Source organism: Lethenteron reissneri, chromosome 38, assembly GCF_015708825.2.
Source record: "Lethenteron reissneri isolate LAM-NWPU_2019-01 chromosome 38, ASM1570882v1, whole genome shotgun sequence".
NCBI lineage: Eukaryota > Metazoa > Chordata > Hyperoartia > Petromyzontiformes > Petromyzontidae > Lethenteron > Lethenteron reissneri.
Genome location: NC_083816.1, coordinates 11,305,432 through 11,588,504, shown reverse-complemented (window position 1 = coordinate 11,588,504; position 283,073 = coordinate 11,305,432). Strand labels below are relative to the sequence as shown.

The window sequence follows — 283,073 nt, the reverse complement described above, 5'->3', positions numbered from 1 at the left end:
GACCGACAGCATCATTTTAGAATGTTGCCCTCTCACTGCTCATAAACTCCGATCGATCTCCAGACTTTCCTTGTATCCCTACGTCCATTCTGCAGATCGTCCCGCGATGAGCGCGTCTGGCTACGTGCGATGCCAAAGACGTTCGACTCGAATTGATCTGGAAACGGCCTCCCGGATTTACGCCATTCGCCCTTTTATCCGTCGTCAAGAATTCACGTGCAGATAAGAGGAACAGCTCGGAAGTGGCAGAACATTGAGACGATTGTCCGTGTTTTTCCACGATTCTTCCTATGGATGAGAATAAATGTTCTGCCATGGCAACCCTCCTAATCAGCAGGGATAGTCAAAGTGATACAATTTGGATGCAGATGGCATCTAAATGATGAGAGGACATCTCAATATGCGATACATACACAGCGGGAATATACTGGTAGGAACCTCCTGGTTTCACCAGCCCATAGGGGATTATTGTGTCCGTCCGTCCGTCGTGAATCCAAAAATGGAAGAGGTGGGGCTGGGTGGAGAGGGGAGGGTGGGGAGGAGCTGGGTGAGGAAGGTGGGGAGGGGCTGGGTGGGGGGTGGGAGGGGTGGGGCTGGGTGGTGAGGGGCTGGTCACCTCGTGGTGCCCTTATAAAACTCAACGTTTAACCTACTCACACCGGCTTGTGCCCACCCTCACAGTCGGGCATATTTGCGTAATACACCACGCCGCCGTTGACCCTGGCCATTGACCGAGCAACCCAACGTTCCTACCAGCTCCCTCCGCAGGAATGTGTTTTATTTCGGAGAGAGAGAGGCAGTCGGTCAAAAGGAGATGATAGGGAAGGTCTTGAGCGTGGACTTGAACAGGGACAGGAGAAGTTAACAGCATGGGCGGCTGGGGGACAGCCAGTAGCTCCAGACCACGTGGTCGGCAGAGGAAATGAGTATCGCTGTATTTCATAAGCGTGGCTCACGATTATGTCAACGTTAAATGTAAGGCGTTACAAACCAGGCTGCTGCTGCTCTTGAAGAGTTTGCTGCTGGTGTTGTACATTTTGCTGTTGCTGGTGTTGCGTGCTGCGGTAGTGTGGTCAGTGCGCTGGGCCTCCCCTATGTCAACTCAGCCTCAAATGAGTGCGGTATGTAAACATCGACACGAGGGAGACAAAGGCGACCGGGCGTGGTGTTGCCCCCCCCCCCCTCGTGTGCCGTGCCGGCCTTCACAAGTGCTCATAAACAGCACGTGCCCCATCAGTCAGTTAAGGCTATACGGTGGATCTTTGTCTTTGCTATTGCCACATGCTTAGTCGACTCGACATTGAGCAGGTTGGCACAGAGTTGCAATCAGCGCCGCGAGCGTCACGGCTCCACCCACTGGTGACGTCTGCCATCATTGTTGGTACGTTCCCACTCCTGATTCGCTGTTGGCCATCTATCGGCAGACCGGGCGATGGAGGGCGACCGCGTGCGCGACGCCGCATGACGAAGCCACGTGGTGCAAATAAAGTTCGAACGTGAATTGTAATTCAAGGCCATACGGACACTTCAAATCTCAGAGGCACGCGTATTTTTAGTTAACTCTCGGATCACAGCGAGTTCGTGCGGCGCACCGCCCAAATGTGTTAATTGCGGCGCTGCGCAGCTTTGGGATGTACGTTTTAAGCGAAACATAGTCATTGCAAATAAATATGAAATGAGCAAAAGCTGCGAACGTCGCAATGATGGAAGAGAGATTCAGTTCGAACACTGAGCATCGCGTTCTGCGTGCGTGTGTTTGAGATGACACATTCAGTCGACCTAGGTAGGGGTGGCTCAGGACCGGTTCAGATAATCATCAGGGGTGTTGGTGACCCTGAGCGGGAATTGAACTCGGGTCGCCAGGTTCGTAGCGCGGTACCCTAATCGTTCTCCACACGCGCCCACCAAACACTCGAGGAACACACTCAGGGCATACGGAACGTAACCACTTGTAGCAAAGCACCCTCGATTACACGCTAAGCATTGCCTTGTTTACAACAAACACAATCTATAACAACAAGAACCCAATTATTGAACCCAACTTACACCCTTAGTAATCATGGTTTCAGATGTAAAGTTTCCTCTGGATGTTTCTCTCTTTCCGGAAACAAGGAGACACGTTTCACGTTTTGCCTTTTGACTCTGTAACTTTCTGACCCCGTCCCCGACTGGACATCAGTGAAAAAAAGCTTCAGAGCTCATCGGATTTCTCCAGAATAACTAACCATTCTTATTATGAATTGCGACCTTTTTTTAACCAATCAAAGAAAGGCAGAGGAAGACGGCGCGGGGTGGAACGTGCTCGCAGCATGGAGGAGGGCCACCTGCCGACACCGACCATTGGAGTGACCTCGACGAGTCCGGCAACTGAAGGGGAAGAGAAGACCTAAAGGCCACGTGGTGGGAGACTGTGTGGACAGCTCTTGAAGGTCGCGTCTGTGCTGCGGCTGCTGCTGCTGCGGGATTTGGCGGAGGGTAGGAAGCGTTTGAAATGCGGTGGTGGTGGCGGCATCAGGGGCTTCTCTGGCCATGATGACATCTTGACCTCTCGCTATTGTGTTGTAGCCCCGCGTCGCGGACCGCCACATGGCGCTCCGGGTTTCGCCCCGAGCGGTTTGGCTCAGGGATGCAGCGCCGTGGCAGCAGGGGTCACCAGGGGTCAGCCTCCGCGAGTGTCACGTGACGTGCTCCCTCAGCACGCGCGCGGCAGCGGTGGCCAAATTTGGAAACTAATTAAAAGAATGGCGCACGATGAACATTACACTAATTATTATTACCGCGAGGGTAAAAAAAAAACCGGTGGACATCTTTTTGTCACTGCGATGTTAACTCTTGGATGGCCTAATTAAGTCGACCTTTTACCAGCAACATTAATTATAAATAACTTCTAATCATTGTCATTTGGATGGATAATTAACTTTATTGGACCAGGGGAAAGCCCACAGTCGTTCAAGAGCCAAGTCTCTAAGAAAGATCTGGTAAAAAGTGTAGATTCAGAGAATCGTCGTGCGTGTTCCATACAGCCACACACAAGCCATATCACTTTCGGGATATGATACCAAACCACACGGATGCAGTTACGCCACGAGCAGAAAATCCATTGATACCATGAAGTGAACCGATAAGCCTGGATCGCCACGATCGGGTCTGCAATGACTTCCCCCCCCCCCATTGCAGTTCTACGAGATGTAACGGGAGGTGTTCGTGGGCGCAGCGACGGTTAACGCGCCGTGTGCACGCGGCTCTCTGCATGGCTGCGAGCTTCGCTTTTAATTAGTCGTGGAGATGAAACACCTTCAAAGGCAGCCACACGTAGAGAGACCAGACGCAACAAAGTACGAGCATTGCAGTTAGCGCTTATTTTTTTCGAGGTCATGTCTTGCTAACTAGATCACACTTAACCAGATAAAACGTCGCAACACAGAGTACGAGAAAACGATGTTTTCATTCCACCCGTTCGTACTTTGGCGATTCGTTCCATTGTTATCCACTCGGTCGCCGCTGAGCGTGCGAGAAATGGCTCCAACAAGCCGGTGACACCGGTCCAATAACGGAACCCGCTGGTTGCCGTGCGATCAACGCAGTTGTCCCCCAGCCACCAAAAGCATTCAACTCGGACCCACACACGGAAGGGGGGGGGGAGATCACTTGTGCGACCCAATAAATAACCAGTTGGAATCTTCGTGGAGAATGTAAGACTCAAGAACAGATGAGCAGACGATGTATCATCTCCCTTATTTGTTGGTCTCTCCAAATAAAGCTCATTAACCATGTCCCATTCCGATGACGTACGTTGCACGCACGTCATCGGTTTTTTTCTGCATGTACCTCATCGTCGTCGGAACGGCATCGGAAGTAAAAAACAAGGCCGTACGGGAGGGTGTGTGGCACAGTTTGGCGCCGGCTATCGTAGAGTGCGGTCGTGTCGCTACGGTTCAATGCGGTGAGTATAATGCCTTTTAAAAAAACAGCGGCGCTACGCCTCTCTAAATAAAATTAACGCTGAGACGCTGGCGCTTTCCACTCGTTATTTGAACCACGATCACCTTACGTACAATTAAATAATTGTTGCATAGCGCGCTGGAACAAGACGCTATATAAATCTATATAAGATAAGAATCAGCGATAATTTGTGTAAGCGATTCGGTTGCACGCAACCAAGGTGCATCCCACCAAGTTGCACGCGACGGATCGCTCGGGTGTGGTTGCACCTTCCTCCTGTTGTATAATAACGCCACCGAGCCGTGTTGTAGAATTCCGTACCGAGACATATTCCCAGTCAGGGCACGTATACACAAACATCAGAACTAATGTGCGTGTTACCAAATCTAATAAGCCCTAAAATGGATTGATCCCGTTATTAAATGCTAATGAGGTCGTGCGTATCTCAATCCTCAATCTAATTGACGCGCAAAGTTTTTTTTGCCATTATTTTCACACTTACGGAGGAGCGAATGAACTCAGGATATAAGTTGCAACGTGGTACGAAACGCACTACGAGCCGCCGCCGCCTCGGCGGGTTGTAGATCATACAATGAGAAAATAAACAACCTGACAAAGGTCTCTGGTTCACCTTGCAAAAATAAAATTGCAATTCGGTCTATTAGGTTGTGGGTCTTATAGGCCAATGTTTTCGAGCACCGTTTAGTTTCGGCCTGCAAAAATTGTACAGGTTTGACTCTGCGGCATCACGAGCAGAGTTGTAACATCCACGCCGGACGCACGACAACAGATGCCCTTTGCAGAACGGTCAGACTGTTGGGTAACAGCAGCGCAGTTCGCGAGCACTCGTTAACTGAAGGGTTTGTTGAAGCGAGCACCACGCCCCCGGCTCTCTTTGTGTCCGCAGTGTTGGTGCTGATACATCGCAAAAGTCCTCGTTATAGGCTGAGTGAACTTAGGGGAGGCCCTGCCTGATCAAGTCAAATACCAATTGCCACGCGCGTGTGACCATTATTACTCCAATGCGCCAACCCTTACTTAATATATCTATCCCTTCGGTTACGGGCTGTCCGTAAGCTCGAACTACACCACACGACCTTGCCGTGCACCTTGCAAGCCCTGGGACAGACTGTGTAGTAACGTCACTGCCGCCGAGTGATGAATCGCGTTGATTAGGACTGCGGCTGCGAATCAATTGACGTGGTGGCATAGGTGGTAAGCGCGCTGCGCTCCGAACCTGGTCACCTGGGTTCGAATCCCAGCCACGGCTAACATCGGCATCGAGTGATATCTGGACAAGTCCTGGGCCTTTGCTAGGTTAAAGCAGCCTTAGATGAGTACCTGGTGCTGTGTGTAAACATCAGCACGGGGGAGTCAAAGGGGGCTGGGCTTGGTGCTGACCACACCGCCCTCTCGTGCAGCCACACTGCACTTCATAGGTTCTTGCAAAGAACAATTGTCCCCACAGACAGCTTAGCCTGTATTGGGGTGGCGGGGGTCTTTGTCTTGGTCACGATATGACAACTGGTGCTGTGCTGGTTCGCGTACTGCGCTATGAACCTGGTCGCCTGGGCTCGATTCTTAGTCATTGACAAAAGCTGTCCAGAGATGCAATTCCAAAGCTTTGTCAACAATTAGCACGGTTGGCCACGTACGGTGCGAAATAATTTCAACATACATACATCCTGACACCACAGGCAGTAAGTCCATTCGACTTCAGGTCCCACTGCATCACGACCGGCCAGCTCTTCTATAGGTCATGCCGTGACCTTTTAGCGTGGTGTGGACAAACAAGGGGTGGCTGTGTGTGAGGGTTACCAGGCCGAGGCAGGCTCGTCTACCAGACGAGCCCACCGACGAGAATTTGTTCGGATAGCTGGAGCATCAGTGAGGTCATCGCACCATCCAATCTGGATAAACCCAGGGTGGATCATGCGAAAATCAAATCACGGACGCACGGGCGCGCACACGCCTAAGTGTTTCCGTAATAGCAGCCGACTATAAAATCAAGCCACGAAGGTCGGGTGCAGATTTTTCCGCGTGTAACATCCGATTTATGAAGGCGTTGAAAGTGCGGCTACACAGAGAGCAGCGATTAGAGGTAAACGCCACGGATACGCGGCCAATTCAGCACTTAATTGTTACAGTCATATATAGTACTTATATATATAGTACTTAATGGGCGACCACGCATCATTTGCGTCACAGCACAAAAGAAAGTGTACATTGTTAGCTTTGGGAGATTCTTGTGCTAAATTCCCTTAAAAGGCCGGGCGATTGCAAAGCGAGCTATTAAATAAGCAACATTTACACAACGAGTGTTCAAATAGGAGCGCCCTCCTGGCAGCTTGTGATAAAAAAAAGTTATTTCTGCTTTTTTAACCGCTGTACACAGGTGAAATCAACGTGATGAATCCATCTTTATCCTTCATATTTTTAACAGCGGAATTTTTTATTTTGCACGCGTATGTAAGAAAATGTTAATTTTAAAACAAATCAAGAGTATTTAAGACTTGACGAGGTATGGCAAGTCCTCGCTGAACGCGTGTTCACACTACAACGCGTTTGCGCTATAACGCGGTTCTTCCGTGAGTGAAGACTTTCGCACAACGCGGAAGGTTACAACGCAGGTTTCTGAGCGGTCATCGACGAACTACTTTGTTGAGCTATATCAGCTATATAAACACTTGTCAAAGCCATCTCTTCGGCATACCTCAGCAACTGTTTTCGCTGTGGTGGTCCCCACCTGATGAAGGACGCTTGTGTTGCGCCCGAAACGTCGTGATTTAATTTAGCTGTTTTCACTTTATTTCATTTTATTATTTATTATTATTATTATTTTCACCTACGTGACTTTACCGAAAGAACCAAAGAGTATACTTTGTTGAGCTACGCGGCTGAGCGGTACGAGGATTCTGGGTAAAGGCCAGGAGTGATGCGTCACGTGGAAGTGGCGTACCGTCAACTCAGTTTTTTGTCCCACCACGGAATGGCTGCTGGTTGCACTTTTCAGGAATGCATCTTCCGTGCGTTCAACAAGGAATTACCGTGTTGCCTTATGGAAAGCGTACAAGTGAGCGTAGCATTAATCTGAAATCGAATTCATATTCATTGTTAAGTGCGATTCTGCTCATTATACTATAATCTGACATTTTAAAAACCCCACATGGTTGAATATGGAGCATTAAAGCTGCCAGCTATACGGCGGGGATCATAACTTTTCTCTGTTTAACATGCACACAATATCCCCAGGGGATATTTCTCATGGCTAATGAAGCCACGTGGCTTTACTTAATTCATCTCAACTTCAAAGGGGCAGTCCATAGATGACGTCACGCACCTGGGGGGGGGGGTCAGACATTTGTGACGATGTGTGACGACGACGGGGGGGGGGGTGGTTTGAGAAATGTGACGTCACATCAAAATGCGCAACTTTAAATAAATATAGACAACACGTTCTACTTAATTAAATAGACTTTGTAATAAATGTTTTCGCCTACAACATCAGAGTGCAGCGGCACATTAAATACGCACTACGATGACCATAGTTTTGAAGCATGTTTGATTTTTTTTGGGGGGGGGGGGCAGAGCTTTCTGACGTCATATTTGAGGGGGGGTCTGACTTTTTGTGACGCCGTGTGACGAACTGGGGGGGGGGGGGGGGGTAAAAAAATCGTCCAAAATCGCGTGACGTCATTTATGGACGGCCCCAAAGCAACAACGTGGTAGCTGCTTCAGCCCACAATTGGTGATAACAGTAATAACAGTAAATGGCAGTAAATGGAAAGTAAGCTCGGCTCAAGTTTCAGTTTAACCGCCGTATTTTACAAGGAGGTCACGGCCAGAAATATGTTCTTGAGACATAACATGGAAGAGAGAGCGAAATGGAACAACAAGATCGTCAATGTATTTGAGAAAGAACATTGCGAAGAGTTTTAAAAATAACACTGACCCAGGCTATTCCAACTCAGCTCATGAACTTATGATGATGATGATGATTATCCGAGCGGTACCAAACAGCCAGATCTGCTGTAAGAGCCCCAACTTACAGAGTTCACCACGGCAGTGGTCGCATTGCCCTCTGGACCTTGGCTTGACGGCGGAAGATTCGACAAGACAAAGGTAAAGGCTTCACGATAGCCATTCGTTTTGAAGCCACGTCTTCAAGTAGAGTACTGTACTAATTACGCACCACACCGCGTGGATGGCATTACCGCTTACTGAAGAATCTGTACGTAAATTAATATAAGTCTTAAAACGTTTTTAGACCACCTAATTTACATATTCAGATTCCAAAGAACACAGGATCAGATGTTACTATCCTTTGTGCAAGCACTTCCAAGAGTTCATGAAGAGTGAGCCTGGTGAAATTTGGGGAGCGCATCGTCAGTAGTGAACCTTTGGATCCTAGGGTGTTTCGGCTTTTCATACTATACACCCTCATTCATGAATCTGATCCTCACTCCAACTTTGTCAAATATTCCAGCTAACTAAAGCCATTCATGTTTTTTTAAACACTTGCTAATTGTTGTCTTAAATGTTTTCTTTATATCTTACGCCAACTGACAGTGTAAGATGATATTTTTCCACGTAACTTTGTTCAGGCTTGAGAGATCAACTTACATTAAAGAGTGTTTGAACTCTGCGCTGAACTCGCATGAGGGATTACCCAGGATGATTCTTATGAAACCCTAATGAGTTCATTTTTAGCCTTTTAATCCAGGATCAGTTGGGGGAAAAAAACTGTTGAGAGTGTGTGAAAGATTTAAATTTGGTTGGCTAATTAATCAAAAGTAAGTGCGTTATTGGGTCACAATTTGGTCACAGAGGCTAGATCTGTGTCATTGAGCTCAAATCGCGATCACTAATGATCAACTCGGCCCATCATCCCTGTTCAGGTAATCAAATTGGGAACACTTTGTCAAAAGTCAACGGTGATTCGTAATCGGGTTTTTTGGGTTCAATCGCATAAACGTAAATGCGTCTTAAACCTGCCTCCACCCGACACAGCCAATCAGTAAAGGTTTGTCACGTGGTGAACAAAATGTCCCAATTAGTTACCACTTCAGCACACCGGCTGTGTGTTGGGAGAGCAAACGCACAACATTTCTATTTTGAGTTAACGACGTTTCCCTGGCGTTTACAACAACCAGCATCATCAGGTGATTAACATTTACGTTCATATAATCCAAAATAACTTCATTATGAGTGATGTTGGTCGCCAAAGCCTACGTGTTAAAACCACAGCGTGTTGTCAATATTTTCCATTAGAGGTTTTTGTGTTATATCGCGTGAATATGAAAGTGTCGTTAAATCCACCGCACACCCGGTGTGCTGTACTAGTAATGGGTGTGCCGAACTAGTCATAAATTGGCACGTTCTGTTTACGTGACAAACCTTACTAATTGGCTGTGTCGGGTGGTGGCGGGTTTAACGACACATTTATATTTACTCGATCTAACCCAAAAACCTCTCTTATGGATTGTGGTATCACTCTTCGCGATGTGGATTTTTCACAACTTGCTTACGAGGTGCCAACTCTCCCTGCATCAACGTGGGGGCACTTTGCATTGGCCGAGTGGAATCGCGATCGCCGCCCGTTGAACAAATTTCACGGTTCGAGTCCATCGGCCGCCCTGGTTAATACCGCGGAAGCAATTCACCAAAAATACACCCCCCCCCCCATCCGCTTCACAGGTAACGGTTTAGATCCCGTGACGTCATTTTAAAGCGAGTGAAGCCACGCGTGCCGGTGTCATGGTCAACGTTTTTTGTTGTCCATTTTGGAAAAATAAAACTTCTCGCAAATTTTATTGCATTGGGTAAAACCCCGTACGAACATCGCCTCCTATTGCCAGAATCACCTGTGTAACATGCTCACCTGTGTAACACGGAGCACCTTTGCGACAGCCTCGCACTATAAAAATGGTGTGAGTGCTAAACGTACCAATTGATTGATACATTTTTGTCCAGGTTTAGATTGTATTTATTTTAGCAGGAAGGGCCCAATGCGCTGTCAGGGTCTATTTTATAGGCGACCTGCGATGATACAGATGTTAATACAGTACAGACCTGAGTTACAATCACCGTTACATAGATCGCGGTGCAAGTGCTTTCAGGTCTTGTGTGAATTGTGCTTAAGAAAATTGAGTTCATCATTATTATTTTGACCATAAACAATGAGTATAGGTACGTGCTGTACACGTTAAATAGGGAACCGGCCAAAAACGTAAAAGCATAAAAAGCAACACGACTGAACTCTTTTACGAACTAAAATAAAGGGAAAAAAAAAGATTTAACAAGGGAAAAAGACATCAGTTTTCATAATGTTGTGAACTAAGTAAGGGTGGTGGTGGTGAATGCGATACACACGGACAGGAAGGTGACGTGACACACGCGCGAGAAGGCTCACGGGGCGAGCGCCCGTCCACAGAGCGTCGTGCCACACCGCGCATTGCCACGCCGCTCTTCACGGGGTGGAAGATCGCAGCGAGCCGGCCCTCTGGGTGGGTGACCCCGAGGGCCATTAGCCACACGGCCCGTACGCTCGCTAACGGCTTTTCATTAAAGTCGGCGTCCCGCAGGCTACGTCCTCCTTAAAGTAACGCCGTCAACCGCTAAACCGCACATTTTATGGCAGGATGTACGTGCCTGTCTAAATGCACACGGGTAAGCATAAATGTTTTAACGATTCGCAAACTGAATTTCAAAGGGGCTGCCACACTGCCTTATTGGATGCTTAAATAATACATATTTATAGCGGAAAAAATATCACGAAAAGTACAGGAGGTTGGGGGTGTCCTGGTACTATGGGGCACGCATCCCATTCAGGGCTCTAAATGTTCAATAAAACACTGTGTGACAATTCAGTTTACTTCACTATTGATTTTATAAATAATTCACAACTCCACCGTGGGCAACCGGGAGGGACATTACCGATGGGAGATTTGCAGACTCGACAAGGTAAATGGGCACGTGGCAGCGAGTTCGTTACAGAGGAATTGATTGTGTCTTTGTGGGGTGAGAGAGAGAACAGGTCATCGCCGTGGGCCAAAGTCAAAGAGTAGGGTGACGTCTATTGGGGAAAAAGTAGGGACCTCTGTCTGAAGTTGTACGAGCTTCGTGCGAAGCGCTGACCTTCACGTGGTGTTTCGGCCATTTGATTGCAAGCGCGGTGAATGTTGTTCAGGCCCTTGAATGCTGCAACACTGCCATGTCATCGCGCCGACTGATTGGAGGTTGAAGCGACGACGCAGGAGACAACTGAAAGTGACCACGGCCGTTACTCCCGGTGTAGAAATAGTTCCTGTTGTTTTTTATTGTTTCAGGGCAGGCGGTCGTTAATCGTAACAATTGACTGATTACCAATCTATTATATAATTACTATACCCCCCCTCCGCCTCAAATCATTGCACCTGATGAGTTCAATGATGACGTCACCCTGCTGCTGCTCTATTTAGACCGGGAGCTAGAGGGGAGCCTCACCATTCTGGCGAATTGCCCGATGATGCTGGATGTAATTACCAGCGAAACGTCGTACTAAAAAAAATTGTAAATGTTGTGGATTCACTCTTCAACACACCGGTGGGCTAAAGTAGTGAACTATTTGTCTTTTGTCAACGTGACACTTTTTTGCTGATTGGCCGTGTCGGGTAGTGGAGGGTCGTTATTCCGTAAAAATAATAAAACTGTCGATCGTAGATTTGGACTTTCGCGAGTTCCACTCATAAGTGCACTGAGAATGGCTCGATGATGACTTCGGGCTGCCACTGTTAGAAATCCAGGTTAAAAACGCACACCATGTATGTGTGCGTTGAACTTCTTTCACACCGTACGTAGCCAACCATGCTAATGGTAGGTGCATTGTAAGGCGGTTGTGCAGACACATTAGCAACCTTTCCCCCGCCACTCTTACAAAGCTCATACCTTGCCCTAGATTGGCTAAGTGATTACACTGAATCTTAATTAAGAAGTCATGAAGGCGTCGAAATTAGATGACACGGGTCTGCTCCGTCACGAAAAATGAAGTAAAACGAAATTATCTTGCATCCGTTAAAAGGCCATCAGGGAGGACGCAAACCCCCCTGCCCGTTTTCACTTTCAGAGTCTCATCGGCAAGGGCACGCTCCATTAAACAAATGCTGCTGGGCTACCTGGCATTAAAGGAAAAAGCTCTCGAATAAACATCGTGAGGTCCATTGGTGGATAATTATGGGTCATAAATTACAAATAAACAGACAAGGGCTTTGTTGCACGAGCAAAAATGACGTAAGATTTATATTTAGATCCATCTAAATATTTTCCAGCAGCATTTATTTAGACCAGGGGTCAGCAGCCGTGACTCTAAAGGGGTCAGCAAGCCGAGACTCCGGAGCCGCGTGCGGCTCTTTAAGGACCGCTTTGTGACGTTGTTTATGAAGGACCGCCGTCTCGTATTCGCGGCCACGGTGCGTTGCGGCTCTTGATAAATTGAGTTGTTTAACCGAATTTGTAAAGAATGGCTCTTCTTGTGATTTCGTTTGTCGACCCCTGCTTTTGACACTAGACTGGGTCCAACTCAGGATTGGTTTGTCAACACACTGCAAACGAGACTCAAGGTCAAAACCAGTCCAGGGTTTGCCTGCAAAGTAAACTGTAATTATATTCTGACTGTGAGTAAAAGTGAGCTTGCGTGGCAAGCATCACTAGAAGGGATGTTGGCTGGTGGTCGAGACCAACAATGGATTGGCTATTAAAAGCCGAGAGGATGTCCACAGAAGGGACGGGGTGATGAGATCAGCTTGTGTGCAGGACCTACGGAGCGTCGTTGTATCGTGTGACAGTGGCATCTTAGCGTCGTGTTCATCCTCGGGTAGACCAATTATAATGAAAGTGTGCAAACGGCAGCTTTAACTCTGACAATGTTCGTACATTTGCAAGGCCATCCTTGTTCTTGTGAAACCTGGCTGTGCCCATCATACTAATTGGTATCAATTCATGTCACACAGCACCGGCAGAAAGAAAAAAAACAAGCCACAGGTGTGAAGGCAAACAAGTGCACACTGGCGTCGTGTGAATGTCGGGATAAATGGAACACTGTGTGCTCGGTAGCGTCCCACGGGTATCCAGACACAAGAGAGAGTATAAATAAAGCGTCCGGATATACCTGGGAGGATCGACCGGGACACGTGGTGAGGTGGCAACCCCTCCCTCCACAAGCCCAGCCCACTCTCACAGAGCCACGCCCACTCGGTCACTAGCCCCGCGTACACAGAGAGTGGATTCGTGCCTCCTGACCCTTGCCCCACCTACTGCTCGTGTGCCCCACTCCCCTATCAGCCCCGTCCACTGCTCGGGGAGCCCCATTCTCTCTGCCAGTGACATGAGTTGAGCCTGACAGATTTCAAGTGGTGGGGGACACCAGGGCAGCCTTTACGTTGGGTAGCTGTGAGTGAGCACCTACCAAGGCCGACACGGCGCACGGGAGTGTGGGTGACCAGCACCACGCCTGGCTGCCTCGCACCAGGTACTCATTTGAGGCCGAGTCGACCTAGGGGAGGCACTGGTGTTAGTGGCCGTGAGCAGGAATTGAACTGGGGTGAACTGGCTCATAGCACGGCGTGCTAACCTATACACTACCTCTCCCCACACAACGTCCGCCGCACACACGAACACACGCACGCACGTTATGACTGCATAGGCAGTGAATACGACAGCGTGACTTTCAGCCTGCGCAACGTGGACTTCACCACCACGACGCGCCGCTCAATACATCCGCCACCCTTTTTTAAACTGCACGCACTTTACAGCGTTGCAGATGAAGTGTCTACACCTCAAGAAGGGGATCATTGATTACCCTTCACACCACTCTTCCGCTGACATAACCAGAGGGAGACTTGCGGAAATGAGCATCCCAGAGCCCCCCGTCCATAGCTCTCCCCGGCACCCTGCGTTCATTCGCGCGCACGGTCTCACAACAAACACCACCACGAAGCAATCGGGATGTATACAGCGTGTAAACGCGGCCGCGCGTTCAACCGCGGATGTGTCTATTTCACAGAGAGAGGCGGAGGAGAAAAGGGACGGTCTTGAGCACGGAATTCAACGGTGGTCGGGGGGAGCCGACAGCACGGACGGCTGGGAGAGAGGGCGGTGGCGAGATGTTAACTCCCTCGCCTCGTATGCTGGAGGGCGTGGGTTCGATTCTGACCCTGACGCATGCTGTATCGTTGGAATCTGCGTGTCTCTCTCTCCCCGTGGTTGCGTCCTCCGGGTTTCCCCCCCCACATTTAGAATGAACATCACGCGTTTAGAGTATTTGGCTGCGCTACATTTCCACGTGATGAGCCACTTCGTTATCATTTGTGGCCAGGTGGCTTCTGAAAAAAGAGCTGTGTAGCTCAGTGGGCCTGACCTGGTAAAATAAAGATAGTTTAGATAGTTGAGTTTAGAGTTCCACGCGAAGGGGGCAGCAAAGAGCGGCATCTTTGTGTCGAGTTTGTGGGCTACGTACGGTGCGAACGGAGTGCGGCATCAATACATTCACACTGCCAATCGTATGCAGGCGTTGATGATGGATTACAATGCTTACCGCTTGCAAACGAGCAACACGGTCAACGCCTATCTCTGCGCAAGTCGCCAATGGGTGGTGCTCATCTCTGTTGGTGGCCGAGAGCCAAAGGCAGAGCAATTCCGCAGTCTGACGGCAAGGGTCACAGTCTTTCCTCTTCAGGAAGAAAATCTACAACTCACCTCTTGTATACTCCCGTTATTGTAGTGGCCACAATTCTTCTTTGTGCTATTCTTCATTGCGCTGTTGGTGCTGGGAACCTCAAAGTCAATCGACGTGGATGTTTTACAAAGGAGAACATTCGGTAAGGGAGATCACGTGTTCCTGTAGCTGTGCTACATTTATTCAAATTGAAAAACCCCATTAGCGCCGTGCCCAATGTAAATGTTATGAACACCGGCGAAATTGCAATTGACGTTAAACGCTGCTCTGCATTGATTGTTTAACGCTGCTGTTTGTCACTAAAGTCTATCCACAAACCATCAAAAAGATGACATTAGGTGGAACTCTCACATTCCTACGGTGGAAGCCAGCTTCTCTATCGGACACTCGCGGTTACTTTCTACACAGTGGAACTGACTTTAACAGCCCCCTGGGGATGATGATGATCCTTGCCCTGGATTTTGACTCACGGCCTTTTCATTACGAGACAAGCCCTGCAAGCAACATCACCTAGCTAGACTTTTTGTAAGTAGGAAGTAAAAAAACTGAAGAAAAGAAGACAAATGTCAAAACCCCCCGTAGAGTTGTGACATTGCCGTTCACACCGACACACGTGGGCACCGCTAAACAGCCAAAACAAACACACACGTGGCAGCCCTCTGGATGCGAGTCAGTGCGTGCGCGCGTGTGCGCTATTCACTCGAGACAAAGAGCAGTCGCGTAGCGGTCAGCCCGCTGCGTTACGGGCTGCGCGATCCGAGTTCGCTTCCCGCTCGCGGCCAACACCATACCAGTGACGATTGTCTGAACCAGTCCTGAGGCCTCACATAGGTCAACTCGGTATCTGGTGCAGTGTGTAAACATCAGCACTGGGGAGACAAAGGCGGCCAGGTGTGATATTGGCTACCGCCACCTTGTGCGCCGTGCAGCTTTCTCAGGATCTAGAAGGGGCTTCTTTGTCTCGCTGGATGCGCTATTCACTGAAGTCAACCGCTCATCGGGAACGGTCGGAGGCAGCCGGGAGACATCCGTCCACCGTTGCGCAAATCCACGGCGGGTTCCTGTCGCGGTCCCTCGCGATGGAGGCCTCAACCACAGCGTGGGGGTTCCGCCACCGCCGCAGCCGTCGTGCGGATGATTTACGCCGCGTGGATTGAAGGCGGTCGGGCGGCAGTAAACGTCGGGCTGCTGCTGGCTCTTGATTGATGCGAGGCCCGGGGCAGAAATGTGTCACTCCATTCCCCTCCTGATAATTATTCCCTCTCAAATGTGTCGCCTGCTCCACGCCCATTCGGCCAAGGTTCTCTCTCTCTCTCTCTCGACTGGTTTCTACAACAAAAAGCATATCGGCGGGCTTTGTTGTCCAGGTGCGACGACGAATCGATGTAGCGCGATACATAAATTGCGGGGATTGTTACCGGAAGGTGAAGAATGGTCATCTCAAATGACGGCCTCTCAAGGCGTATTGATTGACTCAAAGAGAAACAGTGCTCGTGAGTTTTTCTGCAGTGCTCCGAATGAAATTTACTCTTCACACTTTCGAACGATAATTCCCCGTCAGTTTGTTCGGTTACTGAAGAAGCTCCCAGCTCGTAGGACATCGTGCCCAACGACAACACAGCGGAGCGCTATGCGGCGCTCATGCGAAAGACTACGCACGAGCACTAACATTAATCTCGATTCTACAACATACAATTTTGTAGTTTAATGTTATAGAACCAAGATGGATTGAGAAATGTGTGCGTGCCAGCAATTGTTGGGCAATGAGTTTCAGCATGTTTTGCTGTTTGTTGTGGATGATTATAATCACCGTGTTGGCCCATGGTCATATGAGCTTCTCAATGTGGGCTCAGGGCTGCTTAATGGAAATCAGTGCCACCCCCTTGCTCGTTTGAGCGTCATATCGCATCGACTTTGACGTGTGACACACATATTCTTGGTCCTTTCGGTAAAGTCACGTAGAAGGGAAATAATAAAATAATATAAATATAAAACTATAAAAATTCTCACGACGTTTCGACTGCTGTGGACTTCACACCTGATGACGATCGCTTGTGTTGCAGTCGAAACGTCGTGAGAAATTGTATTGTTTTATATTTATATTATTTATATTATTTTATTATTTCCCTTCTACGTGACTTTACCGAAAGAACCAAGAATATGAATCCCTGCAGTCACGAAAGCTTTAAATCAAAGTGTGACACACACTTCGTGAACGACGACGCAACCATTCGAGTTGGCTAGTTTGTTCACGTGAGGGCACTTAGCCCGCACTGCTGAAACCCTGGGCTCGAGTCCAGATTACAGCCACCCGTGGATTAACCCAGATTCTCCAGTGTAGTGAGCTGACGGTCTTAGTTTAGTTACCAATAAATGTGAAAAAAGTCGTCACATTCAATTGGATTTAACCACGTAGAGCTTGCGCGACCAATATTATTCATGACAACGTTTTTTTGGGTTAGATCGCGTAGATGTCAATGTTTCGTAAACCCACCCACACCCGAACACAGCCAGTTGGTGAGGTGAGTAATGTGAACAAAACGTGGCATGTGTGGTATGTGGCATGTGCGGTGTGGTGGCATGTGCGGTGTGGTGTCATGTGTGGTGTGAAGTGTGGTGGCACGTGTGGTGTGGTGTGCAGTGGAAACTGCAATTTGTGCGGCAAAGAGGACACTTTTGCACCACACATAAAATAGACTCTTGTAGTGGACATAACAATAAATTCCAGGCCATCAATTTTAACAAGCACATCGTAAGTGAACAATGCTTTCAATGTAAAACCTTAAAAGCATATTGACAGTGGCTTAACATTTACAATGTTGTTATTTCAATGATGATCAAATGAAACTAGGCTTTCATCTGCTTTAAATAATCATTTGATGATTTTGATAATGATGATAATGAAGTTTGATTAATGATTGATAAACACCAATGCTGTTGCCCAGAAACCCTGCGAGGGAATGTGTGCACAATTTGTGTGATCATCAAAAGTTCCCTGCAAACAAAAATCCATTTACTCTGAAGCCTTCTTCACAGACAAAAACAAAGAGTGGCATCTCGGCTACAGACGAGAGACACTCGATGCATATCGGCCAGGCGCTGACGGAATAAATGCGCTAATAAATCAACTTTGCTGACAAGCATGTGCAGCTCTGATAACGCGCCCAGGGGCACTACCAATGCGGAGATGGAGCAGTGGGATCAGCTCGTGCGCCAGGGGCCAATTGGAGTGCAAACATCGCAGAAACGTGACAGACGGCGACGTCTTAGGGAGGCACTTCATCCAGCAGCGGATTGCTCGTGGCTGATAATGATAAGACTGATTAAATGCAATGGAAAGTAATGAACTGAGTTGTGTTGTAACTGGAAAAGGATATTCACCTTTTCATCCATAAAAAAACACAGCAGGAGCAATTGTTTTACCCCAAGAATTGTCCAACATTTCCGTCCATCCGTGCGATCTTTACCATCGCTCTCGTCTCCTTGATTTGGCACCGAGAAGAACGTTGCACGAGTTGTACGTTTACAAAGTCTCCGTGAACACTGCTGTCTCTATTAACCCTTTCCCATTCCGATGACGTACAGGTACGTCATCATTCCGATGACGTACAGGTACGTCATCAGTTTTTCTAGATTAAAATAACTTTATCGGTATGTCTTCAAGTCGGAAGATGTACCCGAGGCTCCCACAAGGTATTGCAGGAGGGTATGTAGCACAGTTTGGCACAAGCTATCAGAGTGAGGTCGTGTCGCAAGGGCTTCTTTGCAGCGAGTATAACGTCCTTAAAAACAACGGCGCCACGCCTCTCTGAATAAAACGAACGCCGAACCGCTTGCGCGTTCCGAGATTCAGCGGCGAACGAGACACCCACCCTGCCTCCCGCAGACGTCTCAGAGCGGGAAAGGGTCAATACGGCGATTCAGTCGACGGGCGAGACCGGAGAGCTGGTGGCCAATCCACGTCGCCTCTCCACACCGGGACTCGTGGGCACGCACCGCGGGTGTCACCGTGGTGCGTCAACGCGCAGCTCTTGCGCCGGACGGGCCGCCGAGCGTCATTTTCCCACGGCTCAAAAAAACGAAACGTGACGCCGCGTCACGGGCAGGGTGCACGGCCGCACGGAACAAAAACGACGCCGACGTCGCCGCCCCGAAGAGGACGGCACGCGCAGTGCGTCACGCAGACAGGTGGAAAGGCCGCAGAGTCTGAGTGAATACTCGTTTAAAAATTTGCACGGTACTATGCACCACGGGACCCTGATAATATTACAATTTGAAGAATATTTCTCGATGAACATGAGTAGATATTTAGTCACAGACAAACCCTTCCATGCATGCATCATCATCAGCCATGGTCATGGTCATGGCCTCCAGCCAAGCCTCCCCAGCCACCTCTTGCGATCCTGCGATGTCACGCCCCAGCCAGCGCCTGCACACGAAACGATTTCACGGCTCCATCTCTCCTCTAGGCGGCCGTCCTCCCTGGACGCCGTCCATTTCTTGCCGTACGAGCAAAAAGTAGGAAAAGAAGCCAAAACGCCGATCTGTTCTGTAGACAAATGTGTCGACGTCTTTTCTGTTACTGGCGTTAAAGCTGCGCGTGGGGCTCGGTCCCCCGGGCCTCGTCGCTCCCGGCGCGGTTCGGGGCGCGGGACGCGACGCGGAGGAGTACGAGGGGGCTGAGCAATATGACAAGGTCGGGTGTGCTTGCTCGATACGTCCCGGGGAGGGGAGACCCTTTACTTAAAGTGGAAACCCTTTGGGAAATAGCCCGTAATGTGCTTCCCCCCCACCCCCCCTTTCCTCGTGTTGATTTGCGAGCGCCATTCGCCCCCCCCCGCCCATCGTAACGAAGCGAAAACGTCCGCGGCGAGGGGCCTTCTCGCGGGCGGGCGGGCAGATTGATGGAGGGCACGGTGCGTTCTTCAACGTCGCTAATCCGTAGGTAGATATCGCGCGGATCGGGATTACGCAACGCCGGCGGCTCTTGTGTCACAGCTTCAAGGCACCAATTGGTGCAGGTTTTACGCATGTGCGATTGACACTGTCCACAGCGACACTTGATCATATTGTGTGTCGGATTATATGATTTGCGTCGAATTAGGGCCTTACAGGCAAGTGTCCTTGCTTATGAACAGCATGCCGTTCACCAGCATTGGTTTAAGCAAGCCTGACTCTGCTGATGAGACACTAAATGTCAAAACCGGTGCAAGGTTTTGCTTGCATTGAGCAATGATGCTGGTCAGATGCACTCCAAGAAGGCCGTGTGGGTGATGGGTTGTAGAGAACACTTATATTTTTCATATAAAGAGACGAATATGGGAAGAAATCATTAATTATAGTCACGAGTAGTTGCTTAATACTTTTTATTATAAATATTATATTTCAAATACAATTAATGCCTAATAGCTCAACGTATCTGCATGTAGCTTTACATGCCTGCCTGTATTTGCATTGTCTGACTGACTGAATGATTGTTCGAATTGCCAACTTAAATTTTTTCCTATCACAACTTGATAAACCTGCCTACCGGACTTGTTTTGTCCATATTCTACCTCTGTCTACCTGTCCGTCGATGTGCGTGGCTGCGAGCGATGCTCGTTCGAGCGTAGCCCTGCAACAGGTGACCTCTCTCAAGGAAGGAAGGAAGGCAGATCGAAAGACGTAAAAGACAAAAAAAATTATTATGGACCCCCTGGGACTGACAAAAGACTTTTAAATAAAAGTATCAGGGACTCGCAGGGAATCCCTCGAAGAGACCACCGGTGCAGACGGACAATGGGATGGGTCAGGATTCAGGCAGGTATGCAGACAACAGGACGGACAGACAGACGGTCCTTCATTTTAAACCCTATCAAATTTCACGGGGATGAAGACCTCCCTACTTTTGAAGGGAGACCTATAAATAAAACAAAGCAGTTTTAGAAACATGTCGGACACGGTTTGGAGAGCATCGGCATTTCACAACGAGTGGGAGGTGAAAAACACACCTTTGCCGTCACGAGGAAATAAAAATGAAACTGCCGTTTTTAGTTACGACTCGCAGGATTTGCAGAACTTCGATCTATTCACTGGGTCATTGACCACATGCACTTAGTGCCACGTGTTCACCCATTTTATCTCTCACCTCTGGGCTAAGCTGATGTTTTGTGGGGGAAAAAAACGAAGTGTGTATGGATGTTTTATTTTTATTTTTTGAGCATCCCGCGGTGACCGGGCTGACACCATCAACTCTCTGCAAGCGAGAACCAAGTTTAACGTTGGTCGTACGCTGAGGTTCAAACCCAGGATCTCATCGATCAGAGATCCGTGCTTAGGGCTGAAGGGCTAAATTGTCACAATTCAGGGTTGCCACGTGATTCAAGAATTAAATTCCTTTTTCTTACATCGTGGTGGATACATGAACCCACTTCAATAAACCTACTGTACACGAATCGAAAAACGTACGATTCTTACACATGCGATTCGATGCTTTGTATCGTGAGTTGAATAATCAGAATGAATCGAGTATTCCATCCATCCATCCACCCCTGATGCTTAGACATGAACAACTGTGAGCTGTGAGCCAACTCAGTAACCTCATCAACGACCGCCTTTGACAAGAGCTCAGACTCTGCGTTGGCTTTTGCCTCTGACCAAATCAACCACAATGCACCCAGTGTCGTCAAATCTCGGGGGGTTTAACACGCAGCAGGCTTTCGCGACCAATATTCATAATAAACGTTTTTGGGTTAGATCGCGTTATTTATGTGTCGTAACCCTCCACCACCCGACACGGCCAATCAGTAAAAAAAAAGGGTCACGTTGACAAAAGACAAATAGTTCACTACTTTAGCCCACCGGTGTGTTGAAAAGTGACGCGACCGCTGCACACAGAACGGGCATCGTGGGCTGCTGGGCGGCTACGTTGGGAGCGCCAAAGAGCAGTGCAGCGCAATCCATTGTTGTATCGTACTATGCTCCCAGTCTTCAACAAACCCGCACTGATCAGCGCGTTGTCATATCAAAGTAACCCCCGCGACCTGCACGTCATTGGGAATGGCCCTCAACCTGACAGCCGGTTGATAAAAAGGGCTGCAACTTCCATCCTTCACTGGCTCGCAAACGAAAGACTGCACAACGCGTAATAACAGACCGGCAATGATAATCATCATTCACGCGCAATCGCGTGCCAGTTGCACCCAAGTGGGCAAAAGCTGCGGCAATAATGTCGGCAGTTACGGCACCCAAACCGCCGCCCCACGGTGATATAAGACACAGAGGGTGGGCGAGGTGAGAGCCTCGCATAATCTGCCCGGGCGCAGGCTGGCCTTGCTGGACTAAGTACCCAGAGCTCTTGCACTTGCATCGCTCAGTGTCAGGTGCTAAGCCCCGTACTAAATATTCCAAACTCGGGAGTGGTCATCGCAGATCTCGAGCTGGGACAGTTGGGGTGAACGAGGCATCACGTGGGGACACGGCGGGTCCATCTGTGATGACGGCTTTGAACAATCCACACGCCAGGCCTTCGCCAAAGAGATCACGTTGAGCTGAGCCTGAGCACCAATGTCCTCAGTTCTCAGGGGTATATTTAAAGGGTTCTGGTGCCATAGATTATCAAAATGGACAAATCGCAAAGAATGTGCCCCTATTGGCCACAGGGTACCAGGTAGTCATTTTAGGCTGAGTTAACCTAGGGGAGGTCCAGACCAGGTGCACATTAAATTGTCACTGTTGGTGTGCGTGGTCCTGCATCACACACACACACACACCACCAACAACAATGATCAAACAAAGGCAACTGAGATTGCAGGTATATGCACGCCACCTCAATACAAATGATTTGGGGTCCTTATGTTAAGAGAGGCAAGACCAAAAACATCCCACCCATAAGACACTAATATAAAATAGCACACTGTAATAACGATAACGTTAAACATTTTCGACGAAAAAATTACGTAACATGTCCCAGATCTCATCAGATCTAAGAAGCTAAGCTGGATTAAGCCTGGATAGCGCTGGGATGGGTCACCGCCACGCAAAACAGTAGGTTGGCAGGATGGGTCATGACACTTCTTGCTCCAGCGTGCAACATTGCCATGGCACAGGCATCAGGCCTCTATAGCATGACCAACGCTGACTTTTCACAAAGTGGGCCTTAATTTTACCCACCACGTAGGAATGACGGGCTGAATCATCTCTCACAGTCGTCAGGATTCGAATGTGCCACCTGATAGGATTATGGGTGAAGCGCTCCATCCGCGGGGTTGCCTGGCTGCATGTACAAACGTTGTCAACCTACTGCTGGATGAGGGCCTCCCCACACCATGCGGGCCGTTTATTACCCTTACTTCGCCACTCAAGGTCCTTTCGGTTTCGTGAAGGCAGATAGCATAGAAGTACAGTACAATCGTGCAATTTGCTGTACCGCAAATTTGCTGCAACTGCCCTACGCTGCCCGTAAGTTCGCAGCTATTATTGTGATTACAAAAAGGGGAATTAACGACGACCTGAAGCAGGTGGTGCGATGATTTGCATACATAATTGTTTAATGTTACCCTACATGCTAATTACGGGGAATTACATCCATTTGGCCGTGGGCCCTTTGGGGATGAGGCTGGATATTTTTGTTGTTGTTGTTGTTGCTGTTTTTATGTCCAGACGCGCGCGGCGCGCCTCTGAAGGACATCACCAATGGGGCCAGCGCTCAACTTCCGTCACAAACGGATCGAGAAGGTTAAAGTGGCGCTTCGTGCTGCACGCCGCGAGAGAACAATGACATGCATATGTACTTAATAAAGTATGAAGATACTAATGGAGGATGCAGACAAAGGGGGAAGTCGGGCACCGTTGGGGAAGGAAGTACGGATCCGGTTTGGCATGAGCGAGGAAGAGAAAGTGATATTTTAATGCCATTGTCCACTGAGAACTTCACAAAAAAACACATTTTTATTTTACCAGGTTAAGGCCCCACTGAGCTGTGTAGTTCTTTTTCAGAAGCGACCTGGGTTATCACGAATGATAACTGGACAAAGTGGCTTATCATGTGGAAATTTATAGCAGCCAAATACAGTACTCGAAACGCACGTTTATTCCAAATGGACACCCAATACTGGGGTCACCAACTTTATTACATTATCCGGCCCGGCAGTTGGAACAACGCTGCAAGTTTCTTAACTTGGAGTGGGGGTGGAGGGGGCAAAATCGAAGGACCTGGAGACAAATCCACACGACCACGGGGAGAGAGACACGCAAACTCCAAATATACAGCAGCAGGCGTCAAGGTCGGGATAGAACCCACCAGGCGAAATAGTTAAAATCTCCTAGCCACCCTGGCGCCCACAACACTGACTTTTTAAAGCTTGGCCTAGGGATGTAAACAGCCAGAGGAGGAAACTCACACGAGGGGCACGCTCACCCCGGGGAGGCGGTGATCAGATCGGCCCACGTACGGGAGCCAGACGGACTGTTACATCACAAGGCCGCGAGGGATGGATGATGAGGGCCGAGACGAAGCCGCCCTGTGTGTGACAGCATTCACGATTTGGAGCGGAGTAAAATAATGGTCTTTGATGCGAGGCTGATGTAGGGACACTGCGAGCAAAGCCGTGAGAAAAGTTTGCAAAAGAGACTCTCAATTGTGCGTGTCGGTGCAGCGATGAATTTGCTTTATAGATGAAATGCATTGTTCTGCTGACGACAGACGCGTGGAATCGTGCGTGCAAGAATCACTTCCTGTGTTTTTATTTGTATATCTTGCGTGCTTGGAATTACAGAGGCAGGAGGTGGGACACGTGAATGAGAGAACACACCACAGTCATATGCATCACGTATGTATATATGTTGAACTTCTTTCACACCGTACGTAGCCAACCGTGATAATCGGGAGGTGCGGGGGAAGGGCAGCTTTAAATAGTAAAGGGACTTGGCTGAGGTGTGTTGCTAGAACACCGGGATAGCAGCCAAAGGAGGAAACACGCACGGGAGGGACGATCCCTGCGGAGAGATGGAATGATGAAATCAGCTGGTGGTCAATCGTGGTGCTGAAGCTGAATTCGGCTGTGGCATTGCGCGACCGTGAGAGACGGCGACGGCTCGGGGAGGACTTCATCCTCCTCGAGGTTCCGTCACCAGCATGGTGAAATATGGTCAAACAACCCACCACGACCAACTCGGGGTGGGAAGGCCTTCACCCACCGGCGGATGAACGGAGGCCCGAAAATGTACTTATTATTCATTATTTACTGCGAATATTAGCACTGAGTTCCACAATGCAGCGCTTTAACAAACGTACAATTGAAAAAGGACATGAACGTTTCAATATGGGCGGAGGTACCCCCAAGGTGCAGCAGCATTAACAAGTGATTTGCCTTCAAAGTCACCGGCCCTGATTGCTTATTCCAAGGTGGCCCGAAGGGAATGTCTGGCTTGCTAAGGTACGACCAAAGCAGTAACTCTGTGAATGTAAAACACTCCTCTTTTTTTTAAACAAGCAACACCACTGCACTTAAACGCGCGGGACAGAAAGAGTCTGCGTGCATACAAGCCAGTGTGCGTGTGTGTGCGAATCACTTATCTTAGTATTTGTTATTTATGGGGAGCGGTAGTGTTAGCGGTTAGCAAGTTGACCTTCGAACCCAGGGACACGAGTTCGATTCCCAACTCACGGCCAACACCGGTGACGATTATCTGAACCGGTCCTGCCCCCCCTAGGTCGACTCAGCCTCAAATGAGTACCTGGTGCAGTGTGTCAACATCGCCACTGTGCCGTGCCGACCATCGTAGGTGCTCGCTAACAACACTTGCCCCAACAGTCTGTTAAGGCTATACGGGGGATCTTTGTCTGCACGAGTTATTACCGCACGAGTTTATGGCCGTGGCACAGTGGTTCGGGCACAGTGGTTCGGGCACTGCGCTACGAACCCGGTGGCCCGCGTTCGATTCCAGCTCTTCACGACCAATAACAGCAGCGAATATTTGAACCGGTCCAGAATCTCCGCGAGGTCGACTGAACCTTGAAAACCTGGTGCCCGATGCGGTGTGTAAACATGAGCACTGGGGAGACAAAGGCAGGCGGGTATTGTGTTGGAAAACACACCACGCAGTGTGCCGTGCCACCCTTCATAGGCACTGTATTCACTAACAGCACTTGTCCCAGCAGTCTATTAAAGGCTGGACGGGGGTTCTTTGTCTTTGCTTGCTTTAGGCGTGTGTGTGTGTGGCGCAGGGGTCCATGCACTGCATTAACGAACCGGGCGACCTGCACGAGGCTGCGATTAGCATCAGCGGAGAGTTACATCTGAACCTGTCCCGAGCCTCCTCCACATCACCTCGACCTTAAACGTCTACAAACCTCGAGGGTACTTTCCGACAAGGTAGAAAGCTGACATTTGGTACATATGTAGCTTTAAAATACAAACAAGAGGAACATCTGATAATTCGAGATTTTTTATTTTAAGACCCCCAAATCTCGATTTTAAGTGCCCCATGAACATGTCTGTGCGCGTCATTCAGAAACCGTAAACAATATGAGATTGCGTCTCTTTTCGTCTGATAGAGCAAATACAATGAAAGCAAGAACCATGGTTCTATCTTTTTTTGTTTTTTGAGATATTTAAGATTCAAGTGGGTTTGACCAAAAAAAAAATCGCATTTTATGTTCAAATCTGAATGAATAAAGAGTCTTAAGTTCATAATCTTTTGTTATTTCTAAGAAAAAAAGGAATCTTCAAATTGAGCGGTTTCCGATGGGTATGTATTTATAAGTCAACAATTTTTATGGTTTTTTTGCGGAAAAATTGAGTAGTTGTTCGTGTCTGATTGTGGATAAAAATTGTAAAAATCATATCAGGTTAATTATTCTATTTATTGAAAATATTTGCCTGGTAAAAATTGCCTTTAGGGACTCGTTAATTCCAACAGTCATGTATTTCAGTTTAAACTGCACAAGCTCACAACGAAATGAATTTGTTGTCAATTTATTTCATTATTTATTGACATTGAGGCGGCTCACCCGACCCCCACCCCCCAGACATTCACTCCACCTGCTGAGCTCCAAGATGGGCCAAGGTTCTGGAGAGAGGGCAGGAAGAGCACAACGCACAGCCACCCCAGGAGGTGACCTCTGGCTCAGCATCATCACACGGAAGAGTGGCTGAAGGTCGTGGGCCTGTAGGGCACGCCGCTGCGTGGCCTGGAAAGACCCCTACAAAGACAAAGATCCCCCGTATATACTGAACAAACTGTTGGGGCAAGTGCTGTTAGCGAGTACCTATGAAGGCCGGCATGACCCACGAGGGGGTGGCCGGCCAACACCAGGCCCGGCCGCCTTTGTCTCCCCAGTGGTGATGTTTACACACCGTACCAGGTACTCATTTGAGGCTGCTGCTGCAGTGCTACTGCTGCAGTGCTACTGGTGCTGCTGTGCTACTGCTGCAGTGCTACTGCTGCTGTGCTACTGCTGCAGTGCTACTGGTGCTGCTGTGCTACTGCTGCAGTGCTACTGCTGCTGTGCTACTACTGCTGCTGTGCTACTGCTGCAGTGCTACTGCTGCTGTGCTACTGCTGCTGTGTTACTGCTGCTGTGCTACTGCTGCTGCAGTGCTACTGCTGCAGTGCTACTGCTGCAGTGCTACTGGTGCTGCTGTGCTACTGCTGCAGTGCTACTGCTGCAGTGCTACTGCTGCAGTGCTACTGCTGCAGTGCTACTGCTGCTGCTGTGCTACTGCTGCAGTGCTACTGCTGCAGTGCTACTGCTGCTGTGCTACTGCTGCAGTGCTACTGGTGCTGCTGTGCTACTGCTGCTGTGTTACTGCTGCTGTGCTACTGCTGCTGTGCTACTGCTGCAGTGCTACTGCTGCTGTGCTACTGCTGCAGTGCTACTGCTGCAGTGCTACTGGTGCTGCTGTGCTACTGCTGCTGTGCTACTGCTGCTGTGCTACTGCTGCTGTGCTGCTGCTGCAGTGCTACTGCTGCAGTGCTACTGCTGCAGTGCTACTGCTGCAGTGCTACTGGTGCTGCTGTGCTACTGCTGCTGTGCTGCTGCTGCAGTGCTACTGCTGCAGTGCTACTGGTGCTGTGCTACTACTGCTGCAGTGCTACTGCTGCTGCAGTGCTACTGCTGCAGTGCTACTGGTGCTGTGCTACTACTGCTGCTGTGCTACTGCTGCTGTGCTGCTGCTGCAGTGCTACTGCTGCAGTGCTACTGGTGCTGTGCTACTACTGCTGCAGTGCTACTGCTGCTGCAGTGCTACTGCTGCTGTGCTACTGCTGCTGTGCTACTGCTGCTGCAGTGCTACTGGTGCTGCTGTGCTGCTGCTGCTGCTGCGCCGACCTCTGGGGCTCACGCGACCGCTGCGCATCCATCAAGCAAAGCCAAGCACCGAGGCTGCATTGATGGAATGGGGGCATGCAAATGTACACGTCGTAGGAGAAGCTTGATTTGGAGAACAAATTGTGTGTCAGCACACTCTGTTACGTATAAGCAACACACCCTCACGGTACGCCGGTGCGGGCGGAAAGCAAAGGGCAAAGTCTGATACAAGCACACTGCAGATATAAGCACAGGTGGCCTTACTCCCAACGGACATGCTCACATATGGCTTCCACTGCATGCTAAAGTCACCACAGGTGTTATAGGGCCCACATTTGTGTGATCTAACCCCAAAGAAAAGTAAAAATTGCAGCAGGTTTGCGAGTAGAAATTAAAAGGCAGGCTTTTATTGCTTATAAATACAACTCAGTGCTTCAGCCAAGGATTAAGGAGACCTTCATCCAACAGTGAATAGATCATTGATGGACATGGGTCTCTGTGGAGCCCACGCGAGAGTGAAAAACGTCCGTGTCTCCGAAGCTGAAGACGACTGCCTCAATGCGTCTATCTCTGAGACGCCTGTCAGCTGAAGGGTATGAGCTGCAAGTTGGCAGGTAAAATGTCCTTTTTTTTAACTGCAGTTCGTCAATTAGGAGTCAACATCCAGGCACTCGTCAACAGCTTCCAACCAAATCACCACTTGTTAGATACAGGGATTTGTTATTTAATAAGCGGCGTCAGGACAAAATGTTTTCGCCACGCAGACGGCGGCGCAGCACTAGCCTCTGTGTCCAACCTCGAGCCAGGAGCGGAAATTCCACATTCCTTTAGCGGGGACCAGTCCCTGGAAAGGACAACCACACTCGACTTCCCAAGCAGCAGTTCTGATTTGATCAACCCCAGATGATACGCGATCGTGGAGCAACAATCGTGGTCTTAACTCGCACTCTAACGATTCCGATTTGAGCGCTCCCATCGCGACACCACCCACCAGAAGAGTCACTCACAGGGAGCCGTGTGCCTTGCGGGTACCACACCGGTTTATCACGCTGATGTCACCGTGTGCTATCTTACCCATCGCACACCGGACAGCGCGTGCGCCCCTGTGGGAGAAATGCGCAAAGCTGTGTGGGCCAGTGCCATGGGCAATGTGCGTATGCGCATGTGTACGCTGACCTTCTTTCGCGCCGTACATAGCCAACCGCGCTAATCGGAGGGTACGGTGAAAAGACTAGAAACTAAACACAGCAAAAAAAGGGCAATGTAAACATCACAACAGGAATTACACTTCCCATGACAGTGAGAATTAAAGAAGATGCTGCATTGAGAGTAATGTTCCTTCTAATATATATAATGGCCAACACGACCAGCAGTTGAATAATTGATGCAGGTATTCATATTCAATGTAAACAGAAAATTCTACCCATTTATCATCTGATTGAAAGAAAAAACCCATCGGCGTGTATCGTTCACATCTGCCGTGATCTATCCACTGCTCCGCGAAGGCCTCCCCACTTCGTCGGCACCACCCCTCGCGATGCAACAATCGAATCTTGCACCGACGCGGGAGCCGACTTCATCGCTCCAACTCCGCAGTGCCCCTCCTCTTCCGTAAGCTGCCATTCCACAACCTGAGTCGCCTATCAACGATCGTCGCTTCTCGCGATGTGTCCCCTGCCCCATGCTCACTGGCGTTACTTAAGAGTCAGTTGTGACGTCTTTAAGTCAAGATTTGACGTCTTTAAACTTCGCTTGTTCTCCGCTCCACGTGTTCCGCTTACTGACTGCCAGTATAATTCCCGGCTGGCACGTCTACACGCTTGTTTTGGCACTTTACAGGCTTTGTTCTGTGTTCTCTGTCAGAGTCCACGTTTCCGATCCATGGGTAACAGCAGCTAATGTGTGTATAGCTTCATATAGTGTCTTTTTACGCGATTCCAGCACGCGTACGCGACTGAACACCGGTCAATGTGGGCCACCATTGGAGTCATATAATGAGCACGGCAATGTTGCAGTAACGATGACATCGTCGGCTGGTTGACCTCGGGCCACCAAGAGGTACAAACGTTTGTATGAGAACACATCAAAGTTAACAAACTTAACCTCCTCCTACGACTACAAAAAAACACAATGGCAGCCTACAACGTGGGAATTTATTCGTGCAGTAGAACCCCTCTTAACGATGGTCATTGGTTCCATGAAACCAGTCGTTAAGTGATTTGGTCGTTAAGCGAGTATAGGAAATACATGTTATCGGCTTAATTCGTTCCGATAGCATCGAAAATTACCCTTTTTCACGTAAAAAAAAACACATAATATTAAAAGCATAATTAATCAATGCATTAATATATATTTACTGTACCTACGACAGCCCGTCGTTAACAGGGAAACGGTTGGAAAGCGAACACATTGGGCTGTACGGAGGTCCGTCGTAAAGCGATTAGTCGTTAATAGGGGTGGTCATCAAGAGAAGCTCTACTCTACACTACTATACACTACACTACGATACATTACACTATATAATACACCACACTATACACTACACTACTATACACTACACTACGATACACTACACTACGATATACTACACTACTATACACTACACTATACACTACACTATACGATACACTACACTACTATACACTACACCATACACTACACATTGGGCTCTACGGATGCGTGTCGTAAAGTGATTGATCGTTAACAGGGGTGGTCGTCAAGAGCGGTTCTACTTTAATGTCTTCATGCGCACCGACTTGGGGCATGACGACTACAGACGATGCTCAGCGCGCGGCGGATAAAAAGCCTGCAACGATCAAAACTGTCACGGCCGCGCCGGTGTCATTCCCACCGCGGAAGAAACGACACGGGGGGGGAGGGGGGGGTACACCTGGCACCGGCGGTAATGGGTGAGCTCATTAAGGGGAGCAAAAATCTTTGGTTAAATCAGCGAAGGGAGGTTTCAGGAGGCAAGCCGGGCAACTGGGGCAACAGCAGGGCAGGGGGTGGGGGAAGCGGAGAAGGAGCCGGCATTTGGCAAGGCAAGTCCCCCGTGCCTCAATCAACCCGGGCCTGAGATCCACGGCCGCGACGGAGGACTTGCCAACGCACGGCCCCGGCACGCCGTGCGCAACTCAGGGCCGCTGCTTGTTTTGCCTTCGGGCTGCTGCGTTGGGCAGAATAAAACGACGACGATGTACGCTTCGCATCGTGAAGGCATCACAGCCATTGCAATGGGAGGGGAAACAGCGTCTCTGATGCAGTGATATGGAATGGCACGCACCGGCAGTATTGTCACGCCGACACTGTCGCCGTTGGACAGACGCGCGCACGCGCACCACATTTTAAAAGCACATCTAATATACCGCGTGCGTGCATTGTACAGCCCTTTGTCAATCCATCATGTCTGGAAACATGTTAGCGAGCACCTATTAAGGTGGGCTGAGAATGCTGGAGGGTAGTTTTGGTAAGCGCGTCCTCTGCAAGTGCTTCTTCTTGCCCAACAGTGTGCCAGAGAGTCGCTTTAGGCCGGGTTGACCTAGAGGAGGTCCAGGCTAGGTTCCGATATCAATTGTTTACTGTTGGCGTACAGGATCCAGCATCACGCAGAGCAAAGGTAATGCTCAAACCCTAGTTACCGAGGTCGTAGTTGTACACTCACCACCTCAATGTGAGCGAGATGGGGTCAAGAGGTTATGAGAAGCAAAACCAAAAACGCCACACGCTTTGGACACAAATATAAAACTCTGCGAATCGCAATTCTGTAATTCATCGGTCTCCGACAAAATGACCCACAATGTGCCAGATCGCATCGGATCTCATCAGACCTCGGAAGCTAAGCAGGTATGAACCTGGCGAGTGCTTGGATGGGTGACCCCGGTGCATTACACAGGTTGTTAGAGGCTTCTGTGGGGCTACATTGTGGTCAACAGAGGGCAGTGTTGCAAAATCCATTGTCGAACGGTACTACGATCCCTGATCCACGTTCCTAACAAATGACCAACCCGCATTGACTAGGATGGTGAAGTATGGTCAAAGAACCCCTACAATTGACACGGTGTCGGGAGGCCTTCACCCAACAGTGGCTTGACAGAGTAGCTGCACTAAGTGACGCACGAAATTAACGAGTGGTGAACATCAGCACTACAAATATATGAAGGCAAGCTGTTTTACACAGGGTCAAGAGAGTTCAAGACGGACTTTATATGCATTACAAAGCACAAGTCCCAGGCAAACGAATGACTGTGTCTTATACACTGAAAACAGGGCAGAACTTGCAATTAATTATTGAGCAAACCTGGCGTGCATTGCAAATGAAAAAGCCGGGGTGAACGACTTTAACCCACATTGAACAGACTCCCGATAAATCGTAAATGTATAATGCATGAGCCCTCTGCCACACTCGCTAAGCACACAAGCGCACGTACATTGTACGGTGTCTATATATAGACGACACAGCGACTGCTCAGAAACGTCGGATTGGGTAGGATTGGGAAGGACATGGCGTGAGAAGAGATGTGTGCAACTCTCCAGGGGGTGACAGCGGGTAGCGCTACGCTGCGCTACGAACCATGCGACCCCGAGTTCGGTTCCCGCTCACGAACAACACCGGTGACGATGACCTGAACTCGTCCTGGGCCTCCCCGAGGTCGACTCAGCCTCAAATGAGTACCTGGTGCGGTGTTTAAACATAACCACGAGGGAGACAAAGGCGGCCGGGGCGTGGTGCTGGCAACCCACCCCCTCGTGTGCAGTGCCGGCCTTCATCGGTGCTAACAGCGCTTGGCCCGACAGTCTGTTCAGGCTATGGGGGGGGGGGGGATCTCTGTCCTTGGTGACAGCCAAAGGAGAAAACGCACCCAAGAGAACGTCTACCACGGAGATGGAGCTATGAAATCAGCTCCTGTGCAAGGGCTAGAGAGACTGTGGTATCGCAACACCGTGAGGGATGGCGGCGGATTGGGGGAGGCCGCCTTCATGCAGCAGTGGAGAGATCATGGCCGGATGTGGTTGATGATGACGACGACGGTAAAAGTTTACAAATTGGGGCAGGAAAAATGGGAAAATATGCATGGTATATGGGCGATTACAGAATAACTTATCCTTCATAAATATTAAAATCGGAACAAATGTGGCCTCATAGCATGAGAAACCGCATTAGAGGCTGCTACACTTCAACACCGTGAATCATTTCATTAAAACAAAATGTGAAATATGACTTGGCCGGATGTGGTGGCACAAGGCTGTAACTCAGCACTGTGGAAGAAGTCCGCTTGTTGGAGAACGCGGAGATCATCGCACGCGTGAGGCAACCCACGGTCACGCTAGCATGAGGAGCCTGTGGGTTGCTGCCCCGTGTGTGTGCGGAGTGTGAGCATACGCGTACCTCGTATGCATGCGTGAGATTTCCCCCGGGCATGCTAATGTCAGCCCACATGCAAAAAGTTCTCTAAACTGAAACTATCTTTTTTATTTTTAGCAGGTAAGGCCCACTGAGCTGTGTAGCCCTTTTCAATACTCTAAACCAGCGGTCGGGAACCTATGGCTCGCGAGCCATATATGGCTCTTCCGGTGACGGCATATGGCTCCCAGACAATTTTGAGTTGAAAATAAAAATAAAAAATAAAAAAATAAAATCAGTTTGGAACTGATTTTATAAAAACTTGTAATATTGCTTAATAATACTGTGTCATTTGAAAGTAAACAGAAATTAGTTTTGAAGATAAATTTCACGGGTCACGGGTTCCGTGACCAGAAGTCGCATTAAAAGTAAGACATATTTAATTTATTATACGTTAAAAATACTATATGGCTCTCAATGAAATATATTTATAAATATTTGGCTTTTATGGCTCTCCCAGTAAAAAAGGTTCCCGACCCCTGCTCTAAACGCATGATGCTGATTGTAAATTTGGAGGGGAAAACCGGAGTGCCCGGAGAAAAATCCACACGACCACGGGGAGAGAGACACCGCAAACTCCAAATACACAGCAGCAGGCATCGGGGCTGGGATCGAACCCACGACCTCCTGTATACCAGGCGAGGTAGCTAACATCTCACCACCGTGGCGCCCGTTCAGGTAATGGCCAAACAACAACAGGACCTCGAGGCTCAGTGAAGTCTTTCCCGGCTAAATGAAGAGCTATTAATAGGAACGGCCCCATGAGGCAAAAGGGGCGGCGCTGCGGCTGGAGGAGAGGACTCCGTGACGGCCACCCCAACAGAGTCCTTTTGGAGTATTTGGCCTACTCTTCCGTGCTCGCCAGACATCTTTGAAAAGGTGAGAGTACCCACATTTTACCCCACCTCGCGTGATCTGCCGACACACTCACAGGTGCACCTATGTGTGTATATATAGTGCTGAAAGAAACGTGCACCATTGTTTCAAGTGCCGCGTCGGGAGGTAGGACCGCCGACCCCTGGACCACAAATCGAGCGTGCAACACCATGACACCACGACAGCACGCCACGGTATGCGGCTGCTGCCACGTAAGAGCGCGAGGCTTTGTTAGAAACAAAAACAAATTGGGGGCCCTGCAATGATTCGTGTTTTTTCTGCATGACGATGTCATTCGGATTTTTCTGTATCTGGGGCTCTCTCAACAAGCAATCGCAAGAGGAAATTCAGTAGCAATTAATCCCAAGTTGAACACTCGTGGATAAACCCCACCGTGATGGAACGTCCAACATTCTTCACGATAATCCTAGCCACGGGGGAGGGGTCACACTCAATCCCAAGAGAAACGACTCCGCACAGATTGAAGCTTAGCCGCAAGCTGCTGGCTGTCAAATTTAGAATTTTTACAACGAGAAAGTTATTTTTTAATGTAATCAAACGCTCTCGTGCAAAGTACTCTCTGTACAGGCTCCTGAGAGCTGAGCTCGAATCAAAGCGCGAGAATGAGCCGACGAGAGCGACGCGCCGGCTTGCCCGCGCGTAATCGCCGCAAGTCGACTCGTCGGCCGGCGAGATGAGAGAGAGATCTGGGGAGTCGCCTAGGAGACGGTGAGCATGCCAGATGGGCGGTCACGCGGCTATATTCAGCTCCCTGCCCTTTGGAAGAGGCCCCCCCACCAACACAACACGTCCACCAAGCATCTCCGCCCCTATCGATCGCAGCAACGGCGGCCCACGTCGCTCCTGCCGCCAGCCAGCCAGCCAGCGTGTGTGCGCTCGAAACAACGCGGAGATCTCCTCTCCCTCCCCCCCCCCCACTGCTCTGACGGTGTTCAGTAAGAGCCACGTGGCGGTGGATCAGCAGTCCTCGGGAAGGGTGCCGCACGCTCCGGCTCACAACGGTGTGAGGTTGCGAGTTCACGTCCCACCCAGTCGGGAGCGTTCACTCAGCCCGTGGTGTTTGGGGTGTTAACTCAGCCCGTGGTGTTCGGTGGGGAGATATCAGCGGTCATAACGTGGGAAATGCTGAACCCCGTGGTGATGTGGAATTTCCACCGCCATTTACGAAGATTGAGTACTGCCCCCCCCACCCCCGCCAATGTTTTGCATGAGCACAGGCACACACCGACTCGACTTTTTATTTGATGTGATCAATTGAATGTTTGTTTTTTATTGTTACTGAAAATTCAAACAGCCGACCAAAGCGCCCCCACATTTTCAAGCAAATGGTTAAAAAAAAAAATGCCCGCTCATGAAACCATCACAAAAGCTAATGATGTTTGGGGTCTCGGTAAAGTAAAACACAGGAAAGGCGCTGCTGTTTTACCACAGCCTGCAGCAACGAGATAACTCTGTTTTCACAGAGACGAAGGCGAATAAAGTAGCGACGCAAATGAAACCCCACACTCGCACAGGGGGCAGCCCCAACGAATCGTGAGCGGCACACAAAGAGCAGCACAAGGGATCCCACTGATTATTAATCATCGTCATGAGAAGAAACGCAAACGTGTTCCGACCGTTCACCATCGGCGCCACGGCACTTGCTTTGATTCGCAACTGCACGCAAAAGCGCCTTTAAAGCGTGCCTCACGTGAAGCCAGCAAGGTCAGTGCAACTAATGTTCAAAACTCTTTTGATTTGCCCTGAGCTGACAGTATAGTAACGTGAAAAAAACACATAAAACAACGAAATACTCTTTGGTTCTTTCTGTAAAGAGTATGGATTCCTGCAGTCACGAAAGCTTAAAATCAAGATTGAACAACGAAATAGCATGGTGGCCCAAATGGCCTTATAAGCCCTACGCTCTCATCATCATCACCACGACCATCAGCCATGGTCAATCCACTGCTGGATGAAGGCTTCCCGAAATCCGCCTCACCTGTGCACTCGAGCTGGTTCATCTTCTTAAGCGTGCGTACGATTAAAGAGAAATGCCGAATATTTGTTTTTATTAAAATTTTCATCAAAGAAACCGTGCTCTCGAAACAAAAACCACGAACGCAGAGATATATACGTAGAACACAGCAGACGCAACCAAACTTATTTTATACATGTATAAATCACCGAATACAATAACACGCTACATTACGAGGCTGTGTATATTTCATACGCCGACTAGAACAGTTCTTATTGTTCAACTCAACCAAGTGGAAAATGACCGACAACTCTTGTGCTGCGTCAAGAGTGCCCCCGATCTTGTGACATCTCGAAAGCTCAGCCGGCTTTGAGCCTGGATAGGTACTTAGATTGGCGAGCACGCCACGTGCAAACAGGAGCTGCAGGCTGCACGACTACCTAGTGGACAGCAGAGAGCAATTGAAAAACATATTGTCGGTTGTACTCTACTTCTGTGCTCCCTGACTTTACCTTCGAGCGTTAACCGCCAGGGTGAAGTGCGGTGAATTAACTCCCCTCGCAAAAACCCGCACGGCATGGGTAGATTCTTATCCAGCAGTGGATTTACAAAGGGGCTGTACGTGTACACGCAATGCCGCTTGGGGCCTCTCCATACATTGGCTGGGTGGTGAAGGGGGCTCGATGGGGGGGGGGGCTCTGTACCCCATTGATCCGAATAGAGGGCAGCGGGTCACCTGTGTGTTTGCTGAAGCTTGTCTTTGCTCTATACAGTTGGCTATTTAACCGTTTGATTTTGTGTAGAACAGCACAACAGCAAACGATTACACCTGCGGCCACAGGTAAACCATTCATGGGGAGGTAGGCAGACAGGGCACGCACGTAGTTAGACGGAGAGGCAGGAGTTCAGGCAATTAGGTAGGTCGGTGGGCAGATAGGAAGGTGAGCATGTGGGTAGATAGGTAGATAAACAGGTAGGTAGGAAGGTAAGTAGGTACATGGGAAAGTAGGTAATCAGGAAGAGAAGTAGGTAGGCAGGTATACAGGCCTATAGGTACATAGTCAGGTGGGCAGGTCTGTAAGCACTGGTACGTAGGTATAAGTAGGTAGGTAAGTAACCATAGGGTAGGTCGGTTTTCATTGGGAACAAAGTGAAAGCCACTGAGCCACATTACGTAAATGCTCTAAAACATATACTTAAAACAATTTACGCAATGGGCTTCATTGGGGTGGGAATGCACAGATTATGCAAATATAATGTAACTAAAGTTTGTAAACCACAACGATTTAGTTTTGGTATTTACTTGGTGTAACCGCTGTAGTTGCATCCCTTCATGGCTTTTTGGAAAAACGAAAGATGCAATCTGTGAAATGAAATGTAATGGGAGGCAGGGTAAAGCGGGAACATTTTTGGCAAATGTCAAATCCATTTAGAAGCGCTAATGTGGTCTAGAGTTTCACATCAACACTCGTAAGTGAACATACTTTAGCTTTTTCAATGCATTACATGCCGTCCATGCGTTTGCTGCTGCGGGATGCAATGGTTGTAACACTGGGCTTGCAATCGAGAGATGGTCGGTTAGAATCAGCAGAAACAATAATGGAAGGGACTTGAAATCCCTCTGACCATCCAGCAGTACGAATGGCCACACCGCAATCAGTCGATCGGTGGGTCAAGTGCGCTGGGACAGAGTGTGGATACTGCCTCCGCTTCCACGAGGTGCGGCCAGTGAGGAAGAGTAGGCAGAAGTGCAATCGAGAGAGGAACTCTCTACCCTGACCAGCGAGGACGTCCAAGTCAAAGTCGTTGAGCTTTCATTGAGGCCAGGTCCCCTTCTGTGAAATAAGCTCATGGCTCAATGGACTTTGCCTGGCAAGATAAAAATAAATAGTTTAGTTGTATATATTTTTTAGTGATTTGTTTACGTTTCCTCTCCTGTCGTGTTTTTGTACTGTTTGTTGTTGTACCGTTATGACCTGCCCCTACTGAACATCTAGTGAAAAAGAGCTTTATAGCTCATCGGATTCCTCCAGTATAAATACATATTCTGATTTCCTGTTCAAGTGAGCAGTGAGGCAGGTGCTCAACTTCTGTTTACAGCCCTCAGCCGGTAGTGATCATTCCACATTCCTATGGCGAGGATGAGTCTATCAACAGGACAACCGCTGTTGGCTTCCCCACCCCAGAAAGTGATATTTCATTTTCTACGACCCTGGATAGATGTTTGTATGTACAGTATGTTGAACTCCTTTCGCACCGTACGTAGCCAACCGAGCTGCTAATCGGAGGTGGGCTGAGTCAACCCCTCTGCCAACTCGAAACCTTGCCAACTGCGACCCACCGGACCCATGTGGCATGGAAGCGGAGTTTCGAGTACCTTCTGGAGGGGGGCATTCTTCGTGAACTGTGAATGTGAGAGGCTCGGGTTGACGCGGGTAGTGGAGGCTGGTGCTTTGAGAGGTTGCGGACGGCACAACAGACTGCACGGTGCGCCTGGCCAGGCACGCCGCCCTGAAATCTCGCTAAGCCGCGACGAATCGGCAAAGCGTGCAAAATAATTGGAATTAATCCTTTTAGTGGTGACGCATTAAATTCATTGCTACAAATGTAATTTTTTTTAAAGCTTCGGACCGAGGGACAGCCGCTTTGGAATCGAGGACACATTATGCACCCAAAGCACTCGCCGGGGACGTGAGCCCCACTCGCGCGCACGCGTTGAACGGAGATCCCGCAACCCCAACGCCGCCGCTCTGCGAGCGTAAGCTATTGTTGCTCGGTGCCGTGACAAAACTGAAGTACGCAAAAAAAATGCACAGATCTTTCTCCCCGATGATGCCACACAGTGCGCGCCTGCCAATCTCGCACAGCTTCGAGAAAAACCCGAGGCAGGGCTTCAAGAGTGAACAAAGCGTGCCAGTCAGCTGGCCAGCACACGTTTGAGCTGTTATTTAGATTGGCGTATAATTTCGAGCGATGTTCTATCAGCAAAGAAGCTCGCCACACGTTCGTCAATAATATTGTGGCATTCAAAAATAAAAACACATAGGTGGCATTATGGGCAATGGCCCTTCTGCGCAGCGCATTAAATATGTTATATTACATCAATCGAATATTATCAATATTTAAAAAGTTTATTTATATCTATTTTTTATAATTATTTTACAAAAAATGGGGGAGGTGAGGGTAACAGCGCTGCACTATGAACAAATGTAATCCCCGGCCACGGCTAACATCAGTCATGAGTGATATCTAAACCAGTCACCCCCCGCCTCCCACCTCACCAACCCGCACAGATCACGGCAGACGCGGATATTTGATGCACGGCTGGATGATTAAGAACTCCCCGGCAGTGTGCGGCGACTGTGGTCACCAATCCGGAACAGAGCCACGGAACGTCGAACGACTCGATGCCCGATTCACCAACGAGGAGAAGGTATCGTCAGTCGGGCTCAACGACCGCCTCAATGTTGACATTTTAGCTGTCCGCCACATCAAGATCATCCATTAGAAGAAGAGAACCAAACCTGCAGTGCCCTGCGTGGAGAAGTACAGCCAAACAAACCCTCACGACCAGCGTGGGGGGTGGGGGGAGGCCTTCATCCCATCAGTGAACTGACGAAGGGCTGTAAATACAGGAAGTTTTGGGGACAATAGACATTATTTATTTCCCTTGATAACAAAGTGTGAGACTGGAAAGTACACGCTCTGTGCCCATAAACATGCCATTAATTACAGTTGATTAAAGTATGTCTTCGACATGAATCACACACAAAGAGACGTAACAGCCATTGGCAAGTCTCTCTGAGGTCTTGTGAATAATTATGAGTGAAACGGCCAAACCCTTTAATTTTCCATTGATATTGAAATGACTTGTGATGTTCACGTCAAAAGCATTTTAAGTGATTTTTGTTTCTTCATACATATTCAAGCCCTCAGCGCGTGGAACTATACGCCGCCGAGATGCAATGATCGGCACAACAAACTTGCCGCATCGATCTCCCAGCGCGACAGCTGCACGGCAGTTAGTCGATGGGCAAGGTGCGAGTGGTGGGACAGAATGTGGCTACTGCCTCCCCTTCCAAAGAGTCTGGCCAGGATGGGAGGGTAGCTAGGAGTACCCTCGGGAGAGGAGCTTTCGACAGGGTGGACCAGATGTCTTGGTGACTCCCAAATAATTGAACCGCTAAAAATGTGTTTCCTTTGCTTATTCATTTCTGTTTCTAAATAAACCTTTTTTTTACTTATGCAGACGGCTGATACGAGTCCATGCACTGCTGAAGAACGGCTTGCAGTGACCATATGGGGGCTCGTGAAAGATCACAAACCAGAAAAAACTACGAAAGATGTTCGAAAGGATTGGTGTGAAAGATTTAACAATAACCATGACATTTTATGAAGTTATATTGCTTACATTACATGGCACACCCATCGCCATGCAACAATATTAAGCTATAGAGAATTAAATGGAGGTCGCGAGACATCTGGATCACCCTGTAGAATCTCCTTTGGTGGAGGCCACCCACTGGCAGTGTCGTGAGCGGAGCAATTGCTTCATTCGTGACTATATTGCCCTGGAATTCAGATGATATTTCGATGGCTCCCTCTCCACACGACACAAAACTATTTTAGAAACGCCACGATAGGGTCCACCCCGACCAGCAGCTCCCATTGTACAAACGGAGAGAGCTGCTTGATGCAACCGAGCACAGACCTCCAAGTCTGCCTTTGCAATATCCCAACCGCCGGGGCTTCAGGCCTTGCCCTGCCAATCCATCGGCTGTTTATTCTTTAAGACTGACTTCTTCTACCCTGCCTGCACACGTGTCCCATCGCAACCTCCTCTTCCCAGTGACGTCTCCATCCTCACCTGCTACATTCACGTTCCGAGCTTCAAAATTCCTGTGACATTCGCCATCGGGATCTCCTAGGCCAGGAGTCGCGGCTCCGGAGCGGCTCTTGAAACATTGAGTTTTGTCGACCAAATTGGAATAAAAATTGTCTCTTCTTGTTGTTTTGGTTGCCGACCCCTGAACTGGATGATGAGAGTAGCGCTTTTATAAATCTACTTAAACACATTCCTAACATCCTTTGCATGCAACTGTGTTCAAAAGCCAAACTCTTTTTTCCTAGTTCCTCTGTTAAGTCCGGTTATAGTGACACAGACAATACTATTTCCCATACCATAAATATTAATATTGCAGAGCTGTGTTAAAGATGACAGCAGTGAAGTGATTTCAGTTTGCATTTGCCCATTCTGCCTAATCATTCTTCTTTAATTTTGAAAGTATCTGCTGACTCCAGTTGGGATAGCTGGAAATTATGTATTGTACAACGTAAGATATTACATCTGTCAGTGCTCCATTAGCATCATCACTCAAGCCAAGTGCTGTATTGTCTCGTTGCAGTTTTGACCAAAGGGCATCTACCCCAACCTCGGCCAACGATCACACAGCCCTGACAACGGCACACTAATTACCGCATCACTACATACAGCTTGTCTCATTCTAACCAAAGTAATAACCTACTGCCATTTGTCAATCCACTGCTGGATGAAGGCGTTCCCATGCCGCGTTGGTCACGGGGGGGATGGTTTGACTGCGCGTGCTTCACCACGCTGTGTCAGCGCGTGTTGGTGAAGGAGGCGGCACAGAACCAGTTCAGATATCACTCAGCATTGATGGTAGGGGAGGCGAGAAATACAATTCAGACCGCGAGGTTAATAGCCCAGCACGACGGCCACTGCACCACCACTGCTAAAAACCATTCTGTGAAGCGTGACGGAAACGAGAGAGAGAAGGAGTGAGAGAAAAGCGAGAGAAAAGCGAGAGAGAGATTAGTCAAAAGTGTCATAGAGAGCACACAACCCCCGGAGCTAGTTGTGCCTTAAGCGGCAGGCCTTGATCCTTTCACACGTCCGCCGTGGTTCATGCAGGCAGACCGTGGCGCTCCGCTTCGATCAACATCATCGGGCCGCCCCCTGGAGTGCCTGTTTACTGGGCCTTACGCTCATCCAAGCAAGCACCGCTCTCCATTCATTCTCGCCAATTATATCTCCGACTGCACTATCAGCAGCTTTTAAAAATAAGGACAAATGTCGCACGTACATTTTTTGGGGCCCTCCCTCTGTAGACAGCAGAGGCGTGCGGCTTTAACCACGGATCAACCCAAAATAAACTTTCCAGGTTTTCTCGTGACTGAAGGTCATGCTTATACACTCAAGTGTCAGCTGTGTATACAAATTCGTGGTTTGATCCCTTAAAACATTGGAATATACTCAATAGAGGTAGCACGTACAGCCAGGCTTTAGGCCCAAATAAATAGAAAACGAATTTCGTGCGTACACTTTCTTCTTTGTGAACTCGCTGTTCCCTGGAATTAAGACCAAACAATTCACATTTTAACCTCCCACTGAGTGTGTAAAGGCTATTCAGTACAGTATCAGAGGTGGTACTGGCTGGCTCGGTATTCCGATAAGAGCAATTAGCCTCACGGAGTTACCGGGCCATCTCACGAGGCTCAAAAGTCAAAGCCCAACGTCAAGATGTCTCCCTTTGCTGGAACGATCACTAAGAGGCGTTGATCTCTGTCAGCAACCCAACGCAAGTCTTGGCAATGTCACATTGCTCTGGCTGGGTGCTCGCTCCTTCCCGCGGACATCCACAGTCCCACTTTCCGTACGGGCCACTTCATCATAAAGCGGCGTCAACAGTGGAGCGCCGCTCCCTCTCCTGCGTGGGCGACAAAAAATGACTGTATTCTTTGGTTCTTTCGGATTATTTAATTTATTATTTTTTCTTTATACGTGACTTTACCGAAAGAACCAAAGAATAATTCCTGCAGTCACGAAAGCTCCAAAGTTAAGAAAAATTGACTGCCCTGTTGAGAGCAACGCGCCGAGTGTTTTTGTTTTGTTTGGCTTTTAAAGTCCAGAGCCGAGCACCTGCAGGATGCTGAACTCGCCCGGTTTCTCTTGGGCTGCTTCCCTGCGTTGTCAAGGAGTGGTAACGGATAGCACCCGATATTTGTTATCCAATTGGTGATGCCAAGTGGTCACTTCTTAATGTTCTTGTTTGGCCTCTTAGGGAGTGCTTAGCCAGGTTTTGCAAATTTGTTTTGCTCGTTGGTTTCGCTTCAACATTAATATTAGCACTTTTTTTCTTCTTGGTTCTTTCGGTAAAGTCACGTAGAAGGGAAGTAATAAAATAATAAAAATAAAACATAATAAAACAATTCTCACGACGTTTCGGCCACAACGCAAGCAGCCGTCCTCAGGTGAAAACCAGGTCCGTCGAGGCGACAGAGTCTGAATGAAACAGCACACGAGCTTGGAGCATATATATAAGCTGGGCGCATTGACAAAGGAATTTGCATATCAAAAGGAATTTAGCATATTTATGGGAAATGCAGGAATGTGATTAGTACTGCATATGCATGTGCATTATGCAGGATTAACAGCATCAAAGGAAGCTGCAGTTACTGCAGTAACTGCAGGAAGCTGCAGTTACTGCAGCTCCCTTTGATGCTGTTAATCCTGCATAATGCACATGCATATGCAGTACTAATCACATTCCTGCATTTCCCATAAATATGCTAAATTCCTTTTGATATGCAAATTCCTTTGTCAATGCGCCCAGCTTATATATATGCTCCAAGCTCGTGTGCTGTTTCATTCAGACTCTGTCGCCTCGACGGACCTGGTTTTCACCTGAGGACGGCTGCTTGCGTTGTGGCCGAAACGTCGTGAGAATTGTTTTATTATGTTTTATTTTTATTATTTTATTACTTCCCTTCTACGTGACTTTACCGAAAGAACCAAGAAAATGAATCCCTGCAGTCACGAAAGCTTTAAATCGAAAATTAGCACTTTTATTTAACGGAGCACATTAAAGGGCATGTTAAAAGCCGTGGATTATATAGTAGCTTGTGTATAGTTCAAATAATGTCGAGTCAATTATCTCCCCGTTCAAATGAGCAATGGGCTAGCATTAATATTCACATACATACATGGCTCTGAGCCAACGGTAGAAATAGTTTGCCTGGACCCTTCAGCTGCTTTTGACACATCAGACCATTTCATCATCATTGAGGATCTCTCAGACCATGTAGGTATCCCAAGCACTCTTATCTCCTGGTTAAGACCATATGACCCCAAAACTCTGGATCAATAATAAGATTGCACTTAGTTTTCAAGATTCATCATAGTCTTACCCTCTACTCCCATCCACGCACTCTCCTGCCTCTCCCCTCTCATCTCGCTCTACTCCCCTCCACGCACTCTCCTGCCTCTCCCCTCTCATCTCGCTCTACTCCCATCCACGCACTCTCCTGCCTCTCCCCTCTCAACTCACTCTACTCCCATCCACGTACTCTCTTGCCTCTCCCCTCTCATCTCGCTCTACTACCCTCCACGCACTCTCCTACCTCTCCCCTCTCATCTCACTCTACTCCCATCCACGTACTCTCTTGCCTCTCCCCTCTCATCTCGCTCTACTACCCTCCACGCACTCTCCTACCTCTCCCCTCTCATCTCGCTCTACTCCCCTCCACGCACTCTCCTGCCTCTCCCCTCTCATCTCACTCTACTCCCCTCCACGCACTCTCCTGCCTCTCCCCTCTCATCTCGCTCTACTACCCTCCACGCACTCTCCTACCTCTCCCCTCTCATCTCGCTCTACTCCCCTCCACGCACTCTCCTACCTCGCTCTACTACCCTCCACGCACTCTCCTACCTCTCCCCTCTCATCTCGCTCTACTCCCCTCCACGCACTCTCCTACCTCTCCCCTCTCATCTCACTCTACTCCCATCCACGCACTCTCTTGCCTCTCCCCTCTCATCTCACTCTACTACCGTCCACGCACTCTCTTGCCTCTCCCCTCTCATCTCGCTCTACTCCCCTCCACGCACTCTCCTGCCTCTCCCCTCTCATCTCACTCTACTCCCATCCATGCACTCTCCTGCCTCCCCCTCTCATCTCACTCTACTCCCCTCCACGTACTCTCTTGCCTCTCCCCTCTCATCTCGCTCTACTACCCTCCACGCACTCTCCTACCTCTCCCCTCTCATCTCGCTCTACTCCCCTCCACGCACTCTCCTGCCTCTCCCCTCTCATCTCACTCTACTCCCATCCATGCACTCTCCTGCCTCTCCCCTCTCATCTCACTCTACTCCCCTCCACGCACTCTCCTGCCTCTCCCCTCTCATCTCGCTCTACTACCCTCCACGCACTCTCCTACCTCTCCCCTCTCATCTCGCTCTACTCCCCTCCACGCACTCTCCTACCTCGCTCTACTACCCTCCACGCACTCTCCTACCTCTCCCCTCTCATCTCGCTCTACTCCCCTCCATGCACTCTCCTACCTCTCCCCTCTCATCTCACTCTACTCCCATCCACGCACTCTCTTGCCTCTCCCCTCTCATCTCACTCTACTACCGTCCACGCACTCTCCTGCCTCTCCCCTCTCATCTCGCTCTACTCCCCTCCACGCACTCTCCTGCCTCTCCCCTCTCATCTCACTCTACTCCCATCCATGCACTCTCCTGCCTCCCCCTCTCATCTCACTCTACTCCCCTCCACGTACTCTCTTGCCTCTCCCCTCTCATCTCGCTCTACTACCCTCCACGCACTCTCCTACCTCTCCCCTCTCATCTCGCTCTACTCCCCTCCACGCACTCTCCTGCCTCTCCCCTCTCATCTCACTCTACTCCCATCCATGCACTCTCCTGCCTCCCCCCTCTCATCTCACTCTACTCCCCTCCACGCACTCTCCTGCCTCTCCCCTCTCATCTCACTCAATTCCCATCCGCACACTCTCTGCTCCAGCAACCAAGGCGTTCTGTCGAAGCCCCATTAATATTGTGCTGATTCGGTAACTCCTACTCCTCTGCTGCCCCAAAAGACTGGAATTCCCTACCACCCAGCCATCCATGCTGCCAAGTCTCTTTCTCTGTTCAAGTCAATGTCCCTCGGCCTCTATAAAATAAACATGCCCTTTGATTCTGTACAACATCTTGGGATGTAGTTATATTTAGACACAACATAAAGCCATATTGTATTTGATTGTACATTCGTTTGGCAAAAGTAGGCCTCTCCACAGGCAACTACTGTTGACGTTACACTAAATTATTTTACCAGGTAAGGCCCACTGAGCTATATGGCTCTTTTTCAGAAGCGACCATTATAATCAATCCCAGTGAAGAAAGACCGATTTTAACTCGAGACTGGGATTTGAACTCACAAACTTTCTAACTTCCAGCCAGATTTCTTTGGCTCCCAGTGTTTCACCGTAATGAATTTGGCTCACTCACAAGATATCGCTCCAGGGAAACATGCACACATACTCATTAAGGAATTGGCCATAAAAATGTGACAGTCTTAAGACTCAGTGAGGCAATCCGCAGTATATAAACTATGACTACAAGACTAGTATTAAATTTCGATTTAAAGCTTTCGTGACTGCAGGGATTCATCTTCTTGGTTCTTTCGGTAAAGTCACGTAAAAGGAAGTAATAAAATAATAAAAATAAAACATAATAAAACAATTCTCACGACGTTTCGGCCACAACGCAAGCAGCCGTCCTCAGGTGAAAACCAAGTCCGTCGAGGCGACAGAGTCTGTCGCCTCGTGACTTTACCGAAAGAACCAAGAAGAAGACTAGTATTCATGGCCTTTGATTAATTTAATCCCCCTTTCATAAGCCGATTCCGAATAAAAGTAAACTGGGCTTTTCAAATTTTGTGCAAAAGCCATGAAATGGTCTGCTGCTAAGTGCAAAGGCGCAGCTCTGTAATTTCTGTGCTCACAGCCACTGCTGGTGGAAGGGCGCCTACTCGAGGGAGCGCCAAGAGGGCGTCCCCCAGAGGGGCTGTCCTGGAGGTGCCTCTTACACGCTGGCCAGACGAGTCGGAGGAATAAATAAGACGTCCCCCACTCTTTACCCAACCAAGTGGGGGCCTGCCGAGCAACGTGCCCCGTCACCTCCACCGCTGCGCACGGTCGATTGAAGCGGCGGCCTCAACACCGCATCGCCGCTTTCAGATGCCCTTCTGCGGCCGCCTGGAACGCTCTTCCTTTCGATGTTAGGAAGCCACTGGAGCTATGGACTAGAACTGCTTTTTGTATTTAGTTTGTTGTCCTTCCCCAGCAAGTCTTATTCACATGGTTGGCTATGTACGGTGCGAAAGAAGTTCAACATACATACATACGCAACTCCCAGAAGGCAGTGCGGCTGATGGGTTCTGTAAGAACTACTTGGATTTGTTACGTGAGTGGACGGACGTGTGCAGGAGATGCAAGTCTGCTTGTTTATTTTGGATAGGCAAGTCCAGTGTGCTCACAAACACTACACCAGCAGCAGCAGCAGCAGGAACATCCCCACACGTTTGTGTGGCCAACCGCGGTACGACAATGGCCATTTGTTTTGTTTGTAAGCTTCTTGCCAGGTATGGCCAGGGTGACTTACATCTCCCACATGGAGCACGTGACCAAGGGTCATGTCAACATCAGTTCCTTTTGGTGAAAAGAGCAATTAGAAAAGACAAAACGCGGGGACACGGGGAGGACGCGTCGGCCGGCAGGAGTGAGCCCCTGAAGTTGATTGGTCCACACCCGAGACAGCTTTCCTTCGAGCCTAGTCTCATATGGGTTATGTCTTTTGTTTGTATTTATGACTGCAGGTATTGCGGTCTATGCAAACATGACTCCTTGCAAAAAGGTGTCAGTTTTGTTGCCAGATAGAAGGGTAAAGAACCAATTATCATATTTTTACTGGCAAATGAGGTCCCCATAGTGTAGATGCTTGCCCCGAGCTCTCATACTCTGATGGTGCATTGTCCTTGAGTTGTGCGCCTTTTGGCGTCATCTGGTCCAACCCATGTGAGACTAGGCTCGAAGGAAAGCTGTCTCGGGTGTGGACCAATCAACTTCAAGGACAGTGCACATTATCAGAGTTATGTCTTTTGTTTGTATTTATGATTGCAGGTATTGTGGTCTATGCAGACATGACTCCTTGTAAAAAGGTGTCAGTTTTGTTGCCAGATAGAAGGGTAAAGAACCAATTATCATGTTTTTACTGGCAAATGAGGTCCCCATAGTTAACGATAGATTGTTTGAACATTGCGGTGAACGGAATCATCTCGTGTCTGCAGAGGTGGGATCGTGAACCCATTACATACAACATTTACAAACTGAAAAAACATGGAATCCACAAGCACACAATCCGACATGCATAGTGAGCTTAATAATCGATATTAATCGATGCACTGTTCCACCACTGCTTATTTTAAGTTGTATTATCGAGACTGGTCCCCTCCATAGAAATGTGGAATTTCCACTGTCTACAGGGACACCAGCTGAGATCAGTACTCACCATTGCTCGTTGAGCATGGAGACCCCTTAGCTTATTTGACAATGCTTATGCTACTTACATGCAGTCTCTCAAATGTGTCTACGGTACATTATTTACACCCTTATTAGAGAAGCTATGATTCATCCCGTCAAAGTGAATCAATGAATTGGCCAGACAGATTGAGTGGCTCCGGGTCGTAAAGGCAGTGGGCTCCGCCCCAGGTTTCCCATCCATCCAAAAAAATCCATCAATATTTCAAGGAGACCAGGGTCCAGTATTGCCTTCTACACTTTTATGTTGTACTTTATTATAGAGTGGCTCCAGGTCAGGCAGGCGGTGGGCTCCGTCGCAGGTTTTCCAGCCATGTAATCCATGCAGCCTCGCAGGAGGAATCCGTTCTAACGAATACCCAGAAGCACCCACGGGCATATTTAGCATTGCCTCCACTTCCCCGTGTTGTACACCAATTGATTTATCGCCTGCTCATGTGACATGCGATTAGAAAACCCAAGGTGCAGCTCATTGCCTGCCGTGGCACATCGCTGAAATAGTCACAATTCGGGGGGGTCACTGTTCCGTAAAATAATAGATTATTTTCAGTCTTATTTTCGCCCTCTCGTTTGTATTATTTGTGGGTTTTTTTGTCTAATCAGTTTCTTTTTGTTCCATCAACCGAAATGTAACATATGCTCATGCCAATCGATTTTAATCGGTGCATTAATATTGCTTAACGCTTATCGTCTGCACATTCTGTGTGACACGTGCTTTTGTATTCGTTCAGTAGCACGTGTCTTCGTAAATCAAATTTCTCTGATATAGTTAATCCCATATTTGGACAACAGATCACATCCCAAAGCCTCATATTGACATTTAAAATTATTTAGCTTTTACCTTGTTATTGATCCATTTAGCCATTAGCATCAGTATGCATGTGGATAGACAAATATTCTAGATTGAACACTCATTTCCTTAAAACTGCTTTTTGTGTTTAGTTTGTTGTCCTTCCCCTGCACCTCCGATGCCAAAGAAGTTCAACATACATACGTACAAATGTACATATGGGAAGGAGGCACATTTTTTAAAACTTTTTTATTCCATCATTTATATTTTCAACAACGGTGATAATCGTTATTTCGTGTTGCGTATTTACATAGTATTGCGTCGAACTCGGACCCATATCTAACAAAGAGAGGGGTCCTTGTCTCCAAACATCTAGCAATTAACCAACATTGGTTGTAAGCCAGCTTGCCGATGAGACATTGAATGTCAAAGCCGGTCCAGAGTTTGCTTGTATTCAACCGATGCTGCCAAATAAATGCATTTCCGAAAACGCCAAACGGCCGATGGAATTGTACGAAAAAAAACGAAAGGATTATCTTACACGTCGAGAGATACATATGGCAGGGAGGTTTATTTATCGTTTGCGTAATTTAGTTTCCAGAAAGCATGGCCCACTGCATCAGGCACAGACACGCATTAGAGCAGTAGGTTTGCACTTAGTTCCAAGTGCATTGTATACGTGACACAAGGACAGCGCTGTGTACTCTGACATGTTGAAATGTGTGTTGGATTCAGTGAACAACCAAGAAGCGAATGCCACGGCATTGTCCGCTGTCGTTTTAAAAAAATTCCAACTCAATATTATTTGACAACGGCATGGCAACATTACATACAAATTCCACGCTTTCTACACGCTCAATAGAGTACAGTACTTAGTTAGGTTCAGTCTACCACAGTATAAACTCATATCACAAGTACCCTTGTTATTTAGCATCAACAACATCCGCACTTTCTCCGCATGAAGTGCATTTGGCGGCACCGTGACAGTTCCAGTGAAGCGTCAAGGCTGGCCTACGTTTTCGCGATGCGCCGTTATCTAGGAATGTGACCGGCTCGCCCGATCCCTCTCCTCCCGTGATCGTAACGAGGGGACAGACCGGTAAATAAAGATAACAATGATAGAATAGTTCGGAGGTGATGGTGCACTCTAGACTCAACACTGCCCATAGACTCCTCAACACTGCACCGTAGACTCAGCGATGCACCATCGACTCAACGCTGCACCGGTGAATACTCTGCGTCGTGTTCCGCCCTCCTCTTGAGGATTGAGTGACTCCACCACCGAAGAACACCAGAGGGTTGTGGACCGGCGACTCTTTACCTCAAAGTGTTCTTCCGAGGAGCATTCGTGCATCTGTCATTATCACCGGATGCACACCAATCGACCCCACGTGACACAGCACCTCACCATTCGAAGCTTGCCGAACGCGTTCGTGCTTCCGAAGCCAAAAGCGACGCGTGCCCGGTTGCGCTCCCCCCCCAGGCACGTTGATAAAGATTCCCCTCAGAGCCGGAAAGACCACGGTGGAAACCTATAATAGCTGGCAAGGCATGCGAGGGACATTGGGTGTAGGCAGCACCGCACTCAGCTGCCTTTGTGTGTCCCCAACGCTGATGACAGAGTATGGCCTTCCACGCTGTTTGGGCAAGTACTGTTAGCGAGCACCTATTAAGTTGCCCGGGGAACACGTTGTGGGCTCACCACACCGTCTTTGTTTTCCCGCAGAGCAAATGTTGACACGCCACACCAGGTACTTACCGAAGGCTTAGGGGAGGGAGTCTTTAATGGGTTTTCCAGGTCCGGTTCTCAAATCACTCGCCACTGAGATTAGCCATGACCAGGAATGGAACCCAGGCCACTGGGTTTGTAGCAGTGTGCTCACCTACTCTGCAAAACAAACACAATGAAGATCCCCCGAAGAGCCTGAACAGACTGTTTGGGCCAGTGCTCACTAACAGCACTTGTGAAGGCCGGCACTGCACACAACGGGGTGTGTGGCCAGCATCACGCCCGGCCGCCTTTGTCTCCCCGAGTGTTACTGTTTACATATTGCACCAGGTACTCATTTGAGGCCGAGTCGACCTAGGGGAGGCACCCTATTTTGCACACACAGATATGCACACATGCATACGCTCACAAATATACACAGACTCCGTGGCTACGCATGCATCGCACACATCCAGTCGACAGGTTTGTAGCGCTTGCAACGCACCCAGGGACAAGAGAACGAATCGTCGTTCCGCTAGTGTTCCACGAATGCCACCACGTGTACTCATTGGAGCAGTTACGACTGGAACAATCTCATTCATTACACTCAAGCCGCATCAGGGGGCACAGCGAGGCGTCTAGGACCGAGCAGCCGGCACAGGAGCTGAACGGCGAGCGCAGAATCTGAGAGCAACAGAGCAACCCCCCCCCCACCCACCCGCCCGTTTAAGACTCACCCCCAGCATGGCAGATTGATCGAGCAGCTTGGCAATAACGCCGATCGATTGCTTTGTGCTCATGAAAAAGGCTCCCCTCGGCGAGGCGCACACGGTGTGAGAGTGGCCCTGGGGACCCGCCTCCCACCCCGTTTGACAGTCACGGACGGGGTCCCGTAAGAACCGCACACGGCAACGACGACTCTCTCACGGTGCCGCAACAAAACCGTGCCGTCACCTCCCAGGACTTTTTCAAGATCACAGTCACCATCTTGAAGATCCCCCCCCCCCATGGATTTGGCCCTGTCTACCTCTGGCCTCTCATCTCACTCTACTCCCCTCCACGCACTCTCCTGCCTCTCCCCTCTCATCTCACTCTACTCTCCTCCACGCATTATCCTGCCTCTCCCCTGTCATCTCACTCTACTCCCCTCCACGCATTCTCCTGCCTCTCCCCTCTCATCTCACTCTACTCCCCTCCACGCGCTCTCCTGCCTCTCCCCTTTCATCTCACTCGACTCCCCTCCACGCACTCTCCTACCTCTCCCCTCTCATCTCACTCTACTCCCCTCCACGCATTCTTCTGCCCCTCTCATCTCACTCTACTCCCCTCCATGCACTCTCCCGTATCTGTCGAAGCCCCCGGTCAACCTTTGCTGCCTATGACTTATTGCCTCGAGCTACAAATTGTGCCGACCATTACTGCAGCGTCTTCAGAAGCTACGTGAATCCTCATCTACAAATTGGGGCAACTTCTCGCCTGCTTGCGAACTCAGTCGGACAGCGAGTATCCTACAGCTCCCTTCCCAACGCTCGCCGCTTTTTTATCGAGCCCGTGCCAAACGTACGCATGTATGATGGACTTCTTTCGCACCGTACATTGCCAACCGTGATAATCGATTGGCGAAGTCTGTGATCCAAGGTTGGGTTGGTAGAAATCACGCAGAGATCAGCGTGCGAGTCTTCTTCTTTCGTACGGTTGATGTAGATGGCGAGCATCAACTAAAATTTCACATTGAGGTGGTCAAGCCAGATAACCACAGCGTCAGGAGCAGCAGCGTAGCGTATCGCTGCAATGCCTCCGTATTTGTGGATTAGCCATTGTTGTACGGTCTGTTCTGGATGACCAAAGTCGCACACTGCAAAGTTGAACATTTTCCATTTGTGCATCACAAGTGAGTCAGACCTCCCCCAACACCTACAGGGGCATCGTGGAGTTGGCACCAGGCAGTACAGAAAGTAAGTGAACGACACATCTGCACAAATGTTTGAGCGCTAGCCTCTCGTGAGCTTGTGTGTGCTGTCTCCAGGTACCCTGGTCTCCTGCCACGTGCAAAAAATACTGAGTGAATCACTGTATTGGCCAAACTGCCAAACCGGGAACCTACCTGTAAAAGGAGGCTTGAGACTCAATGAGACATTCCAGGGTAGATACAAATTCTTATTCTGTTATTAATTATTCAGAACTAGCCTTCACGAAAATGAATAACGTAAAAAAAAATTGATTTGATTTTCTGGAGCAAAGTAAACCCATAGACTACATTTCAAACGGGAACGTGCTCATTAATGTACTCGATCCCTATGGAAACGGTGTCTTGTTTTTAAGTATGCGCTGTTGTAATTGGCATAGGCAATTTCCGACCGCCAGATAAAAGTGGCCTCATTTTAGAAAATATCAGTTTCCATGACATCACGGTTAAAATAGGGCCTGAACTATTTGTCAGTATTGTTTAAAAATATATATTTTGTTATTCACCTCTTTTAAACATTAAAGCACTGAAATAATTTAAATACCTGGAGATTTTACATTCAAATTCGAGTTCCTATCGCCCGCTACGGTTCACATTCAGAAGAGAGCGCAACCGCCTTCAAACCCGGCGTGGCGCTTTCCACGGTGAACAGATGCAATCCATTACGAAAAACGTCACATTCCAAGGACCAGGAGTGGACATGGCCACGGACGTTTCCCCGGTGTCAAGGTCGGCTCACTGGACATGCAATACCGAGGTCACCAACATTATTACATTATCCGGCCCGGCAGTTGGAACAACGGTGCAAGTTTCTTAACTTGAAGTGGGGGAGGGGGGCGAGGGGGGGGGGCAAAGCCGGAGGACCCGGAGAAAAATCCACACGACTACAGGGAGAGAGACACACAAATATACAAAGTATCGTCAGGGTAGAGATCGAACCCACGACCTCTTGTGTACCAGGCGAGGGAGATAACATTTCGCAACCACGGCGCGATGTCATTTGTAAGAAGGCCTATTGGAGTGGGCCCAGAAACACAGCAGTTAACGTGGTGCCGCGTTCCGTGGCCGTTCTGTGGCATTGCGCGAGCCTCTGCGGAACGGGAGAGATTTCTAGAAGGATGCATTATTCATACTCTTAGTCAAACTAGCATTATTCACCTAACGGCAACACCTCAGTCGTATCGTAATTGAGAACACGATCCAAACAAATACTTAATAACATACATTCCAAGTTTTTAAGAGATAGAATTAGCGCTTAACAAATTATGCAAAATATCGAAAATATTTAAATATACTAATCAATCTTTCCACAATGCAGTGTGACATTTCTTTCCTTTATGGTCTAAATACAGTTTTTAATTGATACAATTATGTCACAAGGGGTGTAATTACGTGTCACAAAAAGGAAATAGCTTTTCTTCCTTCAACTATTAATCTTCAACAATCTAAATTAAACCTCGGACAATGCAATCCTAGTGTATAAGAGGCAACGAAATGACCGCTCTGCCTGAAAACTCTGAGTTCTGTTGTCATCAGGGAGCAGATACATCTTGGCTCAACTCTAAACAAGTCATGAACAAAAGTGGCACAATATTTGTCTTCGTGATGCTAACAGCTTATCTCTCAACAACAATGAGAACTTTGTATTCGCAGAGTTATCTTACGCGTGAAAAGTTTACGGCCGTAAAATATATCCCTTGATGAGAAGAGAAGCAAGCGCTGGACCACATTGCCTGCACATCTGTTTTGTTATTCCCACAACGACGATGCCGATTGTTGTTTTGAGTGAAGTGTCGTATATAATGTCGCGTCAAACTAGGACCCTCGCATCACAAGGGCAGAGGGCCCTTGCCTGTAAGAGCGGCAGTTCATCAGCATTGATTCAAGCGTGGCTGACTGCTGATGAGACACTGCATGCCGAGACCGATCCAAAGTTTGCTTGTCTTGAAACAATCCCGTTGGCAATGCTTCGCTCTGACCAGGATTTTAACCGGCAACCTTTCGAGTCGGGTGCTCATACCTCGGTGACATCAAATAAAGTTCGACTACAAATAACATTGTGACCACATCACCCAGAATGCATCTCAGGATTTAAGGCCGGATGGTGCTTGGATGGGCAACTGTTATGCATTAAACAGGCGTTACAGGCTGCTGTATGTATATATGTTCAACTTATTTCGCACCGTATGTAGCCAACCGTGCTAATCGGAGTTGTGGTGGAAGGACAACAACACTAAACACAAAAAACGGTTTAAAAAGAAAATGAGTTTTAAATCTAGATTTAAAAGTGCATAGCTTCAGCAGCTTCCTAATATTGAAAGGAAGAGCGTTCCAGACGGCCGCGAAAGCACATCCGAAAGCATGCCATGCGGTGACTATTTTTGTTCGATGTTAAGCCAAAAGCCGCTACGAGGATGACCGGCGTTTGCTTGACCAGATCAGCAACGTATTGTGGTTTATTGTGGCACAAGCACTTTGAGTGTAATGAGGGCAACCTAATAAGGAATTCGTTCGGCAACCTGAAGCCAATGCAGCTCGGCAAGCAGCGGATGGACACGGTCGGTTGTGGGGACAATGTTGTGGGTAGCAGAGGGTAATGCGGCATAATCCATTGTTGTACTGTAGTATGTTCCAACGTCTATGCTCACCCGCATTGATCAACTCCTCTAAAGTCCCGCACGGCGCGAGGAGGCCCTCAATCCACTTAGTGTGTTTAGTGTTGTTGTCCTTCCCCTGCACCTCGGATTGGCATGGTTGGCTACGTACGATGCGAAAGAAGTTCAACATACGTACGTTCGCAAGTCACAATCCAGCAGTGGACTGGCAGGCAGAGAGAGAGAGCTGGGCTCCAGGCATGCGCTGCCGTGGAACACCTCGCGAACCAGCGCCCCTCCTCCGCGCGCCGGATGTGCCCTGAATCACGCGACATCATCACGGACCGTACATCATCCGCCACGGGAAACCTTGTGCTGTAATGTCCCCATCGCCTGCCGGCGCATCAACCGAACGCTTTCCAATATGCCGAGACGCTGCGCTTTTGTTGGGCGAGGCGACGCGCGTCCACACGAAACGCGCACCGCACCTCCCCGACTTGCGGGTGTGAGAAATGCGTGGCGACAATTTCGGCACATCGATGCCACTTGTCGTACACGTCCACAACAAAGACGCACGCAGATATCTCCCCCGCCTCCAAAGCCAAAGATCCTCCGTCTAGGCTTAACAGACTGTTGGGGCAAGTGCTGTTAGCGAGCACCTATGAAGGCTGGAATGGCGCACGAGGGGGTGGGTGGTCAGCACCACGGCCGGCCGCATTTGTCTCCCTAGTGGCGACGTTTTTACACACCGCACCAGGTACTCATTTGAGGTTGAGTCGACCTAGGGAAGACCCAGGACCGGTTCAAATAATCGTCACTGGTGTTAGCCGTGAGCGGGAATCGTACTCGGGTCGCCGGGTTCGTAGCGCACCGCGCTGACCGCTACACCACCGCTCCCCCAGCCTCCATCACCACCACCACATATATTCTTTGGCAGACCGTTGTGGCAAGTGCTGTTAGCGAGCACCTATTGGTGAGGCTGGCACGGCGAACGCACAGGGTCGCTGTGTCGAGCTGCACACTGGGCCACCTTTCCCCCCCCCCCCCACCAATGTAAATATTTACACACCACATCAAGTCGTCATTTAAGGCCAAGTCGACCTAGCTGAGTAGCAGCACGAAACACAATGTGAGTCTGTGTCTAATTCACACGAAACTATCAACATCTCGTTCTCAACATGCTCCATAGGCGTTAGCATACAGCGTTAGAGCCACATCACTGAAAACAATTAATCACCCATATAAGCGGTTTTTACTTTCATAATTTAGTTTTAGAAATGCTATCATTTTTGCCGCACCACATTGGATTCTATCCATTTTAGAAAGTTATAACTTCAGCTTAAAAAAAATAAACCTATGCTGTCATTCTTCTTCTTACGTATGTAAATATGTTCATGAGCGAGACTTCAATGTGGAGATCTGCCCGCCACGAGAGGGCTGCAAGTGAGAGAGTCAACTCTAGAATTGAAGCTTTCGTGACTGCAAGGATTCATACTCTTTGGTTTTTTCGGTAAAGTCACTTAGGTAAAAATAATAATGAAATAAATGGAAACTACATTAAATCACAACGTTTCGGAGGCAACACAAGCTTCCGTCTGCAGGCGGCACCGTTACAGCCAAAGTCGCTGTAGTAAGTGAAGAGTCGGTGCCGTTTTGAATTTCCACCTCTGGTGAATCCGAGCAGTCTGCAGTTGTTTACTACACGGTCCATTGCTGCACTAACGCGGCTTGTCTTTAATTGTTGTCATTAATTATAGGCGATTAATATGTTTCCTTCAATATAAACGATGTATCATTATTTAGATGATAAATAATGACCCAAACGAATTCCTGATATGCTTAATTGCTTAACAATTTTGTTAATTCCCAAACAACTATTTAGCATCTGCAAGAAGTTACAATTTCCAAATGATTATAAACGATTGAACATTATTGCTGTAGTAGTATTAAATTACTGCTGCCAGTTTCAAAGGATGGTGAAATATATCGCAGGTGATTATTTCTTTCAGAAATCCACATTGTGCTGAATCATCCTATGGTCGTGATTAAATAACAGCAAAAACACACCCAAAGGTGCAATATTAATATAATGCAGAACCGTGACTCATATTGTCAAGGCACGCTTATATTTTTAAATGCATCAAATAAAAAGTTTGCTGATTGGAATGCAAGGCTTCGAGATTTATGTTGATTGTTCCATAGCGTTTGTGTAGAGTGGGCATGAATAACAATTTGCTAAGCCATGAAAGTGAGACAGAGTACAATACCCTCGGGATGTTTGGCCAGTTATGTAAGCGTGGTATTGCTGCATGTGAAGAGGTAAACAGAATGCCCAGTTAAAACCCACACAAAGTGAATGGATAACACTTAAAAACGCCACACAGATACAGGACTTCACAAACCTCCTTGCTCTATTACCTCTTGCAGCCACTGTGGGTTCTGCGTCTCTAGATGGACCACCAATGTCACCTACAAATTGCTAGATTGCAGGCATGCACGACTGCACCAGGCAGAGCATGTGTGTGAAGCTAGGATGAACAAATGGATAGCAAACCACAACACACAGGCACCAATAAAATTATTCGGTGATGCTGCTGCATTGGAATCGGTGCACAAAACAACCATCAATAAAAACCAACCACGCGAACTAAAATAAAGAAAAAGTATTTCATATTCACTCTGTCTGGCCTCTCTATGCGCTGGCTTGAAAGGGCACCTCCTGTGATACTTTTCTCTTTCTAAGGCCACAGTGTTATTGACGAATGTGTTCGAATCTTGTTGATATTTGTACGGATGCTAACAGTCACGGTGCAGGAATATGCATTGAATTGAAGATAAAGTACGCGTTGTTTTACTTGCATAGTAAAGTAATTGTATTTTTTCATTTTCTATACAGCCAGATAATACGACAAATTGCTAACCTTAAACACCCAGTAGTCCACAAAAGTTGAAGGCAGTATAGTACTATAGTAATAGAGCAAGTGCAGAGTCCCTGAACCGGAATTGATAGCTTGAAATAATTTAGCGCGGGGCCCTTGAAAGTGCGGGGCCCGTAGCATATGTAGCTACTTTTGCTACTAGGATAATCTGGCACTGGTTGTTTCTGCTCAAATGTGCAATGGGGTAGCACCCATCTCTGCCAGTGGGTTTGAGGCAATGGTGGAAATTCCTCTTTCCCATGGTAGGCGCCAGTCTGAACATATGATGACTGCTGACGGTTTCCCAGAAAGTGCTAGTCGATTTATCGACCTCAGACAGATGACAGTCTGAGATCATTCCTGACTTGGATAAGAAGTAAATGACCTTGCGACCTTTGGCTTTCGAGCTGTATGTCCAAACCAGAGTGCCACTTTGGCAATAATTTGCATTCAACTCTATTTTAAGGCCATATTGCCTGGCGTGACAAACAATGTTTTCAAACTAACATGAGAGAGGAGAGATACGTGCTTGGAATTACATTTAGAGACGTGAAGAGGAGCACGCAGATCAGGGAACATGCACACGTGAAAGGCACGCGACGCAATCCACTCACAAGAGACGATGGCCGTGGGTTTAAGACGAATGGCCGAGCGGCAGCCAAAGGGCGGCGCACGTCTGGCAGGATGGCGGCCAGCGTGGCGAGGGCGCAATGGAATCGCCTCCTGTGCAGAGGATAAGATTGTTACACCGCGGGAGTGATGGCAAGTGGCTGGGAGAGACCTTCATCAAGCAGTGGAAAGAACATGGCTGTCAATAATCATGAAACACCTCTTGAGTTGACCGAATATTTGATTATTTTTTTTAGCTAGAGAAATAACTGCAACCATTAGGATGAATAATGAAAAGTGTCGTGCTATGCGATGTTCTCAAACATGTGAGTGCACTAAAAGTGTCACGCGTGTTTTACAAATGTGGTATCTAAAAGGCAAAAGTGTTGGCACGCATCAAGATGCGGTCTCATAGTGTTACACTCGGCGCAAATGCACTTTCATACTTCGACCCCGCACCGAGTCTCGGCATGGCTGACCCTCAGACATCCTTTGGGTGGCTCTCCAGAGACGCATCGACAAGAGAAACTTTCCTTTTATTGAGAAGGAAGGCCAAAAAAAAACCCCTTCTCATCATCAATACCAATCCATACAACACCACAAGTCACTTCCACACATTGATTATGGTCCAGCCGCACGCGGTGACCGACGAAGCGTGGAGAGGTGCTTGCGTGGAATTAGGCTGAGAGGCAGGCGAAGGATCGCATGGATTAGAGAACGCACGCAAGTTAGAGGCATGGAGGAAAGTCAGCTGGCTTGGGCAGGACGCGTGGCAGCCACAGGAGTGAAGCACGCCTGAGAGGACGTCCACCGTGAACGCGGAGCAATGAGATCAGCTGGTATGCAGGAGCTCGATGGATTGTTGCACCGCGAGCCCACGGAGAGATGCTGATGGCTTGGGAATATTTTCATCCAACAGTAGATAGATCATGGCTATGGATGATACATTAGAATGTCCACAGAAACCCGACTGTTTCCTCTCTCATGATTTCAATAAAGTGTTCAAGTTGATATATTCCAGCATAAAATCTCAATCCTTACCATATGAACATCTAAACTGTATCATACGGTATTGAATTAATTATATTATGACTACTGTTGCTTTCACATTGACAGCCCTTTGACAATCCAATTGTGGATGATAGCTTTGAACAGTGTCAGTTGTTTGACCATACTGCACCGCATTGGTCAGTGTGGTGCTCTTGTTGACGGAAGTGGAAGAATCAGCCCAGTATCGGTTCAAGTATCACTTTGCCACCGATGCGAGCTGTGGCCAGGAATCAAACGAGGGATAGCAAAGACTCGCAACACGGTGAGTGTGCTGATACCACGACACCATCTCTCCCCCCCGTATCTATATATAGTACCATATGTAGGTCAATGAATGTGGAACATTAAAATAAACGCTTCTTTAGGTCAATGCCATTTCTGTGAGTGTCTCATTATATATATAAAAAAACACATTTTCGTCATCTGTCATAACCAACCCATGCCAACAACAAAGTTAGATATTCATATATTAACCGACCGCTGAGTTACAATTATTTTTTCTGTGCTAAATTGTGCAATAATTTACGAATGGACTAATCATTAACATCTGATTATATTATGACTGCTAAAGTAACAAATGCATTACAAGTGTTAAATTGCTGTAGCACTACACACCGGACACACAATAACTGTTTGCCATGGGCCAATTTTACACTTTAAAGATTGAAATTGTGGCCCATTTATGCAGCACGGGGAGGGAAACAATTTATATTCAGAGAAATTCACAAACATCACTCTTGGCAGGTGTGGCCAGCCCAGTCCACCCGCAGTTTCATCTCGAAAGGAGATTTGTGCCGCAGAAATGTGAAAACAGCAAGCTTCCCCTGAATATTTTATAACTCCCCGGGTCACCGCTGGGTAAAGAGCACTCGTTTTATTAACACAACGCCACACGAGCGTTCGTTTAATGCAATTATTGCGCAAAAACGCAGAGAGACGACAATTTCCTGCCTCGGCGTTAACGCTGCAGAGAAGAAGATGTTGCACGGGTGGGGGACATTTGCAACGCGTGCCCAGACTTGGGATTTTTGCAAATGCACACGTCACGACATCTTTGCGGCCTGCACGAATCCCGTTCGCCGTATTATCACGTTATCGCTCTGCACGATGCACGTGGCGGTGTAGGGAGCAAACCCGTCGTGGCAAACCGGCTATTTGCGAGGTCGTGATAGCGACGACTCCTTTGGCAGAGACCGTACACCCAGACCTCATTTCCTAGCGATGGCAGTGTGCGCTTTTATTATTTCCACAGGCAAGAAAACGATTTGGCCACTGCACACTCCACTGTTGCACTCTTGGCATATTTAGTGTACAACACGTTTGGAATCGACAGGAATAAAGTTGGACTTACGAATAAATCGATTTACGAACAGACCTCTGGAACCTAACTCGTTCGTAAGCAGAGGAGTCCCTTGGACATAACACTGAGAAGTCCGTGCAAATGTCAGCAACCCATCCGGTGGGCTGCCACCTCCTGGCCACCTCGGGTTTTACAGCTGCACGGCGCACGCACTCCACCACGACCAGGGATGGTCCAGATGTCTTGTGACCGCCAATTAATCGACGCCCTAACAAGTACCAGGGATGGACCAGATGTCTTGGGACCCCCAAATTAATCGGCCCCTAACATTTTTTTCCTTTGCTTACTGCATTACAAGACGCTTTGGAAACCTAAAGACGCACCCATCCCCCAAAACCTTGCGTTGATAACGTTTTTTTAGTAATCTGGTCTTTCTCTGTGACACACACAAATACATAGCTACCGAATTACAGTATAGACACTTCCAACTATCACGTTAAAATACGAGGAGGGTGGGGACAGGGCCGTCCATGGGGGGCCCGGGGCCCGGGGCAACTCACCACACCTTGTGGACCCCCCTTCAAACTTAAACCAGGAAGTGTTACATCTGACACCGTTGCGTAGAACCACGCAAACATTGATCAAGACGTGGCCGAGCACAGCTGATTGAAGCCAACCTCCTCCTATGAATTAATCACGCGCACTCGAGTCCGCTCAACGCAGCAGCAGCAACAACAGCAAACCGAGCGTCCCATTGGGAACTGCCCATTGATTGTAGTGCTGTCCTCCTCATCACAACGCGGGAACTCGTGCGCCCTCCGTAAAGTTTGCGCCGTCTCGCTAATGACTCCCCGCGCTCATCACCTGCAGCAGGCGTCAACGCAGAAGCATCACGGGCGCAAGTGCCCCGTGAAGAGGCACGTCCACGGGCACTCATGCAACGTACCCGACGAGAGATTGTGACGTGTTGCCATCTGCAAGCATACGTAGGGGGTATGAAATCAAAGCAACGCCAAGTTAACGAAAGGCATAGTAATTGACCAAAACTCATTTCTTGAGAACTGCATTTTGTGTTTGGTTTGTAGTCCTTCCCCCACGCCTCCGATTAGCGATGTTGGCTACGTAGGGTGGTGCGAAGGAAGTTCAACATACGCACGATTCAGATGCAAAGTGACAACTCACGCTTCGTTAAATAATTCCTCCTTGTGATGCCACTTGAGAAAGTTTATTGTTAAGTGGCCGGGTGGCTCACGAGGGGGGGGGGGGGGAAGCTGAAGCTCACGTCAAGAGGAAATAAGTGAGCACTGCCAAGAGGCAGCTTCTCAAAAACGACGACCTGAATTTTTTTTTTCGATTTAAAGCTTTCGTGACTGCAGGGATTCATCTTCTTGGTTCTTTCGGTAAAGTCACGTAGAAGGGAAATAACAAAATAATAAAAATAAAATTCAACATACTTTTTATTTTATTATTTCCCTTCTACGTGACTTTACCGAAAGAACCAAGAAAACGACGACCTGATGACGAGCTCAGCGAGCCCTGATCTCCAATAACTGCATAGAACATAAATATTAATTTGAACCCATGTTTTCCCCCACCCAATTCAGCACAACACAGCAGCGCGGAGACGAGACGACGAGTTTGCACGACCACTCGAGCACCGCGCTGCCACGCCGTCTTTGTATCGCTTCTTCACCAGCAGCTCAACGTCAACCACCGATTGCCTACAAGCGCACGGAATGCACAGGACCCGAGGTGCGACGTGGATGCCGTAATGAGCCTCGCGCTTTGCTAATTCTGTCCCACTTCCACGCGTTAAAAAATGCTGGCATTTACAAATATAGCCGGACACCAACCTTTTTGTACGAATTCCCGTGTTAACGGGAAGCCGCTCGACAGCAAACCTTAATAACTGCCGCCAAATATCGCGGCACAAAGCCCCATCTAATGATTCTAATTGTTGCCAAGGCACGATTTCACGTTCCGTTAAAGAGTCTGGGCACAGGCGAAGGTGTATTTAAAATGTAGTAAAACACTGTGGATAATGCAAAGGTTGGAATGCAAATTCTGTTTTTTTTTCAGTAAGTATTTAAATTTTCCTACTAAGCGGTCAGAGAGAAGAGCGATCGTGCCACAGATGATCCGAACGCATACCATTGTTCTCTTATTGGATAATTGAGCCCGGGTAAGTTCTCGGTGATCAAAAGGTCACGCGAGTCTGATGTTAAGGTCTAACACATGCACTCGCTCATCAATTAACACACCTGACCATTCAATAAGGTGGCAAGAAGGCGAAGCACGTGTCCTGAAATATATTCCTTTCACCCTGAGCGCAGCTACACAAGTGAGAATACGCTCCTGAACATTCCAGCGGGCGAGCTCAGATTACTTCGGAGCGCACAATCATTCAGCAATGCCAACTCATGCCCCCGTGGATTCCTAAACACCACAGCCAAACCAGGCAAAGCATTCAACAAACCTTTGCAACTTAATGAAAATGTGCAAGTGTGTTTAAAAAAAAATATGTCTTCAATACTCAAGCAAACATTAGCTTGTACTGTATGCATATACAACTTCATAAACATGAATTGCTCTACTGTAGCATGCTCCAATGTCTATGTTGCCCATCTTCACCAACCCTCACTGACCAGCATCGCGAAGTATGGTCAAAACATCCTCGCATCCAACACGTGGCGTGGGCAGGCCCCCATCCAGCAGGGGATTGACATGTACACATCCACTGGCAGCCCTGAGCCACAGAGAAAATTCCACATCCCTATGGCAAGGATGAGTATCTCCATAGAACAAACACCGTTCACTCCCCCAGTCCTGGAACTGAAGTGGTGACTCCTCCATGCCAAGTCAAGTAATCTATCACAGCACCATCAAGCTAAATACACAACCCGTGCCAACAGTAAATCATAAATATTGCGTAAGCTCAGTAACAATTCCCACTCAATGGGGGCCTGTGATCTCCAGCCGATACAATATTTTCTGCTGCATGATGGTCGTACATCAACACAAGGCGGGGAACGATGCGTTTAATTAGCTACGGTTCGAATCGGTTCCGTGGAACAAGAGAGGACAATGTATCAGGTCACGTCGGATAGCGTGTATATGCGGCCACCAACACAATGTGATGCAACGTGCCCTGGAGGCGGCTTGTAGCTTGTTAGGCGCACGCACGCACGAGCAAGCTGCCTGCCTGCCACAGCCAGCGGACGGCGTGAATCCTCACGGACATTCTTCTCTGCGGAGAGCAGCACGCACTCTCTTGCGCATTTTGCACTGGCGCTTTCGTCAATGTCACGCCACCTGTTCCCTTGGACATGGACAATTCCGAGAAATGTATTTGAATTCCAACGTGCGAGAGTCGGCCGTGGTTTACGGAGTGTGCGCATCGCGAGCACGGCTCATAAGATTTAACGCGAGCGTCGCGCGGAATTATCAATCATTCAATTAACTGTACACAGGACCCGTCGTCATTGTGTACGTCCGTGCTGCATATGCAGGGGCGATGCATTATTGTGCCATAGCGTGAAGTGTAAATTGAACCCTGGTGGGGTGGCTGTTGGGCTCATGACTTTCACGTCAAAACACACGGAGCCAGCATCCACCAAAACCTCAGGCCAGAATTTGGGCGTCCGCCCTCGTGATTAAACGAGGCAGCGAGAAAGCGAGCGGCAATGTCTGGCCGTGTTGTACGTATGTGCGTTGAACTTCTTTCGCACCGTACGTAACCAACCGTGCTAATCGGAGGTGCGGGGAGGAGGACAACAAACGAATCACAAAAAGCAGTTCTAAAGAAATGAGTTTTCAATCTGGAGTTAAAAGTGCGTAGCTCAAGCGGCTTCATAATATCGGAAGGAAGAGCGTTCCAGACGGTCGCAGCAGCGCATCCGAAAGCGCGCGATGCGGTGACCGCCTTTGTTCGATGGAGAGTCAAAAGCCGCCACTGCTGCTGCGAGGATGACCGGAGGTTGTGAGGCAATGGTCTATGCTCCTCGCTGACGAGAACATCCCTTCTGTGCCCTCCTGCACCTCTCAATCGCCACACCGCTGACGTGCTCCACCGCTCCCCGCACGCCCAACCTGGGGATGGTGATGCCACCAGTTGGAGGGCAGCTAGTTGAGAAGTAAAGTATGTAGGCAAAAGCAATACTTTAAGAAGCTTAAAAAGTGCAACGTTAAAAACAAGCTAGATTTGCATTATATAGACTTACAACATAAAAAAACTATCTTAAAAAGGTTGTTTCCAAATGCTTTAGTTGTTGAGCAGTTTAGAGATCGAGTTATGTCGCACGCATTACTCTCCTCATTACAACACAATGTGGATGTATATAACAACATCGAGGTAAACCACAGGGGACCGGAGCGATTAAAAATCACCCCCTGTGCAGGTGCTTGATGGGTCGCTGCATTGCTGGGCCGTGGCAGACGGGGACAGCGGTTTGTGGGGGCTTCATCTAGCAGCGGACAGAATGCGGCTGCTGATGATGCCAATGGCGTGAGTGTAACTGCAGTTCTAGAACGCGACTCCACAAACGTTTCCAGGGCCAAACGTGGCAACTTGCACCACACGCTCGCTGGCGTCCACGCTGGATCTGGTCACGGGATGCTTAAAGTCAAACGGGGTCCATCTATAATGCCGTGGAAACACCCAGAGCCCGAATACGGCACCGGCAAAGAGACACACGCCGTTCTCTAAGGCATTAAATGCGTGAGTGCATTAGGTAGCTCTTGTATCCCACGTATCAATTGCTTTCGAACGCGGAGAGCTTTAATGCCCTGTTTCCACAACCGTTGGGAAGCGGAACCAACGCTGTGCCGTGCTGTTCTCAAGGATGTCCCGGCACAGTTTATTTATAATCCCAAACCTTCAAGAGCTGCGCAGGCCTGAGCTCAATCCCCTTCCCGCTGTCACACCCCCACCCCCCTTCCGCTCCCTTCCTCCCGCTGATAAGGGGCAAGTGACCGTAATGTGTTTAAACAAGGGGTTTTTACATGTGCTTGGCTTACATTGCCCAATGCCAAACTAAAATATGACAATTTTTACAATATCCACCCTGGGTTTTTTTTTGACACTTAACAAAAAACCGCAGCCCTTCAAGTAGACGTCAAGTATGAGATGCCATTCAGCCCCCCCCCCCCCCCGTACGCCTTTTCCACAAGGACCCTATGACATCACGGCCGGGTTGAAAGGCTCCCGGAGGAGGAGAGGCATTCACAAGGCCCAACACGACGGAGCCATGGTGCTCCACGACTGCTGGCTTTGTTCGGCAAGGCTGCCTGCCATAGGAATACAGGCCGAGGCCACTTTGTCTGGTTCGTGAAATTCATTTTTAGGCCAGTCTCAGGACAAAATGATTTAGTTTTTTACTCTGCTTTGTGTTTTTTTTGTTCCGCTGCTTAAATCGACCTTGGCTATACCTTCTGTGCAAATGGCACACCAATAAACACAACAAAGTCACTCTTGAATACAGCTGTACGTGACTTCTTTCTGGAATGGGCAATGTAGCTTTTCTGTTTGATACATAACCCTGGCATTTTATTGTAAGAATTGTATGCATCAAAATTCCATTGACAAAGCATCCAATTTGTATTCTCTCTCCTTGCCAAAACCATTCACAATCTCATTTTTAATTCCGTTGCACGTTTCATATTTCCACCTTTTTAATAGCAAACGGCAATTTTCTTCCTCGCCCACATCTTTGACCCACAGGGTCAAAGTTTACACTCACAACATCAGTGTCAAATTAGACGATGATTACAGAATATAAGTGGCCAGATGCGAGTGTTTGCCGACGGACTCCTATTTTTATGATTTGTGGCTCCGAGAGTTACACAGCTTGCCCTTCACACTGCCGGGGCGTGGACGGGTAATTATGCTGGATTTACTGCCCTAAGCGCATGATCCTGGTAAGATGCAGATTATAAACAAGGCGCTGCACCACCCTCGCATGTCCCTGTCAAAACTGGCAATGTTACTCATCGTCCATCTGGGGGGGGGGTATACCACTTGATGCACACGCTCAGCCGCTTTGTCAGTCCACCGCTGGATCATGCCCCCCCCCCCCCTGGCGTGCGAATCGTGGGGAGATCAAAATTCGCTCGCCAGTGCGGCACGGTGAAGGAGGGTAGCGCAGATGTGGGAGCATGGAAGTATGGTAAGAGTACAACGGGGGATTTTGCTTAACTGCCCTCTTCTGCCCTCCACATTGCCCCACAGCTCCTACAGCAACCCGATTGTCCTTGGTGATCACCCATTCGAGTACTATGCACACTAAAGCCTGCTTAACTCGTGAGGTCACAAGAGTTTGGGTGCATTCTGGGTGATTTGGTCCAAGAACCCATTCCGTACAGGTAGGTAGAATATTTCAAGCTGATGCAATTAATGAAAAACATACCACTGAAACAAACCAATAACCACATGGCAATGAAATATTTTAAGAAGCTTAATTACATACATTTGTATTACCTTCCCCTTCGTTTAACTTACTGGGTTCACCCTGGTAGATGTAATAAGCTGTTAATGATAATCGTCCAATGCAGCAGTTGTTTATGCTTTCTCAACATGAATCAGTTAACACACTTATTGCAACTGTAAGTGGGGGGGGGGGGGGAGAAATAATTAAACAAAACTGACGGTAATTGCGTGCATATTTAACCGAGCCCAGAGAGCAACAGTACTCATTAAATTTGGTCGAAATTAATTGCACAATGCCATTTAGAGGGGTCAAATAAACACCAAAATATAACACAAACACAAGCAATTACGCCGACATACACTATACACGTCTGGGGGAGTGGCGGTGTCGTGGTTAGCCCACTGCTCTACGAACATTAGCCGGCGCTAACATCCATGCCGAGTGAAATCTGGCCCCGGGGCCTTCCCCTTCATCAAACCGCAACGACCAGTCCTGGCGAGGGCTGGGAACGCAATTCTATGACCGACGTGGTGTGGGGGAGGCCTTCATCCAGCAGTGGATCGACAAATGGACACAGTATGCGTACGATGACTGTGGTTTATTTATTTATTAGTATCGAGGCTACCTTCTGACGTAGTATTTTGGCATTCGCTATTTTGCTTTTAACTGCAATTACCATTGCACTATCTTTTATCAATGCTTAATCAGAACATGCATTGGACCATCCTGCATTGAATTTGTTGGGGACTGGGATATCTCTGCAATGTGGTGGGGGGGGGGGGTATAAAGACGTCAATCTCGTTTCTATTCTGGTTCATCCATGTCAATTTCCTAGATTCCATTTTGATTGAAAAAAGGGTGTTCATTATATTGATGTGTCCTTGCTGGCCGAAAACCCGAATGGACAGTTGCATGGAAAGTCAGGGGGAGGATAAATTAACGGCGCTAACGAGAAAGAAACGTGTCAAACCACGAAAGACACGTCCCGGAGATGCAAAGCAAAAGATTGAATGTCCAGAACTCCGTAAAACGATTCGGAAAATACATCAGAGAATACAATACACAAGTGATGGAATATGTTATCGAGTAAGCAATGGGGGGGGGGGGGGGGGGACACACAACATGAGAGCAGCAACAATGAGGTTAATAATTGGCAATTCACTGTGAATAAAGGTGGAACCATAACACGTGACAGAGGAGAAAGAACCTTGAAATTACTGCAGTGGAGGAATTTATGGAGAACTGCAAGGCATTACGTATGTCATATGTGCCAGGAATCAGACGTTTGTCAAAGGAAGACAATTAAAGTTGCAGACATCACACTTCAAAAACGCACTGCTCTTCGCATTCATGGAAACAAGCATGACAACTCTTGGACCAGGTAGCACCATTGTGGATATCGTCAAATCTAGATTGGGGGACCAGTTTATGGAACAGAAATGTGTAGACGTATTTAACTTCACGCTGACAGGAAAACAATGTCGCACCTCAATTGTGGACAGATTATGGCTGATGATAATGTATTTTTGATTATTAATAGAGCTAACTTTCATGAAACACTGCATGGAATTTACAACTATCGTAAATAAGCACAGCAGCGAGCTTGTGTGTAATTACACAATCGAATCCGTTGAAATGAGCGGCAATAAATCGTCTAAAGTGTCCACTTGCACGGTGTGTTTGGCGTCTGTGTGAAACAACAGGTTTCATCGACCCCTGTACAGTTTGAGTACAAGTGAACATCTACAGCCCCTCGATTGTGTTCAGTGTTCAACCACCTTCCTCAGACACCCCCCCCCCCCCCAGTGGAAATTGCAATCTTCAAATGTAGCATCAACACATCTGTGCTTTTTGTTCAGAAAAAGGGCGATTTCCTGAAAAACATCGGCCTCCTATTTATTGTTGTTAATACTATTTTGTATTTTATCAGGTTAGGCCCAAAGATCTATATCACTCTTTTTCAGAAGCGAGCTGGCTATCACAAATGATAGTTGAATGAAGTGGATTATCACGTGGAAATGTATAGCAGCCAAATGCTCTAAACGCATGTTCCTAAATGTGGAGGGAAAAAACGCAAGACCCAGAGAATAATCCACGCGACCGCAGGGAGAACATGCAGACTCCAATTATACAGATGTCAGGGTCGCGATCGAACCCACGACCTCCCGTATACCAGGCAAGGTATTTAACATCTCGCCACCGTGGCAAAGTGACGCGAATGAAGAGGTGAGTTTTTCGTTATTGGCAGAGCCTGTGCCGTCCTGCCAACGCAGTATCCAAATTCTGTTGTTACATTTCCAACAATAAATTGGCTAACTCACAAATGCGTTAATTTTCTTGAGTTTACACGGTGCGTGCTAAATATACACGCGTCGTTTGCTTCGTACGCAGGAAGACAAGTGCTCCGTAGAGTCGCTTGGCAATATGTGGGGATAAAGAGCAGACACAGACATAGCATGTGCATCTCAGAACGGTCCCTAAACTGCAAGGAAATTCACTCTAACCGTGGCACCAAACAAAAGCTAATACCGTTACGTATTTTCAGCAACTCCTTCACGTAAATAGATTTATGAGCAAGAGTAGTTAAATGGGAAATAGCATTTAAACTTGTCCGTGTGAAGTGCTTTCGTTAAAAAAAAGAACACCCGCTGGCATTCTGGAGACACAACATTTAAGGGATGCCAAGCCGTGTATGGCACACAGCCTGCTGCTGTCAAGCTGTGTAAGCCCAACGAAGGGATTATATTTGATCAACATCCCGCTTGAGGGAGATAGTTGGGGCACCTAAATCCATTGGTAAAAACCCACGGTATCAGTCGTGCCGTTTTGTGTCACCGACGCAACCATTATGAACCTGCTGAGTCTCCTCCAGTCTATATATGTACATTTCTAATTTGTTGTTGAGAAATATAAATTTCACGTTCAGCATTTTGCTAATGTGTGCGGCTTTTTTTGTTAACACACAGCGAGGAGGCTGAACCAAGCAAGTGATGTCACAACGCACGCTTCTCATTTGCGTATTAACCCCATGACATCACAACTGGTTTCAGGTTCAGCCCAGCTACACGGGGGCCACATAGCTTGATACATCTGTATTTTCCCACGAGCCACAGAACTCGCGTATGCACTGGAGGTGCCTCCGTCCCGTCACCGTGTCTCCGTGTTTTGTTCAGTACGAGCGGCTGTCGTCTCGGGCGTGAGCCTGAAATCTCCATGCCAATTTCGCTTCATGGGCCGCCTTCAGTGCCCTGAAGTAAAAAAAAAATTTGGGCCGAGCAGAAATACACCACCAAACGTGTCAATTAAACATTTATTTATAGATGACAGGAAGATTACATTTTACATTAAATTCAACAATAAACATTTAATTTAGTTGGCGCACTGGTCCTGGTCTTTCATTCGGAAGTATTTTTTGCGAAAGTTCTTCTAAGATGATATTCTCCGATAGACCTGCTCAACTAAAAAAAAAAAATTACATTTATTTTATTAAAATATTTAACCTGGCCAAATCCCTTAAGATGGAACATTTTGTTTACAAGTGAGTCGGGGGTGTGAACCGTCACGTGATATAGCGCGAGTACTCAGTAAAACGTGGAGACACCACTTTTATAGCCAACGCTGAGTTCGCTTCGACTGGACCGCATTGCCACGGCAACACAGGTCGCTCGCTTCCCACTTACAGCACCAGAGTAACGTGACTGCACCAACCGCCTTTGTCTTTTTGTTTGTAGAATAACATCGTGACAACTGTTCAATTTTGTAGACAATCCCAAGTTTTACTCCGCTTTTGTTTTTCCCAGCACCAAACATCGGCCGTTTTGAGCAAAGTGGTCGTGATGCTCACAGAAGCAACATTCTCCCTGATCCCGGCTTCAATCTCCAGCGCGACAAGGCCAGGGATGAACAGCTTTCGCTGACGGAAGGGCCGATAGTTTTGCAGCAACGGCAAGAAACGCGTTTCTGCAAAATCACTTGTTTCGCTCTGGATTTAGCAGAACTGGTAATACAGAGGCGGTGGCTTTCAAGTTCTTTCTACACTTGAGACAGCCCGAGCTTCAAAAAATAACAACGTCTGCCAGGACCGGGGAAAATGTCATGCCACAGAGTTCATGGAAGCAACTTTAGCCATTCGTTAAAATAATACTTTTTGAGCTTGTTCTGTGAGGACTCTGGTTATTAACGTCCATGTTTGGGAGGAAGGGGGCACCCAGCAGGGCTTGAATCCTGGCAACTAACATATGATTAAAACAAGTTCCTGAATGTAAATGCATTCTATGATCTCAGCTTGATCACCAACGAGTGTACAAAAGATAATTTGAGCAATTGACATTAAACTTACTTAACAGTGCGTGACTGTGAGCCACCGAGAGTGTTGGCTATAGCAGGGTCCTGTTGCAGTAACTCCAGGAACAGTCCTGAACAGTAACTGCTTGTTTATTTACAGCAGTGAGTTTTACTTCAGCTAAAAACAATTACACTGAACAATTGCTTTATAAGACTTCTGATAAATCGTGGCTTAAGGCCAAGCCCTTTACGCTTCACTTAGCTTAATTACACTAAGGGCAGCAGGCACGTTCTTCAGAGTAAAATGTGGCCCTGACATCAGCTTGGGATGGCCTACTCTGCAAGGCACCTACATTTCAACGCCCTTTCTGCGGAAGGCGCAATTACTGACGAAGGCTCTCGCTAATTTGTATGAGGCGAGCTGAATGGCTGGGTTTATCAAGAGTTGTAACATCTAAAAATAGAATTCTCAGTCAGTTGAGCACCACACACACACTGATTTAGGCTGTCATGGCTGTTTGGTGAAATGGTGGCACAAGGATAAGCTCCTTATCCTTTACTATGGTTTAAAGGACTGACAAATGCACCGCAGTAAAAGTCATCATCAAAGGATGTTGCCATGCTATTCAACAGAAAATGATACATGCTACACACTGCCAAACTATTATATTGTGAGACAACAGTGAAAAATTGCTGCACTCTAATGAAAATTACAAGTCAGACACTTCAAATAAAATATAAATACATTTTCACATGGGAGAACTCAAGAGGGAGCTGTTCATGATAGCAACACACAGACGAATACACCGATGGAGGGCCACGCCATAAATCCTCCATCACTCTCACTTTACCGCAATTTAAAACGTGCATACCGTAGTTTTGTCGAACACCAAAAGTCTGCAATGTAAAAAAGAAATCATGCTAAGAGCGAATTCACGTTAATATCACCAATCCACAACACAGTTGTCAAAAGTTGACTCAAAATATTGGAGTGGAATGTCAAATCAAACAAAATAGTCAGCCTTTTGTATGAGGGCTTCCTCCCCTCCCCCCACCATGCTGTGTAAGCCACAGTGGCTGCTTGATCGTATTCCACCATACTATCCACTTGTGGGGGTTTCTCAAGGGTGGGGGGGGGGTGCCCAGGACAGGTTTAGATATCATTCGCTAACCACGGCTGGGAATAGAACTCAGGTGGCCAGGTTCACAGTGCAGTCCACTAAAACCACTGCGCCACCGCTTAACCCGTTAAACTCCGTGAATTAAAATCACATGGTCCCAAAAATTACATTGAATGTCATACGGTAATAATTATGTAAAATTAAGTCATACAGGACTATGATTTTATACAGTTGAGGTCACATCGACAAATCACTTTTTTACAACAAAACGATTATTATAAGGCTCTTATCAAACAATTGCCAGATTCGGTCATTAACGAGTAATGAATATGTCTTACACGTGCCTGTTCACCATTATAGTCATTTAATGTTGTCTTGTAGAAGGCCCTCCTTGCATTTGCTTTGATATGACAGCCAGGACACGATACAGACTGCAGCACAGTGTATACTGCCAGGTAAATACTGCATTTGTGGACAGTCACTATATGTCACAAGACGGCAATATATCGACTGAATTATGGCACCGTTTCCAGAAGAAATACCTACGAATCCCTTTAGTGTCAAAAGAGTGGCACTGGGAAAACCTATGTGCGTGATGGCGTGCCAAAACCGATATTCTTGAAGGCCTCTCTCTGACACGTGCACTAAACACATACTCAAATACATATATCATCCCAGTTCATCATCAAAACACCATGTCTCGTCTTGCCATAGTACAATTTGATTGAGCTGTCAATAACAGGAAAGATCCTCACACCCAACTTTGTGTTTCTTTAACCTGGCAACCACTGACTGGTTGATTGTCACAGCCAGAGAGGAAACAGTACATCTTGATGTCATAATTCTTCATCGTGTCCAGCAATACACTGTAAGCAGTCTGGTGCAGTATACACTCAGTAGGCAAGGTATAATGCAAAAAAAAGGGTGCATTGCATTGTCACAATTATGTATGTCACGCAGGGCACTTAACTAGCAGTGCCAAGGTACATTATGAATACAATGAAGCATGATTAAATGTAACGTGTAAATGGCAGGGAAATTATGCATTTAATTCACGACTGTAATTTCAATATACTGTACATATATACTGTGGACAGCATGTAAACTAATACTGTGTATACAAAAACATATATAAACTTAATGCAGAATACCGTATATGAAGATATGTTCACGATCTAAAGACAAATTATATTGTGCTTACAAGATCACTAATTGCACATATCAGTATTAGGTGTAAAACATAGGCGTTTCATACATATCTTACATTGTAATCGTATGGTAAATTGTCTTCATTCATTCAAAACCATCTTCAGCACTGGCGGATTCTACTTGGCTACATTGTATGTCTACATGCAATACTTCTAGATTTGAAGCTTTCGTGACTGCAAGGATTCATACTCTTAGATTTTTTTCGAAAAAACCTAAGAGTATACATGCAATACTCTCCATATGCCATAAGTACAATAATCTGGTTTAAAAAAACAACTCTCCAGTATGTGCTTACGTCGTGGCAAAGAAACTTATTTTAAAACGCGGGAGGAAAGTAAACAGGTCTTTACACACTTTGCACCTGAAAGAAGTTTGCAAAAGCAAATACAAAACTGAAAAGTACCCCCATGTGAGCCCAATGTTCTCTCCAGAGTGGCACTGCAAGCCGTCAATTTGAGAGCAAGAAGAAAAAATGAAATAACTTCAACTGATGGAACCTTTACGACACTGCTGCCGAATCGACCACAACAAAACTGACAGTTCAAAGAACATTAAATTGTACACATTAGATGCGTTGCGGTAATGTGTCATATTATTAAACACGTGTCACTTACTAAACTCTGCCACTGTTTAAACTGCACTGCCTTCCCCGTAAGTATATGAAAACGTTTGTTGCCCTACTCTATTACGTGTGCAATGTTTCGCACAATTATAGTATAAACTCGTGGGTATATCGACCACTAACGTAGTGACTGCACACACATGTAAATAGTGCATAATAAAAAGACTCAACACATGGGGTGAATAAATATGTTAAAATTCTGGCAAAGGGATCCAAGTCAATGGATGTGGCAATCTGGCGAAAATATCGACTCTTTGGTTTTGACTCAGCAAAAAATACACTCTTTGCTCCATCACATAAAAGACGTAAGCAATGAGAATTAGTGAATTCGTTGGGCAAACTGCATGCATATTGACAAGACAGGTCCCTTAGCTGCACATCATCTCGGTGCATGCGTGCGTGTAGCCCAATTAAGAGCGATGCATATTTTATGACTTTACATAATTTGAGGAAGAGCAGTGACAAAATCATTTCAGATCATGCGCTCTCCCCAATTACGACAATCTCAATAGCAGCAGCCGTTCAACCCACCACTACCACCACCACCACCAAACAGACCCAAAAATAAACCCAATTGTTCTGATCATGTTAATCAGGATAACTGATGGTGCAGTACAGAAGCTGTAATGACTTTTGTGCATTGATCGGTGTTCCTAAAGCAGCAGGGAAAAGCAAAAGACCTCTTGAGAAGGGAAAAAAAATCAGTCACCTTATTAAGGCAGTGAGACCAATGCAAGCTGCATGGCACTATTGCGATGTGACGTGTGCGTGTGTTGCATGTGTATGTGACAGCACATTGGGGCAGCACAGGAAGAGGGCATCTGCCAGGCACCTCGGTCAGTGGACCGGCAAAGGCTTCTTCCACACTTCACTTGGCCTCAAAGTGCACCTCGCCTGACGCAGGTGCTCTGGCGATGTCGACCGTCAACAATTAGTGGCGAATGGAGGCTGCTGTTAATGCATTGCCCGTGATGCATTGAAGACAGCCGTCAGGGATGAGTGTATTTAAATGTGGGGATACGTACCCTACTCAACAGCTCCTGTCGTTGTTGTTGTTGCTAGTGGTGGTGGTGTGTGTAAGTGTAAATACAGCTATTCTTGAGTATATTAATTTCCCAAAGGCAACACTGTACGTTTATAAGCACGTGGGTTTATGCGTGCACTCGAGTGCTCTAAACAAGAGCATGATGATGATGACACACTGGGAATTGCACACGCAGACTGTGCGCACACTGCACACAATTGTTACGCAAATACAACACACAAGTACACTACACACACACTCATGTTCTACACGTGATTTACACTGCATTTTGAAAAATCATGTATACACGGTGAATTTACAATACACATTACACCTCAAATGCAGTACACATAGGAAGTGCTCCTTTACACACTCAGCACACAGCACACACAGCACACCACACACACAGCACACACAGTACACACCACACACAGCACACCTCACACACACAGCACACCACACACAGCACACCACACACAGCACATACAGTACACACAGCACACCACCCACACAGCACACCTCACACACACCACACACAGCACACACAGTACACACAGCACACCACCCACACAGCACACCTCACACACACCACACACACAGCACACACACACAGCACACACACACCACACAGCACACACACACACCACACACACAGCACACACACAGTACACCAAACACACAGTACACACCTCACACACAGCACACCACACACACAGCACATACAGCACACCACACACACAGCACACCACAGACACAGTACACACCACACACACCTCACACACAGTACGGCTCACACACAGTACACCACACACAGTACACCACACACACACCACACACAGTACACCACACACACAGTAAACACCTCATACACAGCACACACAGTACGGCTCACACACAGTACACCTCACACATTACACACACAGCACACCACACACACAGTACACACCTCACACACAGCACACCACACACACAGTACACACCACACACACCTCACACACAGTACGGCTCACACACAGTACACCACACACAGTACACCACACACACACCACACACAGTACACCACACACACAGTAGACACCTCATACACAGCACACACAGTACGGCTCACACACAGTACACCTCACACATTACACACACAGCACACCACACACACAGTACACACCTCACACACAGCACACCACACACACAGCACACCACACACACAGTACACACCACACACACAGTACACACCTCACACACAGCACACCACACACACAGCACACCACACACACAGTACACACCACACACACCTCACACACAGCACACCACACACACAGTACACACCTCACACACAGCACACCACACACACAGCACACCACACACACAGTACACACCACACACACCACACACACACAGTACACACCTCACACACAGCACACCACACACACAGCACACCACACACACAGTACACACCACACACACCTCACACACAGCACACCACACACACAGTACACACCTCACACACAGCACACCACACACACAGCACACCACACACACAGTACACACTACACACACCTCACACACAGTACGGCTCACACACAGTACACACACACACCTCACACACAGTACGGCCCACACACAGTACACCACACACACAGTAAACACCTCATACACAGCACACACAGTACGGCTCACACACAGTACACCTCACACATTACACACACAGCACACACCACACACACAGCACACACACCCCGCACACGCCCCGCGCACCTTCTGCTGCCGCCGCGCCATGTCGGTGGGCTGCTTGGCGTTGAAGGGGTGCGCGATGCACCGCAGCACGAACACGTAGAGCTGCAGCCGCCGCCTCTTCTCCTCGTCCTCCCTCTGCAGCCGCTCCAGCTCCTCCTTCTCGCGGTCTCCCCCCGACGCCTGCGACGAGGGCGGCGGGCTCGGGCTGCCCGCCGCGACCCCGGGACCCGCCGCGACCGCCGCGGCACTGGAGGCGGCGACCCCGGGAGCTGACCCCGTGACCTGCCCGGAGGTCAAACTCACGGCCACGTGGCCCGCGGCGCCTGCCACCGTCGTCGCCGCCGCCTTCCCGGATGACTCCGACAGCGGCGGCGGTGGCGGCAGAAGACGCCGCCGATGATGACGAGGAGGAGGAGGAGGCTGAAGCCGATGGACCCCCGGCCCCCGAGGCGGAGGAGACGACGGCGGAGGCGGCGGCGGCGGCATCGCTGGCACGGGACGAGGCGGCTCGGCCGGCCGAGGGGACCCGGGCAGAGGAGGTCGCCGCGTCCCCCCCCCGGGGTCGGTCGTGCACGTCCTCGGACTCCTCCTCGCTGGACGAGGGGTCCAGCATGGTGGGCTGTGGTCTCGGTGTGTCTCCTACACCCTAGCTGCTCACCCTGTACACGTGTGTGTCTGTGTCACTGCTCGTCGTCTTCCCCCGGGTCTCCTACCCCTCCTCCTCCGTGCGTGTCTCGGTCACTCACTGGGTTGGCTTCTTGTGCTGCTGCTGCTCCCTATGTAGCCGTGTCACTCATTGATCCACTCACACTCTCTCTGTCGCTGCTTGTTGCAGGCTGTGTGTCACTTTGCCGAGTGTGCGCCTCCTGTTCCCTTCACTGTTAAGACGTCGCCTTGCACGTGGTGCTGATACTCGTGTGCTGGCAATGTGCTGCTGCTGCTGCTGTGTTGTTTGTGGATGTTCTTCTAAGTGCAACACTTACATGTGTCTACGTGGCTTAGCACTGTGTGTGTCTCGCCAGCATGTGTAATGTTTATCTTGCCCGTTAAATGTGAATGTATGTGGCCTGCGTGTGTCTTGTCTGTGTATTATATGACTTGTCATGCACATGTATGTACATGCCATGTGCTGTTACGTGTACGCACGTGTACGCAGTGTAATGTAAACGTGCAATGTCTATGTAATGTATGTCTTTGCGATGTGTGTGTGCACAGTTATGAATCAATAGTGCTCATAGCATGCCTGTGTGTGTGTCAGTGTAACACTGAGTCTGCTGTAGCTGTGAGCGGTCGCCCTTGCCGCTGTTGCGCCCTGCGGAAAGGTCAACAAAAGTGCCGTGCTCAGTCCACTTTGGTACTTTATCAGCAGATGCTGATTAACAACAACAACAACACATTGTAATCGTTCAACAGCTTCACCGTGATCAGCAGCACAAGCACCGCTTAGCAGCGGAGTGAGAATGTCCAACAGCAGCAGTGGAAATGATGGAACAAGCAGGGAGACTACGAACAGCAGACACAGAAAGGCATCGTGAGGGCTCAGATAGCGACGCATGGAATTGAAACACTCCGACAACTACAGCAACAACAACAACTACAGCAGCAGCAACTACAACAACTACAGCAGCAGCAACTACAACAACTACAGCAGCAGCAGCTACAACACCAGCAGCAGCAACTACAGCAGCTACAGCAGCAACTACAGCAGCAGCAACAACAGAAGCAACTACAACAACTACATCAGCACAGCAGCAACAACAGAAGCAACTGCAGCAGCAGCAACAACAGAAGCAACTACAACAACTACATCAGCAACAACAGAAGCAACAACAGAAGCAACTGCAGCAGCAGCAACAACAGAAGCAACTACAACAACAGCAGCAACTGCAGCAGCAACTACAGCAGCAGCAACTACAACAGCAGCAACTACAGCAGCAGCTACATCAGCAACAGCAGCAGCAACAACAACAGCAGCAACAACAACAGCAGCAACAACTACAACAGCAGCGAGTCGACACAGACGAGAGAGGACAGCGCAAACCATCAACAGCAGCTGGATGAGAAGACCCCAACAACAGCTGATTGGGCGGATTAATACAACAGCAGGGCACCGTCTGCACGGACACGGACAGCATCCGAGGTTGTCAAGCACACGCCGACGGCCGATGAACACAACAACAACAGCAGCAGCAGCAGGCAGTAGAGACAGCTCCAACAACAACAACTACAGCAGCAGCACATGGGCACAGCAGAGCGACAGCCACCGCGCCAACAGCGACACGTGCAAGCAGCGGGTACTAACTACAGCACAATGCTGACAGGCATCGTGAGAGATGCACACACTCACACACACTCACACACACCCCGGCAACAGGATGAGAAGAGACGAGCAGCAGCAGCAGCCAGTGGAGACAGCTCCAACAACAGCAGCAGCAACAACAGCAGCCAGGCAACGAAGACAGCTCCAACAACAGCGGCAGCAGCAGCAGGCAGTGGAGACAGCTCCAACAACAACAGCAGCAACAGCAGCAGCCAGGCAATGGAGACAGCTCCAACAACAGCAGCAGCAACAACAGCAGCCAGGCAATGAAGACAGCTCTAACAACAACAGCAGCAACAACAGCAGCAACAACAGCAGCCAGGCAGTGGAGACAGCTCCAACAACAGCAGCAGCAACAACAGCAGCCAGGCAACGAAGACAGCTCCAACAACAGCGGCAGCAGCAGCAGGCAGTGGAGACAGCTCCAACAACAACAGCAGCAACAGCAGCAGCCAGGCAATGGAGACAGCTCCAACAACAGCAGCAGCAACAACAGCAGCCAGGCAATGAAGACAGCTCTAACAACAACAGCAGCAACAACAGCAGCAACAACAGCAGCCAGGCAGTGGAGACAGCTCCAACAACAGCAGCAGCAACAACAGCAGCCAGGCAACGAAGACAGCTCCAACAACAGCGGCAGCAGCAGCAGGCAGTGGAGACAGCTCCAACAACAACAGCAGCAACAGCAGCAGCCAGGCAATGGAGACAGCTCCAACAACAGCAGCAGCAACAACAGCAGCCAGGCAATGAAGACAGCTCTAACAACAACAGCAGCAACAACAGCAGCAACAACAGCAGCCAGGCAGTGGAGACAGCTCCAACAACAGCAGCAGCAACAACAGCAGCCAGGCAACGAAGACAGCTCCAACAACAGCAGCAGCAACAACAGCAGCCAGGCAACGAAGACAGCTCCAACAACAGCAGCAGCAACAACAGCAGCCAGGCAACGAAGACAGCTCCAACAACAGCAGCAGCAACAACAGCAGCCAGGCAATGGAGACAGCTCCAACAACAACAGCAGCAACAACAGCAGCCAGGCAATGGAGACAGCTCCAACAACAACAGCAGCAACAACAGCAGCCAGGCAGTGGAGACAGCTCCAACAACAACAGCAGCAACAACAGCAGCCAGGCAATGGAGACAGCTCCAACAACAACAGCAGCAACAACAGCAGCAACAACAGCAGCCAGGCAGTGGAGACAGCTCCAACAACAGCAGCAGCAACAACAGCAGCAGGCAGTGGAGACAGCTCCAACAACAACAGCGACACGTGCAAGCAGGGGGTACTAACTACAACACACGGACAATGCTGACAGGCATCGGGAGAGATGCACCCTCACACACCCCGGCAGCAGGATGAGAAGAGACGAGCAGCAGCAGCAGCAGGCAGTGGAGACAGCTCAACCAACAGCAGCAATCACCAATCAGCAGCTCCAGCAGCTCCAGCAGCAGCAGCAGGTGTCGTCTGTCGTGGCGAGTGTGCAGCATCAGCATCAGCAGCATCAGCATCAGCAGCATCAGCAGCAGCGAGTGCGCTCCCGTTATATCATCTCACTCCGAGCTGCTGTTGCTGCTGCTGCTGCCTCCTCTCTCTCCACCCCTAAGACCCTCCTCCCACAGCCCTCTCTCTCTCTCTCCCCAACCTCTCCCCCACCCTATCTCTCTCTCCCACTGTGTGTGTGGTGTGGTGGTGGTGGGGGGGGAGATTTATTTTATTTATTTCCTTTTTTTGATATTTCAATGCCCTCGAATTTGCCACCCCGAGGAAGACCGCAAACGGGTCGCCGCTGACCGCACGAACGCGCTCACTGCGGTCGGTCAGAGTCGTTGGCTGCGTGGTGTGCGGTGGGTACACGTGTGTTGTACATGTACTGTGTGTACTACACTGTGTGTACATGCACTGTGTATGGGATGTGTGTGCAGTGTGTACACGTGTGTGTACATGTACTGTGTGTACTGCACTGTGTGTACACGTGTGTGTACTGCACTGTGTACATGCACTGTGTGTACTGCACTGTATGTACACGTGTGTGTACATGTACTGTGGGTACACGTGTGTTGTACATGCACTGTATGTACACGTGTGTTGTACCTGCACTGTGTAGACTGCACTGTGTGTACATGCACTGTGCGTACTGCGTGATGTATAGTGCGTGGTGTATGGGCTGTGTGCGCAGTGTGTACATGCACTGTGTGTACATGCACGGTGTGTACATGTGTGTGTACATGTACGGTGTGTACTGCACTGTGTGTACTGCGTGGTGTATAGTGCATGGTGTATAGTGCGTGGTGTATGGGCTGTGTGTGCAGTGTGTACACGTGTTGTGTACTGCACTGTGTGTACTGCGTGGTGTATGGTGTATGGGCTGTGTGTGCAGTGTGTACACGTGTTGTGTACTGCACTGTGTGTACTGCGTGGTATATGTGCTGTGTACTGCACTGTGTGTGTACTGCGTGGTGTATGTGCTGTGAGTGTGGTACATTGTGGCGTGTGTATTGCACAAAGTCACCTACCATATGTACTACTGCAAAGTGGGAGTGCGGTCCATTGTGTTTTGGTATTGAATGTTAGCCTTGTGTCTTTTGTGTGTGTGCTGAATGGGGGTGTGGAGTGCACATGTACACGTATTGTGCCTTCACGTTGTCAGCAAGATATACTGCACGATGCATATGGACTGTGCGAGTGCTGTGTGGAGTATTGTGTTTTTGGATCGCGTGTTATCCATATGTAGGGTTTATATCTATTGTGGTGCATGGGGGGGGGGGGTTCTTGTATTGTACCTGCATGACATTAACTAAATACAGCGTGGTGTATAGACTGTTTATAGGGGGTATGCAGTGTGCATTTGGGAATTGTATACGTTTATCCATATGTAGAGTGTATGTTGTGTGTGGGGCATGGGGTAATGTTGAATATTATCTTGGTATGTTATGTTATCAGTACGTATCTAATGTGTGTGTTGTGGTATTGGGGAGTGTATTTTAATATACAATGTGTGCATGGGGGTCGTGTGTGTTTGTGTATTGTGCTGTATATGTTAACGAGAGTATTGTGTGTGTGGTGCACCGTTCATTGTGTATGTTGCCTGTCGTGTGCTGTGTGTATACAACACGTGTGTGTAGGCTGTGGCGAGACGACATGGGTGACGAGTGTGAGGCATGGGGTAGTGTCATGTATGTTGCATGCGTGTTGTATGTATGTTGCATGTGTGTTGCATGTTTGTTACATATGTGTTGTATGTATGTTACATGTATGTTGTGTGTATGTTGCATGTGTGTTGTGTGTTTGTTACATGTGTGTTGTATGTATGTTGCATGTGTGTTGTATGTTCAGTACAACGTGTTGCATATACTGCATGGGGTGGTGGTGTGTATTGCGTGTTTACAATAAGTACAGTATGGTATCTCGTGTTATATTGTGTATACAACATACGGTGCGTATATTATAGTGTGTGCATCATACGTGTTATGTGCTATCCCTAAAGTAGTTTATCATGTAACTTACAGTGTATATATGTAATTGGTATAGCAGCGCAGTGTACATTCATGTCCTGTAATGTTATCTACTCTACATTATGCTATATATAGAGATTATACATCGTATGTGTGCCCATGGTACACTATGTATAGAGATTATACATCGTATGTGTGCCCATGGTATTTCATCTGTAATGTACATGTGGGTACTGTACAGTGTGTATATTACTCTCCAGGATGGTCAACGTGTCTTGTTACCCCCCCCCACCCAATTAAAAAAATAACAAATTAATATGCAAATGAAGTAACTGTTGAGGGGTCAATGAATTTGGGGGGGGGGGGTCACAGAACATCTGGACCACCCTGTTACTATACTACATCTCGCCCTCGTGGCCCCCCTGAGCCTCGGGCGACACGTCCCGCGGGCTGCCTGTCCATGGATCCTGAGCAGATGAAGATGATGGTGATGATGATGGTGTTGATGATGGTGGTGATGATGATGGTGGTGATGATGATGGTGGTGATGATGATGGTGAAGATGATGATGGTGGTGATGGTGATGATGATGGTGAAGATGATGGTGAAGATGATGATGGTGAAGATGATGATGGTGAAGATGATGATGGTGAAGATGATGATGGTGAAGATGATGATGAAGAAGATGATGGTGGTGGTGATGATGATTATTATGAAAGTCGGCGTAGTCGCCGCACTGTGTGGTGGTGGCAGCTTCAGCGCAGCCCGCGATGTCACCACGGCGCGCCCTGTCACACTCAGCCCGTCACCCACAGCACGCGCGGCGGGGGGGGCTGGTGGGGGGGGGCGAGTGTGGGGGGGGCGAGTGTGGGGGGTGGGGGGCGAGTGTGGGGGGTGGGGGGCGAGTGTGGGGGGTGGGGGGCGAGTGTGGGGGGTGGGGGGCGAGTGTGGGGGGTGGGGGGCGAGTGTGGGGGGTGGGGGGCGAGTGTGGGGGGTGGGGGGCGAGTGTGGGGGGTGGGGGGCGAGTGTGGGGGCGAGTGTGGGGTGGGGCGAGTGTGGGGGGTGGGGGCGAGTGTGGGAGGTGGGGGCGAGTGTGGGGGGTGGGGGGCGAGTGTGGGGGGTGGGGGGCGAGTGTGGGGGGTGGGGGGCGAGTGTGGGGGGTGGGGGCGAGTGTGGGGGGCGAGTGTGGGGGGTGGGGGGCGAGTGTGGGGGGTGGGGGCGAGTGTGGGGGGTGGGGGGCGAGTGTGGGGGGTGGGGCGAGTGTGGGGGGTGGGGGGCGAGTGTGGGGGGGGCGAGTGTGGGGGGGGCGAGTTTGGGGGGGGGCGAGTTTGGGGGGGGGCGAGTGTGGGGGGGGGGCGAGTGTGGGGGTGGGGGCGAGTGTGGGGGTGGGGGCGAGTGTGGGGGGGGCGAGTGTGGGGGGGGCGAGTGTGGAGGGGGGCGAGTGTGGGGGGGGAGTGTGGGGGGGGTGGCGGGGGAGTGTGGGGGGGGGCGAAGCGCTATGGCCACCCAGCGACGATTCTCTGAACCGGTCCTGGGCCTCCCCCCCTAGGTCGACTCGGCCTCAAAACGAGTACCCGGTGCGCGCTGCGTAATAACGTCGCCACTGGGGAGACAAAGGCGGCCGGGCGTGGTGCTGACCACCCAGCCCCCTCGTGTGCGCCGTGCCGGCCTTCATAGCTGCTGCTCGCCAACAGCACTTGCCCCAACAGTCCGTCACAGGCTACACGGGGGGCCTTTGTCTTGTTGTTGGTTGTTGTTGTTGAACGACGCAGGCAGCCCGTTGTTTATTCCCGCATCGAACCGTGACAACCCCGAGTCACGGACTCTGCTCGAAAATAAAAACAAAATTTGTATTCCAATTAAAAATGTCGACTCGTGGTTTTCTGTGTGCAGTATGAAGCACTGCGTTGTTATAACAATTAAACCCGCAGATCGTGTGTGTGCAGTGTGAATTACTGTGTTATAACAATTAAACCCGCAGATTGTGTGTGTGCAGTGTGAATTACTGCGTTGTTCTAACAATTAAACCCGCAGATGTGTGTGTGCAGTGTGAATCACTGTGTTATAACAATTAAACCCGCAGATTGTGTGTGTGCAGTGTGAATTACTGTGTTGTTCTAACAATTAAACCCGCAGATGTGTGCGTGCAGTGTGAATCACTGTGTTATAACAATTAAACCCGCAGATGTGTGTGTGCAGTGTGAATCACTGTGTTATAACAATTAAACCCGCAGATTGTGTGTGTGCAGTATGAATCACTGTGTTATAACAATTAAACCCGCAGATTGTGTGTGTGCAGTGTGAATTACTGCGTTATAACAATTAAACCCGCAGATGTGTGTGTGTGCAGTGTGAATCACTGTTGTTCTAACAATTAAACCCGCAGATTGTGTGTGTGCAGTGTGAATTACTGCGTTATAACAATTAAACCCGCAGATTTGTGTGTGTGTGCAGTATGAATCACTGTGTTCTAACAATTAAACCCGCAGATTGTGTGTGTGCAGTGTGAATTACTGCGTTATAACAATTAAACCCGCAGATGTGTGTGTGCAGTGTGAATTACTGTGTTGTTCTAACAATTAAACCCCACAGATGTGTGTGTATGTTGCACTGCAGACATGACAACGGTCCATCCTGGCTGTGTCAACTTCGACTTGCACATCCAGTGCATTCTGTGTGACCCGCTGCACAGCCTGCGTGTCCTGCCGTGTTGGAGAGAAACACGACATTCAGTAAAAGGAGACAATTATCTGTACGAAATAAGCACACAATCAAGTCTGCCTGGGGCCACTACTGTCACCCCAACACCACGTTGCCCACGCTCTTCTCAGTTGTTCTGCGTGACTATCAACGTTACGTTGATCGCGCAATGCCCTTCGTGCAGCGTTGTATTATCATTGTGGCTGCCCTCCGTGTGATGATTGTGCGACTGTTTGCGGAGGAGTTGTTAACCGGGGACAGTGCATGGCGAGGGAAGAGAGAGAGAGAATGTTGTCCAGGTAACAACATTGAGCCCCGGGTCTCCACTGCCAAATGCCTCCGTCACGGTCCATCATTATCAGCGTTGGCGCAATGCATCCGCTCCAGTCAAGCGATTTAGCAAAACATTGATGATAATGGGGGGTCCTGTTAGGGTTGTTGTGCTCTTGGGAGCTGGGGTTGCTGGATCACGTAACGATGGAGGCTTGAGACACGTGTAACTACACTCGCAGGAATCAGTGCAGAAAGTCAGGTGTGTGAGCGTCCAGGCTTGTGTGCGGTAAGACTGGTATCCTCTCACACACCCGTGACTTTTAGTAGACACTGCGAATATTCACAGCCTACTTATTCACAAGTGCATCATAGAACGTCCATACCACCACGCTGCACAAGCCCTAACCGCTGCTGTTGTGGACACATTTGTGCAACTACCCAAATTAGGGGCGTGGCAGATTGTACCTCTGCTAATGGGGGTTCTGCCTCTCCATGCTCCTGTGCTTAAATGACACGCATTGATCTGAGCACTTGGTAATACAGCCATGTGTATATCTTTGGTCTGCAGTATTACGGCTTAATTGAATCTGTTTGGGGCTGAGCTCTAGAAAATAAAATAACCTCCCAGCAGCCCCCAAACCCCCCCCAGCCCCCACCAACGCTCAGGGAGGGTGGGGTTAGGTGTTGGGAGCTTGGAACATATTCCATGAGAAATTAAGCCCTGGCTAGTATTAATAGTTATTGCTATATTATTCATATTCAAGTATTCTGGTTGATGTGTAAAAAACAAGTTGAGTTATATATTCCAGCATTACCATATATGATATTTCTTAAGGACAAATTTAACAGTGAACCATGCCAAAGAGAGAGAACAAACTAAAATGTCAATGCTGTAACCAGATTACATCTAAAAATGGCTTTGGCTGTGCCCATGAACCAGCTTTCATAGTTTTTCCAAACATTTCACAGACCATTAAATAGCGAAAATGCTTTCGCTCTGTATAGATTTATCTCATGCTGGTATATCCCACTGGTTTAATGTATGAATTTGTCAACATCCAATTCCTTGGTATTGCAGTGCGTCTGACCATACGTTTCCTGCCCGAATTTCATCGCCATAGGTTTACAGTTTATAATGATGTGTAGGAGCCCATAAATATAACAGCAATGCGGATATACTTTGCACTTTTATTCCCATTCAAAGGAGACTAAGAGTAAATTACCGAGGGCAGTGTTAACATTTTGATAACGAGACACCACAAATGGCATCGTAGTCTCGCATCTGTCGAACAAAAATATTATATTGTCTTCCAACAAAACCTCAATCGGTCTTTAGAATTTTGTTTTAGAATTGCCTTGCTTTGGGATGTCTGGTCAGTTATTTTCTAATAAGTCTTTCCATGCGATAATGTAATCTTAATCGGTCAATCGTTTTTATTTTAAATTTAACAACTGAGATCACTGCAGTGAACTCAAATAACTCAAAACAGCAGGCGAAACCCCATTGAAGTCCCACATTGAAGAACTAATCCTGGAATTCCACTGTGGTCACACCGGGACTCTGCTATGGCAGATTGGGGTTGCATATCTATCCCCTTTGTGCACTGGGATTTTTTGTGTCGGACTCCCGTGGTGATTTTGGACTCCGATGGCTTTTAGCGCTCCTAGTGGTTGTTCAGGGCGGCTGCAATTTGTCCGTTCTAAATTTCCCCCCACCTCTTTTGTCATGCATCTGTCCTTCCTCCCCCCACCAACCCCCTAACCAAACTGATATTGTAATTATTCCTGTGAGTCGTGTAAAGCGTGTTGAGATGCAGCTGCTTTTAAGTGCAAAATTAATGCATTTTACAACTCGTCCTGGATTCCCTTTGTGTCCCACCGGATCTGTGCTAGCCCGAACAAAGTGCAAGCCCTTTAGCGTCGACAACGGTCACAAAAGAGGATACAGCCATACGTTTGGAGCACTGGATGCGTTTCAGAATCAGAATCAATATTTATACTGGAGGAATCCGATGAGCAAAAAAGCAATTTTTCACAGATTCCAGTAGGGGCGGGTAAGAACGTTACAATAACAAAACACGAAACGTCGTGCAAAGTACATTAAAGGTAAACAAATCACCCAACACACACAAATAAAACTAAACCATCCCCATCCTACCAGTCAAAGCCCACTGAGGTGTAGAACGTATTTTTCAGAAGCGACCTGGCCACAAATGATAGTTCAATAAAGTAGTCCATCATTTGGACATTTATCAAACCAAAATAATCTAAATTATCTCAATGCATGTTTTTTATATCGCACCTGAAATATTGAGAAATGATTAACTCCTTTTCCAATGCAGGAGAAAGTGAAACATGCTGAGTGGGTAACATTGTCCGTGATTTAGTTCATATCCTTTTCAATATATAAAGGTGATTTAAAAAAACACAATTCTTATGGTGTCAGAATACTGATGAAGCTTCAAAGTTCAAAATGTTTAGCAAGTTCTCTCATTGATTATTGCATTCGTTTGAGTGTTGAAGTACAGTATATACTTCGCAATATCGAACATGTCTCGTTGAAATCTCCAGTTTTGTACGGAAATGTATCTTCAAGTGTTATCACACCTTTTGTCCATGACTCATTGTAATTTCTAAATGTATTTTACATTCAAATGGGTAAAGTATTAGCAATCTCAGATTTGCTGATGATGCAGTCATAATAAGATGCATTGTAAATACTTTACAGGCCTCTGCCATAAATCAGTGCAGCCCCGCTTATGCCACTGCTGGCAGAAGGGCCTTTCGCGAGAGCCAATTAAAGAGGTGATTTGGTCTACTCTTCCACGTTGACCAGATGTGTTGGAAGAGGTGGGCGGAACCCACACTTGATCCCAGGGCACGCGGTGGGGGGGGAATTTGAGAAACTTCCCCCATTGTTTCAACTTTCGTGCCAGAAAACGGAAATGAACCGGCGACCTCTGGATTTGCAGTTCCAGTGTGCTAACCATGACATAATGGCAGGCCACTGCGTTACCAATTTAAAATCCGCATAACGAGCTCAGAGCTCGCGATAGAGACGTCTGCCCCCTTGCACTGATTGATGAGGGGAGACAATTTGAATTTTTGACTCTTTATTGTTCTTTTCACAAACGTAGCCTTGCGCCACAACCAATGAAGTGTGCCGATCTTCAAAGAAGGCCACGTCTCGGTGCTATTTGCAAATGACATTGCAGTGTGAACTGCGAAAATGAGTGGATTGGCAGACAGAGAAGTGGACCGAGCGTTTGACTGTTCAATCCGCCTGGTATTATACATTATATAACAGAATTACGGTTAGCGCAGGATTGCGATTACAACCATAGCCATGGATGTTTGATCAAACTTAAGGTTACCAAAGTTTGCGTAATGTTTATCTTGTTCGAAAACTTAAGTGTGAGTCAGATGCCATTTGTTTAGTGCTGTTATCCCCTATCTCACCACGTGTCCATGTATCCTTTTGCAAAATGTGAGTGAAGTATTCTTACGATCTAAGTGCAGCTTGCAAGGATGCAGAATCATTCGTCATTTATGTAAGTTGAATTAATTTGACGTGGTAAAGCTGGTGCTGAAATACAGAGTAAACAATTCAGCAAGCCTAAGCCAAGTAAAACGAATTGTAATTATCGAGGGTAAATGTTCTGCATGGGTTGCTCTAGCGAAAAATTACGCTTTTTTAAAATTGCCTTTATTTAGAAAATGATTCTAAATTTTGATCAGATAATGAGAGTGGGAGCACTTAGAGAGATTCAAATCAAGACAGTTAAAGTGGTCACGTGAGCTTGTGAAACCAGAATGGGTCGAGTTTCCAAATTCAGTGAAAAAATATCAATACATTGAAATATGATGGCAAACTCTTTCCCATTTAACATTGTTGCTATTTCCAAACAAATGTTCTCCCAATTGCGCTAGTAAAAAATAACATCATATGTGGAACACTATTGCAAACCTATTCATGGCCCAGTCAGGGAACTACGGAACAGAATTGGCATGAAATGAATCAATGAGTATAGTCAATTCTTCTGCTCACAATACACAATCAAATTGTGGATGTAAATCGATTATTTACCATATATAATAGTCGATTCACCTGCCAGAGATTTGATTAATTGTCACAATTCAGGGTTGGGATTCGATTTATCAGAATGTGGAGAATATAGTGGCCACTCGTGGTTGTATGGGTCTTAATACTCCCTTTAACATTCGACAAATACAATAATAAAAACATACATTGATTACACAGTTCGATGCATGTATGTGAGCCTAAAAAGAGACGTTAATATTTGACTCTATGCATCGTGATACCTCTTTACATGCACTTTATATAAATATATATTTCAAACGTAATCAGCCACAAACACGAGAGAGGGATTAATATTACTTTATAACAAAGACAAAGGCATTCAAATCATCAGTTATAGAGCACGGAATAAAGAAACATACTTTGGGTGGATAGAAAAAAAAAATCAAATTTTTTACTTCGTTGCTTTTCCTCATTTCACTTGCTCATTGTGCTCAGTTACTCCATTATAAATCTTTATTTAAAACTTTCGTGATTGCAGGGATTCATATTCTTGGTTCTTTCGGTAAAGTCACGTAGAAGGGATATAATAAAATAATATAAATATAAAACAAGAACAAGTCTCCCGACGTTTCGACTGCCAACACAAGCAATCATCATCCATTATACTTGACTACTATCACGCGTATTCCTCGCCCTTCCCTCCTCTCCTTGTGCACAATCCACCGCTCCCGCTCCTTTTCCCCACGTGCCCCCTTGCACCGTAACAAGCTCCCACCTCGACATGAAGCAGCGAGAAGCAGCATCGGCACCCTCCTCCTCCCTGTCCACTTTCCGCTCCTCCCTCAAGACCCTCGCCTCCCTGGACCAACACCTTCCCTCCATGCCGAGGTTCACACCGAACTTCTCGTGCCCACTCACCTCCCTCCCCATACCCCCCATCCCGATTCGCCGCATCACTCTGAGCTCACCTCATTCTACCACTCATAACCCTCGCAAAGCGCCTTGGATAAAAGCGCTATATATAAATATAAGACACTATTATCGGTGTTTACTATTCCACTTGTTTACTCTTCCGTTTGTTTACTCAGGAAAGTCTCGAGACTTGTTCAGAAGACTCCTGTCAGGAGCCTGCAGCTGGGGACAATGTTTCATGTGTAATTACATTTGAGTTACATTTCGGCATTGCTAAAATTTGGCCAACAAGAACGACGTGATGCAGTATAACATCATTTGTCCTTTTAGCTGTGGAAGGAAACCAGAGGACGCTGTAGGACAAGCCATGCGTAAAAGGAGGAGATGATAGAATAACAGCACCCCGGGCGGGAATCAAACCCACACGCATGCCGTGACGTGCAAGCGTCAGCACCCACCGCGCCAGCCCGCATTTGAGAGAGAGCTACTGTTAAAAGTCATCACGAAGCAGGCATCCGAGCAAAGCATTCGATGAGAGGGTATCACACCACAGTCCATGGACAATGAACGCCAACTTCAAGTGACAATGCGCATCGTACAGCATCTCTCCATACAACATCTCTCCGCACAACATCTCTCCACACAACATCTCTCCACACAACATCTCTCCATACAACATCTCTCCACAAAACATCTCTCCATACAACATCTCTCCGCACGCTATCGCAAAGGGAACTCCACCGCCATTCCCTCCTTAAACACAGATGCTTAAGTCAATTGCTTACTGGTGACCGCAACATTGCATCTTTTTATTTTATTTTAAACCTCTTTACGTATTTAGCGAGACTCAAGAATCGTATGCAAGGGGACTGCTGGCGTCATAACGTTTGGCCAATTTTTTAAGTTTTGTGTTTTTTTACGGTGGGGCGGCGTGGGAGGTCATCGCAGTGCCTGGAGGAAAACCGACGTGGACTATTTAGACGACGCTCAACACTTCCCGCAGAGAGGCTACCGCGGGACCCGCTCTTGCTGCGCTACTCATCGTAGCAGGCGCGTCTCTGCCCTGCAGGATGGACGTGTGCCTTGCGCGAAGACGGAATCTCGGTGCGACCCAAGTCGCCGAGGCACAGATGCGCACCGCCACGTCTGCTTAATTAGCTGCTGACAGGTACAGCGGAGACTTGTCAACATCGATGAACATTTTGTGACACGTTGGCGCCTCATTGCTCGAGAATGGCTCCTGCTCATCACAACACGTCACCCGGTTGGCACGTATCGATGCGATGATTAATCCATTAAAATCCATGATCAAGGTCACAAAGGACATGCTGAATCATGCACTGTGAAATGATTGATTCAGGAAAATTGTATGCGAATGTTTGCATATCGGCGAACATTGAGCGAACACAAAAACTGCAATCGTCGCGCGAAACACATTTTAGAAACAACACAAACGAGACGGTAGACATGGGACAAAACACATCAACTGTTGGATCGAATCTTGGGCCTCCTGATTCGTGAAAATTAATCAAAAGTTCTTTCCTCGAAGCAAGCGGCATCGTTCTTCAGAGACGAAACCTTCTCAAATCCGGCTCACAAGTCGCCCCGTTTAAACAAAACCATTCCGGGAAATATTTCTAATCTGCAAGGCCAATATGCCGACGGATTAAGTGTTATTTTCACTCGCCAACTCAACAAACCAAGCTCCTTATTAGCTACTTTTTACTGTCTGGCTGTCTGGCTGTAAATACCAAATAGGGTAAGGGCTGTCCCTCTATTGAACACTTTCCTTCTATAAGGAGGCACTCTATAACAGAAATAGGTGCTCTTTTAATGACATACGGCATCGTAAAGGGGGCCATTAATGACAGCTCAGATATACACACGCGTTCCGTAGTGCTTTCATGGCTACCGGAGCCCGTGAGCGGGTGAGCGCCTGCCCTTACCGGGGCCCTCTCTCACTGGAAGGGTTGGCTTAGTTGATCTGACACTTTGCCAGACACACCTGCATAGTAATGGCCAGAGTGTGCATGACCAGCACGTAAACGAGAGAGTGAGTCCGGCTAAGAGATGTCGGAGGAGGGGGTCTAGCCGCGTGCCACTGTCACGCGACACGTTTCATTTTGTTCGCATCAGAATAAATTATCAGATTTGTTTTTGTTGGCACTGCGTCGAGTTTTTTTTGTGTTTTTTTGTTTTGCGGTGACGGTGGTGATGGTGGTGGTGGTACCGCGTGGGGTCATCCGATGTTGTTTTCGCACCATGCAGCCTCGCCGTTTGGCCAAACGACGTCTAAGTGGAACGTCGGACATCGATTCCCGAAGGGCAACGTGAAAAAACACGCACACGATCGCGGGAGAGGCTTTCGATGCCGTGCCCGTAATTGTACGCCGCTTGTGTGAAACATAGCAAGCGGTTGTTATGGCCAGGCTTGTTTTTCTAACAGGGTTCCCGAGGCAGATTAGTTATTACGATCACAATTTTGGGCTTTACAGTTCACGACGAATATTTTTTTTTATTTTAGTTCCCCCATGGAAGCTTGAATAGCCATGGCGTAGCGTGGTTGTCATATTCTGCAGTGCGAGGAATCAGGGATGAAATGTCTCCTCCTGTCCAATGTTTCCACCCCCACCCACCACTCCACCCTATTCGTGGCGCGGCACCTGGGCCCCGGTGCGGTTGCACCGCCTGTGCACTCCGTAGCTACGCCACTGTTGAGCGAGCCTCGTAGACATTTTAATGAGGGTTCTGTTTTAGGCTGTTTTCATTGATTTATGGAGTTTTTTTCATTTGGTATTTGAAACCAACTTTAATGTTTTGACAATTTTAATATGACAATTGTGGACATCTTACACGGATAAGACAATGTTGGTGACTGTTTGCTCATGGGTTTCAAATTCTCCCAAGACATAGGTGAAAAAGGGCTTCGTAGGTCAGCGAATTCCTCTGGCATGAATAAATATTCCGATTCTGCATTTGGCCGACTGTTGCACGATGGCCAGATGTCTCGGCATAGGTGTGAGGACCACCAATTTACCGCACCGCACGCACTCGCCTTGCCGATCGACTCACTGTGGTGAACCCGTTTATGCCGCTGGGTGCACGGAGGCGAGGTGATTTAAGAAACGTACCCCAATGTTTACAGCTGCCACGCCGGGAGATTTCATCTCAACAGCAACCTCCGAGTTCTAACCATCTCACTGTGGCAGCGTCCCACATTTTTTTGGGAATGTATATAATGCTTTACAAAAACGTGTAGCCGATAATGAAATAAATATATTTAGCAGAAAGAGTAATAACAGGTTCAATGCTAAATCTGTCTCAGCGAATCGATTAGAGGCAATAATTCACTCGGCTTAGATATTAGCAGTGCAATAAGAGCTGGCCTGCATTACGTTTGGAAGTTGTTCGTATATATTTTTTGACAGAAGCAATCTCCCCGGGGTATGAACAGAAAGTGGTTTGGTTTAACACTTAGATGCCACCTGCGATGCAGCGCTCCCATCACATTGCTCCTTAAATAAAACTGCGGAAAATAAAGTTTGGAACCACTCAACATTGAACGGAGAGAGCAACTGAGTTGTAGCAGTGGGAGATAAGGGAAAAAATAATTACTGCATGTTGTTGTTGCAATGCGCAGTACGATAAAGATGTACTCCTCATCATCATCAATTTTACAGAATGTTTCTGGGGTGCTCTGGGTTTGGGGAGCTGCCATGGCGTAATGATAATCACAGTGGACTTGCAATCCCGAGTTCGGGAGCATTTCTTAAATCCCCCCCCCCCGCCGCTTCTGTCCGCCCAGCAGTATAAATTAGTTCATAAAAGTGAGTCGCGCGTGGTGGAGTGGTGGAGTAAAGTGTGGGTACTCACCGCTATTTCCAAGACTATCTGACGAACGTGGAAGACTAGGCCGCAGTACCTCCCAAAGGGGCTTGCAGGGCAGGCCCTGCCTCCAGCAGTGGAGAGAGAGACATTGCTGGGAGGGTTGCCCTTTGACCCTTTCCACTCTGATTTCCTTCCACTCACAAATACATCGCAGAAAAAATATTTAAAATATCGTAAGCATGGCTCTCTTGCACAGTCTTGAGAGCGAGGCCTTCCTGAGTTAACAAGTATAAAAAAAAAATAACAACATATAATACGGCGCTGGTAATATTTAAATTTGGCCCCACGTTATAAAAAAATAACGATAAAAATATGTAGACGTGATCTTTCTTCGAGGCGGGTCTCACTTTCGTTGGCGACCTTTTGGGCCAACGGTCGAAATTCCACATTCCTCGGCCGAGGGCAAGGCCATCCGAAGGAAGCGCTCGTTGGACCTCACAAGCAATCGTGAAACTCGTGCACTGAGCGCTGATGTACGGTGGGTCGTTACAGATGAACGCCGCAGCTTGCTGAGTCGGATACCATCAGTCACAGCGTCAACGCGTGATCCCTGCGTTAACGGGCGGGCCCATTGGATGATGCAGGGCTTCACGCCGTGGCGTCCGCTACCCGGGTGTCCTTGCCTGTGCCACACCGCTTCCCTCTGTAATCACCTCCCATTTCTTTCACAGATATCTATATACCACGTACAGAAACGCTCCCACGGCAATGCAATGCAACGCACACGGCTAAGTGTGTTCTCCGGCATACAACTCGAATGTGCACTCGCTCACAGTTGGACACGGGACGATTAGTCGATCAGGGAATCATTATTAATTACGATTGCGCTTGATTGCCCAGGAAGGTAAAATGCTCCAAATGCACGTTGATTCTAAATGTGGAGGGAAAAGCCGGAGGACCCGGAGAAAAATCCATGTGACCACGGGGGGAGAGACACGCAAACTCCAAATTTACAGCAGGGTCGAGGTTGAACCGACGACCTCCTGTATACCAGGCGCGGTAGTTAACATCTCGCCACCGCGATTACCATTGCAGCACGATCCCCCGGTGTACTTTGTGCACCGTTAACGATGGCAAATTAACGAGGTGCATTCAGCGGTCAAATTTATCTTCCTCGTTCTCATTAAATAATTCAGAAAATGCCTTTTTCAGAACTAACGTTGCCCATCTTTCATCTCCCGGTTAAATATAGATTACTGATACCAGCGAGGAAAGCTTCCCCGGGTTTCGAGATTATTTCGGGAACATACTCTTTGGTTCTTTCGGTAAAGTCACGTAGGTGAAAAAAAGATTGAAATAACTCAATTAAATCACGACGTTTCGGAAGCAACACAAGCTTCCGTCATCAGGTAGGGCAACCACAGCAAGAAACACAATTACTTGCTGTGGTTGTCCCACCTGATGTGTTGCTTCCGAAACGTCGTGATTTAATTTAGCTATTTCTATTTTTTTTAATTCTTATTTTTTTTCACCTACGTGACTTTACCGAAAGATCCAACGAGTATGGATCCTTGCAGTCACGAAAGTTTCAAATCTAGAATATTTCGAGAGCCTTGTGTTTTGTAATATTCGACCGAATCCCTTCGGAGTATTTTTCCGTGGGGACCTAATCTGGAGGGCCTCAATGGGGGAGAAACAAACTTGACAATGCGAGAGGAAGCCAATCGGCCTCTGCACACTTGGAGACCCACTTGCTGTACTCCCTCCTACGGGAACTGTCATTGCCCTGCAGGCAGATGTCACATCAAAGGACTCCATCGCCGAACAATTCACCAACCCCACCTCCTCTGGCCAGTGCATCACAACAGCGTTTTTTTGCAAATCGCTTTCCGGCGTGTGTACGGTTCGTAGTACCGCGGTGCTGGTTGGCACGCCGTCCGACGTTTCGCTCCACGTGTCTGGGAGCTGCCAAACAGCACGCGGTGCTACAACCACAGCGGACAGCTGCACCGCACAATCACGAAGCACTCCGCAGGCTTGCAGTGTCAAAAAAACACACAGCCACCCACCACACCCTAGACACTGCGAGGCCTTTCCACGCTGAGGGCTCGGCTGCCTATTAAATATTCCACACCTGTCCCGCGTGAGCACAGGTGTTGCCGGTGAACAATAACATCCCCCCCGCCCCCGCCCCCCGCGTACAGCCATCTGCCCTGCTTGTCACTCCGTTCACGCTGCTGTGCATCATCCCCCTTTGACGGGCGAGGTTTCTCCTCTTCCGCGCAGTCCGCGCAGCTCACAGCTCTCGCTTGGGCGCCCGTCTTACAAACCGGGGCGACTGACTCCATCTAGAATCCAGATTTCTCGTCTGCTGCCCAGCCAGGCCGTGGCGCGAGAGCCCCTGCTGCGTTCTTTGTCGCCGCGTAGCGCGATCCGTACGGTCGCGCGGCCCTGCGGCGGAAGGTTCGCGGCTCGAATCTAGCAGGTCGACCTGGTTAATACTGCGGTGTGTCAGCTCTACGCCGGGGGATCGTGCTGTGGGGTAGTCGTCAGCACAACTGGGCTTGAAACGCGCGGCTCGCTTTGGTCGCGACCACGGCAGGAACATTTACTGTGTCCGGTGCGTACGTATGTACGGTGAACTTCAGTCGCACCGTACGTAGGCAACCGTGCTTATCGGAGGTGCGGGTGCATAGAAGACACCAGTTTGGAACTTGACGCGGCCCACACGGCGACCGTCTGGTTGGACGCCACGGGTCCTGTCGACTTCACGATTCTGATGATGATGATGACGATGGTGTCCTGTGTACTTTATAAAAGATGTGGTTTTTCAAAAAAATGAAATGCAGGAATACAGCCATGAATGTAAATGGACAACATTTTAACCATTACAGATTTGCTGACGATGAAGCCATTGCAACAACCGATGGAAAGTACAGAACATTATTGGCGAATGTAATAATGAAGGGTTACAAATGTGGGGCTGAATATAGTTAGTGATCACAACAAAGGTCAGGCGCTGCGCATTCGCGAAACAAAGTATGAAGATATTTGTTGGAGGAACACAACTGGTAATCTCACGAGGAAGTGGCCCAAAGAGAACCTCGACTGAAACAGTGACATAGAGGTGAGGGAGAGAGCGGGTTGGGGTGCTTTAAAACCTACCTTCATCACGAAAACAATTCCACTTGAACTGCATTTACAGTGGCGCCTTATCGTGATACCACCGCACAGCGATGTAGCGATGTACAACGTTACACCGATCCGAGAGTGAGGCGTAACAATTAGTAAGGTTACACCTCCGATAAGCACGGTTGGCTACATACGGTGCGAAAGAAATTCAACATACGTACAGTAAAATATATATATAAACAGTGGCCTACAAAATATCTACAGACTAGTGAAATTCATGCAATATAAAAAATAAGCGACTAAGCAATACAGGATTCCACAAAAATGTAATCATAACAAAAAGAGGATTCTACTCGGAAGCCAGAAACAAATTAACAAAACAACATATCCAAAGAAGAATGCTATTAATCAGCGTACGGTATTTTACCAGCTATGGACACAGTGGATTGGAGACACGGACGCTAGATGTAGAGATTGTGACATAACGCAAACGTGTGCAGAGAAGCGTGGAGAGGTGCACGTTCGACGTGACCCTGAGAGGCGGAGAGACCAAGTGCACGGGTGAGAAAACAAAACACAGCCGCCAGAGACGTGCATGTCACTGTTGAGTGGGAAGAGATCGTGGCCCATGGCGGTGGAGAGTGACGACGGAGTGAAAGCCAAAGGAGGGAGCGTGCCCAAGGGGCGACCACGTCGGAGAGACGGAGCGATGCGATCGCCTCGTGCGCGCCGCAGACGCACGGATCGTTGCATCACGGGACGGCGTGGGATGGCGACGACTCGGGGAGGCCTTCATCCAGCAGCGGATAGATTAAAGTTGATAACGTGTTGGGGTGAGTTTCAGTGAGGGACATTTCATGCATTGTACATCGGTTTTTTAAATGGCTGTTTGGTAAGATTTACAACTATCCTCCGAACTGGGCTGAGCAGTTAGTTTACAATGGAATCTTAAATTAAAATCCATTTTCAGCACTGCCAATGTAAGTGTATGTCTGTGAGACTGTAATGGCCTGTCACGTTAGAATACAATTACACAATGTTCTACGCTATGGCAGCTGAAATGAAATTGAAAATATTAATATTTTGCAAGCAGCAATCAAGATATTATGGGGAACAGAAACTGAGACTTTTTCAATTTACGCAAGTTAATTGCTAAAACACTTGGGAAAGTTTTACTAATTTATATGCTTGAATGTTTCAAAATTTTGAAATGTACATTTAAGAACGTAACATTGGAAGATTAAAAATATTTAATCTCGAAATGTAGAGGAGTACAGTGTTGAGCCGTGAAACGGCATATGAACGATTCAAATTGTCGCGTTAACTATTCATTTCAGTTTTGCTTTAGCCAGGCACGTGCTCATCGAAAGGCAATATCTTATTTTCTAAGAACATCTTTTGTTTTTCATTATTATTGTATTTCAGGAAATGCTCCAAATTAGAAAATGTCAGTCCCACTTAATAGCTCTTGTGCATTATGAGATCGGGTCTGTAACATCCACTTTGCTACAAAGTGGAGCGAAGTAGTCATTCCGTGTACTGTGCACATGTCCCCCCCAATGGGATGATGTCTCGTAGGAATCGTGGAATTGCCACAATTGGCTCAGGACTGACTGAGCATTGGACAGGAGATGAAGATGAGCTGAATGGATGGATGGAGACAAATATGATCCACATTCATCCCAACGGTATGTAAAGTGTTTGGCGAGGAAGGTTTTGACATTGAATCATTCGGTCTATTGAGACGTAACGATCTTTTTTTTTTTAAAAAAAACACACACACAACTTATGATAAATTAAACTCACTTCTTATTGTCGGGGTTGTCTGTCATCATTGACATCTGGGTTGACCGCCATCAATTTGTTACCGCTCGTGCATAGCCACCGAGCATTTGGCGCAGCGCTGGCCTCAGGCCGACCTCTCTTGGAATGATGGAAGGGGCCGCTGTGAGCAGCGTGCGCTGGGACGAACTGGACCCGGTACGGATCGCCGGGTTTGTTTCACGGGCCGTGCCGCGTGTCGGCCGGCATTGTGTCCGACGTTTCGCTGCAGGTCCTGCACGCTCGACACCGTGAAGAAGCTCCCGGCGCGTCGAGCAAGACGTTGGGACGTCGGGAGAGCCGCGTGGCACAACCGCGAAACCCTGCGCGCAAAGACGCCCATGGTGTTATCGAGTGATGTCTGTCCGCGGTGCTTTAACAACAACAAAAACCCACAGGCAATCAAGGACCGAGATAACGAGTAATTTTTTTTATTACAAAGAGTCAAAGTTTTTCTCCCGCTCAATCGAATGAGAGGCTGCGTTCATGTCGCGTTGGTGGAAATTCCACGTTCCTATGGTGGTGAGTAATTCCATCGAGCACCCACTGTTGTTTGCTTCTCTACAAAGTGGAAGATAATGTATCGAGTGCCGTGAGGACGAGGCGCTGAGTCAACTCCCAACGAGGATTGGAAACCCGCAAGCAGCTGACGATCGCTGCGCCAACCCATCCGTGTGTGTGTGTACACTGTCTATAAAATGAATTTATAATTAAGGAATAAAATGCAAAACTTTAAATTTCCCCGTGTAAGATAAAACACCCACATTACGTGGGGGAAATGTAATTATCGGCTTAGAGCGGCATCCGTTTCAGCGGAGATTGCAGTTTGTACGAGTGCGCTGTGCTTACTTCGTCGCTAACATCCTTCAATCGCGACTCTTCTCAAGTTGCGCTCTGGCGCGAGTCGAGACCGGGATGGATCAGGTGGCATTAGATACCAATTAAAAGTGCCCGCGTGTATTTCCCTTCAAGAACATTGTGTTTTTAGTGCGATCATAATTGATACGTTTTACACGGCCAAAACTTACACATTTTCCAAATACACACTTCCCTTAATTGCATGCCACATGCTTGAATAAGCCGCTCGAATGCAGAGCGTTTGGTGAGTCTCGACACGGTGAGTACTTCACTGCAGGCCTCGATACGTCATGTCTGTGTCAGCTGTTGGAATAGCCAGCAAGCGTGATACAATGTTCAATTTCACACTTAATGTGTCTAGTTTCTTGTCCTTCCCCCGCACCTCCGATGAGCACGGTTGGCTACGTACAGCGCGAAAGAAGTTCAATGTACATGCGTGCACCATTAGAATGACTATGGGTACATGCATGGCTTTTTGGTCACGAAACAAACGTTATGCACATTCACACATTTACAACTAATACAAAAAAAATCCACAGCCATTCGTCAATTCGCTGCTGGTCTAAGGCCTCCCAATGTCAAAGGCCTCCTGTGTCAATTGTGGGGGGATTTGGCCATGCTTCACTACACTGTGCAGCTTTGTGAAGGAGTGGAGGGGGCGGTTCAGATATCACTTGCCACTGACGTTTACCGTGGCCGGGAATCGAACTCAAATCGCCGGGTTCATAGCTCGAACTCCTGTCCTCGCGACTCTGAAAGTCGCCGCTTTCCCTCATTAGCGATCATTTCCATTCGTTTGCGATTGAGACGTCGCTACGCGCCGCACGCACCTGATAGTTGGTCAAACAGATGTGTTATCATCTGGGCATCAGTGAAGAAAAGCTTCGTAAAATTTAGATTTAAAGCTTTCGTGACTGCAGGGATTCATAGTCTTGGTTCTTTCGGTAAAGTCACGTCAAGCAATCATCACCTGATGATGATTGCTTGTGTTGCAGTCGAAACGTCGTGAGGATTTTTATTGTTTAATATTTATATTATTTTATTATTTCCCTTCTACGTGACTTTACCGAAAGAACCAAGAATATAAAAAGCTTCGTAGCTCGTCGGATTTCTCCAGTCCAAAATAAAGATTCCAATTCAGTTGCAGTTCAATCGGAACAAAATAAATGCATTCCGGTGCAGGAATCATAATAAAGCACACGTGACTGTAGAAGGGTTTCTTGAAGTTAGACAATGTCTGGCTTTATCAAAGTAAAAATGTCCCTTTGTCAATCCACTGACGCACGTGCCTCCAGGCCGCGTTGGTCAAGTCGGTTGTTTGGCCGTACACCGGCTGCTGGCGCTGGGCAGTGTGGACTGGTAGACTTGGGCTTGGCGATGGGGGCCCGCGCACTCACGGCTGATGAAACCGAGGTTTCTGCGTGGTGCAACGTGCTAACTGCGGCGCCACCGCTCCACCCGTCGTCGTCGCAGCAGGGTGGCTGTACAGAGGAATATCTAATCAACACCAGGGGATCGTTTAATTTTCAGTTTTCGGTCACTATTTTATCCCACTGATTTTATTCTTTATTTGTTGAGCAACCTTGACATTTTCATAAAGCAACATTTAATGAAGCAATCTATTTCAACATGATGCTTCATGTGTCAGAGTCTGTAGGTAACCATCTGTTTGCCTTTTGTTTGCCACTGACAACGAGGCCTCATTTATAGCACGAGAAAATAACTACATTAATTGCATCCCGTGTCAGGATATGAAGTCTTGGGCAAACACTGTTGAGCTAAACCGCGTTGCTTTTATGTGATTATTGTAATTATGGTAGCACCCTAATTAGGACTCATTATTGTTTCCAGTTTTAGGTGGTTTATTTTGTCACAGAGGTAAGGAGTGTGGTGGTGGTGGTGGAGTTAAGTTTGCTCATGGGTGAAATCAAAGTTCAGCTGCATAAAATAACTCTTGCTCTTTGGTATGAGCCACAGCGAGCAAAGTTTCAGTAACGTATGCTACGCAACATAGTGCACGAGATGCTGACCTTTATTTAACCAGGTGCCAGTCTATGTGAATTAATCATCACGTTTGCAAGGGAGACGCGTGCAGTTTCACACTATATATGTGTTATATTATGGCTAGCGTAATGCATTGCTGAATCGAATGATCGCAGGAACTTTATAATGACACTTACAACAAAAAATATAGACTGCAGAGTCATGGGTAGTTTTCAAATGGTTCAGGAGCGGTGGCGCAACGGGTAGTGCAACTCTCTATGACTGGCACAGTGTTGGAAGGGCCTCATCCGGCAGTTGGGTTTGGCGTACGGTCTGCACGTTTTTTTTTCCCCGTAAGTTTTCAAATGTAGAATTGTGGGTGATGATACTATCCCACATTGAGCCGTGTCGGCGATTGATAGCATGATTGTCAATACGGTGCACGGTGAGAACACAGTTGGCTACGATTAGCACGGTTGGTGACGTACGGTGGGAAAGAAACTCAACATACAGTACGTACAGAAGTGCTAAGGCGTTGGCAACAACAACAACTTCAAAGCACTGACAACAGTGTGGCCGGTGTAGCAAAGACAAAACACTTGGCATACATTTCACATACAAATCATGAGAGTAAATGTCTCCTTGTAGCTGGCAGAGGGCGCGGTGAGTGAGCTTGTGGGATTAGGCTCATGCATTGATTTGTAGAAGAAGAAGCAAAAGAATCAGCAGCAGCCATGGTCAATCCACTGCTGGATTATGGCCTCCACCGCCTCTCACGGCCCTGTGATGGTTACACGGATATTTCCCCCCCCCCTTACGTAATGCGGTATGTTGAGAGATAGATGCCTGTTTTCCCTGCAGTCACGAGTGGCCGCTACATTAATCACAATAATTAAATTTATGAATCTTGAGTTGAATCGTAATCCTGAATTGTTGGGTCAGGGGGTGGATGGGGGTCGTTGGGGTCAATCCTTCCACCCTTAATGTACTGCCCATTCTCAGTCTACCGCTGGATGAAGACTTCTCCGGGACATGTCAGTAATGCGGGCTGTTTGACCATACTTCACCACGCCGGGAGTCGAACTCGGGTCGCTGGGTTTGTAGATTAGTGCGGCAACTGATGTGCCACAGCTCCACTCCGCAGCATTTGAAGTAAAGTGTTTATAAAAATAAACTTTCTACTCCTAAGCCACTACTTAGATTGATTTAAAAGCAAGAAATCAAAGAATATGTTTGTTTGGCTGCAATGGATGATTTAACATTCAGATCATCCCTTTCATCCTGTTTTGCCAATCGGAGTGGGTTGTTTATTAGGCTGCATGTAAGTCGTGCTCGACGGTTGGCATATATGTATGTAAAACTGTCAGCCATGTGAAGATTCATTGGAAGACATTTAATGACATAATTATACCGTATAAAAAAATGCCAGAATATTCAGCTTCCGGAGTATTCTGCGATATTCCAGCTCAACCTTATTTTTTGTTTTATTCAAACAGCTCGGTATAAATCAATCTGTATCAATGAAAAATAATTTCATGTTTATTGATTGTAAATACATAAGCAAGTCTACAATAACAATACGATACAATTTGTGGATTAATATTGCACTTAAAACCAAGTGCAGGAGCTTGCAGGAGTGCACCATTGATATCCTTTGCTTCAAAGCGAAACGTGAAATATAGTGATTGCTTAAAACGTACGCTATTAAAGCCCCCACGGTTAACGATGATGATAACACATGGCAATAACATGAACCTCGGAGACGATTACAAATTCAAGTCAAGCTGATCTCTTGGTCATGAGCAGCCAGTACAATGTCAACGTTGGGCAAATTTTCGTTTCTGGTTTGAACCGCTGGGCCAACGAATTTTTTTTGGCGCTCATCTCCCGTTTACTGCCCCGTGCCAGTTGGGTGTAAATTCCACGTTTCTATTGCCGGGGTGAGTACGTCCATAAGACGACCACTGTTGACGTCACCCCAAAAAAGTGGTACCTATTTTATGCATCTCCGCGGGGTGATGATGGGCCGAGTCAAGCCCTCCCCAGGCAGGATGTGAACTCGTGACTTTCCGCTTGGGAGCCGCTCGCTCACTGCCCACCAAGCCGGACGAGACGTCACTTGCAGATGTCTATTAATGTTTAAAATTACATTGTGGCAAGAACATTATTAACCACGAAGCTGTCAACCACAGTAAAAGAATGCTAATTGTGATGACAATACCGCGTGTGTACATTCGTAGTGATCATGGTTATTAATGTGGATATGGCTGCCGATCTATTGTTACTGTGATCACGGTCATATCAATTGGAATGCCCATTGTTGTCTCTGAACAATCTGGAATCCTGGACATCGTTCCAAACGAGAGGTCCCATCTTCCAACAGATGTTGAGATGTGGAATGTTGCCTCTGGTATGTTGTCAGTCATGCCCTCCCTTCTCTACGCTTGTGAAACGTGGACCCCTCTAATGGAACATCTGCGCCGGTTAGAAACATTCAGGCTGGCATGCCTACAATCCATCCCGGTTTTAACCTGCAGGCTGGATTGTGTGAGGAGCTCACAAATCCTTGAAAGATCTGGACACAGTCCCATCAGTGAGCTCCTCCGGCAGGCAAGGCTGCGTTGGCTGGGTCACCTAGCCGCATGCCAGTCACCGCATGCCCAAGCAGCTTCTGTTTGGCCGCATAGAGGGAGCTAAACGGGCACCACATGGGCTGAAGAAGAGATGGAGCTAATGAGGTACGGGAGGATGTGGAGCTGAGTAGACTTGCCGATGACTGGTACCAGCGGTGTCAAGATCGGCCTCTGTGGAGGAGGTTCGTGAAGGACGCTGCTACTGGGCAATTGGAGGCAGTCGCCCTCCAGCAACAACGGAGAGCAGAGGAGCGACGCTCACAACAACGAGCGGAGGGCCGCCGGGCATTTAAAATGAAGCAAGTTTGTACATTAGAGGGTAAAGCTGGGCGCATCTACCGGTCATCTCAGTCAGCCAACCCATGGCACCTGCTTGGTCTGTCCCGAGACCTCCTCCTGTCAGCAGCGAGACTTGGACAACTTCTCGTGATAGCCTCAAAGTGCACCTGGCCTGGCACAGGCGCCGTGGTGACGTCGCCATCACTTCGTGGCGGTGTTGGTGTTGGCGGTGTTGGTGTTTTGCGGTGTTGGCGGTGTTGGTGTTGGCGGTGTTGTTGGTGTTGGCGATGTTGGTGTTTTGCGGTGTTGGCGCTGTTGGTGTTTGGCGCTGTTGTTGGTGTTGGCGGTGTTGGTGTTGACGCTGTTGGTGTTGACGGTGTTGACTGTGTTGGCGGTGTTGGTGTTGGCGGTGTTTGGTGTTTGGCGCTGTTGGTGTTTGGCGGTGTTGGTGTTGACGGTGTTGGTGTTGTTGGTGTTGACGGTGTTGGCGCTGTTGCTGTTGTCGGACTTCCTAACGCTGGGCGCCATCTCGTGGAAATATCGCGGCATTCACCCGAAAGCAATCGCAGTCCCAGCGCTGTGCTCAGTTCGCTGTGCAGGCTCAATCCACTGCTGGATGAAGGCCGATCTACTCATGGCAGCGTCGGTCGTGGTTGGGTGGGTGGTGGGGTCTGTGTTTGGCCATACTTCACCACTCTTGGCAGTGCGTGCTTGGTGAAAGCCCAGCAACCAACGGGTGCTGATACCACTCTGCACTGGACGTGAACGCCGTGACCGGGAGTCGAACTGCGGTCGTGGAGTTTGTGACGCGGCACCGTCGCTCCGCTTCCCATGGTCTTCCCTAACTTGTATTAAGTGGGCTTTAGGAGATGATACAACGCAATAGAAGAGGGTTGCTTAATATTAATGCCGCTATGAACATCATCATCTGAACTAGTTTTTTATTTGACCAGGCGAGGCCCACTGAGCAGTGTAGCTCTTCATTCAGAAGCGACCTGGCCACCACAAATGATGGCTCAACGAAGTGGCTCATCATCGTCACGTGGAAATGTAGAGCAGCCAGACACTCTGAACGCGTGACGTCGATTCTGAATGTGGAGGGGCAACGGAGAAAAATCCACGCCGCCACGGAGAGAGAGAGACACGCAAACTCCAAATAGACAGCAGCAGCAGGCGTCGGGGGTCGAGATCAAACCCACGACCTCCTGCAAACCAGGCAAGGAAGTCAACATCTCCTAACCACCGTGATGATGATGAGAGACACGCAAACTCCAAATACACAGCAGCAGGCGTCAGGGGTCGGGATTGAACCCACGGCCTCCTGTAGACCAGGCGAGGAAGTTAACATCTCCTAGCCACCGTGATGATGATGAGAGAGGAGTTGAACCCAGGATTTTAGCGGAGCCAGCTTAGTGCTTTGACCTCTGAACCACCCGGCCAACCCACAACCACCGTTCATTCGACACGTCTCGAGTGCTTACGATGGGATGTTATTCTCTCTCCTGCGGAGCAGCCGCTCTACTTGAGCACAAATTTAAATTATCCGGCCTTTCCACCGACTTGAGGCGCGTGTTGATTTTTTTGTTCTAAAAGAGACTCAAGGTTGTTTACTCAACGCATCCGTGGCTCCTAACGCGCGCGTTTCCCGGGAGCAGAAGTCACAGCGTGCTGCGTTTCGCGGTGCGAACATCAATCAGTCTCCCTTCTCACTCCAAAGGGCTTCCTGAGGAATGACCGTTCGGCTGTGTTATTGCCACGGCAGTGACTGCAAACCATCCATCCAAGCTTGCGAAAAGCCACTGCGTCCTCGTGAGATGCGCCGTGAAATTCTCGGCTCAACCGCGGCACTAAATTCAGCCTCGTTGTGGTGGCTTGCAGCGCCGCGCAACGATCACTCGTCGGTTAAACGCCGAGCGAAACCACGAGCAGCAGCAATCCGCCTCCGCCTTCCTCTCCACAAACACAGCGATGGTCGATTGTTAGAGGCCGGCTTGGGATAGGCGAGTTTTATGGGTCATCAACCAAAGATATGATCATCGATGCTCTGCTCCCATCTCATCGGTCATCAGTGATTGCGCACGCAGACCCGACTGGCGGGCCCACATTCTCGAGTTAATCTCCCCGTGCAGCTCTTCAGCATTTCCAGTCATTTGGATAATGGGCAAAAGTGTGTGCGAGGGAGGGAGAGCAAATATCTACATTTCACGAGGCCGTATGGAAGGGACTTGTTGAATCAGCACCGTCTAATATTTTATTCCCTGTCAGATGAAGGAGGATTTATAGCCGATGATGGGAGGTCTTTTGAGCAAAGGAAAGCCATTACTCCATATAGCGGTCAATTGTAAAGCTCTCCGTGGATAAATAAAACTCAATGAGGAACTTAAAAAAAGCCAGAATAAATCTTCAAGAGCATTCAGCTTGGTGGTGTTGCGCTGTGACGACCCCACCGTTTCTCGAATAACAACTCAACACCACGCAGTGGTCGCATCGTACTCTTGTGACCACATTAAACACGCACGCGAGCTTCCACTGATGAGGAGCAATGATTCGGTGGCGTTAATACCGTCACGGCCAAACGAGCCGAGGGCATTGTCTGCCTCGTGGCTTGATACGGGCGTGAGCCATCCGCTCGCTCGCTCGCTCCGACCTTGCCCCGACCTTGCGTGGCAGAGAAGCTCCATCAGTAGGCGCGCATCACAGACTTGGGGATCGACATCGGCAGCGAGCTGGGTCAGTGGTGCGCCAGAAAAAAAAACTTGGCCTCGTCCCGCATTAACATCTCCCAATGATGGGAGAATATTCCCGCAGTTAATCTCTCTGCCCTTACTGTTAACCTTCTACGTAACCGTTTGCCGAGAGCCCCGTCTTGAAGACGTAGTGCTCCTGCTAATAACATCCGACAAGCCCGCCGTAGTTTATGTTTTGTATTTAACAAGCCTGGCTGCTGACGAGACGCTAAAAGGTTTAAATCAGTCCAGAGTTTGCTTTGTTTTAGCAAACACTGCGAGTTGATGCGTCTGGAAAGCCCCCAGGCTGATGTACTCTCGTCTATGTGGTGAGATGAACATAGTGTTTCGTTGTTATTGAATTTATCATTACGCTCATCAACACATAGAGAGTTTGTAAACACGAACAGGACGAATGCACCATTGGAACCTCCTTTGCCAGTAGCAAAATATAATTGTTTTTTTACCCTTTTATCTGGCAACAAAACTGACACCTTTTTTTACAAGGAGTCATGTTTGCATTGACCACAATACCTGCGGTCGGAATGCAAACAAAAAACACAACTCTCATAATGTATGCAAGGACAGTGCATACATTAGCAGAGTTGTGTGTTTTGTTTGCATTCCGACCGCAGGTATTGTGATCAATGCAAACATGACTCCTTGTTAAAAAAAGGTGTCAGTTTTTTTGCAGATAAAAGGGTAAAAAACAATGATCAGGACGATTTACTGTATAGTTCTTTGTCAAACTAGCGGTGGATGCCCCCCCCCCATGCCGTCATGGCAGTTGTTTAGCCATACTTCACCACGCCCGTTCAGATATCACTCGTCACTGATGGTAGCCAAGAAACACACTCTGATCACCAGGTTCACTGTGCAGTGTGCTAACCGCTGCACCACCACTCCACCCCTTCGATACGTGATTACATAATCACCTCCTACGGCGGTAAGTGCAATGACTGGGTGGGTAGTGACGCGAGCACGCTCGTCAGAGGTGGCTGCAGGGGGGGGGGGAGGCCTTCATCCACCAGAGGATTGATTGTGGCCGATGATAATGATGATTCAGTTTAACACTTAGTAGGCTTTCGCGACCAATATCATCCATACGAGGTTTTTTGGGCTAGGTCGCGTAAATATATAAATATGTCGTTAAACCCGCCACCACCCGACACAGCCAACTAGTAATGGTTGTCACGTAAACAGAACGTGCTAATTCGTCACTAGTACAGTACTCATATTGTAAATGTTTGTGGCTTGGCTCTCCAACACACCGGTTAGTGCTGTACTAGTGACGAATTGGCCACGTTCTGTTTACGTGACAACCCTTTCTAGTTGGCTGTGGCGGGTTTAACGACACATTTATATATTTACGCGATCTAACCCCAAAAAACCCTCTATTATGGATGATGATTCAGATGTCATGTATACAGAGTAACAGTAATGATCGACAACAAGCGTCTATGCTTCACTACGACTGGCTGGGTGGACTGGCTCGGCCATAATAGGACAATGTTCTTCCTCGATCTGTCTCCCAGTGATGGGTAGCGTGGATTTGTCTCGGGGTTCTTTCTCCCGTTCTGCCCCCTCCACATTTAGAAAGATGTGTTTAGATGATTCGGACACGACTATAAATTTCCACACGTGACGATATAAGCCACTTTGTGGGGGCCGTTGGCCCCCGGGGTCCCTCCCGCCTTCATCCCCTATTCTGTTTACGTTACCCCACCTCCCTATTACCCGCTACGGTTTCGCCGGCATTCGAACGCGACGCCCCTACTGTTACAGCCTCGCGCCGCGCTCCCACGCTGCGAGCATACGTGCGCACAGCATCATCAATCAAACGCCATACTCCCCCTCTTTGCACCGCGACGTACAGCTCTCGCACGCTGCGAGCGTGTGCCCGTCTATAGCCCTGTGCGGCACTCGCCCCCACGTCGAATAACCACGTTACCAATGCGCATCCGTATCCGACACGTAACGAACATATGCGCACTCACGCACACAGCTCCCCGCGGCACTCACTCACCACTGAATACTCGCGTTATGATCGCGCACCTGTATCACACACGGGGTGAACACACGCGACACCCACTCTCGCACCGCTCTGCGCAGCGCTCCCCCGAGGCGAGCCGCAGCACTACAGAACCACGGTGTACACACGCTCACCCGCGCGCTCAGCTCCGCGCAGCGCTCACTCACGTGGCGAACCACTGTGCACACAGCGCACCCACACGATCACACTGCTCGACAAGATCACGCGAGACCACGCTTCGCTATTGATGATTTATTATATGCTACCTGCGAATTGATGTTGAATCAGTGAGTCGACGAGGCTGGCCTATTCCACCCAAACCTGTACCTATTCCCTATTTATCGGCTATTATCCTACTTCACCTCCCCACTCACTGTTTGGTGCCCGCGGAGGTTCGCTGCTCTATGCGCTAACAGCGTACCTTGATGCGTCCCACGGACGTTCGGGTCGCTGGCTGGAGCTGCTGCTGGTCCGCTGGCCTGGAGAGAAGAGCCCTATTTCCCCTCTGCGCCCCTCTATTTATCCTCCCTACCTCAAAGGGGATGCTGCGCTAAACAATGGGCTCGCGATCCTCTGGCACGCGCTAGGCGGTTCCGGGCGCTGTTGATATGCTAATCAGTGTGCTGCGTGCAAGGCGTAAATCCTAATTAATCCCTTACCCTCCCTAACAATGGGGCCTGCGCGCTCAAGCGCAATTATCCCAAGCCTCCATGACTATGCGCAACAGCCCCTGTGGTCCCGCTATTCATGCTGTCCCGTGCCTCCCCTGCTTGCCCCGTCGACTCGTGGGGGTGTGTGTGGGGGGAAATGCGCCTCAACCGCGGTGGCCGAATGCCCCACGCCGCGACCACACCATATTAAGGCCGGCCGCAGCGCCGCGGTGCCACGTAGCACGGGGGAGGTCATCCAATTCCCTGATCGCCGGAAACCGTGAGAATTAATCCCGATAAGGGTCTCTCGGATAAAAACCGGTCGGCCAGGCGACCTCCCCTCGGAGCTCTATGGGTGGGGGGGGGAAATGAGTGCGGGTTTGTTCATGTGAGGTGAGGGGGACGCGGGGTCGGCTCCGTTGCTTGGTGGTGGCGAGGTCGGGGATTTGGTGCCTGCCGAACGGCTTCGCGGCGGCGGCATCACAACTTCGATGAGCTCCCATGTGTGGCCAAGTGAACTGGCAAAACACATTCCTGCGGAGGGAGCTGGTAGGAACGTTGGGTTGCTCGGTCAATGGCCAGGGTCAACGGCGGCGTGGTGTATTCCGCAAATATGCCCGACTGTGAGGGCGGGCACAAGCCGGCGTGAGTAGGTTAAACGTTGAGTTTTATAAGGGCACCACGGGGTGACCAGCCGCTCCCCACCCAGCCCCACCCCTCCCACCCCCACCCAGCCCCTCCCAGACCCACCCCACCCAGCCCCACCCTCCCCACCCAGCCCTTCCCCACCCAGCCCCTCCCCACCCCACCCAGCCCCTCCCTCCCCACCCAGCCCCTCCCTGCACGACGGACGGACACAATAATCCCCTGTGGGCTGGTGTAACCAGGAGGTTCCTACCAGTATAAAAGAGTTCAGTGTTTTTATTTTAGATTGCCTCTCAGGGCAGTTACTGTTGGTACCATGAGGAGCTCTGATGGTTGCAATTCAGAACATCGTTCGCCGTGCCTCTTAGGAGGCACAAGTGGGACCCGGTGACGATGAACAAAGAAGCATGAGTAGACCCAAAGAAATGTTGTTATTTTCATTTTATTGTGTTTATTTTTGAGCTTGTACTACACGGATAATGATGTATCCAGAATGTAATCCCAGTGGGAAATACTTTACTTCAAGACAAACACAGCCAAGTAGGGTTTTTTTTTTCTTTCCGAAAACATCACTGTAGTCTAATAAATATAGTAGTAAAAATGGCATTTCAAACGGGTTAAAAACAGTTAGGCATGTGTGCAGTCAAGTAATTGTAAAAATGTGGTAAACAATCGCATCACCGTACAGACGCCACCGGCTTAATAAGTCGCAAATGTTAACTTCACGAATAGAAAAACGCAACGTATAAATGTGTTGTTTAATCATCACAAAACATTTTTTTTCTCCTTTTTAAATAGCAAAATACGATATTCTATGACTATAAATACAAAATGTCTATTTTTATCGACTGTCTACCCATGGTACATATTTACAGCTTGCCAGTGACAAAATGCTAGTCTGTTAAACATACTTAAAGCAATCATCTCATATAGACTCTTGTTTTTTTGTTATATAAAATACTGAAATTAAAATGACAGTTTTGGAACACGTTGCTATTTTCGTATTTTAAAATATTTAATTCCGCGAATGCAGTTTCCAATGCCTGTCACCCACGACCACGTGACTCTTCCGTTTGGGGGAGTATTTCTAGGGGGGCATTTTAGAATCGACGTAGAAAAAGCGCCTTTGACCTTTCGCATCAAATCCACCTTCAACGCTCTCAAAATACTGGGCTCGGTTCGCATTCACGACTCGACATTCTGTCGAGCCCACAACTTCTCCGCTCCCACAGTCGTGTTTCGCGAGTCGGATACTCGGCAGAAGACGGCGGCATCGACGTCCACAGGCGCAGCAGAAAAAGCGACACTTTGCCTCGGCCCATTGACCTGCCCGCGTCTCTCCTGTTAACCCGCGGCCGACTAAAAGCTTTGCTTCAGCTCAATCTATTCCGTCGCAGTGGACTCGTCACGGAGCGCAGGGTACGGCCCTCCCCGATGGCTTTCGGGGGTTGTATGGATGTTGAACTTTTTTCACACCGTACGTAGCCGACCGTGCCAATCGGAGTTGCATCTCTTTAGGTCCGCGACACGCGACATAACTCGAAGACACGGCAGACCGGTGTGCGGACAATTGTTTAGCTTTTACACTTTTAATTAAGATCAACTCGTTCACGGCCACTTATTTATTTGCCTACGTAACATTGGCACTCTCGAGGTGCAGTGCCTCGGCCCTGCCAAGCGGCGGCGGATGTTTTGGGTGCGAATTTTCACAATTGGCTTTCTATTTAACAAAACAAATGAACGTAAGGTACATGCGCTCTCATGAATTTCCTTCGAGTCCCCAGCGGATGGCGTCAATTCGGCGGGACTGCTAAAGTCGTTTTTGTGTTTTTTTCGGGCACGAAATGCAACTGAACTCCCTTCACGCCGCCTCATCGGGGACAATCCGTGCGGGTTGCCGTGCGCCGTTTTTGGAATGGAGCCGGGGAGATGGAAAATAAAAGCCACGAGGCTCAGGAGGAGAAATGCGGCGGGGTTCATTTTCCGATGAGGACATTCGTGGCGCGCGCGTGCAGCTCGATTGCTCAAGCTGCAAATTCTAATCGGATTAAATTGTGCACTTAAATGGGGAAAAATTAATTCAACAGAGCCGTCGCATTATCACGTGTGTGTATATATGCACACAGTGGCTAGCGATGTGACTTTTCCCCGTGGCGCTCCAAGTTTTTAATGTCATCGCATTGCAGTTCTGCGAAAGCTGTGAAAGAGCTCTGAGCTGTCCACAGCAACGCTGCCGTCCAACAAAGCTGACCGGTGCCCCGAGGCAAACGGACCCGTGCCAAATAATTCCCGACGTTTGCGAACACGCGAATTGTTTCCAATCCAACGGAGAAGGCCCTGCCGCAATTCAGGGAACGACTTCTCTCTCTTGCCGCGCGCGTTCACCCGTTGACCACCGGTTCGATTGCAAATTTGCGATGCCGATGGCTTCAATTCACACCCCTTAGCCAACAGACCCGATGGGGAGCGCCGGTTGTGCAAGCCGGTGGAATGCCCCCGTCGTGGAGACGAATGACAACGCACGCACCCACTCACTCACTGACACACTCGCTCACTCGCTGACGCACCCACTCACTTACTGACACACACACTCACTCACTGACGCACTCACTCACTCATGCACTCACTCACTGACGCACTCAATCACGCACTCACTTACTCAGGCACTCACTCACTGACGCACTCACTCACTCAGGCACTCACTCACTGACGCACTCACCCACTCACACACTCACTCACTGACGCACTCAATCACGCACTCACTCACTGACGCACTCACTTACTCAGGCACTCGCTCACCCACTTACTCAGGCACTCACTCACTGACTCGCTCACTCAGGCACGGCTGTTTGTCGTAGCTCCATAACGCCGCCGCTGTCTGCTGGCCGAGCTGCCCTCAAAAGAAGAGCTCATGGCTCAACGGCTCTGTCTCTCTCTCCGTGTCTCTCCGTTCTCTCTCTGTCTCTCTGTGAGCCACGCGCTTTCTCAAAGACGTGGGCGATCATGGCCTTCCCGTTGCCTCTGTCCGTGATGTTACTCGAGAATCTCTTTGGGTTCGATACTACTCCCAGTTGCTTCCACGCTTGCTCCAGTTTGCTCGCGTTACTCAGTTCGCCGTCTTCAACGGGCCTGAGCGGGAAATAAACTCGCGATTCTCATTCTTCTGATTCTGAATAAAGCGACTTGCACACAACCGTGTCGAGAGTTGCGAGTAAATAAGTGACGTTGAACTGAAGCAAAGCTGTACCTCTCCCACTTGTCTGTGAATGTGGAATCATTGTCCCCCAAGGTTGTACTGTAGCCCTAACGTATAAGTTCCATACAACGCATACCCTATCTGAAGGGATATCGTTGCACGGACGTTATAACGTTTCGGCATTCTGTTCATTCCAACCATTTCCATTAGGAGGTTCCAAAACGTGTTCTTTCCTCCATTCCAAGCCAGTATACTATATAAAATATTTAGCTTTTTCACATTCAAACGGCATGCATTGGTTACTTTACCGTGAGATTCACTTACCATCGTTAATCTTTAGTAGAACACTGCAGCAAGCAAAGGTTTACTCACAATATAAAAGGTGGCTGACTACGAGAGAATTTATATCGTTAGTAAAAACAAAAGCGTTAAAAGTTCACATTAAGGATGACTCGAACGATTGAACAAATATCTTGCGGTGTGCGTGTTGTCCACCATACCTCAACTTTACCGATGTTGGACTTTTAATGGGTGCACTGGCCTTTGCTCCCACCACCTCGATATGCAAACTTGTACGCAGCAGCAGCATCATCATCATCATCACTCCGCTCCGTATGGCAGATTGAAAACTAATTCCACCCGAACTGTTTTTTTGTGTCCAGTTTCTCGTCCTTCTCCCGCACCTCCGATCAGCAGGGTCGGCTACGTACGGTGCGAAAGAAGTTCAAGGTACGTACATGGCTTGAAAACGACCGACCTGTGCGCGTGTTTTGGCAAAGCTCGTGAAAGTGGGCCCTCAAGACGCTCGCCGGTGTCCACGTTTCATGTTATGACCGGTGGCGGGGGGGGGGGTTGCTACTCGACCACGTGCAGTCTTGACGTGCCGCGATTACCCCCCCACAAGAGACGGCTCAGCAATACGAAGGTGCAGCGGACACAGCGAAGACGCCGCATCGTGCCCTGCAGTCTGGGCTGTGACCGCAGTCGAACCGCCTTTATGTCCACTTTTGTTAACTTTGCAAATTATAATTGCGTTTGTTTTTTTCACACGGGGGCTTTCATCCATACAATAGGTTTTTTGGGGGGGTTAGATCGCGTGAATATAAATGTGTCGTTAAACCCGCCCCCACCAATTAGTAAGATTTGTCACGTAAACAGAACATGCCAATTCGTTACGAGTACAGCAAACCTTTATATTTACGCGATCTAACCCCAAAAAAAACCTATATTATGGATATATTTTTTTCGTTTGTATCTGGGCGCATCGGTTGATGTTTAATGAATCTCAAAAAAACAAAGAGACGACCGGCTCCTGGATGTCGGCCAATCCCATTTCGGCTTTTTTCGCAAAAGGCTGCCAAATGTGTCGTTAAGGAAGCGACGAGAGAAGCGTAGAGTAAACCTTCGTCGGGGCACGATTCTTTGCGGGTGCCTTCTCGCGCCAATTAAAACGACGCTCCATTGGAAAAAAAGAAAAAACGCCCCAGAAAATGGTGACCTCGTTAGGAGGCTCGGCACAAACGAGCAGGCCGCGGCGCTGTGACTCAACGAATCTTCTCACCAGGAAACCCCTCGGCCATGACCAATTATTTATCAAGCACAGTACCGGCCGTCGGCAAATTAAGCCAGAATCGGACCGTCGCTTCATTCCGCTGATCGTAATCCAGAGTTGGGCGGGGGGGGGGGCACTGTTATAGCTGACAAAGCCCTTGCTGGAATTTGTGTAAAGCAAAATGTAATCACGGCCAAATTAAAGTGCGACGGACAATCGCTAAAATAATTTGCGTCATTTGCAGCAGGAATCGATTGAAGCGATCTACTCTGTAACAACGTTCTCCTGCGTATGCTCCACGCGCTGTGAATAACCGACGCCTCTGGGTTTAACGTTAAAACCGACAACAGGGAGTAATCCTCTGGCTTGATATAAACAAAATGCCGATTACATTATATCAAGGAATACATCGTTAAATGTCTGTTAACATTTACTGGCTGAAGCCAACCTTTTAACAGGTGTTTGTCTCTGTTGTCCTCAGTCTGGAGCTTCCTTACCCAGCCGTCAGTGCTGTGGGCTCCCTGCCCTTGGTGACATCCAGGCTCAAAGACCTTTTCTATGTCTTCCTCCGAGTTAATCTCTTTCAATAAAAACATGAACAAAATTAGCCCTCTGTTTCCCAGGATGCCCACATCCCACTCCTCTCTGTGAAATTTTCCGAAAAGCGTTCTGCTTCAAGATGCGATCGGAACCCAAATGGTATGTGCACGATGGCATCACACAGTGGCCACCAGGGATGGCAGTGCGATGGACCGCATCGATGCCACGCCGGCGAGTTCCAAGGGCAACGAGGGCTCGTACCGCGCGAGACATTTTAAAAGAATGTCGATAGCATCTCGTTAAGAACTCTGCGGGTCGTTAGTCGAGCCATCGCAAGCACCGTACGTAATTGTTACTTGTTATTTGTGTCGCTCGTTACGATCGCTTGGCTGCAATGATCTAATCAGCGTGGAGAATGAGAACGCGGTGTCCTGCGGATGTCTCTCTCTCGCTCTCTCATCGCTGACCTGAATTACGGAACGGCCGCAAGATAATACGACAGATGCCACTCGGCGCGTGTGGCAGACAGGGAGTTGAAATGGTGCAACGGTGAGGCGTGTCAGGATGATGGCACGTGGGAGAGCACGGAGGGGAGAGCACGACGAACGAGGTGCTGCGAACATTCTGTTCAACATTCTGTTGGCAGCACAGCGCTGTCTACTGCTGGGCGAGAAGCCGACTGATGTGACCCCAGAAGGAGTTTGCTGATTTCATATGGACTCCAGTTTACAAGGCCTTAAGACAAAGTCAACCCGGCCAAAAATGTATATATATTTTTTAAACGTAAAATATTGCCGTAATAATATCGTTTAATATTAAAGACTGTCGAGTAAACGTGACGCTGCTGCGCTTGAAAATGAAAGGACCAAAGCGGAGTGCGCCTGGTCGAACGAGCCTCGGGGCCATCCTTCTCTGTTGGCATCTCTCTGCGGGGGGGCAACCGTTTTGACGTTTCACCACCCTGGTGCCCATCTCATCCCTGCAGAGCACCGACGACGATGACGACGATGATGACGATGACGACGACGATGACGACTATGACAACAATGACGACGACGATGATGACGACGATGACGACGATGACAACAATGACGATGACAACGCGCTGTATATCGGCTGGCGTGCAGGTGGCGGGCGGACGGTTGCAATCTCCGCGACCATGAAGGATGGCCGTGGATTTGGGGGAGGCCTTCATCCAGCAGTGGATAAATCACGGCCGATGATTGAGATGGCCATGATGAGCTCCCGCTCGCTCCGTGTGATTGGGGCGCGCGGTCATGGTCGAGGGGTTTACCGCGGCCAACTCTGCCGACACGACCGCGCCGCCCATCGCTTCTTCTCTTCTGCCAGACCACGCAACTGTTGCGGTCGACACCCAGCTACGCGAACGTGTCAACCTCGGCAGCCTGCCCACCTCCACGCTGCGCAAGTGCCACACCCAATGCATCCAACTACCCTCACCGGGTCACGTCTGTACCCGGCACACCGCATCTAGTATACTCTCGCTACGGCCGCGACGACTGCTCACGTGCTTATCCTAGTCTTCCGGCTACTTCAAACGTAGAGAGAGATTAACGAGTCGCGGCCGCATCCACGCACCGGAGTGGTGCGGGCGCGCCGTGCTCCAAACCGTCACGGCTGAGCGCACGCGCGCCGGTGCGGAAGGATACGGGGGGGGTTGGGGGGGGGGTTGGGGGGGGTTGGGGGGGTGGCGCCCGCGGGGGGCGTCGTCGTCACACGAGCGACTCGAGGCTCTCCTCCGGCGTGACGTCCTCCAGCAGGGCCGACGCGCCGTTGCGGCCCTCCGGCTTCACGCCGTTGCCGCTGTTCTCGCGAGCGCTCACCAGGCTCAGCAGCGCCTTGTACAGGTACTGGTACTGCTCCTGCGGGGGCAAGACGCAAGCGCAGTCAGTGTATGTAGTACAAACGATACACAGCTACGTGGGTGTATTTTGTTGAAGCAGCTGAGACCTCGAGAGAGGAGAGGAGTGCAAGCTCACGGTGAAGTTTCCCCCCCCCCCCCACCAATTTATTCAAAGTCGGGATGCCGCCGCGGTTATAGCGCTTGGCCCGCCGGGCCGAGCGATCGCACGTCTCTCCCCGCGACGTCTGACGTCGTTTCAAACGAATTGTCGCCGACGTGACGGCACAAAACGAGATCCGCGACCGCGCTGGGAGCCACCAGAGGTGGTCGAGCAGCGGGGCGGTGCGGCCACGTTGGCAGGCGTGGGCGAGAGGTCTGGCAGCTGCGATTTGGATCACACGTGTCCCGTGTGCCGTGTCCCGTGTGCCGTGTCCCGTGTTCCGTTTGCCGCCACTGGCGTGCACGTACGACATCGGAGAAGACGCCGGGCCGCATGAGGTTGATCATGCGCGCCGCTTGGAACACGTCCACGGAGTTCTCCTCCTCCAGCTGCCGCGAGAGCGTGGCGAGGGCGCAGAACGTGCCGGCCACTGAGCTGCCCAACCTGCGGGGCGCACGCACACACAGGAGCACGCACGGGAGCACACACGGGAGCACACACGGGCAGATAGGGGCACACACGGGCACACATGGGCACACATGGGTAGACACAGACAAATCCGCATATAGCCTTGAACAAAATATGTGGCCAGTGCTCTACACACACACACATAAGTACAAATACAGTTACATACATACTCATTGAACACTGTGTAAGCTTTAGTGACCAATATTTAGGTTAATTGTTGGGTCAGGTCACGCAGATAAGATGCTTAGTCGTACACCTCTCTCCACCCGACACGGCCAATGAATAAAGTTTTGCCGCTAACAAACGCCACCAATTTATTTCCGCTTGAGCAGCGCTGGGGAGCGACCCGCGACGTTCAACAACTTGGTTGCGACGTTGCTCTTGTAGTCACAACCAGCATCATGAGGTGGTTGCCGGAACACGCTCGCGCAGATATATCCGCACGCACGCTCAGAGGACAGCCCTCGCCTCGTGTGCAGGAGCTGGATGGATCCTCGCACTGCGAGACCACGAGAAATGGCGACTGCTTGAAGGGGGCCTTCATCCGGCAGTGGATAGATCGTGCCTCCTCATGATGAATACATGTCAGTGTTTGTGTTTGTGTGTGCGCACATATGTACAGCTCTGTCCCTTACTGTTAAATGGGAGGCTTGCAAATCCCTTTAAATAAATGATCAAACATGAATACACAGAAGGCTGAACTTAACATGTAGAGACTTTGGCACACTGAAGAATGTTGGATGCTGCTAAAGACATTTCGCATGACATTGCAATTGGCTGGGTCCGCATTGTCTGCCTTGAGGTGACTTCCAGATATTGAGCCACTCGCCCTACCCAGCGACTAGGCCGACCAATTCCTGGCGCTCGCCGCAGTACATTATTGATCGGAACGACGCCGTGCCAGTGTGCACCACGGCCAGATGGCGGAACCCATCACGCCGTCAACTCGCGTGCGTGCGTGGTGTGCATGCGTGGTGTGCGTGGCGTGCGTGCGTGTGTGGTGTGCGTGGCGTGCGTGGCGCGTCGTTCCGCTCTCTCCACTCACAGGTCGTGCACGACGGTGGGGCCGTCGCGCGTCAGCGCCTCCTTCGCCACGATGTTGACGAGCTCGAAGACGCTGCTGATGGGGCCGTCCGGGTTGGGCCACCGCGGGCACTGGAAGTGCTTCACCTCGAGCACGTAGTCGTCCTGGCGACACACGGCGAGAGGGGGGGCGGAGTGGCGGGGGGGGCGTCACGCGGGTCAGCGACGTCACGCTCGTCGTCGCGCTGCGGCCGCTGGCGTGGGTCCACCGTTCCCGTGAACATCGCTCGTCCAACCCTCCACCTGCCTGGTGGTGGACTCGAGCTCACAGGCGAAACTTCGATCGACTTCTAGTGTTTGGTGTTTGTGGTCTCTACCCCCCGCACCGCCGATTTGCGCAGTTGGTTACGTACGGTGCAAAATAAGTTCAGCATACGTACGTACATACAAACTAAATGAACTATTTTTAATTTTACCAGGGAAGGCCCACTGAGCTATTCAGACGCGACGTGGCTATCGCGAATGATAGCTCATCGAAGCGGCTTATCATCGATTGTAAATGTATAGGAGCCATTTACTGCAAACGTGCGATGTGGATTCTAAATGTGGAGGGAAAAACCGGAAGACCCAGAGAAAAATCCAGAGAAAGAGAGACACTCAAACTCGAATATACAGCAGCAGGCGTCAAGGTCGGGATCAAACCCCACGACCTCTTGTATACCAGGCGAGGTAGTCAACATCTCCTAGCCAGCGCGGCTCCCCTCGCCTCGTGTGCAGGAGCTAGACGGATCGTCGCATTGCGAGACCACGGGAATGGTGACTGCATGGGGAGGCTTTCATCCAGCAGTGGATAGATGATGGCTCCTGATGATGAATACATGCAAGTGTGTGTGCACATATGTACTGCCCTGTCCCATATTGTTGAACGAGAGGCCTGCCAAGCCCTTTAAATAAATAATCAAACACGAACACACGGAAGGCTGAACACAACCTGTACAGACCGAGTTTGGCACACTGCATGCATGACTTTTCAATAGGTCACTTAGCAATTGTCCGCAATTTCACTTACGGAATCACTTTGGCCGGGTCCGCAGTGTCCGTCCTGAGGTGACGTCAGATTTTTAGCCACTCACCCCACCACCCAGCGACTCGGCCAACAATTCGTGGCGCTCACCGCGGAACAATGCCGAGCGCTGAACCAGCACGCAGCTGCGCCGGAGAATCTCCGACGGAAACAAACAAGCGTCTCTCTCCCCCACGCTCCCGAACTCTCCCCCGCAGCCCGTTGCCTCTCTCAGACCCGGAGTGATTCATTTGCTCTGGGATATCTTTCCTGGGAGACGTTAATCACATTCAATTAGTACGAAAATATCCTCCCCCACCGCTTGTAACATTTACATGCCGGCCCTGCTCTCGGATGGGTGATTAGGGGTCGTTACGGCCTCCCTTTACGCCGTGGTTCCCTGCCAATTTAAGCGCGCTCTCCCTGGCCCCAGCGAGCAGCAGCAGCCTGAATCCGCTTCATCTCACCACTGCGATTACTGCCAGGGGCAAGTGGAACGAGCATTACCACCTGAGCCTCCGCAAGCGGATGCGTTGCGCTACAAAAGGACACGCTCGCCGCGTCGTGGTGACGCGCGTTCACCGCGGCACGAAACCTGCCGTGAGCCACGCAAATTGCCGAGGATTTCAACGCTGCAAGGGTAAGTTGGGTGTTGTTTGTTGACCTTTTCAGATCGCGTTGAAACAAAAATCAAACTTCGTTGTTGGTTAATCCCGCTAGATGAAGAGCACACACGCACAAAGACAAATATCCCCCGTATAGCCTTAACAGACTGTAGGGGCAAGTGTTGTTAGCGAGCACCTACAAAGGCCGGCACGGCACACGAGGGGGTGGGTGGCCAACACTACGCCTGGCCACCTTTGTCTCCCCAGTGGCGATATTTACACACCGCACCAGGTGCTCATTTGACGCTGAGTCGACCTAGAGGAGGCCCAGGGCCGGTTCAAATAATCGCCACTGGTGTTGGCCGTGAACGGGAATCGAACTCGTGTCGCCGGGTTCGTAGTGCAGCGTAGCGCTAACCCCACTACACCACCGCTCCCCATTACACACACACACACACGAGCAGCGCACGCAGGGAATGGTGGAGAATTGCGGAGGGGATTGCTTCAGCGTTGAAACACCGAGACACCTCATTTGCATTGCCATATCTCCACCGTCGCAGCCACAGGAAGCTCTGCCCCGTGACGTCGCCTCGTTGTATATTTTGACCTTACACAGGGCCACGGCGCCGCTGACGAACGCGTCGAGTTTCCGCGCCGGTTGCCGCGCCCTTCGCTGCCATCAACCAAACAATGATTTGTGTTCGTGCTGTCGCATTGCTTTGCCGGGGAGAGGCGTGCATTCGCAGGATGGGATCCCTCTCTCTTGGCCAAAATCTCCGACGGGCAGCTTTACGGCCTTCAAGGTGAACGAGCGAGCGAAGCACGGAACGTGCGGGAGCACCTGCGTTGCCTCGAGGATGAGTTCCCGGATAACCACTTGCTCCTCGCTGGAGAGACACAGCCGGTCCTCGCTGATGAGCGACACGCCGAAGCCTTCGCAGTGCATCGCTTGGTCGCGCCGGGGCCAGTAGGCAAACTCCTCCCCGTCCTGCGCGCGGTGGAAACGCACGCACACACAAAGACAAAGGTCCCCCGTGTAGCCTTTAACAGACTGTTGGGGCAAGTGCTGTTCGCGAGTAGCACCGGCGAAGGCCGGCACGGCTCACGAGGGGGGTGCGTGGCCAGCACCACGCCCGGCCGCCTTTGTCTCCCCAGCGGCGATGTTTACACGTGGCACCGGGTACTCATTTGAGTCAAATAATCGTCACCGGGTGTTGGCCGCGAGCGGGAATCGAACCCGGGTCGCCGGGTTCGTAGCGCAGCGCCCACCCGGCTACCCTCCAGGTCACGTGTTCGTCAGTGTCACCTTGTCCTGGTGAGGTCCCGGGAGCATGATGATGAGCTGTACGTTGTAGTCCCAGATCATTCTCCAGAAGTCCTTGGTGGTGTTTGGCAGCGGATGCTGAGTCATGATGTACTCCGTGCTGCTGCTATAGCCCTGCAAACCGGAACGTGGCAGCGCAGACGCAGAATCTTTATTTGCCGCCGCGCTGACGGATACGACGTGACAATAAAATATCCACGATCATCGCGCCGTCCCGTTTTGACGAGCGTCCTTACATCGCGATTGTCGTTTTGCTCGTTTTTTGATTTGCATTAAATGTTCTATTTCTTGAACAAGCTATTATGAAATAACTCGATCCTTAAAGTTGTAAAAAAAAATCTGTTATCCATCAGTGCTTTGCTAAATCTATATGTGATTGAGTGATTTAGGGCATGGCAATTATATGACGTCTTAATTTCCATAGTACGTTAAATTAATTGTTTATGGTGTTACTGAGAACACTGAGCATTGTAAATTGTTAAGTTGCAATAAATATAATAGTCATGGCAGGAATATGTTTATCACAACTGCATTTGGATAACCTTTTGTAAAGCGATATTCAATTGTACCGGGAAGTAGAGCAAAGCACACAGTACCAATGTGGAATGCAATTGTGAAGTTACGAAAAACGGATATCACGATAATTGCGAAATTTGATATTGTATCATAAAAATGCTGGCAACCCGAATAAATAAACACAGCCAGAAGGAATGATGACATCGCTTGTGGATTCTTCTCATTCCCTTTCTGCTTTCACCACCGCCATGCCACGCCTCCAGTGTCTCCGCGTTTCTCTTGCTGGGATGTCATTGCCAGTGGCAGCGCTCCCTTCATCGCTGGCTTCCCAAGTGCAAGAGCGGCCAATGGGCCATAAGGCGGATGCATTAACAGGTTTAACCACCGGAAGCATTGAAACATTGTACTATTGGATGCATTAAACCCACTGAGAGCGTTAGCACGTCAACCCACCGGGGGGTATTCACGCGTTAACCCACTGGATGCGTTAACGCGTTAACCCACCGGGGGGCGCAGTGTGCACGCGCCACGTGACCCACGCGGGGCTCCACCGCTTTGATGATGAGAGGTTGGCGACTTATCGATGCCTTCATCCAGCCGTGGACTGAACCTGGCTGACGATGACGTATAATTATAATGGCGATTATTGTGGGTCGGAGAACGGGGGACTGAGCCCGAGTGCAGCCCCAGCTGCCCGCCCGCCCGGTCGCCCGCCCACGGGCAGCGACGCATCGTAGTGTGGCTTCAACGCTCAGCCGGCTGCCCACTTAACAGGACGTCACGCGTTACGTTCGCTCGGCCGCTCGGCTCCGCTCCGAGAAACTCTCGAGAGCGCGAGAGGACGCGCAGCTGTGCGGGGCGGGTGGCCGGGGTGGCGGGACAGGCGCTGACCCACCATGACGTAGGAGGCGTTGATGTAGTCCGAGCCCTCGACGTCCCCCAGGGAGGCGAGCTCCACTCGCGACGACTCCACTGCGGGTAGCGCCGCTCGGTTAGTCACAGAGACAGAGCACAACGACACACACAGTCTACTAACGCCGTGGGGAACACCGCTCAGTTAGACACAGAGACAGCACAACGACACACAGTCTCCCAGTGGGGCGGCAGGCTCGTGGCACGGTAGCTCATGGCGACACAAAGCCTTGGGTTGCCCCTCTGCGTGGAGTTTGTACGTTCTCTCTCTCTCTCTATCTCCCTCGTTCTAGGGGGAATTCCTCTGGCTTCTTCGATTTCCTCCCGAAGCTGAAGGAGCACCGCCATGAAACTGGCCAAAAAACATCCCAATGGTGAATTATTACCTGCAAACAACTCAATTCGGGATGACAGTACACGTAGCGGCGACGTCACCCTACACCCCCCCCCCCACCCCGATGAACACTCGGCAGGACTCTCCCCAGAGCAGTCCTGAGACTCAGCGAGGCTTTCTGGGTAAACAGGCGCAGCAATAATGACAGTATCCAGTGATCTACACGGCACACGGTGTGCGCACACACGTGGTGTTGTGACTGTGCCACCTGTGAGGTGCATGACGAGTCACGGGAAGTAGAATATCTCACAATGTCGGCAGAGGAAAGGACCACAGACAGAATGCGTCGCCTCGAGTGGTGTGAATAATCACTAAGCTGGCACAAACCCGGACTAATTTACCATCCCAGATTTCTGAGGACAGCCGCGACCTCAAAAAAAGGACAATCACTATGAGACCTCCTTTACCAGTGGCAAAATATAGTAATAGATTTTTACCCTTTCAACTGGTACAAAAACTGTTGAAAGGGTAAAAACCTATTACTAAAAGGACAATAGTGGGAAAACCAGGGCAGGTGGCAACCCCTCTTGGCTGCGCGTGTGAATGTGCACCAGTGAACGTACGAGCACGTCCGGAGCGATCGCGGGGAGCGGTCGTGGTGAGGCGGTCAGCACACTGCGCTACGCTCACGGCCCACATCGGTCGTGGCTAAATCCCCGCTCCTGTGCTCCTGGTGATCTGCGTTTGCCTCCTGGCCAAGCGTAACATCGGCGGCACAAGTTGCGTGAACCTGCCGCGTATGTACTGCGCGTGGGGAGTGGTGGCGCAGTGCTTCGTGCGCTGCACGACAAACTCCGTGACGAGAGAGTTCAATTCCCATCAATGGCCCACGTCATTGGTGGATATCTGAACCAGTCTTGGGCCTCCCATAGGTTGACTCGGCCTTAAAGGAGTAGCTGGCGTAGTGTGTGACCACAGCACTAGGGAGACAAAGGCGGTACGGATGTGATACTGGCCACATGCACGACGCCCCTGGGTGCTCCGTGCCAGCCTTAATAGGTGCTCGCTAACAGCACAGTCTGTATAAGGCTAAACTGGGGATCCCTGGTCTGTTGTACGTATGCGTATATATTTGTCCGCAAGTGTGAGTGCGAGCACACACGCGCACATGTGTGTGTGTGCGCGCGCGCGCGTGTGTGTATTGCTGAGTGCATTACCAGGCAAGACGGCCGTGGAGCGGTTTTTGTTTTGGTTGAATGGCTTCTGGGCGATCGTGAAGTCTGAATGCAAGCCGCTCTGCAGGATTAGCTGCAAACGACACAACGGGCACGGCCAAGCGTAGTGACATCCCCAGCTCCGTTCGCACACTCGGACAAACCAAAAACACACGAACCGATTCGGAAGGTGAACGTGATCCTTGCATCAAACGAAACGCTCATCTTCGGCATCCATGAACGATCGCGATCATCTCCCGAAAAGATTCAGTTTCCGTTCTTCGAGAACGAGCGAAAACTGTGTGTGTCACGAGTTGAAGTTATTATGACCATCGTAAAACTAACAAAATTAAAAACAGACGCAATTCATCGTATATTTTTTTCTGTTAGAAGGAGATTTCTTTTTTACAAACTTGCCTAGGTTTTATTTTTACAAGCTGCCGAAAGTACCGCAATTGTTAGTGGAAAAATAACAGACTGGTAAGGACGTCAATAGGCGGTCCGCTCAATACATCACTGTAGCCTGCGCTCCTTCAGTGCAGGAGGAACGGCAACAAAACGACACAAACTGCTCTCTCTCTCGAAGCCCTCCCGTCGTGGCCAGCAGCAAGCCTCCACGTGGGTCCAGGAGCCAACCCCCACACTGGCTCCTGAACACACTGCTGCTGCTGTCATACGCGTTGGGAGCTTCTTAAGGGGCTGAATTCAGAGGAGCGAATTAGTGGACTGAATTCGGTTTGTGACAAAGCCCACAGCGTGCACAATTCTCGGACATTAACAATTCCAAAACTATTCTAAAAGCTAATTTTATTTGAAGACTAAACTTTTTGTTAATTTTACCAGGTCAGGCACACTGAACTATACAGCTCTTTTCCAGAAGTGACCTGGCCAAAAATGAGAGCTCAACGAATTGGCTCATCATCACGTGGAAATGTACAGCAGTGAAATACTCTCAACGCACGATGTTGATTTTTTTATGTGGAGGGAAAACCGGAGGACCCGGAGAAAAATCCAAGCGACCACGAGGAGAGAGAGAGAGATATATATGAAAACTTAAAATATACAGCAGGCATCAGGGTCGGGATCGAACCCACGTCCTCCTGTATATCAGGAAAGGGAGTTAACATCTCCTAGCCACCGCGGCGCCCAAGCAACCCGCGGCAGAACGCAAACACAACGACGAGAGTTGTCGCGGGCGGCAGACCTTGAAGTGCTTCTCGACGCGGGTGAGTCCCGAGGGCCCCGGCGTGAGGATTCCGTTGACGTAGGCGTGCAGGCTCGAGGAGGCCACCTCCGTCTCGCGGCCCTGGATGGCCTCCAGCAGGGCCTCGTGTATGAACACGTACTGCTCCTGCACGGCCACACACAACAAACAACAACAACAATAAACATCACGTTTGCACGGCTGGCTACATACGTATGTCTGATGAACTTGGCTACAAGTCCATCAGACATACGTACAACCTGCATTTACATTGCGGTGATGAAGCAACGACAACAGTCCAGTTTTGTTTACTATTGGGGACACAGCACGAGGAAAACACACAGCACGAGCTGTGAGTGGGAATTCGTAATTCGGGAGCCAGGGAGGGAGCCAGGGAGGGAGCGAGCGAGGGAGCCAGGGAGGGAGCCAGGGAGGGAGCGAGAGAGCGAGTGATCGGCACAGCGAGCTGCTGGCACGAGGGCACCGTCGACGCCGCCCGGCGTGGCCGCCCGCGTGCCCACCTCGGTCTGCACCAGGTAGTTGCGCTGGTTGCGGATGTGCTTCAGGAAGGCCATGACGCTCACGGAGCCCTTGTCGCGGATCTGCTGCAGCATCGAGTCGAGCACGATGTAGGTCCCCGTGCGCCCCACGCCCGCACTGCAACCGCGAGACCCGCACGGCGGCAGAGATGAGTCGCGTGGCAATGGTGGCGGTAGTGGCAAAAGTGGCAATGGTGGTGGCAATAGTGGCGATGGTGGTGGCAATAGTGGCGATGGCGGTGGTGACAATAGTGGTGATGGCGGTGGCAGTGGTAGCAGTGGCAATGGTGGCAGTGGTGGCGATGGAAATTAATTTCAACTCACACAGTGATCGCTCCTCACTCTCAGAGAGAGAGAGATAGGGGAGGGGAAACTCAGAGGCAAAAAGGAACCACAGATGACCGGGCAAGGCATCACGCGATGAGCCGGAGCCAACGACTGACCAAGCTCCGCGTCGCTCTACATATGCAGGTGTCATCGGTCAATTAGTGAGTGCGTACGTGTTGGAGGCAACCGGAGTGACTGGAGAAAACCCGCGTGTGTGAGGGGGACACACTCTATCCCAGAGAGATGGAACAGGCGGAATACACATTGTTGGTGTGCCGCACTCCCCTGGCGAGCCAGGGCTACGGCTCCTCCTGGACGGCCGCGGGAGGGGAGTTTCGCACCATCTGTGTGCGATCCACCAACCCTTGCTGCTGCCTCCACAGCGCTAGATTACAGGCCACAGGGCGCTGGTTCCCGCACGCACGCACGCACGCACGCACACACGCACGCTCTCACTGCCGGGGGGGGGGGGGCACCTGCAGTGCACGAGCACGGGGCCCGAGTCGGGCAGCCGGGCGGCCGACGACTTCTTGACGAAGGTGAGCAGCGGCAGGGCGTACTCGGGCGTGCCCATGTCGGGCCACTGCGTGTAGTGGTACTGCAGCAGCACGCGCTCGCCACCGCCACGCTGACCGCTCTGCTCACGCACGCACAAAGACAAAGGTCCCCCGTGTAGCCTTAGCAGACTGGTGGCAAGTGCTGTTGGCGAGCAGCAGCTATGAAGGCCGGCACGGCACACGAGGGGGCTGGGTGGTCAGCAACCACGCCCGGCCGCCTTTGTCTCCCCAGTGGCGACGGTTACACACCGCACCAGGTACTCATTTGAGGCTGAGTCGACCTAGGTGAGGCCCAGGACCGGTTCAGATAATCGTCACTCTGGTGTTGGCCGTGAGCGGGAATCGAACCCGGGTGGCCAGGTTCGGAGCGCAGCGTAGTGCTAACCGCTACACCACCGCTCCTCACCACGCGCGCACACACACACACAAGCACACGCACACACAAGCACACACGCACATGCACACGCACACACAAGCACACGCACGCACACGCACGCACAAGCACACGCACGCACAAGCACACACGCACAAAGAAGACACGTGCACCGAGCTGGCCGCCGCCGCCGCCGCCGCGTTACCCGCCGCTGCTTGGTGTTGCGCAGCGCGAAGCGCCGCACGGTGTAGAAGGCGAGCGTCTTGGAGCTCTTGAGCGAGACGAGCACGCCGCCGTACTCCTCGCTGCTGCCGTCCGACGGCCAGTACTGGTCGCACTTCCGCTACAACGAGAGGGCGGCACGGTGACGACGGGCAGAGTTTGCTTCCCGCGGCGGCGGTGGTGGTGGTGAACCCCCAGCGGGTAAGGCACTTTCACCACCGCCGCCGCTTCTACCGCTGCCGCCCGACCTCCTGGCCGACTGACGGCGGCGTGCGTTCCGATCGAGTTCGGGTGTTCAGTGTAGTCCCCGGGGCATTCTCGTTTAAACAGACGCACCCGTGGCTTTCATTTGTTTTACTGAAGCGCAGGAAGACCCCCGCGGAGTCTCTTTGACTTAATCGCAGAAGGGCCCCCCTGCTTGGGGTCGCTTGGCCGATCTACGTTCTGACCCCGTGCCCCTGCTGGACATCGCTGAACAAGAGCTTTGCAGCTCGTCGGATTCCTCCGCACGATGCGCTATGGAACCGGTGACCCGACATCAGATTCCGGGCCACGGCCAACATCACATGTCTGAAGCTTTCCTCGGCAACCCCCCTCCCCTTTAACAACTTGGCACTGACTGGCATGGGCTGCAGTACGGTGAAAGAAACCGCACGACTGAAAATCGTGGGGACGTCTCCTCACCCATCAGCGGATGTAAGCGATCTACAACGCCCACTTCGTGGGGGAGGCAAAACTCGGACCGCCCAAAGAAATGCCCAGAGCGCCGGAGCAGGGCAACCATCAAATTCCCTGCAGATATATCAGCAACCCAGTAGCCGTACTACTGCCGCCCTACAGGAGACCTTGCTGGCTTCTGCACGATCACTGCGATCGTCCACGTGATTCGAGCATGACCCAGCCAGCTCCTACCTCCCGATGGCGAGGTTGCAGGCGTGGGCCGTCGTGCCGAATGGAGAGCTCAGAAGCGAACCCCGACGCTTCCTTCACTTGCGAGTTGAGCAATTCGGGTAAATTGCCTGATGAAGCTGGTTGTAATCGCCGGGGAAACGTCGTATTCGACTGTAAATGCTGTGGGCTTACTCGCCATCACACCGACGTGCTGAAGTAGTAGCCAATTGGCACGTTTTGTGATCATGTGACAAACCTTGCTAATTGGCCGTGTCGGGTGGCGGTGGGTTAACGACACATTTGTATTTACACGATCCGACCCAAAATAAACCATTATCACGCTGCTGCTCGCGCTAAAGAATACACGGAACGGACGACACTGAACCCCTGACCGGAACTCACGGCAAGCCACGGCTAAGATCGAACAGCGGTGGGATCCCACAAGTCGGCAGAACGACATTGCTACACCATTACAATGTTTCATACAAAACTTAATATTAGTATTTGAGACTAGTATTAATACATTTTTTTGCTTTAAAGTTGAACATCAAAACTCTTGCTTAAAAACTAATGTTTAAAAATGTTTACACGCGCACACACACACAAGGGACAAACACACGCAAAATCATATGCCTGTATGGTTTATGCGTGCGTTTGACATTTCTTAGTTGCTTGCAAAAGAAACACAAAGAGGGTTTGGTTTTAGTGCACGCTATCGGGCGAAATATTTCACGAGGGTTTAATTTTTTTTAAAACAACATTGCTATTAGGCTCACGGCCAAAGCATAGCCGTTCCATTCTCGCCTTTTGCAAATTGAACAAGCGTATTAGCCTTGACAAAAATAACCATCGGGAGAAAATCGTAATGTACTCACAACATGTCACGGGATATTCTCACTTCTTTAAATGACAGCACACGGCATGCGTAGACGCATCGTTGAAATACATATCTTTTAAAGATAAATAAATTGTCAGCGATCAAATTCAATCACGATGCTTGATGAATGTGAATTATTACATTTTTACCCCATTTTTAGTTTTTTGTCATAGTTTGCACGTTGCCTGTATTTTTTTTGCCAGCAATTAAGAATGTTAAAAATATATATTTCTTCAAGCAGTCTTTCAAAATCATGGCAATTACAACGCTAACGTAAAACAGTTTTTATGTTACCCGAGGCAATATGTTAGAGCATTAGTCGATGGGCCCAGGCCAAATATTTGACAAGTTGGTACCATCTGAGGTGGCAGCACTTGAGCTGCACAAACTGCTATTGACAACAATTACAAGTGAATGATGCAATAACATTTCTTTATAAGTACGCTATCACGTAATAATACACTTCTATGAGCCAATTAAAAAAAACGGGTACACCTAAACATGTGCCACCTCGAGTGGCACTTAATTCTGCTCTGGCAAATGGAACTATCTTGCACATACCACGCAGCATTTCCTCTTAGCATCGTACTGCGGACCCCATTGTTTTTCTTTGATATGAAACTTCGCAGTTTGTCGTCGAAACAGATATGAAAAGCAATTGCGTGTACGTTAACAGTAACAACGTTCCGTTGTATATTAGCGGCGTTGTTCATCGCAAATTTCATCTCACAACCGCCGAGGAGCCACTCCCGAGCTGGGAGGCAGCTGTCAGGTGGTCAGGCGCCACCAATCATCATCGCCCGAGCTCCGAGTTGAATCAATAACAGACAGACTATTTTGACAGTAACAATGGTCATGCATGACCATCTTTGTTGATCACGCTACATGTCAAAAAACTTCTGCTCAAATGAGGAACGGGGCTCTGCTCATCTCTGTCGGCAGCCCTGTGCCAGTAATGGAAATTCCACATTGCCATGGTAGAGGTCAGTATGCCAATACGACGTGGCATATGAGTTTAGAATATAATATACCGTTTAAAATAAGAAGGAAGAACGAAATTCCAATTACCTACATTTTGAAAGACTGTGTAAGAATATAACATTGTAAGGTTTGGAGCTGTTTCGTTAAGAGTTATTTTTTTAAAAAGCCGCATTGATACCGAACACACTCATAGCGCGGCGATGAACACGAATACTCATGACCACAGACCGGGCCACGGCAGCCTTTCAACTCACACAGGAGACGTTGTCGTCAGCCTGATCGTTCTCAGACAACTCTGCCAACTGGAATCCGAAATGCGCTGGCCCTTTGGGTCGTATTGGAGATGGGAGCTGTACAAAGCGGTACGAGTTCCTTACTTCCATCGATCAATGACGCCCGATAAGTGTGGAGAATTCAGCCAAATACCCTCGGGGGGGGGGGGGGGGGGGGGGGCTCTCTAGAGCTCCCCCGAGTGGAGATCCGTCCGCCAGCAGTGTTGTGACTAAGTCGTCTCAGAGCCTGTTCACTCTGCTCCCCTGTCCATCCACACTGGGGGTCGGGGTCTATGTGCACCCAGTGAGGGCGAGGCACCTGAGACGCCACGGTGACGAAAGATCTCCTTACCTTGCTCAACATGTCTCACCTAGGGTTTATTTTATTTTTGGTGTAAAGCGCTCCGAGTCAAGATTATTCCTGTTAATTGCGCTATATAAATGATAATCAAAAATGGCAATGGACCGAAAATGTCACCAATTATATATTTTTTTCGCTGTCAGGCCACAAAGTGTTAATTGTGCTTTGGCACCACTGCCAACGCAGCAGCAGCACCAGATAATTTGTTTAGATAACTAAAGGTTGATTGGAATTTAACGAAAGATTGGCACCAATAGCACGGCATGAATGTGGTGTACCTTAGGGTCATATATCCAGGCAAATAAGTGTTAGGGACAACGGCATGAAATCACGCGAGCTATTTAAATAATCAAAACAGACCACTTTGCAGTTTTGACATCGCATCTGAAATGTGGTGCCCTACGTACAAATGACGTCACGTGTGGCAACGCCGATCTCACACCGACTGGAGCGAAGGTCGCTCTGCCCAAGGCAGATCGTCATGAGTATTGACACACGTTTCAAACATTGAATTCAAAGAGCACTCAACAGCGCATGGTTTCAGTTGTGTTCGGCATCAACGGCGTCCGCATGAATCGTACAGTTCGTGTTGTCAAAAATTAGTACCAGTAAAGCGACAGTTGTGAAGGTGGTGATGTTAGAGAGGACTCTACACACACCAGAGAGACGCACACTCGCCCACTCCATAGGAACACCTCCCTAAAGGGATACTGGAATGCATTACACGCGGGAGGTTTATGTTGAAATTGCTGCTTCAAGAACAATCCGTTGATATGATTTTGTGGCCAGGTCAACCTTTGTGGGAATTACTGGCAAAGGTTGATACGGGCGCAACATTGCCAATGCGGCTTTAAAATCCGGAAAACACGAGCTACGTATGAAACATAATAACTAACGGTGTATTATTCATTTGGGTAAAAGATACACGTAGTTATTAATCGATGAGCAATTATTCTAAGGACCGCGAGTGTGCAAGTGCATTCGTGAAGCAGTGTCCCTTTAATGCTGTCCGTTCGTTTCAAAGCAAACGCCGAACGGCAGAACCGTTCACCGGACAAAGCGATGCACCAGCGAGTTGGCGGTGACCGCATCGAGCAAAACACCCCCCTGGGTAAGGATGGAACGCTCCACGCTGTGCCAGTGCACTCGCGATTCAAAATAATTTCCCAAAGGGATTTGCAGCCGGTGGAGCGTACCATAGACTTGAAATGCAGGGAGGTTTTTTTGAACGATTCATATTACCGTCCCACTTGCACCTTCTTCACCACACACGCTTCTCCGCCCGAGAAGAACCGAATTATTGCTCCCCAAGAGTGAGAGAAGACAGAGAACCCCACTCGCAGACGATGCGCTTTGTTATTACATGACTGTTAAGGAAACGAAGGGGTAAGTTTCGTGTTTATTGTAGCAATTAGGAAGGATATTAATTCGTAAAAAAAAACACCATGAATTATGCAGTTAGGGAGCTTGAGCCGCAACGTTGTCATATTTACCAGACTGTCCTGCAAATCGACGTAGGAACCCTTCATGTGGTAAACATTGTGTTCGTTTCCAGTTACCTAAAAGCCAAGCCGAATGTGAATTGATGAGCACGTCACAGAACACACGCAAACAAACAAACACCGCCACGCAAGGCACCGGGCACCTTGCTCTGAAACACTCTCTGGGCACGAGGCCCCCCGAGACTAAAAACAAAGCCGAGTGAGTTCCTGCTCAAAAGAGCACCGAGTCCGTGCGCATCTCCCACGTACAACCCTCCTGAGCCAGCGGTGGAAATTCCACATTTCTATGGCAGGGACGGGGGGGCGGGGTGAGTCTATCCATAGGATGAACGCTGTTGACTTCCCCGCAGAGCGGTACTCACTTTATCAACCCCCAGAGGGATGATGGGCCGAGTCAAACCCCCTCGAGCTGGATTTGAAGCCACAAACGTAGAATTGCGAGCGGCTTGCTCTACTGCTGAGCCACCTGGTGTACTGAAATGCATTGTGGGAAAATTACGGCCTTACGTGCATTGTAAAGTACGGTGTAGTTTTACACCCCGGTGGGCGTGGACTGCGTGGTGGAACAAAAACTAAAATTAGAATTGTAAAGTTAAATTGGCTGCTAAAAAACGGCTGCTGGAAATTGCTATGCGATAAGCCACTTCGTTGAGCTATAATTTGTGATAGCCAGGTTGCATCTGAAACAGAGCTACGTAGTGGCTCGGTGGGGCCCTACTTGGTAAAAAGTGAATAAAAAAATAGTTTCGTTTAAGTCAGAAATGGCCGCGTGGCTCAAAGTTCAAAGCTGGCACGGCTGAGACTCAGGCGTGCAACGAGACGCTCGCCTCTCATCAGACCGGGATCCCGGCTGCAGTGAGTTGGTGCTTTCAGGCCAGTCACAAGTCACCAATGACTGCGTGGAAATATAACCCACCACATTACATGTCGGTTCTCCACTTGATTTTGGCTAAATTCCACACCGGGTGTCACCGTCCTTCGACGAACATCACTAACTGTGTGGACTGGACAAGAGGTCACACGAAGAAGGGATCTAAGTGGTAGCTCTGTGCTGTCCGCTTCTGTGGGCTGTTCTCTAACATGAGCAAGGGTCGCACTGCTGCGCGAGGGACATGCGAATTATTTGCGTGCCACGACACCACAAGTGCAATCCGGATAAAATTGAGTAATTACACAAAAGAGTCTGCCAATTTTTTTCCGAGAATGCAAAATTATATACGAGTTACAAATATTGCAGCATGTTTGCCATGAACTAAAATGTCCCTACGGACCATAAAGTAAGCTGTCGTTTCAATTAATGAGCATGGCGATAGTATGAAGTGCAATTTTCAACTTCATTTATACGAAGCAGGGGTGTCTTGCAACATGTAATATCTTTACATACAATGTGTTTAGACACACAGCTGTTAATGCTATCCTGCAAGCTGATTCATAACGGTGCCAATTTCATGACACACTTTACAACATCGGCCCTATAACATCCTTAATGAACATCAACGACTGCAATTGCTGCTTGCTATTAAAACACTTTTTTTGTCATTATCATTACACATTCAAAAGTAAAATGTTTGGAAAGTATTACAGTCATTATTGCCACGTACGTGAGCACAGTGTTTGGAAGGACAATTTTAGCCGCATGATAAAAAAAAACCCATCAATAAACCCGTTAAGAAATTGGATAGGGCAGAATTAATCCATCGCTTCATTTGATCGGCGCTCCGCTAACGACTGCTCTCGCGTCGCTGGCACGTTCACGACGGCCGCGTAGAAAAATCGCACCGCGCACGCCGGGAGGCTCGCAACCCGGGCGGCAATTCTAGCAACGCGCGGCCACGGAGTCGCGTGCCGTCCCGCGTCAGTCCACTTACCCGTCCTTTCTCCACGAGGTTGGTGATCATCACCACCACGCGCACGTTCTGCTCCCACACCATTCTCCAGAAGTCCTCGAACGTGCCCTTGAGGGGCCCCTGGGTGGCTATGTAGGCTCGAGGTTTGTTGTAGCCCTGCCAACGTGTCAGTGGGAGAAGATTGGGGGCGGAATCTTGGGAAATGAAATGAAATGCACTCGCGCGCGCATACGAGACAAAGGCAAAGATTCCCCCCCCCCCCCCCCGTGTAGCCTTCACAGACTTTTGGGGCAAGTGCTGTTTGTGAGCACCTATGAAGGCCGGCGCATCACACGAGGGGGTGAGTGGCGACTACCATTCCTGGCCGCCTTTGTCTCCCCAGTGCTGATGTTTACTCGTTACATTATGTATTCAGTTAAGGCTGCGTTGACCGAAGGGAAGCTCTGGTCAAGTTCAGACATTGTGGGTTTACCCCAAGCATCCATCCTTCATTAAAACGGGTTCTCAAGGGTATTGTGTTGACGGTCTGAGCCCAATCGTCACTGGTAACATGAAAAACCCATCATAACAAATGCGGGTTTCCTCTTCATTTGGCAAAATCTCAGCTCGATGAATGAAAAAATATCACTTCGCCATGCGGCAACCACTTTTCCGTAGCGGGGCATACGGATAAAAAGGTCACTTGAAGGGATCTCAGAAGTAATTCTATGATATCCGCTTCTGTGCGCCGTTCTCTCACACGGGGCGACGCACTGTTCCACGGGATATCTTAGCGGACGCCTCAACGCGGGAACACAGACGGAACAACATTGGAGCAAAAGAGACAAACACAAACGTAGAGCCATGAAATAAAAACAGGCAAAACAACAATCACAATCGGATCAGAATATAAATTTATCCTGGAGGAATCCGATGAGCTATAAAGCTATTTTGTCACAGATGTCCAGTCGGGGCGGGTATTAATTAGAAAAAAAACACGATAGGAATGCAAAGTAGAGGATAAGTAAACAAATCACGAAAAAACAACATATTTTTAAAGTCGCACGACTGCAGGACAAACCGCTCTGAGAATGTCAAATCCTAGAGAGAGCGAAACGATTGACTGCAAGCATCCATACTCTTTGGTTTTAGCGGTAAAGTCACGTAGGTGAAAACAAATTAAAATAAAACAACTAAATTGAATCGCGATGTTTCGGAAGCAACACAAGCATCCGTTATCAGGTGTGGCTGCTCCAGAGCTATTTAGAGACACGTGTTTATATAGGGTACTAGGGGGGGGAGGAGCCAAGGGGTCGGGGGGAGGGGCATGCGGCAGGCCGTGTGGCATCGCGGGCGGTTGGGCAGGAGATTAGCTGAGTTAAGCCTTCTCCAGTAGAACGGTGACTTATAGATTGAGAACGAATTTCTTGCTAACTGCTTTGTGTCTAATCTTTGGTTATTTCGGTAAAGTCACGTATAAAGATAAAATAATAAATTAAATAATAGCATACGGCGTTTCGATTGCAACACAAGCAATCATCATCAGGTATAAATGAAATAGCAACAAAAAATCTAACCAGAAAATCGTCTCAGAGACGATCTCCCTCTCTGTGCTTGTGTTACTCTCTCTCTATGTATCTTGGTGATATCTGTCTGCTTATATGTCTGTCTATAGTTTTCTGGTTAGATTTTTTGTTGCTATTTCATTTATACCTGATGATGATTGCTTGTGTTGCAATCGAAACGTCGTATGCTATTATTTTATTTATTATTTTATCTTTATACGTTACTTTACCGAAAGAACCAAATATTAATTCCTGCAGTCACGAAAGCTCTAAAATTAAGATTGCTTTGTGTCTGTCTAATTTGTCGTCCTTCCTCAAGCACCTGTGATTAGCGCGGTTGGCTACGTACGGTGCGGAAGAAGTTCAACATGCGTACGTGCATAGGTGCAACTTACTTCGATGTAGTTGGCGTTGATGTAATCGCTATGCTTGGAGTCTTTCCCAGAAAGCACTCTCAGCTTCACCCTCGAGTGGTCGTCTGTGGAGAGACGAGGTTGTGGACCAGACAGACACAGCCGATGCCACTTCCCTACAACTGTATAGACATTGGGTAAGATTGTTTATAATAATATCCATCATGTAAAAAAACACGTAAATATAAAAATGACAATTTTTATATTCTTTAACCAAGGCGAGAGAGACAGGGATGGTCCCATTGACAAGCGTAGGCCCTGTACGAGTGCTCTGCTGTTTATCCCAACAAGAGTGAACAATGCATGCGCTAGCTTGCAACGGCACGTGCCCAACTCGTGCGTCCGTGTGTACACGTCTTCGCGCGTAACATTTCCAGCCTCTCCCTCCTTCTGCGACATTGATCCGAGGCGCCCTTAATAGACCGGCTTGCCAGTTTGTTTCTCTGCCGTGGACCAAAACTGAAATTCCACGCTGGCACCTTTTAATAACCGAGCCCGGTTCCCCGAGCCCGATGCTGCCACCTATTAATTGGCGAGAACGCGACATCCGCATCGGCCCTGCCACCTTCTCGCGGAGGTGAGAAAAGCCAAAGCGCTTGGCGCGATGGCGTCAGCGACGCGGGGCGGGCGGGCTCCGACACTCACACGCCACAATGTTGATGTAGCGGTTCTTGCTCTTGTTCTCCGGGTGGTTGGTCTGATCGGCCGTCACGCCGTTCCCCATTGTGCTCCTCTGTATTTCCTGCAGAGAGGGGGCGGCACGCGGCGCCATTGAGGAGAGGAGTGCCCGGCCGGCGCGGCTCTCCACCGACGCGTTCCCGGTTCGCGCCGCGCGCCGCTCGGCATCCCGGCGACCGACGCTTCGCTTAAACCCCGTCGCGGAAGCAGAAGCTCCCCGCTGGTCAGACATCGCTCGCCACTGCCGCCGTTAGCCCTGGCCCGGATATAAAACGCAGGTGGGGCCAGGTCTTTTGTTTGTTAGCCACGGCGCCGCCGCTCCGCCCCGTTACTCGCGTTAACTCATCGCGGTGCTTCGTGCCGCCTCTGCCAACGAGCCACGGGCGGCAGCCGCAGAGGTCGTTTCCGGGCCCGCCTGCGGAGGCCTCGTTGCGTCCATTAACTCTCCGGGTTCGTTGACCCGTCGCGAACCGCTCGCTCGACGAAGAGGCGGACAAGGCACCGCGGCCTGGCGACGCTGGCGCCTGGCGTGGGCCGTGTGCGGCCGTACCTCGAACTCCTGCGCGAAGCCGCGCTGGCCATCGGCGTAGAGGCGGGCGACGTGTCGGGGAAACTGCTTCACGGGAATGCCCTCCATCTCCTCTGCGGAGGGACGGAGAAGAGGCAGAGAGAGATGCACACACAGGGAGAGGGTGACCGGAGGATTAAACCTTCACTCCACACCTGATTTCAGAATCAGAATGTTTATTAATACTGGAGGAAATCGATGAGCTATGATGCTCTTTTTCACAGATGTCCAATCTGGGGCGGGTCAGAACATGACAACAACAAACAAAACAAAAACACAATAGGAATGCAAAGTTCGGAAAGGTAAACAAATCACGAAAAAAACCAAATTTTTCAGTTGGGGCAGAGTGCAGCACCACACTGCAGACCACGGCACTTCTCTTGCCTCGCTCTGCTCCACTTGGGAATTCTCTCCCATCTTCTTTATTCCCAAGCCCTTAATAAGACTTAGCTCAATACAAAAGACTTGTTACACTCGTATCCATGACATCTGTGATGAGTGCTCTTCGTTGCTGATCGCTTGACGCTTTGGGGCTTTGGGCTCCTGCGTCACTCCCCGATCGTGACAATTCGGCCTTCCCAGTGATTCGACGACTCGTTACAATTTGGGGTCATGATTCAAGAATTAATTCTTATGTCCCGTTCCCCCCGCCTCCATCTCGTTCCGTCTCGTCTGTACGGCTTTGCTCACTCCACAAGAGCTTGAATGTAACATTGGCATCTTATATTCTGATTGGTTACATATAAAGTAAATAACAGAATCTTACACTCACAATCCGATGCAGTTATTTCTAGATTTGAAGCTTTCGTGACTGCAAGGATTCATATTCTTAGGTTTTTTCGGTAAAGTCACATAGGTAAAACATTAAAATTAATGAATGAAATTAAAATGAAAGTAAAATATTTATTTTATTTTACTTTCATTAATTTTAATGTTTTACCTACGTGACTTTACCGAAAAAACCTAAGAATACGATGCAGTTATATTGCCGTAAGCGTCGACTTTAAATCGAGGAATCAATGCATGTCCAGTCCGCACGCTTGACTGACTGCCGTCATCCGTCATCTGCACCACGAGCAGCTGCCTCATGCGGATAGGGAGATAATCGCATCTGCGTCATGCTCCTGTTAATTGGATAGTCTGCAACGCTTGCATCGTGCAATAGCACGTTCGAATTAAACGGGAAAGTAATTGTTTAGCGCTGCAGTGGCAGACTCGCAAACTGTGCGACTCGTTCTTCGGGGACGACGGCTCCGCGGCGCGAGACGGTGTCGAGCGGACCAACTGGCGAGTTTCTCGGCGCAAACGAGCGGCGTGAAGACGAAACGTCGTCGGGTGTCGCCAAAGCGGCGTTTAAAATAAACTCCGGCACGCGACAGAGCGCCGACTGGGCGTTCACTGCCCGAGTGGAGATTTCACGTGGGAGGGACACGCGTGGGAAGCAGGGTTCGCTCGTACCGTGCGTGCACGATAGACCGAGATTGTTCTGTGTCAACGCTGAATGAATTTCGCGTACGGCAATTGCTATTTTTTGCGCTGAACGGTGGACCCCTGTCGTTTAGGTCGGAGCACTCTCGCCAATAACGCGGCAGGGTTTAATTTAACAAGCCTCGAACTCTGCTGATGACATCCAGAAGGTCGCAAGCAATCGAGCGTTCGCTTGACTAAACAAACGTAGCTGGATAAATAGCGCCATGAAAATATATCTTAGTTGTGTGCCTGAGTGGAACAGAGGTCTGATTACAAGTTACGAACCACGCTACAGCTGTGTGTCTGGAATGTAAAAATAGAAAAACTGAGCCCATGCGAAAACACAGAGATGCGATTAAACAGTCGAGAACATCCGAGAAAAAACGGAGGCGCGACCATTCAATCTGCCCACGAATGCGGCGGCAAACCCCGACTCGGTGAAAACCGACCTCCCCGCTCAGATTTGCCGTCCGTCTGCAAAAAGAAAACCGTGCGAACGCTCCCTGCCTCGACGAGACGGATTCCTAAGAACGGCGTGGACCCCCCCCCCACCCCCCATTGTGCACAGTGCATCGTGGCGAGAGCCGCCGCCGCTGGCGTGTTAATGGGACGCGCACGCACGCACGCACGCGCACGCACGCACGCGCACACGCGCACGCACGCGCACGCACGCACGCGCACGTCGAAGAGAGGAAATGCTTTGACACCAGAAGGAATATTCCTGAACGACCACGGGCGACACGGCTTTGTGGAGATGTCGTCAGCGATCGCAGCCGTCAACCCCCCTCCTCCTCAGTGCGGCCCCTCACCACCCCCCCCACCGCTCCTGTTGACCGCGATGAGAGAATAACAAATAGAAGTAATATGGGAGTAGTAATAACCACTGCTAAGAATCAAGCGAAACACTCCCCCTCATTTCACTGCGCTGACGGGAGGGCACTCATTCAGTTCCTGTGATTCGCGAAAAGAATAATGCGAGCCACAATCATTAATATTCACAAGCAAAATCCTTCATAAAAAAAAACACAGTAACTGCTGATATATAAAGAAACCGTGGGATTCACATATTGGACCGAGTGCTGCAGGATGATTAACAGTATTCCAACACGATCCTCTGTGCAGATTGAAATGCACGGCCCATTGCTAAGTGGCACGGAATGTGGTTAAGTCTCCGGCCACGGATAAAATTGAGCAATTATTAAACGTTAACGTCTCCGTAAAACGTGCGCGGGGTGGTCAGGTATGCCTCATTAATCCCAGAATCTGCACTGGAGTCAACCTCCATCAATTTCGCAGCTATTTATTTATTTATTTAAGCTTTAACTCGAAGCGTCTGCGGTGAGCGAAATTCGGCGGCAGTCAGCAAAACCGCACTGCCAAATTTGACACCAAATGGCAACGGGCGTGCAAGGGTCACCTGCACAATCTGCACTTTCTCCCCACCCCGACCCCCCCGGGGCTTCGAGCTCATAGGCCAATTTTTACGCTTCCCAGGAACGGCATTATGCAAATAACGAGAGGTAACAGACATCAGAATCGGCTCCTCACTGCTGCGGATACACAGAACGCCTCGCAAAGCGCGCAAACACAATTGCAAAACGGGACGGGCGCCTCGTCAAATGCAACAATTGAAATGCATCATGGGATGGAGAGTATTTAATTGGCGATACCAGGGGTGCTATGTGAGGTGGGGTGGGGGGGTAGATCTGTGCATTCACGCACAAAGACAAAGATTCCCCGTGTAGCCTTAAAAGACTGTTGGGGCAAGTGCTGTTAGCGAGCAGCACCTATGAAGGCCGGAATGGTACACGAGGGGGTGGGTGGCCAGCACCACGCCCGACTGCCTTTGTCTCCCTAGTGGCGATGCTTACACACCACAGCAGGTACTCATTTAAGGCTGAGTCGACTTAGGGGAGCCTCAGGACCGGTTCTGATCATCGTCACCGGTGTTGGCCGTGAGCGGGAATCGAACTCGGGTCGCCGGGTTCGTAGCGCAGCGTAGCGCTAACTGCTGCACTACCGCTCCCCACATGCACACACACACACACACATATACACACACACATATACACACACACACACACATATACACACACACATATGCACACACACACACATATACACACACATATACACACACACATATACACACACACACATATGCACACAAAGATAAAGATCCCCCGTATAGCCTGAACAGACTGTAGGGGCAAGTGCTGTTAGCGAGCACCTATGAAGGCCGGAACGGTACACGAGGGGGTGGGTGGCCAGCACCACGCCCGACCGCCTTTGTCTCCCTAGTGGCGATGTTTACACACCGCACCAGGTACTCATTTAAGGCTGAGTCGACCTAGGGGAGGCCCAGGACCGGTTCAGATAATCGTCACTGGTGTTAGCCGTGAGCGGGAATCGAACCCGGGTCGCCAGGTTCATAGCGCAGCGCGCTAACCGCTACACTACCGCTCCCCACAACATATGCACACACACACATATACACACACATACACATATACACACACATATACACACACATACACATATACACACACACACACATATACACACACACATATACACACACATATACACACACACATATACACACACACACACATCCCCTTATGTGCCGTCTCGGCCTTCATAGGTGCTCGCAAACAGCACTTGCCCCAACAGCCAGTTCAAGCTACACGGGGGATCTTTTGTCTTTGGCACATGTTGACAGACATCAAGGCACCAAGCTAAGCGATGTAGAAACGAAGGCGGCGGGGGTATGGTGCTGCTTACACCATCCAGTCACGCTCCTTACGAACCTTAATAGGTGCTTGCGAACAGCACCTGTCCGCACCTCTGATTACCCCGGTTGGCTACGTGCGGTGCGGAAGGAGTTGAACGTACGTACGTACAAGAGAGCAATCTGTCTTTGGTCGACGGGAGTTGCGATTACATGCATGGTACAATGTTGGCAGCTCGCTGCATTACAAACATAGCAATGGCTGATGGTGCTAGTTGTAATTACTGGCGAAATGTCGTACTCGAATTGTCAATGTTGTGGGTTTGCTCTCCAACACACCGTCGTGCTGTACTAGTAACGAACTCGGATGCTTTCCTTACGTGGCAAACCTTACTAATCGGCTGTGTCGGGTGATGGCGGGTTTAACGACACATGTATATATCCACGCGATCTAACCCAAAAACCTCTATTATGGATAATATTGGTCGCGAAAGCCTGCTACGTGTTAAACTGAGCAATGGCTGTGTTCGTGAGCGGCACCGGCCCAGTTTCCTTGCGTGCGTGCGAGCGTGGCCTCGTGTTGACACAAATCCGCGTCCGTATTTGCCCGTTCTGATTTCATTTCCCCGCACGCACGGCCCTGGCGTCGTCTTTGTGCGCGTGTTTGCATCTCGGCGCGAGCGAGTGAGCGAGCGAGCGGTGACGCTCTCGCTGCCGACCGTCAGGGTGGCAGATGTCGACTATTGATTGGAATCTGTCATTTAAACACTGGGGGCAACGGCAATGAATAGGGCGATGATTTTTTGCACACGGGGCCCCGGTGAATAATTGACGGCGCTAGCCCAGGTCATCCGAAGCGGCGTGGACAGCGCAAGACAAAGAACCCCGCGAGCATCGTGCGTAACGTCAAATGAAACGATACCAAATGTGCGTTTATAACGAAAATAACATCTGCCTATTCCACGCGCGTTGCAGCGTTTTGAATGCAACCAGAAGATTCCGAGTTAAAATCCCAGAGGCTGACCAAGTCGGTACCACATTGTGGGGAGTCAACACCAGTTTAGGGAGAGACTGGTCTCTTCGATGGTAATGTGGAATTTCCACTGCTGGCTCAGGGTCACCAGTGAGGATGAGCGTTCTTCACTGCTCATGTTACCAGGAAGGCGCTTTGCCAATTTGCTGTGAGCATTAAAAACAAGGAGTGTCGCGACCGTCGATGAGGTTAACATCTATTCTTCGTTCACAATGCAAAAAAAAAATTGTCGTGTTTTCGTTCATTTTTAAACAATGAACGTCAGATAAGTGGACGCCAATCGATTTGCGTCATAAACAATGCACTCGTGTTACAGGTCAGGCGTGGCGGAGAGCAATACAACCAAATGTAAAATAAGTGAGACAAACGATCAACTAGACTCTCTTTAAACCTCTGACCGTCGGGATTGCCAAGTTCACAATCCATGACAGACGACAGAGATGGCTCCACTGCTTTGTGCACAGCCCCAAGATGTCAGCATGGTTCAGCTGCCAGCCTCGCGCAGCTCCACTGACAATTATTGTGGGGACCACAAACTGGGCTTCCAGTAGCTCGACTCGGCCTAAAATAAGTAGCCGGTTCGAGTACTGTGGTCAACAATAGCACGAAGGCGGCCAGATGTATGTTGTGCTGGCCACTCTTAGGCAGTGCCGGCTCACAATAGGCGCTCGCTAACAGCAATTATCCCAACAGTCTACGCGGCTCAACACATTTTTAGTGACTGCTTAAGTTAAGTGGATTTGGATTGTTATTTTTTTCCTCTAAAGGACAATAATATTTGAAAGATAGTATTACATTAGTCTCGTTCGTCAAATTGTTAGCACATCTTCGTAAAGTAAAAGCTGCTGTGGTTGGGTATTTTTAAAACGTCGAGTTCTTAATACGGAGTTGGCAACAGAAAATGAAATTGATGATCGTGAGCCCCATGTGTTGGCAATGGCATGGGTGATCAGAGGCTAATGAAAGGTGTTAATCATGTTGGACGCAACATAAGGCAACACACAAAGGATTTAGTTTAAACTCGATGACAACTGCTTTAAATGGCAATAAACAACTTAATCCAACACGGCATAAATCAGAGGGCTATCTTGGAACACAGCCTTCAGTTCCACATGCATGCATCGACACATCGACAAGACAATTAAATATTCACTGGAGCAGATGCGTGTACGCGTAGAGTCCTTTGTGTGTTAATCCGCTGCTGAACGAAGAACTCTCCATGGAGTGTGGGCCGTGAGAGGTTGATTGACCATACTTCACCACGCTGGTGTGTGTGTGTGTGTGGGATATTATAATCATCCATGCCGTGACTTTAAAGTGCGACGAAATGATAACCACGTTGCATTTCCTAAATAGGATCTATCTCCGTATGTCACATTCCATAAAATATCAAAGAGTAACAGACTGTATAGAATATTAAAGCGTGGGCCTGGACATGCATGAATGTCTCTCCCCACGATTGACTCAACGACTTCAACGAGAAGAGCTCTGCTGAGTGTCTAGTACACACAGCAGCGGTATATACAAGGTCGACATTTATATGTTCATGCAGTTCAGAGAGAAATAGACATTTTGCTGCTGAAAATTACCCTCTGTTGTGCTCACAACCAGGATTTTAAAGTGTCCGTGTGGCTCTCTGAGTGTTAACCCGTCACTTGCTGCGCGTGCATTTTTCTCCAGGCCTACTCTGGTTACCTTGGATGTTTGCGGACAATAAAGTGAACCAACATTGACCAGGATATGAGCTTACTGCCCTGACAGGGCGCTAAACAAATGTGAAATGGAACAGAACATCTGAGTTACTGCCGGCCTATATCTCCGTATTCAATCTCGTCCTCATTTGCAAAGCGCTGCAGAGTACAGCATCCACGTCCCGGCTTATTGTTGCACACAGAGTTTGGCGTTAGCAGTTGTGCGAGGGCTCCTTGCAAAATCGAGTGCGATCGTTCGCGATATTTTTACAGAGAGATTTATTTAGTGCGGCGGCAAATCAAGTTGATGGCCTAGATCGTGAATTCACGGTGATATAAAGTCAAGGATTAATCAATTATGAATTCGATTGGCTGTGTTATTATATGAACAGGAGGCATGGCTCATGATTCAATTGAGCGAATTTCATTTTAACATATTGTTTTTCTCAATGGTAGAATTACTATGCAACAAATAATTACGAACGCAATGTCTTCATTTACAGCTTTCAATGTCAGATGGAATGACGTTAAAGGATTTAAATAATTTATTCACTCTCACAGATTATTTAAAAGCGTTGTTACTTTGAAAAATGTCACGTATCTTTATGAATATCATCACGATCATCAACATCATCGTTGTCACCATCATCAGCTTTGATCTATTCGCTGCTGGATGAAAGTCTACCCCCCCCCCAGGCCATCGCCATCTCTCATGGTCGTGCACTGCAATCGGCAGTGTTTAGCACGGTGCTTTGATTGACAACCTTTTGTGGATCTCAAAGTGACACTCACAGGAATCTCAACAAAATAAAACAAAGTAAACCCCCGAATCACCTCGGCCCAGACAACATCTATTTTACTTGCTCATACGACCCGAGTCGTTACATTACGTTTGACCCGCCAGTAAAAGCGAATAATGCAATGACCTAGATTCATAAAGTATGCTATCACAAAATCCACTCTTTCATTCTGTTGCCAAATACAGAAGCTGGTATCACTAAATATTCACCACAGCCTGTGGTGCTCATTCTGCTCTGGTCCATGGACGCGTGTTTGTCATGTGGAAGGAAACCGGTTTACACAAGATAAAAAGCGCAAAGCTTCGCACAGATAGATTCAATAATCCATCGCTATACTGAAATCTCTTAGACACGTAGCAAACCCGAAGCCTACAATGCACGGTATGCCAAAGCTTCAGCTGGTATTGCCACACACGTAAAATGTTAAATTAATGCCCTGCTGCGTAGAGTAGAAACTCACCCTCCTTGTGTATTCGAGGGTTTGTATGCATCTAGAGGGCTTGCCACGGTCTAACAGAACACTTTTCATCATCTCAATTATCGTAATATTGCATACGAGTATTATATGGCCTGATTTTCATGTCCGGTATAGTCATTACTATCGTGTATCTGCTAACAGCCACTTTATAGTAAATCTCCATTAGAATAATTAGTCTGATCATTTCACAACACTGGGGATATTTTAATTCCATTTTCAATCCCCGTGACACAACAGAAGACGGAGATGATGTCACCGCATCGTTTTAGCACTTCGCTGTTGTCGAGTGCTAAATTTAAGCGGTGAATGTAACACCGTAATTTTTTCAGCCCCAAGTGTGGACATTCATAGCGGAGAGCAAGTCTTCCTAACGGCGTGCGCCAAACCCCCTCACGGAAAAACATTTAATCGGATCCGACTGCCCTGTCTAGCGACTGTGCCCTGCCATAGCAATGTGGAACTTCCAACCGCTTTCACAGTGTCGAGATGTTAACTACCTCGCCTTGTATGCAGGAGGTCGTGGGTTCAAATCCCGACCCTGACGCCCGTATATTTGGAGTTTCCTTTCTGTATGGGATAGAGGGTTAGACCCTCTCATACGTCAGTTTTCTCTGGGTGCTTCGGTTTCCTCTCACAGGTATTAACACACATTCATTGGGAAAAAAAAAACATTTCAGTTTATAGAGGACAGCAGAGCTTGGGCAATTATTGGCACTGGCTCGCTGCCTTTCAGCTTGTCTGTGGTTCCACGGCGATTGTGAGATGCAATTTGCGTGGACGATGCCGTATGAAACTGCGCATTATTACAAAACAAATCATGTAGAGTGCAATCGTAGTATGCTTAAATTGTATACAAAGTATTTTACTCAGAGCCAAGAGGGATCACATTAGGACCCTCCCTCCCTTCAGAGATAAACCACCACACAAAGAACACTTCGCTGTGCATGCCCAAATCTCTGTGTGTGCTTGCCACACAAGCGCGCATCGCTCCGCTTTTATGGCCGGAGCAGCGACATTCCCTTCATTTCCAAAATTGGCATTTACCCCGAATCTTGGGCCAATAAAACGATTCCAATCTTCACGGCAAACATCCCCATTGCCCCATCGTTAGGCATCGGGCAGCAGCAGCAGCAGCAGCGTCACGGCCGCTGCAGTTCGTCGAGCGGACAGCGGACGTCACAAAGCGCACGCGCCGACAAATTCACCGGTGCCCGCCAATCACCGGGAGCGGGCACGGTGGTACCGGGTACCGGAGCACGGCGACGCTCAGCCGCCCCGTAATCCTCAACACGCAGGCTCGCTGCCCGCTCCGCGTGTGTGAACGCAGCGTGGAGGGTTCACGTGGGTTCACACGCCGCCTCCCGTGTTCAAGGCAGTGCAGTACTGTCCTCAGGGTGTGCCAGTTCACCAACCACCCCCCAACCCACAGCCCCCACCACGTGGCCATGAGTTGATGTGGGTCAAGGCCACTAGTCGAATCGAGCATCTATTAGTTCCGTCTCGTTCTTAACATTCAGGAACGTGGGCGGGGCAGGGTGCACTCTGGTGAACTCACTCGAGTGGGTGGCACCACTCGAGTGGGTGGCACCACTCGCCCATATTCCAGGGCTGTCCATGAGGGGTTGCTGGATCACAGACTCCAGCGTGAGGCTCTCTAGCCCGCTGAGCTGTGAGATGGCCCAACGGGCGGCAGTCCAGCAAGTGAGGTCTGTGAACCTGTGAGTGTCAGCCCATCCGCGGGTGGGTTTTCCCACTTCTTAAAAAGTTGCGGAAAGTACAGCTGTGTGTTCTTGAATCCAACCGTGTGGAGCCTTGAGCGTCACTCCGCTCAAGTTTGTGAGTTTTCTACAACATCCCCCCCCCCCCCATCCACAAGCCAAATGCACATTCATGGCCTGGCGACCCACGTCAACAACACAGGACAGTCCTCGAAAGGAACCTCGAGGCTCGGTCAGAGCTTGTCGTGGACAAATAAACAAACGCGAAATTTGAACACCATCATCATCATCATCGTCGCCATCAGCGGGGGTGCCGTTGGGAGACACGTACCTGGCATCGCGGCGAGCGGGATGGCAGGGATCACCCGGGGAGAGTCGTTGTCCTCCACGTAAAAGTGCGCCGTTTGAAAGCATTTTCTGGAAAAGAGGAGCCGGGGGCGGAAATGACAAGTGCGTCAATAAAGTCGCACGCACACAGAGAAGCCTCATCATTGACAAAATTCAACATTCAAACAAACCTCCGGAGCCCGACGCTTCCAAGCTCCTGCGGAGACGAGACCGTAAACGAGACAGGGGGCTAAATATTTTGAGTCGAGGGTCGCACCTGAGCGAGGAAGCCCATTCCATTATTAGGGCTCGGTGCACGCAGAGAAAGTTATTTGGCAATATTTAGTCGTACCACATGGCACTGATAATAACTGCACATTTGTTGACCCTCATCTCGACAGTGAGCGGAGGGAATGGTAAACCTCAGTGGGAGATGTAAGGCAAAAAAATGTATGTTTTCACTTGTTTGGTTGGGTTCACATCTCCACTTCATTGCATTGCTACGATCGTCGGGGCAACGGGCGAAGCCGAGCGAAGTGCAAATTCAGTTCTTGATAAGTGGCATGGAGAAATTATTGCCATATTGGCCGACCCCAGTCACAGAGCGGACAGCAAGTCAAGGCAAAAGAAGCAGAGGGAGACAGCGTACGAGATGGCAGCAGCGAGACACCGTTAGAGGGTTCAGAGGTCACTACTGAACAAGGAGGAAGGAAAGGATGGTAGAAAATCGATGGTGGCTTTTCCCGGCAGTAAGAATTTACAGCCTCGCGACAACAACAATGGCGATGACAAGGACGTCCACGTGGGGGCTCATCGAAAGCCAGTGTCACACTCTACTTATTGAGCTTGTGGTGGAAATTGCACATTCTCATGGCAAGGTCCCGTCTATCCATGACTTCACGCAGAGTCGTGCAGCCTTGTAAGGTGAAGCTCAATTCACTGTCACTGGAGGAATGATGGTGGGGCTGAGTTCATCGTTGTCTGGATTTGAACTTATGTTTTCAAGACGGAGTGGGCTTGCTGCTCTTACCAGCTGAGCTACATGAGTGGACCGATGCATTGTGGGATATCCAATGTCGTGTATATGCGATTGTCACCCCTTGTCTTGCCAAACTATATTGGCAACAGATTAACAATTGCACGCATTATTGTCCAAAGAAATTGTATAAAGGACTTGTACAAAATAAATAAATTGTACAAAACATCACCAACTATCAGCACAAACGTCGCATTAATTTAACGAAATGTATTTTCAAATGCATTTAAGCCATACAATTCAATATTGTGTTCCTTTAGAAAAAAGTATGCTGCAGACAAATGTTTTCATTATCATAAGTACACAATTTTGTCGTACATTCAGCCGATGACGTAAAGCACTGCAGTGGCTTAACTGCCCATAATGTACGCACGGCTGGTGTACCTCTGCCAAAACAGTTCAGCGTGTTAGAGCGGCCAACGAGTTGGTTAATTTACTAAAAATGTGCACGTACAGCGGTCGCTGTATGACTATTTTCCCTTCATGGGAGAGCCAGTCGAGATAGGTTCACTCGTACGGACGGATTCACGTCTATGCAAGGGACTGCATCTATCAGCCCATTGGACAATGATAGGTGAAGCACAAACATAACTCACGGTTGCTATGATTTAACAATTGCTTATTTTAAAACAACATTAAATGGGTCGTTTAGGAAGTTTCACAACCGCATCTGGCGCCCTGAGATGGATATTTCCCCACATTTGAATGTTTACAATCTCACAAGTGAATGATGTGTAAATGGGCAGGAGGGCGATGTTCAGCGGTTAGCGCACTGCCTCGAATCAGCGCAGCCACCTGAGTTCGATTCCTGGCCATGGCGAACATCGCTGGCGAGTGATGTCTCATCGGGCCCTTCTCCGTCAACCGGCACCGATCAGCCTGGTCACGTTTGATCAAACAACTCCCAAGATTGACGTGGCATTGGGGAGGCCTTCATCCAGCAGTGGATTGATAAAGGGGTGTGAATGATTAGTATTAATATTAGGCACGATATAATTAAATGAAGCTATGTTTTTTTAAATAAAATGTTGCAGTGACAAACCAAGTAACCGTGCTCTTAATGCATGCGCTCATTTTGTTCGCGAAGTGATGGCTTGAAAATTACATGAAATGGGCTAATATACGTTAGGTAAAGAGATGTTGATGCTGCAGTGCACGGTAGGGTAGAGCCTATTGCTTTAGACTTTTGGGAACAAGAATAGTGACGTGTGATTGTGTTATTATCCTACTTTTTATGAAAAAGTTTCACGCTGAAAATGAATAAAAAAAACCCAGACCAAAGTAGCCCAGCCCACTCATTCAAAAACAATTTAAACACACAATGTTACCTGCACGCACGTTGCATGTAACACATATGTGACATTAACGTAGAATTTTCAAGAAAAGAAAAGTTACTTCTGCAGTATAACTGCTCGAAGCAGTGCAATAGTGGGATGCTCACATCCGTTTGTGGGCCGGAACAAGTCGTTGAAATTCCAAATTTCTCTCGTGCGAGTCAGACCCCCCCCCCACCATAAGTCGACCGCTGGTGAATTCCCACAACGTGGTACCTAAATTTATCATGCCAGAGTGATGATGGATTTTGTTGACTCGTGACCGGAATTGGAACTTATGGCTCCTTCACAACGCCCCCATCACTCATCCCACCACTCCTACACAACACATCCCACCACTCCTATAACACACACCCCACCACTCATCCCACCACTTCTACACCACACACCCCACCACTCATCCCACCACTCCTACACCACACACCCCACCACTCCTACACCACACCCACCACTCCTACACCACACACCCCACCACTCATCCCACCACTCCTACACCACACACCCCACCACTCTACAACCACACACCCACCCCCTACACCACACCCACCACTCCTAACACCAACACACACAACCCCACCACTCATCCCACACTTCTACAACCACCACACCCCACCACTCATCCCACCACTCCTACACCACACACCCCACCACTCCTACACCACACCCACCACTCCTACACCACACACCCCACCACTCATCCCACCACTCCTACACCACACACCCCACCACTCCTACACCACACCCACCACTCCTACACCACACACACACCACTCATTCCCACACTTCTAAACCACACACCCACCACTCATCCCACCACTCCTACACCACACACCCCACCACTCATACAACACCACACCCACCACTCCTACACCACACACCCCACCACTCATCCCACCACTCCTACACTACACCTCACCACCACTCCTACACAACACACCGCCTCCCTCCTCTCTTAAGACGCCCCCCCCCGCATCACAGACAATTCATGAAAGTGTCCGATCCACAACTACACGCAGGCGAGGGCACACACGGGGCTGGCTCCCACGCCACCACGGGGCGAGACGAACGCGACGTCGCGGCTCTTTCAGCAGAAGCTGTCGCAGGGAGAGAGTTCCTCCCCCACCACACGCCCCCCCACATGTCTGAGAAAGCTGCGGTCACAACAGCAGCAGCAGCATCAGCAGCAGGGGTGCAAGTGACCACCGAAGCCAACACAACGCGTGCTCAATGAAGAGGGAAGACGGCGTCGTCGTCGTCGTCATCATCGCAGCGAGAGCCTGGAAGCGCACGGGGGCCCAGACCCAGCCGAGGCACCGCCACCAACACCGCTCGTTCCAAAGCCCCCCCCCCCAACGCGAGCCCCCCCCCCCCACGCACCCCCTACCTGTACTTGACACAGAGCGCCGTGCACACGCTGGACAGCAGCGAGAGGAGCCACGAGACGCGCGAGGACGCGAGGCTCAGCAGGATCTGGACGCGGCTGCTCGCGGCGAGGCCGCCCACGCTGGGCATGCCGCCTGGAGCGCGCCGGGCACGCGGAGGGTGCGGCTGGACCGGCGGTAATACTCGCGGGGGAGAGGGGGAGAGACGACGCGGAGACGCAGAGAGAGAGTCGGAGGAGGAGGAGAGGCTTCGGAGGGGAGGGGACCCGATTTGCATAATGCACAACGCGAACAGCGAAGGATTAGCGCGCCACGTGTTTGCTGCTGACGTCTTTGTGTTCGATTGGCGTTTGTAGATTTGTTTTTTATTCAACACCGGCTAGTGTTGTCATCGTGGAGCTGGGTGGGTGTGGAGGCGAGGCGCAGTCCATTGTCTTGAAGCCTCGCGGCCCGAGGGATGCCGCTGCTGCTGCCGCTGTCTCGGGCGCCGGGCGCGCTGCAGACAGAGCGAGATGCGCGCCTTGAGAAGGGACGGCGGCGGAACGTCGCGTTGACGAGAGGCGGGGCGAGGGAGGCTTTCGTGTCACACGCACGCCGATGTAACGACTCCGAGTGGAGTGTCAAAACATAGCGGGGGGATGAATATGAAATCCTATGTGCTCGTGGAATATTGTTTGAACACAGCTGACGACGGCGGAATATCTTTTTTTCTCGCGTGAACTTTTTGGTTTGTCTTTCAACCTCACCGCTGCACAGCGTTGAATGAGAATGATGAGGCGTGCTTGGGTTGTCGTCACAGTGAGCCGAGGTCGAGACGGAGGAGGCGGCGACTTTTAAAACGACCAGGTGCCGAACACGGGAGCCGGAGACAACCCCGTCTTGTGCGCCGTGCGCGCACGGGAGACACGAAGATGAAACGGGCACGCAGAGCGAGGGGGGGGGGCACTTTGGTTGACGTTGCTGATGCTGCTCCGCACGGGCTGAGCAACAGCGGTGTTGGGACGTGGAGGGTTTCGATTTAAAGCTTTCGTGACTGCAGGGATTCATCTTCTTGGTTCTTTCGGTAAAGTCACGTAGAAGGGAAGTAATAAAATAATAAAAATAAAACGTCGTGAGAATTATTTTATTATGTTTTATTTTTATTATTTTATTACTTCCCTTCTACGTGACTTTACCGAAAGAACCAAGAAGACGTGGAGGGTTATTGATCATCGATTGCGACGACGGAGATGTTTTGCGCGGGCACGCTCGCGGCAGACTCATTCGGCGTCGACGTCGTTCACGGACGGACGTGTTCATTGAGAGGCACGTGACAGGTGACGCGTGAGCGCGTGGCGAAGCTGAACCCATCGTCACAATGGGATGTGCTCGTAGCGGATGAACGAGTAGTTGATGTGGATGTTTGGGTTCAACGAGGAAAGGCAGGGCGAGACTTGAAGAAGCGAGAGGAAGACCACCCCCCCCCTGGTGGTAGAAATCGCGAAGATGAGAGACAGAAAGGGCTCTGGTGTGGTTCGATCGTGTTGAGAGACGACAGGGAAATTATGTGGGTCAGAAGGTGGCGAGTGATGCGAGCGGAAGGAGAGAGATCAAGAGCAGAAGAAGGCAGAAGAAGAGGCGACGGCGGTAGGGGGGGGGGGCGATGTGGCGCAGGACAGGGCAGCGTGGAGATGACTGGCAAGGGCAGCCGGGCAGCCCGAACGCGAGTGGGACAGACGCCTGGAAGTAGAAGAAGAGGAAGAAGTCTCGCAGAAGTCTGCACGGCTGTGAATGAACTCTGGGCTGAATGTAGGAGGTGGGTGGGGGGGACTCGGTTTAAAAATGTGTCACGTTTACAACCTCGTGACCAAATGATCGCGTCTATAAAGTGCACGCACGTTTCAAAATAAAAACAAGGCGGTATGCAATTCTGCACAAACTGCAAGCAGCGATGACACGTGGGTGAGCAGTCACCCCCCGGCACACGTCGCTGCCGCTGTGCCTCGCAGCTGACCTGAGCGCTTGACCGGCAAGCGTGGGCTGGCAGCCAAGACGAACGTTCGACGAGATACGCGCATTAGGCAATCCCCACTTTCCGTGCGTCGATACGACACGGTACGGGGAATTCGAGATGTCTGGCCCATCGGTAAAAAACGACGGATGCGTCGGCATGGATTTTGTTGTTTAAAACAGTGAACGAGGCTGTTCGTTTCTCGTCAATCATCGCTGCTTTCGGTTTGTGCAGAATTGCATGCCGCCTTGTTTTTATTTTGAAACGTGCATGCCTTTATAGACGCGATCATTTGATCAAGAGGTTGTAAACGTGACATTTAAACCGAGCCCCCCCCCGCCATCTCATACATTCAGCCCAGAGTTCATTCACAGCCGTGCAGACTTTTGTTTGTTGCGGTTGCACCCGATTCAAGAGCCGAATGGCTCACAGGGCTATACCTAATACATAAACTGAACTGAAGTCAAAACGTACTGCTGTATCTCTGGACTGTACCGCTGTTTAAAAACATGCAGTGTCCCAAGTACCCTCTGAAGCACTCGACATCGCTAACCTGCAGTGCCTGTTTATAAGACACGGTGTCAAATCCACATTGCCATGGCAGTGACTCGTCGAGACTTTAATATGACCCTTAAGTGACTTCCCAGGGATCGTGCAGCCTCACCACGTGACGCTCATTTTGCCAACCCCAGACGATAGATGGAGGGATGATGATGATGACGGTGAAAATTATTTTATTAAAGTAATTAATTACGACAAGGCCTCGCTGATCAATCATTATTATTATCATCATCCACCAGTCGTGGGATGCCACGTGGCATCGTCCTGCTGCGCACAGCGGTGATCCTTGAGAATGAATTCTCTCCTTTGGCTGCCAATCTGTAACCAGTCTCATCCATCGGCCACCATCTCTTCCAGCTGCTCTCTGCCCAAGCCCGCTCACTTTCATCACATGGTAGTAAAACTCACGCTGTGCCAACGCAAGACGCAGTCAAACTGAGGCCATATCACCAGTACTGGACATTAAGACGCCACAGATATATATATATATTTTATCTGTTGCGAATCAACTACGCCGACAATTCAATGTGCTACCCTATAACGAGTACGTAATCTTGCGGCTTACAACAAAAATGAATAACATTATTCTTAATCACACCACCAAGAGCAGGCCTTGCACACGTCCACACACACACACACGCGCACACGTTCACACACACACGCACACACGTTCACACACACGCACGTTCACACACACACACGCACACGATCACACACACACACACACACGTTCACACACACACGCACACGTTCACACACACACACGCACACGATCACACACACACACGCACACGTTCACACACACACGCACACGTTCACACACACACGCACACACGTTCACACACACACGCACACGTTCACACACACACGCACACGTTCACACGCGCACACGTTCACACACACACGCACACACGTTCACACACACACACGTTCACACACACACACGTTCACACACGCACACGTTCACACACGCACACACGCACACGTTCACACACGCACACACGCACACGTTCACACACGCATACACGCACACGTTCACACACACACGCACACACGTTCACACACACGCACACGTTCACACACACACACGCACACGTTCACACACACACACGCACACGTTCACACACACACGCACACGTTCACACACACACGCACACACGTTCACACACACACGCACACGTTCACACACACACACGCACACGTTCACACACACACACGCACACACGTTCACACACACACACGCACACGTTCACACACACACACACGTTCACACACACACGCACGCACAGGTTCACACACACACACGCACACGTTCACACACACACACACGTTCACACACACACACGCACACGTTCACACACACGTTCACACACACACACGCACACGTTCACACACACACACGTTCACACACACACACGCACACGTTCACACACACACACGCACACGTTCACACACACACACGCACACGTTCACACACACACACACGTCCACACACACACACACGTTCACACACACACACGTTCACACACACACACACGTCCACACACACACACACACGTTCACACACACACGTTCACACACGCACACGCACACGTTCACACACACACACACGCACACGTTCACACACACACACACGCTTCCTTCCCGATAATCTACGCGACGCGATCCTGCTCAATCACTCCTCCGGAGCAGCCGATGATGCTTCTTCTGACAACGCACTGGATTTGTCGTCGACAGAAAGGCGAGAGGAATCTCCCTGGCAGGGCTGCCCGAAGGTGGAACAGCCAATTATTTAGGAAGCACACGCTCGCTGTCATGCCCCTGCTCCCCCCCCCCCAAGGAAACATTCGACTTTAAAGGATGCGTGAGGCCATCCAGGTTAAAAATGCCCTCAACCCAGCTCTCCCGTTTCTGTCTCAGCTGGAATTCACCGTCGCCTGTTTGTTTCTGGTAAATTGAACAGCTCGCGCACAGACACACAGACAAAGATCCCCTCCCCCCTCATAGTAATTCACAAACTCCAGTGGCGAGTGCAGTTCGCGATCAACTACTAAGTCCGGTACGTCACGCGAAGGAGAGGGGTGGCCAATGCCACGCTCGGCCGCCTTTGTCTCCCCAGATGCCGATGCTTACACACCGCAACAGGTACTCATTTGAGGCTGAGTCGACCTAGGGGAGAGGCCCAATACTGGTTCAGATATCAGTGGTATCAATAACGTCAAGTGGTTGTTACATGCGCCTACATACGTGTGGCCAGCGTTATAGCTGAGTGGGGAATATTATAGTTGTGTGGCGAGTGTTATAGCCGAGCGTCGAGCGTCGCTGAACGAGTCGCGTCGATGCTTTCCGTCGCGCACCTCCAGTAGATGAGCACGGAGATGAGCAGCACGAGGCAGAGGAAGGTGAGCGACGAGACGACGAGCAGAGGCACGAAGACGTTGCCCCCCACGTCCACGCCGCGCTGGTGGCTGATGTTCCCTGCACGCGGCCGCACAGAGACACAACGAGGTCACCCCGCTTAACGCTCACCGAGTGGCTCCATCGCGGTCGTCCCGTCGCTTTGTCTGGATGAGAGTTGGAATCCTGACCCCTCGCCCCTGGCTGTGATGCACCAAGGTCTGACCTCGCTCGACTGTTTCACTTTGGCCAGGTAAAGCCCACTGAGCTGCGGGATGTTTTTTTTTCAGAGGCGACCCGGCCACGCACGGTAGTTCATCGAAGTGGCATGACATCGTCGCGTGTGGATATGTTGCGGTTGGCATTTTATTTTTTTAATGTGGAGGGCGAAACCAGAGGCCCCGTAAACAAAATCTACGGCAGGTGTCAGTCCCCCGTGGGACAACCAGAAACAGGTGCCCACCCCAAACCAGGATTTGAATTCACGATCTGACGACCGAGAGTGGAGCGCTGCCACGTTCGGCGAACCAGAATATATACAGCACCGTAGAGACACGAGAAATCGTCCATGATGTTAACTTGATAGCTGTGGTCAAAGACAAAGATCCCCCGTATAGCCTGTAACAGACTGTAGGGGCAAGTGCTGTTAGCGAGCACCTATAAAGGCCGGCACGGCACACGAGGGGGTGGGTGGCCAACACCACGCCCGGCCACCTTTGTCTCCCTAATGGCGATGCCTACACATCGCACCAGGTACTCATTGGAGGCTGAGTCGACCTAGGGGAGGCCCGGTTCAGATAATTGTCACCGGTGTTGGCCGTGAGCGGGAATTGAACTCGGGTCGCCAGGTTCGTAGCGCGGCGTAGCGCTAACCGCTACACCACCGCTCCCGCTGTGGTACCACCACACACACACACACGTGTTGCCAGCAACAATCGGGCCAACAAATATTACGGTGGAACTGAATTATATACTCAGTGGCAGCAACAGTGGCAGCAGAGGGGCGGGGGGGGGGATTTATAATTGTGAACATCCCTTGCGAAGATAGAAGAGTCCTGGTCGCACTAAGTAACCTCACATGCGCAGGTAGGGCTGGACTGGCGCATTTATGTCTCTGCAGGGCTTCTCTCTTAGCGATGATCGGCACACGCGAACGTGCGGCATAATTATACAGCAAGGCGATCGCGTAGGAGTAATTACATCCAGCCCTGCAGTGATCGTACACCGATTAACAGATTGCATCGGTTTGTTCTATCTTGCTGACAAATCCCAACCATCCGGTAGCACTGCACGGACGGGTCAAATTAAATGCGTCAGCAAACATTTGTTTGGACACAAACAGCTGTTTTGCGATAAGCAATTTCAGCTTAATTACATTTGTTTAGGAACACTTTCCCCCCAAAAAGCTGGGATATATTGCTAAAGCCTCAAAGAAATGTAACATTCCTCAACATCTCGTCACTTGTGCGAAACGCTTTGAGTAGCATCTGGTTAATTATGAGGCTGATGTTTAATGATTAGTTTGGATTTCTTAGTAATGAGTGATGACAGTGGTTATGATTAAAATGCAACACTGTAGATGATGAGAAAAACCAAACAACGGCAAGGAATAGGTTGAACACCACACACTGGTCTACTCCTCACAACCAAGCAGGAAGATACAATTCCTGTCGTGTCCACATGCATGTCACATGACATATGTGACATGGATTGTACAAATGTGTATGTATATAATGTACACGAATATAAAATGTTCAGTTCATTGTCATTAAACCCCAAAGTTGCGCAACAACCTTACTGTACGTACTACTCAGATTGTAAATGTTGTGGGTTTACTTCTCCAACACTGAAGTAATAAACTAATTGGAGCGTTTTTGTTTACGTGACAATCCCTACTGGCAGTGTCGGGTGGTGGAGGGTTACGACACATTTATACTTTCGCGATCTAACCCAAAAAAACTGTTTTATGAATACTATTGGTCGCGAAAGTCTACGTGTTAAACTAACCTTACTGTAATTGCCAAACATTTATTTGGATAAGCATTTGAAACAAATGCACCCGTAAAATTCAAAGCAATTCTTAAAACGCACGGATATCTTAAAACGTACAGGCAGAGTGATGCTTGTAATACATGCAACTCAGGCAATCTTAATTTCGCACAAGTGAACCTTGCAATTATTGTCTGAGAGTTATTCTCGAGGGAGAGCATCAAGAAACTGGATTTCTAACATCACAATTCGTTGTATTTTACACCGGATTTTGAATGAAGGTTTGACTTCGCTAAGCTGCATACCATATTTCTAACTGAATGCATATCTTGATTTTGGAAATTCTAATTCAGCCATGAATAATAATATACAATCGAGAACACATCAATGCAAAAGACAGCATTTGTTACATAGGCTAATTTACACGTGGAAATCAAATGAAACACTTAAACGCGTATTTAAATGAAATGTACGGCATCGCAAATGAGTCGCTTAGCATGGACACGCACGGCAGAACAAATGTTACAGTTGTCGCAGTGTACCGAGACACGTGCGGGGCAGATGTCACAACGCACGCACAGAGGGGACACGGCAGGGGAGGAGGCACACACGGGCACGCGATGTGATGCAGAAGCGGGGATCGGACTCGCGCCAATGAATGAAACTACAAGGGAGCGGGGGGATGAACAAACAACGTTTATTGAGCAATGAAGGTACACACAACGCACGCACAAAGGATGGCGCTCACCACCGCACGCGCTCAGCAGCGTGCGGAGTAAGTGAACACGGTGAAGTGGAAGTGGTGGGGGAGGGGGGCACGATGGAGGGACGGGGAATGGGGGTGAGAAATGACACGACGATGGTTAGGGTGACGGCAGTGCGTAGGGTGACGACAACTCCTCGGCAGCAAGGCGACACGCCACAAGCGCACGGTGGCGTCATCACGATGAAGACGACGGCGGGGGGGGGGGGGGTGACGACACGCACGGTGTGACGAGGTGACGCGGGGAGGGAGGGCGACGGTGGAGAGATGGGAGCAGCGTGGGAGCGAGAACGGTGGCAGCGAGAAAACGAACACTAAAATATTTTACTCGTTTTTGTTTTACCAGGTAAGGCCCACTGAGCCGCACAGCTCTTATTCAGAAGCGACCTGGCCACAAATGATAGCTCAACCAAGTGGCTCATCACGTGGAAATGTATAGCAGCCAAATACTCTAAACGCGTGATTGTTGATTCTCAATTTGGAGGAAAAATCTGGAGGACCCGGAGAAAAGTCCACGTGACCACGGAGAGAGAGACAACGCAAAATTCCAAATATACAGCAGGCGTTGGGGTCTGGAGCGAACCCACGACCTCCTGCAAACCAGGCGAGGTAGTTAACATCTCCTAGCCACCGTGGCGAGAGACGCCAGGCGACGAACCCCACTGGTGAATGGACACGGCGTTCCCTCTCGCCGCGCTGCCTGCCCTGACAACCCGCCGCCTGTGCGAGAGGCACGGGAGGTTATTGTGGCACGGCCCCCTCGCAGTCAGCAGACGTCAACAGCAGCCACTCTGCGCGTGGCAGGGAATCGTTCCCATAGCCCTTGAATCGAAATGAAAACTGCACACCCGCTTGGGTTCCCGCTAGCTGGCCGGTTTATTCGTCGAGATGTAGTTTTTTTGTTTGTTTTGGTAATAGATGCCAACTATGCTTGTTTATTTGTTAAGTCATGCTGGACTATTTAGATGGAAAATTTGACAGCGATAGGCTAAAGTGGTGTCCAGTGCCCTGCAGATTCATCTGAGACTCATGGTTCTCCGATGGCAGCCGTAGAGAACATTTATTTTATTTTCTCGAAATATTTTGCTGTTATCACGATCAGAGGTGGTGTAGCGGTGAAACGATTCATTTATTTAAATCAATTCTTAAAATAATAATGAACGGGCCTTTAGTCATTCCACTACTGGATGGAGATCTCCCCACACCAAGTCGGCCAAGGGGATTGATTGTTTGACCAAACCTTACTACGCTGGTGGTAAAGCGTGGGTTGGCAGTACGGGGCCCAGGGCAGTTTCAGATGTCACTCGCCACTTGTGATGAATGCGGTCGAGAATCAAACTCAGACGTCGTCGAGGTTCATAGGGCAGAGCGCCGAACACACTGCTCTCGCTCCACGACAACACTTGGGCGTGTAACAAAATCAATTATTTACTATTCGTGCAAATTACATAATGGACTCACGTGATCCCTGCCGCCACTAGAGGCTGCTAGATTTATCAAAATCAGAAGAAAAAATGTATTCTTCAGTTAAATTGCAATCCCAAATCATGGCCGTTCATCTAATTGCAAGGGGGCGCATTGATACACACCTAATTATTCATCACACCTGCTTCATATGATACCTAAACAATTGCATAATACTCACGATTTACAATGGCTTACCATTGTTCGGTTTTGCTGGCTTAAAGAGTCGGATTAATATGTAATGTATGTTGAACTTATTTCGCACCGTACGTAGCCAACTGTGCTAATCGTCTATTTGTTAATTTAACTGAATACGAACCATTTTTTCATGGAAGGACGACTTGTCACTTTCAGGAGAAACAACCTTATTATTCACTATAGCTGAGTACGAGGAGCATAGTGAGACAAATACTGACATATGGATCCCAAGTATGGACATTGACAAAGAACATGGAACACACACGTGGAGGGGTGCACGCTTGGAATTGCACGGAGAGCCAGAAAGAGGAGGAACACACGGATCGGAGAACAAATGCAAATTGTAGACGTCACTTTGCCTGTAAGGTAAAGCACACGAGGGATTGGGCAGCGCACACAGCCGCAAGCGACGGCGGCCTCAGGAAGGAATACACCCCGAGAGGACGACCGTCGCGGAGATGGAACGATGAGATCATCTCACGTGCAGGAGTGAGAGATGGAGTGAGAGATGGACTACTATGCATGAGTGAGGGATGTATTATGGTATTAGAAGATCGCAAGAGATGGCAAAAATGTGGGGAATCCTTCGCACAGCAGTGGATATATCATGACGACGAAGAGCTAAGAATCCCTCTGCCCGGATGTTTGGGTGACGGAGGTCAATTGGAGAGACCCCATGAGGAGCTATGCGGTGATATTGACATTGCACTGTCTCAGAAAGGCATTGGGAAGATCGTACGTCTTAACCGAAGCATCCTGTTATGACGTGATGAGTCGCATCCTCTCCATTAATAATGTAAGTGAATTAACAGAGACGTTAAATGTAATTAACTGGGCTGTGTATATTGATATAATAGTTGTATTGTCAACGCAGCTCAAGGCCCAGGTGCATTATCATCAATGTGCTGTAGTATGATTCCATACATCGTGTGGCCTCTACCGTGCACGTTGTTTAGATAATTAAATTATTCTCTCGAGGAATTGTCACGATGCAGGTCGCAATTTGCTTAAACAACCGCTGGCACGGTCCTTTTAGTACCGTTCTGCATTTCTGTGTCTCATTTGCAGTTTTGCGTATACGATACGCATGCATGTAACGTAAACATTCACATATTTGTTGAGGTGTGATATAATAATAGCAGCAAATGAGCCAATACTGTAATGTACTTACATGGCGCACACGTCTATGCTCGCTGCCTTCACCGAGCCGCACTGACCAGCGTGGTGAAGTATGGTCAAATAACCCCCAACAGTGTGCGGAGGCCCTCATCCAGCAGTGGATTGCCAAAGGGCTGTCGAGTGCTCGCACACACACAAGGCTGTACAGTGCCATGGCCTCTCATTAAATGCATTTGTTTACAACTAAACTAATTCATAAATAATTATGTATGACACTGATGATTCCATGCATTGCATCGTGCGCCTATAAACAATAATAATAATCGAAACGTAAATCGAAGCGATTAGCAGGGTAGGCGGTGGTGGAGGTGAAGAGTGAAGCAACAGTAAACGAGGATGGACAACGATGCGGTCAGCACAGCTGTCGACCCACGCGGTTTACCTGCATTCTTGTACAGGGAAATTGAGTTAAAAAATAAATTTTTGCAAGTGTTTTTGTGTTTCTGCCTTGTGATGGGACTTTGCAAGATGAACGTTGAGATTTATAAAGGGCACGGGGTGACCAATAAGGTCCGAATTTAGTCTGTAATAAGGCAGGGCACTGACAAGGGGTTGACAGCTATGGGTCAGCGACGTGAGTGTGGGGTTGAGGCGACGAAACTCGGGTAGCGGTGGTAATAACAAAGCGATTAACGCGACGGCGTAAATGAGAAACTACGAAAAAGGGTGGAGACGTAAATCGAGATCTGACTGCAATCGATTTCACTTGAACAATCGCGGATCACCGCCGCAATGCCTGGAATAGTCCCCCCCCCCATGAGTTACACCGATTGACAGCGGCTGCACTGCCGCCTTGTGGTAGGGTCCTTGGTACAGCATGGGAATAGCCCATCATCTTGCTGCAATGCAACTGCTGCACGAAGAGTTGCAAAACTGAATGCTCTTTTAGATTTGACCCCACAGGCCGCATCCGTTATTTGACTGACCTCGGTCCCGAGGCGAGTGTTGATTTTCGCGAGAAAAAAATGTGATGAATATATTCGTAACCGCAGTGGTTGATTTATTTTAGTCAATGGAAATCATCGAGCGTGCCAATTGACTATGGCGAGATGAGATTAACACGTCGGAATGAAGACGCAGACCGAGATTATTTATAAAAATAGGTTTTACCCTTTCTGGCAAATAAAACAGTTATGTTAAGATGTTAAAACACCAAACTGAAACCTTTTGCAAGGAATCATGTCTGCACTACCAGCGCATGTTTTTGGTTTGCATGTTCACCACAAGTATATGTGTGGTGAACGCAGACATGATTCCTTGCAAAAGTTTTCTGTTTGGTGTTTTAACATCTTAACACAACTGTTTTATTGCCAGAAAGGGTAAAACCGATTATATTTTGATACTGGCAAGGGAGGTCCCATGACGAAATTATTTAGTTCATCTTCTTGGTTCTTTCGGTAAAGTCACGTAGAATGGAAATAATAAAATAATAAAAATAAAACATAATAAAATAATTCTCACGACGTTTCGGCCACAACGCAAGCAGCCGTCCTCAGGTAAAGAACAGGTCTGTCGGCAAGACAGAGACTCTGTCTTCTCGACAGACCTATTATTTCCATTCTACGTGACTTTACCGAAAGAACCAAGAAGATGAATCCCTGCAGTCACGAAAGCTTTAAATCGAAATTTAGTTCATGTTTGGCCCTTCTAGTCGACGAGACTAAGCGAATAATGAACCCCGCAGGCCACGACTCGACTGCGACTGGACATGCTGCGTCGTCCATTCGACTAAAGACTGTCGCCAACACAAATGAAGATGCTGACTACGTGAACACGACTTACTAAGGCAATTGAGCAGCATGGGTCAAGTTACGTGCAATCGCAAGGTAGTTTAGGAGCGTACAAGTGCACTATTACACTATACACTACATTAAGTTCACGCTGCTGACTGCGGTGAGGGGCATTTTATACGAAAAGATTTATCGTAGAAAAGTGCCAAAGCTGCGCCGTACAATGATTATGTACTTTTGGTTACCAGTGACAAGTTGAGGCATCCTTACAAAAAGTTGTAATGCATTTTCCTTGGGTCTTTGGTAGATAGAAAAATTATAATAACAAATAATAAAATATCACGACTTTTCGATCGCAACACAAGCAATCGTCATCAGGTGAAAACATATCGAGTGGCTTGCCATCCTTTTCCACCTCCATGTGGCGATGGCTCTTTCCGAGCCTACATTTACAAGCACATTTCTTACATTGACATGCTAATCTCTCACAATACAATGGCCACCCCGACAGCTTCGTTTCTGAGTTACATTCACTAACACAGCCACCGTTAGCTGTGTTAGTAAATGGCGGCTTGACATCCTTTTCCACCTCCATGTGTTGATGGCTCTTTCCTAGCTCTCTCCGAGCTTACATTTACAAGCATCTCTAAACCTTTGTAAACAGCTCTTTGATTGGGGTAGACCTACTGCCGGTTACGGAGACCTCTCCTACATTAGCTGCCCCGCCCATCTCTAAACATTTATAAACAGCCTCAGCAGCTTTCCCCCTCTTTTTTCACCCGATGACGATTGCTTGTGTTGCGATCGAAACGTCGTGATATTTTATTATGTATTATTATTTTTCTATCTACGTGGCTTTATCGACAGACCCAAAGAATATGAATTCCCTGCAGTCATGAAAGCTTTAAGTCAACATTTGTAATGCATTGTTTGACACGCGCCTGTGATTGCACGTGGTGTGTGACGGCAGCGCACGCCCATTGAGAGCGCTTCCAGGGTCATGCAGCGAGTCCTCCTGATTCATGATTGGTAAACACAATTTCCTACCACTAAGCCACAACAAAAGCCGCTTCTTGGTGCGACTCTCAACCCACGTTTTTGTGCTCTTTTAACACAACTGCGCTTTTACCCTTCACGACTCCGCTCTCCACCTTCACGACTCCGCTCTCCACCTTCACGACTCCGCTCTCCACCTTCACGACTCCACCTTCACGACTCCGCTCTCCACCTTCACGAACCCATGCTGACCAGCGAGGTGGTCTGTGGTCAAATAACCCCCGTGACCCACAGCTGACTGACAAAACAAAAATGGCCGTACAAACTAGACACGCGTGTCAAGACCCAGCAGTAGCCATCGCCCAGAGTCCGATTGGACGACCGCACGTGCAGGCGCCTGCCCAAGCCACAATTTATCGAGCAACGTTTATAACGGAGCCGACCCTGCCCCAAGGGGCCGTGTTCTGGTCGAGGCTGACGTCCTGTGGACCAATCCGCCGACGGCACTCACCTATGTCGAGCTCCTTAGAGGTCACGCTCTCAATGACCTCGGTGTGAATCGCGGGGAGTGACTCCAGCACGTTCTCCGATTGCCGCACAATCTCTTCTCCTTTCCTCGGCGCGTCGGTCCACTGACGATCGTCGCCCAAGACGGCCTTTCCGGCCTCCTCCTGAGTGATTCCCGTCACCGAGGGATCCGCTCCCGTGGGGGATAAGGGCGCGGGGGGCAGCGTGCCGGCGCTGGTCTCGCCATCCCGCTCCTCCCCAGAGGCGTACGACTCCGGATCCGGAGCCACGGCGTCGGCTCGGCTCGATTCCCCGACCACGGACTCCGTCGTCTTTGTTGCTCCGCCGCCAACGCCGTCGCCGGCGTCGTCCTCGGTCGCGTCGCCACCTCGCCCGCTGCTGCCGTGCGCCACCGCCGTGGTTTCGTCTTTGGCTGCCGTGACTTCCACGGCGCTGGATTCGCTCGGCAGAAAGTTCTCTTCGGCTAGCTCCGGCGCTGACCCAGCAGCATTGCTGAGCTTTTTGACATCATAACCAGCGGAGGAAGAAGCGGAGGTAGTTGTGTCAGAACTTCCCATCTCTTGCGTCGACGACTGCGCTCCTTCGTCTCCGGACACAGCTTTCGCGACGGCCGCCGCTCGCGAGGGTAACGGCGTGACGTTCGCGGACGGCTCTGTAGGCAAAGACGCGGCCACCGTACTCAGCACACCGCCGCTCTCGCGGCGCGACGCCCAATAAAGCGCGGCCGTTTCCGACGCGCCCGTCAACGCCGGAGAGCCGGACGTGCGCACGGACGGATCGACAGCAGCAGCAGCGACGGCGGAGGCGGCGGCAAGAGTAGTGGAGCCCTCTACTCTAGAAAGCTTGGGAGTGATCCGGACTCGTCGCAGCATTAGAAGCGGTCGCGGGCAGCGTGCTTCCGGAGGGATTTGGGTCAGCGCTCGGGGAGCCCATGGGCGAGTGCGAAGCGGCAACAGGGTGGTGAGTATGCACAGCGTGTGTCCGTGGGAAGCCAGAAGGTTCGGTAGCAGTGAAAGCAGCGGGTTGCACACTGAAGCTAGGGTCTGGGGTCACACGTGAGACTTGTGACACATCGGGGGAGCCGGTTACAGGCAGGGAAGCGTGCTGCAGTGATGAAGTTGACAACCACAATGAAGGTGGTGATGACGATGACGATGATAATGATGACAACAACGACGATGGTGATGATGATTGTGCTACAGACACGGACGGACCAGACCGAGCTGTCGTAAACTCAGCAGCGAAAGTTCCCGGGGAAGCATCAAAAGCAAGCGACGGCTGCAGGTTTAGGGAACTCGTCTTTAGCTCCACCTTCTCCGAGCTCGCAGGGTGGTACGACGCACTGCTGCTTTGCAACGACGGCACATCGACACTGGGTTTGGATGACGCGAGTGTGCTACTTCCCCCGGTGGTCGTAGCACTCCTTCCGACCTCCGAAGACAGATCCCAAGCTCTGCCGTACGTGATGAAAGCCACAGCCGAGCCATGGAGCTCGTGAATATAAGATAACCCGTCACCCGATTGCAAATCTGTGGCGTGTATATCATTAGAGGCGAAAATTGATTCTTCTGAGTGATGGGACAATCCGCTCAGGCTCTGAGATTGCGGAGTGCTCAAGGGCGTAGAGGTTTGGAATGGGTCATTTACTTTATCCGCACGTTGCGGAATGAAGGACATGGGGTAATGTTCCGAAACAGAGACCACCCGTTTGGGAAAGATTTCCAAGGTTCCTGAAAGCGGAGGTGGTAAAGAATGTGTACCTGTTGTCACACCAATCATTTTGCCGTGATCGCTCCCAAAAGTTGAATCGATGTTGTTTGCGACAGCGGGTTTTCCTGAGGGCGTTTGTGAAGGGGTTGCATCTGGTGGATCGTTCCCGGACGGATTGGAGACTTGATTCTCTCGCCTCGGCTCTGAGCCCGTCAGCCCTTGAGATGCGGTCGTGACGAAGGTGCGTTCGTCCCCGCCTGCGCCCGCACCACGCCGCCGGCCGGGCTCGTGCGCCGTCGACAAATCCTCCCGCCAAACGGTGGGCGAGCTCGTCGTGCCCTCGGCTCGCGCGGGAGCGTCGAGGGGGCCGCCCCCCAGGACGCCGGCCGTGCGCGACGACGGAGAAACGGCGTCGTGGTTCGGCTGCGGACCGGCGGTGCTCGCGGAACGGACGCTCGGAGGCGGCGAGCTGGTGCCGCCGCGGCCGCCTTCATTTCCCGGACGACGAGGCGCGTGCGTACGGGGCGCCGCGAGGGTGGACGTCTCGTCGGACGTGTCGCCGAAACTCGTCTGCCGCGGTGCGTCGTGGGTAACGGGCGCCGGCTCTGCGGCGATGGTGGCTGGCGACGGTGTTGCTTGCACGACAGCGACTTTCGAAATCTCGCCGGGGACCGTGGATCCAAAGAGCGCCGCGGTCGTGTTACCTGGGTTGGTCGCGCCGTGCGCAGGAGGAGGAGGAGGAGAAGGTGTCGTGGAGAATGCTACTGGGGCTGCGCTGTCATCTGTTGGGCCTTGCAAGGATGAGGCGGCGCGTTCGGTTTGAACGGCGGACGTCGGCGCTGGCGAGGAGGTGGCGATGGCGGCGGCGGCGCCACGGATGGGGTTCAGCTTGCGGTTCACGGAGGTCGTTTTTACAACAAAATGGACTTCGGGTCTCACGGTTTCTAGGTCTTCCTCTGCAGACGTTTCCATAACCTTTCAGACAGAAAACAAAATAAAACAAAACATCGATATTTAAGTTGGCAACGTGATCACCTTGTCTGCACGCATAAAATTACTGCAAGTAATCTGATTCGTTGTTGTCAAAACTAGAATGACCGTTGGTAAATTAGCGGCGCAACAATTTAGTCGGTTCACTTTGCAACTTCAGGAGGGATAAACATATTAGTCTGAGATTCACTTCAACGACTTTAATATTCACAACACACCAACTGGCACCCTCCATTGAGTGTTTGATGCATGGAGCGGAAAAACAGAGTGCCTGGAGAAAACCCACCGCAAACGAAGTAAGAACAACTCAACACCATTAATCCTAGATTTGAAGCTTTCGTGACTGCAAGGATTCATATTCTTAGGCTTTTTAGGTAAAGTCACGTAGGTAAAAAACTTGATACAGCTATCGTGCTGTGACTGTTCCACCTGAAGACGGAAGCTTGTGTTGCCTCCGAAACGTCGTGATTTTTTAAAACTTTTATTAATTATTATTTTTTACCTACGTGACTTTACCGAAAAAACCTAGGAATAGGAATAACTCTACACCAACCATACATGCCTGGACCGTCTCCTACGGCCCACCTCACAGCCCTCCCGGCTGGTGTCTCGTCTCACAAAGACGATGCTCTCTGCGCTATCCACCTACTCCGGCGTTGGCTTACAACGTGTGCGGCGCGCCCGGCCACGTTTGCGAGCGGGTGCTTAACGATGATTCTACCTTCTTCTTGGTTCTTTCGGTAAAGTCACGTAGAAGGGAAATAATAAAATAATAATAAAAAAGACGCCGTCTTCCGACAGACCTGTTCTTCACCTGAAGACGGCTGCTGGCGTTGTGGCCGAAACGTCGTGAGAATTATTTTATTATGTTTAATTTGTATTATTTTATTATTTCCCTTCTACGTGACTTTACCGAAAGAACCAAGAAGATGAATCCCTGCAGTCACGAAAGCTTTAAATCGATGATTCTACCGCATAGGTATTGGGCGGTTGTGCCGCACGGCTCTCCGATGAGTTTTCTAGCGGCGCCGTGCGTTAATGATGACGACGGTGGTGATGATGATGATGGCGATGGTCGCGGTGGAGTACTGCTTCCGCACCTCTCCCACTGTGTTCTGCGACAACTTCTCCGTGGTGTGGCCACGTTCGGTGTAGGTCAGCAGCTCCATGACCCCTTCCACGCCGCTCTCTTGAATATCTATAGGCGCCACGAGAAATGCCAGTGAGACCAATGTAGAAGCACACATGCTGTTAGATCTTAGATTCATGCACAGTTCAGTACTGGTTATAACCATAGATATAATTGACATGTAAAGGATGGTATATATTGCAACTTCTTACATTCATGTTTCCACTGATCATTTGTTATATGACTTCATAATTGTTAAACTTGTAGAAATAGTGTATTTATAATATTTACTTCCATGAGCTATTTTCTACATCAGCGGCTAATATTTTTTGCGACTGGAATTTTGACCAATGTTAATGTTTGAAAAACATGAATATATTTCATAAATCATAAAACATTAGTCTATTTCAAAGCATTCCCGACTTGTAGGTCAAATCTAATTTAAATCGGCTCACAGAAACGTTCTTAAACAATGGAAACATGTATATTTAAACAACCCTTTTAGAAGAGTAACGATCAACCCACTTAGCTCAATGAATCGACCAATTTTCCCGTAAAAGAGAAAACAGGTAAATGCAATTCGTGACGGGAGCGACGGTGATGCACGTATCAATCTTGAAAGACTATTACCTTGAATTTGCTGCGCGGTCGAAAGTGACCAAGTTAACACGTGGTCTGTGGCTAGACGTGAAGCAATCCTGCATTCCGGGTCCCAACCCAGCAATAATTGTTCCATCCAGAGGCAAGGAGGTGATGGAGAATGGTGGCTTCAAGAGGGAGCAATGGAGGATGAACAGCTCCGACCAGTACGCACACACCTCGCCCGCTCGCTCGCTCGCTCCTCACGCACGCGCTATCCACACAGTGGCACGGTGAAGTTAGGGTAAAATGACTGTGTACACAAACACACACGTACCCGCACGCAAGCACAACGATTCCCCAGTCTCTTCGTCGAGGTGCTCGCGAACAGCGAGTGCTGTTGGCGAGCACCTATTAAGGCCAGAACGGCGCACGTGCCAGCGGGTGCTGTGGTCGCCACCACACGCACGCAAAGCCACACTTATTTCTCTATTTGCCGGTGCCCCTGAGCACACCGCACAGGTTGTTACTTTTTAAACTCGTTCAACCTAGCGGACGCCTAAGGGCTCAGATAGAAACCAATTTGCACATTTGTGTTGCACTTGGTCAGAGATTGAACGCGGGGGTGTGTGTGTGTACACGCTCACACGCACGCGTCTACTCGCGCGCGCACACAGAAACGCCACATGGGTTAATGGATGGAGATGTTAAGGCATCACGCGCACACACGCGCGCACGCACGCACGTACAAATGGAGATGAAACCGCTGTGATTGAATATGTTAATTTGTCTTTATTGGTGCTGTTGCTCACTGTTAAAGCAATGAACTGGTTTTGGCTACCAAGGTACAGCGATAAAAGAGCTCCTTCACGGGTTTGCAACTCATTTCGTATTCCTCGACCGCCCGCGAAAGGCCGAAATCTCTCCCTGCTTAAATCAGTGTGGCAGCCTTCATTTAGGTGTGGAAAATCCACATTCAAATGGCGAGGACCAGTCTCTCCATAGGATGACAACTGCTGACTTCCCACAAAGCGGTACCCATTTTATTGACCCTCGACGTTAGATGGGCCGAGTGGACCCCCCCGAACCCAGATTTTAATTGGCGCACCTCCCGACTTTGAGTCCAGCATACGGCCTTGTTCAAGGAAGAAAGGTACATGCAATGAAAGTGCCAACTTTGAAATGTTTTAATCGCCTTGGTAGCACGGATTTGCTAGCGACACTTAGCCAACAGGAGCTGAAGTATTCGAGAAATACATATTCAATGGCAGCAACAGACCACAGTGGTTCCCAAAGTTAAACACCCCCGTCCAACAACAACAACAATGATGGAGGAGTCTTCAGCCAAGTGAGCAAGATGAGATGTACGCAGATGGGCTGGACTTGTCCATGTCTGTTGTGTGGAGGTTATTTAGTTTTGGTCTGCCACTGGCATTGTCAAGAGAGAAAACACATGCAGAATGGGTCACATGCAATGCAAATGATAACAGAAATGAAGAAGAAAGCCTACGTAAAAAAAAAACACACGTGTGCAATGTGGTATCGTTATCATTTGCTCGTGAAAATGATAACCCTAAATTGAATTTATCACGTGTGTTATTGTGGACTTAAATTCATTATTGAATTTCTTGGCAATGTGGGCCCACACACCTGTTGCTGTGGTAAAAAAAAATGTTTCACTCTTTTTTTTTCTCTCCATCAGAAAATTGTTGTGATGAAGAAAACCCACTGCATGTTGGGCCCCACATAGCTCAAAGTAGGCTGCTCCCTCCAATAACTACAAAGCACACGGCAACATTGGCTCATGTGGCCGCACATTGCTGATGAGGCTCAATTTAGTGGAAACCATTCGACAGATAAAAGTGTGAAACGCCGATTTTGAGGAAGGCCAGTATGAAGCACGGATTAAAATGTATCTACAAACCGCTGAAATTAATTGTTTAAAACACATTGCACACCTTGCTTGCCAACAGCGCTGTCATCCAATGACAGCGGGCGTTTGCACAGAACAGAATTCTGGGAAGGGAATGCAGGATCCAATCACGGGAAAGCGGTGCACGTTGCAAGTTGCCGGAAAGAATAACCTTTGACCTTACCTTAAGTCTTATGCACGGACAAGTTTCGCACACTCGGCCCCAATGTGCACCGTCAGTGTAACATTTCATTATTCCACATTCCCCCCCCCCCACCCAATATTTTTACAACCGTGCCGTCAGTGCCATGTCGCGAGAGGAGCGATCCACTCGGAGCTCTCGCAGAGCAGTGAATCACCCCGAGTGAGAGAAACTCTGTGCGGAGGTGGCACCGCAGAACTACTTCCGAGGTCCCTTGCATCGACACCGTCACCACACACTCCCACGTGCTCAGCAGCACAGTTGCGTGTCACCGACGTGTCTCTTAAATCGACGTTTTAAATTTTCACAGCTGCAATTTACGCCAAATTACATTCGGCAGTTAGGGGGATGGGGGCTTGTGGGGGCGGGTGGGGGGTTATGTACGGAGGTAGGTGGATGGGTAGGTAGCTACACAGGCAGGCAGGTTGGTTGTCAGCAGGTACGCTAGGTTGACACACGCACGAAATACAGGCAGCTAAGTGGTACGCGTATTGGCAGGAACCATGCACAGTCAGGCATGTGGGAATCAATGACAGGGCAGCAGCATTCGGGCTCCACGGCGGCTCGGAGCGGCAAGCCCCCTCGTGTGCAAGCGCGGCGCACCCCTCTCACCTTTCATCTCCAGGCGCACGGGCGGGCTCGGTGGCCCGGCGTGGGTCCCCGCACACACGGCCTGCACCTCCACCCAGTACACGGAGCCCCACTGCAGCTCGCCGAGGATGGCGCCCTGACCAGACGCCGCGCAGACAGCCGCGTCGTCAAAAGAAAGCTTGACGGGCGACAAATCAAGGGCGGCTTTCTGGACGCGTGGATTTTGCGCGTGGATTTCGCGCGTGGATTTCGTGCGTGGATTTCATGCAGGCTTGCGCGTTCTGGGGGGGATCCCGTCTGAGTTCACTCCTTGTGATGCGCGCTGAATAGTTGAGGACCGCTTATTGGTTTAATGGGGGGGGGGGGGGGGGGAGGCAGCCTCTCACCGTGTCCTGCTCCCCCTCGGTGAGGAACTGCTCCACGGGGGAGTCACCACCCTCTTTGCGGCACGTGACGGCGTAGCGCTCGATGGTGGCAGCGTAGACGGCGGCGGGCCGCTCCCACATCACCATGCCCGTCGTCTCGTTGTGAGCGCGGGCCGTCACGTTGCGTGGCTCGTTGGCGCACACTGCGCACGGCGGGAGATCGGAGATGGGGCGACACGGGCACGAGACGGGGATGAGAGGAGGACGCGTCAGGGACAGGGGAGGGGTGAGAGCAGAGATTGTGTATGCGTGTGGTTGGGGATGAAAAATTATTGGGATTTTGAATTTTTAAGAAAAATTCGTATTTTTTGTGAGATGGCGGGTCATGTACATGACAGTGGATATTTCGGTGTCTTTGGGCTCACAAAAGCGACGCCACTTGACAACACCATTTTGGCCGTAAAACATCTGGAAGATGCACCATATCGGTGATGTCACCTCCCCTTTTGGAACAAATCCAAAACAAAAATATATTTTTTGATTGTCCAAAATATCCCATCACATCTGAAAGACAGAGCTTATTTACTCGGAAAACTGTGGAGCGTGTCCCAAGCAACGCGCGATGCCATCATCATCGTCGTCATCATCATTGTCTTCATCATCATCATCGTCATCATCGTCGTCATCATCATCATCGTCATCATTATTATCATCGTCATCATCATCGTTGTCATCATCGTCGTCATCATCATCATCGTCGTCGTCATCATCATCATCGTCGTCGTCATCATCGTCATCATCATCGTCATCGTTGTCATCATCGTCATCATCGTCGTCATCATCATCATCGTCGTCGTCGTCGTCGTCGTCATCATCATCATCGTCGTCGTCATCATTATCATCATCGTCATCATCATCGTCATCGTCGATCCGCTCCTCGGGAGCCGTGCACGGTACCTTGCGCTGGCGGTGCCTCGGTGGTGGGAGGCGTCGCGGGCCCCAGGCGGTAGCGGACGAGGTCGGCGCCAGACGGCGGCGGCTGCGGCGGGCGGAAGTTGTCCTGCAGGTACTCGAGCAGCATGGCGTAGCCGGCGCGCTCCATGATGAGCACGCCGTACAGCGCCTCCAGCTGCGCGGCACAGGGCGCGACGGGGAAATTGACGTTCAGGGCCGTTCGGTCGCAGTCTACGGCGGGGCGAGGTTCGACTCGAGCCATCGCGATCGTCACCGCGTGGCACGGCCGGAGAACTTCGACGGCGTGGGTTGTTTCGTGCACACCAAACTAAACTAATACTCTAAATTTCGATTTAAAGCCTTCGTGACTGCAGGGATTCATCTTCTTGGTTCTTTTGGTAAAGTCACGTAGAAGGGAAGTAATAAAATAATAAAAATAAAACATAATAAAATAATTCTCACGACGTTTCTAAATGCACGTTTCTAAATGTGGAAGGAAAAACCGGAGGACCTGGAGAAAAATCAATGCGACCGCGGGGAGAACATGCAAGCTCCAAATATAGACCTCGCCACCGTGGCGCCTTGGTTTAGATGACCATCCAATGTTTCTCTCCACTTGCCGTGAGCTTAGAGCACGTGGAGGCGATTACGCTGAACGTCGCAGAGAACAACACGTCGCAGAGAACAACACATCGCAGCGCCGCTATTGAGAACCGTCGAGTCATATTCTACGAAAATGTTTCAACGACCGCGCCGGAGGATCGAACCGGCGACCTCTGGATTAAAAATCCAGAGCGCTAACCCTGACATTATGGCAGCATCCCTTAGCTGAACAGAAATACACATGTTTATTTGACTGGGACGACTGTCCATTGAACCAATCGGTCTTATTTTCGAATCAGAATTTTGACATCCAAACAAAAGAGTGTGCGAATGTGAAGGAGACATTACGAGTGTGAACTTTGCACCACAGCACAGTTGCTCCCGGAGTTACGAGAATGGGGGGGGGGTGGGGATGGAGCCATTGGATCTTTACCTGGTGAGCGGAGATGTGCACCGTCCGGGGGAAGACGGTCCACTCCACCCCCTGGGCGCAGGGCGGCGTGGTCGTCGTGCCCGAGTAGCGGAAGAATTCGTCCGTGGACTCGGGAAGCAGATCCGCGGGACGGAACGCGCTCACCTTGTCGTGAAGGTCTGCACCACGGAGGGGGGGCAGGGGGGGCAGGGGTGTGGGGGCACCGCCACGCGCAGAAGCGATCGGTCACGACGGAAACGGGCGCCCGGCCGATCCGCCGGCGTTGCGCTCTGCGTGTAGAGCGAGCGGCTCGCGGTCGGAAGGCCGCGGGTTCAAATCGCGCTTGGAGGTTGACGCAGCCCATCCGTCCTCCGCGGTTGATAAAACGAGTACCATTTTGTGAGGAAATAAAAAAGTGGTTTTGTGGATAGACCTACCCCTGCCATAGGACTGTGGATTTTCCACCACTGGCTAGGGCCGGTTAGTGGGAGACGTCGACTGGCTCACTCACCAACCTCCGCGCTAACATTTACATGTCGCTGACCAACTTTGAACCATAACGAAATAATAATAATAATGAGACCGCTGAAATCACCATAAGTGGGTCCAATCTCGTTCAATCTGCAAAGCCAAACGGAGCTGAACCTGGCCAGAGCTTAGGTGAGTGACCGCCAGAGCTTTCCAGGTCGTTTAAGTTTGGGCAGTTTACCAAGCGCCGCCCCTCGTATGTATGGGCTTTCTCTGGGCACTCCAGTGTCCTCAAACATGCCTAACCCTCGTTAATGACAGCGGTCAACGTCCCAATGCAGGACCCTCCTGCAAAACAAAAAGAGTCTCCACTCTCCGTGCAGCTTTCATGGGTATATTTTTGGATTTATTATGTCGTTATTATTACGATGATGATATGAATAGGAAAATATATCACAGTCCCTCAACTCCTGCGGCCAACAGAGCACCATGGAACAACTCCAAAAGATGATACAAACAGAATGTCTATTGTTGGCCTCCCTTACCCGACGCCAGATGTCGCCCCTCTACGCTTTGCCACGAGTCAGGCATCAGTGGCAGCCGCGTGTCAGACACGCGCCTCGAAACCACCGGGCAAAGGGATTTGTGGATCACGCAGCGTCGTGAACCTGCTAGGGCAGAGAGGCAGCCGCGAGATGGCAGCACAGCGTCTGTGCGAACCTTTGGGGTGAATATCCCTCTCTGTACGTGTGTTGGCTTTTTTCAGGCGCGCTCCCTGAAAATGAGTTGGCTCCGTCACCCCAATGGAGCAACCTCCGGATAAAAAGAACTCGCGTGTTGTGTTGAAAGATAAAGGAGCAGCCCTGCAATTGCTCGCTCAACTGCTTGCTTATCCTGCTGGCAGAATGGCCTTCACTGGAGGGAGTTCTAAAGCACCCCCCTCCTGCCCCCATCCACAGCGTATTTGTCCCACTATTCTACCACGCAGGCCGGATGTCGGAGGTGGCAGCGCCCACACTTTACCCCACCACACGTGACCGACCTGCCGGTGGCATACCCATGAATACTGCCTGGTGGACAAAGGCGGCGTGGAAAAGGGAGGGGGGGGAAATTTAACAAAACTCGCGCCGCCGCTGTTTCAACTTCCGCGCCCGGGAGTTTTGATCCGACAGACCGATGGACGGCAAGTCCAGCGCGCCGACCGTTATGCCGTGGCAATGGTCGCAGCGATACGGTGAACGCGCAGAATGGGGTGGCGTGCACGTGGATACCCGGCTGGCAAACTCTCTTGACGGCCTCGAGCAGGGGGATGTAAGCGCTGTTGTTGTCTTTTGCGATCTAAAAATTGAAGAGACAAAAAAATGACGTCACCAAATGCAGCGTTCGACTGGAATGACACAAATTTGCGAATTACATCCTCCAAAGTCAAACGCTTTTCCCGAGTACTCTACATTTGAATCTTAACCAAAAACAGTGTTGATTCTTTCGAAGTGCTATCGTTGGATTGAACCAATTCCATCGAGAACGCTGACCGAGGGACATAAAGTACAGCAAAGGAACAAAGCGTAAACAATAGGTAAGTCTACGGTCGCTTTGCCCGATTAATTCCAATTGGATTTAGTTTCATATTTATTGAACGTGGCGAGCTCTCACATTTATTACGAATAACGACTGCCACGTAAGAAGTGTGCAATTTATTTGAGGAATCAGAAACTTATTTATCATTCCTTCGTGATTTTGGGAATGATGTATGCATACGGTAACAAAAAATGCTCAGAAAGGGAGTGAAAACGAGAGTTGATTTAAAAAAAATTGTATGCTGGTGACAACAGAGACCAAGCAGCCCTGTCTAGATCTATAGACTGACATGGAGATTGCTTTCGATTTAAAGCTTTCGTGACTGCAGGGATTCATCTTCTTGGTTCTTTCGGTAAAGTCACGTATAATGGAAATAATAAAATAATAAAAATAAAACATAATAAAATAATTCTCACGACGTTTCGGCCACAACGCAAGCAGCCGTCCTCAGGTGAAGACGTTGTCTCCCCGACAGACCTGGTCTTCACCTGAGGACGGCTGCTTGCGTTGTGGCCGAAACGTCGTGAGAATTATTTTATTATGTTTTATTTTTATTATTTTATTATTTCCCTTCTACGTGACTTTACCGAAAGAAACAAGAAGATGGAGATTGCTGTTAACGAGCACCTGCTCAGCGCGATATTTTGCCAAGAAGTTATCAGCGGGCCAAGTGCACCCGGCCAACTTTGTATCTCCAATGCTGTATGCCAGAATGAGAATATGTTCAGACTGGAGGAATCCGATGAGCTATGAAGCTCTTTCTCACAGTTGTCCAGTGCATGTACTGTACGTTTAACTTCTTTCGCACCGTACGTAGCCAACTGTGCTAATCGGAGATTGTCGATATTCACCATACGAGCTCCGTACTCATTGTGGGTTCAGGTGACCCAGGCAAAGCCCAAAGTCACTAAGCTCGGGTTGCCAGGCTTCACGAATTTCCAACTGGCACAGTGTGTGCGCGCGTGAGGAGCGGTGGTGTAGCGGTTAGCGCTACGCTGTGCTACGAACCTGGAGACCCGAGTTTGATTCCCGCTCACGGCCAACACGAGTGACGACAATGTGAACCGGTCCTGGGCTTCCCCAAGGTCGACTCGACCTCAAACGAGTACCTAGTGTGGTGTGTGAGCATCGCCACTCGTGGAAGTTGCCCACCCACCCCTCGTGTGTCGTCATGGGTGCTCGCTGACAGGCTACACGGGGGGGGTCTTTGTGTTTGTGTGCGAGGGCTTCCCCTGGGCCCCGTGGCACCTCGAAGAGGATGGACAGGGCTGCCATGTTCCCGCCCGCCTTCATCGCGGCGGCGAAGCTGCTGTGGTGTTCCTGGCTGTAGCCGTAGATCTGCACCTGCGACAGCGGAGCACACAGGAGGCCATCACGAAGGTCAATCGCCGGGGCAAGAGGGGGGACGGAAGCAGAGCGTCTCGACTCTTGGGCCCCGGAAACCCAGAAGGAATCAATAGGAAACACAATGATAATTGTTTTTTTACCCTTCTATCTGGCAACAAAACTGACACCTTTTTACAAGGAGTCATGTTTGCATAGACCACAATACCTGCAGTCATAATGCAAACAAAATACATAACTCTGATAATGTGCACTGTCCTTGAAGTTGATTGGTCCACACCCGAGACAGCTTTCCTTAGAGCCGAGTCTCACATGGGTTGACTGCAGGTATTGTGGTCTATGCAAACATGACTCCTTGTAAAAAGGTATCAGTTTTGTTGCCAGATAGAAGGGTAAAAAACCAATGATCATATTTTTACTGGCAAATGAGGTTCCCATGGTAGGAAACACAACTTTCACAAAGTATACGTTTCACTGTGTTGTCATCGTAAGCGCATCCATTCGATTATGTTTAATCGCTAAAACGTCAACTTCAGAGATAAAATCATCCTGCAACCATATATACAATTCCCCTATGGGTAGACTGACGATTGCTATAGGATTTCGATTTAAAGCTTTCGTGACTGCAGGGATTCATCTTCTTAGTTCTTTCGGTAAAGTCACGTAGAAGGGAAGTAATAAAATAATAAAAATAAAACATAATAAATTAATTCTCACGACGTTTCGGCCACAACGCAAGCAGCCATCCTCAGGTGGAGAACAGGTCCGTCAAGTAGACACACCGTCGGCTCTGGGCTATCGATCAAGAAGGCCACTGTTGAATATTCATTTGATAATTAAGGAACTCTGTCTGACCTATGATTGATATTATCTGTACACTGACATGCACTGGCTTATTTCTTATCAACATCACTCGCTTTCACGACCTCTCAGGTGTGTAGCTGGAGATAAAGCACATATACGGTAGTTTAGCTCTGAAATATAATCGAATGGATGGGCGTATGATGTCAACACAGAACTAATGACTTTAAAATTACACCAAAAAAGATGGTTTTTAAGGCTTCTAACAGACCATAAGCCTATAACAAAAGCATTCAATTAAAGTCGAAATCATTGGCTCATGCATTATTTAATTCTGGGCAAAGGGCAATGACAAGCGCTTATTTTCTGATGCAGCGTGACCACCACAGGATAAGTAATTACAACCCCACAGTCAGATCACAATCAAGGCATTGTAAAGACACCGAGCTGCAATCACATTTCCAAGCAAACCGCGTGCGCTCTCGGTTATCACCCCCACCAATTCCTCGCCCTCGCATTCATCATCGTCAGCCGCGATCTGTCCACAACTGGAGGATAAAGGCCTCCTCGCCAGGCCATCGCCATGGCGCATTGCCTCGTGATGCAGCAATCCATCCAGCTCGGCGTGCACGCGAGCCGACTCAAATCTCCTCCCACCTTTAGCTGCAACTCCGGGCGTTAGTCTCGACCATGGCAGGGCCTGGTCAAGCTTCTTCCTCTTGCAGGGCCTCGGCGCCTCTGTTTCGTCGGCTTTCAATGAAAGCTGGCCACAGTTGCTACTGGCTGCCGCCCCATGGCACTACCGCCACCGGCGCGCTGCTGATTCACGCGTAACACGACGAACGCAGCGCTGTCTTCCCTCGCACTACTCTCGATTGAGAATGGGATTGTGCGACAAACACCATTTGAAGATGTTATTGATAATTTTGCAATGGGAAAAATTTTTTAAAGTTCTTCTCCAGTGTTAATTTCACCCACCTTATGAAGAAAAAAACGATTAACATTTACATGACTCTGCCTCTTTGTAGGTGCACTGTCTCTATCCTTGCTCTATATATATTATATATTTATCAAGATCATGTTCCATTCTCTGTGCCAATGTCCACGTTTCTGATCCATATTTCACATTTTTTATCATATACATTGTTTTTGTCAACATTAATCGTAGGCCCTAGGCACAGTGCCTACTGTTGCCTATTGGAAAACACGGCCCTGGACCAGCGACCTTGAACCCTTCGTGGATAACGCGTCCTGTCTAAGGCCACTTGAGGATGTCTGTGACCGGTGGAAGTGCTCCGATCCACGTGTTCCTCCACCCGTCTCTCAAAGTCATTGCGAGCGTGCGCCTCGATGTGTTTTTTTTTATCTTAACACTTTTTAAATCCTGTTCCATTCTCTGTGCCAATGTCCACGTTTCTGATCCATATTTCATTGCAGGTGATACACACACACGTCGTGTGCAGTGTTACAGATACAATTTTGGAAATTGTGTTAATTTGAATTTTTAAAGAGTCGATTGTCTCCAACCAAAGGTAACATGTGAATTCGTTTCCACGTTTTAAAGTATACATGGCACAGCAGAAAGCTTAACAAGAAATGGCTTAATCTCTGAGAGTTATCAGGTCAATTCAAATACTATATAATTGAAACATTTATTTTAAAGATCACCTTGTTTAGACCATAGCGATCCTGTACTCTTCCTTATGAAGATGCCATATAATGTTTCATGCCCTCTGAGTATAAAGGACCTCAATTTGACAGGACATTAACAACATGCCATCTTGTTGCAGAGTGCCCCAGAGAGATGGTTGACCACCAATACATCTCAAGGTCAGAGATCCTCCAAATTAAATTCCAACGTGTCCCTCACCCAAACAAATGATCAGGCCAAGTATTTTTTTTAATAAGTCTTGAGATATGATATGACTTGTAACATTTTGTAAGTAAAACTTTTTGCAGTATTGCCCAAGGCGTTGTGGATTTGTAAATCTGTCATATTCAGGAGAAAAAGTCCCCCATGAAAACCACGTGAGTCAATCATGAACACACATGGGCATTTACATACGCCCCCCTACTAACTCAGTGTTTTAGTAAATATATATTTTATACACATTTATGATATGGTCTCCAAAGCTCAAATCTATAGTTATGTTAAATGTAGATAATATATTTCTTATATTGTTTGCTGCCCACCTGAAAAATGTACCCCAATTCGTGCTGCCGGTGTCGTGTCGCGTGACAAATAATTTGTTTGGATCTCTCACACGCAAAGCAATGCAACCTCCCCCTCCATGTTAAAGGATAGCCCACGGAAGCGGATATCACAAAGCTACCTCTGAGATCACTTCAAGTGACCTCTGGTATTCAAAGTAGGGGAAAGCACTTTTCCACCCATCCAACTAAACAGAGAGTAATGTTCGTCGCACGACATTCAAACCGATAATTGTAATCAACACGGTTGAATTAACGTCAAATGAAGTGCAGTCCTAAATTGAATGTGATGGTTTGTGTGCCGTCGTTGGTAATCGGGCTGAGGACCCAGACCTTGGGGTCAATTATAATTACAAACACAGCAGCATTGTTGGGTGGAATTATAATTACATTGTGGTTGCAATTCAATATACGTGACCCAATTACAATTGTAATCGACTCCAGGTGTGTATGTACGACAGACAACTGCCTTGACTTGCATCCGGGATCTCAGTGCAAACGCACACGGCTGTTTTAGCTTGAGCCACTGATCAAATCAGGCATACGGCATCTCTCCAAAAGAAAAGAAAAAAAAACCTTGGAGGCCTTTGAGCTGCTTCTAATCTTGCAATGTCCACACAGGCACCAAGTTCAGGATGAGAATATTTGTTTATACTGGAGGAGGAATCCGATGAGCTATAAAGCTCTATTTCACTGACGTCCACTGGGGGCAGGTCAGAACGTTACAGCGACAAACAGTACAACACACGGTAGGAGTGCAGAGTATAAGCAAGGTAAAGAAATAGATTTTAAACTAAACCATTTTTTTTATCTTACCGGGTAAAGCCCACTGAGCTATTAGCTTTTGTTTTAGAAGCGACGTGGCCACAAACGATAGCGCAAAGGAGTGGCTTATCATCACGTCGAAATGTATCGGGGCAAAATAATCAACAACGCACGTCGATTCCAAATGAGGGAAACATTGGAGGACCCGGAGGAAAAAAAATCCACGCGACCACGGGGAGAGAGCGAGAGACACAAATTCTAGATTTGAAGCTTTCGTGACTGCAAGGATTCATACTCTTAGTTCTTTCGGTAAAGACGCGTAGGTAAAAAATGAAATAAAAATTAATAAAATTATTGTTTTATTTTTATTAATTTAATTTCAAAAATGAAATTAAAATTAATACAATTATTGTTTTATTTTTATTAATTTTTATTTCATTTTTTAACCTACGTGACTTGACCGAAAGAACTAAGAGTATGAGAGACACAGACTCCAAATATACAGCAGCAGCAGCAGGCGGCGTCACGGGTGAAAGTGAAACATTCTGCGCGAGGCGTGGACGCTTAAGACGACCCTCGCCCCAGTGAAGCGGGCGCCACAACCGCACGTCTATCGCCTATTCCGCGCTCCTCAATAAATCATGAGGCCAGCAGCAAAAGGCCCGGCGAGAGGGACGCGCACAGCGCCGTCATTGTGCGCGCGTCAAAAGCCTCGCCATGCATTATTGATCTCGCTCGCTAACAATGCCGGTGGTGGTGGGTGGGGGGGGGCGACTCGTCGCTGTGTTACTCAAGCAGCAAGTGGCAAGCGAGGGACACGGAGAAGGGGCTCTCCTCGTCTCGTGGGGAGACCGGGCCTCCTGCCCAACTCTTAATCCGCGAACAGCCCCACCGGACGAGGCCGCAGTGAAGTGATGGTTTACACGGGCCCTGATACAATGGAATTAAATTAGTCCCTCCATACCGGTGCAATTTCCTCCCCTATTTTGTAGGCTGGAGCATGGGCCTTCTCGGGACCAAGAGTCGTGGTGTAAGTTACACAGCCTTGCAATGTCGAGAGCAACACCACTGATGCAGGTATGTCTGTAGGGTCTTCATATCAATGGGTCTCGATGTGAGTCTCTGAATCTATCTATACATCTGTAGGCGAGTGGCATAGTGTGGTTGACATGGGCCCTGGTGCAATGAATTAAGTAATGCACCACCACCACCACGCCCATCAGACAATCCCCCCCTACGCCCTCTTCGTAGGCTGGCCCGCGTGGGCCCTTCCATCCCGTGGGCCCTGGGGCAGTTGCACCGCCTGCACCCTCCGCAGCTACGCGACTGATCGGGGCGTTGGTGCGAATGGAGCGGCCAGCCAGTTGCGCGTGGGCCGTCCGTGGTGGCCGCGCGGGTGGTTTAGTGAGTGCACTGAGAAGGTCGAGTGGCAGACGACTTGGCGTGGGCACAGTTTCACAATTGTTAATATATTTTCTTTTGGAATGTTTCGCTTTTGTGAAACCACGACGATGATGAAATGCTTCCATGTACTTGGCAGCTATCCACTACCCCCAGGGTCCGGTGGCCAAAACTCTTAATCAACAAAAGATGGGAGAGCCAAGAACATGTAATTTTTTTGTTCTTTCCCGAAAACAAAGAGCACTATCATCTACACTTGCAATATTATTAAATTCACTTACTAATTTGGCGACTTCTACCATCCGTAAGATAAATAATTACATTAACTGTTAACCAGCTTTAGCAGGCACTGCACACACACCTCTGACCAAGTCATCGTGAATGATCTTAAAAGCTAAGCAGGGTCTGAGCCTGGAGAGGACTCAGATGGGAAATTGTCTTAGGAAGACCAGGAATTGTAGGCTCGGACCGTGGGGTGAGCAGGTGATGGCAGGAGAGTATTCTATTATTGAATCTACTCGTGTGGAGTTTTGAGCGTTACTCCTTCATATGCATGCGTTCTCTCCGGGTTCTTCGGTTTCCTCCCACAAGCTAATCACTCACGAAGAGGAGTGGCCAAGCATCCCAATGCAAGGCCCTTCTTAATAGGAGTCTTGAGACTCGGTGAGTTTTTTGTATGGGTAACTAAAGGGCATCAAAGTAGAATTCGCCTATCTGCTGAAGTATTACTCAGGACTCTTATTATCAATGCCACCAAAATGGTCCGTAGGATATCCCTCCATTTATCTGAGCAACCACAATTATTAAACCACCCCCCCCATAATGCATTGCAGATCAACTACCTGTAAACATTATTTAGTGGATAAGAGGAATTAAGGGGCAGAATCATCATTATCCACATTGATTCGTGACAACGTTAAAGCACTGGCGAGATGAATTCCTATTGTCCGCAAAATTGTTCGAAGACGCGAGGAATTAAAGCAGAAATTCATCCCGTTATCCACATGTTTGAACTCCCCCCCCCCGCCCCCCCTCGAGTATAATTGGAAGTAACACACGCGGAGAGGATAGAAACGGCTAAGTTCGTCTCCCACGTCATTGCGGAACAGAGGATGTGTTTTGTATTGTTGTTGTTATTATTATTCGTTATCGTTACCAACCTCCGGGATGTAAATGGATTAAACTTTCAGCGTGCAACCAGGACAGATCCACGTTCACTACTCGGCCGCGCAGTGGCGTTTCATCAAATTCTGGAATACTGCGGTGAACAAAGTGTGTCACTCATGATGTAGTTTGTTTTTGGGTTAGATCACGTAAATATATAAACGTGTCTTTAAACCCGCCACCACCCGAAACAGCCAATTAGTAAGGTTTGTCACGTAACAGAACATGCCAATTCGTTACTAGTACAGCAACACCGGTGTGTTGGAGAGCAAATCCACAACATTTACAATCCGAGTACGACGTTTCGCCAGCAATGTGTCACTGCTTAATTGAAATAAATAATTCGCTTACACTGCCCAGTGTTTGTACCGCATTTCCACTCATCTCGCGGGTCCCTTGCATTGAGCTTGTAGCCAATGTTCTATGTTCATCTTCTTGGTTCTTTCGGTAAAGTCACGTAGAAGGGAAATAATAAAATAATAAAAATAAAACAAAATAATTCTCACGACGTTTCGGCCACAACGCAAGCAGCCGTCCTCAGGTGGAGAGCAGGTCTGTCGAGGAGACAGAGTCTGAATGAGGAGACAGAGTCTGCATGACTCTGTCTCCTCGACAGACCTGGTTTTCACCTGAGGACGGCTGCTTGCGTTGTGGCCGAAACGTCGTGAGAATTATTTTATTATGTTTTATTTTTATTATTTTATCACTTCCCTTCTACGTGACTTTACCGAAAGAACCTAGAAGATGAATCCCTGCAGTCACGAAAGCTTTAAATCGAAATTTAATGTTCTATGTTCTTTACAAGGGCATGATTTATAACGGACTTTGTGTTTCGTTCCATTTATTTAGAGGTCTCAAAGATTTTTCATTATAGTAATAATAACAAAGTCAATGCTTCTAATCAGGAAAGCGTTCCTTAGTGTCATGCCTCTCTTTTCCAGGACCACACTGCTCGGCTAATTACTTTTCAAAGGATTGTTGTGCTTAATGAAGGTCATTGAAAAGGCGACATGGATGGATCCACTTCCCACTTGCTGCCACTGCCATGTCTTTGCAACCTGGCTGCCCAGCGGATTTGAGAAGTTTCACAAACCTCGACATCATCCACCAACTCTTGCCTAAAACGTCCTGGGTCACAGCTACTGCACCACCGTGCCCCATGTGCTACGTTTTGCCATAGGAATGTGGAATTTCCACCAGCGGCAAATGGCCAGCAATGCAGATGAGTTTCTGCTCATGCTTATTTGAGCATGCTTTAAATGGACTTTGACTCTGTAATCGCAACTATGAAATAATTTGCAAATGTTTAAGTTACAAATGCTGTTTAAGTGATATACACTAGTGATAAATGAGTGTGTGCCATTTCAATATACGGAACATTCACCAATATGTTAATCCGAGGCAGAAGAATATCGCCTCCTTTTTCAAATCAATAGGCTCTCACTGAGAGACAATGTACGTGTGTTGTATGTATGTTGTATGTATGTTGAACTTTTTTCACACCGTACATAGCCAACTACTAATCGGAGGTCAGGGGAATCACCTCGAGAACATAAAACACCGCTCCACACGACGTCTTCTCGCAGCCACCGTAACGCGCAGGCAGTCGATCGATTCCTCCGAGCGGTTTGTAAATGTCCGGCCATTCCCCGATGCAGAATCTTTGAATTGCGTCCGACCTACGACTCAAACACCCCCGCCATGGAGCCCGTCGCCAGATCTCAGGAGCGAAGGCAGGCGTCAAGCCTGGGGGGAGAGCCCCAGGACGGGTGACCACCGCCGAGCACAACGCGCGCATCGCAGACTGCTGCTGCCGGGGGGGGGGGCTGCGTTTGTGGGCAGCAGAGGACAGACAGCACGAATGTTTCCCCCGTCACGCCGTGCCTCTCCTCGTACATTGAGTTCGCTATCGGGGTTGGGCGGCGGAGGAGACGGGCTCCCTGGCGATGGGAGCACGCGAGTTGCGGACGCACAAGCGGACTCGTTGTGCTTTGTGCACCCAGCAGCCATGCTTGTGTTGTTTCTGTTCAACTTTCTCTCTCTTTCTCTCAAGTCCTGTGCCCCAAGGGCAGGAACATGGCTTTAGGCTCCCTCCCATAATATCCAATCCGACTGCCCCCCTCTCTTCATGCTGCCGCACCACGCTCCGTGCTAGCGCCATCGTCGTCATCCGTGTCGCTGGGTTGGCGAGTGTTCAAACCTTCTCCGCAATCTTGCAGCCGGCCACGTCTCCGCTTCCTCCAGCACTCCCCACCGAGTGCTCACCGCTACCTTTCACCTCCTTCCTGAATATTTTACTCCGTGGTTTTATTCGAGGGTCCCACGGTCTTTTCCCTTCGTGCTTACATTTAATACACTTGCTTTTCCCAGCACGATACAGGCAGTCCTCGACTTGCGAACACCCGTACTTAACGAACCGGCTTCCATGAAATATATATTTTTTAAAATTTAATATTGACTTAAAAACGCGAACTCGGATTTGCAAACTAAAACCGCGGAACTATTTTATTCAGAGGAGCGATCCTCTGCGAGATGTAGTGAGTCGGCCTCGCGCTGCGAGTGGGTGTGTGTGCGTGTGAGAGTAAAAGAGTTTTTTTTATATTTATGTTTCCTTTACGTTTTATTTAGAGTAAGTTTTACAGTGTTACGTGAAAATGTACAACAACACTGGCCATACGGGCATTTAAATGCATTGCATTTTTGTGTTCCTACTTACGAAACAGTTTAACTTAAGAACGGGTCTCTGGAACGAATTAGGTTCATAACCCAAGGACTGCCCGTGTTGTAAATTCTTTCCATCCATACCCTACAATTTCAACCTTGCCATTGCTATTCTTTCTAGAAATCCCTCCACTGTCAACTCCCACATTTTTTACGAGTTCACTGTAAAAGTTGCTCCCTCTCCATCAAGTTTGGTTCTGTTCGAGCATTCAGGGGCGGCGACGCGGAACGGCCACTTCGCGACCGCTGCTCGTCGCAGAGGTTCGTGGTTCAAATCCAGCGGCCGCCCTGGTTATTACTGCTGGCACGTTAACGGAAAAAATACTTACGCATCATCTGCTTCACGGAGGACGTTAAAAGATCCCGGGTGACACCGTTCGCAAGAGTGGGCCACCGTGTGTGTGTGTGTACCGGCGTCACGGGCCCGGATTGTTGCACATTCGAAAATTGCACCCACAAGTGACTCAATTTGGACTCTGCACACATAGCAATCATCGGCCCCTACTGCAAAAACCTGGCAGGACTCTCGTGAAAACAGGGCATTGAGACTGAGTGAGGCTTCCTCGGGTAAGCAAGCTTAATAATAATAAAAATGTATGAATTGGAACAGAAGATTCTTAATCCGGCAAGCAAAGGGCCATTATTGTACCATACAGTGATTGGTGTCTCGCTTGGTGGAGGAAAATCATTCACCAACGTGGCATTTGAGCCCTGAAATTTCGCGTACAATCGCCAAGTGTTGTGCATCTACAATTCATGAACATATTGCAGAATGTACGCAGTGACATTTCGACTCGCGTACAATGCATGCACATTGAGTAGACATATGGTGTTCCACCGTACGAATTTCACTTCTATATTCATCAGGGTTTCTCCGTGTAGGGATCTTGTCTATTAATTCAAGGATCTATTTTCTTATCAAGTCATTAAACACCATCTGGAACTTAAACAATAAATTAATTCCAAAGGTGTCACAATATATATTTCCAAATCGGATTATTTTTTCATAAATGACTTCTACCAGTACAACGGATATCGAGATGATTTAAAGCACTTCGTGCCGCGTCGGGCATCTGTTTGTTTGGACCAGGACTTCACCAAGCTGGTCAGTGCAGGAGTCCAGCACTGGTTCAGATACCACTCACCAATATAATCACCCGGTTCGCATTTGGTACTTTCTCAACCACTGCACCACCGTTCCCCCATCAGTGCAATATAGCTGCGTAATTAGTCATTGCCTGGGACCACGTGAAAGTGAACTCCGGCAGCCCGTCGACCTCGGTGCAGTTGCACCGCCTGCACACTTGACAGCTACACTGCCGTCCGTATCCGCCACGCACGCGCCCCCCCCCCCCTCGCACCCCACCCCCCTCCTTACTTCGAGGGGGAAGGAGCGTCCCGAGAGACGGTGCTCGGAGCCCCCGGTGCCGTTGGAGTGGCCCCAGTGGAAGGTGAGCCACGCCATGCGGTAGCGGCCCCGCAGGCCGCCTCCCCGCAGGTGGTAATCCCCCGACAGGTGCACGATCACTGCGACGCGCACAACAACCCATCAGCCGCTGCCGCTCAGCGACATCAGCCACTGCCGCTCAGCGATATCAGCCACTGTCCCTAAAGCTCAATCAGCCACTGCCCCTGTAGCTGAATTACTGCCCGTCTCAATCATACAATAAAACTATTATATCACTTTTTCGATTTAAAGCTTTCGTGACTGCAGGGATTCATCTTCTTGGTTCTTTCGGTAAAGTCACGTAGAAGGGAAATAATAAAATAATAAAAAGAAAACATAATAAAATACAATTCTCACAATAATACATTTATTTTAAATGAACCATAATAAAATTTTGTTTTCTTTTTATTATTTTATTATTTATCTTCTACGTGACTTTACCGAAAGAACCAAGAAGATATTATATGACTGTAACGACATCAGCTTGGCAACAGCGATAAAAGGTGGGCTATCAAGTTTTATTTGTTCCGTGACACACTCCTCATTAACACGCTCGGTGCCAGCTAGCGATGTAGTGTCACCGCTCACCCGTCTTGCCGTCGTGTTTGATGGTGGTGGTTGTCGAGGGGACGTCCCAGCCTTCGAACTCCAGGCCGTCGGCAGGAGACAGGACCTCCGCTTGCATCTCGCTCGCAATGTCGATGGGAGACTGCCGCTCACCTCTGCAGCCCTCGTACAACTCTGGCCAGTAGCCTGGGCCTGTGGTACCTACGCACAAAACGAGACAAAGATCCCCCTTATATCCTTGACAGACTTTTGGGGCAAGTGTTGTTAGCGAGCACCTATGAAGTATGGCATGGCGCAAGAGGGGGTGGGTGGCCAACATCACGCCCGGCCGCCTTTGTCTCCCCAGTGGCGATGTTTACACACCACACCAGGTACTCATTTGAGGCCGAGTCGACCTACGGGAGGCCCATGACCAGTTCAGATAATCTTCACTGGTGTTGGCCATGAGCGGGAATCGAACTCGGGTCGCCGGGTTCGTAGCGTAGCTCGCTAACCATCGCACTACCGCTCCCTGCGCACGGTGCACACAAACACGAATCCCTCTTTTTCCACTGCACAACCGATTAGTGCCGAGGCTGAGCTTGTGGCAAGGCCGTGCCAAGCTAGCCCGGCGCGGGTCGGGAGCCACCAGGTTGATTTCCCATTGCAGAACCCGAGCCGTGCTGCTGACGTCACGCGTAGTAAACGTTTTGAGTCGCAAGAAGCAGTGGACTGACCGATGTCGCATGCAAGGAACCAGTCAGGACGCCGTTGATCTCGTGCATGACCTTGTATTGAACCCTACCCGGGTATCTCAGATCGTAACGCCATGCCACCCATACCCCCACGTGCTCGCATACCCGATGAGACCTCTATATCAGCCTGGTAAGGCTGTCGAAACAAGTGGCTCTTAGTGAACGTAAATTATTACGCTGGACACGACACGTGATGGGGACAGCACCGCGCCTGGTTTCCTTTCCCATTCCTCTTCGAGAAGAGGAGAAGGTCCAGCCCTGCAATTGTTTACTCGTACCACTGCTGACGGAAGGGCCTCACTAACAACGAGCTCCTGTCACTCTTTCTAAATCACAGTTGGCTTCATCTTCCACGCTGCCCACAAATCTTGGAAGAGGTAGGTGTACCTCCGCTTCAGTCCGCGACTCGCCGCGCTGCACCCATTCACACTGCTGGGCGGACAGAGGCCGCGGAGGGGATTTGAGAAACTTGCGCCGTTGTTTCTGCTGCTCCTGCTGCTACGCGAGGAGATGGAATCAGACCAGCGGCCTCTGAATTGCAAGTCCAGCACGCTGATCATTACGGCACGGAAACAGCCCCGCTTAACTGGTGTCAATATCAATGAAACGAGGAGTTTTATTTTGAGGAATAAACAAAGACGTTCTATCGTATCGCGTGGTAAAATGTTGTTTCTCAAAATGTCACCTTTTTGGGGGGGGGGGGGTGGTGGTCACTCAGCCAAACAAAAAACGTCGTCTTCATGGGTCACTGAGCTTTTGAAATTTGAACTCAGAGTATGTTTACGAGCATTACATGGCGCATATACACACACGTAATAGAGATACGCTATACATTTGTCTTTGCTTCTCATTTTCCAGGCCGCAACTATTTTTATTCCGATTTTAATATGTGTACGAACGTGGTGAGTCACCGGGCGACACGCACTGCCAAATGAAACACCGCAAAGTGGAGAGACAGAGCCGTGGCACAGCCTGTTTTAATCACTCGGCCCAAAAATACACGCATTTAATAAATCATTGTGCAAAGCATTGATCTTGTAATCATATTCAGTGCGTAGGCTTTCGCGACCAATATCATCCATAATAAAGGTTGTTTGGGTGAGATCGCCTAAATATATAAATGTGTCGTTAAACTAACGAAGCTAGTTGTAATTACTGGCAAAACGTCGTACTCAGATTGTAAATGTTGTGTCCTTGTCCTCAAACACACCGGTGTGTTGTACTAGTGACGAATTGGCATGTTCTGTTTACGTGACAAACCTTACAATTTGGCTGTATTGGGTGGTGGCGGGTTTAATGACACATTCATATTTACGTGATGTATCCCAACAAAAACCTCTATTATGGATATTCAGTGCGGTTTCAATTCCATGCTCTTGAAAGTGTATTCAGTCGATTGTGCCAGGCGGAAATTGTAAATGTTACAACTACATTGGCACGTAATAAACGGCATTGTCGTCAGCATGTCCGAGACGGTAAACGTTTACCTCTACGTCCACACTCACGCCTCCCACACTCCAGTTTACAGAAAATCTCATGATGGTCGCCGTGAAACGCGCCTGGCAAATGGCGTTGCAGCCTCAGTACCACGTCCAGTGGGAATGGGCCACGTTATTTGTTGAAAGAAGCGAATGAACAAGGCAGCGAAGTTGGGCTCAGGATAAAAATGAGCAAACGCAAAGGTCACACGCAAGGAGGTTCGCTGAACAACTTTGAAAACACCAGAGCACTGCTTGTTGTGTTTAGTTTGTTGTCCTTCCCCCGCACCTCCGATTAGCACGGTTGGCTACGTACGGTGCGAAAGAAGGCCAACATACGTACATACATACATACGTGTACCCAGGACAATTATTTAAGTCCAACTTGTGTCACAATTATAATAATTAATTAATGAGGTGGATGCGAATGGTTCGGAGTTCGTTTTGAAAGTTGAATTTGGTAATAAAAAGCAATTGTTTTTAAATCACCTGGATAATCCCTTTAAGTAGAACATCCCATTTTCAAGTTTTATCCAAGGATATCAATTGGTGCAAAGACGCACTGCGAGTCGCATGATTTGAATTATATTGAGACAACAAAAAGCAGTCTTGGGAAAAACACAACGCGAGAAGAGGTGATGGCCAGCGGCTGAGCTGAACGATGGAGTGTGAGCCAAAGGAGGGAACGCGCCCGACAGGACACCTTTCACGGAGATGGAGCGAACAGATCAGCTCGTGTGCAGGTGATAGGTGTAATGTGACCTTGGAAGACCGTGAAAGATAGTGGGGGCTTTGGAGGTGGGGGGGGGGGGTTAATGCAGAAGTGGATTGATGAAGGGCTTTACAACTTTACATTTCATAAATAGCCCATCATGCCACGCGTCACGTGGCCCCAGGTAAGTACGCTCACTGCTGTGCCCACACTTCGACGCACGGACCCGGTTGTGGAAACGCAGCCTACCCTGACCCCAGGTCCTACAGCCTCAAGTGGCTCTCACCTGGAATTAAAAAAAGACAGCTTAAGTGAATTGATTGCCATGCAACCTGAGCGGACTGTTGTGTGACCACAACAGCCCTGACTGCCAGTATCATTAGAGGCACAAGACGAGAGGTAATTTATGGTCCTGGCTCAAGGCCCACGTAGAGCCGATATAGAGTAACTGGGTGTCTCCACGCGGTAACTCCGCTGATGTTTATCAGTTCCATCAGAGCTCATAAAACCGGAGTCAGGCGTCTCCGATCTGGGCAATTTGGCCCGACATTAAAAGAGCACTGCTGGACTTATTTTCATTGTAACGTGCCAGGCCTTTTGAACAGGGGGGCGGCCGGGTTCAGATTGCCATGTAAATTGATACGGTATTTGTGAATCTCTTTCACGGCTGTCGCACAGTGAACAGCTGGTGTGCCTGCCGCTTGAGGACAAGCCCCCCCCCCCCCCACCACCACCACTAGTTTTCGCTCTGTACAGATTCCAATAAGCGCAGGGAAGCGGTAATGATGTTAAGCGCTGCACCCAGGTGTAACGAGCACCACGCGAGCTCTCGTGCGAATTAACTCCCCCCCCCCCAACTCCACTCCTCGCCGTCTGGTGCATGGCTCAGCACGTGCGCGTCGCAGCAGCCGCCCTCGCACCGTAGAATGCAACAGGTGCCGTCGATTGTGTCGGCGTGAACCGGTTGTGGAACGCAAGAGGGCAGGGAAAAGTGTCGTTCGCGCAGAGCGAGCTGGGGTCACGAAACGTGACCGAAGAAGTGAAATAAAGCGGGAGCCAATGATGAAGAAGAGAGAATCGGAGATGAAAAGGTGACCGCGTGGCAGGAGGGCATGCGAGGGATGGAAGCGGGGAAATAGGGAGGCACGTGAAGAGCGGGTTGGAATCCCGCGTTTATGACGTGGATCAGAAACTCAGCATGCTGACCGGCAGAATGGCAACAAAATATGAAAAGGGTGCAAAGAAGCTGTGGAGAGGTGCGTGCCTGGAATGATACTGAGAGACAGGAAGAAGAACACATGGATTCGAGAACATATGCAAATTAAACAGCTTATGGAATGTTGAGAAAAGTGTGCTTGCTATCCAGAGGTTGCCGGTTTGATCTCCCGGCACGGCAATTGAAACAACGGCAAATTATTTAAACCTCCCGCCTCTCCCGCCTCTATTCACTCGGTAATTTAGATGGGTATATCACAGTTAGTCTGTGGTGGGGTAGAGTGTGGGTACTTCCACCTCGTCCCAGACTTCCGGCCTGCCTGGAAGAGAGGGCCACATTACCCTCTGGAGACGCCTCCAGCGGAGGCCCTCCCACCAGCAGTGACGTGAGCACAGCAATTGCAGGACCTGCGCATTTACCTGTACCGTACAATAATCACATTGCACTAAAACAAATTTAAATCGCGAATCCGAATCCTGCTGTTTTTTTTTCTCAAGAAAATGTCATCGCCCGTAAATCCTAAAAAAATAAAATAAACCCCTGAAGCGCCAGAGTGCTCTTGGCAAAAAATAAATTAATGAAAATGTAATGCAGCCACATATTTAATCGTAAACATAATTGCATTTAAATGTCAGCACAGGCAATAAACTGATCCCGTAGCACTAATAACCCATTCCATACATATTAAGCATAGGTTGGAGAATTTTCATTATCAGACTCGGAATAATATGTTGCTAATCCTCAAAGTGGCTCGTGTTTGTATGCGCCGCCGTGCGTAGCGAAGTGGCACAGTGGTGACCACTCGTGCCTCGCAGACAGAAGGCTCCAGGTTCTGTCCCAACTTGGGTGCCTTTCTGTATGGAGTTTGCGTATTCTCCCCCTGTTGTGCATGGGGGTTTTCGCTGGGTCCTCCGGTACTCATCCCATAGCAATAAAACAAAGCATAAAATCTAACTGGCATTGGCCAAACATCCCAATGGTGAAACATTACCAGCAAATCACTCAATTAGGATCACAAATAGCAGCAGCAGCATCGCCCTCCCCCCCACCCACTGCTAAAACTTGGCAAGACCCTCCTGAAATGAGTGACTCGTGTGCTATGAAAAAGCGGCATTGCCCGAAATGTCACCAAGAATATGTTTGTTATTTCGTGGCAGAGTTGCTGACGAGTGTGCTGAGCGTGTATGTTACCCGCGCGCCACTATCAAGTCAGCAGCAGTAGCAGCATCGTCGAACGAGATGAGTTCGACTGAATCAAGGCGCTTGCTTCTTGAATGGATCACCGTCGATTAAGAATGGTGGACACGGCTTTGGCTCTGCGAGGCATCGACTTTACAAAAGCTGGCAAACTGTTCCCGATATGATGTCACCACCACTGACCGTTATAAATTAAAACGAGACTCGATGTGACTACGATTTAAAAGTATGCAAATTGTAATTAAATTATATTCATTGAAATGCGGTGATTTGTAAATTGGGATGGAGTCGTAGAACCGTTGTTAGTGGACTGTGCTATGAACCCAGTAACCTGAGTTCCATGGACAAAGAGCGTTATAGCTCATCGGATTCTACAAGTATAAATAAATATTCTGCTTCTGATTAAAATACCAGCAATGGCGAACAACCCACCCGCAGTATCGTTCAGGTGCGGATATCACTCGCCAACAAGGTCAGCCGTGGGTCAGGCATCAAACTCAGGTCGCCGAGGTTTATATATATATACAAACTTTGAACAGTGCATCAAACCTCTTGCATGACAGCTCACCCACATGTGCACACGCACGCACGCACGCAGGGGCACACGGGCAAACCCACCTATGCACGCATGCGAATGCGACCGGCCTGGGCACGAATGCGTAGTCCGGTCACATTCGGTGGAATTGACAGGGAACGATTCAGATGAGATTGACTTGGCCCGGGAGGAGGTAGGTGTGCTCGACTGATGCAGTCACAGGCGAATGTTTAGAGGGCACGAATTTCTTATGAAATAAATTAATAATTAACTATCGCACGCGGCGGTAACTGCGACGGGGCGGGGAGGGATGCGCAGCGCGCGATGCGGAATAATGTTTAGCGATAGGCCGCGTGATGAAGTGCCGATGGAATTGGTGCGGAAAATGAGAGGAGGCTCGCGAGAGGAGACTGTCACGCACAGGGGAATAAATTAAATGAGTGCACGAAGCTAAGGAGAAAAAAATAAATAAATAAAGCCTCTCAATATGGGGGGGGCGGGGGATGCACTGTGATAAAAATGCGAGCGAAAATGTCAGCAGTGTGAACAAATGACTCCGGAAGACGCGTTAAGTTTACACAACAAAGGCTCATTCCTAGCAGCGTGCTTCAGCCGCACCGAACCTCACAAAAATAATATTCAGGGCCTACCTTGGCTCCTCCCACCCTCAACCAGTATATATACAAGGACTGTTTTCTTGGAATTTCTCTCACTTGATACAGCTATCGTGCTGTGACGGTTCCACCTGAAGCCCGAAGCTTGTGTTGCCTCCGAAACGTCGTGATTTTTATTTTATTTTTATTTTACTTTTATTAATTTTAATTGTTTTACCTACGTGACTTTACCGAAAAAAACTAAGAATATGAATTCTTGCAGTCACGAAGGCTTCAAATCTAGAACGCGTTAAGAGGTTTAGTGTGGTGTAGTGATCTGACGATTTAGACCCACACATAACAACGGAGCTCTCGTATCTGCAATTGAAATTTTTTACGGGAATAAATGAGCAAAGGGGGTTTAGTGCGAATTTTTCACTCTCACAGTTCAAGCGTGATATCCGCCACCGTGGAGTCGGAGTCATTTATATTTTCAATTATTTACGGCAACGTCGTGCACGATGCGAAACGGTTAATGATGATACTTTTAAGGGAATGCGTTCCGGTTAAGTGGGACATAAAAAAAAATCCAAGACAAAGATCCCCCGTATAGCCTCAACAGACTGTTGGGGCAAGTGCTGTAAGCGAGCACCTATGAAGGCCGGAGCGGCACACGAGGGGGTGGGTGGCCAGCACCACGCCCAGCCGCCTTTGTCTCCCCAGTAGCGATGTTTTACGCACGGCACCAGGTACTCATTTGAGGCTGAGTCGACCTAGGGGAGACCCAAAACTGCTTCAGATAATCGTCACTGGTGTTGGCCATGAGCGGGAATCAAACTCGGGTCGCCAGGTTCGTAGCGCAGCGCGCTAACCACTACATCACCGCTACTCCCCCCCCAAATACACGCACGTACATACGTACGTTAACGAGCGGAAATACGCCTTAGTGAGCCTGGATAGGCCCTTGGCACGAGGTGCGTTCAGTGAGCACTTATTTAGGCCGGAACATCACAGACACAGATCCCCCAATGAAGCCTCTAACGGACTGTTGGGCCAAGTGGTGTTAGCGAGCACCTCTGAAGGCCGGCACGGCACACGAGGGGGTGGGTGGACAGCACCACGCCCGGTCGATTTGAATGACGCTTCTCTGAACAATATTGCGGATTCTGAACACATGTACGGCGTAAACGATCTCTTCGCATAATGTGCAGTATAGATCTCTGTGAGTCTCGTGCAAATTAATACATTTTAATGTTTACTTTAATACTTTAATTTAGTTGCATTTTTCTCCAATTGTATCCCAATTGTGCGACTGATGTCATGCAACGAATAATCTATTCGCGTCTCTCGCAGCACAACCCTTTCTGTCTAAGAATGGCACCACGGAACCAGGTATCGCAGAACTACTTCTCGAATCCATTCTAGGGACCTCTGGTCTACATAACAAGTGGCAGCACTTTCCCACTCACCATGCTTCGGAGTAACGTTTGTCGCACGACAGTCAAATCGATATTGGTAATTTTCAGAGCTGTAATTTCGCCAAATCACGTCCAGACAAATTGAATGTGATGGTTTTCTTGTGCATTGATGACCGGACTGAGGGCATCAACATGAGCGCCACAGTGGCGAGATGTTAACTACCTCGCCTGGTATACAGGAGGTCGTGGGTTTGATTCTGACCCTGACGCCTGCTGTGTATTTGGATTTTGCATGTCTCCGGGTCCTCTGGTTTTCCCTCCACATTTAAAATTAACACGCGTCTCCACTATTTGGCTGCAATAAATGTCCACACGATAAGCCGCTTCATTGAGCTATCATTTGTGTCCAGGTCGCTCCTGAATAAGAGCTGGATAGCTCAGTGGGACTTACTTGATAAAATAAAAAAACATATTCTTGGTTCTTTCGGTAAATTCACGTAGAAGGGAAATAATAAAAAAAAACAATAAAATTCTCACGACGTTTCAGCCACAACGCAAGCAGCCGTCCTCAGGTGAAGAACAGAGCTGTTGGAAAGACAGCGTCCTATGTTTTATTATTATTATTTTATTATTTCCCTTCTACGTGACTTTACCGAAAGAACCAAGAATATGAATCCCTGCAGTCACGAAAGCTTTAAATCGAAAAATAAAAAAAAATACTTAATAGTTTTAACTCAAGACGCTTTAGAAATCACACATGGTGGCTCATCGCTCCCCCCGCAGCCGTCAAAGTTTACGATTCTGAAACAAATCATTGCCAAACTTTTTTTCTGAGAAGTACGAATGTTCTCTCTCTCTCTTCGATGCAAATAAATGACTCAATATATCCCACGAATTAACGAATGCCAAAAACAAAACGCACTAAGACAATGCTTACGTGTACTGGCTTCTCGTTTTCAGTGTATTTGTTGCTTTACTGGACAGGGGCCAGGTCGTATGCTGTAAGCGCTGCTTTAATTGCGTTATGCTAATCAGCGCTCAATCGACTGACTGAATTCATTGAACGTCTGTTGGCTTCGAGTCAAGCGCTGCGCTTTCCTGACTTATTTGGGCGTGCAGCCAATCGTGCACTATTGAGTTGGCAAACACCTTTCCATTTACATCATCAGGAATTAAGGAATTCCGTTATTGATTTAACATATAATTGCGGCCATAATGGTTTTGTATACCCTACATTTGCACGAGTAATGGTCGCATATGTCCGTGAATTACCGTGCGCGTTATAACTCACGTTATTGATAAAATTGCCTTATGATTACCCAAACGTGTATATTAAAAAAAATAGAGTAGGTACGCAGACGCATCGCATTGTCTGCTGAACTTCTTTCACACCGTACATAGCCAAACGCGCTAATTGGAGGTGCGTGGGAAGGACAAAAAACTATGCCCTGGAAGAAACAAAAGTAACAAAAGCTGCTTATAACTGATGATTATCCACATCTTTACAGTGTCTAAAAATGTGCGTTCAACATCGTGCAACTGCACTGTTTCAACGTGGAGTTAGCCCACAGAGGTACCCACTGGGTCACCTCGAGGTCACGCGTTTGCCAGCGTTGAGTTGGCTCGGGCAGGACGAGTCGCGATACGAGGAACGATGGCCGGTGGTCGAGACGGGCGACGGAATGGCAGCCAAAGGTAGGCGGAGCGATGAATTTGGCTCGTGTGCAGCTGCTAGATGCGCCATCATAGATGGTGATGGCTTGGGGTAGTTTCTTAGAATCCCTTCACCTCTGTCCACCCGGCAGTGCAAAGTGGGTCAAACCAACGTGAGTCGATGGGCCGGGTCCCGCGTGTGGTGAGTGAAAGTGTGGGGGGGGGGGGGGGGGGGGCTACTCCCGCCTCTTCCAAGGCATCTGGGCCAGCGTCGAAGAGTAGGCCAAAATACCCCAAAATAACCTTAAAGGGGCTCTCTACAACGCCCTCGAGAAAAGACTCTTCTGCCAACAGATGTGACGAGCAAGCACTCGCAGGGCTGCACCCTGACTTTCGTGATGCGAGCAATAGGATCGTCTCCTCTCTGCCGTAGCCTGCGGTGACGCGTCCCGCTCCGTGGCGTTGAGGTTGACGTGACCTTGAGGGGAAGTCCGACACGGCACTCCGCTGAGATGACCGCCCAGCCCTCGCGTCGTCCCCCCCTCCCCGAATTACCGCGCTGAACGCCGTGCGTCCGTTCCGATCGGTCACGGTTCGATGTGTCGTCGTTCATTCCCTTCACCGTGGGAACCTTGCACAACGCGGCGCCGTTGAGGGGCTCGACAGAGCTTCAGCTCTTCGCGCGACACAGAGGTCGTACGACTAATAATAATGATTCACAGCCCTTTATCAATCCACTGCAGGACGAGGGCTCTTCATGCCATGTCAGACAAATGAGGTTGCTTTGACCCATATACTTCACCACGCTGGTCAGTGTGGGTTGGCGAAGGGTGCGTCCGAAACCGGTTCGGATTTAACTCGCCACTGCCGTTAGCCGTGGTCATGAATCGAATTCTGAACCGCTGTGCTTCGTAGCTCGGCACGTAACGCCACCGCCCAGACATTCAAACACGAGCGTCTGATGACGGACGCGTTTATGTGCGCCAAGTAAATTTAAAGTAAGGATAGCGGAAGCCGATCGTGAAAGTTGAAGCATCACAAAGCCATCGATAAATCTTAAACTCAAACAGAACTCCCCGCCTCGCCAGTCTTGAAAAGGGAAACAAAAAAGTGAAGACACAAAGGAGAGGAGGGAGGACGGCGCTCGCCAGGGGGTTATACTCTTCCATGTGACCGGTGCCAAGTTGTGGCGTGGCGACACTGGCCAGGCCTGAAGTCGAACAGAGGGGGCGGAAGAAAGGAGGCCCTTTGAGAGTTGCTCGGCCTCATGATGGATCACTGGAGGCAAATAATGCCCTTCAAAAAACGCAGCCCCTCCGTTGTCGCGAGACATTTAATTTATAACCCGCTCCCTCGTTTTTTTGCCACGAAAGATTTAATGTTTTTGCGTTCAATCAAGCAGGAGGCGATCGTCACGACGAGTCAGGCATCCGATGCATCGGCCTCGGCCTGATTATTTCGCCGGCTTTGGCCGTGCAATTGTTTAATATTATTATTTAATATTCGTGCAGTTTAATATTTTTTTGCACCCCTTAACCTGCACCCCCGATTTGTATTCCTACCGCATTTGACATTAACATGAGAAAGCGGAGGCCACGAAAAGTAAAAAAAAGCAGAGCTGGGATTTACGTTTTCAGAGGAAAGCCATGTCACAGCCAGTTATTGTAAGATCAAAGGAAATATTTGATGTAAAGCTATTGTGTGTGTGCGCATTGTGAAAGTAATAATAGCGTTGCATAAAAAAAAAACGATATGTATGGGTGTGGTATTTACAATAAGAGCTTGAGTGGGCTTTGTGTAAGTTACAATACTAAAAAAATGTTAGTTGTTGGGTTACCTCCCAGTTATAATTTAACTATGCTACGATCCAGTGTGCATCACCACCCTGCATCCTGAAGTCTCGGTATTGATTCTGATGCCACTTCAGTCGTGCACTAGGAGCGCACACTACAACGTTAAAGGTGCAGCCCTGCAATTGCCTCTGCATGCCACTGCTATTGTAATTGAGTGAGCTTAAAAAAAGTTGAATTGAGCTTAAATAGACGCTCCAAGTCTGGGGTGTTTCATTCAGACTCTGTCTTCTCGACAGACCTGTTCTTCACCTGAGGACGGCTGCTTGCGTTGTGGCCGAAACATCTTGAGAATTATTTTATTATGTTTTATTTGTATTACTTTATTATTTCCATTCTACGTGACTTTACCGAAAGAACCAAGAAGATAATTGAGTCCCGTCGAGGATATTTTGGCCACGTTTTGGAAGAGGGTGGAGTACCCTCACTTTACCCACACCGCGCCGGTGAACGCGAATGCACCGCTCGGTGGACAGAGGCGGTGCGGGGACATCAGAAGCGTGTTTCTAACTGCCGCGCCGGGAAGTCGAACCAGCGACCACCGCATCGCGAGTCGGGACCCTGACGCCACGGCACCATCTGACTCGATCGTTTCACTTAGATTGGACAAAGAAGAATAAAGGGTCAATTTCATGAAAATGGCTCTCTGTTGGGTCTATTAAACTGCAGGGTTAACGAGAAGTTTTATACGCATCCCATGCCTTTTAAAATACCGTGAGCTAACCGTGAATGCTTCGCTGACCAGGAACTCGTTTATAAAGGTTTTACACGTAAAATAACAGGCCGACCATGCTGTAACATGCTAACAGATTGTGCTTTGATTCCTTAAATGGGAAAATAGATGATATCACTGTGTAACAAAAAAAACGTTGTTCCTGGGTACTAAGTGTTATTTTCCAATTGCTTATGCCTCAAAAGTACAGAAAATGACTATTAATCCCCACAAACTTTGCTTTTGTGATCAAGACACAAAAGCAGAGTTAACACTCCACTCCATTAATAACACTGTGTAGCAAATTTATATATTTTTTGTTTCTTGGCAGTAAGTCATCAGGATGACGATCGCTTGTGTTATGATCGAAACGTCGTCGTGTTTTGTTATTTTCTTTGAACCATCGACGTGACTTTACCGAAAGACCCAAAGAATATTAATTCCTGCAGTCACGAAAGCTTTGAGTCAAGATTTATTTGTAAGTTGAGGCAAGAAAACTAGTCTGAAACCAGTAGGTATTTCTCAGAATGGTGTTTAAATGAATTAGTGAAACGAATAAAAAAAAACTGCGAATAATTGATGTCTCACCCTCTCACAAACGTTTTCGTGACAATAAAGTCCTAATCTTGGTAACTCGAATGGGACAGACGACGCTTGAGTGAGTACCTGAATCAAGTAATCCAGAGTCACTGAAATGCGACTGCATTCGAGTAGGAAGGGGTCCCTCATCGTGTTCGTGAAAATAAGGCGCAATTGAAAGCATGGCATCACCTTCTTGGTTCTTTCGGTAAAGTCACGTAGAAGGGAAATAATAAAATAATAAAAATAAAACATGAAAAAAGAAATTTTTATTATTTTATTATTTCCCTTCTACGTGACTTTACCGAAAGAACCAAGAAGATGAATCCCTGCAGTCACGAAAGCTTTAAATCGAAATTTATGGCATCACCGTCACCCCAACGCACCGAACGAGCCACCCACAAAATGTGCAGCGTCGAGTATTCACGGTGACCCCGAGTAGCCCGGCATCCACCGAGTAGCCCGGCTGGTGACCACGCGTCTCTCTCCCCCTCTTACTCTCCCCGCGGACGCGTGGATTTTTTTCCGGGTCCTCTCGGTTTTTCCCATCCGAATTTGAGAATGAACGTCACGCGTTTGGAGCATTTGGGCTGCCGCGACGAATTTCCACGTGGTGACGATAAGACCCACGGCGTCGAGCCATCGCTTGCGATCGCCAGGTCGCTTCGGGGAAAAAAAATATCGACATAGCTCAGTGGACCTTGACATGGTACAATAAAAATAGTTTAGTTCGGTTGAAGTCTGCTTGAATGTAAGTTTAGTTTAGTCCGAGTTGAGTTTCAGCACACACGAATGTCCTACCCCGCAGGAGCCAACGTGCCCACAGCGGGGACGGCAATGCGGGGTCACGTGTGGCCGAGCACGCGGCTCAATCGTCGCAATCCCCCCCCCCCACCACCCCAACCTCCCCACCACCCCCCCGCACCACCACCCCCCCGCACCACCACCCCCCCGCACCACCACCCCCCCACCACCCCCAACCCACCCACCACCCCCACCACCCCCCACTACCCCCAACCCCCCCACCACCCCCCCGCACCACCACCCCAACCCCCCCACCACCACCCCCCCGCACCACCACCCCCCCGCACCACCACCCCAACTCCCCCACCACCACCCCCCCGCACCACCACCCCCCCCACCATCCCCAACCCCCAACCCACCCCCCACTACCCCCAACCCCCCCACCACCCCCACCACCACCCCCAACCCCCGACCTCCCCAAACCCCAACCCACCCACCACCCCCACCACCCCACCACCCCCCACTACCCCCCACCACCCCCACCCCCCCGCGTCATTCAGCGAGCCGCGCGAGGTTCCCACAGCCAGCCCTGAACTTGGGCCCGGCGCCTGGCACGGCAGAGAAAAGGAAGAAAGCGCGAGCGGTCACAATCGTAGCCATGGCAACGGTGACCCCCCCCCCCCCGTGATCGCGAGGTACCCCCCCCCCCCACAGCCCCCCCCCCGTGAATGGCGCTCACAGTCACTCCGCCGTGGTGGCGGTGTGACGCTGCTGTGAGCCGCCCTCCAACGTCACCCCCCCCCCCCCCCACCTCTGTATGTGTGTGTACGCACCGTACGTTGAACGTCTTTCGCACCGTACGTAGCCAACCGCGCTAATCGGAGGTGCGGGGGAAGGACAACATACTGGCCCCGCACCTCCGATTAGCACGGTTGGCTACGTACGGTGCGAAAGAAGTTCAACAAGCGTACAAACTCAACACAAAAAGCAGCTCTAAAAAAATGAGTTTGTCACTCTGGATGATTTAAAAGTGCGTAGCTCCAGCGGCTTCCTAATATCGGAAGGGAAGAACGTTCCAGACGGCCGCAGAAGCAGCGCCTCTGAAAGCGCCGCGCGACGATGCGGCGGTCACCGTCTTTGTTCGATGGTTCGTCACAAGCAGCCGCCGCTGCCGCCGCGAGGACCACCGGAGTTTGCGTGACGGCAGCGGCGGTGGTGGTGGTGGTTTTACGCTCCTTGCTGACGAGATCAGCGAGGTCTTTGCCTTGCTGGACGCCACACACCACCTCCCTCCCTCCCTCTGTGCCAGTCAGCACTGCTGCCCGCCATCGCTTTACACAGCGCCTTGCACCAGGACGTAGACACAGACGTTGACAAGTCCCAAGAGCGGGGGGGGGGACACTTACAACATGTCCAGGATTAAAGAAATAGGGCCCTATTCATTTTCTCTGGTAAGAAAATAAATAAAAATTAAGATTCTATTCTATGTTCCCTGGGGGGGTGGGAGACACTTCCGCCAGTAGCGGCATGAGAAATAAATTGCAGGGCTGCACCTTTACCAATGCCGTCTGCTGCTCATGGTTAGGGGGCAGCATTGTGGTGGAAGGAGGAGGCCTGGGGGTGGCCCGGCATGCGAGCAGTGGGCCCTGCCTGCCTCACGTCTCCGTGCGGTCACAAAGGGCTGACGATGCCTTTGAAGAATACAGATGGATGCATTTATATTCTAATAAACTCCTCTGCAATTGTGGCTCCGTGAACTAAATAAATAAACGGTCACATTCGTTGCTTTCTCTACGAGTACCGTTGGTACCGCGATGAACATTGTTTTAAAAATAAATGTAGCGTTGTAAAGCGTTTAACTGAACCGGAACGTGGACATAGGTTCGAATATATGTGCCCATTTAATTCAACGTCTCCTTTTAATAATAATCACTGCTGTGTGCATCCAACGTAACCATTGTTAGGCTGCAGTACAACGCACCTTTCTGCGTTTGTCTCTTTGCAAAAGTACAGGACAGCCATTTTTGTCAATCCGCTATTGGATAAGGGTCTCTCCCATGTCATACGCGTCGTGGGGGTTATTTGACCATACTTCACCACTCTGCTCAGTAGGGATCTGTGAAGGCTGGTGGCATTGATGTTTCAAGCATAGAATTGTGGCAACAACGAGGGCCTTCGCTGCAGTGCTGCCCACCACTTAGCACTGCAGCCAACAGCACCCTGTTTGTGCACAGAACTATAATCAGTAGTCTCCCAGCCAGGCACTGTCCAGGCTCAACCCTGCTTCACTCTTCAGGATCTCACACGAGCTTGTAGGCGCATTCCGAGCGATTCGGTCAAGGACGTTTTAATCTTTTTTTATTATTATTCGCGGGTCAGGATATTACGCGGCGGATAGACCATGACTGATGATCACAATGAATTATTGGGGAGAAAGGTGAGACCCCGTTTCTGTAAGCCTCAGCATTCCCCTAAGACGGGCAATTCTCGCCATGGGGCGATTCCTCTTGGTCTCAAACACGAGGGAACACGCGGGAGCAGCGGCAGCATCACGTGCGATGGTGGCACAGCCACTGTCAAGGAAGGCGAGGGGGCTCGGGCAGGACACCTCTCGCCTGAAAAGACGATGGCCAGCGGTCGAGACTCAGAGTGGCGGGCAGAAGGAGGGGCGTTTGCTGCAGAGGTGGAGTGCGGTGGAGTTAACGCGCGTTGCAGAAGATGCAATTGGGATTGATGTATCACAGCGCTGGGAGAGAAGGCAATAATCGACCGATCACGGCCGATGAAGATTCAACTTTACAAACAACCCCAATTTCGAGATCCGTTTTAGCGCACAAACGGAAGCTTGCCGAATGCTAGCGCCGCACCACGCCGCAGCCTCTCGGCGACCACCGCGGCCCGGCCAGCTCCGGTGAAAAAAAAACCGAAATCCATTACAAGTCCGCTCCTCTGATAGCGCGCCAGTCCCTCGTCTCCTTTCGTCGTCGGTGGGGTCAATAGGTCGGGCGCCATCGTGCCCGTCGAGGCACCCAACGGATACGCGTCGGGTCGCCCTTCACGGCCACGCACGGCAGAGCGGTTTACGTCAACGGCGGCGCTTAACGAGGTCGGCTTGACGGCGCGTGAAAGTGACTGTGCAACAGCTGCCTCAGCACAGCCGTCGGGACGAGGCGACCGCGCCAGACCCCATTGAGTGAAGATGGTCGTTAGTTCCGTAACGCGGTCGTAATTAGCGCGGGGGGGCAGGGGGAATGAAGACCTGGGTTGTTGGCGAAGGCCGCCCGTGAAAGCGAAGCGTTGCCTCTCACAACGCCGCTCCAGCGAGCGTTCCTAGTGGGTACAACGGCCCAACCTGTCCGCTCGAGAGCTGCGATGTATCGGTGTACAGAGACAGAGCTGATGGCGAAAGATCGGCCCACCCTTTACTTTGCTCTGCCCGTCTAAGGCTCAGCTGAAGGCGGTTTTTGACAAGGTTCAGGTGCGGTGCTCCAATTGCTTCCTCAAGCCACTGTTCCCAGAAGGACCTTCAAGATGCACTTTTAAGTCATTTGAGATTGAAGACTCATTTCTTTCTAACTGATTTTTTTGTGTTTAGTGTTGTTGTCCTTCCCCCGTGCACCTCCGATGAGCACGCTTGGCTGTGCACGATGCGAAAGAAGTCCAATGAACGCACATACAAGAGGGAGCTCTTGCGAACCCTTCTGGAGGGTAGTGGCCAACTCTTACACGCTGACCAGACGTCTACCCACACTTTACCTAATCCACACGTAACCTGCCAATCGACTGTGCTGTGCTGTACCCAATGGCGCTGTTGGGTGGACCGATGAACCGGGGAAAGGGGAATCTAAGAAACTCACCAATAGTTTCAGCTGCCACGCCGAGAGATCTAACCGGGCGACCTCTGGGTTGTGAGCTCAGTGTTGCAACCGTTACACTGCTGTGGCAGCATCTTAGGTATGTGTGTAAGGAGCCCTAGATTAAATTGTCAGGCATGGGCATTGTTTGACCATAGTTCACCAAAATGGCCATTGCGGATTGGTGAAGCGGGGCGTGGGGGCGCACGCCCAGTTCAGATATCACTTGCCCATGACATGAGGCCATCATTGCCAGGAATTAAACTCAAGTTACCCCGAGTTCAATCTCAACAGAGATCTTAGCGCAGTGCACGAATCACTGTGACACATCTCCCGTTACAATAAAATCCTGGTCCTTAACCAAGTTATTCACAAAAGCAGAAATGTTCTCCTGTGACCGGCAAGGGATTTTCGCGTGTTACAATTGTCAACATTCAGTGGGCTTACCTATGGCTTAAACGACTTAACCGTGGCACCCTAAAGAGACCTCTATATTATTTTTTGTAAAAGCTTGATATGATAACAATGTTCCACAGCCGCGAAGACTGGATTGTTGAGGGCGCAGTCGTCCCATTAGTTTCCGTGTGCGCAACACAATGTAACGACACAGAACCACTCACACGCACCGTGAATAATTGAAGGGAGGAGGAGATGTGACGCGTGTATGATGCAAGTACATTACTCTCAAAAATGCTGACAAGGTGAGGGAACGAGAGCTATTTAGTTCCAGAAGAATATCCTAGCACGTTGAGAAAGCGCCGGAGCTCATTGCTGAATAACATGCAGCACGACCATGGCCGGGTTAACCCATGGGCTAACAAGGCCCTCAAATATTGTAGGCCCTCCATTCCATATTGAAATAATAGCTGAGCGACGGTAGCACGCGGCCTTCAAAATTATGTTTTGGTCTTTGAATGAGAATGACGTAATTTGTGACTTTTCTACAGCTGATGCTGAGAGTAAAGATTCGTTTAAAGGAATGAGTGAATTGACTGATTTTTTGATAAATTTACCTTGAGTCAAATAAATGTGTTAATTTTACATAGGTAAACAAATATGTTTGATGAATTCATATATTGTTTCATCACTATGTAATACTTAGGCCCTTGCCCCCTGTGAGCCTTAGGCCCCTCGTAACCTTAATCTGTCCCTGGCTACACACGGGAGAGACATAATTCCCGAGCTGTTTTACTTTCATCCCCCAGGCAAGGCACGTGTCTCCCTGCTCCAATGAGAAGATGGACAGCACTAATATCCATTAGCTACCGCGAACCAGTGGTGGAAATACCGCACTGCTGTGATGGTAGTCAACCTCTTTACCGGACACATGCTGCTAGCTGACCCACAAAAGTGGCTCCTATTTAATCGACGCTGGGGGAGATGTTGACCTGAGTTGATCTCCTGTCGCATTTTCAGCTCACGATCTTCCACTTGTGAGTCGAGGACTTTAACTGGTCAGACAGAGTGATGCACACTGAAGTGTAAATTACATGAAGCTACTGGACATATGTGGAAAAAGAGCTTTATACCCCATTGTATTCCTCCAGTAAAAATAAATATTCTGATTCTGAAGCCACTGCTGCTGTTGCAGTCAACTTATGTAAAAGTAATCCTTTTTTTATTATGGAAATGAGGCCTGGCTCCAGCAGGGTTGTGTGGGGGGGCCACCATCGGAGTGATACGCACCGGAGTGGACGTCGCCCACGGTGACATTTGGTGGTGCGTGGCCGTCCCCAGCTACAACCAAGCGTCGTCCATCATGGAAAGCCTGACAAGGCCTCAGAATTATTTTCAGGAGGATCGTACTTGGGATGTTTGGCAAATTCATTATTATTGAGCTTTTAAGTATTTTTACTTTTTTATTTGTATATATGTTGTCTGTCTCTTAACTGGGATTATTAAATATGCTATTCTTAGTTTTAGATGAGAAACACTCATCTAAAACTAACTGGGTGAAACGTGGGCTATGTTTTGCCCAATCCTGGCCAGCTGGCTCAACAAACTTAATAAACGAATTAATACAAATTCGGTATCAGACTGTTATATAGAGTTGGTCAATCCTTTTCTGATTTGTAATCCTAAATTAAACATTACAACTCCATTGTGTGAATTGCAAAAACATATTGTCCTCAGGATACAATTGCCATGAATATATGTAGCATTTACTTTGGCAACTAATTGATTATTTTGTTCATCAAGGTGTAGTACAGTCCTGCGAATAGAAAAATATATACATGAAATAAAGAAAAAATATGTGGAACTAAGATACGTCATTCTTAGAGAATTGTGCAAATGTGAAAGTGATCTCCGCACAGCCTTTTGCATGAAGAGCTGCAAATTATATTCCCAATTACTTTCAATAAAATGTAATTGAACTTGGTGCAATAGGTTCCCACATCACCAGCGTCTGAAAGGTGAACGTTTATATTTGCCAAGGAACTATTGAAACTGTCAGATTAAATTTGATCCTGACGGTGGAGATGCAACGACTGTCGTCTGATTTTCCAATTAGCGGGCTACACCAGCCGATGTGACAAATAAAGGAAGACGGCGACAAACGCCCTTTTCACATCTGAGCGACCGCATTACGCAAGCGCCGAATTCTCGCAAGGGTCCATTTGGCACAAATCAATCATAAAGGAGGCACAGAAAAACCATGTGACATCTGTTCAATCCCAGCTCTGGCAGAGGAAAGCTCCTGGCATCGTTGTCACGACGGCTGGTCTTAGGGACACCGGGTTCTTTTGCAAATGCTCCGTCATTTTCAATTCGATTGAACCCAAAAGTGGGAGTGAACCCAGCAGGGAATGAAAGGGGACCTTTGTGCAAAGATGGTCAATGGGTATGGGTGAAAGGCGAGGGTGGCGGCAGGAGGAATTAGAGAAAGCCACAGATGCATTCAAATTAGCAATACTTGTGGAAGTTTTAATTCGTCACACGCAGGACTCCTCCTGCGACCTCTGCTCAACGTTGTATTCACTCGAGGTGGCCTGGTTGGCTCGGGGAGCGAACGTCCGTGTCCCACAAACACTGAGACGACACAGCCCAAATCATTGGTTTGAATCTGGGTTTCAGCCATCCATGACTAAAGCAGGTTTTCACACGTACGAGACTCCATGGTCTCAGCACATTCACACAAAAAAGCGACGCACGCTAAATGTGTCCTTTCATATACATCTAAGCGCACCTACCAAGGGCCATACGCTTATATTATACTCTTAGAAGGGTATACAACGGTGTAGCATCTGACATGAGATTGTTCCTGGTTGGGGTACAATGCAGCCAATCACCCCTCCATGGCTGATAAAACTGATACCACTTTGTAATAAGTTATCTCGGTCAGAAGTCAACTGTGGTTGTAAATAAACTCACCCTTGCCATAAGAATGTGGGATTCACACGACTGGGTTCAGGACTGAACATAAGATGAGCTCCATCGTACACTAATTGGAGTGAGACACCAGTTTGAAAGTTGACAAGAGGCTTGTTGAGGTGACCACAGAGAGAGGTCTGTGGTGTCATTTTCCATCGCCTCTCTCTGACTCCATGTGGTGCACTGCTCACAGTGACAGTATTAAAATTGGATCTTCTATGCCTCGTGATATGACACAATACGCATTATTGGAATATGGTTATGGATTAGTAAATAAATAAACAACCTTGCTGAAAGTGCATTGATATGCTTGTCAATTTAACAATGACATTAACATGCTCGATTGAGGAATCTTAATAGCACATCATCGCTGCCGTTGTGTTGGCAAAGAAAGGCATTCATCAATTTATGGAATGGCTAAATGCCTGGACGTGATTAATAAAATAAAACCGTGCTTTGTGCAATGACCTTCATCTCTTGGAAATTGCTCTTCTGTCATAATTACCTGCATGAGTGTTTCCTCTATTACGTGTGTGTAGTTCATCTCGGTTTAGTCAGTTGACCCCGCACATTCAAAATAACTAAAAAAGGCACTGGCAAAAAAAGAAATGAGGCAGCTGGAGTGCTGAGCCAGTACTGCCGAGACCCTGGGTTTGAATCCAGGCAGCCACCTGTGACTAAACCAGATTCTCGAGTGCCAATCTCGAAATCTCTGCTCTGAACGAGCAATGCACAACCCTGAAGCCCTGAGCCAGTGGCAGAACATTCCACATTCCCATGGCAGAACTGTACCGTCCAATCCACAAAGTGGTACTAATTTTTACGACCCTGCAAGAATGATGATGTGCTGAACAGGCAACACGGCCGGGATTTGCGCCTGCGACCTTCTGCACGTGGATCAAGCTCAGTAACCACAGGGCCACTAGACTCTGCTATATCGTAGAGAGCGTGGCAGCATACATAAAGCATGTTCATTGACAATTTCCCTTACTTTGCATGATAATGCCGTATAAAGTTCGTGGAGAAAGTGGGTTATGGTGTTTTACTCAACCAGCCGCAGAGGCTTAAAGTAACATTTAATTAGATACCAAGACGCTCTATGTGATTAACTATACCACTAAATATCTTGCAGACTGCCAGCATATCTGCTCGGAGCTATTTCCTGCAGTATTATGTGTCGCCTTGCTCTGGTCACTGCAATTTAACCGCCACGTACAAAAACAACTTGACAGGGAGTTTGTCAAACACACCTCCGATTAGCACGGTTGGCTACGTACGGTGCAAAAGAAGTTCAACACACGTGCACACGTAAAAAGGCTTGAGACTCGGAGGAGCTTCTTCCACGGGTAAGTTAAGTGAGTCAATCTTTGTCAAAGCCCAAATGAACACTGAGCAGTCGTCCGGTCCCGAGGGAGATGCTCAAGGCAGAGGTCGCAAACGGGTTTTGATTCCTTACCCGTACCCGTACCCGGCCGCACCAGGGTCGCAAACAGGTACCCGTACCCGGCCGGGTACGGGTAGCCGGGTATCGGGTAGGGTACGGGTATCGGTACCCGGTTGCGACCTCTGGCTCAAGGGCGCCGCCGCCCTGCAATTTCTGACTCCACTTTTGGCGGGACGGCCTCCGTGAGAGGGGGCTGTCGAGCGACCATCGCAAGGGTTTATTTATTTTTGTGTGGTTACCTTTTCAACGCTGGCTTCACTCTCTCGAAAGTACTGGGGAGTCGCCACACGTTACCCCACCACACCCGACCTGCCGAGCGACTGACTGCACTAACGCCCTTTTATACGGGCTGGGTGGAATGGACAGAGGCGGCGGAGGTGGGGATTTAAGAAACCAGCGCAATGTTTCGATTTAAAGCTTTCGTGACTGCAGGGATTTATCTTCTTGGTTCTTTCGGTAAAGTCACGTATAAGGGAAATAATAAAATAATGATAAAAGAATGTAGAATTTTTATTATTTTATTATTTCCCTTCTACGTGACTTTACCGAAAGAACCAAGAAGAGTGAGAATTGTATTTTATTATGTTTTATTTTTATTATTTTATTATTTCCCTTCTACCGAAAGAACCAAGAAGACAGCACAATGTTACAACTGCCGTGCCAGGAGATCGAACCGGCGACCTCTGGATTGCAAGTCCAGCCTGCTGACTCTTACAGCGCGACAGCAAACTTGACCCGAGCAAGTGGTGTCAATTCCACATTGCTATGCTGGGAAACAGTTTGTCCATGCTGTTGACCTCTCAAAATGAGTACTGTATTCAATTGACGAAGCCAAGACAACGCAGAGATTTTAGACTGAGAAAAAGAGGGATGTGTTTAACCAGCCAATAATGTAATTGCAACTGCAGGGTTTTTTTGCAAGAGAAAAGAAAAGCCTAAATGATGCCACAACAGACAATCGTCCCTGTTACTTCACACATCGCAATTAAAACAACACTGGGCAGACCTCATTTGCCAGTAAAAATATGATAATTGGTTCTTTACCCTTCTATCTGGCAACAAAACTGACACCTTTTTGCAAGGAGTCATGTTTGCATAGACCGCAATACCTGCAGTCATAAATACAAACAAAAGACATAACTCTGATGATGTGCACTGTCCTTGAAGTTGATTGGTCCACACCCGAGACAGCTTTCCTTCGAGCCTAGTCTCATATGGGTTGGACCAGATGACGCCAAAAGGCGCACAACTCAAGGACAATGCACCATCAGAGTATGAGAGCTCGGGGCAAGCATCTACACTATGGGGACCTCATTTGCCAGTAAAAATATGATAATTGGTTCTTTACCCTTCTATCTGGCAACAAAACTGACACCTTTTTGCAAGGAGTCATGTTTTCATAGACCGCAATACCTGCAGTCATAAATACAAACAAAAGACATAACTCTGATGATGTGCACTGTCCTTGAAGTTGATTGGTCCACACCCAAGACAGCTTTCCTTCGAGCCTAGTCTCATATGGGTTGGACCAGATGACGCCAAAAGGCGCACAACTCAAGGACAATGCACCATCAGAGTATGAGAGCTCGGGGCAAGCATCTACACTATGGGGACCTCATTTGCCAGTAAAAATATGATAATTGGTTCTTTACCCTTCTATCTGGCAACAAAACTGACACCTTTTTGCAAGGAGTCATGTTTGCATAGACCGCAATACCTGCAGTCATAAATACAAACAAAAGACATAACTCTGATGATGTGCACTGTCCTTGAAGTTGATTGGTCCACACCCGAGACAGCTTTCCTTCGAGCCTAGTCTCATATGGGTTGGACCAGATGACGCCAAAAGGCGCACAACTCAAGGACAATGCACCATCAGAGTATGAGAGCTCGGGGCAAGCATCTACACTATGGGGACCTCATTTGCCAGTAAAAATATGATAATTGGTTCTTTACCCTTCTATCTGGCAACAAAACTGACACCTTTTTGCAAGGAGTCATGTTTGCATAGACCGCAATACCTGCAGTCATAAATACAAACAAAAGACATAACTCTGATGATGTGCACTGTCCTTGAAGTTGATTGGTCCACACCCGAGACAGCTTTCCTTCGAGCCTAGTCTCATATGGGTTGGACCAGATGACGCCAAAAGGCGCACAACTCAAGGACAATGCACCATCAGAGTATGAGAGCTCGGGGCAAGCATCTACACTATGGGGACCTCATTTGCCAGTAAAAATATGATAATTGGTTCTTTACCCTTCTATCTGGCAACAAAACTGACACCTTTTTGCAAGGAGTCATGTTTGCATAGACCACAATACCTGCAGTCATAAATACAAACAAAAGACATAACTCTGATGATGTGCACTGTCCTTGAAGTTGATTGGTCCACACCCGAGACAGCTTTCCTTCGAGCCTAGTCTCATATGGGTTGGACCAGATGACGCCAAAAGGCGCACAACTCAAGGACAATGCACCATCAGAGTATGAGAGCTCGGGGCAAGCATCTACACTATGGGGACCTCATTTGCCAGTAAAAATATGATAATTGGTTCTTTACCCTTCTATCTGGCAACAAAACTGACACCTTTTTGCAAGGAGTCATGTTTGCATAGACCGCAATACCTGCAGTCATAAATACAAACAAAAGACATAACTCTGATGATGTGCACTGTCCTTGAAGTTGATTGGTCCACACCCGAGACAGCTTTCCTTCGAGCCTAGTCTCATATGGGTTGGACCAGATGACGCCAAAAGGCGCACAACTCAAGGACAATGCACCATCAGAGTATGAGAGCTCGGGGCAAGCATCTACACTATGGGGACCTCATTTGCCAGTAAAAATATGATAATAACATGACTCCTTGCAAAAAGGTGTCAGTTTTGTTGCCAGATAGAAGGGTAAAGAACCAATTATCATATTTTTACTGCCAAATGAGGTCCCCATAGTGTAGATGCTTGCCCCGAGCTCTCATACTCTGATGGTGCATTGTCCTTGAGTTGTGCGCCTTTTGGCGTCATCTGGTCCAACCCATATGAGACTAGGCTCGAAGGAAAGCTGTCTCGGGTGTGGACCAATCAACTTCAAGGACAGTGCACATCATCAGAGTTATGTCTTTTGTTTGTATTTATGACTGCAGGTATTGCGGTCTATGCAAACATGACTCCTTGCAAAAAGGTGTCAGTTTTGTTGCCAGATAGAAGGGTAAAGAACCAATTATCATATTTTTACTGGCAAATGAGGTCCCCATAGTGTAGATGCTTGCCCCGAGCTCTCATACTCTGATGGTGCATTGTCCTTGAGTTGTGCGCCTTTTGGCGTCATCTGGTCCAACCCATATGAGACTAGGCTCGAAGGAAAGCTGTCTCGGGTGTGGACCAATCAACTTCAAGGACAGTGCACATCATCAGAGTTATGTCTTTTGTTTGTATTTATGACTGCAGGTATTGCGGTCTATGCAAACATGACTCCTTGCAAAAAGGTGTCAGTTTTGTTGCCAGATAGAAGGGTAAAGAACCAATTATCATATTTTTACTGGCAAATGAGGTCCCCATAGTGTAGATGCTTGCCCCGAGCTCTCATACTCTGATGGTGCATTGTCCTTGAGTTGTGCGCCTTTTGGCGTCATCTGGTCCAACCCATATGAGACTAGGCTCGAAGGAAAGCTGTCTCGGGTGTGGACCAATCAACTTCAAGGACAGTGCACATCATCAGAGTTATGTCTTTTGTTTGTATTTATGACTGCAGGTATTGCGGTCTATGCAAACATGACTCCTTGCAAAAAGGTGTCAGTTTTGTTGCCAGATAGAAGGGTAAAGAACCAATTATCATATTTTTACTGGCAAATGAGGTCCCCATAGTGTAGATGCTTGCCCCGAGCTCTCATACTCTGATGGTGCATTGTCCTTGAGTTGTGCGCCTTTTGGCGTCATCTGGTCCAACCCATATGAGACTAGGCTCGAAGGAAAGCTGTCTCGGGTGTGGACCAATCAACTTCAAGGACAGTGCACATCATCAGAGTTATGTCTTTTGTTTGTATTTATGACTGCAGGTATTGCGGTCTATGCAAACATGACTCCTTGCAAAAAGGTGTCAGTTTTGTTGCCAGATAGAAGGGTAAAGAACCAATTATCATATTTTTACTGGCAAATGAGGTCCCCATAGTGTAGATGCTTGCCCCGAGCTCTCATACTCTGATGGTGCATTGTCCTTGAGTTGTGCGCCTTTTGGCGTCATCTGGTCCAACCCATATGAGACTAGGCTCGAAGGAAAGCTGTCTCGGGTGTGGACCAATCAACTTCAAGGACAGTGCACATCATCAGAGTTATGTCTTTTGTTTGTATTTATGACTGCAGGTATTGCGGTCTATGCAAACATGACTCCTTGCAAAAAGGTGTCAGTTTTGTTGCCAGATAGAAGGGTAAAGAACCAATTATCATATTTTTACTGGCAAATGAGGTCCCCATAGTGTAGATGCTTGCCCCGAGCTCTCATACTCTGATGGTGCATTGTCCTTGAGTTGTGCGCCTTTTGGCGTCATCTGGTCCAACCCATATGAGACTAGGCTCGAAGGAAAGCTGTCTCGGGTGTGGACCAATCAACTTCAAGGACAGTGCACATCATCAGAGTTATGTCTTTTGTTTGTATTTATGACTGCAGGTATTGCGGTCTATGCAAACATGACTCCTTGCAAAAAGGTGTCAGTTTTGTTGCCAGATAGAAGGGTAAAGAACCAATTATCATATTTTTACTGGCAAATGAGGTCCCCATAGTGTAGATGCTTGCCCCGAGCTCTCATACTCTGATGGTGCATTGTCCTTGAGTTGTGCGCCTTTTGGCGTCATCTGGTCCAACCCATATGAGACTAGGCTCGAAGGAAAGCTGTCTCGGGTGTGGACCAATCAACTTCAAGGACAGTGCACATCATCAGAGTTATGTCTTTTGTTTGTATTTATGACTGCAGGTATTGCGGTCTATGCAAACATGACTCCTTGCAAAAAGGTGTCAGTTTTGTTGCCAGATAGAAGGGTAAAGAACCAATTATCATATTTTTACTGGCAAATGAGGTCCCCATAGTGTAGATGCTTGCCCCGAGCTCTCATACTCTGATGGTGCATTGTCCTTGAGTTGTGCGCCTTTTGGCGTCATCTGGTCCAACCCATATGAGACTAGGCTCGAAGGAAAGCTGTCTCGGGTGTGGACCAATCAACTTCAAGGACAGTGCACATCATCAGAGTTATGTCTTTTGTTTGTATTTATGACTGCAGGTATTGCGGTCTATGCAAACATGACTCCTTGCAAAAAGGTGTCAGTTTTGTTGCCAGATAGAAGGGTAAAGAACCAATTATCATATTTTTACTGGCAAATGAGGTCCCCATAGTGTAGATGCTTGCCCCGAGCTCTCATACTCTGATGGTGCATTGTCCTTGAGTTGTGCGCCTTTTGGCGTCATCTGGTCCAACCCATATGAGACTAGGCTCGAAGGAAAGCTGTCTCGGGTGTGGACCAATCAACTTCAAGGACAGTGCACATCATCAGAGTTATGTCTTTTGTTTGTATTTATGACTGCAGGTATTGCGGTCTATGCAAACATGACTCCTTGCAAAAAGGTGTCAGTTTTGTTGCCAGATAGAAGGGTAAAGAACCAATTATCATATTTTTACTGGCAAATGAGGTCCCCATAGTGTAGATGCTTGCCCCGAGCTCTCATACTCTGATGGTGCATTGTCCTTGAGTTGTGCGCCTTTTGGCGTCATCTGGTCCAACCCATATGAGACTAGGCTCGAAGGAAAGCTGTCTCGGGTGTGGACCAATCAACTTCAAGGACAGTGCACATCATCAGAGTTATGTCTTTTGTTTGTATTTATGACTGCAGGTATTGCGGTCTATGCAAACATGACTCCTTGCAAAAAGGTGTCAGTTTTGTTGCCAGATAGAAGGGTAAAGAACCAATTATCATATTTTTACTGGCAAATGAGGTCCCCATAGTGTAGATGCTTGCCCCGAGCTCTCATACTCTGATGGTGCATTGTCCTTGAGTTGTGCGCCTTTTGGCGTCATCTGGTCCAACCCATATGAGACTAGGCTCGAAGGAAAGCTGTCTCGGGTGTGGACCAATCAACTTCAAGGACAGTGCACATCATCAGAGTTATGTCTTTTGTTTGTATTTATGACTGCAGGTATTGCGGTCTATGCAAACATGACTCCTTGCAAAAAGGTGTCAGTTTTGTTGCCAGATAGAAGGGTAAAGAACCAATTATCATATTTTTACTGGCAAATGAGGTCCCCATAGTGTAGATGCTTGCCCCGAGCTCTCATACTCTGATGGTGCATTGTCCTTGAGTTGTGCGCCTTTTGGCGTCATCTGGTCCAACCCATATGAGACTAGGCTCGAAGGAAAGCTGTCTCGGGTGTGGACCAATCAACTTCAAGGACAGTGCACATCATCAGAGTTATGTCTTTTGTTTGTATTTATGACTGCAGGTATTGCGGTCTATGCAAACATGACTCCTTGCAAAAAGGTGTCAGTTTTGTTGCCAGATAGAAGGGTAAAGAACCAATTATCATATTTTTACTGGCAAATGAGGTCCCCATAGTGTAGATGCTTGCCCCGAGCTCTCATACTCTGATGGTGCATTGTCCTTGAGTTGTGCGCCTTTTGGCGTCATCTGGTCCAACCCATATGAGACTAGGCTCGAAGGAAAGCTGTCTCGGGTGTGGACCAATCAACTTCAAGGACAGTGCACATCATCAGAGTTATGTCTTTTGTTTGTATTTATGACTGCAGGTATTGCGGTCTATGCAAACATGACTCCTTGCAAAAAGGTGTCAGTTTTGTTGCCAGATAGAAGGGTAAAGAACCAATTATCATATTTTTACTGGCAAATGAGGTCCCCATAGTGTAGATGCTTGCCCCGAGCTCTCATACTCTGATGGTGCATTGTCCTTGAGTTGTGCGCCTTTTGGCGTCATCTGGTCCAACCCATATGAGACTAGGCTCGAAGGAAAGCTGTCTCGGGTGTGGACCAATCAACTTCAAGGACAGTGCACATCATCAGAGTTATGTCTTTTGTTTGTATTTATGACTGCAGGTATTGCGGTCTATGCAAACATGACTCCTTGCAAAAAGGTGTCAGTTTTGTTGCCAGATAGAAGGGTAAAGAACCAATTATCATATTTTTACTGGCAAATGAGGTCCCCATAGTGTAGATGCTTGCCCCGAGCTCTCATACTCTGATGGTGCATTGTCCTTGAGTTGTGCGCCTTTTGGCGTCATCTGGTCCAACCCATATGAGACTAGGCTCGAAGGAAAGCTGTCTCGGGTGTGGACCAATCAACTTCAAGGACAGTGCACATCATCAGAGTTATGTCTTTTGTTTGTATTTATGACTGCAGGTATTGCGGTCTATGCAAACATGACTCCTTGCAAAAAGGTGTCAGTTTTGTTGCCAGATAGAAGGGTAAAGAACCAATTATCATATTTTTACTGGCAAATGAGGTCCCCATAGTGTAGATGCTTGCCCCGAGCTCTCATACTCTGATGGTGCATTGTCCTTGAGTTGTGCGCCTTTTGGCGTCATCTGGTCCAACCCATATGAGACTAGGCTCGAAGGAAAGCTGTCTCGGGTGTGGACCAATCAACTTCAAGGACAGTGCACATCATCAGAGTTATGTCTTTTGTTTGTATTTATGACTGCAGGTATTGCGGTCTATGCAAACATGACTCCTTGCAAAAAGGTGTCAGTTTTGTTGCCAGATAGAAGGGTAAAGAACCAATTATCATATTTTTACTGGCAAATGAGGTCCCCATAGTGTAGATGCTTGCCCCGAGCTCTCATACTCTGATGGTGCATTGTCCTTGAGTTGTGCGCCTTTTGGCGTCATCTGGTCCAACCCATATGAGACTAGGCTCGAAGGAAAGCTGTCTCGGGTGTGGACCAATCAACTTCAAGGACAGTGCACATCATCAGAGTTATGTCTTTTGTTTGTATTTATGACTGCAGGTATTGCGGTCTATGCAAACATGACTCCTTGCAAAAAGGTGTCAGTTTTGTTGCCAGATAGAAGGGTAAAGAACCAATTATCATATTTTTACTGGCAAATGAGGTCCCCATAGTGTAGATGCTTGCCCCGAGCTCTCATACTCTGATGGTGCATTGTCCTTGAGTTGTGCGCCTTTTGGCGTCATCTGGTCCAACCCATATGAGACTAGGCTCGAAGGAAAGCTGTCTCGGGTGTGGACCAATCAACTTCAAGGACAGTGCACATCATCAGAGTTATGTCTTTTGTTTGTATTTATGACTGCAGGTATTGCGGTCTATGCAAACATGACTCCTTGCAAAAAGGTGTCAGTTTTGTTGCCAGATAGAAGGGTAAAGAACCAATTATTATAACACTGGGCAGAAGCAATTAATACCAAAAACACACACACACCGCTGGCAGTGTTGACATTTATCCCGTGCACACCCGTCGCCTCAAAACATGACAGGCTTGTCATTTAAAATCCCGATGGACAATTAGCATAGCCGGAGAGTTAAACCCTTCTGCAGCGATGATCACCCCCTGCTGTTTCCAGTCGCACTGGAAGAGGTGGCGCTTCCAGGTGCGAGGATCTGTCGAAGGAGAAGTCACCCGGGCATAGGCCGACTTGAGAACGCCACTCGGCGAGCAACTAGGGAAGGCCAAGAAAAGTGAAAGTGGCAGCTGTCTGAAAATGAGCGTGTCCAGAGAAGCTCACGTTTGGTGGATGACCTTCAGCCGGTGGTGTAAATTCCATATTCTCTATGGACGAGGCCAACCACTGAACAGGGCAATCACTGGTGACATCTGACAATGTGGTACAAATGTATTGACCTTGCAGGGATGATGAGATTAGCTCGGAGTCTTCCGCTTAAAAGTTGAGCGCCCAATAAGCACAGCATCAGTCGGCTTTTTGAACCATAACAACACAGTTTCTTCTCGGATAACTTCTTCAGAAAGTTTGGGTGCTCTCTCACCACCGATTGAACACTTCGTACAATTCCGTCAACACTTTGACCTTGACAAATGTTAAAACCTTTATCCCTGCCTCAATTACGTTCCACATTGATCAATTTAACGCTCTCTCCTCGATGCGCTCTCTAAATCCCTGATCTCCAAACTCTCAAATAACAAGAGAGCCCAACTCCACTAGCAAAGGGGGGATGGCACTTACACTTGGCCCATTCCCTTGAGTGAAAGCGCCCTATAAATATAAAATAAAATCTCCTAAATTGACCCGTATGGCAACTACAGCTTCTCAATCGCTTGTGCTTTCAACAATGCTCCGTGTGCATTTATAAGAAATACCTTTCTGAATTAAGGTAAACATCTAAATATGAATATCCAAATCATAGACTCCAGCAGCACTTATCTTGCCGTTCCATATTATAATAACACAGGGGACCTAGAAATAGGTCAAGTTAGCCGGGCACATGTTACACCATCCAGGTATAAAAACTGGTAAAAAAATAAATAAGTTTGGAAAAATCATTCAGATGCATGGATTATTGTGACACTACCCAGCATGCATGTGTCTTTGAAGGTATTTAATTCGGAGTATGGAAGCTAATGGAGCAAAACTCATAAAAAACGTCTTTGGTTTTTGTCTCCCAAGTTCCGGGTAAGCCTTTGATCTATGTGGCCTGTTTAAAATTGGGTTGGTCCCCAATAGCAGCCCAACTCGATACGAAAACTTTGCTGACATCAAACAGATCATCTTTACGAGAGATACACAGCCGTCAGTTTTGGACAGACGGACAGATGCACGGACGGACGGACGAACAGAGCTGTAACCCTGTAAATTGTAAAAAAAAGCACGTACACACACATTGAACAAATTTTACACGTTATAATTCCACCCGACAATGCTTCCACTGCTCTCTTAGAAGCCAGCAAGTGAAGCCACCCAAGAAAGGATTGACCTTACTCGCAACGCGATGTCAAAATCTCCCAATAACTGAACGCATTGTGGCGGTAAATTACATTGGCAGACGTGAGAGCGACTTTGGGAAACTTTTCACAGATTTTATTGTCTTTTCCCCTGGCGTTCAGTCAAGCTCCGTTCTTGGGTGGGAGAACGAAAAAAAAGCAAACCCACGGAGAGCGGAGTCGCGATTCCCCACTGCGCTGTTTGGCATCTGTGCCTAAAATGTCACGAACAATTAAAAAGCCTGGCATTAAATCTGGCACGAACCAGCGGGTGGGGGGGGGGGGGGTTACTGGCCTCTCTCCACTGCATCGACAAGATGAGCAACAGCGGCAGTGACCAAACAAGAGAATGCGGCCGACAAGCAACAATCCCCCGGCCAAATCAGCCGCAGTGCACCAGATCTCATCGGAGCTCGAAAGACAGGTGGGGGATTTTGAGCCTGGACAGCACTGGAGGAATCCGATGAGATGTACAGCTCATCGGATTCCTCCAGTATAAATAAATATTCTGATTCTGGATGGATGACCCACGCACGGCAGGTTTGTCACAGGCGTCTGGCGGGACTTTGCTAGGCTGCGGGCAAAACATTTGGCGGTACATCGACATCCGTGAGTTGTACTGTATCGCGCTTCACCACGCTGATGCTCTCGTTCTTCACCAAGTGGCAGTGGACCAGCGTGGTGAAGGATGGTCGAATAATACCGCGGCGACCCGCACGGCGTGGAAAGGACTCCCCCCCACCCATCCAGCAGCGGATTGACAAACGGGCCGCGCATGGCAATGTGAAGAGGAGAGACACAATATATGATGGAGGGGAAGTGAGCGGTGAATTTCAGATGCACGCCACAGAGGGAACACGATACATCTCCCGCGATGTTTCTGCCCAATGCAATTTCCGTCGGTGTGATTTGCATTGCCGCGGCGAAGGCGCCAATTCAGCCGCGGTCTGCTTTACGTCAGCCGCGAAAAGATTGTCCCCGCTCTCTCCGTCGGAAAACGTTGAACGCCTGCCTGTTATTACTACGGTTTCTATTTTGTCGGTAGAAGTATCGTTCGTCGAGATTCTCTCTGAACTTGCAGGTGCGCACAACTAAGTCGGATTCACGTTACCCCGAACGGCGAATCGAACGGACCACACGCGTGAGTGCTGTGCTGGCGTTGGTGTGCGAGTACAAACCACGGAAACCCCACCGCTCACGCCAGGAACACCGCCTGCCCTAAAGAGGAAGATAATTTATAACAAGCGACGTTTCAGGCAATGGCCCTTCTTCACAGCAGAGCAAACATGCGGAAGGGCCATTTCTTGAAACGTCGCACCGCGATATGACGTCTCTTCTATTTACGAATGTGATGAGTTTTTTGTCAGATGTCTTTTGGTCCTGAAGGACATTACAAATTCAGCGGATCCGACTGCACCCCTTTGTGCGTGTCAGTGTCGATTTAATCACAGCCCACTTACAGTATAATGTTCTCCGCAAGCCAAGCAAAGGGCAAGGTAGAGGGCGCACATGAAGTGAGCCATTGTGTGTCCGTGTCATGGGAAATTCAGTGTGGGAGATAGCCCAAAAACTACTAATCCCAAACAGTGCAGAGGGCTGAACTTTCTGACAAATTAGCTGCATTTGGATCTACGGAGCTACCCCTCTGTTCCAAGGTGAATGCAAACCACAAGAAGTCCCGCAGAAGGCAGCACAGCGAGTAGAATGCCTCCACCGTCTCTATGCGTGGTGTGTCTAGATGTTGAGCTGCGTTTGCACCGTACGTAACCAAAGGCACTAATCGGAGGTGCAGGGAAGGACAATCAACTAAACACGATAAGCAGTTCTACAGAAATTAGTTTTCAATCTATATTTAAAAGAGCATAGCTGCAGTGGGTTCCTAATATCGTAAGGAAGAGTGTTCCAGACAGCCGCAGAAATGCATCTGAATACGCGCGATGCGGTAACTGTTTGTGTTCGATGGCCAGCCAAAATCCGCTGCTGTGAGGACGACCGGAGTTCCCGTGATGGTTTATCCTCCGTGACGAGATCAGCGAGGTATTGTGGTTCATTTGTGGCGAGCACCTTGTGTATCACGGAAATCTGATTTGCTTGCACGACCGTCTATTATTTCCCTGGGACTATTCTCACCACTTGTGCACACGAACGGATATCATCGCTCCAACTCCACGGTCGAGTCGGAGCGATGAGGCTCTCAGGAGTCATCCCATCACCAGTCCCGTCCGTCGGCCATCAAGCCTCCTCGCGACGTGTCCTGCCCACCAAGTCCACGTATCGTAACACGGTCGACGAGATGTCACCCATTTGCATTTGGTCCCCTGATCAATGCGTTCCGATTTCTATCTCTCGGGACTGTGAGGGATTGGGAGGACGGCAGTTGATGATGACGGTGACCAGACGTGTAAATCTTTCTGTCTTGGGAGACAAATACCCACGGGCAGGCAGCCCCAACCTTCCGTTATCCGTATCTGTACAAGGAGGGCTGCCAGGTGACTCTGAAATAAATCTCGTGCGTTGCGATGTTCTGCCTGCCCTGTGCGCGTACAAACTGAGAAGAAAAATTGCAAACAATACTCATGACCTTGACGAAGATAAAATAGCATTTTTTTTATATGCGCCGTAATTCCTACAACGTCGTTGGTAATTAATTACACAGGCAATTACCAAAACACACTGGGCGCACGCAGTCTGTTTGGAAGTTAGCGTTAAATACCTGGAGAAATGATCACTAATTTAAAGCCAGCGTTTTGTCTAGCGGTTTTCGGGCTCAATCCGACCTGACGCAACATCGCCAACCGTTCCCGCTTGTGGCCACATCACCCATAATGCACCCGACCCCGTCAGATCTCCGAAGCTAAGCAGAGTTTGAGCCTGGATAGTGCTTAGATAACAGAGAACCATGTATAACAGACAGGCCTTACAGACTGCTGGGATACGTTATGGGGCAGCATAAGGCAGTGCAGCACAATCCTTTGTTATACTTTACTTCTATGCTCCTAAGTTTTGAGCTGCCCCACTTTTTCTAGCTAGTTGTAACCAGTGAGCTATGGTCACGTGACCGCCATGACCAGCGAGGCTTACAGAGGCCCTCGTCCAACAGTGGATTTCCAAAGGGGCTGCGCATGTGACATGTGACATGTAACATGTGACATGTAACATGTGCCGATGTGGGAACGACTGTTCCCAAATAGCCACAGATTCCCGTGGCCGAGTCATCCCGGTAAATGAGCTTTGCCTGCCAATCAGAAGCATGCAGAGTTCAAATCCCAGTCGGGTTTCCACTCAAACTATAACTAACTCTCACTAGTTGCATTTTACCAGGTAAGGCCCACTGACCTATTTAGCTATTTTTCAGAAGCCAACTGGCTATCACAAATGATAGCTCAACGAAGTGGCTTATCATCGTGTGGAAATGTATAACAGACAAATACTCTAAATGCACGTTGATTCTAAATGTGGAGGGAAAACCCGAAAGAAAAATCCACACCGCCACGAGGAGAGACTAGCGAACTAAAATATACAGCAGGCGTAAGGGTCGAGATCGAACCCACGACCTCCTGCATACCAGGCGAGGGATTTAACATCTCACTATCAAGGCGCCCCACTCAGCCCATCATCCCTGTGGGTTCGATAAACATTCGTTTTCGCCGAATGGAGAGTCAACGATGGAGCGAGGGGCCCTTCCATAGCAATCTGGAACGTATAACTCATGGCGTTGAGGGCAGCCGGCAGATTTGAGCATCGCCGGCCCGACGCTCACGTTTGAGCAAGGCCACACTTTCAATCGTCTCTATCGATGCGATGGCGCAGTTTTTTGTGTTTTGCCGGTTGTGCAGCACAACCGTCCGATGCGCATTCTCGGGTTGAGCCGGGTTCCGTTCTGCGCTCGAACGCGAAAGCGCAACGCAGAGCTTCTCACGTTCACAAATGGAAGCGCTCTTGCGAGCACGCACGAGCGCCCGGCTCGTCCGAGCCCAGAGCCACGTGGCTCACGGTGACGTCAGTGGTCCGGCGAGCGTCATCGCCCTCCACGGGGCAGCCGTTCTCATTTCACGCTGTCAACCGCAGACCGCAAAGCCTGTCGACTGAGCCAGATTCAGGAGACCCGCTTCATTCAGCAGCGTCAAATCAAAAGGGCCACTGGGCACGGATTCAAGTCCCCGTCCGCACGTCTTCACCGTCCGCCTGCCTGTCTGTTCAATCTTGATTAGAAGCTTTCGTGACTGCAGGAATCCATACTCTTTGGTTCTTTCGGTAAAGTCACGTAGGTAGAAAAAAATAATAGATCACGTATCACTATTTTTTCTACCTACGTGACGTTACCGAAAGAGCCAAAGAGTATGCCTGTCTGTTGTTCGCACGCACAAAGACAAAGGATCCCCCGTGTAGCCTCTAACAGGCTGCTGGGGCAAGTGCTCTTAGCGAGCACCTATCAAGACCGGCATGGCACACGAAGGGGTGGGTGGCCACCACCACGCTCGGCCGCCTTTGTCTCCCCAGTGGCGATGTTTACACACCGCACCAGGTACTCGGTACTCATGAGGCCGAGTCCACCCTAGGGGAGGCCAGGACCGGTTCAGATCATCGTCGCTGGGTGTTGGCCGTGAGCGGGAATCGAACTCGGGTGGCCAGGTTCATAGCGCTCACCGCTACACCACCACTCCTCACAAAGACAAAGATCCCCCATATAGCTTTAAGAGACCGCTCCCCCCACACACGTGCACACACACACGCACACATACACACGCACGATCGCATTTCCATAATTCTCTCTCTCGGTGGCTCCCCCTGCATGTCGCTCCGCGTGCTGCGATCGCAACAAAAGGCAGGCGCGCCTGCGTGCGGGATTTACACACATCGGCAACGGTACTTCAACAGTGGACGGCATTATGTGTGTGGTGTGTGTGGAGCACTTGCCCCTAAAGTCTGTTCAGGCTACACGGGGGATCTTTGTCTTTGTGTGTGTGGGGTGTGTGGTGTGCGTGCGCGCGAGACCATTTTTGTCCCTTTTTTGTACAAAATCAGAAATTTGCATCCAAATGGCGCTACCCCAGCGCGCATTGGCTATGGGAGCGACGCGAGCCAATCCATGCGTGGACTTGCCCATCACGGCAAATCGTCCGCACTTAAACACGCTCGCATTAGCCTCCCTCCCTCCTTCCTTCCCAGAAGCGTGGAGCCGAGAAGGCGAGACTCACAGGCTGCCGTGCTCACATGACGCGTTGTTTCACTTGCTAATTGAAATCGTGATGCTCGCAAACGACCGTGCCTGGGGCCACTCAAAGTGGTAACTGCAATCGCGATGAGGAAGTTTGAGAAAGTTGGAAAGCCAGGAGAATATTTTCTGTTGCCTTTTAAAAAAAAATTAATCTCTTTTCAAAATGTGGGTCACTGTCATTTCAAATTGAATATCCCCGCTGAGCCCCATGTGCAGTCTGCAGTTGCCAAAGAGACCGCTCGCAGCACCACCACGTTCATCATCGTGGGCTTTTTTTTATACAGCGTAGTAACAACATAACAAGATCAATTATTTGACCATCTGGCTAATGGTAATAGCGATACTTTTCTTTTTTTAGCCAGGAAAGCTTTCCCGAGTCTTAATGCTACCTGCTCTACTACCACACGTACGGTGCGATAGAAATTGAACATATACATATTATAAAATGTACGTGCAAACACTGAGTTTTATTCTACTGTCTACTTAAAGCAAAGTAGTGGGTTGCTTAAACGATCAAGTTCGGCTTCAAGCCTGCTCATGTTGATCTCGCTCTGCCTTCATTAACTGACACAGGGATCCGTATCCCGCTGGGGGTTTTCGATTGCATGGGGGAAAGAAACGGAATAATCTGAAGAGCCCACAAAGAAGCGTGGACAGGTGAAGAAGCGTTTTTGGGTTAGATCGCGTTTTTTAAAAATGTGTCGTAACCCTCCACCACCCGACACGGCCAATCAGTAGAAAAGTGTCACGTTGACAAAAGACAAATAGTTCACTGCTAAATGTTGTGGATTCACGCTTCAACACACCGGTGGGCCAACGTAGTGAACTATTTGTCTTTTGTCAACGTGACACTTTTCTACTGATTGGCCGTGTCGGGTGGTGGAGGGTTACGACACATTTATAAATAACGCGATCTACCACAAAAACGTTTATTATGAATAATATTGGTCGCGAAAGCCTACGTGTTAAACAGGCGAAGAAGCGTGGACAAAAAAGCGTGAACAGATGCACGATTGCAATCACACTGAGAGGAGCAAAGTCGAAAACATCGACATACAGAACGGACGGACGTGAGACGCATCTTTATTGACTCATAGAAACAAGGGTACACGCTGGCTCGGGCCTGCGGTCGAGATTAATGACGAAGTAGCAGCCAAGGGAGGGAACTCGCCCAAGAGGACGTCAACTGCGCAAGCCGGAGCAATGAAATCGGCCCGGGCGCAGGTGGCCAAAGAGCATTGTTACATCGCAGCAGCAGCAGCAACCACGAGATATGGCAACGATTCGAATATGACCTTCATCCAGCGGTGGATCGATCGTGGCTGACGATGACTACGGTGTACGAACGCCGATGCGAACGCAGCGGTTGGGCGAGGTTTCTTTGGTCCGAGAGAAGCTGAAATGCCACCGAGAAACTCGTGATGGAGTGAGGGAGGAAGGCTGGTTTCAGCCCGCGGGTGTTTTCGTTGAGAGGCGGTACTTTCATTCCTTCAAAAAACACGTCGGGGTTGGGAGGAAATGTTGCAAGACTGTGCCTGCGCACGGGGCTCAGACATATAAAAAATGGTTTACTCTTAAATAACTACTTGCCTAAAAGTAAGAAGTCGATTATGATTTACGGATTTCGTTTCTGCAGGTTCAGAGAATGGCCAGCGTAGAGTCGCTCTGCTTTCTCGTGCCACGTTTTGTTTACGTGACAAACCTTGCAAGTTGGCTGTGTCGGATGTTGGTGGATTTAACGACACATATGTACGCAATGTAACCCCATCAAAAAAACTTTATTGTGGACTTGAGTGACGTTTTCACGAGATGAAACAATCCCTTTCAGAAATTAACTACGACGGCCACAAAAAGCCTTCCATTGCGTTTGGGAAAAGCTCCAGGAGATTTCACTCTTGATCTAATTTAATGCATCCTTCTTTTCCGATCCTACAACGGCGCCCCTTAAACCTCTCCAGAGACGGGTCCTCAAGAGACGGCTCCTCTCAAATGCACTCTGCATGTTATTTTCACAATTGTTCGCGAATGCACGAAGACAAAGTTGCCACATTTGGGAATCTGGATGCATCGCACGTGACCGAATCCCACGTTTGAACCCAGGTTAATTTGGTTCTGTGCTGATCAATGCTCCAACACAGGCACGACTAACCACACCCCTAGGCTCCAGGCTAATTCTGCGCTAGAATCTGTGTCATTTCCGTATTGCCCGTGCCATTTTATACGGAGTAGATAAACCTTCAAAAAATGTGCAGACACATTTAAAATCGCAATCTACCGACAGGGAGTGGCTGATGATGGAAGGAGCAGTCACTTAAGCAAAGGGTAAATTCCGGACTGAAAATGTACGTAAAGAAAGGTTTTTTTACTCTTAAATAACTACCTACACAAAAATAAGTAGTCGATTATGATTTACGGTTTCATAATTCTGCCAAAGCTCACGCGTAATAGCTTTGTGCACATCATGGGCAGGGAAAGGCGTAGCCCAGCAATTCATTTCTCACACCACGAGTGGCAGAAGGACCGACACGAGTGGGAGCTCCAGGGCGCCCCACTCGAGTGCCTTTGGCCTACTCTTCCACGTATGTATATATGTACAATTAACTTATTTCGCACCGTACGTAGCCAACCATGCTAATCGGAGGGGTGGGGGAAGGACAACAAACGAAATACAAAAAGCAGTTTTAAAAAAATGAGTTTTTAAATCTAGATTTTAATGTGCATAACTCCAGTGGCTTCCTAATGTCAGAAGGAAGAGCGTTCCAGACGGCCGCAGAAGCGCATCTAAAATCACGCGATACGGTAACCATCTTAGTTCGATGGCCAGCCACAAGCCAGTGCGAGGATGACCACCGGAGTTCGCGTGATGGTTTATTCTCCTTGACGAGATCAGCAAGGTATTGTGGTTCATTTTCTTGGTTCTTTCGGTAAAGTCACGTAGAAGGGAAGTAATAAAATAATAAAAATAAAACATAATAAAATAATTCTCACGAGGTTTCGGCCACAACGCAAGCAGCCGTCCTCAGTCTAAATGACTCTGTCTTATCGACAGACATGTTCTTCACCTGAGGACGGCTGCTTGCGTTGTGACCGAAACGTCGTGAGAAATATTTTATTATGTTTTATTTTTATTATTTTATTACTTCCCTTCTACGTGACTTTACCGAAAGAACCAAGAAGATGAATCCCTGCAGTCACGAAAGCTTTAAATATTATGGTTCACTTGTGGAAAGCACTTCGTATGTAACAAGCGTGACCTCATCATGTGTTCGTTCGGCAACTGGAAGCCAATGCAGCTCGCCGAGCACCAGATGGACACGGTCGGATCTTGCGGTTCCGACACATGCCAAATAATTCGTACACGCTGCGGCTTGCTAATAATGCATTTACCAGACATCCCGTAGAGTGCTCTTGCAGGATTGACAGATGTCGTGGAAGGAGGTGTGAGTATACACACTGGTACCCGACCACGCGCTAACTGCCGATCGACTCACTGTGACGTTGAACCCTTTTATTCTGCTGCGTGGACAACATAGGCGGTGGCGGGGGGTTAATAAACCTGCACCATCGTCTCAACTGTCGCGCCCGCAGATTGAACCGACGACCTCTGGATCGCAAGTCCAGTCCACTACGATTATACACTGCGGCAACATCCCACAGTATTGTGTCTTTCTATTCTATGCAGATTTCAATTTCCAACAAAATGTGGTTTTCCGCTACACGAAATGCACGCGCAGTTATATGCACGTAGACAATTGCAAGTGGCAATTGGCAAAGAATAGCGTGCGGTGGTTTTCCTGCATCCATCACGTTTCCTGTTAGATTGGGTCGGCAAAAAGTGGCATGATTATAATTATGTCAATAATGGTGCGGTTTCAAAGCGGCGTTTGTTTAGCCAGCTGAGACCGCATTGATTGAATGATTGACTGCTGCCGTTTAATCAACCAAGTGAGAACCCGTTGACATTCACTGCATGATTTATGAAAAGCACGTGGGTGATACTAGTCATGAAAGGAAGGTCATCATTTTTAAGTGAACCCGACAGACGATTCATTACATCCTGGAAAAAAATATATATTGTTTCACCTGCCAATTTCCCTGAATGGACGAAACTCCCAGGTTGTTTATAACTTTACTGCAGGTAATGTTTAGAGGCCTGTCAACTTGACACATAGGCTTTCGCAACCAATATGACTCACGATAAAGGGTTTTTTATGGCAAAATCGCCCGATGATGCCGGACGCAATTACCAGCGAAACTTCACAGCACTCAAATTGTAAATGTTGTGGCTTGGCTCTCCAACACACCGGTGTGCTGTGCTAGTCACGAATTGCCACGTTCTGTTTACGTGGCAACCCTTACTTGTTGGCTGTGTCAGGTGGTGGCGGGTTTAACGACGCATTTAGATATTTACGCGGTCTAACCCCCCCAAACAAACTTTATTATAGATGATGTTGGTCGCGACAGCCTGCTACGTGTTAAACCGACGATATACGGTGTTAATGTCAAGCAGGATTTGAAATCTAAACCTTCCAATTGCGAGTGAAACACTCTGACACTCCACCGCTCGGTGGCACGTGCAAACAACGTCACGGATGGAGCAAAAGGGGTGTATCGACTCACCCACGATTATTGATTCTTCAGGTCACGATACGTGCATCGAATTGTGTGTGCAAGAATCAATGTTTCTCAATTCAAATATAATCGTCGTCGTCATCAGCCATGGGAAATCCACTCCACGATCCTGAGCTGTCAAAATCCGCTTATTATCTGCGCACAAACCGATTTCGGCACTCCGTCAATTCGTATGCCACGTGTCATCGGTTCCCATGATCCCTTCCAGGCACTAGGGGCCGCTACATTCACCGCAAAGTGAACAACAGAATCGATGCTAGAATCAAATCGTGATCCTCAGATCGCGGCAATCGAATGACTCGTTGTAACGAGTCACGAGACCCCGACTGAACAACGTGGTGCTGAAATTTCTCGTACTCCACAGGCCTTTGAGAATCAGAATCTTTATTTTATCCTGGAGAAATCCGAAGTGCCATGAAGCTCTTTTTCACGGATGCCCGGTGATCCACTGCTGGATGAAGGCCTCCCCAATTGTGCGTCGGTCACGGAGTCTCTTTTTGACTCCCCTTCACCATGATGGTCGTGGTGGCTGGAGGGGTGGGGGGGGGGGGGGGAAGCGGCCATGACAGGTTCACATGGATGTCACTTGTCAACGACGTTAGCTCTGGGGAGGGTTGGGGGGGATGAATTGAACCTCCGGTGGTTGGGTTCACACTGCGGTGCGCGAAACCCCGCACCGCCTTCCCCGCAGCGCTGCACGATATGCCGCCAGCAATCACTGGCAGGGGCTTTGGGGGGGGGGGGGTGATAAGGAATTGGAAGCGTTCACTCGGTGCAGAATGGAAACCATTGGGCTGCCCGCTCCCCATCAAGAGGAGCAGCTTCGCCGCTCTCGCAGAGTGATGACGCTTTGCGATCAAACAGTCCCACGGACTCCGCACAAGCCAACTGATTTAGCATCGCCCACCAGCTGTTTTAGTGCCACTCGCAGTCAGAGCAACGCTTTGCTCAAGCAAATTCAATTATTGTGCTGCCGCCTTGTGCTCGCGTTGTTTGACGCGGGCCAACATTTGCTCTGCTCGATGCACGAGGTTCATTTGCCGAGGCTTGGGTGGTTTCTGATGGCACGAAAGGTGGCGCAGCAATTCGATGTATCGACGACACTTTACATTTGTAAGGTGCCTTTATGTCCGTAGATACCAACGCGCCTTGTTATGGAAAGCAGGAAATAACGGTGGGAATGTGTATTTTGTGCAGCGATCTTGTGCAATCCACTGCTGGATAAGGGCCACCCCACGCATTGCGGGTCACGGAGGTGACTTGGCCGTACTTCACGCTGGTCAACGTGGGTTTTTGTGAAGGCGGGGAGCATAGTACAGTACAACTATATATACATTTGGCTGCACTGCCATCTGTTGCCCGCAAGTGGTCACCTATGCAGGCCCGCAGCAGTCTCAACCCCGCTTAGCTTGTGCAGGCTGACCATGTTGGGCGCATTCCGAGTGAACTACTCACACTATTGCTGACGGATCTTCGAATGTCGGCGTACACGGAGTTGTCCAGCAAGGTCAAGGTCATCACGGCCCATGCCAACGATACCACCACACATCGCCATCACGTCCTTCCTTCTGCTAGAGCCTGCAGTCGTTGACACTCGTGAGGCAAGCTCTCGACTTCGCAGATGCCGGTTTGCCACTGCAATGGGAATGAGTCGCGTAGCTACGGAGTGTGCAGGCGGTGCAGCTGCACCAGGGAGCTCGGCCCACAGGGGGCCCAGACGCCAGGCGACGCACAAGGGGTGACATTAGACAGGGCCCGTGCCAACCACACTGCGCCACCCGCCGAGATTCGGACTCTCTCGTGGAGGCAGCAGCACCGGTGCTTAAACACCCTGCGACAGGTCGTACGTACGTGTGCACGTTGAACTTTTTTCGCACCGTGCATAACCAACCGTGCTCATCGGAGGCTGCAGCCAATCCGGCCACGAGTCGAGGGACTGCCACACGCCGTCTGCTGCATTGACACGCGAGGAGCGCAGGCAACTCCCGCAAGTTTGCATGTCCCGTAAGGGTTCAGATTTCGCAAACCCGGACCGGACGATGTGAACCCGTGCCCTCTTGCCTGGAGTGGGCCCCGGTGTATTATCTCTTTTCACGGTCAGGCTCAGGGCTGACCTCCCGCAACCTCATTTTCTCTCGCCAGAGACCTCATTTCCTTCCGTGGGTCCGCGAGGGGAGTTTTATCGCGGCCACATCACAGGGGCGCCCCTCCGATCCGCAATTTCGCCCGCAATTACCGGCTCGCCGGGGCTTGCGTGCCCCGCGTATTGACTCTTTGTAATTCGAGACCTCTGCTCAAATATTAACCGGGCGGCGAAGACACAAAGAGTGAACAGGAACAGGGCTAGAAAACATGGGCCGATTAGAATTTTTCAAATAAATGCAAGTGTACGTTTTTATTTGTTTATCGCATTAAAAAAGACGCGTGAGATAATTTTAGACGATTCTTTGGGGGACGCATCGATGAACTGTGTACACTGAAATGAAGCTTGGTGAAGATCGTGGCAAGGCTTTGCGTTTCAAACGTCGACGGTCTTTGGGGTGAGCGAAATGTCGGAACGAGGATTTTTGAGTTCCAGCGAGTGGTCAGTTCCCTGTAACAACCGAAGTGATACATTGTCTTAGATTCCTATCCGAATTAGGAGAATTCAGTAGATATTCACTGAAGGTAGTTTCTGCAACTGGCTACAGACAGTTGGATAAATAGAGGAGAGCGTGATAGATTTACAGTCAGGCATTCGCCCAGTTCCAGCAAAAGAGCCCTAAACCATAAGAACATGAGTTCAAATCTCAGTCAAGGTTTCCACCACCATCATCATCATCCTTGTGCGGCCAGCAAACGTTGCCCATCAATTCCATTGCCCAATATTTTCCATAACAACACATAGTGAGCTCCGTTGGCTGCGAAGGCTTTTTTCTTCATATTTTCAGGTGGCAGACCTCTGTGTGTCTATAATTGTGTACTGCAGCTGTGCGAACACCCACCTGCACCGCACGTGCGACTTCCAATTTGTCACTGAGCTTGATAGACGTAAAGTACAGTAATCGTGAGAATGAACGCAACCCTCAATCTGCATGAGTGATGTTACTGCTACGGGCAAAACATGTTTTGTTTTCAATCCTCCCACTCACTGACAAAAACCCACCCTATGGCCGTGCCAGAGTAGACAACTGAAAACATTGCAGCCTTGTTAGATCGGTAGAACATGAGTTAAAATCTCAGTCAAGGTGTCCATCACCACCGCCATCACCGATCCTTGTGTGGCCAGCAAACGGATTTACAAGATTCTGCGAAGGGCCCAGAGATGTGCTCGAACAAAAAAAAAGCAAGACGTATTTATTTATAAAACAAGTCAATATCATCTCCACGTTTAAACAACCATTGGGGCTTGTTGTTCATCTGTTGTTGGCTGCCTATGAGGCAGTCGTTGAGGGTGCAGTTTCTGATAAGCTGGAGCCAGTTTCTCCACAGGACAATCACTGTTGACTTCCTTTAAAGTGGTGCTTCGTTTCATTGACCCTGCAGGGAGTCATTCGCTGACAGGGATTTTAACTCAGACGGTGCATTGGGGACGTCCCGTGTCACAGTGCCCACCGGGCTGGATGTAAATATTGTCACTAAACTCATCAAGACGGCTCACCTAGCAGCTGTCACGTTCAAGCTTCAGATTAAACTTTCACGGTTTTTGCTCCTCAATTATAGAACTCGTTGCCCCAGAGCATGTGGTGTCTACCTTGACGGGGTCGCAATTAATACATCAAAATTGAACCTTTTTTTGCCAGTATCAAAGGATGAAAAAATAAGAATAGGTTTTACCCTTTCTGTCACTAAAACAGGAGTTAAGATGTTCAAACACCAAATAGAAACCTTTTGGGAGGAATCAAGTCTGCATTAACCACACGTACTTGTGGTGAACATGCAAACAAAACATGCAAGCAAACAACGCCAATAGGCGAATGGTCTTTTGGCGTTCTCTGGTCTGATACTGGTGAGACGAGGCCCTAAAGAAGCCTGCTGTCTCTGGTGTAGGCCAATCAGTTTCAAGACAATGCCAGATATTATCATTGTATGTTTGTTCGCATGTTTATCACAAATACGTGTGGCTAATGCAGACTTGATTCCTTGCAAAAGGTTTATATTTGGTGTTTAAACAGCTTAACACCTATTCTTGGTTCTTTCTGATGATGATTGCTTGTGTTGCAGTCGAAACGTCGTGAGAATTTGATTGTTTAATATTTTTATTATTTTATTATTTCCCTTCTACGTGACTTTACCGAAAGAACCAAGAATATGAATCCCTGCAGTCACGAAAGTGTAAATCAAAATATTAACACCTCCTGTTGTAGTGCCAGAAATGGTAAAACCTCTTCTTAATTAATACATCGTCTGAAAGTCGGTAATGTTAGACTTTCCATCGAGCGCTCAATCTGCAGCACTCTATGTTGAGTAGAACGTCTTTACGCTTTGTAATATTTGTTGATGATGCTTACCGTAATTTGTTTCTGGATTTCTTTAACCCGTGTGTGTGTGCATGGGATTTCAAAAGCCAAAACCTTTGGAGCGCCTCAAGACTTTCCACGCAGGTATGTTATATATTTTGAAAAACTTATGACGATAATGAAAAAATATGACTAAAGCTCCGATGTCATGCGCAACAGAAGGACATTAAAACAATATTGCACTCTGTGATTTTGCTAAGAAATATGCCGTAAGATATTCAGGTGAACGTCTCGGTGAGCGATTGTCGGAGAGTACGGCCGCGGTGTAGATAAGCAAGCAAAGTAGCGGGAGGCCGTAGTGTGGTGACGCTTGACACGACACGACAGGACAGGTTGGTGGGCGAGAGGGCTTGCATAGGGCAATGGCACGAAGGCAGCGAGAGGTTGTGTTTTTCCAGCAGGCCAAGGGAAGAGTAACGTGCGTTATTGTAGCAATGTTCGCTGTAGGTTTAGCTCGAGCCCACAGGAGCCTCAGGCTCATGTAGAATTTGAGTATCTGTTTCGGATAAAACTCGAGCATAGACTGGCTCAGAGATAATGAGTCTGCCTTCCTCCCTAGAAAGTGCAAGATGAATGTTTGAAGGTAAAATTAAGAGTCAGCCATGTGCATTGACAGTTTGCAAAAACAACAAACCCCATCATGGATGTTCACAGCAGTGAAGTTATAAAATTCATATATATATTTTATCATAAAGTAATGTGCCATGACTTTGGCACGATCCTAATTCTATTTCACTTCTCATGAGCAGCTTCTGGCCGATGAAAAACAACTGCAGTGACCGAGACAGCACGAGCAGATCTCATGACACAATTCAACGCGGGCATAAGGGGCCGTCCATAAATGACGTCACGTACCTGGGGGGGGGGGGTGACAAATGTGATGTCACATCAAAATGCGCAACTTTAAATAAATATATAATTGTTATAACAACACTAATTGTTATAACAACACTGCTACAACATCAGAGTGCAGCACCACATTCAATACGCACTACAATGACAATAGTTTAAAGCGATTTGAAGCATGTTTTAATTTCGAAATATGGTTTTTGGAGGGGGGGGGGTGCAGAGCTTTGTGACGTCATATTTGAGGGGGAGGGTCTGACTTTTTGTGACGCCGTGTGACGAGAGGGGGGGGGGTTAAAAATCGTCCAAAATCGCGTGACGTCATTTATGGACGGCCCCTAATGCAAGAAAAATGTCAACCCACCGAACGCGCACTGGGCTGCCACAAAATACGATCGTTGGCCGTGCTCTTTGCTGAAGAGATGGCTGCACAACGACCTGTCGTGGAATATCAGCGACGGTGAAGAACGTTACAAGATTTAAGATAAAACTTTTTTTTTAATATCTTCATCAGGAGGGCGCTGCTCGCGATGTTTTGCCGACTGTACGTTGTCAATCCACTGCTGGATGAGGGCTTCCCCATGCTGTGCGGGTCGTGGGCGTTATTTGACCATACTTCACCACGCTGGTCAGTACTGGCTGGTAAAGACGGGGAGTGTATATCTTGGAACGCAGGGCAGTACAGTAGATGTTGTTGCACTACTGTCTGCTACCAACATAGCACCACGAGAGACAATTTTATGCCTGGTCATCCATCCAATTACTATCCAGGCTCATCCCAGCTTAGCTTCCAAGGTCTGATAAGATTGTGCACAGTCCAGGTATTTTGGTCTTAGGCCAGTTTATTATATTGCCAATGGATTATTATGCTTATGGAAGGTAAATTAATGACCCATACAAACCACAAACACTGTAGTTTATACCCTCAAAAAATCCTAAACAGATAGGTCAGTGACCGACTTGTTTGACTCCCTCGTCGTGCTACAGGATTAGCACCTCCGATTAGCACGGTTGGCTACGTACGGCGCGAAAGAAGTTCACAACATACAGGATGGGATCTGTGAGTCACCAACCCTACCTGCAAAGCCCTACATTGCTGGCACGCACCACAACCCGCGATGTGGTGAAGCTGGACAACGAGAGAGAGACGGGGCTCTAAAGTCGGTGGACAAAGAGCGATGCACGATGAAAGACAGCGGCGGTATTGTGGTGATGGGATTGGATGGGGCGCGTCATTGGGAGAGACAGCGGCCTGCTGGAAGACAATAAGGGAGAATGGTGGGCCGAGGGGAAAGGAGGCACTCGGGAGGAGGATTTATCGATCGCGCGAAGTAGTTAAGAGGAAACATGCGGCACTGAAGGGAAAGGGCAGTTCACCCCTTCCCATCTAGACATGTCTGCAGGCTGCAGGGGTGGTTCCCCCATGCACCTGATCCAGAGAGGCACGGCGCCGTCGTTTTAAAAGAAAAACCGACGACGTACACGTATGTACACGTACGTCGTCGGAATGGGAAAGGGTTGATTCGACGGACGCGGTAGAACGATAGGCAACATTTGTCATTTTTAACTGGTGGGCAGGTTGCCATTTCCTGTGTAAACTATGTCAGTGTCTCTCTGTGCATCGCACCTCAAACGTTTGAGATATTTGGCGAACAGACGAAAGAGCGTGTGTCCCATGGTTTTCACGGAGCGCTTTCACTAAAAACCTCCGCAAACCCAGCCCCATTGCTTTCACAGGGGCTTGATTCTGCTGATGGGTCAAAGCCGGCCGGGAGATTGTGGGACGAATGCTGCTAGAAAACAAAAGTATCCAGGCTTATGGGCTATAATTAAGCATTTAATGTTTACTTGGCAAGACACACACTGTGTTTGTTTGGTTGCTTTTTAATTTATGGACTAAAATGTTTAGACTAGTCATCAGAAAACGTTTGCTGTCGTATCAAAGGTCCACTAAAATCACTAACGCCAGTACACTTTTTTCTTCAAAATCTACAATATTCACGGCTATGTGGTTTACCTAAAAGACAACACAGACAGCGTTCCCTCTGACCCTTGAACAAAAATAACCCCGTCCTTTGGTTTACACATTTTTGCGCGATGCAAATTGACCACACAACACTGTGACGGGTGACGTTTCCTGCGGCAAATAACCCAAGACTCCAGTGCGGCGGCGCCAAGGCATTCACTCTCCGGACTACCCCACCTGGGTTTAAAGAGCAATTGCTTCCCTTCACTTGATGGAATTTACAAACGTACACCTCGTGCTTGCTGCAGACACAGCCAAAGGCGTGTTGTTGTTGTTCATTCTCATTACTCATTGTCACCATCATAGTCGCTGCCATCATCATTATCATCACAACCTCTGATTTTTTATATATATATTAATCAACATGTTTTACCATGTTTTCATTTACCAGGTAAGGCCCACTGAGCTGTATTGATTCTTTTTCAGAAGCCACCTGGCCACAAATGACAGCTCAACGAAGTGGCTCATCACGTTGACATTTATAGCAGCCAGATACTCTCAGCAAACGTTTCTAAATGTGGAGGAAAACACCGGACGATTCAGATAAATCTACGCGACCACGGGGAGAACGTGCAAACTCCAAATATACAACAGGCATCAGGTTCGGAATCGAACCCACGACTTCCTGTATACCGGGCGAGGTAATTAAAATCTCGGCACCCCCAAAAAAACAGCGGCCCGTCGAGATGCTGCATATCAACTGCATAAGTAAATCAGCCGGAATCGGCGACATCTCGTGGGATCTGGGTTGTGAAGCCGGGCAAGGTGTGTGGATGGAGAGGCTGGTTACGTTTGTGGTGGCTGCGAGGGCTGCGAGGTGACGGCACCATGGCAATGGGTGCAGTCTGCCGATATATTTGGTCCGCCCGCTAGCGTGGCTCTGTCTGTGCATCGAATCTGTGTGTTGCTCTGTGTCATATGAGTAAGGTTGGTTTTTTTTCTTCCGGCTACTCCTGTTTGATCTCACATGCCAAATGTTCGTTCATGATACTGGCCAAACATTCCGATGCAAGACCCTGCCCAATAAAGGGCTTTAGACTCTGCGAGGTTTTCCTTACAAAATAATCTGCATTATTTTTTTTTTAATTTCAACAGAAACCTAGGAAGTACTGACCAGGTACAATGCATGCCTGAACATAATTGAAAATATTTTAAGTGCAATTCATGACTCAGCACATGACCCTTTCAGGTTCCACAAGAAGAGTCCAACTGTGTTTAGAGCTGCTGACCTATGCGACGATTGGCTCTTGTCATAGTCATGTGGAATTGCCACCACTAATACAGGGCTGGCAATGCAAATAAGCACGAGTTTGAACAGGTTGACACTGTCATGTTTCACAATGAAACTTTCCTGAGGTGCTGTATTGCATTGTTCGTCCCTTGCAAACTCCAAGCATTGATCAAGTTTCACGTTGATGAATTGAAGCTGTTTTTTTTCCGCCGAGAGTGATTTCAAGGAGACATACAATTCTGGGTCTATTTGAGATGCGATTGTATTTTTCACTCTCTCCCAGCGGGAGGTGGACCTAAATATAGCCCCACATAATCTTGCACAGCGAGGGCACGCAGGTCACATTATTGTAGACGCTGCACTGCACCGTAGACACCCGTGCAGAAATTCACAACACCATAGACACGTGTATTTTGGGAGGAAAATAATCGTCCCGATTGTCATAAATTACTAGGGCTGAGTGGATGACAAACTTTCCCCATCGTCTCCACACTTGGTGAATGGATAAATATCTAATCTTAAATTTGCAATACATACGAGCCTTTCCAGTGTTCTATTTCTCGTATGTGAAAGAGGATTATTCTGCACGAATCATCTCTTGCGCAAGGCACACTCGCAGGACGAGGATTCACCGCCCCAACGGAGCCGTGGTCTCACCGCATCCTCCTTCTATACCCCCCCGTCCTACCCCCAACCCATTCCTTCTCTAACCTTCTGGAAGGTTCTCTCTCTCTCTGCCCCTCCTCCTCCTCTTCTCCTCCACCAATCACCTTCTCTCTTCCTAAACCGCTCCTAACCGTAATCCACCTCCTCACCCCCACTCCAGCAACTCTTCCCCCGAGCCACAATGTATTAATGAATTACCCTGCGGTGTCCTTACATGAACCCATACACGTGTAAACGGGCTTACATCCACCTCTGCAGCCACGCGAACCACTGCCATCTACAGCGATATTTAAAAAAAACACCACACAGAGTCTATTCCAGGTTGAAATCGTGAGCCCCCCACCCCCCCACCGGAATCGCGACAACGCATTCAATCGCGACAACGCATTCAATCACGAGGGGGTAAACCTGCAGCGCGCACGCTCGTCGATTTGCGTGCGGGTCCTCTGGAGCATTGCCGCTGCTCGGCGTTGTTGTTGTGATTGTTGTTGTGGTTGTTGTTGTGTTTGTTGTTGTGTCTCCGTTGACGCGTCGAGGCAAAAGAGACGCGGGGGACGGAACATCTACGAGGGTCGCAGCCGAGCAAACACATTCCTGCAAGCCGCAGCCAGAAGCCAACGGGGCTGATATTGCAACACAATCAACAAAAGGGTTTTTTTTTTGCTTCGAATTAGAATTTGCGTTGTTTCGGTCTGTTACCGTAATATAAGTAGGTCAGGGATATTTGTGAAATCCCTGCAAAAGGAATCATTTTTAATTCGCTGGCACATACGCCTGCCTGATCTCGTCTCTCCCAGGAGCACTTGTCGGGGCAAGATAGTCTCGGAGAGGCTTCGAATCGACCAAGCATCATCAGCAATGCGTGGCCTGCCACCGGGGCGCTATTTTCATTCAGCGCGTGCGTAATTGTCGAGCCACGCGAAAGCAACTTTGGTGGCCACGTGCATTTCTCCAAGCCCTCCGCCGAACTTAGTGGACAGTCGTCAACAATGCGTGACGCTGTTTGTGTCGTGCCACATCCGCAGTTTGGGATGTCGTGAAGACCGGGCTACTGAATGACATCGCACCTGTGCAGAACGAGTTCAGCAAAGCTAGAATGCCAACGCATATATCTAGAAGTTGTGAGCGGCCGTTCGTAAATGCCGTCGGATACAAAATAATAGGTTTGCACCGGTGACGAGCAAAATGCTGACACGTGAAGGCGTTCCGATCACAGCTCGGGGTAGGCGTGCTGCGGGCCTGGCGCTCTTTAAGATGTTTTTGTTTTTTGTTTGTTGCGGTTGCACCCGATTCAAGAGCCGAATGGCTCACAGGGCTATACACAATACATGAACTTGAACTCTACCTGCGTAGGTCCAGTCGGCGGAGGCGCGATGCTGCCGCACCTTGTAGCGCTCGCGAGCGTGCTCCCAGCGCGAGAAGCTGCCGCCCGCTTGCCCTGCAAACACACACAGACGCACGGGCGGCCCACAACCACCGTTAAGTCTCCAGCACGCCACGAACCGTTCCCCGTGCTCGCTTCGTGGCACGATCGTCCTTGTGCACAAGCGGCGGAGCGGTGGCGCGGCGGTGAGCGCATTGCACCGTGCGTAATTCCCGAACCCACGGCTCGTGTTGTTGGTGGTGTGCGCCACTTTGCCGAAATGTCTCCCAGCTGTGTGCTTCTCCTTGTTTGAATGAGCACTGCAGCAGCACTCATCTCAGTTGACGGCTCTAAACCAGCGAACAGAAATTCCACATTTTCCATAGCAGAGCGTGGGAAAATCACTGTTCACTCCCCATAAATTGGTACTTATTTTTTTATTGCTAGAGGGATGATGGTTTAAGTGGCACCCTACCAGGGAGGGGTGGGTGGGTGGAGGCGGTGGTTGAGCTACAGCAGCGCATTTATAGACAAGGGAGTGCATAAAAGTGTTGTGCGCACACGTACTTTTATGCACTCTCTCTGGGTATATTGAGTGTGCATTAAATCATCCATCACGTCAAGCACACGAGGAGGCTTACCTGTCAAGAAATCACGACTCACACAGTCGCGCTTAAAGGCAAAAAGGGCTTTAAAGTTGTAAAAGTTTGGCGCGCGCACGCAGATCACTTAACAGTTGAACACGTAGGCTTTCACGACCAATATTATTCATCCTAAAGGTTTTATTTGGGTTCATCATCATCACCATCCACGGGCAGATGGCCCACAGGTGTCCACCTTGTTTACACTTTCCTCCGTCTCGTGCCAATGTGCTCAAGCAGTGCAACATCTTTCTGGCACCAACCTCTTGTGATATCGTCGTAAAGCCATGATCTCTTAGGTCTTCCTCTCTGTTTAGGTTAAATCGCGTAAACACAAATGTGTCGTGAACCCGCGAGTAGCCTTACGAATTGGCTGTGACGAGTGGTGGTGGGTGAACGACACATTTGTGTTTACGCGATCTAACCCAAAAATAGAAACCTTTCGTTCAATCAATCGCTACGACACGGCCGTGAGCTGAAGAGCGGCACGTTCATTACGAGCTTCCAAAACACCTGCCCACAGCTCCCCTCGTGTCCCTGACGTAGCGACGACTGAACAAATACGAAACGATACAAATTCGCTTCCGGACAGCGTTCACGATGCAGAGCGTCCAAGCCGATACACTTTGCGATCAAGAATAAAAGACACACGCGCAGATGCAAATAAAGCCATGCTTTATGATCATTTGACGCGACTCAAGGTGCACCATCATCAACTCTACACAAGTTTTGGTAAAAATAAAAACTCCCCACAAGCACGAGGGCATTTATATGTATATATTAAAAAAAATACTTTACCGCTCAGAACATTTCGATTTAAAGCTTTCGTGACGGCAGGGATTCATCTTCTTGGTTCTTTCGGTAAAGACTTTGCCGCTCAGAACATGTATGTATGTTCAACTTATTTCGCACCGTACGTAGCCAACCGTGCAAATTGGAGGTGCAAACGACGGAGAGATGGTGCCACCCACGGCATGGCGGGAGAGGCGAGGGCGGCATGAGTGGAAGGTGTGAATTTTGTGGGCACAGGCGCCGTTGATTCACGCTGCTCACAATCCGCTGCCAGTGGGTTTCACCGAAGCTCGCCATGAAATATTCAAGCGATCATTTGTTTGTGTCGAAAGGCCCACGCTCAGCAGGGTTTACGCCGCCGCTGGAGTTGACTTTATCATTATTATTATTTAAAGCGGAAATCGCTGCGCTAAGATTATTCTGAGCTGCATGCAAAACACCACTCTCGCGATGGTTTCTCTTAAAGGGAATCAGTCTCCGATTGCGAATTACTTAGTGGCTAGATAATTAAAAAAGTGATCGTTTTTATGACTACTCTGCTGATGTTAATATGCACGGTGTTGATTAAACGGCACAATTGACAGTTGTTATTATGCTATAGCTGAAACCTTCGCGGCTTGTTTAAGTGATCTTTAGTGAATAGCAAACCCTCATGAATGGAATTGCCCAAACATCTCAATGCAGGACCCTCCTGTAAAAGAGTCGTGGTACTCAGTGAGGCTTCACTGGATCAAGGACAGTATTATCAGTATTATCACCATGATTATTAAATGCATTGGCAGCTGCTGTCCTTGTATTACATCCAATGTGATGAGATTATAATTTCGACTGAAAACGTTCGTGACTGCAGGAATTCATATTCTTGGTTCTTTCGGTAAATGCACGTAGATAGAAAACAGAACAAAAACAACTAAAATTAATTAAAAAAAGCATTGAAAATTGTATTTTATTATTTTTTATTTACATTTTTTTTTATCTACGTGACTTTGCCGAAAGAACCAAGAATATCAGAATATCATTTACCACTTTTCACCTTCGACATCTTTTTTTCCTAAAAAAATATTTTAATTTTCTCGAATGTCTTCCCAATTGTGCTACTGGTGCCATGCCACGAAACGAAGACCTCACTTGGCACTGTCATGGGGAACTGTATCCCGCGAGTTTCAAAACAGGCTGCTGAAGGGGATATGACAGAACTACTTCTGAGATCCCTTCAAGTGACCGCTGAGCCACACACCAGGTGGCTGCCTGGATTTAAAAGTTGGACCTCAGTGGTGCCATCTCCTTACTCCGACCTCTGACCTCTGAGCCACCCAAGCCAATCTTTTGTTTTCAACCTTTAAAAAAAAAATTATGCTACGGGGTATTTAAAAAAAAACCTTCAAAAAAATTTAACCGCGATCTCGTTACATTCTAAAAATGGAAGCACAGTACTCGGATACTAACTGGTACGAGTTTTTGAGAATCCGACAAAAGTCCTGCTCCATAGCTGGGAGCCACAGTGGAGGACCAGGCCTAGTAGGGAGCAGGTCAGCCCGGTGTCGCGTCGAGGGAGTGGTTGTGCGTGACCAAACGAAAAACAGATCTCTGAAGGGAAATTGGCCTTGTGCGGTGTTCCGTAACACCCCCCAAGACATCAGTCGTATTATGTTTACATATCTGCGCCGCTCTACAAAAGAATACATCCACTCGAATTAACAGGCTGAAACCTTAGTAATGCATTGTGTGCTGTGTGAAGCTTTTTTAAATTGTCAAAGACATGTATGCATTCTCTCTGTCCGTCCATCAGTCGTGTGTACGTATGTGTGTTGAACTTCTTTTGCACCGTACGTAGCCAACCGTGCTAATCGGAGTTGCGGGGGAAGGACAACAAACTAAACACAAAACGCAGTTCTCAAGAAATGAGTTTTCAATTTGGAAGAAATTAGTTTCCAATTTGAGTAAACCTACCATCAAGTTATAACCCTTGCAACTTCACGATGAAGCACCGCTAAGCATCCCCCAATGAAGCCCCACACCCCCTCCTTGAAGAGCAAAGTGAATGAGGTGGTCCAAGGAGGAGGAAGACTTTGACTGGCAAGGGGAGAGAGGGGAGAGGGGGTGCCACTCCCATCTCGCAAAGAAGAATATTAAATACTCGCCTTGTGCCCGTCCAAGGACGGGTGTATTGCAGTAAATGTGAAACTTGCAAGCGAAGAGCAGCCCGCGACGTGATATGCATTGCATCCATTCGTGTGCAATTAGTAAGGGCGCGGTGACACAGACCTATTTCATGTAAAGGTTCATCAAGACGTCCTTTTTACTTTGATGTCTCAGCAGCGTTACGGAGACCACGTGACTTGAGGGTTCTGCCTTTGTAGTGAGGGTTGTATGTTGACGCTGAGGAGGGGGGAGGAGGCGCCTCGCCCCCCCATGTGGAGTGACGTCACCCGCTAATTATTATGAATGGAGGGGGGGGTGTCCATTTGAAGGATGTCACCTGGTTATGATTATTAATGAGGGGGGCTGTTTGATGTGGAGTGACGTCACCCGCTCATGATTATTAATGAGGGGTGGGGGGGGTGTCCATTTGGAGGACGTCACCAGCACATGAATATTAATGAGCGGGGCTGGTCGACGTGACGTCACGAGCGTTAAGGACAGACATTCCTGGGTGATCACAGTCGGTCACAGTCGGTAATAATAACGCACCCGCCCACCCGCTCCCCCCACCGCATGGTTCTTTTAGAAACGAAATTCATCCCACCCAATACAAACCACACCTCGGAAATGCGAATAAAGACAACCACAAAGGATGTAGAATAATCATTACATGAACGAACCTGCAGCATTTCAAGTTGAATTGCCGTTCAGCATTTATCTCGCTGAAAACCGGCCAAATTGAGCAAATGGCTCTTTTGCCCCATGCTTGGAGACATGAACCAGAGCGAGATATTTGCAAATGCGATTCTCCCCTGACCAGTCGTCCCATCGCGCCATCGATCATGAAACACCTCCAAGGGTAAAACACGCGCTGGAGAGGATTACGCAACCCACGCGGACGCATTCTTTTTTGCTCCTCCCCCCCCCGAGGAAAAGCGGATATTGTTGCACCGTGATAATCGCACCTCCGATTAGCACGGTTGGCTACGTACGGCGCGAAAGAAGTTCAGCGTACGTAACGTACAGATACAGCCATGCAGCCACTCGGATTCCAGAGCGGCGAGCGATTGACGGTCTCGTTGTGGGTTAACGAGCTACGGCGCTGCGGCCTGTTCAGAGGGCGACAAAGGGGCCGTCCATAAATGACGTCACGCGATTTTGGATGATTTTTTACCCCCCCCCCCCTTCGTCACACGGCGTCACAAAAAGTCAGACCCCCCCCCACCTCAAATATGACGTCACAAAGCTCTGTCCCCCCCCCAAAAAAAAATAAAAAAAACATGGTTCAAATCGCTTTAAACTATTGCCATTGTAGTGCGTATTTAATGTAGCGCTGCACTGTTGTAGAATAAAACGTTTATTAAAAAGTATATTTAATTAAGTAGAACGTATTGTCTATATTCATTTAAAGTTGCGCATTTTTATGTGGCGTCACATTTCTCAACCCCCCCCCCCCCCCCATCGTCACACATCGTCACAAATGTCTGACCCCCCCCCCAGGTGCGTGACGTCATTTATGGACGGCCCCAAAGTGCTTAGTAGCAGCAAAGCAGGCAAGGAGTCGCAGGGTGGCAGGGCAGCCTGCAGCGTTGAGCTCATTCCCGTCCGTGCTGTCGACTCCCCTGCTCCTGTTCAAGTCCAGGATCAAGACCTTCTCTTTATTCCGACTTTCTAGTCTGTATGGACGGCACGTTGAACTTCCTTTGCACCGCACGTAGCGAACCGCGCTAATCGGAGGTGCGGGGGGAGGACAGCGAACTGGATACAACAAGGAGCAGTTGTGAAGAAATGAGTTTTCGATCGAGATGATTTGAAAAAAATAAAAAAATTTCTCGACAGCCTCTACGGCGACGGAATGAGATTTAGACGCGATGTAAATCTTCTTGGTTCTTTCGGTAAAGTCACGTAGAAGGAAAATAATAAAATAAAAAACATAAAACGTTATCAAATTATTTGATTATGTTTTATTTTTATTTTATTATTATTGTATTATTTCCTTTCTACGTGACTTTACCGAAATAACCAAGAAGATGAATCCCTGCAGTCACGAAAGCTTTAAATCGCGATGTAAATCCTCATCGCGTTCGTAATGCGAGGCCTTAGAAGAGCGCTGAAAGATGCCATGGGGTGGAGACAAGAGACAAAGATCCCCCGTGTAAGCTCAACGGGCTGTTGGGGCAAGTGCCGTTCGCGAGTGGCAACGATGGGAAGAGACAGACGCAGTGAGGCAGACGCGCCAGAGAGAAAAACAGAACTGGATCGGCAATACGGCAGATGTACCTTTGGTTGAATACTTGGCAGAAATGTTACGTTCTTCATGGGTAGGCTGCAGGGCATCGTGGCCATGTGCGTTGTGAATCGAATGCCAAGATGAAACGTTGCCGAGTAATAATAAATCAGGTTGCTTAATGTTGGCCCGGTGAACTTTGAACCCGAGTTTAGATTCTCATTTAACACGGCAAGTCTCAGCATTGATTACAATATGAAGAATCGCTGACAGGCTACCATTAATTCATCATTGAGACGTTCCACCGCTTCACGCAGCAGTGACTATCCAAATTATACAAATAGATAAGGCCTGCTCTGCAATTGACTATGAAGAAGTTATCAGTGTTTTGATCTTGTACATTTTAAAAAAACCGTTGGTCGTGTGGACTATGACAAGCTTTCACATTGTGTCGCCCCACTCGAGTGACGACGGCTTAATGAACAGAGCTTCTGGTCTTGTTGAAGTCATTACTTAGTTAACTCAACCATTTTCACGGTTATAATCACGCTCAGTGCTTTGTCAGGCCGCTGCTGGATGAAATCCTCCCCGTGCCATGTCGGTCGTGGGGGGTTGCTTGGACTGGGTTGGTGAAGGAGGCGGCTGTGGGTACCCCAGGATCGACCCAGTGATCACTCGCCACTGTCGTTGGCTGTGGCTGGGAATCGAACTCGGGTCGCCAGGTTCCCAGCGCAGTGTGCAGCTCCTGCGGATCGATACAGAGCCGTTCGTTCCCTCGATTTGAACTACGGAACACGAATGGCTTTGGTCACCATCGGAGTCGCCATCGGAAGGAATAACAACAACAGATGATGCGATGGACCACGGGGCAGCAGAGGAGAGCGTTGAAGAGATGGCGCTGAAGCGATAGGGCTGAAGAGATAGGGCTGAAGAGATGGCGCTGAGGAGATAATGGCGCTGAAGAGATAGGGCTGAAGAGATAGGGCTGAAGAGATAGGGCTGAAGAGATAGGGCTGAAGAGATGGCGCTGAAGAGATAGGGCTGAAGAGATGGCGCTGAGGAGATAATGGCGCTGAAGAGATAGGGCTGAAGAGATAGGGCTGAAGAGATAGGGCTGAAGAGATAGGGCTGAAGAGATAGGGCTGAAGAGATGGCGCTGAGGAGATAATGGCGCTGAAGAGATGGCGCTGAAGAGATAAGGCTGAAGAGATGGCGCTGAAGAGATAGGGCTGAAGAGATAGGGCTGAAGAGATGGCGCTGAAGAGATAGGGCTGAAGAGATGGCGCTGAGGAGATAGGGCTGAAGAGATAGGGCTGAGGAGATAGGGCTGAAGAGATGGCGCTGAGGAGATAATGGCGCTGAAGAGATGGCGCTGAAGAGATCGGGCTGAAGAGATCGGGCTGAAGAGATGGCGCTGAAGAGATCGGGCTGAAGAGACCGTGCTTCGTGGGGTCTTCACCGTGGTGGTGGTGATGATGATAATGAGGAATGTACAACGATGCCACATAAATACGGGCGCGTCGCCTTTCTTAAGAGCGCTGGATCTCAAATTCACGAGTTCCTTTAACAATAGCGCAAGTGGCATGACATATAATCTGCCGTGAATGCTTTTGCCGAACACGAGCTAATATGTACACCGCGTTCACAGTCCACATTGTGAGCGCACACAACAATCGCCCAAATGGCAGCGGAGCAGTTTTCATCTTGGACTCGCTTTTTGCAATTGCTTTAAGATAACCACCCATACGAACGCCATGAAACTGAACACGACATACATGCAACCCAACCACTGTGTGCAAGAACATTACAACGTTCGCCAGCTTTAATTGCCACCGAACGACGATTTGATATCTCGCTCTGTCGAAAGTTCCGTTTGCCGCGCTTGTTATGAAGTCTTGAGCATTCGTGCTGAAGGTAGCGGAGGAATCACAAGTTGCCGTGAAACAGAACTGCGAAGCTTAATTTGCTGTCAGTGCCTTTCAAGTAAAGATAATAAGCTGCATTGTATCCGTCTGCGAAGGTGTGAATTTGTTGGCATGCATACACTTTTAAGAGTATCCATACTTTAAATAATAATAAAACTCAATTTTGGCATTACATCGCCTCAAACACGACGAAGAGATTCATGTTCAGAATTCTGCAGCTAGCAGTGCATCACTTTGTGTCATAAAGTGAAAGATGACTTAACACTGGAAGGTTAGACGCTGAAGTCGCTTGAATAGGATTTTCTATCCACACTAGGGAAACAACATTTATATACCCTGCACAGATGGGTTTGCTGCATACACATCAAACTAAATCTGCAATTTAACCAAATTAAATTAAGAAAAAAAACGAATGTAACACTCTGGGTCTTTTTTAAATCCTTTATATTTAGTTCACTTGCTTGCGTGCTTGCTTGCGCGCTAACGACCGTGCAAATCTTTCGGTCATTTTTTAAACCACTTCCCGTGATCCAATCGAGCTGACATTTTGCACACAGACTCGTTGTGCGTGACAATTTATTTTCGTGAAAAAAAAATTCCAAAATTTTCCACTTTTTAGGAAATTTTTTTAAATATTTAATTTAAAATACCAATGTGATAAAAATGAAACTCTTACTAAAAAAACAGAAATGAATAATAAAATAAAACCGATGCCACGCATATAAAGGATTTATAGTGAAAAACTTTGTTTTTACGGGTTAATTTTTAATCCTTCATATTAAGTTCGCTTGCTTGCTTAGGACCGTGCAAATCTTTCGGTCGTTTTTTAACCCACTTCCCGTGATCCAATCGAGCTGACATTTTCCACACAGACTCGTTGTGCGTGACAATTAATGTTCGTGTAATTTTTTTTCCAAAATGTTACACTTTTTAGGACAAAAATATTATATTTAATTACCAATTGCTTAATGGTGCCATGCAATCATCTGACCCATAGGTGGCAGCCATCTCAAGCCAGAGGACGAGAGGACTCTAGCCGCCACGCATATAAAGGCCTTTGTAACTCAATCCATTGGAGGACTCAGCTTAACCGTGGACGGCTGCCCGGGTGTGAACCCAGACTTTCAAGGGCAACCGGTTTCAGAACTCCGACTCCTCTAAGCCACCCGGTCTCCTCCACCCTCCCTCCTTCCTATCCTTCCATCCTCCGCCCGCCCCCTCTACATATTTCTTAAGATAGACAATTTACAAGAAAGGCCTTAATACCACATGCGGGCAGCGTTTATGTCTATTTCCTTTACAGCAACGACAAAAAAATTAAATCTCAAGCTTTCGTGACTGCAGGGATTCATATTTTTGGTTCTTTCGGTAAATTCACGTAGAAGGGAAATAATAAAATAACAATATAATTCTTAAATTCTCAACACAAACAATCATCACACCTGATGATGATTGCTTGTGTTGCAATCGAAACGTCGTGAGAATTGTGTTTTTAAAATTTTATTATTTCCCTTCTACTTGACTTTACCGAAAGAACCAAGACTATATAGCAACAACATGATTTGCGTATTGCCTGGTGAAATTTCTGCATCTACACACAACAGGACACATTTGCGCTTTTGCAGTGGTATATTTATGTGCGCGTATGCATTCAACAGCACACCTTTTGAAAACAGTTATGCCCCGTACCTTGAATACATTTCACAAGGAGGTCCCATCCTGTATGTATGTACGTTCAACTTCTTTCACAACGTACGTAGCCAAAAAGTGCTAATCTGAGGTGCTCAAAATCAGAATTTCATAATCAGAAAATGTATTCATACTGGAGGAATCCGATGAGCTATGAAGCTATTTTCACAGATGTCCAGTAGTGCTAATCGGAGGTGTGCCGTGGTGGGGGGCGGGGGTTAGTATGCGGATGGTAAATGTCGAGCCTTGTCATGCGAATGTCACAAGTTTAGTAGCAGCAGCAGTAGCAGCAGCAGCGCGTGCCACAGCTCTGACACGCGATTCGCTGGAGACGGCACAATTCAGCTCACACCTTCACATTCATCCGGCGAAGGTGCAGTAGAGGCGTCGTTACGCAACATTCGGACGAGAGAAAAAAAAATCTGAAAAATGAAAGCGGCGTTATTGCTGCGGGTGGGGTCGTGATCTCAGAGTCGTCAGATTTCGTCTGTTTTGAAACGCACATGGTGCACACGCATGCAATGGTACTACTGCCTTGTGTGTTTCACTTCTGGAAACGCACGAAGGCGATGTGAAGAGGCGTCCTCGTGAGTTGTCATCTTGGAGACGTCGTCAAAAGAATGTGAACGCTATTTGATTTCGTCTTGGAGGTGGTGCACAAAGCACATTTAACACACACACTCATATTGGTCCAATCAAAAAACTGCCCTGGAAAGTAAAAAAAATGTAATCGGCTATGTTGCGAGTAATGGCCTGTCTTCTGCTGTAAGAGAATACATTACGCCGAGAGACAGTGATTAAAAAAAAAACACACGGACCAGGGAACAAATGTAAATCAGAGACATTGTCGTGGTGATGGTGACTGATGTCCGAGGCTGATGAAGGAACGAGCACGGTCAAGAGGACAGCCACAGAGTGTCGGTGCGACGACGACGAGTCTAGGTGCAGCGGGGAAGTTGGTCGTGTGCTTTCACACGAGCGTGAGAGGTGGCGATTGGCATGGCGAGAAGGCCGTCATCCATCGGTGGCAGATGATGATGACGACGATGATGAATCAATTAGGAAAAGCATCACTGAGTGCCACGGCTCCATGCTATGAAGGTGTTCTTGGAATTGTTGGCCAAGTTCTTTTGCGGATTTGTTTGTTGGACAGTGATAAAGAATCGAAGGTGCAAAAAAAAAACCCGGCAAGCACGCAAACGAGTGGTTCACACTCGCGGAGTCCATCCCGCTCGGTCAGCAACCCACTTGCTGCGGTGTTCTAGATTTGAAGCTTTCGTGACTGCAAGGATTCTCTAAACTCATCTTTTTGGTTCTTTCGGTAAAGTCACGTAGAAGGAAAATAATGAAATAATAAAAATATAAAACAATACAAATCAAAATAGAAGAAATGATTGTTGAAGTCAATGGCTGAGCGTACATCGCCAGCACGAATCGAATCGCTCAGGGGGGGGGGGGGGGAGAATCGTCGTGGCGAGCCTGGAGTGGCGAAGGTTTCGGCCAAATTGGCACGGGGAGGACAACCGCAGTTGGGTCCCGCGCAAGTAGCGGCAGCCGCGATCGCATTGTGCAGTTGCCACCGGGGGGAGGGGCGCGACACCGCCAGTGAAGATGAAGAAGCGAACGAACGTCCGTTTGAGCGCAAGGGCACGGGAGATTCGGGCGTTGTTCAAGTCGTAAGGTCCCCGACACTGCGTGATGAACAAAATCACAAACCTCGATGTGAATACAGAAAGCTTTCCTCCTCCAAACACAAAAACTGCCCTTCTCTGTAATTGTTAATCTTAAGCGCGCGCGAGACCTTGACCTCAGTGAATGCAGACCGACGAGTAAAACAAGAAAAGCATGAATTACGGTCAAAAGGGAATAACAGTACAGAAATTAATAGAAAGTATAAATCACTTCCATATTCTCCACGTTTCATGGGATCATGTGGGAGAATTGCGAAGGCTCGTTGTAACACGGGACACGTGTACAACATGCGGCGTGCACACCTTCAAACGGAGAGTCTTTCGCTCCTTTAGTAACGATTACCATTCTATCAACGGAGGACCCCTAGGCCTGGCTGTGAAGCTCACCCCGCGGCAGACACGGGCAACGTGATATCTCGCACACAGATTTCATATCGTCCATTCTACAAACAACAAAAACAAACGACTTTGCATCGGCAGGGCTGCTCTGCGTCTCATTCAACGTTGTGTGTTAAAGCTGCACGAACAACGCTCTGCGACCAACGAGGTGTGGCTTTGCAAGCAAGGTGGGCACACGTGTAGCAATGGCCTGCAGGGTTTGGAAGCAACTGTAGGAAATGTTTAATATCTAACTATGTGCTGTCATAGAAGATGTATTTGTAATGAAACTAAATATATCATCAAACAAACTCTCCCCCTCTCAGTATAAAACAAATATTTTTTGTCGAGTCCATGGGCTTATGGGCCATTCGCACAAATGTTATAAATGTTACAATCAAGCTCCACATTGACTTCAACATTTTGGTTCTCATCAATGAAGTCAGGCATGTTAAAAAATAAATCTCCATCTGCTGAGTTGGTATATTTTATTGGCAAGAGCACTCCAAGAAAACCGTGGGGCCCAGTCAGTGCAATAAAGCAATATTGGATAACACCTGATTGTGTACTGTAGAAGAAGATTATGGGTAAAAATACATGAATAACAATGCTAGTGGATGGAGGCTTGTTTAAACATATGCTGTCCCATAACAGCCAATAATGATATCAGATGAACTAAATATATATTTTAAAAATTACGTCAAAATCCACGTTTTTTCATTATGAATTTTGTCAAAAACTCTGGGTGTGTCACCCATGCCACACTCACTTGGCTATGACTGGTTCCAAGTTCTTCGAGAACACGATGGCCCCCTGCGATTGCCCGCAAGGGCCTAGGATACTTCCGGCGTGGCCCACTCCTTGAGACGGGTGGCAGCATCACACGCCCGGTGTGAAATGTATCTCGTCTTCACTCGATCACATCACGAATAAAAGTAAACCGCCCGGGTGGTGCTCATCCCAGTTGGTGGCCCAGAGGCAGAGTCCCGAGATGAACATCCCTGTGGAGGAACCGGTCTATCTGTCGCTCAACCGTTGCCGCCTGCCTAGAAGTGGTCATCCGCCGGAGGGATTTATGGGCAGAGATTGATTTTGAGTCATGCGTTTTTAACCACAGAGCCATCCAGCTAAATGGCTTTACATGATATATATATGAAAAAAATGACAGCTCTTTGTCAACCAATTGCTGGATGAAGGCCTCCCAAAACCACGTTGGTCATAGAAGTTGTTTGACCATTCTTCATCAACACCAGTCAACGCATGTTGATCAAGTGGAAACACCAACACCGCTTCCGATATCGCTCCACCGATGTAAACCGTGGCTAAGAATCGAATTCGGGCAGCTGAGTTTCTAATGCAGATCGCTACTTACTGCGCCACTCATCCACCGCAAAAGAAAAGATATTTGACAGTGTCATAAAATACCACTGACTTGAGTCCAGTGTTTTATAACAACTTAAGCAATCGTCACAGTGTCCGTGTTGGCCTTAATAGATGGTCCTAATGGATGCTCTTCCTAATCCCTTAGTATCCTGTAAGGCGAAAGAAGATCCTTTCCGCATTGTGTTTGCGTTTTACTGCCGCAGGGGTGTACGAGAGGATTCTGGACGCGTTACCTTAAACCGTATAATGCTGAATACCCAGCACTGTAATGTAGGCACTTGATTTTACATTCAAATAGACCGCACGGTATAAGTTACGTGCAATCTGAACGTCTTCACGCGAGATACGATCTGCCCGTCTAGTAAGCGATAGCCATTTTTTAAATACTTTATATTAAGTTCGCTTGCGTGCTTGCTTACTTGCTTACGACCGTGCAAACCTTTCGGTCGTTTTTAAACCCACTTCCCGTGATCCAATCGAGCTGACATTTTGCACACAGACTCGTTGTGTGAGACAATTAATGTTCGTGAAAATTTTTTTCCAAAATTTTACATTGTTTAGGGAAAACAAATTAAATATTTAATTACCAATTGTTTAATACTGGCAGACAATCATCTGACCCATAGGTGGCAGCCATCTCAAGCTAGAGGACGAGAGGACTCTAGCCGCCACGCATATAAAGGATTTAGAGTGAAAAACGTTGTTTTTACGGGTTATACTTATTTGGAATCTCTCTATCTCTCTCTCTCCAGCAGCGCTGCAAATGTCAATTGCTCTGCATTCCTACAGACATCACTTAAGGTGCGCGCGCGCTCCCACATTCGGTCACCTCCTTGAAAAAGTTTCTACCCGCCGAGTTCGTCGCTCTCCCAGAGCGGAGAGCGGTGTGGCCCAAGGGCATGAAGGATGTGTAACACGAGCTCGGGGCCAGGAAAATAATTTGCTCTTTCAATCCTGAAGTGGCTGTCAGTCGGTTAGAGAAAGAGAGAGAAACCATCCAGGGGAAGAAGACAAAGAGGAAAAAACATGAAATTCGAAACATTGAGCGTGCCGAGGAACAGGCAAGACGAGTTCTCTTCAAGACAATTATCTTACAGTGCCCTGGCAAGGGCCAGAAGCTGAAATGTTAGCAGGGGTGGGGGAAAGTTACCCCGACATCTGGTCGCTGTGTCGGATTTCTGTGCTCACCTCTGTGTTGAAGCCTCACCGGTATCAACCGCCCCCCCCCCCCCCCCCCGATATGAAAACTCACCTCCTTAGACATCATCTCATTATCAGGAAAGAGCCGTCTCGTGTGGGTGCGCCTCGGGGACTGGCGCAATCGACACCTATTATTGAGGCGGCAGCGAGTGGCCAAAGCATGCGGGCGGCTTTAAAGTCGAGTCATTCATCAATTCTGCCTCATTCATAAATATATCGGCTATATTCTAAACACTGCAGGGTGATAGCCTCCCCACGATGTCGCCGTCCCTCCTGGGCCCATGATGCCACAATTGGACGGTGGTGGGGTGAAGGGTATTTCAGTCTTTGCAAAAGGGCCCAAGCAAACCACGTCACGATCTTACTCTGGGGCCCATGTAGGACTCTTGTCCAAAGGCTATGGGTCCAAACACCGATCATACTGGATAAGGGCACGGTGTGATTTTTTTTTATATATTGGTCTCCCAGTCTGACACTTTGGTCATTGCAACATAAATTACATATTCCTCATAGGTTTACCAACATTTTTCCGTCTTAAGAGTCACGAGGTAAATTTGAGGTGTACATATTTTGGGTTAGTGGTACTATTAAACTGCTGACAAGCTGACAAAACAAGCGAATATTAATATGAATCATTACTTTTCTTGTAGATTTTTTTTAAATTTATAGTTTTGAAATAACTTTTTATCTATTTTCTACGAAGAGGGGCCATTTCCTCAGATGTCACCGCTAATATCTTTTTTAAGGCAGTGTTACTGACGAATATATACGCGATCTAACTGAAAAATAAACCCCACTGTTATGGATATTGGTCGCAAACGCCTTACGTGTTAAACTGACGAATGTATGGTACTTCTTTATGTTCCAACGCAGCATAACCAAATAATGTGTTATGGTATGTACCTAATCATTATCGTATCAACATCACCAACATCGTGAGTGCCATTTGGGCACGGTGGCACCAACACCCTGGTTGTGAGCTGTCTGTGCAGTAGGCATTATCCCATCACATGCATCGGTTTGTCCCAGGCACTCTGTCTCGCGTGCATAGACACTCAAACACATCATTGGTCAAATATAGAGGAAGCCTTCTGGGAAATCATTTGGTCTCAGTGAAACTTTTCCGGGTAATGATGTCCCACCTTCTTCATGAGCACTCAACTCGTTTCATGCGCTGTGCATTCACGTCGCAGCGAATTAAGAACTTGAAGCAAAAGCCACACGACACTTCGACTATGGCCCTCGTGTGCACGATGATGAATTTTACTGAATTATTCACATGGTAGCGAGGCCTCGCAAACAGGTCTGGGTATCATCTGTACCGCGAGCTCACACGCGCAGCGTGTGGGCGCCAGAATGCCCGCCCCAGAACACACAGAAAGTAATACAGGAACGGGTGTTGTTAACGAGCACCCGGCTCATCACACAAACACAGGGGTGGGGTGGGGTGGTGTAGCCAGCACTACACCTGTTGTCACCTGTGCCTCCCCATCACTGGGGTTCATGCCATCCGCCACGTAATCAATTATGGGCGCCACGGTGACGAGATCTTATCTCCCTCACCTGGTATGCAGGAGATCGTGGTTTCGATCTCGACCCTGACGATTCCCGTATACTTGGAGTATGCATGTTTCTCCCCGTGGTCGAGTGGATTTTTCTCCGGGCCCTCCGCTTTTTCCCTCCACATTTAGAAACGTGCGTTTTGAATATATTTGGCTGCTATAAATGTCCACAATGGCAAGCCACTTCGTTGACCTATCATTTGTGGCCAGAACGCTTCTGAAAAATATCTGCACAGCTCATTGTGCCTTGCCTGGTGACATAAAACATCGTTGTTTTAGTTTTCAAAGGGCTGAGCTGACGCAACCTGGGGAACGCCAGGATGATCTCAGGAACCACGTTCTGCGACACCGGCGTTTTGCGTCGTGGCTCGAGAATGGAACCTGGGCCGCGGAGGATCAATGTAGAATCCTCGCGCCGCTGCTCCTCAGAAGGGGCGATTCCCGAGCTGCATCTCAAGATTCTGTTGGGGCAGGTGCTGTTAGCGAGCACCTATTGAGGCTGGGAATGCGAACGAGGCGTTGGTGCGACCCAGCGCCAGGCCTAGCCACCTTTGTCTCCCCAGTGCAGATGTTGAAGTCGATCTAGAGGAAGCCCAGGACTGGTTCAGATCTCACTCGCCAATGATGTTCGCCGCATTCGGGAATTGAACTCCGTTTGCAAGGGTTCGTGTACGTACGCGTGTTGAACTTCATTCACACCGTACGTAGCCAAGCCGTGCTAATCGAAGGTGTGAGGGAAGGTAAAACAAACTAAACACCCCGTATGCCCGCACGACACTTTGCATAACCATTCTGTGTAAGATGCAGTCAAGTATATCTTATTGATAACGATCAATGTAGGCATTCATGATTGAATTGCATTTTTGTTAAAAATGCGACCCTTTTGACACTATCACTGTTGTTGTTGTTTCGATTTCGTTTTAATTGTTTAATCTTCTCTCAACGACGCTTGGTGCGGCCTTCATTGTTGCGCAAGCGATAAAATATCCGCATTGTGTTCCGAAAAAAAATGCGTTGCATACATTGCAAGGGTCACCCTCTGCATAGTATAAATATTCATCGTAGCAGGTGCACAGGAAAAAAATTCCAGCCAAGGGAATTGAGCTCGATATTTCACATTCATCACGCGCACTGCCAGAGGGAGTGCCTTGTTGGGCACGGCGTCAGAGACGAACATGCAAGCGTAGCACACCCCCCATCGCTACCCCCCATTTACACGTGAAATGCTCAACAGCAGACCGCAATCCGAATGAGCAAATACCAAGCCCGCAGCATATCGTGGGCAAGTCAGAGTTTTAGATTTGAAGCTTTCGTGACTGCAATGATTAATATTCTTAGGTTTTTTCGGTAAAGTCACGTAGGTAAAAAAACATTAAAAAGTAAAATAAAATAAAAATCACGACGTTTCGTAGGCTGTGACGGTACCACCTGAAGACGGAAGCTTGTGTTGCCTCCGAAACGTCGTGATTTTTATTTTATTTTACTTTTTAATGTTTCTTTTACCTACGTGACTTTACCGAAAAAACCTAAGAATATGAATACAAGTCAGAGTTGTCTCCCTGCTCAAATGAACACTCAACAACATGTCTAAAGGTGCATGCAGCTCTGCCATGAATTGCTTGCTCATGCCACTGCTGGCACGAAAGGGAACTCTTAAAGAGGCCCCCATCTATGTTGGCCTACTCTTCCACGCTTGCCAGTATGTCTTGGAAGGGCTGAGAGAACACCGCATTCTTCCGCACCGCGAGCGACCTGCCAATGGACTAAACCATTTACATACCTGTCAACCCACACGGTTTACACGTATTCGTATGCAGTTTTCAGGTCCGCACGACATACAGCCGTTTCAATACGGGCAACAAAAATGTGTCTTATTTGTTTGTGTTTCTCCCTTGTGATGGGACTTTGTAGGATTAACGTTGAGATGTATAAGGGGCACGGGGTGACCAATAATGGTCTGCATTGGTCGGTAATAATGTCGGCACTGATAAGGGGTTGACAGGTTTGCATTTATGCTGCTGGGCGCACAGAAGGCGGTGGGGGAATGTCAGGAGCATGCACCATTGGCGTCAACCGCCGTCAAAGACGCGCACTGGAGCGGCACGATCTGTGTGGGTGGAATGACAACATGGGATGAATCGCAGCAGCACGAGGCTGGCTATACACAATGGTAATGTCGGCAGTGGCGAGGCTTTCATTACATACAACATGGGTAATGTCGATGACATGCCGAATGGAACGGCTTCCATTATTTAAATCACCATCCGCTATGTATGCACGTTGACATTATTTCGCAGCGTGCGTAGCCAAACGTGCTAATCGGAGGTGCGGGGGAAAGGATGATACAGAAGCTATGGTTAGAGGGCTCAATTGCTGGATGTAATTACCAGCGAAACGTCGTACTCAAATTGTAAATGTTGTGGTTTCACGCTTCAACACACCGGTGGGATAAAGCAGTGAACTAATTGTCTTTTGTCAACGTGACACTTTTTTACTGATTGGCCGTGTCGGGTGGTGGAGGGTTACGACACATTTATAAATAACGCGATCTAAACCCCAAAACGTTGATTATGAATCATCATCCCTTTGTGGTGGGAAGTTCGCAGCGGTTATCACTGGGTTAGATCCACAAATGATGAAACCTCAACGTATTATCATATTAATAGATTATTTTGAACACAATTATATATAGGTTTAAAAACCATGGCTTATTTTGAGAAGATGTGAACGGGTTGAGACATTCACAAACACTGTTGTTGAATGCACTCTAATATCATTTTGTCCGAGTATGTCCGACACCACCGTAGGATTTTGAGAATTTCTCTCTGATCAAGTAAATTGGTCAAACTATTTCTATCTTAATTACAGTTCGAATTGATTGACTTATACTATGATCAATTAGAAAGCCACTTCGTGATTATACTAATGATTACCCACGTGTTTAAATTGTCTAATACTTACGGAATAGTTCATGAAACTGCCCATAAGGAGAGAATAATCCCCACAACAGCAATGGTGAATTCCCACAATTAGCTCCAGTCTTCATTTGACCAGAAAATTATTTGCACGTTAAGGGCGTCACGTGTTCACCAAACCCGACATCAAAGATGCTATACCTCGATTAACAATAATTGTTTCCACCCGTGCGCTGCCAACTGCAGTGGCATCAATGCAGCAGCACGTGTTAGCAATGAACTGCAAAGCATTCCATTCACTGTGCAGGAGATGTCTTTAAGGGTTACACCAAGATGCCAGTGCCCCCTGCACCATCGACAACAGAAAAACATATTTCAAATTGTTTTTTTTGTTGCAGTGGCCATATGAATCGTGTTAAAGCCTGATGACGCCAGTAGCCACACTTTATCCAAATATCAATGTTATGCCACCTACGTTGCTGCAATGTAAACCATGTTGCATGGAGGTGGACATACGCTGAACCACCTTGGATTCAAGGCAGGATCTCTGAATTCCCGATGCAATACATGAGCCAATACAAGGACAAAGATCCCCCATCGCGCCTTGACAGACTTTTGGGGCAAGTGCTGTTCGCTCGGGGGGGGGTGTTGCCAGCACCGCACCAAGACGCCTTGGTCTCCTTGGTGGCGATGTTTGTACATTGAACCAGGTACTCGTTTAAGGCGGAGTCAAACTAGGGGAGACCCCAGGACCAGTTCAGATAATCGTCACCGATGTTGGCCGTCGGTGCGAATCGAACTCGGTTCGCAGAGTTCATAGCGCAGTGGACTAACTACTACACAAAAAAAGACAAAGATCCCCTGTATAGCCTTAACAGACTGTAGGGGCAAGTGCTGTTAGCGAGCACCTATATAAAGGCCGGCCCGGCACACGAGGGGGTGGGTGGTCAACACCACGTCCGGCCGCCTTTGTCTCCCTATTGGCGATGTTTACACATTGCACCAGGTACTCATTTAAGGCTGTGTCGACCTCGGGGATGCCCAGGACCGGTTCAGATAATCGTCATTGGTGTTGGGCGTGAGCGGGAATCGAACCCGGGTCGCCAGGTTCATAGCGCAGCGCGCTAACCGTTACACTACCGCGCCCCACACACGACACTCCACACACTTACATAAGTAATGATTGCGCCAAGCCATTAATCACTGACTGCTGAACAAGAATGTTCCACCAATGTATGTTGAACTGTATGAATGTATGTTGCACTTATTTCGCATCGTACATAGCCAACGGCGCAAATTCCGATACTGGCAAAATGCAAGTACTTGTTAGAGAGTTGTCTTCAACTGCACAATCACAATCCAGGAACAACAACGCATTCACAGCCCTTTAAAATGAACGCGTCCCCCACACCTCGTGAGCCGTGGAGGGTTTTCACCAAACTTGACCACGCTTCTTCTTGGTTCTTTCGGTAAAGTCACGTAGAATTGAAATAATAAAATAATTAAAATAAAACATAATAAAAAAATAAAACATAATAATATAATTATGTTTTATTTAATAATTAAAGAAAGCATAATAAAATAATTATGTTTTATTTTTATTATTTTATTATTTCCATTCTACGTGACTTTACCGAAAGAACCAAGAAGACGCAGGCGTTGAGTTTGATTCCTGGCCGCGGCTGGCGTCCATGGCGAGTGAAATAAAAAAAACATAATAAAATAAGAATGTTTTATTTTTATTATTTTATTATTTCCATTCTACGTGACTTTACCGAAAGAACCAAGAAGATGAATTCCTGCAGTCACGAAAGCTTTAAATCGAAATTCAACGCCTGCGTGTTTATAGTGCGGCGTGTGACTTGTTGCAGCACCGCTGCACGCAATAACTTCACTTACATTCCAGAGCCCCGAATGTGTGCCGCTCACAGCAATTACCCAATGCCGGCCCACAAAGCCTCTGGCAGGGTGGGGAAAGTGCGTAATCGTTTCATCGTCGAACGCGAGATATTTTCCAAAGCGAACATTACGCCCGACAGCCGCCAAGAACATGTGAGAGCACAATCCAGATTGACCTCGCCACGCTCCCGTCACACGGGACAAGGGGTCACACGACGGCCGTAGAGAGCAGCACAGCAAATAGGTTGGAGTCATGATTAGGATGCCAGATATTTATTCGGGAAAGCCTTAATGAACCTTAAAAAAAAACACAAGTCAGGATGGTTCTTAACTCTTTGGTTCTTTGGGTAAAGCCACGTAGGTAGAAAAGTTCCACTGCTGGATTTGTTTTTCTGCCTGAGGACGGCCGCTTGTTGTTGCGATCGAAACGTTGTGATTTATTGTTATTTTTTCTACCTATGTGACTTTACCGAAAGAACCAAAGAGTATAAATTCCTGCAGTCACGAAAGCTTCAAATCAAGATGAGAGAGGTTATGTTTGGGATGTTTGGTCAATGCCATGCCCGAGTTTTTGACTGCATGTGGGTGGAGACCTGGCTACTTGGGGTGGGAAAACCCCCACGCACATCTAGGGATAAACACTCCAATCTCCGCACAGACAGATTTAAGAATGATTGTCGTACTGCCATTGTCCTACACACCTCAACAATACCTGGTATATTCACTGGCGGTCTCCCGTCCAAGCAGTCACTAGGCTCAACTCCGCTTAGTTTGTGATACCTGTCAACATCGGGCACGTTGAGGGTAATTCTGGTCACAGGTGTACACAGGTAAGGGCAGTGGCACAGTGAGGTTGGCATGGGGCCCTGCAGCAAGGATTCTGTTGGGGGGGGAGGGCTCTGTCCAATCCCCTTCCCCCACCCCCGTCTTCTTATCCCAGCGCCTGGGACATTCTGCCCCATGAGGCCTCGGTGCAGTTGCACCGCCTGCACATTACACAGCTGCGCCACTGGATGGGTCGTGGCCTTGTTGGTAAACGTTGTATTAGAACTGAATGATTCACTACGAAACGATTTTGCTGACGTTACTGTAGTTACATATAATTATATACTGAGATGTGTGTGCAAAGGTGAAATCTAGACTGTAGGCTGTCTTGGCAAAGCCATGTTTTGTTGTTGTTGTTACGAGAAGACATTCATACCCACGCATGGCCTGCGGCCACAGCAGATAAGTAGCGATTCATGCAACACGGACCATGGCCCCCACCTGGCACCCCTCTCTTGTTTTGCGTCCGAGCGTTCCTTTTCAGGGACCGTTTTATTGTTGTAAAACAGGTATGCTGCTGAATATCGAGATGCAGTATTTGTGTGATGTTCAGATATTTACAAATGTTAATGATGAGGGAATCCCGCCTGCTTTCCTGCGTCTTAGTTTTTTGTCCACGCGTTATGAAACTCATTTGCGAGTCTGTTTCGAGCAGTGAAATGAACACGTTTGTTTGATCAATAATGATCATGATGAACCCTAGATAACTTGATAATGCGTGGTTATCGTGACCTTCCTACACAGCTACACTCTGACTGACTTATCTCTCACGTTGTTCTCTCGCTTGCATGTGTTCTCTCTGGACATTTAGATTTTCACACATTTTTTTTTGAAATAATGGGCAAATTAATATTATTGGTTCTTTCGGTAAAGTCACATAGAAGGGAAATAATAAAATAATATAAATATAAAACAATAAAAATTCTCACGACGTTTCAAAATTCAAATTCCCCAAAACATCAACCCTCCTGACCGAGTGTGAGAGCTCAGGGAAGACTGAACGGGGAGAATAACCTCTTCACCATCGCCCATGGTCAATCCACTGCTGGATGAAATCCTCACCCAGCCACTGGCAGCTCTGACGAGCCTGCCGTGTGATAATATCTCTCTAGGAACCTGGCCGTGAGTCAATTTCATCGCTGCCAGTGGAGAAGCCTCTGCTCGTCAGAGATATCTCCGTGCTCAACGAACTCAACGGACTTGTGCGATTAAATTATCATTAAACTTTTTTTGTACTCGTGATGTGTCAATGTTAGAATTTAGTTACCATTTTCACAACTGGTCCCACTTCATCAATATTCATTGGCGCTGCTGACCTCAAAGCTTGCGGCGTTCGCAGCACCTCATGTAACCGTTAGCTCGATGGCGGTATACATCGACCTGGGTTATAAGCCAACGTCACCATAAAACAGTTGCCACAGACTTTAGGTCGGCACTGGTGATCGTTACAGTTAAAGGACACATCGTCGTAATACGCGGCGCTTTACGTGGGACGATTCAAAGCGGAGGCTTCGCCGCCGTGATAAATATTAAGTCCTGCCATCTGTCGATCTGGCAACAGCGAGCCATTGGGCAAGCAGCTGACACACCGGTTGGCGTAAACAAAATGCGCGCTTGTGTCCTGACCGGATTCATTGTCACCGCCCTTGCTGGGTTTCTCACCACGCAAACATTTTACTTTTGCTTGACACCGATTGGCCTGGGATTCGGAGGAAGTATTCTGAGGTCCGCATCATGAAGGCTCCTTTGCCAGTCTTAGAGTGAGGGGGGGTGGGGGCAGCTGCACTGGTTATCCCAGGATGCTTCACTGTAAAATATATGTTTTGGGCCCTCAAAGCTGGATACCCCAAACAAAGATTTATTTATTATTATTATTATTAAAGGTCTGTCGCGTTCCGAGTATTGTTCCAATTATGCTCTCAGCGTCACATCACGAGACGAAGCATCCACTACAAATTGTCGCACCGCAGTTGCGTCAACCCGCCTGCTCCAGAGTGGCTCGCAGGAGTAGATCTAAAAGAACTACTCCTGAGATCTCCTCAAATGGCCTCTTATCCACACGGGGGGGGGGGGGGTAACACATTCCCACCCGCCCTTCTACCGAGTTATATTCATCCAATGACAGTCAAATTATATTTCAATGCTCATATTAATTGTAAAGCTACATTTAAAGCGGTGCATTTTGTGCAGCCGTTGGTGACCCGGCTGAGGCTATTAACTCGTTACACCTGAGATCCCAGTTTAGCCACGGGCCTACCCACACCTCAAACTCAGCATCTCAGCAGTGCCAATTCAGTACTCTGGCCACTTGGCCACCTCAACTGAAACATTTTAATTTGATTGTGCAACGGCCATGAATATAAGTCTTCGGTGTGATCTCTGTCCCTCTAAGATCAGTGCCGGATTAAGCTAGTTTGGGGCCTGTATCATATGTTATAAAGGAGCCCTAAATATAAAAAACACGTAAATATTAAAACACAAAGTTTTAACTTGGATAGTAAAATAATTTTATTTTTTCACTTGCTATACAGCCAGACAATACGACAAATCGCTAACCTTAAACACCCAGTCGTTCATAAAAGTTGAAGGCGGTATAGTACTAGAGTAATAGAGCAAGTGCAGAATCACTGAACCGGAATTGATAGCTTGAAAGCATTTAGCGCGGGGCCCTTGAAAGTGCGGGGCCCGTAGCATATGCAACTTTTGCTAATACGATAATCCGGCACTGTCTAAGATGCTGACTCAGGTATACCATTGCCACACTGACATAGGCACCCTGACACACACACACATAAGCCACCTGATCCGCCCGTCCATCTCCTGCTCACAAAGCATAAATATTCATGGTCAACATTAATCACCCAAGATTCTGCGCCTTCAACGCCTGCTGACTGACTGAGTAAGCGCTCGCTTCACAGGCCATAGCAGAGGTTCTACGGCCTTCCAGTTCCTTGACTTCGACAAACGCGTAAGCAGGCGCTGACACCCGTGTTTGTGGAGGTACAAAATGTTGCTAGACAGCCATGTGGAGGGACAGGGTTAATTTTTATGTCAAGTTTACCCTTTGCCCGGTCACGTGGCCTTGCCGTTGCGCCTCAGGGGAGAGAACGCTGAGCTGGCACCGCTAAAAGCCTGGGTTTGAATCCAGGCAGCCCGCCTCTTGATTAAGCTGAGTTGCAAAGAGTAGTGAGTTGATGTTTTTAGCACGGCCACCAATGACTGTGCAAAATAAATAAAAACATTGTAAAAACACATCACGTTAAATTAGGATACACGGTCAATTTGGCTTATTCTAACTCTGAGATCAGTTTTATTGACATTTGATAATCTTTGCATGGAATTAAAAGGGGTGGGCCATTGTGTGTATGAAGAGGTCTAGAGTGTTCTGTCACGTGACCATCTCCTGGGTCCGTTCCCTGTCTCATGCTGGTGCAAATGGACATTTCTTCATGTCGCGATGTTATGCTGATAGCCCAACTGGGATGTAATTGGATACATACATGTAAAATAAAAAGCGGCAGCCTGTATCATTGCAACAATTTTGGTGAAATCATGCACACACGTGCATTGTTTAACACTTTCCAACATGTTTTTCTTTTCTTTAGAAATATTTCACGAACAGTATGAACCAGTAACCATCAGGGCAAAATTATTTTAGCGTATCTGCAATTAATACTTTTTGCTGTCTCATGGATTTGGGAAACCCTTTGATCCGTTTGGCCGGTTCTCAATGGGATAATTTCCGCATAGCAACACAACTCTACGCTACAGTCTGGTTCATGTTGGATCAGCTGTGTGGGAGTTGCAAACTGGTCCCCTCCCCTCCCGTTACAGATGGACAACCAGACACACGTACAACCAGACAGAAGGAAAGAGCTCACATTTTCAACATTTTTTTTCTCACCTGAAGACGGCCGCTTGTGTTGCGACCGAAACGTTGTGTTTTGTTTTATTATTTTTCTATCCACGTGACTTTACCGAAAGAACCAGAGAGTATTAATTGGAAAGCTTTAAAGAGCAAATATTAATCAAAATCGCTCTTCAGCTGAGCGTGACGGCGTGATGTACATACATACACAAATAAACGGATGGCGTGACATTTGGCGATAATGAACGGGTTGGCGGAGGGGGCGGAATATTGCCATCAGAACATCACATTTACAGCCGCTTTTGATGAGCGCCTGTGAGGACATTTCTCATGACCGCTGGCGCGTCGCACAGCGAGTCCACATTCTCTCGATTGAAAACTCGTTTCTTTGCAACTGCATTTTGTGTTTAGTGTGGTGTCACCACCCCCGACCCCGCCGCACCTCGGATTAGCACTTTGGGGGGCTACGTGCCGTGCGAAAGAAGTTCAACGTACATACTAAAGACAAAGATCCCCCGTGTAGCCTTAACAGACTGTAGGGGCAAGTGCTGTTAGCGAACACCTATGAAGGCCGGAACGGTACACGAGGGGGTGGGTGACCAGCACCACGCCCGACCGCCTTATTCTCCCCAGTGACGATGTTTACACACCGCACCAGGTACTCATTTAAGGCTGAGTCGACCTAGGGGAGGCCCAGGACCGGTTCAGATAATCGTCACTGGTGTTGGCCGTGGGCCGTGAGCGGGAATCGAACCCGGGTCGCCAGGTTCATAGCGCAGCACGCTAACCGCTACACTACCGCTCCGTACATACACACATACACACGCACACTTGCCCCACAAAGTCTGTCGAGGCTATACAGGAGGGAGGGAGGGATGGATATTTGTCCTTGTAGTGGCTCATGTATTGCATAAGGTAATTCACAGATTGTGCATTTAATTCATTGCCAAGGCTGGATTAGCGTCAGGCCACCTGCTTACAATATAGTTTTTACGTTGCAGCAACTTGGGTGGCGCAGTGTTGACACTGGGGCGAGGTGTGGCCACCGTTGCACGATTCTCTTCCGAGCTTAAACGCAAACTCCTCCAAATATTCGGAGGCTCGCCCGCACGCCGGTGGGCCACCGTAAACACAGCAGAGACGACCTCCTCTCAACGTTCAACTCCTGGCTTCCGAAATTTGCACGCTTTAGCGTGAAAGGTCCCCCATGATACCCCCGCACCACCACCCACTCACCCGGCTCCAGCCCCCCACCCACCCCCCCCCCCCCTTTGCGCATCTATAATTTAGAGAAGCTGCTGGGCTATCGGCACGAGTCTATGGCACACGCTGTGCGTGCGCACACCGCTGGTCGGTTCAAAGCCGCCCTTTTTCGGGCTTCTTCTTTAATGTATCATTACGCATTTATGAGGGGTTAGACAACAACAACAACAACGGTAATTAAGGAATTGTGCAGGAATTAAAGCTGTCGCTCAAGCGGTTATAATAAGACGAGCTGCGAGCGGGTTCCGTGACTCGGGCTCAGCGAAATAAAATGAGTTCCATCGATAGTTCTGACCGCAAATGCTCTGAAAGTACAACTACATTGTGGCACTCTAGGGACTTAGTTTTGTAAAAGAGCAGCCGCAAGTGACGCCTCCCCCCAACGCAACATTCTGGACCACACCTTCACAGGTCAGACAATGGTGATCGATTCAATTTGATACACAACGCAACTCCACATGTAAGTCGCCCGCTTGCCATTTGACAATTGAGCGTCTTTTTATTACACGCTTTCTATTAACTCACTCTGTCTGTTGTTGTGTCCTCAAATATTGTAACTCAATTTTAACCCACTTCCCAATGTGGTATCGACTGCAAACTTGGTAAACTTATGTCATACTGATGACAATACTATATTCTGTCATAAAAAAACAAATTTAAACAATATTTTTTACATGTTATGTTTCGGCTTGGGTCTAATTGTCCACGGTCAACTGACGTTGGCTGTAATTGGCCATGGTCCATTACGTTATGGCAAGCCTCGGGGCCACTTCCTGGAGTCGTGGAGTTATTCCATTACTAGTACGGTACATTTCATTAAAGCGTGCTGCTAAAAAAGTTTTTTTTATATTACTCATATTTCACGAGGTTCGATCCCAGTTGATTTGTTTGTCTTTAACAAAAAAAGTCACTCAACATGCGCTCGTGCCCAAATGAGCATTCCGTGGTGCTCGCCACCACCGGCAGGCCTGAGCCAATGGCATTAATTCCACATTCTCATGACAGGGACAAATCTCTTGACAGCACAAACACTGTTTGACTTCCAAACAAAGTAGTACTATTTTACAAGCCCCTAAGTGATGATACGCTGGGATCGAAACACGCTGCCTTTAGATTAGGCGTCGGGCATTTTAAAATTAATAAGATTAAATGAATGGTTGTACATCTTACACAGACTTGAATGCACCTCGCAAAACTGCCACCATTTCTCATGATACCGCGATGCAAAAATCCATCCGAGCACCTGCACACCAACTCATCTCACTGCTCCATCTCCTCGTTGGACGTTCTCTGCGATGCATTCTAAACTAAATTATTAAACACATTTTTATTTGATTTTTCCAGGTAAGGCCCCACTGAGCTATACAGCTCTTTTTCAGAAGCGACCTGAACACACATGGTAGCCACAACGAAGTGGCTTATCGTGTGGAAACTATCGCAACCACATTTCTAAACGCATGTTTCTAAATGGAGGGAAAAAACCGGAGGACCCGGAGAAAAATCCACGCGACCACAGGAAGAGAGACGCGCAAACTCCAAACATACAGATCTAATGATAGTAGAGTCAAACTACGGTGTGAATGGACTAGTGGCCACGGGAGGGAATGACAGGGGAGTCAGCCTGCAGTGTGAGTGGACTAGTGACCACGGGAGGTGATGACAGGGGAGTCAGCCTGCAGTGTGAATGGACTAGTGGCCATGGGAAGTAATGACAGGGGAGTCAGCCTGCAGTGTGAATGGACTAGTCGCCACGGGAAGTAATGACAGGGGAGTCAGCCTGCAGTGTGAATGGACTAGTGGCCATGGGAGGTAATGACAGGGGAGTCAGCCTGCAGTGCGAATGGACTAGTGGCCACGGGAGGGAATGACAGGGGAGTCAGCCTGCAGTGCGAGTGGATGGTGGCCACAGGAGGGGATGACAGGGAAGTCAGCCTGCAGTGCGAGTGGATGGTGGCCATGGGAGGTAATGACAGGGAAGTCAGCCTGCAGTGCGAATGGACTAGTGGCCACGGGAGGTGATGACAGGGGAGTCAGCCTGCAGTGTGAATGGACTAGTGGCCATGGGAGGTGATGACAGGGGAGTCAGCTTGCAGTGTGAATGGACTAGTGGCCATGGGAGGTAATGACAGGGGAGTCAGCCTGCAGTGCGAACGGACTAGTGGCCACGGGAGGTAATGATAGGGGAGTCAGCCTGCAGTAAGTGTGGACTGGTGGCTGTGGCAATTATCGAGAATAGGAGCGTAGCCAGGTGATGTAAGAAGACGGTAGCTTCTGCCGGTGGAGCGAGCGGTCTAGATCCAGCGAGAAGGTTCGGGAATGGGGGCGTGGCCTCGGACTGTATATGAGGGAGATGCGCGGGAGACTCGGGGCTGTTGCAGTGGGGGTCTCCGCCTGTCCGAGTGTGACCACGTGGCTCCTTAATAAAGAAACCATCTCAAGACAAGTGCGTCAGAGTCGTCTTTACACAGATTTTCAGGGTCGGGATCGAACCCACGGAACATCCTGAATACCAGACGAGGGCGTTAACACCTCGCCATCCTGTTCCATTCTTTGGGTGCCACTCGAGTATCATTCTTCACCACTGTCGTCATCCCTTCGAGCATCACGTCCTGCCTGACCATGTAATTAACCTGCGTGTGTTCACCAATGCACGCGCACTGGATGTGTGCTTTCTTTCACATATACGACACTGTATACAGGTAAACAACTGAAGCCGATTAACTTTCTGTAGGTCTGAATTTTTGTCAAATCAAATGAACAGCTGACAACAGCATTTGCCTGTGGGTAGTCTTTACTCGATGCACTTACTATGAGTGTACATAACTTATTTACAATTATTTATTTTCCACACACGTTTATAGTCTTGCGTGTTTTTGTTAATGAAAATGGGCCAATGTTCGAAGTAATAACGAGTGTGCGTATTTGTTAAGAAGGGGGCGTGTAGAATACTGCGATGCAAAGCAACTCAACACCGCCTCTGTCAGTGGGAAGCACCTCTATTATCACACACGAGCGTATGTATACATACTTGCATTCAAACGCAAATTAAATATTCAGCAAAATGTGTTCGTGTCTAGCATGTTGCAGAGTCTAATACCTTCACGGAAGGCCTGCGAATCAAAGACAAGCCACAGTGCGATTGTGGCCATGCATCCCCAACTATGGCCCATATGGTAGGGACAACAACCTAAACAGAAAAACAAGTTCTAAAGTAATGAGTTTTCAATCGAGATTTCAAAGCGCAGTAAACCTCTGCAGTCTACGCTCCTGCAACGTAGAAATCGCAAAGCTGCAACAAACTCTCTCCTAAAGCCCTCTCGTGGCCAGCAGAACTCCGCATTGGCCCCTTTATCTCCTGGACATGGAATCGAAAAGGGAGGCATGTCAGTCAGGCTTTCAATTTAACCGAGTAAACCCGACTCCGTTTTTAGCTTTTAAAGTTGTCTCTTTTTTCCCGTTGTTGCTGCTGCTGGAGCGCCAGCGAAGCGTGACGACGTTTCGGCACAAAATACAATGCACCGTCGAGCCATCTGGCCCATTCATGGGATGGCGTGGAAGCCAACTTTGTCCCTGGCGCGTCTGTGGCGCTCTGAGCGGCTCGTGCGTGCGTGAGCTCTCCTGCTGCTGCTGCGGCCCCACACACTCCTGCAAGGGAAATGGGCTTGGCGAGGAATGCTCCAAAATGCAATGAGATGCAAATGAGACTCCGCAGACGTTGAAGTATTTCGAGTCTCATGGGATGGGAGGAGAGGCGCTGTCCAGCTGCTGTAGTTGGTGGAGCTGAATTGAAAGCTGTACTGCCAATTATTAAGAGGGCACAGTTATGCTGTGTGCCTAGCAACGGCTAACAGAAGCTTATAGAATTCTACCACACTAGTTTCTAAAGCAAGCCTTTCATGCCAACTGAGCCTCGCTTTTCAGTGCCACGTATTATTGTAATTCGCGTAAATGCTGGGAACTACTTATTTTAGATACTTTTGCAAATGTTATATTTGTATTCCTATTTTTTATTTTCATCAAAGCACGTAATAGCGTATTCACCAGTTACCCTATTAGAAATTGTGATTTATTTATTTTTCTTCGTGAAAAGTTGAATGCTTCTACATTTATGATATACACTTGCAAAGCTTGTCACAACACGCGGGGGTAATTGTTGTGAGGTCCGGGCAGATGGTTTAGCTCTGAGAGCAACTCAAGCGGCAAAGTTGCATGAATTCACAAGTTCTCCAGAACACAACTTGAATAAATATTGACCATCCAGCACAACCGTTTAAAAAAAGGTATTCATGCATTTCATCTGTAATGTGTAAGTTCAACAAGAAACGTATAAACACTAACCAACAATACGCACACGTACAGTACTCTCAATACATTTTCAGTATATCATTAAAACAACACCAATACAAGCACGTTGCTTATATTACCAAATGATACTAATCAGGCGTGATCTATCCACTGCTGGATGAAGACTTCCCCAAGTGGACGTTAACCATTCATTGCGAGCGAGTGATATAAAGAATGTGATCAAGCAGCGTGAATCGTAGAGGGAATACCCATGCCAGGAGACACCCGTTCTAGCCGGTGAGCCTCAAAGATGCCAACGTTCAACACATCGGCGAAATCAACGTGTGACTAAGTAAACCGACGCTTGGTCAAACGTAAATTGTAGAAGCAACGTGAATGCACTGACACTCGAGCAAGCACCGTGTGAAGTGCAGGACAGGGTGGGGGGGGTTAAGATTGTTGTAGATCGGCGATCATGAGCAGAGTTGACAGAGCGTAAATACTTTAGCCAGGGCAGGTGTCTCCCCCCTCCCATCCATGAATGTTTTAATCTCCAGACACTGCCCACTGTGAGTTTAAACGCCACAACACGGCACGCAGCAACACGATACGGGACACCGTGGGACACAGACACTGTGTTGTCAATGTCGATTTAAAGCTTTCGTGACTGCAGGGATTCATCTTCTTGGTTCTTTCGGTAAAGTCACGTAGAAGGGAAGTAAGAAAGAACCAAGAAGATGTGTTGTCAATGTTACCGATGACAGTGTTCATCACCAGCCAGCCGTCGACTAGAGGAGTTTTGAGGTTAAATTTCGATTTAAAGCTTTCGTGACTGCAGGGATTCATCTTCTTGGTTCTTTCGGTAAAGTCACGTCGAATGGAAGTAACACAAAAAATAAAATAATAAAATAATTCTCACGACGTTTCGGCCACAACGCAAGCAGCCGTCCTCAGGTGAAGACCAGGTCTGTCGAGAAGACAGCGTCTGAATGTCTCCCCGACAGACCTGGTCTTCACCTGAGGACGGCTGCTAGCGTTGTGGCCGAAACGTCGTGAGAATAATTGTATTATGTTTTTTTTATTACTTCCCTTCTACGTGACTTTAACGAAAGAACCAAGAAGATGAGTTTTGAGGTGTTCTATAAAGCCACCTCTTTAGGACACCTCGTACAGCTCTCAGACATCTGCCCCCTCCCCCCTCGCTCCTAATTTGTATTTTCATTTAGCAGCTTGTATAATACGAACACCTTTTGGGAGATAAGCTAATGTCACACGCACAGGTGCTAATGTTCTTTAATTAGCCAGGCGAGAGCCCGCAGAGATTGATTCAGTCGTGTGGAAGGGAGCCTTGTGGATCTGTGATGTTAATGGATGGTTTGTCAAAAGACGTTTGCGAATGTGAATGTTTTTTTTGCGTGCAAAATATTTTATTCACAGATTATGAAACCTTCGACGGATAATGCGAATGTAATTGTTTGTTTACGCGGACACAAAAGTGCACGCGTTCACAGTGACCGTGCTGTGTAAATGGCACGCTGTGCGAACGCATCGTGTGCCGAATTGTCCCGGGCGCTCCGTTACAAACCTGGCAGGGATTTTGTTTTAACGTCTCGAAAAAAGTGTGGGGAGACTTCGCTCAACTCGGCGCGACTGTGGGAGCTCCATGGACCGACTCGACATGAATTCTGTCGTTACTTCTCAAAGCCTCCACGAACAAACCCCACGACAGCTGCTGCCACCGCTGCTGCTGTTGCTGCTGCTGCTGCCACCGCTGCTGCTGCTGCTGCAGCCATTGACATTCCATTCTCATGCTCATATCACCGTGCCGTAAAATGGAATTCATGTTCAAGGCGGTGCATCTGTGCACAAGTCATCAGTGGGCACACGTAATGACGCTGTACGTTTATCACGATCGTGTCAATAAACTATAAACTTTGTTACGGAATATACGTGCAAGGGTCCTTCCGTGAAAAAAGACATTTTAAGAGACGAGAGCGCAGATGCGTAAACATGAAGGTACTGCAGAAAAACCACATCACATTAGGCAAAGGAGGTAGAGCGGTGGTGCAGTGGTTAGTGTGCTGCACTGTGAACTCAGCGACCTGAAATTGATTTCTGGCTGCATCAGTGGCGAGCGATATCTAAACCAACCCCTGCCCTCTCCACTGTCACCAAGCCGCATTGACCAGCACGGTGAGGTATGGTCAAAACAACGCTCATGGCGTGGTAAGGCTTTCAGCCAATAATGCATTGAGAATGACCAGAATGGAATGATGGCCCGAGTCGACCAGACATTGGGATGTGAACTCGCAACCCGCCGGTTGTAAGTCTGTCACAAGGCCATCAGGCTGCCTACAAGGCGATGCAGAGAGATGTACCAGTTGATGCATAGGGAGACGAGTTTTCTGAATGTACAAGAGGGGTCGTCCAGATGTATTGCATATATTCAATTCTGTTTTAAATAAATCTTGCTTGAAAAAAATATGAGGTTTTGGAGAATTAACTGAGGTTCACACAACATCTGGATCACCCTGTACAAACGTATCTTTACTCATTTTGATGTGCTGGCAGTAGGGGCAACTCCTCCTCCTACTCTGCACCTGTGCACAATCTACATATTTTTCTACGCGCAGCATGTCTGGCATAAACGCGGATAATAAGAAACTGCCACCACTTGTGGCTCGTCCCCTTATCCATACAAAACCTCAGAAGATAGGGACTTCGTACTCATGCAATAACACTCCTGGGTGACTTATATCGGCACAACGCCTCAGATCATTCTAGGATCTTGTTCCCACCGCGTCCTGGGTCACTCTTCTAATCCGTGCAGAGTCTCGCATCGCACGCACAGCCAGCACCAAGATAATCAGAGTTTCATCGATGAGTTCGCGTGGACAACATGCTGAATGGATCATCGGTGTACGGACAGGAGGCGTTCATTGCACGAGCATGCATCGTGATGAGTGGTCCGGGCGTTTTGTGAAGCGAGCATCCCAGGTTGCCTCTCTCGTGACCGTTTAGCCACAGAGCGGGAGTCAATCAGCGATGTTATTGGATGTTGCCGCGTATCCCCAGGGGTTGACTGTGACGCTGTCTGTGGGAATTGATGGGGCCCTCTGGAAACACGCCTGCCACGCCACGCCACGCCGTAGTGTCCAGCGTGCATTCACTGTATCAAGCACAACAGTCAGACGAACCCCTTTGTTATTTGAATATGAATGTGTTGCATGGATAATATCGAATATTCATGCTTTGAATCCCGGGCATGGATAATATCGAATATTCATGCGTTGCATCCGGGTCATGAATAATATCAGTGGCGAGTAATATAATATCCGAAACGATCTTGGGCCGCTCCATTCACTATCCCACACTGACCAGTGTGGTGAAGTATAGTCAAACACCCCCCTACCCTCCACCACCGTGACAAATATAACATGGGGAGGCGTTTAAGCGGCCCCTAAAGTACTGCGGCGGCAATCCACGGATCCCCCCGGTTTTGATGTCAACTCGATGAACTTGACTAAGAGCCTCGTAATGCTCGCTCAAGCAACTTACAATTTGTGATTTCTCATTTCCTGTGTCAGGATAAATCGTCATGAATCACAGACATGGCAGCAGAGCAAGTACCAAACACATTCTCTAAAACTAAGCTGACTCAGCCAATGCATCCGTCATATTCTGGGCCACCCCTGTAAATAAATAAAAAGACGTGCTTGACGTTAGCTTGTTAAGTGCACGATTCAGTATAAACAAAGGATTGTCATTATGATTACTGATACACTGTATTGGATATATGTTGCAGCCCAATCAAGTCCGGTTCGACAAAATGCAGTGCGAGACGCGGTATTTGATAAAGAAGCAGTGTAGACCTAACATTGCCCCAGCAGAGGCAATGCCTGATAAAGAGTAAGTGAAGTGTTTTCTAGGGAGGCTCTCTAGAGCTCCTCTTCGTGAAGGGTTCTTCCAACAGCGGTGTCACGAGCCAAGCAATTGCACGGCTGCGCCTTTGCCGTCAGGCATGACTCGATGTTGAACGCTACCCTCTGGTATTGCAGCTACGTTTTACTCACAAAGTGAGCAACAATAATTGAGGGTGAATTCACTCGGACACAAAACCCCTTACCTGGAGGGCTGCATGCGGTCGGTGGGTACAAACATCAAATAGACTGCCGCGCAATTCACGAGATGCGCGCACATGGAATTATACTTTCAGGGCACATTCCCACAAAAGTGCATACATAATTTAATCAGTGATTCTATACACAGTCTACTATACCCATTTAGGCAATTATATGGATTATGTAATGTGTGTAAGCAATATAACAAATACTGTTATAGCCTGTAACTCAGATCATGTAAGTAAACTTACAAGTGTTCTGTAATCCATTATAATCTACATTATATTGTGCCCGTGCTATGTAAGACTCCCAATGCCTACATTCTGAATGAACTCCACGTGTACACGCGTCATTCATGGCTTCATACAACTGTCGGGGGCTGAGCTCCGGAAAATACTCCACGAGAAATTAAGTCCAGACTTTAATACAAATACGATGCTGGATTCACACAAGGTAATGCGTGTACTACCTATGGTCCAACACCGAGTTACACAACAGCACGGTCATTCTATGCTGTCTATATACAGCATGAACATTAGACTCAGACGCATCGAATATGGTGAACATGACACACACACACACACACCGAGAGTAATACCATTTTAACAATAACATAACATCTCACACTTGCTGACCATACACACACAATGTACGCATATATAAAACGTGCAGTGGAATACATACGGCAGGGAGAAGCATAACCCACGTTTGCCTTCATTGCGAGAGCGTCACACGACAGTACGGACAACCGCAATGCCATTCCCATTCACAAGATGTTGGCACAATGTCAACACACGCGTGTACACCGCTACGTAGCGCGAGTGAACCGTAGAGCATGAGAATCATCGTGATGACTTCATGTCACCGCGTCGCATGACCTGGCGGCCGCGCGTAAAGTACAAACGGATCGCACACAGATCATTCACGTGTATAGCCGAGACACGAAGAGCTCTGGACAACAGCGCGCATCTTCAACTCGCAAGACGCGCACGTAGTTGACTGCACGGCGCGCTATCGTGCCGAGCGCCACCTGAGCATGCACGGGCAGATATCTCGTTCGTCACAGTCACGCAACCTGTGACATTGTCGGGGCGTTCGATTGTTGACTCAACATTACACACCCCGTGTCATGCATTACATCGATAACGCAGCGGGCTCGTTTGTGTGTATATGAGTGTGCGTATGATGTGACACAAGTAATATTGTGCACGTTGATGTGTGTGTGTGTTGCGCGTCCGTGTGTGAGTGTGGGGGGTGGTGGTGTAGCGGTTAGCGCTACGCTGCGCTATGAACCCGGCGACCCGAGTTCGATTCCCGCTTACGGCCAACGCCGGTGACGATTATCTGAACCGGTCCTGAGCCTCCCCTAGGTCGACTCAGCCCCAAATGAGTACCTGGTGCGATGTGTAAACATCGCCACTGGGGAGACAAAGGCAGCCGGGCGTAGTGCTGTGCTGGCCTTCATAGGTGCTGCTCGCTAACAGCACTTGCCCCGACAGTCTGTTCAGGCTACACGGGGGATCTTTGTCTCTGCCTGCGCGCGTGTGTGCAATTTACCTGGCATCTTCAGCGACGTGCTGGCGATGGCGACGACGATGAATGCGAGCCGCGCAGCCATCGTAACACAATCGTTGTTGCCTTGCGCAGCTACACAAAGCGATAGCAACAACACAAAATTGTGTCTAAACCGACGTAAACAATAAACAAGACCGAGCTTCTGCTGCTGCTGCTGCTGCTGCAACGTGGCTGGGCTGTCCGGCTTTAACCTCTGTCGGGTTCTTAACGAATCATTCTTCTGCAGACGAGTCTAAATGCTCTGCGCCTGATGTTGTTACGTGTGATTTGCTAATGATAAGAAATGTCAGGGATGTTGCCCTATTTGTTGAGCCAAAGACACGCTGTGCTGTTATTCCTGCTCCTCCAACCGAGCCTGCACGCTGCTATTACAATCGGCGTACCCACGCGCCCTCTCGTCGATATGTTTCAGTGTGGAAATTAAAAAAGAAGAGAGACGCGAAGCCTTGTGAATAATTGAACGGCGACACGGAGCGAACACCTCCTACACGCGCCTGCTCGCTCCTCCGCCTCCAGCAAACGCGCCCCGCTCAACACCGCAGCGGACAAGCACTTCAGTATTGCCGTACGGTGGTGTATAACGCGCTTCCTATTGCATGTACCCCCCCCCACTCCTCCTCCCTCTTACAGAGGTGGCTGACACGCGCGCGCACCGATACACCAGCACGCGTGCGCTGCACGAGACACGCGCAGCAGCAGCAGCGAGCGCCTATGGGGTCTCCCTACTGCGTGACAGCCCTGCCCAGCCGCGGTTGTCTGGCTGCCTGAGAGGCCGCGTGGATGAGCGGGGCGTTTTTAAACTTGGTCAGCCCTCCCTGCTCGATTTCCCCACCACCACCACCTCAACAGCAGCAGCAGCCAGCAGCCAGCCCCACGCCTGTCCACACCACCACCACCACCCCCTCCCTCGCTCTCTCTCTTACCCCAGCCAGCCTACCACCACCCATTCACAGCACAACAAAGGCAGCCAGAGACACCTCCTTCAGCCACACCTCCTTATCCTCCCATCTCCTACCCTTCTCATCCCTCCCTCCGCTGTCTTCCTATCGCGCTGCTGTCCTTCCGTCCCCTTAGCATCTCCCTCGCATCCCCCCACCCCAGCCACCACCCACCCACCCCTACACACACCCCCCCCACGTCAGCCACCACCCACCCACCCCTGCACCCCCCACCCCAACCACCACCCACCCACCCCTGCACCCCCCACCCCAGCCACCAGCCACCACCCACCCACCCACCCCTGCACTCCGCACCCCCAAAGGGACACTTTGGCTGCAGCTCCCTCCGGCGTCCCGAGCCCATTCGTGCAGCCCAGGGACGCTTGATGGACGCGCGCGGCATTATCCACTGGGCAGCAGCAGCATTATTGTGAAGACGACAATGCCCCCCGCCACTTGCAGCGACACCACGTGCACCGGGCACGCAGCGGCGTCGGATGAAGGGGCGGTGAGTGTCGGCGCAAGAAAATTGTGAATGCGTACGCACGACATACACGCATATGCATGCGTGTAATATATCCGTGATATGTGTATAAGAGGACGTCCATAAATGACGTCACGCGATTTTGGCCGATTTTGACCCCCCCTCTCCCCCTCGTCACACGGCGTCACAAAAAGTCAGACCCCCCCTCAAATATGACGTCACAAAGCTCTGCCCCCCCAAAAACATATTTCTATTTTGAAAAGAAAACATGATTCAAATCACTTTAAACTATTGTCATTGTAGTGCGTATTTAATGTGGCGCTGTACTCTGATGTTGTAGGAGAAAACACGTATTAAAAATTAGGCGTTGGAAAGCTGAAATTTAGCATAAAATTCACTTGAAAATATTCAACACCTAACTAAAACTGCAGATGTTCAGAATATTCTATTGAAATTATCGTATAATTATAAAATATTAAAAGTAATTATTACTATAAAAATACTTGAAACTTTGTAGTAGAACGAAGCAAAGTGGAGAATACAATTATAACAATCACATATTCATTCCACAGAATGAAAAGCCCTGGTAGAATCATTAAAAGAAAATGTTTAATAACAAGACTTTTAAAAAATTACTAAATGTATGCTTCTCCATTCTCCCATGGAGAAGCAAAATGCTCCGTCATGGAATAAATTTAAAGTGACCTTAGTAAATTTAAATAATCAAATAGTTCATAATGAAAATTAATCACAATTAGTGTTGTTACTACAATTGCACATTTTCAACAAACATAAGTCGAGAATCAAGTGTTTATATTGTTTTATTCACTCTCACAGGTGAGGAAAATATAAAGTTTAGAAAACCAATTTTTGATTGAAA

At 48.6% G+C, this 283,073-nt stretch overlaps 2 protein-coding genes across 28 annotated transcripts in view; both read right to left on the bottom strand.

The window, feature by feature from the left end:
- The window catches only part of LOC133351733 (calcium-dependent secretion activator 1-like), a 363,205-nt gene extending 280,334 nt beyond the window's left edge, over positions 1-82,871 (bottom strand). For 8 of the 22 annotated variants that reach the window (XM_061567184.1, XM_061567180.1, XM_061567181.1 and 5 more), the window contains exons 1-2: positions 81,608-81,783; positions 77,965-79,255 (exon numbers count right to left, since the gene is read on the bottom strand). In XM_061567184.1, the coding sequence (XP_061423168.1) occupies positions 77,965-78,429 (465 nt within the window). In that variant the 5' untranslated portion in view covers positions 78,430-79,255; positions 81,608-81,783. The other 14 variants (XM_061567173.1, XM_061567178.1, XM_061567174.1 and 11 more) reach the window with 6 other exon arrangements.
- Positions 82,872-112,656: 29,785 nt separating this feature from the next.
- On the bottom strand, positions 112,657-281,805 carry LOC133351669 (receptor-type tyrosine-protein phosphatase gamma-like). 6 transcript variants are annotated; one of them, XM_061567057.1, is made up of 32 exons: positions 281,787-281,805; positions 280,754-280,843; positions 244,374-244,466; positions 191,888-192,067; positions 191,231-191,379; positions 180,694-180,789; positions 179,139-179,205; positions 177,421-177,578; positions 176,388-176,559; positions 175,452-175,633; positions 175,087-175,201; positions 171,753-171,850; positions 169,713-170,637; positions 167,936-168,604; positions 159,066-159,186; positions 150,410-150,495; positions 140,140-140,231; positions 139,557-139,653; positions 138,894-138,976; positions 136,976-137,110; positions 135,099-135,164; positions 130,207-130,344; positions 129,548-129,708; positions 128,727-128,862; positions 128,206-128,352; positions 127,005-127,095; positions 125,437-125,513; positions 124,008-124,139; positions 123,543-123,689; positions 121,056-121,198; positions 119,851-119,986; positions 112,657-119,401 (listed from the first exon to the last, which is right to left on the bottom strand). In XM_061567057.1, the coding sequence occupies exons 2-32, from the start codon at positions 280,812-280,814 to the stop codon at positions 119,252-119,254; spliced, it is 5,103 nt and encodes a 1,700-aa protein (XP_061423041.1). In that variant the 5' UTR covers positions 280,815-280,843; positions 281,787-281,805; the 3' UTR covers positions 112,657-119,251. The 6 variants fall into 6 exon arrangements, with proteins under 6 accessions (XP_061423041.1, XP_061423039.1, XP_061423038.1 ...); XM_061567055.1 differs by lacking the exon at positions 281,787-281,805 and adding an exon at positions 281,764-281,781; XM_061567054.1 differs by lacking the exon at positions 281,787-281,805 and adding an exon at positions 281,400-281,534.
- Positions 281,806-283,073: the final 1,268 nt, after the last annotated feature.

Bases quoted from the DNA above. Each gene is read 5' to 3' on its own strand.
- LOC133351669 (XM_061567057.1), bottom strand. From the start codon at position 280,814: ATGGCTGCGCGGCTCGCATTCATCGTCGTCGCCATCGCCAGCACGTCG. The intron at 129,709-130,206 runs GTAACGCGGCGG...GTGCGTGAGCAG, and splicing joins GCAACACCAAGCAGCGGCGG to AGCGGTCAGCGTGGCGGTGG. The intron at 128,353-128,726 runs GTGGGCACGCGG...GTGGCCGTGCAG, and splicing joins ACTACCTGGTGCAGACCGAG to GAGCAGTACGTGTTCATACA.